Below are 236,091 nucleotides of genomic sequence, written 5' to 3' on the forward strand. Positions count from 1 at the left end.
ATTCACCAAAAATGAATGTTTGAGAGCTCACTTTCTGTTCTCATGTTCTGTGGAGTAGTGGTGACCTACTATAACCTCCCCAGATGGTTGTGAAAAAAGGTTTTAATCTCTCTCTCTCTCACACACACACACACACACACACACAAAAAAAAAATCTAAAATTCTCAGAAATATTTTGTGAGAGCAGTCTCATACAATTGTCACATTTTCAGCTTGAGGAGAGGACCAGGAATCAACAGAAACTTCTTATTTTTCTGTTAACTTGGAATCAAATTAATGCAGTAAACTTAAAAGTGTAGATATTTGCAAGCAAAGAAATTGATCAGAGAACCACTTTAAATTTATCATCAATCCCTGAGGATAGTTCAAAGTCCCCCTCCCTTCAAAATGTATCACTTGGATGTTTGACCTTAACTGCAGAATTATATATGTGCAGAGTTTGACACCAGGAAGCTTTTTTTTTCTCACAATAATCTGCAGAGACATGAAACTGCTGTTACATCAACAGAAGACTACCAGAAGATACAAAATTACTACCAAAAAAGCAGAAAGACTACAAAAACACACAAAATGACTTCAAATAGATGCAAAAGAGACTCAAAATGACCACAAAGAGGCAACTTAAAAGAGAACCAAAAAGACTACTGATTGATACAAAATGTGTACAACGAAACACTTAGCAATTACCAAGAGACACTAAACTACTACTACAAAAAACTCCAGGAGATGCAAACTGACCACAAAGAGAAGCAAAAAGACTGCAAGAAGACATAAAATGACTGCAAAGAGATGCAAAACTACTCGAAGAGTCTCAAAATGACCACAAAAAGACAAGTATAAAGAGAAGCAAAAAGACTGATGATAGACACAAAATGTCTACAAACACTTACAAATTATGAGGAGACACAACAGCACTACTACTGTTGCTACTACTACAAAAGACACCATGAAATGCAAAATGACCACAAAGAGAAGCAAAAAGACTGCAAATCAACACTCAATGACTTAAAACTGCTACAAGACACAAAACAGGCACTAAGAAGCAAAACCTAACCAACTACAAAGACACTTAACAACTACAAAGAGACACGTCTTCTAAGAGACGGAAAAAGACTAGAAGAAGCACAAAAGTACTTCAAAGAGATGCAAAACTACTTGAAGAGACACAAAAAGACCACGAAAAGACATATAACAACTATGAAGAGAAGCAAAAAGACTACAGACAGATGCAAAATGTCTAGAGATGCAAAACTACTACAAAAGGCCACAAAACCACTATGACTACAAAAGAATACAGGGGATGCATAATGACCACAAAGAGAAGCAAAAAGAGAAACAAAACAGCTTCAAAACTACTGTAAAGAGGCACTTAGCAACTACAAAGAAAGATTACTACAAAGAGTCACACAACAATCACAAAGAGACACAAAACTGCAGTCTGTGTGCTAATATTTGTGAGAGTTTGAGGGTCTTATTCGTGTCTGTGCCCAGGAGTTTATTGATTTATAATCTGCCTGTGAGTTTGTCCTCTGCATCCCTGCAAAGAAATGTGAGATCTGTCTTACTTTCAGATGGCGGAGACCTACAGCTCACAGCTGCGTTAAGAGTTAAACATAAAAGCAGCAGTCAGCCTCATGCTCTCCCTGCGCTGAAGTGAAACCAGTCCTGGGACTCCCTCCAGGAGCTCCTTCAGGATCTCAGTGAGGGAGGCGGTGCGCTCCACTCGGACCCCTAACAGTCTCGTTTAAGCCCTCCCTCCTCTTTTTCCCTCCATCACTTGACGGAGGGCAGGCGGTGTGAGAGCATCCTCCCCACACCCCGGGTACCGGACGGCCCCTCCACACCGTGGCAGCAGGGCTACTGCAGCGCAGCGCAGCGCGCCGGAGCGGAGCTGGAGGAGAGCAGAGGAGAGCAGCGAACAGGAGAGGAGAGGAGAAGAGGAGGAGGAAGGACAGACTGTCTCCCCTCCGACAGTCGGGATTATACTCTGCAGCATCCCGTCGCTTCTTCAACATGCCTTTGGGGAGTAAAAGAGTCGCTGGGATTACCGCGCTGGTCGCCTCGCTGCTGCTCGGCTGCTGTGGGACAGGTGGAGAAGGTGAGCGGCTCTGTGCGCTTTGTGGGATGGAGAGCGGCAGCTGAGTGCGTTGTTTTGTTGAAAGGGACCCCCGTGGTTTACTAATGCACTAAGACATCGCTGGCTGTAGGGGTTTGTGCTAATGGCGGGGGGGCAGACTTGTTATTTGCCAGGTTGATGACTCATGTAGCTGTTGGTGAGACTTTTAACTGACTAAATGATGACAGATCAGCTCATTAAGCAAGAAAGAAGAGAGAAAAGTTTTTCTTCTTTGTCTTGATATAAAAGTGTCAGAATGTAAAATGGTCAAACACATGAGGAGGAATAGTTTCAGTGAGAAAATATGTTTAAATATCTCTATTGATTAGCCAGACTACAGACTCATACCTATTCTAAGGCTATGATTAGGGAATATTTTCTTTACTGATCAATCTGCTGATCATTATAATGTCTGTAAAATGTCAGAACATGTGAAAAAAAAAACGCCATTACAACTTCCCAAAGCCCAAGATAACACCCTAACGTGTCTGATCAGCAGTCCTAACCACCAGTATATTCAGCAAAACAGCGAAAAGAAGCCGCAATTTTGCTTTAAAAATGATTAAGAACAGTTCAGTAATCCTTAATCAGATTTACTGTTTGTTTCCATTTGTGGCCTAGTCCTGAAAAAGTAATAAAACCACTATTTTTTATAAGATCTCTCACTTTTTTCAAAATAAAAGCAGCAGCAGCTGTAAGTGGGTTTTGATCATGCTCTGCGACCCGTTTCTCCTGATTGTGAATAAATCGTATATTTCATGTAGTTCATTCTGTGCATTGAGTGAATTAAACAGTCGGCTGGGTGTGATCAGACCACCGCGGGGGCTTCTTCCTCTTCTTCTTGTTGTTGATGAAAGGGAGCGCGCATCCTCCGGGGATTTTACGGCTGTCAAGTTTTAAGACACGGCGAGTCCCACAAGTTGCGTTCCTATTTTAGCGTTTCCATCATTTGATGTTTTCTCGTGAGGGAAGGAGAGAAGAGAAGGAGACGGTGGTCTGTCCGTGGAGATGTGGGAGAGCTGCACTGGAGGATCCTGTTGCTGCTTCGCCTTCAGTTTTATACTCAAAAGATCTTAAAATGTGAGTTCAGGGGTAAAAGGATGATTTGAAAGAGCTGCTTATTTCACAGCTGTGTGAAAACTAAAGAGTGAGAGAATTTAACCCTGCAACAAGTGTGAGAAATATATAGATACTTACCACGTCACAGTAAGACTACCCTTATAGAGGATTTACAAATTACTTATTATTAGTTTTAATCACTTTATAAATCATTAATAATCACGTAATAACAGTGTTCATACATCAATGTGGGCTGACTATTTGATAAGATCAAATCTTACTAATGAGTAACCAGAGATGATAAGTAACTAAGTACAGTTACTTTGTTTCTGTACTTAAGTAGATTTTTCAGGTATCTATACTTTAGTTGAGTATTTTTTACTCTGAGTTAAAGTTAGAGTTAGAGTAAAAAGTTGTCAAATATCAGTACTTTCTACTACTTACACTTTCAAAACAGATTCGTAATTCGACTCAACAAGATGTAACAAGACAAAAACAAAATAGGGTGAAAACAACATAAAATGACGAAAAGACAGAAATTTGCATAACAAAACAAAAAACAAAACAAAAAAAAACCAACAACAATATATGAGATGGAAATTACATAAAAGATGTAACAAGACAGAAATGACGTAACAGGATGAAAACAACGTAACAAGACATAACAAGACAAAATGTAACACAATGAAAATGATGTGGAAAGACATAACAACAGAGTAGAAATGTCCTCAGAGGGCTAATTTCTGCTTTTGTACTTGGAAAACATTTTAGGGCCTGAAATTTTCCACTTTCCACTTTCCACGAGTAAAGAAGTTGAATTTGTACTTCTACTTTTATTAGTCTTTTTTTTTTAAACAGAAGTATCTATACTTACTTGAGTACAGAATGTGTGTATTTTTGCCACCTCTGTGAGTTACTTACATTTATATCTAGCAAAAAGGGAGCCTTAATTTATTAATGACTCAGAACCATTTAAAACTAGCAGAGGGAACCTTTTTTTGACTAGCTTTTTTGAATTTATTTTATTAAAAAAGTAAAACAGAAACATGAAAAAAAAGAACTTTATAGGAACAAAAGTTGTACACTGTACACTTCAAATTTACAATTAAATAAAGGGCATTTTCTCAAATTGTCGCTTTTCTTTGTTTTTTGATATTGTGATGATAAATATCATCTCATGGGATTTTCGTGGTTATCACACCTTGAGTTTTTGGTATTGTTACATACCTAGTAATTTCTGTCACTAGGGGTCTCACTCACGTTAAAAAATAACAAAAGACGTAGTTTTATGATGTTGTTAAGCAGCAATGAAGAAAACGACTCCCATGATGCCACGCTAAACAGCCACCATTGCAGATGAAAATCAATCTGACATATCTAGAGCAGAAGTCACGTTAACGGGAGCGGTAATGTATTAAGTTTTAATCACGTTATGTTTAGTTAGGTTTGGCAACTTTCTTCCTCACTCTCTGACGTACTTAGACTGTGCATCTTGTGTTTTCATGGAGGTTATAGCAACAAAGATTAGTAAAGTAACACACTGTTACCTTGAATAAAGTATGTATTTCTCTGGGTTTGACCATTTTTGGAAGCATTTGATATAATGTATGTGTACAATAGCAGTCTGTGCAGAAATGATATGTGGCTGTTATGAATGGGGGCAAACTATTGTGTTGTAACAACTTATTAATGATGAATAGTGTTTACATCCTAATTAATGACCTAATTATAAATAATTTATCAGGGTAGTCTTATTGTAAAGTGGTGCCATATCTTCTATTCCCTGCTGCTGTCAAGTCCCTGAGTGTATATGAGCTGTTCCTCTGTTAGAGGGTTTAATGAAGAAGTTCCAGTAGCTGCACTGTTAAAGTAGTAGCTCAGTAAAATCGGATGACCCTCCTTCCTCCCCACTGTAATTATGCTGTGCTCCCATGGACCGATGCTGTAAATAAGGGCAGCCTCATAGTGTACATCGCATCCCTGCAGGTGCATCGGCAAACAAAATCACTAACAAGCCTGATGATCTGAAGGTTTTCACACACACATTAATCAGATGGTTGTGTGGATGGATGGATGAATTCATGTGGAGGATAGAGAAGCAGGATGGGTGCATTAATAGCCATTGTTGTTTCTCAGCTCTATTGATTGGGAAGACAACAGCTGTAAAATAAAGAGACATATTGATAGAATTGAGTTCTTTGTGTTGGCGCAGACACAACTATCTACTCGCTGCATGGAGCTCAGGACCAATAGACAGTCACAAAACCTGAGTTTTTACACTATCACTCCCCTGTACTACTTATATTTTACCTTGCAGCGTACTGTATATCAGTCAGAGCCTTTATCATCCACTTAATGAACTGTCTTCTGTCCAGATTATGCCTCCTAAGCAATGAAAAGGTTTCAGCTCAGTAAAGAATGATCATATCATTCATCCTGTTTTGTGCAAGAAGGACAGGAGGTTTCTGTCACTGTCACATTCATCATCCTCAGCGATACTCTCTGTCTTTCTCTGTTAATATACTATGTCCCTTCTCTCTCTCTCGCTCTCAGACACGTTACACTGCCAGTATGGTTCATCCCAAGTGGATAGTTGAAAAGCTCTTGAACCAGTTGTTGTCCGAAATGTTCTGTAACTCTGCGAATGCAACATTCACACCCACTCTGCACCCACTTCATGCAGCGGTTGGACAGGTGTGTGGAGGTCAGGGAGTAAGCAGGGTGTGAATCTCTCTCTCTCTCTTTTTTATTAGTTACTCATATTTGTACACATCAAAAGTGATAAAAATAGTTGTAACATTATGCATGCCTTGCAGGAGAGACTGTGTGAAAATTTGCACCTTTATCCCCTTATTAAACATTTATTTCATCTCTCTCCTCTCCATGGTGGTCAGCTTGTCATCCTGCCTTCGAGTGAAGCTTTTTTTTGTAGGTGAGGGATTATTTTCTGTGTGATTTTTGTCATTTCATTTTGCCAGTTTAATGATCTGCCCCCAAAGAACGTGTGAGAGTGGCTGTTCAGAGGAAACACTCTCATTCAGCGAGCTAAGACAGTAACACAAGCAATGTCAGAGAGAGGCAGCAGGGAAAATCAGTGTGAAGAGCCAGAATATTTTCACATCTAACTCAGCGAATTAAGGATTTCGTTCAGCCAAACCAGAGTGGGTGATTTTTTGGGAGAGTCTAAAGATGAACCAAGATGGTTCTGTTGAGCTGTATTTTGTTTCTGTCGAGTTTAAATGAAGTGTGTGTTTCCGAGGCGTTAATGAGCTAATTAAGTTTGTATTAGTTCGGTAAAAGAGAGAAACTTGAATTCATAAGGTGAACGGTTGTATTTCTCCATTTAAAATGGAAAATAAGTGTGAAAACATGTAATTTGTAGACACTTTGAGTTCATTTTGTCCACTGGACGTAGTGAACGTACGCAGTGTGCGTAATATAGTGAATTCACAGCTTGCGCACATCTCCCAGCTGAGACCTGAGAGGTCGGGAGAAGGTGTGTGGGGGGACGATGGTATCGCCAATCGCCGATGGATGGGCTGACGATGATTGCTTGGAAAATTTTAGCATATTGCCCAACTCTAGTAAGACTGCCTCTTTGAATACCTCGTGCAGGTGTGCATGGCCAGCTGAGAAATTTTAACATATCATCCATTCCTACTACTACTGAATGCAATGTGAATTAATTAAGTTTAGTCAACTGAAATTTCCTCTCATGGGTAAAAGAACCAAAGACACAACTGTTGGTTGGAGACAATCTGTGATTTGTTCATATTTTACGTGAGGATGGCCCAATGGGAGCATCCTCCTGCCTCCAAACCACCGACCAGCCAGCCAACCAGCACGCACACCCACACACGTACAGCTCCCAAAGAACTCTGCTGCAGGATGCCTCACAGGAATACAACAGACAGCAGTGTGTCTTATGATCCTCTTGCTTTTCCTCGACTGCACGTTGCTACTTGTCACTTACTCTGATCATGAGAGTGACACCTCTCCATAGACTATATAGGCAACATTATTATATAGAAGACAGGATTTATAGTACTCTAGTTACAGTTTAGAGAGATTATAGTAAATCTGAGATTATACTGGCAGAATGGCGTGACTGGTGCAATTACAAATCTGTTTGCTACTTCAGCACCACGGATTCATCAACACAGTGCTGCAGGGATGATTTTATAGGACAACCCGGAAGTTAGTTTTGCTCTGGTTCCCTCCACAGAGTGCCAGTGGAAGATTTAAATTGGATTTTGGATTAGTGCAGTCCATGATACTTACAAATTTTGTTCAGCAAGATAATCTTCACAAATGAACTACATGTTTATGATTTTGAAGCGTAAAATGCAATCACCAGAAGTAAAAAGCTAATGTTAGAGCTGTCTCGTAACTCACCACGGTCATGTATTTACTGATGTATTTTATACAGCAGAACAAAACATGAACATGTCTTAAGCTTGTGCTAACCACTAACCTTATTTCAGGCAAATAATGAAAAATCTATTCAAATAACCCGTTTACTTTGAGACAAGGGAGCCGTATGTGCTAATATTCCAACTCATTTCTGGATTTTAGGACTCATTCCTGCAGCACTTTATACACAGCTCAGACTGGAGACTGTGTCTTTTTGTCATTTCAACCATGTATAGCTAGTACATAGTGAAACTAAACAGCATTCCTCAGGGACAAAGGTGTTACATAAAGTTACAAAACAGACTGCTCTGTCAGGCTTGTTGCTGCACTGAGGAAAGTGGTACAAGCCGTGCTGTGCACAGCTCATGCTGAACCTAGCAGCCAGTGCAGCTCCAATATCATTGTGTCTGAAAGAGCATTTACAGCATGATGCCACCAGGCACGGCTGCGCTGCGTTAAGGCTGCGCTGTGGGCACTGAAGCTGATCGTGGCCGTATGGTATAATGCTTGTGATTCCACCAGAAGTTGCTGCAAGCTGCACAGGAATTCAGACACAAAAAAACATTGAAACTTTGGTCGATTTTCAAAATAAAATACCATGCGTAGACTTGACCATATAAACAAAAAAAAAGAAACAGTTTAACTACGAAAGTAGCCTACTTATTTACGATTGAAGCATAAAAAGCAAGGAAAAATCCAACAAATCAACAAGCAATTTATAAGTGGGAGGGCAAAAGACTTCACCTCTGAAACACTGCTGGTGGGACATGCAGCCATGTTGAGAACAGATCTAATTCTGTTGCACAGATGCGATGTGCCCAGTGAAATCGACGTGTTAGGCTCCCGGTCAGTACCTCCAGGATTTTGCGTGCTGTCCTTGGGTAGCAAGTGAAAATTACAAAAGAAAGTTTTGTTGTTTTGTAGTTTTAAATAACCTCACCAAAAAGACTCATGATTACTGATGACAGATGACATTACAAAAACTTGAACAAAATATGCTTTATTTCCTGTATTTGGAGCAGTGATCAATGTCGATAATATTGACAAACCTCGTGCTCTTTTCAGCACCTGTGAAAAAAATTATAAAATATCAATTTAAAAAAAAAGTGAATAATACAACATTTTGGGACTGCTATTGGTAGAATTGGTAGAACTCGCAGAGAGCAGGGATGATTGGTTCAATTTGCAGAAAAGTTGTGGAGTTCGGACAAAATTGCAAGATTGTGCAGAACTCGTGAACATCACAACTTCCTGGAGGGACCGCCTGATATTTCAGAGCCATGGTCGGGGCCATAGATTCTAACTTGCATAAACCTCAGTCAGATAAAGGATCAATGAGTCACGCAGACACGACTAACAATTTCAGCCAAACAACCACTCTGTCCCTGCACTCTCTGTGTTACCAGGGGATGGAGAGGGGAGATGGCAGGTTAACAAGAGGGACACATTTTTGTCACTTTGCTGACAAGAGGAATGGCTTATGCTTTGAATGCCAGCAATTTACAGATCTCTTTCCATGCAGCAGTATAACAGTGTCACACTACTGCTGCTTTTGCGAGCGAGGAAGAAAAATAATCATTTGTGTGACTGTGAGAGGTCAGGTCATTTTAATCATTTAATCAAAAGACAAATGCTGTCTCCTTCTTTGGTGAGGATTCTCAACACATGATCATAGTCTTTTACATCATTATCATCATACCATCATCTTTGTCATCACCATCACCATTTTCCTCCTTAACAACGTCTCAGCACCCTCTTCCTCACTTCAAATTTACTTCTCGCATCCACATACTCCGTTGTTTTGTTTCATTTTGCAACTGACATTTGTAGCAGCTTACTACAAGCAGAGTACAACAGACACATTTATTTTGCCTATTTCTAAAATATTACAGAAAACACAGTTTTGTCTTCATTTTGATTATTGCACCGGTGGAAGCAGCATCGTCACTTCAAGAGTGTTTCATCTCTTAGACGGCTGAGACTGTGGGTTGGGGTGGATGTGTTTGATTATTTAACTAGCTGAGGCTGAGGGAGGAACATTAAGGTGCTGTTATTTTCCCAGACTGCTGGAAATTCATCTCCTCCAGTCCACAGCCAGACAGAGAATAAGTTGGTGAGAAATACGCTGGGAGAGGAGTTGATTTAAATTTGGGCCTAGCTCCCTGCTTCATATGCGAGCAGCCCTGTCTCATCAGAATTTATTACTTTTCAATGAGCTGGTGGTTTGCACTGAGAGAACATAAACCTCTGAATAAAATCAATTTGGTGGGAATGTGTGAGACATTTTCTCTGCAAACCCTGTTGTCCTTTATGCTTCATGAGACGGTGGAGTCTTGGAGAGCCGCTATAAGGAAAGAGCAAAGTAGTAGAGGATAAATCGGCCTGACTTTTCTTCTTTAGTGTCATTTATGAAAATGTGTTTAGTGGAAGCGGAGTCATGAAGAGGTTCTGATTAAGTCAAGGTTACGGCGGCAGCGGCTGGCGGTGTGAGCCTGGAGCTGCCAGTCATGAATCTAGATTTATTAATCCAGGGACAAGTAGTTAAGCGATAAAAGTGACAGAGAACTGCAGTCCATCCATCTGCCTTTGTGACCTGTGGGATTTTGTGTTTGCCCAAGGCCAGCTCCCCAGTGGATGTCTGCCTCCCTAAAAACAGACCCATTCATCAAATGGCCCTGTCATTATATCAGATGACTTGTTATCGGTCCAAGAATCAGCCACATTCTGCTGAGGTCACTATTCACTGTCACTCCGCGATGCAGGAGGAAGGTAGAAACTGTAGGCATCAGCTATTAGCAAATATGAATTCATCACCTCTCTGTGTCAATCTGTCGGTGCTTTATGTAACACAAAAATGAGTGACAGTTGATTTACAATTCATAAAAACTTCACCACTTTTTTTCCCCTTTTCCAAACAGCAAAGTTTGTGAAAAAGGAACGTCTCTCAGGGAGTAATGTGCTTATATGCACTTACTACTTAAAGCTACCGCAAGGAGTTTTTAACTGGTTATGAAACAGTCTCAGTTTAATACTGATGACTTACATAAGCTTAGAAGACTGTCCATGAGAAAGTCCACTATTTTTGTTTATATGTTCTGGGGACTTTTACACATTTATTTAGACAGGACAGCTGAGAGAGCGGGGGCATGACATGCAGCAAACGGTGCCGCTGCAGAGGACTGCTCCACCAACAGAGCTACCTGCCCGCGCCCCTTGAAGGCAACTAAATATTTGATTTTATGTTGTGAATTCTTCATGTTCAGACGCTTTTGTTCAGACATGAATTTTGAAATTTTATTTTGAAAGTCTGTGTGATCGCTTCTGTTGCCTCACTCACTCTCTGCCGTGTTTCTGCCGTCACGGTGCTGAAGCCACAGACAATGTACTGTCAGACTCATGTGGCACAATAACTCTCTTTGTTGTTCATGATGTTAAATGTCTTGTTGATGTTAAGTGTGTTTATTGTACTGCTGTAATGTTGGCAAAGGCCCGTTTCAATAATTGGCCAGTTTAGAAATGAGTCTCGCCAAGCTAATCCACTAGCCCAGCTAACTTGCCCTGTAATACTGTGTACACATCATTACTGCAACAGTTTAGTATTCACACAGTAACACAGAGTATGCTGAGTATACTGCTAAAATTTAATACATGTGTGAAGCACACAGGTGGTACCAATGGACAAAGCTGAGCCGATCATAAAAAGTAAAACTGAGGTGGGGAATTTAAAGGACACATTACTAGTGTGACGTAGGTGAAGAAGAAAGAAAAGAGAGAAATAGGAATTGGAGCAGGAGTTGGTAGAAGAAGTGAAGTGTACAAAAAATGAGGAGAAGTGGAGGAGTTTGGTTCACTGCACTGTGTGGACATTCATTGTAGTTGCCCTTCGTCTTTAAGCCATGCAGTGACACTCCCAACTCCTTCTCTCATTTCACCCATCAGTGGGTTTTCTTTTTTTTCTTTTTTTTTTTGTGTGTGTGTGTGCGTGATGTCAGATCCATTCGCCTGACTCCCCTCAGCTCACCTTCACACAGCTGCAGCCCTGTGGTGCACAGCAACACAAATTTCAGCAGCAAAGTTTTGTTCTTCTGCGTCGTGATATTAACTTAGTATCCAGTGGGGTGACATTACTGTAACATGGTTTTTCAATGCAATTACCTTTTCTCTGAGGAAAACGCTGCAGTTGTGAAATATGTTAAGTGTTTCATTTGAAGGCAGTAATTTTATCCAAGACAATTATCACAGTCCTTGAGCAGAACAAAATTCATATGAAATGTACCTCCTTTAGATGTTTTTAACATCAAGCAGCTGGTCAGGAGGTTAGCATTCACACATTTAATTTAGTTTTCTCAGTTTTAAACAAATAACAAACAAGTAGTGCACTTCAGAACATTTTCTAATCTTTCCTGTATTAAATTGTGATCTACAGTTTGTCAGACTTTTTACTCATGCTGCTGCTGACAATTTGTTTTGCCAGTTGCTTGTTTTTTGTTACTATCTGGTGCTGAGACCACAAACATGGCGTCTTGTTGTGAAGTTGGTCAGTTGCTTTAAAATGCATATTATTATTAGCATATATTGTACAAATGACTTCTGAAAACTAAAAAATACCCTGAAGTCCAGCTAAAATCACATGTAAGCATCCCCTTTTGCAGCCAAAAATAATGTCAACACATATAAATATACTGTAAATGGCATTATATTATTAAAAGTGTGTTTTGATTGACAGCAGCTTGTAGGCTGAGGCCCAGCAGGGAACAAGAGACAAAGTAGTAGTAGTGTAGCACAGAAGTGCTGTGAAGAACAACAGGTGCCCATTGCGTTTGCGCAGTTTCTGTCAGTGGTTTCACATTATTCCACTGATCTACAGATGGCAGTAACTCATCATGAAGTGAAGCAATGTACCAGCAAAGACAGCAAAGAGGAAAACCACAACCAACTACTTCAGGATGTAAAAAATTTAGCTTTCAAGGAAATTGATGATGATTGATGATGATGGGTGAAACTGCTAAAGTAGGACCTAATTTGTAATAAAATGAACTTTTCTTTCTATTATTATTATTATTGCATGTATTTATAGTAAAGTATTACTATAAGCCTCATACTACTGAAAAGGATAATCTATAAAGAGTGTCACATGTCTCCTCCCTCATTTCTACTCTCTTCTCAAACAATTACACAGCGAATTAACATCAGATTATTTATGAATACAGTTAATAATTACCTAACCTGCTGCTTTGACCTTCCTCCTTTCTGATTTAATGACAGCCTTTGTATTTATTGGCTGGTGGCGAGGAGAAGCACAGTGGGAGTGAGCTACGACAGTGCCTCTTGAAATAAATAGCAATTATAACCATGAAGACCCTCATTCATGCTCTGACATTATTGTGACCTCCCTCTCTTTATAAAAAGAGTCTTATATGTTTAATAACACTGATCAGAAGGCTCACTCCAAACCAGACATCATGAAGTTGATACTCCTGGATCTTATTCTTGTTGGACATCACCCCATTTTCCTTTGATAATGTTTTGCTCTGGGCAACCATGCAACCAATCAGGTTTTAAACAAGTCTAATTTAAGCCTAGCTATTAGCCTACAGTTATTATAATCAACTGGAATTGTGCAATAACGCAGTTCACGCCATGAGAGCTCCTCGGCAAACCCGCGTGTAGTCTTATTGCTGAGCTGACCATTTTTCCTCATCCAAGACATTTTATTGTACTGACCCTGTGTTAACGTACATATGACAAATAAAGCTGAACTGAATGATGGCCAAAGCTACAAAAAAAAAAAAAAAAAAAAAGAGGACCCAAGTTGTAAAAGAAATCTTGAATTCTCTTTTTAACAACAGGCACTGATCAATGCAGGCTTTTATTTAAGACTTGAAAGTTCTTGAGGAGACCTTGGGGAACTGAGTAGTCTTTCACTCGCAGGATCTCACAAAAATAAACTCTGTCCTTGCTCATGATTCAGCGTACAAAATATGAATCAATATATACAGTATTTCAGTGTGAAATTTTGAACACAGATGGAATTATATCCTTTCATGCAGGGGACGGTGCCCACAAACCTGCCTTAGAAGTTTTCTTGTGTCATTCTTTTACAGCATGAATTAAAGTATTCAGTGTGACACTGACTGATGGTAAAATACAAAGTATTTGCAGAATTACTCATTCAATAATAGGACAAAATCATCACGGCCAGTCACATACAAAGTAAACTGAAGCTGTGTGTAGTCAGTTTGTTTCAGTTGATTGAGGCAAATCGTACACCATGTAGACAAAGGAAGTCTTCATGAGACTCAACTGAAAAGTGAAAAATAATTTTGTCTGTTATAGAAAAGGTTGAATTATTGTCACTCTTGTTATATGGGCACAAAGTATGCAGAAAAAGAAGGATGGGGTGAATGGAGGCATCAACAAAACATCAAAACAAAAACAGTGATGTTGTCATCATCCAGGGGAAGCACCCTATTTCTTGTCATTTTAAAATTTATCTGTTAAAATCATAGAAATTAACAAAAGAAACCTCTCTGTCAACCCACTGATTACCATCTTGTACCATCTGCTCAAGATAGGCGGAGTACAGATGGTAGAAAGACCCCGTGTTTATCATCTCATAGCAAATAAACTTAATGTAGCCACTGTTAAGGATGCTGCATTCACAATCATGTCAATGAGTCCTTCATGCGAGTGAAGGTGTGTATTTATTGATCTAGTGAGTGTCTGTAAAACAGTGGATAAACATTTTATTTCCTCCAAATTCATCACAATAAAAGTCTCCCGTTATTTTATTATTTAGAATCTTTTGAAGCAGCAAAATCCGGAAATGTGAAATGAAAATCTAACTTAACACAACTCCTATCCATCTGAAAGTAACACGAAACAGTAAAATGAAGAAGATACCTGAGAGTAGAAACAGTGACGCAGGAGAGAAGCTTCAAACCACAGAGATTCGGTTAGAAGCTACAGAAGTACTGACAGCTGAACACGCAGAGACTTTTAAAAACATTCGTCTCTCTGACATGAGTCTCAGCTTTCCAGGAAAAAAGGACAGAAAGGCAAACAGGTCTATTGGGCATGGGAAAAGGGTCAATTGCCTATTTTTCACGGGTTTAGCCGCATTTAAAAACCCCTCATAAACTAATTTTAGTGCAAAAACTGCACGTGTCATTCTGTAGGTCAGTTTCAAGACTTGTTGTAATTTACCTCTACTGTCCTACACAATCTATGTCATGCACAAAGTTTTTTTTGTCTTTCAGAAAAGAAGGCAATGCTTTTCTTGATTATTTTTTAAAAAAGTAACTCCTTCAACTCTTCTCCACCCACAGGGGAAGCCAATCCTAGCTGCTAGAGGCAAAATAGAGAGAAAGAAGAGCATGACAATTTTGTGTTTTTTTTCACCAAAGTGACTTAATGTCCTCTCAATGAGACTGTCTGCAAAGAAAAGTATGCCATTCAATTTTCTTGGCCTTAATTTGAAATTCAAATATGATCTGTTAATGAAATGCTCATCACATACTCCACATATCTCCCCCTGGGTCCATTAGTAGAAGTGATGTAACCTGCAGCAATCCTCCCGAATCTGCATAAGACTGATGCATTTCATTCATTGCGAATGATTCTGACTCTCCCCTCCCATTACTATTGTGTTTGCATTCATGTTTTTGTTGCTTGTCTCAGCACTCAGCATGCGTGCTAATATGATGAGGGTTAAAGCTCGCAGACTCCAGATAAGTGCTTTAATTGCTGCTTTGTTGCCATGCAGTTTTCCTTTGATCATTTAATTCCGCTGATTAGGTCTGCCTCCCATGGAGCCACATATTAATGCATTTAGGATGGAAGAAATTGCAGCATTGTTTTCATACCATTTCACAGAGAAAAAGTAGGTAATTATGTTGCAGAGAACGCTTTATCTACAAGTGTACTATAAATTTAATGTAATTTTCTAACCGGGGAGGTCTTGGATGGTGAGAGTCAGCAGAGTTACGGGGTGTGTCGCAGAGAGACAGATGAAGGGCTTGAAATGAGGAACAAATATTTCTCTCATTGTTAGCAGTCAGCCCGCCAGCACAGTGTCTCAGTTAAGCTGTCAGACTGTCAGGCTACGGTCTGCAGCCAAAGCGGGCACAGGATTCACATCAATCTCAGCCAAACCGCTTTACCAGTCAAACTATTCATTTGACTTACATAGCGACAACATATTGATGATCACAGATGGCTCAACAAAATACTTTAAGGTAACACCACACTGACAGAAAGACACAAATTTACTTATGAGGGCTTCTCGAAATCTATTGCGGCTGACTTATAGTACAAAGTGAACATCATTTGGTTTGGGTTTACAGAGGAAACTATAAGCTTTGGTTAACAGTTACAAGAAAACATGACTTGTAGGGTTGTAGTCAACCAAAGAAAATCTTGGTTGGACTGAAATGTGATGTGATTTGTGCTGCTTCTCTGACGTGGTGTCAAATAATTTGGAGCAGAGGAAATGTTCAATAAATGTCCTCTAACTCAGAAATAAAATATGCCAGCATGCCTCCCACCACAACAACAATAGATTAAGAATTTTAAAATACTTAAGATCAGAAGGCTAGAGGTTGAGGTCCAAAGTTTGGATGCTGATGTGATCTGTACACCGCTTTGACCTAGATGCAACAAATCTTGGATGGATTGCCATGAAAATTTGCTCCAACATTGATCGACTTTGGCAACTTTCACCCAATATTTTCTGTCACACCACGAGGTTAAAAGTTTTGTTTTGAAATATCTTCACTGAAACTACTAAAAGGGATTTCTAAAAAGTTGGTATCAGACATTCATGGTCCCTAGAGGATGAACCATACTTTGATTTAGGGCTGTTCTGATACCAGTATTGGAAAATCCTTCCGATACTGCCTGAAAAGCAGTATTGGAAATTGGTCAGTATGCAAGTGTATGTAACGATCTGATACTACATAATGTATTAGCCCTGATATGGGAGCCTGCTATCCCAGCATTGACTCGTGTGCCAAATTTTAGCGAAGGAGAGAAACCCCAGCGTTATCCTCAGCATCAGATCACATTGCAAAGTCTGTGGTAAGCTCATGGTAAGCAGAAAGTCTTCGGAGTCTGAGGCAGGAGGAGTTTTAGAGTGGAGCTAAGGCTGATGCTGTAAACCTGACTGTCTTAGTTACCGATGGACTCTTTCCTGAGGGGATTAAACTGAGATTTTATGCTAGATCACCCTGCTCTGGTTCATGACCAACCTGAAAAACTAATGACATTCCTATCAGCCTCAACTGCACAATGTATTTAATATTAATGAAATAAAGATGGTAAACATCACCATGTTAATATTCACCATGCCTTCATCCAGTTGTATCACAAATTTTAATAGAGTTTCAAATCAAACTGCAAAAGAAAATGCAAATAAATGTGCCATTTAATACAGTTATGTAATTATTAGGACCTGATTCATTGGTAACTTGGATCAGAGGGGTTTATTTTGTCGTGAGCAAAGTGCTTTTTGTGTGAGAATGTGAGCAGAAAAGTCAACACGTCAACCTACTAACCTTGCTAAAAATATCTTTCCATTACTTTTATCATAGCCCACACAATAAAACAGATTTTTTTTTTATTGACATTTCTGTGGTGAGACACAGTGAAACACACTGACACAGAGTCAGTCTCTAAATGCTTTGCTCAAAAGAGACTGAGGACAATCTCCCAGCTTTTGTCGCCAAAACTTGGTGGCTGTCTAATAAAGTATCAAGGTCATTTATTAGCTACACACAAAATAGTGTTGTATAATGAAATAAGAGCTGTAGTTCCTTCATATTATAGTATGTATCTACAGATAACTACTTTCAGAATAGAATTTAAAAAAAGGAATGAAACAACATAGATATACACATATACAATCAGAAAATACTGCAGTACACGTTTTGAATTTGCATCAGGTTAAATATAAACAGCAGCAACAACATGATGATGATAATATGGTTGATACCTTCACATTAAAGTTCGACATCTGGGAAACACTGTCCATCAACTTTGACTGTGTTTGTGCACAAAGTATCACTGATGTAAAACACAGAGTCCTCCTCCCCTCGTTCTGCTGAGGACTTGTGTGTCGTGTCCGGTCAGTTCAGTGTACAGTCCGCCTGTCAAGTACCACAGCTCGATCCAGGATCTGGTGGAGCAGGTCTCTGTAAGATTTATGGCACAACAGTCCCACTTCGTCCATTTCATATTACTGACCAGACGTTAGTGTTGCTATTTTTATTTTTATATATCCTCTGTTTAAATTGGTCATATTTTTCATACTTCCTCTCTATTTTTAAATATTTTTGTTGATGCTTATATTATAGTTTTTGCTGCTGTAACACTGTAAATGGAGGACTAATAAAACAATTTCTTGTCCCATCTCTTATCTTAACTACCTTGTATTAAGAAATCCCCAAACCAATGGTGGGCAGTGAGATTTCCAATTGTCTGGTACTGCGAGACTGTGGATACAGAGAGACAAGACTTCACATACATTACAAAGTGACAAAGGTCATACGTGTGACATGTCCCAAAGATATTTTATTCTTCTGTCCCAAAACTGTGACATGCAGGACTCTGCAATGTGAAACTGTATATTTAGTGGTTTAACGCGAGACAAGCAAAGTAGATACAGTCAACCTTTACAAATGACTCTGGTGTGACTGTATCCCTTCCAGAAGCGTCGTAATGAACTAACCAGTGTCTTAGGTCGTCTGTAGTTATTAACCCATTTTCTGTCTTGAAAACATTTTTTCTTGTTCTAAGCCACCCACTGGCAATCCCAAGATGCCTTGGGTTGAATCTGTTAATTAATCAGGGGTTGTGTTTCTGACGTGTCGACCAGTCAGAGGCTGTGTTCCTGACTGGTGTGTGACAGCACAGTTGGTTGGTTACTACAATACTGCGGTAATGCAGTTATCATCACAATCCTAGTTTTGACCTTTTAGTCTATCACCATCTCAAAAACTTTTAAAAAGAAACTGTAAAATATACAACAACAAAACAAAGTTTGCTTCCAAGTCCTTTTGGGTATGTTTATGGCTTCAGAAAATAAAATAGAGTTTAAATTAATTGCTTTGTAAACAATTTATTTTAGAGGAAAACTTAATTAGTGTCGGTGGAGATTTGCACTCTCACCCACCTTTTAATTTCCAGCAGCGTCTCTAAAGTCAAACAGTCACGTAAAGCAGATAAACCTTGGTCTATTGGAACCTCGTTGGCAAAGGGTGAGAAGTTTGTAAAGGCACAAACAAACACAAAAAAAGCTGTTTTCCACTTGATGATGGCTGCTAAATCCTGCAGCGTGGGAGAAAGAGAGATCACACTGATCAACAAGTCGACTTTTCCGTCTGTCTGGGATGCATACACCGCTCTGAACTCTTTTACCTTTAGTTTGCTGAAGTGATGGATGGTACTCATCAGTATTCAGCATCTCTGGATCTGTTGTCATCCCTCTGGGTGCTCAGTTTTTTTTTTTTCACTGAAATGGTAAACTGGATGATACAGTATACTGCAGAAGGATGGACTTGGTGTCTGCTGTAACCCCGTGCCTCAAACACCAAACACACAGACGCATGACAAAGTGTCAGGTGTTTTGACAGGTGTCATATGCTGCCTGTGTTTGTTGGCCTTTAATAATTTATAGAAAGCTGAAGTGAAACCGGGACTTCAGGGTTCAGAAAACCTATTTAAAAATCATATTGACATTTGTAATAACACAAATGCCTCTAAACAGTAGCTCCTCATGCGGTTCAATCCATTTGTCATAAATCATAAAGAGGACTCATAAATTTAATAAAATATTTCATATCCTTTATATTTGGCAGTCCATTTCCTACAAGCCAAGTTAAACCAGTAGAGAGATTATGAAACTGGAGTTGTTGGTCTTTCTAGACCAGATGTGGCTGTAACAATAGCACACATCTGTAGCTTTTTTTTTTTTTTAAAAAAAAGATCTCATTTACCATCTCAATGGTAAGCTCAAACATACTCTGGTGAAAGGCCAATATGGTTCAGAGTGGAAGTAAATTATGCCTAGTGCCACATAAAACATTACCTAATATTTCTTACATCATTTTTTTCCCACTTTACATCAAAGAGAGTAAAGGACAATATACAGTACTTTATGTGATACTATGATCATCAACACTATTGTCTTTTTTCTCTTTTTCTTTCTTTTTTTTTTTTTTTACTGTCATATTCAAACATAAAATCTGCATTAGAAAATCTTGATATTTGATAAAAGATAGTATTGAAATGTGATGAATTTTTTAGATTAAGTTCAGGTCAGGTGTTAGCAGTGTTGGCATGTAATCAAGATGGTGTGATGTGATGCACATGCTGCGTACAACTTGAACTTTGCTACATCTGCGAGGATGAAATGTCAGATTCAGCCCGTTGTCTGCCACTATCTGTCTGAGCAGCCTCATGGAAGTGATAGTTTACAATTCTTCATTTTATAAAGAAAAGAAATTTGTTAAAGCAGGTCATTTGGTGTTTTCGCAGTCGTTCCATTAAGCTGCGACAGATTCCGTGTTCTGTCCATGTTCAGAGGTTTCTGCCGCGTGCAGCAGGAGGCTCTCATCACGTGCGCCACATCGTCAGATATGGTCAGCCTAATAAAGTCAGAGATCACTCAAAGTTAAAAAGCAAAGCTTGTAAAAAGCTCTCATCCACTTCAGATGGATTCCTCAGGAGATTTTGGTCGTCTTCTTTTATTGAGAGGCTTTCCGCCACGGCCAGCCGATGAAGGTAAATCCATCATAAGCTGTCATCTCTGCCAGCATTTCACCCAAGAAGTGTTTTGATAAAGTCCGGACCCAGTGTTCTTGAAGGTTTGGACCTCACTTGGAATTTTGTCTGAGATCCCAAATGTCTCAACAAACCTCAGTCCAGCGTGTTTGATCCCTCACGAGACATGACCTACACTTTGCACCTTCATTGTTTCACACACAAAGCTGGTGGCACACATTGTGTTGCGTTTGTCTGATTCAGATTTTAGAGCCATGAGTTGCTGTACTGACTGCATTAATGGTCAGAAGAGTTTGAATTCATGGTGCTTTGTCCTTCTTAATTAAAAGCAATCGGTGTGCTTGGTCGGTCACACAAAATAATATAGCCTGCGCTATGACTTTATTTGTGGTTCTTTTAAACACTCAGAGTGAGAAGGAACATTGCACCACCATCTTTAACTTTAGGGGGCATAAAAGCCAGTGCCCTCCTATAGATGGCACCTATGACTACATTACCTGTTACTCGGTACTGTGTGCTCAAAAACACCCATATACAACCCCGTCCAGATTTGTTAGACATGCTTAAAAAGATAAATTTAAGTCAACTTGTACAGGAGACGGAGGCATAATAAGTTTCTACTGCTTTGGTCGGTATTTCAAATGAGTTTTCCTCTGCTGTTAGTCTAACCTGCTGTCAAGAATTTAGTAACTGTGCATTCCTTGTAGCTCTGTTTTGGGATTGCAGTTCCATGTATATGTGTCTGACAAAGCCTGGCAGTTCACCAGCCTTTTACCTTCATTCTCCTCTATGCCTTCTGTATTTGCGCTTCACCTTTTTCTCACAGTCACCTTTTAAATGTCACTACTCCTCCGAGGAAAATCAGCCTCGCCTGTTCAAACACCCCTGCTTCTTTTATCCAGCTTTTCTTGGCCAAGGCTCTGCTCTCACGACACATTATCCACCGAGGTCTTACATTGCTCATTTCACCTCTCTACACTAATTCGCAGTCGGCGCTCTGCTATTATCCACAGCTCGCTCCGTGCCTCTGTCAGCCTCAGGCCGGGCTGGATGCAGATGAAGAAACAGCAGCATTATGAATGGTGTTAGGATCCAACAACATCTATATACAGATTGTTTTCCTTAGTCAGAACGGGTGTGAAAAAAAATTAACTTTGATGAATTTTTTGTATTTGGTGCGCTGATCGATCCAAATAGCCCAGTTAAAGAAGTCACAGTGACTCAGAAGTAGCTGGATAAAATTTTTTGAAGCTGTCAAGCGAGAACTTTTCTGAGCTCTCTGATTGACTGTCTGCTAAGCCTCCCCTTCTCTGAACACCTATTATTTGAATAAAGGCACAGCAGACCAGGCAAGCCTTGGATTTCTCTACTCAGTGAAGTGGTGTGCGTGGCACTGAAGAAAGAGCAACAATTTGGAGTATGGTGTCTTTTTGTTTGCCCTGCCAAAAACCGAAACCTAAACACAGTTGAAATTACAACTTCTAACTTTGTTCATTTGAAGTTGTGGGTTGAAGTTGGGAATTGTCAGTCTTGATTTGGGACTTGGGACTTGAGCACACAGACTTGCGATTTACACTGCAATACAATAAAAATTTAGTTTCTTTATTTCCATGTCTTCTGCATGGATCATCGTTACCTTTCTGACTTTATGCAGCTTAAGCCTCAGTCTTTTAGCATTTTATCACTTACAGCCACCATCACCACATGCATATTTAAGACCTTTTTTGCAGGATTCTTGTTATTAAACAAGTCAGATGAAAAAATTAAATTATTAGAAGGAGCAGCAGATGGCATTTTTAACCAACTAATGGAGGTAATGTTAGCTTAAATAGGTAGCTGAAAGAACTTGCTACCAACAGTTGACAGTTCAGCCATATTTGATGGTTGCCAGCTTGAAATGATAAGGCTTCATCTTTGTTTCAGCAGCCCTTTTAACACAAATAGGTAGGTGTTACTGACAGAGCTGTCCAATTTAGGTGCAGAGCCTTCATTAATATGATCAGACACACCTGCATTTACTTACTATTTCATGCCAAAATGGCTGCTCTGAAAAATATCTATGTCCTTGATTTCAGCCCCAAGAAGTTCAAGTGGCAAATGTGACATTGTTAAAGGTGCTGTGCAGAGAGTTTGACAGATGTAGCAACATGAAGTATGGAGGGTAGATCTAAGCAAACACTCAACTGATAATATTACTCTCTGATTTTCAGCTTGCATTCATACATTGCATATGGTTATTTAAGTTGCAGAGTAACACATCATTTTGACTGTTTTTCTACATTTGTAAGGACTTTCTAAGCATTGCTATCTGTCAACACAGTAGTGGTAGAAGTCTGGCTGGTTGGGCTGTTTTCATTAGTTTCCTAATATTACTTTCTTACCTAAATTGTGCAGTACTTTGCCTAGGAAAATGTTACATTTAAGCCGTCTTTTTTGCATCTGAAAAAAAACCAAACCCTTGAAATTGAGACTTGTTAGCCACTCTTTCACGTTTGACACAAATACCAATTAAAGAGAATAAATCAGAGTGGTGGTAGTTATATTATTGTGCACCACACAACGCCACGACTTTCTTGCAGGTCCCTTTTTGTCTGAAGATGCTGTAAATGACCCATCCAACATCAATTAAAAATAGATTTTAGATTATTACCACACAATAATCATGGAAACGAGTGAACATTTGATAATTAGTTAATAATCAGGTATTCTGGGGAAACTTCTTCCCCATGGATAAACGGCAAAATTAGTCACAGCTCCTGCTTCATAACTGCTTTTCCAGCAGCAGAACAACAGTGATCATGTTCAGTATGACTTCCTGCTCTGTATTTCTGTAGTCTTTTAACTATCAAGAATAGAAGATATACATAATTAAAGCAACACATTAGCAAATGCATGTCGATTGATAGCGTTGAATGTGGTGTAAGAGACTTAACGCCAACATGGTTGTTCTGGTCGGCAGTTGTGTGCTAAGATCGAACACAAACACTCAAAAGTCAATTAATGTAAGTCTGAGTCTCATGCATCTTCAAACCAGGTGTCTAATACTGATGTATTTGTCACGTCTCTCTGCATCTCATTTAAAGTCTCCATTGAATGTTGCCAGAAAAGCTTTTTAGCATGTGGTTAAGGTTTAGGAGAAGATCATGTTTGAGGTGAAAAAAAAAGTATGTTACAGACATCACTTGACTTAAGGGAGGCAAGTCATCTGACAGATATAATGCCCCCCCCCCAGTATACTTTATTATATGACTCCTGCTCACAAGACTGCAACATAACTGGAAAGTTTAAAACATGTGTCTTGCGGCTGCCCGGCTCTTGCAGCATGTGTCAAGCACAGATCGGCTCAAAAAGCAACCAAATACCCAGTCAGAGTTCCTGGACCTGCACACTGCCACATATGAAAGGGGAGAGTGTAATTAGGAAACCAGCAGCAGCTGTGCTGATCAACTCACCTGACACTGCTCTGCTATGAGCCATCCTCAACACCGCTCTCTCTCCTGCAGCTGACTGTTAACCACACCCACCTCCACAGTTATGTCACTTACAACTTACAAGAGAACCCTGTGGTTTCACAGGGCAAACAATCCCATCCTCCTGGGTGAAAGTCCTGTTTTTGTTTGACCCATCCATCCACTCCACCTCCTCACCTGACCTGAATGAGTTTACACTGAAGTCATTGAAATCCCTGTGTGCCGCATACAAACACTACACTGTTAAAATAAACTCTTTGTTTTAACTTAAACAAGTTTGTTTCTGGACTGCCTTCAAAATTTAGTTGAATGAATTTGAAAAGACAAGTTTAGGTGATTTTATAATTATTCAAAACAAACTTTTCAACTCAGATAAACTTTAATTCAGTTGTTCTTGAGAAAACATGTTCAAGCAGCTTAAGATATTAAGTTGAGCCAAAAACTCCTTAGTCACATTGACGAACCTTAAAAACAAATTAGATTTCCTCATACATCAGTGTCAGTTTGAGTCAGTCCTTCACACAATGCATGCACATCTGCTGATGTGTGAGTTTCTTAAGAAACTTAATTTAATGAGTTGATTGAACTCTGAACAGTTCATTCATTTAACTCTTCATTTAAAGACCTCAAGTTAGACAAAGTCGTATTTTTCAGTTCTGAAGTGTTATGAATACAAACACCCGAAATTTTAATTTGAATTAACTTAGAACAAAGGAAACACATCTATTAGATAACACAGGTGTGTTGGAGAGAGGCGAGTAGACCAAAAAGTTGCAAAAGGACTATCGCACACTATTTAACTTGCATTATATCATGTATTTGTTACGTGTCAGTACTTGACCTTTATCAGGCAAACAGGTCTACTGCAGAAACGCCGCAAATAAGTGATATATTGGAAGTTAGACAGTATGTGGGAGTCCTTTTGCACGTTTAATTAACTCGAATAAATAACACTCCTATATTTACAATAAATTAATGAGATTAGTTGATTCCAAATTCCGGTATGATTTTTTACAGTGTGAAGGGTACAAAACAAAATGTGTTTATACTAATTTATGATCTGATGATGATGAAAATGGTGAAGCTGAAACAGTGACCACAAATGTACATAATCAACCAGTAAGGTGATGATCATGTAGGTCACCCAGTGCAAAAGAACTGTGAACAGTCTAGTATCAGATTTTGGCTAAACAGAAAAATATGTAAAATAAATTCAGTGTTTTTGTTGGTATATTTAAAGGCAGAATATGCAGAATTGTTTGTAGACACACATTCAAAGTGAGCCCCTTCCCAGCTCGACGAAGGAGAAAGAAGGCAAGAGGCATAAAGAGTGAATTAAGACAGAGCGGGGATAGTGAGAGCAAACCAGTGAATCAGAGAAATAAAAAGTTATTCTCTGACTTTGTCACAGCGGTTACGTTCTAACGGCTTGTACGGATGGCTGCCTCGCTGAACTGCAAGGAACCTGTGGTGTCCACACGGGCAGTGTGTCGCTGCCGGGGTGCTGCTCCTCCAGCCCTATCTTTCTACACCGAGTTTGCAGAACAATTGTGAAGAGAAATAAAAAAAGCTTCAGCCTGAAAAAGCTCTGGGATTTTTGTCCCCTCTTTCAGAGAGAGAGAGGGAAGGAGGGAGGGAGATGTCACGTCTGTCACATATTCTATAGATGTAGACATTGAAACTGCAGTGAGAGGTGCCATGTTGTTGGTACATTGTCGATATAAGTGTCGACACATCATTTTCACAGCGTAGAGAGAACTGTGTGGGTCGCACAGATGAAGCATGGCCGCAGCGCAGAGTGAGCAGTGTCGCTCATGCGGGCTGTTTGGTTATGTTCCCAGAAAATCCAGCATATTAACAGGTTAGAACAGCCAAAGTGATCCTCAGTCTGCTCTGCCTGTCTGTGTGGACGCGTGTCTAACTCTTCCTGGAGCTCTCACAGATAGAGAGCAGAGAAAAATCAACGCAGAATACAATGCAAATGTTGGTCACTTCATGTTTATGCTGTATTTTCTGAGCACTACACACCACTGCCAAACACCACCACACACTTCTAGTGGATCATAAGTGATGATTTAGTGGCATTATGTTTATATAAGTCTATATATTTTTACCATTAACACATCAGAATATTGAGCAAACATTCTCGAGTGTTTGAGATTATTTAATATTGGCACATTTGTATCCTTTATTTTGATTCTTAATGATTTACAGTTTGTCTGTTGGTGCATCAACATAATGTGTAACCTCAAAATAAGCCCTTTTTATACACTGACATCCCTTTGCAGATACTTTCTGTTCATGGGTCACCAATTCAAAGTCAATTTGTAGTCAACTAAGAACTCCAATTCCTACCCTTGACATTTATAAACATCAAAGTATATGAGGCATGAAAAGGTCTCCACTGACTTTCCTCTCCCACTGAAACCAAGTTGTCTTATTCTTGTTCCTGCTCTGTGCGACCCATTATTTGCCCCAACGTACAATTATCTGTTATGGGTACCCAAGAGAGCTTAAAGTTTAACCTTTCAATTAAAATAAGACTTCTTCACTTCAAGCGCATTTCCCTGCCTTTCTAAAAACCTGTTTTTTTTTCTGCTTTGTGATGGGTTAACAGAGGTGTGTGACAGCCCACTGGTGACCAATCTGCCGCCGTCATCGTTCAGAAGCTCCTCCCAGCTGACCAGCAGCCATGGACCGGTCTTCGCTAAGGTCAACAGGAGAGAAGGTGAGGAATCTTTCATTGCTATGTCCATAGCCCAGCTTAAATATTTTACCAGTTGCTGGGGACAGCACATCTCAAGACCGATTTATGTCACGGACATTGTCATAAATAATAACTGACCTGATCCGGGCATTGACTGTGGTACACAGGCTTAGTTTGCTCAGTGCAGGATTTTGTTTCAGTGTGACATAGTTAGAGTTACATTAGAGAGCTTTGCGCCTCAGCAAACATGAGTGCTTTAAGTTTTACAAGTTTGAGTGACTTTATTACCCAGAATTCATTACTCAGACTTAGTCTAACATAGCTGTAAAACGATTTGACATAAATGTCTTATTAGTTAAAGAGGTGGAGACAGTGATTTCAGTGTTGATGAATCCACTCACTCACTGCAGTTTAAGAGACTGTATTCTGTTGGGCTTTTCACTTTATGGGAAGAATTCTTTTCACTGACCACACACACACACACACACACACACACACACACACACACACTCACACACTCACACACCAAACACCCAGCAGATATTTAACTGGGTAGACATTACACATTAAAGTAGCGTGATTTATAGAAATGAGACACACCTCTCTGTTACAGCTGTGAATTTAAATTTATCCAGTGTTATTCATGAACTCCTCAAACTCCAGTTTCCTGCTCTGTGGTTTAAACCAGCTGCACAAAAACAGTGTTTTTGTATGAAACTCCATTATCGTGTATATGTGCTCCCTCAATCTTGTGTGCCCACAATGCATTTCACCTTGCAGCCACATACATTTCTGATATTGGCCTTGGTTGGTTTCTCCACCCCGGATATATTGCCTTGCTTTGTAAAGCTGGGATTAATGTTCTGTGTTTGGTAATGTTCTTGATTGGGCCTTGCTGGATTGTGGATCATCAAATAGGGTGTTTCACTATTTGAGTTTCACTCACTGGAACTTTCTGTGGGGACCAGGAACCTTTTGAGGTGTCATGCTTATGGTCAGAATGACAATAACAGTGATTTTGGTCAATACTGAGATCATGATTATTTATTGAGTTAAGTTGAATAGGACTGGTCCTTATCCACAGTAGAGCAATAAAAAATGAAAAGAAAAAATTAATTCAGTTTTTCTCAACTGCTTTCTCTAAACTCTAATTGCAACTGTCACAACTGTTTCATGGGATTTCATAACTCTATTGCATGTCTGCAAAAGGTAGTAATGCCCACAAAATATTTCATTTATGCTTCAAAACTGGATGCTGTCTTTGTCATTGCTTCCAAAGTGAAAGTTGAGTCGTGTTGTTATCTTGTGAGGCATACAACTCAAAATGCTCACCACCGTGGTCAACCCTGGGAGTGCTTCCTATAGACAAATCTCTGTTTTGTTCTACTTTTTGGTGACACTGATCGCTTGATTTATCATACAAGAATGTCAGTTTGGTCTAACAGAATACTGTAGTGCATCAAACTGAGGTTTTAGATGACACAAAATGACATCCATGACAGGTCATTTGTCAGTTCAGCAGATATCACAAACACTCAGTGTCCTAGATATTTATAATAGTAGCAACAATAATAATAATAACTTTATTTATATAGTACAATTTATGCATAAAATGCAACACAAAGTACTGAACATAAAAGAGAAGACATGGAAACATTTTAAACAATAAAGGCAGAGGATAAAATAACAGTTTCACTGCTTACTCTCTTGCACACTTGTGCCAAAACACATGCAATTTACTTGAATGACTGAGAAATTCAAATCTGTTGTGAACAAATAACCATTCAGAGGTTTGAATGTAACGTAAGAGAAGAAGAATCTCACTCAAGGAATGAGCCAAAATGAGTGAGAAAAGGTGTAAAACTGTACCAACACTCTTCTTGCAAAAATGAACAGAGCACTGCTTTCACTTTCATGTTGTGCTATATTTATACAATGACGCGCTGTTATGGATGTCTGAGTTGATGCTGGACAAGGACGGGGATTCAGTGAAGTAGCGTTAGTGACATTATCTTTTTTGGACTTGCCTTCAAGCATTAATTGCACTGCAGTTTGATGTGTTGCTTTGCAGTGCAGACACAAGTCTCATACATTCTTTGCATATGATTTGTTCTTGCTTAAGATCACGTGACCAAACCAGAGCCTCCTGCTCCAGACATCATTTTGCCCGTCTGCTGCGTGTTAGTGTCTGATGTCACTCTTCTACTCTGGACTGCAGCCCCAACAACATCCAGGAAATTTTTGCACAGAAAGCCTCTGCAGGGTGGCTGGTTGTTAGTTTAGGAAGTGCTTGATTTCATATGCAGCTGAGTTTTCTGTAAGCGGAGCATACTCTTTAAACATCAATATTGCAGTCGATTATGTTAATTTAATGGTGGGAAGCCAAAATTGTGATCGTGATGATATTCAAATAATTGTGCAGCCCTACTAATTGGGCAAACATGGAGGCTGTGGCAACTTTGACTTGTGTACAGTTTCATTCACAAAATAAGGTGCCACTAATTTTAGCACAAGCAGTGGGCATTTCTTGATGTTTATTAATTGTAAAAAAGAGGTTGTTGCCTCTCTGATAACTGAAAAAAGAGCAATAAAAAGGGAGAGAGCGAGTGGTTGAAAAAGAGAAAGAAACCTTTATTTGCTGATAGTTTCATTTATCAGTGAAATTATCGTCAAGCAGCCAGTAAATCGCCTTCTGTGGAGACAGACGCTCTTGAGTTTTTTGTCTCCATTTTCATCTCTGTATGTCTCCTTTGTGCTCATTCATTACATCCAGCTCCAACATTAGAATCACGCAACAGTAAACAGTAACAGAACATTGGGGTGACTGTGTTGTTTCCTCATGTGTGAAAATTGCATTTCAAATGCCGGCGTGTTTCTTTAAAATCCATCATTGCTCTAATTTGCCTAAACTTCACGCCTCTTCAGATGCGGCGGAAATGCAAATGGGATGTGCGGAATGAACTTTAAAGTTCCGTTCCTCCGATTCCACAGTCCTTGGTCAAAGAGGGCTAAATGTAAGAGGGTGCTGTTTGCTCAGACTCCATGGTTAAACTTCCTCTCTACCCTTTTCTGCTAAAGCTGTGACCTTTTCCATTTTTTTTTCACAGCAGATGTGTTTCAAAGCACAAACAGTGAAGGGTTTGTGGCGCCAGCTATCCATAAAAAGTTTCGCCTTGTGCGGCTTTAAACTTTATGCACCTGGACAGTTGTTGACATCAGCTGTCAAGGACCACCTTCAGTCCAGTGAAATGTTGGGAACAGACTCAGACAAAGCAATGTCCCTCGACTAAATCTCCTTGTTTTTTACTAGGATGTGTTCTGTTCTGTTACTGTGGGCTGCAGTGGTGCATTTTCCCCTCAGTGCCTCTCTACAGGACGCAGAGTACGAAAACATCAAAGGCAAACCTCAGCTGGATTCTCAGTCTGAGAGATACCTCTGTGGTGGCTTTGGGTGGAGAGAACTGAGACAGAAATACATATGAAAACAGATAAACTGAGCTTACCAAACTGCTCTCAGCTTAGTCATTACATCCACATTACTGACGATTATTTATCAGTTATGTTAGAGGACATTTTGCATTGAGATATATATACTGTATGTTGTGCATCACAGAAGAGCCTAGAAATGGCAAGATATTTATGAGCCATATGACCCAGCCCTATTATAAACAAGCAATATTTATTTTATAGGATATTTTCTATAGAATCTTAAGTGAATATTAATATTATCAGAAAAAAATATACAGTAATCAATAGTCAGTGTTAATCCATTGTTTTCCATCTTGTATCAGTCCAGAGTTGTGTTGCTGCTGAAATATGCCAGTTTCATTTTGTCCAAGTGTGCATGAATGAAGGGAATGTGGCCCTCTGTGCAGCTTGTGTAGTGAGAGAAGTCAAACATTTTTGCGGTGCGGACTGCAGACAGCGTTCCTGAACTCACCGCTGTTCCTGATGCTCTGCTGCCGTTAAATGGGGTCATGTTCACCGTGTTTACAGACACACCTCTTGGGGTATCCACAGCCTTGTTGGTGGAAATTGTGCGAAAGCTCTGAGTTCTTGAGTTGTGTGCACGACTCCCCATGAGTTCATGAGTAACATCTGAAGTAAATTTTTGTCAACCAAAATAAGCTTGTAAGAATAATAAAATAGTTTTTCATCACTTTTTTATGGGATGTTTCAATTATTTATATGTTCATGAATGATCTGCATTTTCATCCAAAAAGTTGTACAAACAGACCATCAGACTTGAAATCCTAAACGCCTTAAATATTTAGTTAAATTTTCAAAGATCAGTTGATCACCTACCTCGGCTCCATAATGCACATGTCACTGATGAGCTGATACTGTGCCTCATCATCCACACACCATCAAACATTTGTGTCATTTAACTTATACAGTATAAGACACAGAAAGCAAAATCTGATTATTATTCCAAGACAGATTCAGTTTGTGTGTTACACTTATTCCTTCTGTCTGTCTCTGAGATTTAGCAGCTTCCACTCGTTTTTCTGAACTTTTCTCTGTGGTTTAGACATCCTGAAGTTGGCTTGAATTGAATATTCAGCGTGTAATCCAGTGTGTTGTTTACATCCCAGCATCTCCAAACTGTATTGTTGGCGTAAACACTCTTATAGGGCCACCCAGCTCTGTAGAAGAGGCCCTGGACAGCCCTGAGCCAATGTAAACCCTCATCATATCCATTACTTTGATTCTTTGATGCACCAACAAGCAAACTGCAAACCACAATATAATGAGTGCATACATCGTAGTCATATAGCCTCAAAATATCTCTGGAGTGCAAAAGAGAGTCTTTTGTCTCCATAGGACACAAATCAGAAAACATCAAAGGCAAACCTCAGCTGGATTCACACAGTCTGAGAGAAACCTTTGTCATAGATAGATAGATAGATAGATAGATAGATAGATAGATAGATAGATAGATAGATAGATAGATAGATAGGACAGCAGTTACTGCCAACCATCCGTCTTGTATATAGAAATGCATTGGGATTATATTAGACTAGTACATCAAAAACTCTCCACAGGGCCACCTCCTCTCAATAGGGGTATAAATCCAAGTTGTGATTCACCCACCACAATAAAAATTCAAGCAGGAGCTCTCTACTGGCTGCTGATGTGGGGTTTTGTGAAGCGCTATCACGACTTGTTTCAGAGCATTTGGGAGAGAACGGTTTGCAGATTTCTTCATTTACAGAGCTCAGTGGCTCACTGTGGTACTAGAGCAGAGGCTCGTCGGGGAGTCTGGGATTTCTTTCTGTTTTACTCCCACTGTAAGAATAGTTTGACCAACTTTGAGGCAAACTGAAGACGAACCAGGACAATGTTGTTTTCTGAGTAAGCTCCACTGTGAGGGCTTTACAGTTTGTTTTTTTTCCCCTGTAAACACATCCCAACACGTTTTAGGAAATTTGTGTGAGAATAATTGTTGTCCTCATTTCCTTTAGTGTGTAGACACAGCTGAAACGGAAAAAAAAATCAATCATGCAGCTGGACCAGTTCCACAAGCCAACAGCAGCGGATCCCCCCACAGTGGGACAACAGTGCTACAAGATTAATCAGATCATTGGTCATGTAATGTTTTCAGAAACTTAAAAAAACAAACAAACAAACAATAACCAAGATCCTTTTAAAATCAAAATCACAATATGTCCTACTGCAATTTTCAAATCATAGGAGAAATAATATTTGTTATATTCTAAAGCTCACGCGTTAGATGTCACAACACGCAGTGGTCTCTTTAGAAACAGAGACTGTTAGTATTGGGTCACTTGCGAATGTTTCATTTGACAGAACGACGCCTGAAAGTGAACTAACTGAACTGAAAAACTTCCTGAAACAATACCCTCTCAGTCAGCATCTGTCTCACTGCGAGGGACCGGCGTCTCAACAAACCGCACAGTGAACAGGAGCCCTGAGTGGTACACAGATGGCTGCGTCGCCCGTCCTCCTCCCTCCCCGTCGTGTCTTAAAGTCTGGAAGAAGGAAGCAGTGCTAGATATTTTATTTAAGAGAGTTTTTGTGTTGTTCTGTTGTAAAAATATGCTATACTTAACGTTATACGGACGTTATAGCATCTTTGCTGCATATTCATGCATTCAGACACAAACATAGACACAAGCATAGTTTCCGTTTTGAAAAGAGGACAGCTGTCAAGGATACATTCACTGAACGAAGCGTGTGTGTGTTGCTGCTTGTAGCTTACAATAGGGATGTTATGAGAACTGATGCTGTGGTACCATATTGATGCCAACATTTTTAAAACATGATGCTACTTGTAGCTTCATTGGCTTTAAAAATGCAGATAAAATATTTAGATATAGATTCAAATTGTACTCAGAATAATTTTTAAATAATTTTAAAAGTAGATAAGTGCATTACAGAGTGTATTTGTAATTAGTTACTATCACCCTTTGGTCTATATAATCAGAAACAATAAGCATCAGTACGTTATATCCAAGGTTGGTTCTTTGAAGGGGTTCAGCGGTCTTTCTCAAAAACTTTTAGGCTGACCCACACTGTATAGTATAGTAGTACTATGTGTGTGTTTGTGCAGTCTACAAGTTCCATCATGGCAGGTTTAAGATAGATGTCAAATTTTCTTGGGAGCCAGAAAATATCTGCAGTACATGTCAAATATGTGTGTCATCTGGAGGAGCAACAGAAATAGCATCCTTTTGTTTTGCACCTGAGTTTCTCAGCTTGCGAGTTTCTCAGGCTTCAGTGTTTGTGATATTCACCGGGAGATACTGTCTCTGACTCCATCTCGCTGCCGAACAGGGACGGGGAAAAGCAAGCCCAAAGAATGTCGCCAGTTGAAGGTCCTGTCCATCACAAAGTAGCTACACCAGACTCAAAAATTCTCCATCAGAGGCCAAGTTGCCAGCTGGGATGTCGAGGTTACAAAAGTCCCACATGCCTCCTTGGCCCTTGCTGCTGCCAGTTAGTTCAATCTTGGCTGGTCAGCCCATATGGGGGCTGGCATCGACAGGACTGTTCACACATGGTGGTTTAATCCCATCACAGCGCTGCCTACACTTCCAGTGCTGTGCCCTACTATGGTTGGACACTGAACAGGGCCAACAGCAATGGGAGAAAGCAACAGTCCTGCACTGGCATTGAATCTCATGATTCCCAGGTGGATAACGATGTGCAAAGTGGACAATTAGCTTGTCTTCAAGTTGGGGAGAGGCCAGAAAAAGGAGCCGTGACACAGAGCTCAATGAGAATGCACTAAAGACTCTGGTTTAGAGGCCAAGGAGGCATAAGCTCAGAGATGAGCATGTTTTTTTTTTTTTTTTTTTAATTTCCAACAAGAGAAAAACACTGCTGATGAAAACAACACCACTGGAGAGGGATAAGACTAGCCCATGTTGAGCATCTGTTAACTACAGTAAAATTTCACAAATCAATCCTAAAACCAACCAGTGAGGAGAGGCCAGTATGGGGAAAGAGCTCTTGCCTGCTTTTACCTTTTGAAAGATGCTAAAACCAACATGAAGTGCATTACAATAGTCAAGGCTGTGATAACAGCATTTCAGAATCACTAACTGATAAAAAGGACTTGACCTTAGCTAAGAGCCTCGGTTGGAAAAAGCTAGATTTTACCACTGAGTTTGACTGCTTGTCTACTTTAAAATCTCTGTCCATTATCACACCCAGACTTTTACATTCCCTTCCAAGGAGCACAGGTCCATATGAGGGGCATCACAGGCACCACTTGGTTCAAATATCAGCACCTCAGTTCTGCTCTCATTAAAGTTTAAAAAGTTTAAAGCCACCCAAGCCCATCCAAGGCAGAAAAGAACATTTGCAGTAAAGAATGTGGTATGCACTAGTTGTTAGTTTGAATAGTCACGTCTCCTATTCTTAACTGTGCCATTCCTTAAAATACAAAATAATGAGGCCAGTCAAGCTAAAAATCTCCTCCACAGCGACAACCTGGTTTTCACACACACACACAAAAAAGGCACAAAATGTGCACACAGGTTGGTAACAAGGACTCCTTATACAAGCTGTTCAGTAGCATCGGGGAGTTTACGGTGGTGGCTCTGATGGAGGGGCCTCTGCCCCCAGTCCGGGACAGCTGCCGTTTCACTCTGTGAATAAGCAAAATGAAGCTCGAAACGGGGGCAGCACTGGAAATATTCATAGTGCTGCTGTTTTTTTTATAAAATTCACCAGTTCTCACACTCCGGCTTGTCATGTGTTCCAGTGGCAGCTTTCTCTGTGCCGAGTAGTAGCACGCCTGATGATCAATGATCCAACTGAGTCTGTCAGCAAACTCATCTCTGACTGTTGCTGCTGTTACGGAGCTGAAGAGAAGTAAGTGTTGAGGGGGCATTCCCCGCAGGGTAGATTAGGCACATTCTAATTGACTGCCAACTTATGTGCAGATTTCAGCGAGCAGAGACACAGAGATGAGACACTGAAATCCATGGTGGTTATGTGGAACAGAGTGCTGTGTTTCATACAACTCACAGACAGACCTCAGTTTCATAGCAATAAATGTGACATCTAGTGAGCACTTTAATAATGTCTATTGGCATCTTTTAAAAGTTATTGGTGATTTATGTATGTAAGAATTGGCCTTTTGTCGAATCCCTTCACCAAACACATAGGGGGAAGCATATAACCAGACCAGTCTTTCTTACTTTAAACACACAGCTAACTTACCGTCAGTTAATTAATGCCAAATCTGTTATTCCTTACATCCTGTAGATAATTTTAGCTTATTGAATGTTTAAACTAAAAGTCTTACATATAGCTCCATTAACTCCCCATTTGTGTCCCCCATTTTGCTGCCCACGTGTTTTCATCTCACCAAAACCTTTTACATTCAGCTTTCCGCCTCTCCTCTTTGTCTGCCCACTCTCTCCTTCCACAACCACATTTACTCTCTTTTTACTATGTATTCCTGTATTTTAAGGTCACCTGGCACTGCCACTCTCTTCTTGTACTCCTTGTAGAGTGTGGTCTGCTGTAAATGTAATTTTAACTCAACCTTATGTGGGCTGCCAAGAAAACATTGAGATAACTTCATTCCACCGTATAGCCAAATGTTAATGACAACATTTAACATTTATAGGCAAATGTTAATGGCGGTATTTAACATCTAAACGGTCTCTGTTTTGCAGTGGGCCATACTGATAATTGCACATTAGAACCACTGTAATTATGCTGAAATAGTCTTGGAACACTTCATCAATCCCCAGTAATCATTTTCTGGAAGTTCTAATTTAGATTTGAAAAGGGGATTCAAACATTAGCAAGGAGCTGAAGGTTGATATTAACTATATGGAGGGAGGCAAAGAATGAGGTATTGATCTTTGTGTGATGATTAGGTGCCACCTCTGCCTCTCCAGGTGTCCATTAAAGGCTGCTCTTGAGCACCATATCTGGTTAAATCCCACAGCTGCTCCTCTCAAATCCTCTTAATCCGAGCTAGTCACTATCTTCATATATCTAATTATAAGGGTAAATATTGCCTGGTTCCTTGACAAAAATGCAGCTTAAAGCCTCTCACCTGAGCCTTTTCTCTATATTGCTTCTACATTCCTCTCCCAATTTACTGATAATAACCGGAGTTGTAAATCCATGACTACTCCTTAAAAAAACACGGTAACTGAGTTTTATACTGTGACTACCAAACTATTTACTGCTGTTACTTAGAGGCAGAATATGCTAAATTTTCTTAGACTCATCACTTATGACCCACTAGAAGTGTGCGGTGGTGGCTGTTTCTGCAGAGACCCTGCCATCTGCCTGTATTTCCTTATTTTCTCATTGTTTTGCTGTGCTCAGGACGCTTTGCCGACCCAAAAATGTCGGTATTTGACATCCAGAGGATGTGACTCACCAAACAGCTATCTTTCTGGTGAGTTCACCAACAGCTCGGACAAATCGTACTGATTCTACCTTTGACCGTCCAGATATGAATAATGCATAAAAATGCAGCTCAGAGTGCTTATTTAAGAGACATGAATTGACAACAAGTAAAAAGAGACAGCGAGCAATGTGTGTAAATGCTAAAAAATGGAAACCCAATGTTCAATATTATGATGACATGACAAACTTCTTACAGTGGCTAATTTACACATCCAGCAGTTATGGAGAAACATTTTCATTGGATTGGAGTTATGTTTGTGTCCATCTGATGAATACAAGTCCAGCATTCTGTCTCTTTTAGCTCCGTTTTTCTTCTCCACCACTGTGTTCATCTGCTTTCAACAAATTCTCACAAAACAAGTTAGGGTTAGGAAAAGAAGTCAAAGTTGATCATTGTTTTCCCATGGGACACAAACTCTGGTCTCCTGGGTGGGTCAGGTGACAATTATAGGTTTATCACTACGAACAATCCTTTTCGCAGTGACACGTTGATTTTACATGTCATTTGATTTATTGTTATTATAATAAAAGTGATTTGCTTTAAACTCAGTATTGCTTCAGTATGACACACAAATGTCTCATATAAAACACTCTTAATGCCTTGACAAACAGCAAACGTCACTGATTTGTTCTCCCTTAAAAGCTCCCTCTTCGTCAGAGTCCCATTACTTAGCAATCCTGCCTACCACATTTTGTAAAACTCCCCAAAGCCAGAATCTCCAGTGGCCGGTCCTAATTTTACTCTGCTTCAGTTGACCGCTAAAACTGCTTTCATCGCTGTATGTTGTCAAGGTCTTTTTAATGGACGTTACCACACACACACACACACACACACACACACACACACACACGTACCAGTGCCCTGCTACGTTGAAAACTGCTCCTTTTAGGACTTGTTTCCCATTTTGATTTGTTGCTTCCCTTCTCTGAGAACGATACTAAAGCTGTTTGTTTGCTTTGAGTTATTTTTTAGCTGCATATTATCTCCCAGGATGTCAGAAAAAACTCCTCAAATCCACTGCAACCATATGACTCTCCAACTCAAATCAACTTAAAACCCTTTCAGATTCCCCCAAGCCCGCGCGGATACATTTACAAATCTTGACCTGGTAATACTGTCTGTCACTGTGTGTATCTTTCTGACTCTGGGAGATTTTTCCTCCTCTAATGGCTTGTATCTTTTTCCTCGTCTGTCCTGTTTTTGCCCCCCTGTCCCCTTTAGTGTCTTCGCCTTTCCTTCACCGGGTGCTGTGTGGAATAACGGTGCATCAGTGCTAACCAAACATTACTTTTATTAGGCGCACACATCTGCTCCTCCTAGTGAAGCCATTGCCCTGACAAGCATTGTGTCTGCCTCTATTTCCCAGTTGACACTAACACGGTGGAGATTGGAATTAGAACAGATCGGATATAAATAATGTGCTGGATGTTGTGTTCTTTTACTGTCTTATTAGCAGAGATGAAGGCTGAAGTTAATTCTCCTGGTGGAAAAGGCTCCAGGAGGAGCTCGTCTTGCTGTGGGTGTTGTGTTACAGAGGCTGGCCATTACTTACACAGCAGACTGTGGTTATAGAAAATAGGATTGAATTGCTCCAGCTATTCATACTCCATTACTAAGTTTGTGTTTAAAGGCCTGCCTAGGTTGATCGATTGATTGATTATCAACAAACGCCCCTGCAGCTGTTACTTCAGCAATTGCTGGCCCCATCCATGGTACCGAATCGGCAGGGGTTTTACCCGTTAATAAGGTTAGGGATGGGGTTATGACTTGATTCCAGCCAGTCTAGTCTGCTCCTGATTCCACCAGATGTACCACAGCGTGTCCCAGAAGTGGCTCTCCGTTCTGCTCCTCGGAGAATATGTGCTGAGTCTATTTTTGACAGATACTGTGTCAAGCTGCACTAAGCAGATTGAGCAGACAGGAAGCCAGACACAGAAACAACACAGAGAATCAAATTTCAGAATAAAAGACCCTGTGCAGACTCTGGGTTATAATAAACAGAGAAATTATAAATTATTTAACAGTAGCCTACTTATGCATGGTAGAAGCACAAAAAACAAGGGAAAGGGAACAAATCAACAAATTCTGAGCAAGTCAATATGATCGGGAGGACAAAACACTCCATTTCTGAAACACTGCTGGTGGGACAAGAAGCCATGTGGGGGACGTATCAAAATTTTATCGCAGATGTGACGTGTCCAGTGGAATCAAAGAGCAAGGATTAAGCTGTCCATTTGCTGTACAATTTTAGAAGTGTTGTTTAATTCCAGTGAATATTGTACATGTAAATCACCTGTGCTTTAGAGCCAAACCTCATGATTTATGTGTTCACACTGCATGGTCTAATCGTGTAAAATAAAAAATAAAACTGCCTGTTCTGGCTGTTGATAATCGTCAATAAAGATTTGTTTGAAAGCTCCGAGGCAGGTGGAAGTTTGTTCATCCATGCCATCCTGTGCGCTAAAACCTCACACACTGAAAAATTAGAGCCGCTGGCGTATATGGACTTACAGGTGGCTGGGAAGACGTATGCAGTATGTCACATGTACATTTTGCATAGAGAATTGGAGGTTAGCTAGCTACATTGTACTGTCCATATTTTCTGTCCACATGATGCTCCATGTCGTCATGGCAATTTCAAATGCTTTGTTTGCTACTTTGCGCGGATGCAGTGAAAAAAATGACACCGACTTTGGGGAGACAACTTGTGGCTCTGCTTCAACTGTGCGAGAGCCTGATGACAGCTGACTGAAATCTCTTGTGTCAAAAAATTATCGGACCCTTTGATGGCTGTTTTGATTGGTCCTTGCTTCCACCCGTACACTGCACGGCAAACAAAGCCCAATGAAGATGAAATCTGGATTTTAAAATGAGTTGCTCTGCTTAAAAATTGGGTCAAATTGTACAGGGTATGCCCAGCTTTAGGGGGTCAGCGTGTGGACCTCAGGGTCTTCGGAGCAGTGGCTGTTTGTGTTTGGGATAACATGCCGTCAGGCAAATGGGCTTTCAATCCAATGGGACATTTTTCAAACTATTGGGGTTTGGGAATAATGGGCTGTTGGAAGAATGGCACAGCACTGAAGAAAATAGAGACTTTCACAGCCTCACAGTAATACAGAAGTGCTTGAATGCATTCAGCTGAGAAATTGAGGATCTTTAACCCCCACTGAAGAACAAACAATGAAAACTAACCCACAATATGTGTGGTATTTCTTTATAAAGCATACAAAACTCTACAGATGGCTTAACATCTTGGACCTGAGGCTGTTTTTACTCATCTTTTACTCTCTTTTTCTTCTAGGACGGGATATTACATTGTCACATCATGTTTCAGTCAGGCCATATCAGGACAGGTCAGGCCACCCAGAAATGCCATCATTTGGCATTTAAGTAGTTGAACATACAGGTTTGAAGGGCTCAAGGTAGAAGTTTTCCAGTTTCACAAGGTTAATCCTAGTGCTTGCTCTGGTCTTTAACGTAGATCAGATTATAGAGTGATATGTTTATCCATACAGAGGTTTCTCAACCAAAATCTGCTCCACATTTAAGCAAGTCCCACTGGCATATGGTACTTCCCAGCTGAGTCCACGACAGCAGATTCTTATTTTGATTTAAAAGGATGTTAGGCTCAGAGACGGTCCTCTTACTTGGAGGGAATCAAGGACACTTATAAAACACTTGTGGTTACAGATGGGCATGAACTGGCTGTAGTGGGAACTGAACTCGTTATCTCTGAGTTTCTATCTCACGCCCCTGCTGTCATAAAAAAGTCATAATCCAGCCGTGACACTGCACGTCCTTGGCCTGTATCCTAATGCTGCGCCAGGAGGAGGCGTCCAAAATAACATTCCCTTTGATGCTTTCATGCTAGCCCAAATAAATCCATGTATGATTTGCAGCAGTGACACATATTTATACTCATTAAGAGAGCTGCACTATTTTAGAGACCTGTTGAAAAACTTAAGTAAATGAGAACATGGACACAAAAATACCCGGTGTACACTGAGTAGATTAGCACAGGATTGACCTTTTAGTCGGGAATCTGTTTGCTCTTATTGGCCTATGGATGAATACATTTTAATAATAAAACATTCTGCACTCAATACCGCAATTTAGCCAGGTTTATTCTGTTTCTGTTGAGCAGCTATGTACTAATCAAACTTGTATCGATTCAGCTCCCATCGACCAGCACATACACATCCCCAGAAAACAAGAAGGTCACACTCCAAAGCTTGTGATTAGAGACCTTTTGTTTTGGAATTAGGCCTGTAATTTAAAACAGGGAGGAGTGTCTGTAGCACCACTGTGTATCAAAAACTGTGAGGTACAGAATAATGTCATAATGGGTTATTTATTCTTTGAACAGATAGGTCCTGGTTTCATCTTTTGGCAATTTTAGAAAATAAAAAGCTTATGTTTTTGTCTAGACAATATTTAATTTGAGAACTTATGTTCAGTGAGAAAAACAAATTTATATTTCTTAAACTGTCACTGTATTGTTACCAAGTTTAACAGTAGCTTTCACAGTTTTATACCAATTTGACAAAACTTCTTGCCAAACATAATTTTTTGAATAATTTCAAAGTTTGAAGTTAACTTTTCCAACCCCGACTCCTAAAAAATGTATTTTTTATGATACTAATTTGCAACAACAAACATGTTTTTTGAGAACTATTGCCACCTGAATTAATTAATTAATTTGATCAACATAATTAGGAAATTAATTTTTAATAAACACATCTACCAAGCTGAAAAATGTTAATATGAAGTGTTTTTGCTCACTTACAAGATATTTCTGCTCTTGCAAAGCCATAACTTTTTTTTGTTTGTTTGTTTGTTTGGTTGTTTTCAAGTAAAAAGAAAAGAAAAATGAAACTCATTAAAATTTGGTACATCTGCTGCAACATGTGAAAATTATTTGTGAGTATTGAGGAAAGTTTTCATCGATGATCGATGCATTATGCACATAAGGCACAGCTGGTCCTGAGAAGATTTCACATCATTCTCAGCCAGAGCCGTAGGATGTAGCAGTGCTGAGGGTGCTGCAGCACCTCCAACTCCAGGTGGTTGAGGTAAATCATGGATAGTGTTTTCTTTCTTTTTTTTGTTCTTTTGCTTTAATTATTGGGAGGAGCACAAACTTTCCAGATGGTTTCCTGTAGTGTCCTACAGTAATTAGTCTGTATTGATCTGTTGTAGCAGGAAGGTTTGGACCAGATTCAGTATCTCTAGCAAATGCAGTTCTCAACATATTTTCACTACGTGGTTTTGATACTGTCATATTGTTTCACTGACCTGATGCCAAGATGCTGTCAAGCTGTGATTCACAGTGTTGCAAGGGCACCATGAAAGTCTTTTGCACAAAAAATTCAACTAAGTTTAAACTTTGATGCTGTGTTTTAGAGGCTAAATCACAGATGCATTGCATGCAATTGGTTTAGCAAAAAAGTTACGTAGTAAAAGAACCATAAGAAGCCTTTCACTAACTAATTCATCAATCTATACTTAATTTAATAAATACTGCTGAAATGAAATTATTTCCTTGTATTGTTTTTAATAAAAGTGGAACTGCACACGCAGGTCTGAGCGTAACTTCACCCACTGCAAAATTTCTGAAAAATGTGAAAAAGAGGACAAGATGTTGAGGATGTGGTTGGGGGTGGAGGGGGAGTGCACAGGACAAACACTGTGTTGCTGTGGTGTGGCTACGGCAGCATAACGGTAACAACTAGTCATCAGAGCTAACAAGTATGACCAGACTCTGCATGTCCGCAGAAAAACACTGGAAACACAGAGAAGAGCCCATGTGCTAGAGCTTTGACAGTCACCTGAAGCACATTTGTGGCCCTTGTCAAAAAAAGTTTCTGTGTTGCACCCGTGCTGAGCTGACAGTAGCGGCTCAGAGAGGCTGCTCTCTCTGGTGTGTGTGTGTGTGTCTGTGGTGGTGTGACATTATACTGTAACCCTGCTGTTTATCGTGGGGTGATCAGTCATGGAAAGACTGCAGTCTGGTGTTGCTTCTACAGCCGTCAAATGCACCAAAATTGGAAAAAGCTAAATACAGGGTTAGAAAAAAAATTGTATAAACTCTTGTGGAGATATGTGTGTGTGCTCTTTGGCCAAATGCGCTGGTTGCTATCTTGTGCAGACAGATGATTGTGCCACAGACTTTGTGCTTTGACCAGGTGGTTTTGACTCCAATACATGATGTACATGATAGCCAACATGCCTAGACCTTTTTTAGACCTCCTGCCCATGGCAAAAACGGAAACTGCGCTGGTGTACTATAAGATAGCAATGCCACCTGCACCACTGGCACATCCGTTTTGCGCCGGTTTTAAGATTGGGCCCTGAATGTTTTCTGTATTTATGACCTTGCAGATCGCAGCCAACTTGCCTCACCCTCCCCTGTGGGTGGGAGAAACTATGGTGAAAACGTGTAGCATTGCAGCATGGAAGAGGATCTGTGATCTCTGTAGATATAATTGGCTCATTCTAAAATAATTAAAAAAAACAATTATTTTCAGGTTTATATGTTCATGAAAACATGAATGTTATTCACCAAATCTGCCACATTCTGCCAAATCTTCCACTCTGCACCTTTAAAAGGTTTATTGTACAGGAAGGATCATTACTCTCACACACTTTTCCTCTGGATTGATGAGCTTCCGGCCCGCCTCTATAACTTTCGACCACCGCTGCCCCTGAAGCATTTTGGTCGGTTGGTCTTCTGATGTGGCTGACCCTTAAAGTCACGGCCTCCTGATTGGTTAATTCATTGTGGTAATGTGCTAATTTGAATGTCCAGTGGTGCGACATTGCAATGTTCCTGACCTGTTTTTAACCTCAATTACTTTCCTGAGAGGGGAAAAGCTTTGGTTTCATTAGAGATAGTTAGGCTGAAAAAAACAGGGAGATGTACTGGATCAGAACCGACAGGATGACACATGACAGAAAGAGTTGTTTTGTTGATCAAACAGGTGATGTGTGACTAAAATGATGGATTTAACATACATATATTTTTCTATATAGATTGTCTACTCTGCTGTCTTGGAAATAAAGGCTCCAAAAGGGTTCCTCCTAGAACCCAGGACCAATTGCTTCTGAAAAACACCTTTGTGAAGAAAGTGTTTCTCAAGGGTTCTTCATAAGACTAGGGTTCTGTCAACTATAATATAAAAATTTTCTTGGTAGAACCCCCTGGGTGGGTTCTTGTTAGCACCCAGAAGGTTGAAAGGTTCTGGATAGAAAGCCCAGAGAGGGTTCTTGGGGAAACCATTACACCTTTGTACTATAAAAGTGTTTTTCGGTTGAAACCCCTGTGTGGGTTCTTGATAAAATCCTTTGAATATTAAAGGGTTTGCAGTTAACCACCCCGAGTCAGTTCTAGAGAAAACCCTTGGACCATAAAAAGGTTTTGGGTAGAACCCCCTGGGTGGGTTCTTGATAAATCCCTTACAATATAGGTTCTCAAGTGGGTGAAACCCACCCTGATAGGGAGTTCTGGGTGAAACCTTTCTCAGATAACCGTTGTTGGGTTCTAGATACCATCTATTTCTGAAAGTGGAATTTTTATAAAAGGCCCTAACAGGGGCCAAAAACTGTTCTCCTATAGGGAGAAGCTGAAGAACCCTTCGAAGTTCTAGTTAGCTTCTCCTCTCCAGTTCCTAATGAGCAGAAGTATCTACCTTGCTCTCTTTGTTTCCATCTCCTCCTAATTCCTCCTCCTCTGCCGTCCTGTAGGTGTCAGTTTATCTGACTCTCTCTCTCTGTCACTCTTTCACTCTTTCATTCTGTCCGTCTGTGTTCTTCACTTCTTTCCTGTCCAATCCAGCAGTAATGAGGAAAGGTCAGTGTGTCAGTTCTCTCCCGTTGCGCTGTCAGTGTTCGTGTCTGTTACCGAGGTACTTAGTAGCTCTGGCCTTTAGCTGCTGCCCTAACGAGCAGGCAGCACACCACTCAAACAGCTGGTGGAGGGCAAAAAAAACCACAGAAACAAGAGGAAAGAAGATGACCTCAGACACAGTTAATTCAGGCCAAAATATACTACATCCACCTCCTATCCATAAATCTGGTTTTAATTGGTACAGAAGCAAGGTAGATAATGGTGCTTTACTCTAATATAGTCTACAGAAAGAAGTCACGATGACATGAAAAACAACTTACAAAGTGACAAGATAAGTTTCTTTTCCTCCCCAAAGGCGTCTCAGTTAAAGGTTCAGTGTGCAGGATTTTAGGGGATTTATCGGCAGAATATTACAAAAATGAAATATAATATTCAGAAGTATGTTTTCAGGAGTGTATACTGTAAGAAGATAGAGATATATGGAAATTTTGATACGAAAACAAGAATTGTTGTGTATCTGTTCCTTTAGAATGAGCCATTTACAGCTATAGACAGTGTGGTTCCTCTTCTGCGGTGTCTGGCATGTTGCACTGCCATGTTTGTACAGTAGCCCAGAATGGACAAACTACATGGGACACTGGAAGGATATGGTCTAGTGGGTGTTGCACTAGATCGCAGCCGCTGTAGGTTCACCAACATGCTTGGAATGTATCAAAATCAAAATATAAAGTGGACCCAAAAAACGCAAACAGGACATGTGAGTGAAAGGACAAAAATAAAACTTTAAAAAACACTAAGTGTCCAAAAAAGTGCACAAGAGAACGCAACGGAACACGATGTGAATTAGGTCGAACTAGCAACTGAAGGGAGAACAGACACAAGGCTAAATACCCTGGGGAGGTGATAAGGGGCAGGTGGAAACACTCAGACATGAAGAAAGGCAGGAAAACAGACAAAGACAGGAAGTAAATACAACAAAGACACACGAGGGAAGACATACCAAAATAAAACATGACAGAATGTACAAAAGTGTATACACTGGTCCTTTAAGTTTAGACAATCTTCTTCTTTAGTGTGTTATAATGATGATAATTATAGTATCTATAAAGTTTAAACACTCATTCCTCAAATTAAATCATATCTCAAACATCCCCTTTCACCTGTAAGTGGAATATGTTAAACTTAATTATCTTCACTCAAATTTCCAAGTGATTTGAGCTTAAACACATACATTGTAGAACATTTTTAAGAACATAATGAACATTAATATTATGGTCCGATGAGTTTGATAAGTAACAAGACTAAAAATCCTTAGCCGTGCCCCTCAAGACTGTAATGCTCATTACACACCAGTTTTTGGGAGGTGGATGGATGAGATTTTGCTAATATTAGATCATTACCCCAAACACGTCATTATCCCAAGTTTTTTGGGCTCAGGAACAGGACTCACAGACAAGGCTGGTAAGTTTGAAGCAGAGTTCACAACAGGTAGGCAATCAAAACTTGCAACCAAGTCCCAAAGGGGCAGGCAGGGTTTAAAAATCAGGGTAGTCAGGACACAGGCGAGACAGCTCAAACACTTTGGCTAAGATGCTTGGATAGACAATCAGGCAAAGAGTAGGTGGAAACACTCCTACATGAGGAGACTAATAGGTGCATGGGTGTGTTAGTGTGCAGGTAGGTGTCAGAATCAGGTAACCGGAATGACAGGTGAGTTTGACAAGCAGGCTAAGAGGCATTTTCCATGGTAGGAAAAGCACAGATGTTACTAATAACATTAATGATGACAGCGAGTCAGCACGAACAATACCAGAATCCTGAAGCTGAAGCACCATTAATGTTTTACACCTGTGCAATGACATGTCAAAATGGCTACAATGAAAAGGCCTGAGGGCAGGAAGAAATGTGTCAAAAATTCAGTGAGGCAAAAAAAGAAAAAAGCTATTTTTTTCTTTAGGGTGGTGCCAGAAGAAAAGAGTTAAATGCATCATCCGTATGCTGGCAATTTTGACACTTCAGTAAGCTTGTGAGGCTCAACTGCATCTACGCTGTACACTGCCAGCGTCATGGACACTCAGACTCTTTTGTCTTAACATACTGGCATTCATCTTAGCAGAGAAGTTTAGTGATTAGGGCAGGAGTTCCCAAACTATTCCGTGTCAAGGCCCCGCAGATAGCATTAGTTTATGGCTTCCCCCCCTTCCCTTTTAAAGGTGTCTTTAAAAACGCATTGGTGACAAACAAACAAACAAGAAAATTATGAATCCTACCTTATCTTACCTCCAATTTTCAAAGGCCCCTCTGGTGAGATTATGGCACCATGAAAGTTCCAGTCAGTCCCAGTCCCATGTCAAACAAACTAATCCAATAAACCATTTTTACAGCACAACGTAGGGTTGCAACTAATGTCTCTTTTCTATTATCGATTAATCTGCCAATTATTTTCTTGTTATGACCACATAAAAGGTACTGAAAATCTGCTAGCTGATGTGTTGTCTCGTGCAGGTCTGCAGGTATCAAACATTTCTTGGGGGGAAGAAATGTTTGGTCTTAGGTGGAGGGGTGTTATGACCCGGGTCAAGAGGGATTTTGTATTGTCTGGCAATATATTTGTTCTTGGTTCCCCCTCCTTGTCGGAGGGTGGTGCTGTTCTGTTGTTTGTGCTTTTTCTCCAGCATGCGTGTCCGCTGATGATTGAGGCTGCCTACTTTAAAACGGCACCTGCCGGCATCAGCGTCACTCCTCTGTTTCCTGACTGCCAACCAGACCGTGACACTGGTCATCCTTGTGAGCGGTGAAAAAGAGGAGTCACTTTTATGCTTTGCTCAGGTTTTCCCCCCGAACTGGGCATAACATTGTCAATTAACTGATTAATCGTTAGCCAATAAAATAAAATATTAAAAAACAGTGAAAAATGTCCAAAAGCCCAATGTGATATTTCTAGTTTTCTTGTTTGTTTTCTTTTACGATAAACCAGGCATGTCCAAACTATTCCACAAAGGGCCGAGTGGCTGCAGGTTTTCTCTCCAGCCAACCAACAGCACACCTGACTCGACTAATCAGCTGTTTAAAGTCTGAAATCGGTTGATTAAATGAGTCACGCCTGGTGTGTCTGCACATGCCCACGATAAACGGCCCAAAACTGAAAAGATATTCAATTTACTGTGATTTGTAACAAAGAAAAGCAGCAAATCATCACATTTGAGAAACTGGGGACTCTTTGACATTTTTGACTGAAAACAGAGCAAAATGGTTTATACTCGCTCACTGGGATTTTGCTCCACCGGGATGCATAATGGGACTGAGCCATTGTTAATGTTACATCTGTGCTTTCCTGCTACAACAAATCAAAAATATCTGCTGAGAAAAAGGTCTGCAGTCATTGAAATATTTCCCTCTATTTCAAACTGGCTGACATGACTAACTGCCGCTTCCAAGGGCACAAAACATCTGTCCAACAGCACATTATGTGGGCTCACCGTCGGCCGTGTTACTATAATAATTATTTGCTATTTCAGTATAAAGTAGCCTTATAATAGAAGTGATGAGAGGCTGTGTGTCTGAAGTGTTGTGGTATTGATTTGCATTGGACTCGTGTCGGCATGACATCACCTTGGCAACACAATCTCAAGTGCTCTTTAGACTGGGTGTTTTATCATGCGTGAGTGTGTGTGTGTGTGCGTGTTTGTGTGCTCCATAGGGGAGAAATCCCTCCATCTGCTGTTCGGGCGCCATGGATTTGCTTAGCCCTGACTCAGCACTTTTTCTCAGACACGCACACACACAATCTCACACACACACACACACACACACACACACGCACACACACACAGACACACACAAACACACGCCCTTCTCAGTATTCAAAGTGTCATTATCTTGTAGCAGCCGTTTCCATCACCTCCAATGTTTCTTCATAATCAGGTTCTGCCATGGCCCTCGTCTCTTTCCCTCCCTCTCTCATTTACACACACACTCACACTCACAGTCTCACACACACTCACAGTCTCACACACACACACACACACACACACACACACACACACACACACACACACACACACACACGCTCCTTTGAGCAGGGGATGCCAGCAGCATCCAGAGTAGAAATGAAATTGCAGCTGGGTGAGTTTTGGCGACGTCTCTGCAAAGGTTAGTGACTGTTTTAAGCAACAACTCTTTCTTGCACAACAAAAACACACAATGCTGCTTTTCTCTCACCTCCTCTGGCCGACCAACTTTGTGCAACAGGTTCGACATTTCTGAATAAAAACAGATCCCCTGAATGCAGCATCTGGTTCGTCACAGGACACAGTTCAGGAAAGAGGATTCCTTGTTTTTTTCCTCTTTTTTTGATCTGGACTCCTCAGTGAAGTTAATTCAGAACCGAGACCTTTCTTTTTTTTTCAAATCAAGACATTTTATCACTTGCTTTGCGTTTTGCTGAGCCATCAGTTTTAAATACCATGCACATTTATTGCACTTTGTAAAAGGATGTGTGCCAAAAGATTAAATCAGAAGTTTGACTTTAGCACATTAACTGGACACAAGCAGGAGAATGTTCAACTCTGAATCCACAAGGGGTGGGATGCTCTGTGAAATCCTTAAATTCCTGCAGTTTGTGTTGAAAAACATTATCTTTATACTGTTGGAATATTTACCCACGCAGTTTCTTTAACAAAATAGTGTCCCACAACCCCATCCATGCTTGTGAACTCCTTTAATATCCAATCCTGATACTGTCACTTGTTTCCAATTAACCTTTTTAGCTGTGAAATTTTCCAAAAAGGTGTTTTTAAGCATTCCACAATGCCCATCCTAACTTTTAAAAAATATGCTACAGACTTCAAATTCAGAACATGAAATATATTGTGTTTGTACTGTACTGTTTGCAAATCATTGCATTCTGTTTTTATTTATATTTTACACAATTTTCCAACCATTTTGAAATGGGGAATGCATGAATGAAGCTTAATGTAATTTTAAAAATCCAGGTTTTTCTGTGTTCACTTTAAATATTCAAACGCATGTTAAAAGATCATTTAGAAACACCAATTTGTGTTAACTCTAAAATTCAGTGAAGACTGCCTTTTAATGCAGGAAACACACTTTTTATGCTTGAAAACATAATACCAAGAAAAAACAATTACATAAGTTAATAATCTTTCTAATAATTGGTGAAAAAATGTGAAAAAACTGATGGATGAGCCTTATGTAATTTGAAATCTTTCAGCTACTTCACAGTTTTCCTTTCACTGAAACAAAATGTCCATTTCAAAAATATACTGCTCTCTGCAGTGACATGATGCAACATTTTCTATGTGAACTTTTTCTATATAGAATCTTTCTGAGAAAAAAAACAAAACAATGTTATTGCGGTTGCTGCCAAAGCTGCACCTTGTAAATGCTGACTTGAGAGGTGTTACTGCAGAAATCCCTAGCTTGTACTTTTTGTAATCTGTAGTTATTTTGATGTTGCTTCCCTTTTCCACCACAAACTGTGGTCATAACAAAGGGGGGAAATATATGCAAACAAGTAAACTGTATTTTTGACTAATTTAGATCACTTTATAGAGATCTGTTTTTTCTTTGATCAACTTTACAGTAATGTCAGTGTCAAATAAGTTATATTCATAATTTTGATGATCTGTGTGTCTGCTGATGTAGCTCAAAAGTTGAATCATTCAATATATAAATGGCCTTTCCACTGAGGATTTAGAAATTGGTGTATTTTGCGAGAAGTGAGCCATTATTGTTTCCTTATTGATCTTTGCACATCCATCCATCCAGCCAGTCAAATAACAGTGGAAAGAACAGTTAAAGGTGTCTTTGTGTTAATGCCATTTATTCATTTCCACAATATAATGTTAAAATTGACCTGTCAGGCTGCACCAGTCAAAATATTTTTTAATAAAGTGGCATCAAAATCTAATTATTTTCACCTTGCCATATTTTCAGTGAAAGTTTGCCATTGCACAGCGGCAGACCTCCTACATGCAGGGCTGTAGAGTGAACACAGTGTGAGTTAATCTCACATATCCCTAGATGTCCCCTCCAGCTGCTGTAACAGCTGTCGCCAGGACAGAAAAAGGGAGCACGTTACCCTGGAAAACATAGGAGAGGCGTCTGCTCTGCAAATCATGGTTGAAGAGACAAATGCTCTGTGATTTGGGTCACACGTGTGAGTGTGGAAATGTGAAAAAATGAGCTATTAAATGATTTCTTAGCACATCCCACTCGCCCCTAAGAGTGTTATCACCTTGGTAACCCCATAAAAACTAGAGCAGATACATTAAAAGGCAGGACGGACACATCTTGACACTGCGAGAGGGAGAGTCATGAAATTGCTTTAAATACCATCCCAGCGCTTCACACTCTTAATTCATTTCCTTCAAGTGTTTATGACTCAAATATATCCCACTTAATGTCTTTGAATTATGAGGATTTATTATTTATCATCATGAAAGGGAAGTGTTTGACATATTGCAGTTTTAAATATTTGAGCATATAAGTGGACTTAAATCAAAGCCAGAAACGGGATAAACTATGTTTACACTGTATTTAGCAACAGCTCAACTTAAAATCTGTATTTTCTTCTGAATGTGCTGACTACTTAACTTTAGAAACAGAGCATTAGCTAATAAAACTTCCCAGTATCTTAACTCTTTGGCATTCCTGTCATCCACGAACTTCTCACCACTAATCTAAGGACATTACTCAGACATATAAACAAGCAGTTTGCATTCATATCCAAACTTGGAGATTTATTATTGGCCAGCTTTGCAATCATAGCACGCAGCCTCGACTCCAGTCCATAAATTCACAGTTTTAAAGTTTCATTTCAAGTAGATTAAAATGTAATGAATCACATTTCAGCTCTACAGTTTGTCTCTCGATCCTCGCTCTCTGTTCTGTCACCTCTGCCAGCCTCTATATCTCCCCTCTCCTCCGTCACGCACACTCACTCAGACACACACTTGAACACACGCATAATTGCATGAAGCGAAATGTGCTGCTTGTCATTAAACATGCTCTCTGTCTCTGTCCCCCGTGTGCAGGAGCTGGAGGTTGGTCTCCTCTGGTCTCAGACAGATACCAGTGGCTCGAGGTGGATCTCGGGAGGCGAACCCAGATCACAGCAGTCGCCACGCAGGGACGCTATGGCAGCTCCGATTGGCTGATGGGGTACCTGTTGATGTTCAGCGACACAGGACACAACTGGAGACAACACCGACAGGAAGACAGCTTAGGGGTACGTCTCAGAGAAAAAAAAAATGGAGGAAAGCAGGACTAATTTGCAGCGGCAAATACAATTTGGACGAAATGTAATGCTGCCTGGATTACTTTTCTTATCAACATAATGAGGAAATGTTGTTTAAATATTACTGTCTTTGCCACGTCTCAAAATGTTGATTCATTGACAGCATTTTACATTTTTTTCTGCTTCTGCTAAACAATATCTGCTCTTAGCAGCTGAAGAATTACTAAACTTCATGGTTCTGTCAAGGCACTTAGAGCTCTTGGTTAAGATTTGGGAAAGAGGGCAGTCTTGGTTAAATATAGAAAAAGTCAATAGTGACTTGAGATGTATTAGCCCTTCACTGCATGTCATTTTTCCACCTTCTCTCCCACTTTCCTGTCCTCACTTTAGCTGTTCTATCAGATTAAAGGCAGAAAAGCCCCGAAAATATGTTTAGGCAACAAAAAGAGTTAAAAGTTAAAGTGTTTTTTTTTTTAACCCTTATAATCCTGCACTTTGTGCACCAAACATCCACCTTGACCACCAACCTCATATTCGGTGAATATAATTCAATGCAACTGGGAAAACATAGATACATACAGTGGTAGTAGTAGTAATGGTGCCTTCAAATGAACTTGTGAGCTCATGATTGTGGTATGGGAAGACATGGGCTAGACCATTTTCACGGCTTATTGATAAGAAATAGCAGGTAAACACGGGGTTATTAAGATCCTGTTCTATTTAGTGTAGCAGAGGCTTTTCATTGAGCTAACATGCACAATAGCAGCACCCTGACCTGAATGGAACAGAACTTTAATTAGTATCACTGGTAAAAACCTGTGTTTACTGTTTCATGTCAAAATGGCTGTTGTGAAAGAGGTGTATTGCTTCTAGCAGTAGGCAATTAAGGTGTCATATGCAACCAAACTGCTTGTCAGATAGTCAAACAGCATCTAAAATCCTCTTTGCATTACACCTCTGAGGAATTTGGGGCGGGGTGCGTCTGAATCTCTTTACCTTCTGAGAGCAGGCTTTGAAATTCTCTCTCAAGCCCTCTTCTTCCATTCTTTACACAACAATTTCTGTCATTTGTCATGTCTGCAAACACCACGGACACTTTCCAGGATTGTTAGCTTGACAATATTTGCCATTATCCCCACATTCAAATGGTTATTTGTCCTGCTCTCTCTCTCTCTCTCTCTCTCTGATGACAGGCTTTTCACCGCACCTTTGTGTACAGCCATTCAGAACAACCATAAATACTCATTCCTTCTGACGCTGACATGCTGTATGAAGTTGTTTAAAAATAATAAAAAAAAATCCTCTAGAGCAGAGATATCATGAAATATTTCATCCTGGGCTACATCAGCATTATGGTTGTGCTATATAAATGTATTTACTTGTTCTCATATTACATAATTGCCTCTGCGTTTGATTAGTATTGGGTTTCAGTAGTAACTTAATAATTAATAACTCTGAAAACAGAAGTCTTAAAAATAATTGCAAGCAGACATTAAAGTGCAAAACTATTATACAATTTATCTAAAAAATAAAACAGTATAAGTTAGAAAGTCAGAACAACAAGAATGGTTGTTTCAGTTTGTGTAGGTTTCAAATCCAAAATGAATGTTAAATTAAATGTAATGCAAATTGCATTAATTTGGCACTGTCATCGTTCCAACGAAGACACAACGGCTTGTCTCCATTAAGCACAAACGTTCACTTTCCCATCTCGCATTAAATAGCCTCCCCTCTGAGTCACCTTCTCTTGTCGTGGATATTTTGCTTGGAAACTACTGTTAATGTTAGTTACAACCTACAGGGAATGGCTATTGATGCTAAAATGGTATCTAGCAGGGCTTGGTGGTGTGGGATAATCTGAAGCATGGACAGCTATGGTCTATTCAGTATCACAGTATATTAAATTCTTAAATTTTCAAATGCTTCTGAAGGGATCAAACAGTGGTATGACCACTGCATGGCAACTATTACTTTACTCTAAACTGTTTTACAAGAACATATTTCACATCATACTGAGATATTTTAAGAACATTTAATGTGCAAAAGTGGAATAATAGAAAAAAAATACAAACCTGTCCTCAGATATCACCACAGCCTGTCACCTATGTTGTCTGACATTATTTGCAGGTGATCGTTTTCTGATCATTGTCTGAAAAAGGCCGGTGCAACTGCCAACATATGGACATGCTCAGGTTTAAAAAGTCAGACTCCTCCTTCTCCTCTTCCTCCTCATAGTGAATTGTTACAAACAAGCTAAAGCCAAATCTGTCTGGATAGCTTATTTTGACACGTATACATCTGGCAAAGCTCTGCCATTATAGGTTCTTTTAACAATTTGCTGTAAATTTTTGTCACACTGCAGCTGCTCTCTGTGTCATGGCAGCTCCTCCACACACACACACACACACACACACACACACACACACACACACACACACACACACACACACACACACACACAGCGGAGTGAAGTCAGTTGGTTCACTGTCAACACCGCAACCTCTCAGCTAACTCTGTGAAGGCAGAAAGCTACATTTCAGTCACTTTTGGACAAATTTATACGGTGTGTTTTCTATTCGTTTTATACCAAACATCCCTACTATCTGGTGTATTCTGATATGTGTTGGTAAGACGCCATCGGTGCATGGATACCAAAATCAGGATGCATTCTAGGACAAGCAGTTTATTGATAAAGCAGCAGAGAATGGTGTTGCACAAATTATATTTTTTGCACGCTCTTACAGGCTGCATAAAACATGCTGGGTGGGATTCAGCCCTGGGGCCTTAAGTTTGACACATGTGCTTTAGACAAAAATAATTTATTTCACCGTAGTATGAAGGACTTGCGGAGATTTGAGACACTTGTTTTCAATTTTGTTGCCTTTTTATTTGTTTTCTTAATCTTGATTGGTGAGGCATCCTTTGATTCAGCTTTAAGGAAAGTTTCCAAAATGCACCTTTGATAATGAAGAAACTGTGAAAAACAAAACAACTGACAAAACAGACCGTGAAATATCTCCTGGGATGGATTACCTAATTTCAAGTCAAAGCAATTTAGTTTTTTGCTGAAATTATTTAAAACCAATGAATACCTGAAGAAAAGTTATCTAAAAACTGAAAATATCCTGCAGTAATGCTGTGTACACCATTTGCAGTTAAAAACATTTATGCCAATATGAAGACAATATGGGAGGGAGTGCAGCTCAGAACACAGGTTCATTGAAGTTAAAATACATTTGGCCTCACTGTCATAGACATAATTTACATTTCTGTGGGGACTGGTACCGCCTGCAGCGTAAAGCCTGCTCACCAGGAGCCTTTCACTCTTTATTAATAATGGATGGAACAATGAAAGAAACCTGGGCAGGGCTCTGTCGACGGCATGGAGCTGCTGTCAGATGGTTAAACCTCTGCTGACAGGAGGCTGGTGGTGCTGTTGTTAAGGCTGCTTGGCGCACAAAAAGTCACAGCTTTGATTCCTGCAGCGGCGAGCGTGCCCATCAACAGCCTCTGCTGACGGAGCGCTCGCCAGCTCCGTGTTTGTGAGGCTTGATGAGCATGTCAGCTCACTGCCTAAAATGCAAATGTGAGTGAGAAACTGGACTGACACGTGTATGCGGCGACTTAAAGGGAAAGTTCAGATTATTTGAAGTGTTGTTGTATGAGGAACTTGGCAATAGTCAGCGTATTAGCTGCAATAGATGGAGGTCGGCACGCCCCCAGTTTGGAGGAGCATAGAGGCTAAGCAATGTTCTGCTGTGGTTAGGGTCGTTTTAGCCACTTAAAACAGGTCACCCAAAAAAATCACTATATTTACATTATTTTCACAGCTTCACTTTACCATCAGACAAACTTTTTCAGGCAGGAAACCACTGTTATATATACCAATTATTGCTCTCTCTAAACCAACCAGACTCTTGGGGCGAAATAAGTACCTTTACCTCACAGATCATGGCAGCTGCTGCTCTTCCACTGCCTCAATCTGTTTGTGTTATTATGTGATTTTGGCTTTTTTAAAAGGGTAGTTAGGATTCACTTAAGATTGGTTTGGAGAGAGAGTGACGTTATATAACTTATAATGTTGGTTTCCCATCAGAAATTCTAAATCAGTGGTCCTCACAAAGGATGCATGGACATCAAATTATTGTATTCTCTGTCTTGTAAGGGGTCCTTGGCACAGTTCAAGAGAGAGAGTCAAGGACCTAAATGCAGACACCAGAGACAGACAGGAGAAGTTCAATGATATTTAATGAATAAAAAACAACCATACAAAAGACTTGAAAGATGTGACTGTAAGGCAGGGAGAGTCCTCAACCAAAGCAAGGTAAAACCAAACAGCAAATCCAAAATGTAAAAAAGCAAAAGTCTAAAACGAGCACAGAGGGGAACAAATCTGAGGATAAAATCTACAGCGAAAATTAAGAAGATGTCACCATGAGACAAGGACAAGCTAGCAACTAGGTGGGAAAAGACATAGGATTAAATACACCAGGGGGAGGATAACAAGACACAGGTGAGGGCGATCAAGAACAGGTGAAAATGAAGTGATCAAAAAATGAGGGAATGAGGGACACATAAGGGAGGGCATACCAAAATAAAGCAGGAAGTGGCTGAAAATCTGACTATCGAGAAGTACCTCAACCACAATGCTACATCAAATAATCTAATATTGAAATATTCTGTATTTGAGCAGTTGTAGGGTAGCTGATACTCTTGCTCATATATGAAATCTTCCTTGAAGACTGACGAGAAACGCACAGCTGAGGCTCTTTTTCAGTACTGTGGTTGCTTCATGTCTGCAAATGTTCCTCAGCATTTTTCTCTTCCCTCTCAAAATCATATCTTTCCAGTATTTTATAGCACTATTTAAGCCCGCCCCATGTTTCAGTGAAGAGAGAGGCAGCACCAGACCGCAGACTGATCACCACCGAGCAAACCGCACTGTATGTCAGAATGACAGCCATGCAGATTCAGAGGCAGTCAAGCATCTTGTCTCTCCTTTATGGTAGACAGTACACGCTTCTTGTTACAGTAGCAGCCCGGAGAACAGCTTTTGATTCCAATATGACAGGATACGATTTTCTCACAGTGAAGGATACAAACCCTCTGAAGCCCTGCGAGTCATCACTAAAAAGAAAGAACGGGGTTTGACTTCTTGCAGCTTAAAAACTTGTTGATTTGACACTCAGCATGAAAGGTGATAAACCCAGATCAGCTCCCGGGGTGTTTTTAAAGCTCCATATATTAGTCAGGCCAGCTTAGTGTGTCAGTTAAGGAACAGATTTGACTGCAAAAACGGCTGTATCAAGTCACAGCTTCTCACTGACTTCTCAGCTCGGGTGCGCCATTTTTCTCCTTCTGCTCTCCAGCGGTCGGAAAGTACATTTACTTACTTTAATCGAGTTTTACTTACTTTTACTGAGTAATTCTGACTAATTCCATCCAGTGCTACTGAGCCCTGTAGAGCCCAGGCATCAGAGAATTTTAAAAAGAAAGTTCACCAGCGATTTTTTAGATCCCATTTGAATTGTGCCATGAATTACGAACTCAAGGAGGTTGCAGTTTGTGTTTGTGTTTTGAATGACTTATTTATAACAACATGTTATATAGTAATATTTCAAATCTCTTAATGTAGGGCCCCATGAAATCTGTGTGACGGCTTTTTTAAATCCTCAATCCTACGACTGCGTTCATGATCATGTCATCACAGAAACTACAGGGCCTCACCTTAATGCTCCTGTCAGTCTGTCGCTGGCCAATACCAGGCCCCTGTCAGAAATAACACATGGCCGCTGGCCCCCCATCAAAAGAAACTTGCCAGTGGGTCTAACAGCTCTGCTGGGAAAAACCCTGGGATAAGTTTATACACAGTGCATTGACTGTAGATCAGTCCAGCCTCTTTTTTTGGCTATGAAGAAGTGTATAGTTGGGACCACTTGTCTTGTTTCTTGATTCAAGTTGTGAGAAATATTTTATTATGTGCTCTTAGATTGCACTTACATACCACTGTGAAGTATTCCACTTCATGCTACTTTAGACTTGCACTCCCCTGCATACTGGGCACAACATTCACAGGGCCCATTTGCATGCTGCATTGCGTAATTTTACTTTATTATGGACTTTTAATTGAGTAACAATTTAAAAGATCTGAATATTTGTTAGCTGTTCCATCAACGAGCATTTTTCCCTTTAACTTTCACAGATGGTTTAATTAATTGATCTGTCTTTTATTTTTAATTGTAATTGTCAACGTACAAAAATTAGCAGTGCACTATTATCATATGCAGATAACCAATCAAAAAAGTCAGAAAGGCAAGCGAACGACAGACAAACCCATTAAGATAACAAAAAAACAAATAAACAAATAAAATAGATAGGATGTTAGTCTCTGTAAATCATAAAACTTACTGTCACAAGGTGATGCGTCTCACCACATCTCTAAAATAAGACACTTTAATTTGATAACATTTTGTTTCTCTAGGTCTTCAGAACGTGGTCGCTAAGAAGGGTGAGAAGGATGACAGCAGCTTATTATCTTGTTATTTCAGCTGTCTTGTACAAAAGAAATCAGGCTTAATATAAACTTTTGTCACGACACATTTTCTGGAATGCATCAATCCTAACCTTTTGAACAGTAATAAACTCTCATAACAGTAGAGTTGTTATGATGCTTTAAAATATGAGCAAATTCAATCTGGCCTTCCACCAGCACTCTGTAACCCACAGAGAGACTAATGACACCAGACTGAGCTCTTCCTCCATTTATCATTAGTTGTACTGCAGCTGAGATCCATACTCCAAGAACTTTTCAAAGCAGGAAAAATCTGATGGTAATTTATTAATAACATACTTATAGATTCTGAGTGTTTAGTTGAGCGATATCTAAACTAGCAAACACTTGTCCCAATAGGAGGCTTCCTGAGGATTCTTTAGCCCGATTATTATCAGAATAAAAACTTGTCTAACAGAACTGTGTGAAATAACTAATGGTAAAAGAGGAAAATCAGTCTCCCAAATTTATGTTATAACCCTTTAAAAGGTTTACTGGGAACCACTGGGCGAAAATACCAAATTGGCTATAAAGTATGTTAAATTGTCCGCCTCAACCAGCTAAAACAGCACACCTGTATCGTATTTTAGGGAGGGAGAAAGTAATGACTGCTGTCACATGTGAACTACTTAATGCTATGGTGGACTAAAGGGGGGCAATTGTGGTAAAGTGCCCTTCCAGTGGACAAAATGTGGTGAATTGCCCTCTGGGATGCCCTTCTAGTGGATAAAACATGATAAAATACTGCCTGGGATTCCTTAAAATAATGAAATAGTTCCCTCTGTGTTTTATCACAGAGTTGTAATTTTAATCTAAACTAGGAATTAGAACAGTTTCACCTTAAATGCATAATGCTGTTAGTGCCCCACTGCATGCAGGCCCTTTTTTTTTTTTTTTTTTTTTTGGGCCTTGTCCCTCAGACACCCTGAGTCTGCAACAGACCTAATGTATGATACAAGGTGTTTGCCTGTAACCCTGACTGTTAATTATTTAACAATCATTTATTGATCACTCCTACTCTATTTAATGGCTGCATCTCACATAAATATGGTCGTAAATAGTGAAACTCTCAACAAAAGTTTCTGGAAAATCTCCATCTGGGGAAATGATTCTGCTGACTTCAACACTTCAGCAGTTACAAGTTTCTGTAACAAGCAACCGAGTGGTGCCAGCGACAATTCCCGTCTCAAGTGAATGCAGCGTAAAGTCACACTTGTGTGCTTGTGAAATCCCAGCAGCGGTTAACTCTGCTGTATGTTGAAACTAACTTCTACAGTGCAACCCAGTTCTGCTGAGTTGTTAGCTTCAAAGCTATATTTGAACTCGCACACAGCAGGTGCAACAGGCTGCTGTACTGTTACAAAGTAGGATTTTGAATGCAGGACTTTTGCTTGTAATGGAGTATTTTTACACTGTTTTATTGAGGCAATATTTGAGAATACACTTGTGGGTCGAATCCCTATTTAAAGGAGCATTATGTAGCAGTTCCATGCATATAAATGAGTACTGTAATCCAGATAGTGATTTGGAGCCACAGACTTTATATTAAACATGTTGACATCTTATTTAATGTATGATCTATGGTTGAAGCAGATTTTTTTTTCACTCTGCCACCTCTGCCCCAGACTTGATGAAACTCAGGCTGCAGGAACACTGCAGGAGTGCAAGACGTGCAACAAGCATCGACAAGTCCAGTCAGTTGTCAGTCGGTGTAAAGTTGAGCCCCTTATCCTGAAAACAAAAGCTCACAGCTCTGAAAATACACACTCTAGAGCTGGAGTTCAGTGACTGCCTGCCTTGCTGCCTGCCATTTACATATAACTCAGTTTAACATTTATAACCATCCACTCCTTCTAAAGATTATTAATGATTCCTTGCGACTCATAAACAGACACTTACTCATTAAGCATTAAGTTGAACTCTAATTAAAGTGAAATGGGCAAATGAACTCTGGCTCGGAGTGGAAATTTCAAAGGAGAACATGCTGGCTGTAGCGTTGTTGTTGTCGGAGAAGCCAGCATTTCATTTTAGCATGTTTCCTTAATCTCTGATGACATATCATGGTCATTGATGATTTAGTACACTAAATATAAATATTTCTCCTTTAAGTAAAGGACCTGAGTATGCAGTGTCAGAGTCTTACTCATGCCCTCCCTCATCCTCCTCATCTCATTCTCTACCCTCGTCTCTCTCCTTGACTGAGGTCTTGTCAGAGGCTACTCATATTTCAAAACATGCTCGGGGAAGTAAATGAGATGCCACTCTCCTCAGCCTCCTCAGCAGGAAACGGAGCCGTTTGTTGAGCTTAACGCCTCGCTGCCCAGCCAGCTCAGCCCTTCAAAGCACTGAAGACGGCACTGAGATCACAATTATGCGGCGGCAGGGAAGCCAATTTCACTCACATAGCCACATCAGTGCATGACACACACCCTCAAGTAGGGAGCACGGGCACACCAACAGAGCACGTGCACTCGAACACATGCGCACACAACCACAAGTGCAGTGTGTTTTTCTCCCCTCGCAGATGTTAATGCATGTGTTGCTCCGTGTGCGCTATTTGTGTCAGCCAGAGAATCCCACTGGATCCCCGCAGGCAGCTGATTGGGAAAATAGAGGCCATTAGTCTTTTTAAGAGTGGTTTGGTATGGAAACAGAATAGGTTCCAGAGTTATTGATCACTGGACAGAGAGAGGGAGAGACGTTATCAGCAGTTAGGATCAATGGCCTCCGTGAGCTCAAAGTTTAAAAATGCAGAGAGTGTCTCTGAATCAGGGAGGTTATAAGGGAGAGTTTTTCTCCACACTCCAATGTAAATTTCAATGACAACTAGTGCATCTTTTTCTTTTTAAGATGGTTTCATTATAAAAATTAGACCGAGTGGAAGATGAGACTTGAGGATCATAGATTTTAGCCTCTAGGATGGCTGCGAAACATCAAAAGAAAGTACGTTCCCTTGGTAAACAGCTTCATTATGGGAATCAAAGTACAAAAAAAAATGATCCTCTGTTCTTGTCTAAGGTGTTTGAGGGGTGATTTACATCAAACAGTTTACTGTCAGATCTTCACTGCTGCAGAAAACAGTAAAACATGGATGCAAAAATGAGGCAAACTAACATGTCGCTCTGTTGTTTCAGGTTTTTCCAGGTAACAGCAATGCAGACACCGTGGTCCAGTACAATCTTAAACAGCCGGTGATATCTCGCTACCTCCGCCTGATTCCTCTGGACTGGAACCCCACTGGGAGGATTGGACTCAGACTGGAGATATACGGATGTCGATACAGTAAGTCTGCTCTGTGTGTTTTGCTTTGGCTTGTTCTAACCCTTTAAAAATTAGAAAAGTGCTCTCAGTAGAGGGCAGATCTCCACCAGGCAACCTGTGGTGAGCCACCTATTGCAGCTGCCAGAGGCAACGAGCGGGGATTTGCAAAGTTTTCAAAAAAGTTCTAGATGTATGCAAAGTTTTTAATGAAATGTTTTGTACAGTATAGTCTCAGTTTGTCCTGGGTTCACTTAACTGGTAATTATTTAAAACATCTTTTTATTTATTTAATTCAATTTTCCATTCAATTTTCTTTGTGTAGCAACAAAATATGTCTCAGGATACTTTTAATGTAGGGCGGGTCTAGATTGTACTGTATAAACCCAACTGTTCCCACCAAGAGCAAGCACTGAGGCAGCTATAGTGAGGAAAAACTTCCTTCTAACAGACAGAAACCTCGAGCAGATCCAGGCTTTTTTTTTTTTAAAGCATCTTAGTAACGTTTAGTAACTCAGTTTAATTCAAACAAGTAACCGCTATCATGTTCAGCTTTCAGGTTTATAACAAATTCATGAAAATCAGTTTAGACTTGAATGATTTACAGTCATTTTTTTACTAGCAGACCTTGATGTCTTAAATATGGTGACCGCACAGAGAGGTGACATACATGGTGGGGGTTTATTCATCTCGTACTGTACCTAATCGATCTGGAGATGCTCCAGATCATGATGAAAGTTAACTTTTCTGTGGATGTCAGTTTTTGAACCACAACAAAGGCCAAAATGCGTCCAAGCAGACCGGTGTAGCCTTGTTTTTAGCAATGCAGCAATCACAGAATCCTGCACTTACTAATTAAAACTGTAGTAGGATTTGTCCAAATTGTTCTTAAATGCACCAGGAAGATACCAGGACATCAGATATTGTTGCATATTGATATTGAGATAAAGCACAGCAAAATAATTACAAAAATAAGGAAACACTGGCAGAGGTGAAAGGGATTGTGTTCATATGAGTCTGTGCAATTTTCTGAAAAAGAAAAAAAAAGAGATAAAGTTAGTGAAAATGAAAAGTTAAACTGAACAAAATTAAATTTCACCCGATGATGGTCTGCGCAAGGTAACATAATAAGCTGAGAGCAAGTGGTTGGCGGTGTGTGATGTTCTTCAGTCACATTTGGTGACACACATGATGCTGCAGGAGTCATGTTAATTTGTAATTTGTCAGTTTGTATAATTGGAGCTGTGAGGTTTGAGGGAAAAAAAAACTGATGACACTAGTTACATTATTTATTTTTATCTCACAGATCCGCATAAATTCTGCTTTCACAACAATAACATTTAATTACTCTCCCTGGTCTTTTCTGCTGCTCCGTAGTCATTAGCAGAAACCAGACCATATGGTTTTACTGTGGAGTTTGAAGAGTTTGTATATTATGGGGCCAACAGGTTCACGGCTCATTAGAAACTGCTTTTTTTCCCAGGCAGGAATAAGCGGAGGCAATGAATACCTTCAAACAACAAAAATTCTGTCATGCACTAGAAAATATGAACTGTCCTTTGTGAGGCTCCCGTCGTCTCATATGGTGTTCAATTCCTGAGCTGCTAAACAGACTTTATCTGAAATTCTAGACTCTGAGCGTGTCAGACTAAATTCTGGGGGGAATATATATTCAAAGACATCTGAAATATTTCCATCTTAAAAGTTCCTGGGTTTGAATATTTGACATATTTTCAATGGACAGTTAAATACTGACTGATAGTATGTGGAGCAGTTGTCTGACATTAGTAAACTGCACACAACATTGTGCATGACTGGTCTGTGACGTTTTGTAAAAAAAAATGATCTGAAAGAGGCAAAAGATCTAATGATTTTGTGTCCAGATTCCTCTTTTTGAAGTCTTCGCTTTCTTCTGTTGGACAGTTTGTTCAGGCACTTTGGTACTGGTCTCTTACCCTACAAGAAATGTATGATTAAAAGGTATAATTTCACATTAAACTGTGGTACGTAAATTAAATTAATAAATGTGTTATTGAAGACTGAAGTCTGTATCTGTTGTTGCATCATAAAACTTTCTTCCTGCTACTTTTCCCTGTTCTGTAGCGTCTGATGTGGCCAACTTTGATGGCAGCAGCAGCCTGATCTACCGGCTGAGCGTGAGGCCGAGCTGGACGGCGACAGAGGTTATTTCTCTGAAGTTTAAAACCCTGAAGAATTCTGGGACGCTGCTCCACGCGGAGGGACAGAGAGATCACAGCCTCACTCTGGTGTTGGAGAAAGGACGGCTGCTGCTCTACCACCAACAAGGTACAACATCATTGTACATACATATATTAAAACTCCTTATGCTATATAAGATAAAAAATAGGATATTTGTGCAAAAGAAATCCTGTGCAACCCCTTCAGCTACAACGTGTAAAGTAAAAACTTGCTGCACATGGAGAATCTCAGACAACATGATGACACCTCTTCTTCGACTTTAATCAATAATAATTCTCATACAACAGCATAAAAACATCTGCATTTCTTCATGATATCTGATGATAAAGTGATGTAATTGTATTTGTTGGACTTTTTGGGGAGAATTATGCATCTTAGCAATACTTTGGGTGATGTGAATCTGAATAGGTTTTCTCCTGTTATATGTTTGGATGTCATTTTGTGTTTTTCTTGCTTTAAAGTTCAAGTCCTGCTGGTTTTCATTCCTGACATACTGTGTCATCAAGGACCATTTTACACCTGGAACACCAAGTGAATGGCTTCTTTTATTTTTTTGGTAGGACAAAAACCAGCAGCAGTCAACTCCCCAGGGACAAGGACTGAAAGCCTGTGATGTAGGGTGCCTGATGTTGGATATTCTAATTAAGTATTTCACAATTTCTCTCAGACAATTTTTCTGGCAAACTGCAGCTGCATCTATCTGTCCATTCATTCTTCACCGCTCTGAGTAAATGTCAGCCGAACAGCTAAACTGCGCCGTGTAATTATGCACTCACTCAGGCTCCAGAGTGTCCACCATCCTGCCTCTACATAAGGAATTTAATATCCAGCCCATTTTTGTCCCCCACAATGAAATGGAGGGAAGCTTCAAGTCGGTCTCCGTCCATCTGCTAGTTTGTTTGCGTGTTTGTCAGATGTGATTTCTAAGATACCACTGATCCAATTTTGAGGAAACTCAGGGGAATATGCTTCTTTCTGCTTACGCTGATTAGGCCAATACAGTGTTTATTTGTTTATCCATATGTCGCAAGCAATATCTCAGACAAAACTAATCACATTTTGAAGAAACTTGGGGAATCAGTTCACCGTTGCAGGCGTGCAGTTATTACAGGTCAATACGAGGAAACACACATGTTGACTTACTGTGAAGGAAGACAACATCATTTCATGGAGAAAACATGTTTTCTTGTCTTAGTATTTCCTTTTCCTCTCTGTTTTTCCCTGACTTTTTTCCTCGATCAACCGCGTCTCTGTCTTTCAAGCTCTGCTTCTCTCTCAGCGTGACGCATCTCTCGCTCTCATATCTCTCTCTTTTAATCTATGATGGATGCTAGCAACATGTGTTAAGGGTGAACTCTGTGGAGCACAGTGGGCCAGCACAGCATAACGTGATCCATAGCCTCTACCGGCACAGAATGAGGCGCTGTGGAGACTGTGGGAGGACTGTGTGTGTGTGTGTGTGTTTGTGCTGGTGTAAACGAGGTTAAACCTGAGGTGTTGTCGGACTGCCAGGCCGTCGTATTATCACCATATGGCAGACCTCTCATCAGCCGTGCCATCTGGCTGCTGGAGTAGCGCTCTGCTCACCAACCGTTGCTTTCCTTCCATTTCAGGCTGAAGGTATTCCTGTAATTATAAAATGATTACATCGTGGGAACATGTAACCGGAAAAAACAGGATTCCTTATTATATATTGAGGTTTATTTTTTTTAAATGCAGAACTTTGGATAATTACGTGATGGTCTGATTTAAAACAGTATTCACATGCTCATATGTTCATTGAGGCTCACTGCACTTGTTCTTCCTCCCCATTCTGGCCTTCAGTGGACAAAAAGAGAGTAGGCTTCAAAGGCAGCTTAAGGGTGTATGATGCCTGATGCCCACCGCAGGGCCTAATGAGACGTCAAAACACCATTAACAACATCAATACTAACTCAATAATAATGTTCACCCAACTTTTGGCACATTTCACTATGTGGAAAAAACTGAAATATAATGACCATCATTATGGTGCTGACCTGAGTTTAGAGCTGTGTGCAGTAGCAAGGAAGGAAAATCTGTCACAGGCATGTTGTTTCAGTGATTTTAGGTGTGGGAGAATTGTTTTTGGACATTTAGCTGTATATCCTGTATGCATTTCACTTGGTGAATGACACTGATTAGATTTAGGAACAGATCCTCCATCTTGCATGTCTGATAATGTCACATGTTAAACACACAGTGGGTGCTTTTCATTCGGTAAATTGGTCTTAGCTCCACCCAGCGAGGAAAATAAAAGAGGGATGCGAGGAAAAGATGCAAGGACGTAGGAGACGAAACCTCGTTCCACAGCATCAGTCCGAAGCACAGACGGATGGTGCATGATATTGCGTTTCATTATGTAACTGTGAGAATAAAGTGCGTTAAATAAAATTATTTAATTGTGTTCAGGATAACGTGGAGTGCGTTATTTACACAGCACGCCCCTTAATTGATAAAAGACTTCCGCGTAGGATACACCGGTGTATCCTCACTCTGAGCTCCTCCAGAAGCCTCCTCTCTCCTCGCTCCTTGTCTCCTCCAGGTGCATTTAGGCAATTGGAAAATCCTTCATCATGGCGGAGGGGAAACGACTTCCAGGTCGACGAAGGAGAAAGGAGACGAGGAGGCAAAATTCAACGTAATGAAAAGCACCCAATGTGTCAGCCATGGACCACTGCCACTAGAGGTCTCTCTCACATAAAAACAATAATTAAGTAGTTTGATGACATCTGAACCAGTGTGGGGTCATGGGAGTTGTTTTCTATGTGACATCAGCCAAGAATCACTCCATGACCTTGAACAAAATTAGAGATATCTCTGTGTTTGACCATTTGAGATAATGTAAGTACACAACTCAATAAAATATATCAACATATGTCTAACATTTTTAGACATCTTAATGCAGAAATGTTGTATATTATAGGTTTAAACTGCACAGTTTGTTTGCAGATTATACACTGCACTTTGTTGGAAATATTTTTTTTTAAACTTTTTTTTTAGATAGTTGAAATTAGAGATGACAGGTAACGAAAGAGAAATTAGGAATGACCTGAAACAAAAGTCCCCTGCTGGAAAGAAACTTTGGATGTTGTGGTGGGTGGCACCTTCGGAGCCAAATGCTCTTATAAAAACGCTTGAGAGCTCTTTGGAAACATGGCATTTTTTCAGCTGAGACACTTTAATTGCTATGACATGGAATATCCATGGAAATTATGCGTTGCATTTATTTTGCGGATAGTCTGTGTTAGCAAATGCAAAATCTGAGTGATCTTTTTACAAACTTCCTAAAGCTAAAGAAAAGAAAAACAAATTGATTATTTTCCTCCTGGTTTTGCAGTCTCCCCTACCAAAGGCAGCCATGTTGCAGGATATTTTGCCACTGGGAAAGTGACAGTGATGCATACTCTTTATTGCAAACAGTTAAAAATGGCGAACACAGGCCCTTAACCCCAATCAGCCACCAAGGTTGAAGTTGAAGTGGAATAATTACATTAGTAACAGCATTTCAATGTTGAAATTGAGTATAAAGAGGTAGCTAACAGTTAGTTCTTTGAAGAAGACATCAGTCAGTACATTCAACAGGCATCATGTGACCACAGAGGTATTTTTAGTGGGACATGGAGTAGATTTTGGCAAGAATCTAAATATTCAGCTGTAGCCTCCCCCTCTGCTTCTTTTCTTCCATACAGCCTCACTCAGTCACTTCTTCTCCACATTCCTACAACAAAAACAGATTATTGTCCAATTCCCTCTAGCTGGGAAAGGCATGGGAGACTATTAATTCCCTGGTGGTATTGTCTATCTGTCAGTGGTAGAGAGGTGTTATCTGCAGAAGCCATCAGCCTGACATCTGCTCCCTGAGTGACGCCTGTCACGCAGACCCAAGCCGATAGTCAAACTGCTCAAAGGGCTCCAAAATAAACACCGCTCGGCTTGTAACAGAGCAGAGATTAAATCGAGCTATGATAATCCAGTGGTACAGTCAATACTGGAAAAAAACCCAAAACATCTCTGCCTCAATGGCAGCGCTGTCACTGCATGTTTCTGTCTCTGGCTCTCTTTGTTTTCCTGCCTGCCTGCCCTCTTTTCTATTTCCCTCCCTCTCCATTGTTATTTATCACAGCCTTTCTCATATGTCGCCCCAATTCTGCCCCTGCTAGATTTTTTTTTCCAGTGGCGATTATTTGCCTGTTTCAATTGCATGCTCTTTGTCTTTCTCGCTCCTCTTTTTCACCCCCCCCACCCCCACTACCACCACCACCATCCTTCCCTCCCTCTCTCACACTCTCCCAGGAGTTTTCACTCGGCAGACAGGGTAATTTAGATCAATAGCTTGAAGCATCCAGCCTGAGCCACAGCATGCTCCTCCACAGTCAGCTGTTGGCTCAAGAAGAAGAGAAGAGGAGCTCAGACTCGGGGAGCAAAGATGAAACTTGATGATTTAGATGCATTATCTCCATAGCTCCAGACTCTGAGCTATTCTCTGAGTCTCTTCATACTTATCTCTCCCATTTGGCAACCTGATCCCGTCTGTCCCGGGCCTGTCTTTAACACTGATACATGTCGCATCATGGGGAAAACAAGCTGGCTGAGACACAGAAGAGCTAAAAACGGCTAATGATGGTGAACACCGGGCACTAGGGGATATGTGTAGCTTATAAACACACATACATAAAGACCGCATACAGCCAGAGCAAATGTTTTTATGTTAGGCACAGTGTAACACCCATTAGCATAAATTAATGATGAATGAAAACAGAGAGGCATACAGACGGACCAAGACTGGCAAACAAACAGATAAATACGACAGCCTCTCTATCTCCCCGTGGCCGTCCAGGCAGTTGGAATAAATCGGCTGGCTCATTAAGATTTATGTCTGCTATCCAAAACCATCTCATTTCCTCTCTGCTTTACATTTATCAAAATGTCAGTTTGCTATAATGTAGGCCGCTGCTTCATAATTCAATACAATTCTGAACTGTCACCGGGAAGCTGTAATACACAGCAGTAAATACACGGAGGGCCAGTGTGTCCTGCTCCAGTGCGCTCCGGACGAATGGCATTAAGTATTGCTGACTAAATAAGGATGGCATCAGAGAGGCGTGCGGAGCAAACTGCATGTTAAGTGAACGCTTGTCTTTTCTCTGTGTCCTCAATAATAAGGACACAAGGGCTGGGCGATATGACTTCTAATTTATATCTTGATATTTTTATGCTATGTCATGATATTTGATGTATATCCCCATCTACAAGTTTTATCTAGAATAGCTTTCGGTAAACTCTCATATAGTGCAAATAAACCCATGTGTGTAAAACGTAAATGAAAGCTGTATGCAATATGCAAAAACTTTGACCAAAATTTGATTAAATACAGTGCAAAGACGAGATATTTAATGTTCAAACTGATGATCTTGCTCTTTGTGATTGTACAGTCAGTTTGAATTTGATGCCTGCAACACATTCCAAAAAGTTTGGGTCAGGAGCATGTTTACCACTGTGTTACATCACCTTTTTCCAGCTTTTGGCCACTGAGGACACTAATTTTGAAGTTTTGAAAGTGAAATTCTTTCTCATTCTTGCTTGATATGTGACATCAGGTATTCAGCAGTCTGGGGTCTCTGTTGTTGTATTCTGAGCTTCATAACGAGATGGGTCTGGACTACAGATAAGCCATTGGTGCATTTGCAGATGGATTTTCCGAAGCATTCCTGAACCCACTGTAATATCCTTTATACAATTATGTGGGCATTTAATGCAGTTTTTAATTCAGTCTGTGGGATCAGAGGTCACAGGCATTCAGCGTTGGTTTTTCATTTCATAAGTGCAAAGATTACTCTAGATTCTCAGAATCTCTTGCAGTGCTGTGTTGAGAAACATCATTCAGAAACTGTAAATTGGACTATTTTTAAGAAAGTGATGAACCTCACCCCATCCATGTCTGTGTATGAGTGAGCCTTTCAAGGATCCCTCTTTCATACCCCATATCATGATACTATCAGCTGTTACTATTTAACTTGTTTACCTGTGGGGGATTTTGAGCATTGCACAACTTTCCCAGTCTTTTGTCCCCCACTTATACCAACTGTTTTTAAAAGTGTTGCAGGCACCAAATTCAGAATGAGTGCAAATATTGTGCAGCATAGAGAGAACTGGACCCAAAAGCGTGACGCAGACAGATGTTTGGTTTTAAGTGGATTTATTTTCAATAAAGCAAGAAGGGGTGACGAAGGAGAAACAGGGGAGGCAGGCTGAGCAAGGCTGGAAACAGGTTGGCAGGCAAACAGGTGACTGGTGAGTGTGGCACAGAGAAACAAGGTTTAGGCAAAAAAAAAAAAAGTCCAAGAGGGAAAAAAGCAATAAGCAGGCCATAGCTAGTACGGCATGGTAGACTGAATGATCTGGCAAAGACTGGACTGCAGAGCCGGGGCTTTTCTTCTGCCGGGGTTGATTAGTGGATGGCTTTCAGGTGAGCAGACAGATTGGCAGCAGGACTGATGAGAGCCACGTCCAGACACACAGACAGACAAACAAGGAACCATGAGAAACACAGAGGAGGGGGGAAACAGCTGACATGTGATGAATGAAGAAAAGACACAGGCTAGGACAGTATATTTACAAAAAAAAAAACCAAAAAGTTTCTGTTTAGTTTGAACATCTTGACTTTGCAGTGCATTCAGTCGAACATAAGTTGAAAAGTGTTTGCAAATCATTACATTCTGTTTTTATTTGCATCCTACACAACGTCCTAACCTTTTTGGAACTGGAGTTGTAAGATCTTATAGAATACGAGGCATGCCTGTTGATTTAACTGGGACAAAATCAAACACCACAATTAGACCTGCAATGATTAATCGATTAGACATCAGCTATCAAACAAATAATTGCCAAGTATTTTTTACAACTGACTGATCAGTTTGAGCTTGTTTTTTTTTTTTCAAAAATCTCTGATTCCAGCCTCTCGGATGTGAATATTTTGTGGTTTCTTTATTTGTCTGTGACACTAAACAGAATATCTTTGGGTTGTGGACAAAACAAGACATTTGAGGACATCATCTTGGGCTTTGGGAAACTCTGATCAACATTTTCACTATTTTCTGACAATTTATTGATCAAACAACTACAATTTAATTAAGAAGATAGACAGATTAATCTGCAATAAAAATAATCTTTAGTTGCAGCCCTAATTAAAGTATTTTTGACCAGATTCCTTGATATTGATATTTATCGATTTTGCAACAATATTCTAATATTAACACAATGAGATTTTTGATAATCATCAGCAATGTGGATCCGGTGAGTAGGTAAATGGAAACAATAGAACTATTAGAACAGAAAATGACATCATTTTATTGTAATTCAGCCTTTAAAACCAGCAACAACTTCATCTCAAGATATGTTGATATCTAAACTCTAAGACAATATCTAGTCTCATATCAGAATATCGATTTAATGTTGAGAAACTTCCCAGCCCTAAAAGATGGTTCCATGTTGCTGTCTGTGTGATTTTTTTGGGGGGCAATGACAAAAACAATAACAAAACATCAGCATGATCACAAACGTGTTGACTAATCGCACAAAGCAACAACAGCTCCAGCCAGATCTTTCCCCGTGGCGTCCGCAGAGCCTTGTTGAAAAAAAGATGAATCTCTCTGGACGAAGTGTGCCAGTTGGCAGAGAAAAAAAAGAGGACAATGAATTGTGGTGATTACTGTTGCATTTGCTTACTCTATTCTACTTTTTCCACGGTGATTTACAGTGAGCCTCCAGCAGTTTCTCTTGGAAACTGCCTCATAAGAGTTCCAGCCAGCAGCCTCTGTATTTCCAGAGGAGCCTGAAACTGCGAAGATAGCCACGGGACCCTTACAGTAACACACTCTGCTGCTGTATAACAAGTTGCGTACTGCTCATTCACTCTGTGTGCAACAACAATACAGGAATAAAAAGATGATGAGCCACACACATAGCTACATAGTCCCAAGGGACATGTAAATGGTTGGTCGCTCAGTCTTCTGTTGAAGACAGTGGGACAGAGAGAGAGAGAGAGAAAAACTGGAATTTTGTGCATTTGTCTTTATTTTTGATAATAGATAGAGACCAAGGTTAGTATGGTTAACTAAAACTAAACCAAAGACCAAAAGTAGGAGTGAAAAAAAGGGAATAGCAGGCATTTGGTGCATCATGTGACTCTTCTTCCATACAAAGTAGAACAATCGCAAGCTGCTCACTTCAGTCAAAATGAACAAATCCTTATAAATGAGAGTTGTAGATAAAAATATATTACTCGACTTAATGAGCTCTTAATGCTGCCGTTTATTTCTAACGTTGCAATCGCATATTAAACAATGATGCTGTGCCACAATGACGGATACGTGGAAATCACTTTAGTTTTTAGCCAAATTAAAATGAAATTAATCTCACTGGCTGAATATTATCTGTGACAATTAGACTAATCAATTTTCTAATTTGTGTTCTGAGGTGCAATGTCAGCAGTGCAAAACTTGGCATCAAATCAGAATCAAGCTTAAAACAACAAAGTGTCTGAAGCTGCTTCATCAGTCTTTTTAGTGTGTGGATGGAGTCTGCATCAACAAAGTGAGGTTCCCGTGGCAACGCAATGCAGACAGTTAGTGTTGCTGTAATATGGTTTTGTTCGATGGCGTTACGAATGCTAATACATGCTTTTATCTCCAGTGGACTGGACTGTTGTAATGCTCTAATGTCTGGTGTGTCTAAGAGAGACATTGGTCAGTTTTAAACCACCTGATTGTTCCAGAGGTTAGAACGAAAAGGCACAGAGAGGTTGCCTTTGCAGACCACGCCCCTAAACTATGAAACAGTCTGCCAGAGGGTCTTAGGGGCTCTAAATCTGTTGAAACTTTCAAACAAAACCGTGATGATGAACCTGATGGTAGTTTTATCTTGTCTTACCTTGCAGTTCTAACTTTCATTGTATTTTATTTATTTTATCCTTGCTTTTATTGTTTTGAATGTTTTCATTTTTTCTGCTTTTATGTTCAGCACTTTGTGTTGCATTTTATGCATGAATTGTGCTACATAAATAAAATTATTATTACGAATGCACAAATAACATCTTCCCTCATCTGAGAATCTATATTGCTCATAAAAACCATCAGGAAAAGAATAAGTTAGTCTGAAACTTTGAACACGGGCTGCTCCTGACCAGGTTATGAGTTCAACATGGCGATCAAGCTACGTTAAAAGAGAGCCACCTTCGTGAGACTGAAGACTCAACATGCCTTGTTTACCCATTAATCTCATTTCGTAGTGCACCCCTTAGGTCTGTGCATCCCTGGCTGCCTTGGACTGCATAGACCAGCTTGTGCCTGGTTGTTTTGTTTTTTTTTTTTTGGGTGGGCAAGGTTCTGCCTCTGGGTGTTACTGGGCTGCGCAGGCATGCAGTGTTTGTTGAAAAATCTCTCTGAGTTTTTCAGCAGCGCATGGAATGACAATGTTGTTTCCTTTGTTGTTGTTCTTCTCTCTGTCTTTTTTTGGGGGGGTTTATTTTGCGGTTTTGATGAAGACCCAGGAGCTGCATGCACTGCACAAGCGCCTGGCACACCACAGGAGAGCCAGCTCCTCAGGCGAGGACTTTGTCAGTCAGTCCAAAAAAGGAGGTGGTCACGTGACTGTCAAGGTGTTAATGACCCCACAAGAGGCATTTTTTTAAAAAATAATCATGAAAATAATCAGCAGATTCAGTAATAATGAAAATAACTTAGTAGCAGGCCTGATTATTTTCATTATCAATTAGTTGGCTGATTATTTTCTCACAATCACAATTTAGTTCAGCCCAAGTTAACATCTTCAAATCTATTGTTTCCTCAAACTAATGGTTGCAACCAAAGATTTTTTACTTTTGAGGGGGAAAATGGGACTGGAGCACACCGATTGATCACATATGACACATTTGAGAAGCTGGAACCAGAGAATCTTTTGGCTTTTGCTTGAAAAATGACCTAAAATCTCATTCAGTTATCAAAATAGTTCACGCATTTCTGTAAAATCTTTAAACTCTATATTTATCTGCTTATTTTGCTGATCAACTGTTTAGTGATATGATTTTTTTTTTAGTACATGTGTATCGGTTCCTTTTCATGTATTCATCAATATTTATGAACATGCTTTGGCGACGTGTGTTTTGATTGAAACATCAGTACCAGTAAAGCCCCAGTGAATTGAGCTGAAGTGACAAAAAGACACCTGACACAGTAGTGACACAGTAGTGTAACTGTGCAGTTTCCCAGTTTGTTTTATGGTAATAAAATCAATTCCCAGCTGTGACTAAAGCTGAGAATTGGTTTAGAGAAAGTACATTATTTTTACAGCCAGGCTGTATTTCAAATAGCTGCACCACGTGACACCGAAATGCTGAAACAATTATAACAGTCTGTCTCCTGATAAGACCTGTCATTGTCGTCCTTCATAAACAGATTTAGAGCTTGAGCAAAGAGCCGTAATGGAATAGCAGACAGAATATGATAAGGTGATATTGCCCCAGGGAGCTGTCTGGAACAGTAGACTCCTGGAAAGTAGAAACTAGTGTTCAGCGCAGACTCCTCAGATTAAAGACAAGAACATTCAATATTAGTCTACTCAGTATGGATAAATCAAGCAGTTATTGCTTCACAACATCCTCGCAGACGTGCAGGGAAGGAGAGGAGCAATGAGGAAAATTAAAACTGACATCAAGTGAGAAAGACAAAGGGATTTTTCATGAATGAAAGTTAAGTGTTTCTATTATTGTTTTCTCTCAGATGTCTTGCATCGATTACTCCCGCTCTGCTTCCACTTACCTCGCTAAATGGCCTAATCATTAAAGGATCTCACGTTAAGTGTAGAGCTGTAGTCAGGAGGTGAATAGCTTAGCGTAGCATAAAGTTCAAGAATACTGGAACTGTAAAATAATTTAAGTGCCTTCAAAACATGAGTTGACGGTACTAAACCTGAATCATTTCATCATCAAGTCCAAATGAAACAGCATATCAGGAATATCCAGCTTCTGTATTGTGACGTACTGAGTGAGTGAACCATGACAGACAAGTGGGACATAAAGTTGGAAGGAATTTGATTTGAAAAGTGGGTGTGTCAAAAAAAAAAAAAACAGAACATACCAAGCTGTTGCTAGCAAGCTAACTAATGAACAGTAACAAAGAAATATTCACATTTGAAAAGCTGAAATCAGAGAATTTCTTCGACTGATCAATTGATAATCAAAATAGTTACCAATTATTTTAACATTTGACAACTAATCAATGAATCATTTGGGCTCTATTTGTGGCTATCTATCTATCTATGTATCTATCTATCTATCTATCTATCTATCTATCTATCTATCTATCTATCTATCTATCTATCTATCTATCTATCTATCATCTCCTTTGAAGAAACTCTCCTTCATAATTAATGACTCGGTGTATCTCGCTCCTTCTGTTGTAGCTCCTTCTGTCAGCAGAAACTTGTTCCTCTCCCGACACGTTCAGGGATGCTGAGATGTTTTCACCAGTTTGGACCTGCTGGTGTTAAATCTGTCATTAATTATGTCCTGCTGTCATTTTGCAGCATCATCATTTATGGCGGTGGGTCCTCCTCCCTGCCAGCATACAGATATGTGCGCTCTAATGAGAGAGTGTGACCTCAGTGACCCACTTTCTGTGATGAAAATATTCCTTTGAAGCTGCGACTTTTTGTTTTGATAAATCAAACACGAACCTGCTTTTTTTTTTCTTCAGGTTCTCCTGCTGCCTGAAATAAAAGGCATTTTACAATGATTTCTTCAGGCATGTCTGTCCTTGTTAAAAATGCATTATTGAGGAGGACACGGAGAATGCTGACCTTGAAGTGTTTTTGAGGTACCTTGGAAAAGAATCAAAGTTCCTCAGCGGGGAGTGCACATAAGAGGATTTCTGCATTAGCTGAAGTCACTGCGCAGCCATCAAACGCATCATCATGACAACATAATCGACGGTTTTTCTCATCCTCGCCTCCGTCGCAGGTGTGAGTTCATCTTCTGGCGGCCAGCTTCTTGTTTCTCTGGGAAGTCTGCTGGATGACCAGCACTGGCACCATGTGAAGCTGGAGCGGCTCAACACTCACCTCAACCTCACTGTGGATAAAAACACTCAGCAGGTTCACGTACCAGCTGAGCTGAGCCACTGGGACATCCACCAGGTGAGAGGAAATTGGCAGCGCACAAAAACCACACATTTCAACGCTGTTCTTCTTTCAAAATATCTTTTTTGTATCAAACGCCAACTTCCTGTAGACTTGAAAGAGACAGTTTGTAGTATAATCCCTGATGGAATATTATTTAATCATCTTCAATGCATGTAAGTTCCTTTGAATCCAAAAAGTTTTTATGGTGTAAAAGTGTTCTATTTTCATCATGTTTCATCAAACATCCACTGAAACTTATCAAACCTCTCCTGCAGCATAATTCTCTTCCTTACCTGCTTGCAGTTGCAGTTGTTTTCTGGTCTGAAGTTTCTTATTATAGTTGACTGCTTGGCTCTGAGGCGCATCACTCATTACTTAGATTTAATGGGGTCCTTCCTCATTAGAGTAAATAAACTCAAGACAGAAAGTTCTCCTGACCAATAAAAAAACAGAAAGTGTCTATGTGCAGGGTTCACACAAAGTTTAGAAAGTTTGAAAAATGCTTAAGTTGAAGTGTGATGTTTTCAAGGTTAGGGATATGCCTGAATTTAAATACTCCCTGAAAAAAGTGCTTCATCCTCACCAGAGGTTTTCAAAGGCCTCTGCAGGGGATTCACAATGAATGGAAATGAAACAGTATGGCATTCATATTTGTTATTACATTAGTTATCAAAAAGAGGACATATAAATAGCCTAAATGTGTGTGATTTAGTTAAAGAGACAGTTCCTGAGGTATTACACTGTGAGTATCTATGGGATCAAACAACATAATCAGGATCACATAAGGACTGGGTGGGTTGACTGGGGGGCCGTTTTTATTGTTTTTCATAGTTAGATAAGTTCTGTGTTGATCCCTTACTCTTAAATTAAAAATAAATGATCAAAACATATGCCAGCTGGTACTGCTGGCATGTCGTGCTGAAATAAACAAGTTTGTCCCTGAAAAATACATCGTCCGGATGGCAACATATGTTGCTCCAAAACCTGTTTGTGTCTCTCAGCATTAATGGGACGTTCTGCGTGATTCAAAGCACCAACCGGCGCCATCGCAGATTCTGGCTTTTGAACTTTGCCCTCAAGTCACGATGTCCATGTGGCTCTTGAAATTAGCAAGCATTTACAGTAAATGATCAGAACATATGATTAAATTTGATATGAATAGCTGGTAAAATAAGCAAAGTGACAATATACTTTGATTGCTGCAGGTAATCATTTTGTAAACTTTATTTTTCCAGTTGCATTTAACAGTTGACATCTGATAAAAGCTGAGAGAGCATGGGTATTTTTTGTTTAGGTACCTTCAGAGTGCTTGAAATTTGCTCTTAAAAAGCTTAATGAACCATGTATGTGCAACAACCATCAACCCACTAAGAAGCTTGTCAAGAGGATTGAGACAGAAATTGAGCATTTAGCCATATTCTAGTGAAATATGACTACAGTCTATCAGTATTTTTTTCTCAGTGTAAAATGTTAAACTCACCAAAGCTGCAGCTCTGTAAATGACAAAAACACAAACTTTTCACTGTAAGATTTAAAGCCTACAGGGGCTGATGCTTACTGTTGTTTTTACATGCTGTATATCACGTGTGTTGTTTTCTTGTGCAGCTAAGTCTGGGAGCTGTCCAGAGTCATGGACTGCAGAAACCCATCCTTTCCAACAAGAACTTTCATGGCTGCCTGGAAAACCTGCTCTACAATGACCTCAACCTGATAGACCTGGCGAAAAAGAACAACCACCAGGTCTCTGTGGTGGTAAGTTATCATGTGTCAGCACCTTTGGAAAATCATTGTTAAAATCTGACATTCAGCGGTCATCAGGAGGACATATTAGTTCAGCGTGGGGGAGGATCAGAGTCGAGATGTGGTAATGTCATGGACTCCAGAAGTAAAAGTCCTGCTTATTTTCCCATAGACAAAACAGTGAACATGCATACTTATTTTATCAGTTTTAAGTAATGAAAAGATCAGATTCTTGTCAGGAAGAGTAAACTTGATTTTAAGGCACTTGTGACCCCTCTGAGGGTGTCCTGTCCCAACTTGGGGTCCAGTGGTATAGACAATATTCTGACAGACTGTAGGAGCACCTCAAAGTCCTGAGAACAGTGTTAAAAAACTGGGTTCATTGACCAAAAGTCAGGTCAAGGTCAAGATTTGGTGTCCATAAAAAGAAGTATAATAGAAGTCCAAAGAGGCTTTAAGGAACAAAACAATTGTTTAGCAATCCTATTAAAATATTCATGATTGGATGGGTTTTTAGGAAAATGTACTTATAATTAAATGCTGCCATGATGAGAAACTTTAACTTTAACTTCAGACTTTTTTTTTTTCGGTCTTCCTCCCACTGTTTTCTCCTCTTCTTTCATAAATGTCATTATTATGTTAATGGTCACTGTCATGACTATTATTGTCATTATCATTATTTTCATCAGCTGCATCATCATCCTCTTTATTTTTATACCCGTCATCATCATCATCATCATCATCGTCGTCGCCATTAACATCACCATAATCTCCTTCATTATCATCACCAATGTCATCACTCGCACATTGTGGAGTTAGAGAGCCCAAAGCAAAAGAAAAAAAAGAAGAAAAGTAGGGACTTAGAGAAGAATAGAAATGAATCAGCGAGGAAAAGAGGGTGGAGAATAAAAATGAGGGAAAGAGAGAAACTGGCACTTTCTGATGCTGGTATTTAATATGAATTTTATGTTTGCATGATAATGGGAATCATTGTGCTATTTGTGCACCCCACCCCTCATAGGTTATTTAGTTTTTCTAATGTGTTATGGAAATTTTAATCACGCTAAAGCCTCCGAGCTTTGGATCAAACTACAGCGTTTCTGAAAACAACTGTCCTAGTGTGGTATCCGTTTATCCATTCTATCATTTATATTCCCTGATGCCATGTCAGGAGTAAGAGGTGTGAGACAGACAGTCAAAGTGGGCGCTGACTGTGATGCTTCAGGTTTTCCATCTTATTTTAGCTGCTCAGCTGATATCAATATGGTAATACAAGTGTCCTTTTTCACAGGGCTGCTGATGAGACCTCTGTGACATCGAGTCAAACCGAGTCAGCCTCCGCAACTAATGAATATTCATGTTTTATTATCTCTTTCATAATCATGTCTCTTCCTCTCCCCCTTCCCTTCTCTTTCTCTCAGGGCAATGTGACCTTTTCATGCGCCGAGCCGCTCTCGGTCGCCGTGACGTTCCCCGACTCCCAGAGCTTCCTCCAGTTGCCGGGTCTGACCTCGTGGTCGTCGGGGGTCGTCTCCGTGGCGCTGCAGTTCCGGACGTGGAACAAGGCGGGGCTCCTCTTGACCTTTGACCTCCCGCAGCAGGAGGACACGGTCTGGCTGTACCTGAGTGAAGCCAGGCTCCGCCTACAGATCAATAAAGCTGGACGGACCCAGCTGGAGCTCAGCGCAGGTCAGTTTTTTTTTACAGTGAGGTGTGAATCTGTTGTTGTTCAGTTATATAACAGGGGTGACATAACATGTTTCCATGACTGAGATTCATACTATGGACATAAAACACACATATTGTTCTAACTGAACACAGTCAGACAGTCTCACATTACCGCCATACTTAGATCTCCTCGCCGGCTCCCTGTTCCGAAAAGGATCCAGTTTAAATTCTCACTCTTGCTTACAGAACATTGCACGGTCAGGCTCCTGCACATCTCACTGAACTGCTTCTCCCTCACTCGTCAGCTCGCTGTCTTAGCTTAAATATGCTAAATTTGCTGTGTGTCGCACACATTCGCCTTGAGACCTTTGGTGACCGAGCTTTTTGAGGCTGTAGCTCCTAGCACCAGGTCTGAATTGTGTCTTCTTCAATATGTATTATGTTTTAGTCTTTCCATTTATTAGATTTCTTTTTTGTTTGTTGTCTAGTGCCATTATAAAGTGTGACTTATCTGTGAAAAGCCCTATGCAAATAAACTTCTTCTTCTTTTAAAACACTATCGAGTTTAAGGAACTAAAAAAAGAAATCATGACCCTGATTTGCAGCAAAACCCAAACCCAAGATTGAAATATTAACTACATACATGCTTGTGTCTGTGCATAAAGGCTCAGGTCTGAATGACGGTCAGTGGCATTCTGTGGAGATGAACTCCAGACAAGATCATCTGAGCATCACAGTGGACAAGGACGAAGGAGCCACCGCTCACACCAGCATCCCACTTCCTCTAACCGAAGAGAGTCAGCTCTTCTTCGGTGGTACGAAGACGTGAAAAAATACATGTGTCATGTGTGTCGTTTCCATCTCTTTCTTTTTTTGTGTGTGTGTGTGTGTGTGTGTGTGTGTGTGTGTGTGTGTGTGTGTGTGGGTGTGTGTGTGTGTGTATCTTCAGCTAAAAGTCTTGTGTTGTCAAACATTTTAAATCGTACTTCAAGTAATTTGCTGTGGAAACTGCTGACACGGACATTTAGGACTGGTTAAAATTCATGGAGGTACTCAGGTAATAATTATCATCTCCAGATCTCCTTTGGAGGTTTAGTGCCACCCAGAGAGGGATGAAGTCATAAAGCTGCTTAGTCGCTCCCCTCCCGTCTCCACTCCCTCCTCTCTCTTTCTTTGCCGTTTCCTTTCTTCCAGTCTTCTTTCTCCTCTACTTTTTTCTTGCCTCTTTCTCAGTTTCCTTCTTGCTTCTGTTCTTGCTGCATCCGTCCCTCTCCAATCACCTTCCATTTTATTTTTTTTCCCCTCCCCTGTCCCTGCAGTGCTTGTATATGTTCTTCCTCTGACTATAGTCTACACAAACTCCTGTACACCCACACAAATAAGGGCTGTAGATACGTGCATGTCACAAAGTGGATCGCCTGTAAAATTATTGAAAAGAATTACAGCTCTAGTGATTTAGAGTGATTTTTAATCATCAAAGTAAAAGTAAAAAGTAAAATGTCACTGATGCAACTCCACTGTGACTTTGTGTATTGACACCAAATTTCTGAAACTTTCTCCATGCGTCATTGTCACTGCCAAAAGGAGGACAGCTCCAACAAAATCTTCTTTTGAGCTCCTAAAATTCAAAGTGACAATAAACAGTGACTCATCTCTCCTCCCTCCTCTGCTGAGAGGTGTCGAACTGTGCGCCTGATGGGCTGACTGTAATTAGAGCAGCGCAGAGCCTGCAGCCTGGAGCCTGGGATGCAGCATTTCAGGATCTACCTCTGGTGTGAATTACTGATGGATACGACATGCAGCTCACTCACATGCTTTGGTGAAGAGTTTAATATGACAGCCACCTTGGGTCTAAGATGAGGGTGAACATCATGTACACAGAGATCATGAAGTCGAGAACAAAAACACTTAAAAACTGAAAACTAGCTAAGAAAAGAGATGTAATCATGGAATACGGGTTGTGTCTAGAAGTGCTTTGATTGGCTACTAATACTGTACTGTCATAGGCCAGTTCTTGTTGCCTTTACAGTGCAGCCTTGTCATTGCCAGAGAGCATTTCTAATGCTGTGAAAGGGCCTGTTTTAACCATAAATCATGATCTTTTCCCAGTTTGTTCCTAAATCTAAGAAAACTGTGACTGAAAATTGAAAATAGCTCTTCAAAACCTGAAAATAAGTGTGAGAGTTTCACAGATCTCAGGTTCCCTTGTAGATACAACGGATAATTAGCCTTTTGCCCAATGCCCAGATTCAATCTGAAAATGTAACTCGGGAAACAGGAGGAAAAGTCTTTTATGCCTTTGGAGAGGAATGCGACAGCAGCTAGGTGCAGGTCTTCACAGAGAGAATTGATCCACAGCACTGAATGGTGATCCCTTTTAAACTGGACATACAGCGTGCCATTGTAGAAATGCTATTGTTTAAATTGAACTCCTACTATAAGAGAAACTCCACTGCGATATAAAGCCAAAGCTCATGATTTATGTGCTTGCACTGCACAGTTTGATTGTCAAGCCACAAAGCCACAGCCAGAGTTCTCACACTGTACTCGTAATGTGTAATATAAAATAAAATGGCCCATTGGCCCCTGTGGACGGTTCTGCCTGTTTGAAAGGTCAAAGTTTGTTTGCTAGCAATAATTTGCTGGCAGTAATGCTAACAAGGCAGAAACACACCGCCATGATCATCTGCGCCGTCCCGTGTCTTGTAGGCAGTTAATTCTGAGTGAAAAAATAATATTTACTGACATGTACATAATAAGGATGAGAAATGTGAAAAGTCTGTCGTTAGTGGACCCCATTGTAACGTCGCTGTATCTAAAGGGGATGGTGAAGCCGTATGTAGTATAAGACATCCCCCTGACAGAGTCTAGACACTGGTGGTGGTGAAGAAGAGAAAGCAGGAGATCTGGATGTGATGAGGAGGGGACTTCTGACGAGCTGAACCGGGACAATGGATGTGATGAACTGGAGGTGAACAGGATGGAGGAGGGTTGCGACAAAGTTCTTGCACGGAAGTGACAGCTAACAGCAACAGAGAGGAGAACAGATTTGAAGTTGATTTGCTGGTGGAGCTCTTGGAAAAATCTGGTTAAGAAAATCTGATAAGCCCAGAGCTTATTATGAATAACTGGGAAAAGTTGTGACTGAATGAGGCTTAAAGAGCTTCAGCGGTTTGGGTGTCTGCAGTGTCTGCAGGCCTAACTCATCCTGTGCACAAGTGACTTAAAATAGCATAAATTTATCAAGATCGTTCTTCACAGCCTCTGTCAGGGAGGATGTCACACCGAGATTCAACAATAAATCATTTTCACTCTTAACACCTATTAATTGAAGTTTTAACCCTCAACAGTATATCACAGATATGTTTAAACCTTTTATTAAAGCTGACAGCCATAACTTCCCACATGAAGTGATAAAGGTAGACACTGTCAACCTTCTGACAAATCTGTTATTATAGAGGATATCTTTTTTCACTTACCTGCATGGTTGGGCAAGTGGGTCAGAACTGTACTTGCTCAGACTCACTTTATACTTGCCCCTGTACAAATTGTGATCATTAAATAACAACAAAGACGTGTCATTTTTAATTTAGAGGCTGTAATGTCTGTAAAATGTCGGAAAAAAGTGAAAAATGTCCATTCCAGTTTCTCAACGTCCAAGATTGTGCCTTTAAATGTTTTGTTTTGTCAGACAAAAACCCAGAGATATTCAGGTTATTATCATAATAAATAGAAAAAAGCTGGAGATTAAGTTCATTTCATTCGATGTTTATTGGTGTTACTGCCCACAAAACAACACAGAAGCAAATACAAAGCTTCAGCCACTGTCTGAGTGTCGTGTGTTTCCCTCCTCAGGTTGTCCTGTTCAGGAGAGCAGTCAGGAGTGCAGGAACCCCTTTAAAGCGTTTCAGGGCTGTATGCGTCTGTTGACTCTGGATAACCAACCCGTTGACCTGATCAAGGTGCAACAGAGGCTGCTGGGAAACTACAGCCACTTGCAGATTGACATGTGTGGCATCATCGACAGGTTAGTCTCCAAAAGTACCATCTGAATTACTGCCTTGGCTGCTGTTAGTCCTGTTAAACCCACACAGGTGCCACTTTTATTTTGCTTTTTTTTTTTTTTACTCTTTGTAACCTTTCTCATGAAGTTCCTCTGCTTTGTGTTGTTTTGGTTCAAAGTGAGTCATTTTGGGTTTTATGAAAACAGTGCTAAGAATAAGTTTGTGATTTATTTGCATTTCCCTCTTGGTTTGGGCCACTTGTTTAAAAATCCCATTACAAATGTAATCCCCAGACATTGTTTCTCCTTTTACCTTCAATAAGTTCAATAAAATACAAAGATGAAAAATATTATTTCATTAGTTGCTGTCCTCTTTGAAGTCAGTTGAGGACCCGAGTACAGACAGAAGCAGGGGACTGTAGATGTTCTCAGGTTACTTTTTTTTTAAATTGTCAGCACAAACATGCTACAGTCAATAAAACTAATTAACTAGACGTGACAGATGTCACTCAGAAAACAATAAACACCTAGTTTAAAGGAATAATAAATCAGAGGATACGTCTGGTGACATTTTATGTTTTTCTCCTAAAATTTGTATCCCGAGAGAAAAAAACAAAACCAGCAATTAACTGATCTACTAACAAGGATTGACTGTGTTTCTAAATCCTGATTATTCCTCTGCGCCTAAAGCTATTTAAAATATATCCTTGAGCAGAAATGGTCCAAGCAGATTGTGAGTATAGGGATTCTTGTTTCTTATTTAACTGACAAGGAGCACTTGAAAATACACCGCATGCATGAACTGCAACATAATTGAATAGTAATATTGTTGGCAAGTCGTGCTCGGCCAACTGGAGACTCAAACCCTGGACCTCACAGTTACAAGGCCTGTGTTCAGACCACGAGACCATCGGGATAAGAGAGCTGTTACTGGACATTAACTCAGTTCTGAATACAACCAGTAAAGTAGTGCATTGAAGTCAAACAGAGTGAATAACGCTTCACCAAGATGAAATATTTTGTTGGTGATCGGTGGCTCATAGTGAAAATGGTAAGTTATGATGGCAGCCTTGTGTGCTTTTAGGAAAAGAGAAAGAGTTTCACATGGAATTCACCCAAATAGTCTGAGGCTTGAAGTTAACCAGGTGTAAATACTTGACTTCCTCTCCTACTTCACCCACTGGTTGCTGAGCCGGGAAAACCTCACAAGTAGAAGGCCGAGAGAGGGATGACACATAACTTAAAAAATTCACAACAGTTTAACTGTTGGGGATACAAGTCTGTAAAAAAAAACAGTTTTTGTGTTATGCATACAATGAAAATATCAAACTGGACTCACTTTTAGACTGATCTGAAAACTATTCAAAACATATATATGATATGACGTGACGTGACGTGACATGACGTGATCTACGTGATCTGTGATCTACAGAATGCCTGTGTTGATTTTGGTAGCATTTGAATGAAGACTTGTGGAAACATAGATGCTAATTGATTTTTGCATATTTTTAAAAATTGACCATAGGTTGCAGTGAGGCAGACTTTTGTCACAATTCTGTGGAAGTGCTGAAAAAAAAAAAGTTCTATAGGATGGACAGGTGATTTTTTTTAAAACATTTTTTTAAGTAAGGCTTGTGAAAAATCTAGAAATGTAGATTTGTGATAATAAACTTTGCCAACTTTAACCAGTTCTTATAAAACTTCATGCATCGAGTAGTCATGCATCAGTCGGTAATTGGCTGCATGGATTCTTGCAAAAGTTGGTTTGCAAGATCTCGGGTCATGCCTCAAAGATCAGATGTAGCATTCAAACAAGTGCATGTTTTGTTACAAATTTTGATTTGAATGCATGAGATTTATAGTTCAGAAGTTATAGTTATATCATCCAATTTGTGCATTCTTTGTTTTTTGCCCAACCTATCTGCTGAATTTAAGAACTGTAGCTGTTATAGTTTCTAAGATGAGAGAGATCCATAGAGTTTTAGGGCACAAGAAAAAGAAGGAAAAGGAAAACTAACCCTAACAGACAAAACAGTTCCAGCAGCTTCACTATTTATATCCCTAAATATATCAGAGTCACACTTTTTCACTGGTTTACATGTTCCTACGTTACAATATACCTGGTCACTGTAGTTTATTTTCAGTTGATCAAACATACTCTGTCCTGCTGCAGTAAATACTCACCGCTTTGCCAAATCCACAGCTGAGAATATTCTCCAACAAATACACTCAAACTTTTTTTCAAACAAGTTTGCGAAGTATATCATATATTTATGATGCATTTGTAAAGATTAAATGTTCAGTGGTTAAAAATACAGAACCAGACAGACAAATACACTTTTGGTTCCAGTCTTTTTATGGGATGTGTTGATAATAACAAAAATATAGAATATCATCAGCCTTATCCTTTAACTTATCGTTTGTAGAGACACAAAAGACAAAGGAATAATAGAGGGAGGCATATTTGAGACTCAGCAACCAGAACAAAACCAGCGCAGGGATATTCAACCTACTAAACAGATGAAATCAATATTAAACATGGCACTCTTTGGCCGAGTGTCCCAGTGGCCGTTGGTGTGGTACCACGGACAGCTGCCTCTGCTGCTGACTAACTGCAGGATCAGGACCTTGGAGAGCGCTGCAGCGAGCAGTCTGGACTCTCATTTCAGCTTTATGGCATATTTGTACCTTTAAAAAGCCACTCTTGTAATATAGATGTATTTACATGTGCTTTGCAGTGAGTTTGTTGTGGGATTTTCATATACAGCACACCTTAAGAAACTGCACTCAGATAGGCAGATAGTTGTAATATTGTTTTTAATGGCTGTCACTGTACAGAATGAATAAATGTATCATCTGACAGCCTGCTGACTGACTTTTTACTTAAGGAAAAGTTCCAGAGGAGGATCTTTCTTTTAATCCACACCTCTTCCTCCAAATTTCCAAATCTGAACCATCTTTCTGGGGTGGCTAAACTGCTTGTTTATAACACAGAATGAAAAAAAAGATACTGTTGAAAAAATCTCTCCCTGAGGCACAAAAGAAAATCAGGGATTAAATTTTGAGCACCAGTAGTCATTTATTAATCTAACATTCCTATTCTTGGCCACTGAACACACTGCCCACACCTAACTGCATTCCTGAGGACAGACTGAAAGATGTTTTGTTAAGTAGATTAATAAGCACCGGGAAGCAAATCTGTTTCAACTTGAGGTGATTATCAAAACCAAAAAATAAGCGAGAGAATAGAATACCACAACAGGGCACATCTGTGTGTGTTCCCATGGCCATGTTGGCTGTGGTTATTGATTTTCTTCCATTCAAGTTTCTTGATGCCATCTAGTGAACCAGCCTGTGTTTCCACCAGTTTTGAGCAGAATCAAGGAAATTAAGGATGCACCTTTTCGGAACCTTTATATCTAAGAGTGTATACAAGGCTGTGAAGTCTCCGAACTTACTACTCCCTCTTGCCGAACTCTCTCCTCGCCGTATGAGTGTATGTTTTGAGGCGAGATAGATTAAGCTGTCAGAAGGCAGTAATTCTGACCTCTTTGCTTCTGTCCTGTTCCTGGCATCTTAATAATAGAGCTTGTCAAAACACACACGCATCCACAAATAAAAAGAAACACAGGTCACCCAGAGGTCCAGTCTGCTTGTTGCATCTGTCTGTCTGTAAGCCAGTTACTTTGTGGCATGTCTGTTGCCCACTGTGACCAGACACTCACACAGACGCGCACATTTTACCCTTCACAATCCCAAACTCTTTCCTGTGTGTGTGTGTATGTGTGTGTGTGTGTGTGTGTGTGGCAGCTTATCTGGGCCCAGGTGCAGAGCAGACTGAAAGGATAAAATTACATATCTTTCTTCTCTCTCTCTCTCTCATGCTGTTCAGCAGACTGCAGTTATTTGAAGTCTTTGTCGGACATCCCAGTCTACCTGCCCAGTAATAGTGTGCGGAGTGGGGGTGGTGCTGTTTTGGTTCAGCCAGAGGCAGTAATAGAAGCTGGGGAGATTGGATGCAAGCCCTGTGATCCAAGCTACGTTATAGGACACTGTCACACTGCACTAGAAACTTTTAGATAAGCTACAAAGTGTCTTCGCTCAGTTAATCCAGTTGTCCTGTGATCTGAGCTGTGGTGCAGTACGCTGTCACGTTGCATTGCAAATTGTTAGTCAAGCTAGGAGCCCTCCGGAGATTTATAGAGGACAATGTGTTTGCAAAACTCTAAACTTCTAGCCCTGAAAAGATTTATAGTAGATTTAGAGATACGGGCTAGAGTGCAGCTCATCGTTTGACCCAGGCTTGTGTTTCTGAATCTCTCTGTAATTTTCTCTCCCTGTGTTCCTGTTTGAAGCTGCATACGCTGCCGACAGCGAGCTGGATGGTGAGACAATGACAGAAAACTCCACCAACGCTGCTGGAAAGAGTTGCCTACTGTGGCTGCAGATGCTGCTTGCCAAGAAAAGTTGAATTTTCCCAACTTTTGCCAAGTGCAGTGGGAGTAGGGACAAAGTGGATGTTGAAAAATCCAGCAAAGTGGGTGCATGCACAGACATTTGTCTACCTGCTCTTCTTGTCTGCTCTTACAATGAAGATAAAGTATTTTCTCTGGGAATTCATTCCGGCGCCTGCATAGAAGAAGAAGAAGTAGCCTGATGGTAATTTGTGGTACTTTTACATGCTTGGCCTCCAATTAATTTACAGTGGAAATTGGCTTTAAACGTTTCACAGTGTTAATTTCACATCACAATGTTGACGATTAGTCATCTTTAATGAAAGGATGTTTTCAAATATCAGCTTTTGTATGGACAAAGCCAGGTCTTTTCTTATGCTGAGCTAAGTTAAGCAGGCTGCTGGCTGTAGCTTCATGAGTCATGAGAGTTGTATCAGTCTTAATTGCTCAGAGAACCAGAGAAAAGGACTGAGAACTATGGACAGAGTGGAGTGCAGGAGTGCCATCAGCAATAACAAATCAGTGAAATAAAAGTTTACTTTCTAATTGTTTCACAGCAGTTATGTTCTAAAGCACAATTAAACTTGTCCACACCGCCGCACAACACCAGATTCTTTCTGTGAATACAGAATCAAACCTTAGTGTGCTCTGCCTGTGTGTGCAGACATGTGTAACACTCTTCCTGCAGCTCTCACAGACAGAGAGCAGAGGAAAGAGTCACAGAATGTGATGTTTGTGAACAGGATGAAGCCCAGAAATGTCCCAAATAGAGGAAAATATGAGAAAATAAGACAATATAGGCAGAAGGCAGGGTCTCTGCAGATACAGACTGCGCCACACGCTTCGAGTAGGTCATCGGTGATGATTGAAAGGGGTTATGCTTACAGTACATGAGTCTAGACTAAAGAAAATGTTGCATATTATGCCTTTAAATATATTGGCTTGTGTTCAAACTTATCAAATGAGACACAATTACTGGCATTTCTTTCAAAGCTGTTTTTTTGTCTGGTCTGTGCATTATTAATTATTAATGATTAAAAATAAATTGTTAGCATCATCAAGGAAAATGCAAAAAGAAATGCAATGCAGCCCAAGAACCACTGTAACAGGCCCTGAATCTTCTATCAGAGAGTAAGAGCTGGAAGTCTGGGTGAAGAATGAGTTGGATCAGGCACTATTTTCTGTGCAGTCTTTCATCAGACAGGCACAGAAAAGAGTGTCTGATCCAACTTACATTCTTCAGACAGAGTTCCAGCTCTTACCCTCTGGTGTAAGAGTCAGGCAGAGCAGGCTGAACCACTCTAACCATTCATTCACACCTGCCTATGTCCATTAAGATTCTTGACAGGCAGTGGGCGCTTTGAGGAGGGGGTGCCATCTCCATTGTTAGCAAAATGACTCAGCCTGACTCATTGATCCTTTATCTGACTAAAATCTGTGCCCCTGACCATGGCTCTGAAATATCAGGAGCATATCCTTGCTGTGTACTGATAAATTCATGGCACAGTCCATGTCTTTTTCTTCCAGTGGCATCCCATCTGGTCAGTCTCATCTTTGAATCATCTTCTCTAAACTGTATAGCTACAGAGCTAATGGGTTTGTGGGAACCAGGCTACTTAAAAGAACTGATCTTTTCACTGCTAGGTGGTCTTCCCACCCCTGTTAAAAATGAAAAAATTGCCCGCTGTTAACAGGTAGTGCAGAATAATTGCTATGTAGGTTAAGAAGAAGAAATTTGTTAATCCCTGAGGGGAAATTACAGTTTTCTCTCTGTTGTAACTTTTGTACATACATACACAGACCTGCACATGTACATATATATACACATATAGTCAGGCGCCTCGAGTAGTTAGGGGTTCTGTGGTCCTCTCCAGCTACAAGTCCTTGTACTTTGGGCCGTGTGGGACTTGAACTGGTCCTTACAGACTGACCTGCTGCCGTCCCAGGTTGTGCAATATGTCAACACCGTCAGAAGGTGTGTATGTATATGTGCAAACTGTGACATGGAGGCTACGTGTTGCAGAGACACTGACGTTCTATCTTTTACTATGTAATATGTATGATTTTATCTTCTGTGGAACTGCAGGAGAGAACAAATTCCCCCACAAGGACATTAAAGTGTATCTTATCTTAGGAAATAAATACTGAGAAAAAGCAATCAGACGAGGACAGGACTGGATTGGTAACCATAAAAAAATTATCCATCCAGCTTATCCGCTGCTATTTACTGCTATGATTCCAGCCAATAACATTTTTTAACTTTAACATAATGGTGTGAACACTGCCTCCAGCTCGCTGCTGCTGTCTTCATCCATCCTTCCCACCAACACCCTCAGCCCACTGTCTCACCTCTTCTTTTCCACCTTCTCCTCATCTCTCTTCTTCCATCCTGCACCACGCATGCTTCCTAATTCCTACATCCTCTGAAGGCACCCCCCCTCTTTTGTCCTTTTAGATACGAAACTTTGCTCAAGAAGGATTTTGTGCGAGTGCGTATACGCTCTCTGGTACTTCAATCTTCAATCTTCTTCAAGGACCATTGTGAGTTTTAGACCTTGAAGAGTGAGGACATTTTCTTTCAGGGTAGGGTAATGTACTGTAATGGTTGGGGATGGGAATGTTGTTATGCTGGTAAACTATGTGAGTGCACAAATGAGGCACAAACATACATGTGTGCGTTGACAGCACCTATCTAAAATAGTTTTAGTCTTCACACCTGAGAGTCAACAAATTGACAATTCAGTTTCACTGGTTTGCACATACACTTTATAAATGTGCCCAAGTTTATTTCCTTTTTATAGAGGTGTTTGCTAGAATGCTACAGGAAAAAACACCTGAGCCCGAGCTCTTTCTGAGCAACACAGTTAAATCAGTGGAAATTAGATAGACAGATGTTTGCATATATTGTTTGCATAATGCACATAGTCTTTATACTGGAACATTTGCACATTCCTTGGTCAGTGTTTTTCACGTTCCATGAACTTCGTTTCACACACTCACTTACTCTTTTCATTTTAAAATCATATGATTTACATATATTTAAATATACTTTCCATACTTAATAACACATTTTTATGTAAATGTTTCTGCTTTACATTTATGATTCTTGACTATTACAACACTTGTGTTTTTTTAAAACTATATTTATTCATTATATCTTATGTTTCCAAGGGGCAATTATCAAAAGGCACAGACTGAAATACCTCTGGATGCAAATGGATAGACCTACAACCAGTCAGACAAATGAAACATGGCATAACTTAAACTTACCAAATCCGGTCTGAAGGATGGCAATCATGTCATGTCTCATGTCCAAGTTTGTTCTATAGAGACGTGATGGTAGATTCAACAGAAACAGTTCTACGTCAATGGAAGCCATCTTGATTTTTTTTTACATTTTTTATATTAACATGTATTAGAAATGGAAGATTAGAGCTGCCCAAAAGTGAAGCCAAAGCATCTCGATCTCCCCCTGGTGGCCGGCTGCAGTACAGGTCATGAAACCTGCTGCTGCCATGTTAATAGATGGGACATGGGTCAAACTAAAACATCAAAGTACATGTCAGATAATTTCTTCCCAAGGATGGTGTCTGTTGTTTCAGGTAGTTCTTATCATGCTATTTTTTGTTCACGTGTTCTTTTTTCTGAATATTTTGGTTTTAATCAGTTATTTGATGCTATAAGAAGGGGATTTCATGCCATGATTGACAGCTGAGATCTATACGTGATTCGACCAGCTGTATGAGTGGGAATTCCAATGCTGGTCACTACTGTGCAGACTCTGGATGCAAATGACATCACCAGCGTAAGATGGCAGCACTCATATTTGGGATATTTTGGCGTTAGTGTTCTACAGTGGGGAGGGATTGGAGCTGCAGTGTCCATTTTTATTTCTGTCCATGGTTGTTGGGTCCAGTAAGGTTGCAGTCTGTACAGTCATTAATCAAACCCACCTTATATTAGAGAAACAGTTATGAGACTGACGAGATCCAGGACAAGTGGAAATAAGTCGAAAACAGAAGGGGTGTAGGAGATATCTGCCAGAGCAAATGAAACACGAGCTTCCATATTTGTATAGTTCCCAGGCTAATATTTATTGATGTGCAACAAAATACCAGAGTAAATTCCTCGTACATTATGTGAAAAGCTATTTGGCAATAAACCTCATTCTGATTCTTATTAGAGTGTAAAGATTATGTTGCAAGGACCAGTTTTTCCCACTGGTATATAATTAACTGTGTTTGGGCGGCTCACCCAATTATATTATTTTATTTATGTTACAGTCAAACTCTGCTGGAACTGTGCATTAATGTGCAATTTAGTTGTCAGGGTCACCGTTAATGCAGTGCTCTTGTGTGTTTTACATTTTGCCCACATGACTAAAAATACAAATTAGCTTATTGCTATTCAACTACAGTTGATTTAATTGTGCTTGGTCCAATAAATAAATAGATACAATAAATTAAACTGTTGTGCAGCTGATTTCCTAATGCTCTTTGCAGCAAATGACCAACCCTCACCTCCAATAGCATCACTTTAACACTCTAATCAGGTGGGAGACATCATCTGAGACATCTATCATTCAGTCCATGGATAGTTTTGGCGTTGTGGTTGTATGTTGTGCTGGAACTTTGCAATAAGTTCAAAGGAAGAACTGGATAGTTAATCACTGATGGCTACAGACAAGGCAACTCAGAACTTTGCACAGAAAAATCAAACAAAAAGACACCATTGAATACGACACAGTGATAAACAATACAGCAGCTGCAAAAAAGAAGAAGAAACGCATAAATAATTTAAAAACTTTACGTTTTGTCATAAGCGGTTTAGAAAAAAATGTGTCCTGTGTGCGTATCAGGAGCAACTCAGCAGATGGGAGATTAAGGAAAGAAATATGGTTCCACATCTTGAAAAAAAAAAAAGATGGTCTTCCAAAAATATTAACATAAATTATAAAATGTGACTTTGTTCTTTGAGAGATGGGTTGGGTTGGAAGTTCAAAAGTTTTGTCTCTGGCTGATGCAATGTTAGTTAACAGGACTAACAAAGGGTTGTTTCAAACCAGCTGCTTCTCACAACATACACCTGCACTGCACTTGACATGAAAAGAAAAGACTTGTGGAATTTTCTTTTGAAAGACTGAATTTTTTCTTTTGTTTTGTTTTGTTTTAAGACTGCTTTTATGCAGGTCCCTCCTACACACCTGCTCACCAGAACAGTCAGGTGCGCTGAAGGGCTGTTGTTCCTTTTTATATCGACATCCTTGAGAAACTTTTTTTTCAAGATAACTTTTGACAGGCACTGAGGTTCTCTCTCTCTCTCTGTCTGTATCTGTGTCTCTGTCTCTGTCTGTCTCGCAGGTGCGCCCCCAGTCACTGTGAACACGGCGGTAGATGCACTCAGTCATGGAGCACCTTCCACTGTAACTGCTCCAACAGCGGATACAGAGGAGCCACCTGCCACAGCTGTAAGCAACCAGCAGCAGGGCATCTGCAGGTCTTTAACATGCTTAAAGCCTCAAATATAATGATGAAAATAGATTTATTAAAATTAAAATGTGGTCAGTTATTTTAAATGACCTTACCTTCTGTCATCATTACCCTGTAAGGATAGGTTTTAGACAAATTAGTCTAAATGATCTACTTAAAGCTGCATTGATTTCTTTTTTCCCAGTTGTGGGCAGCGCAACAAGCTGACATATTATCAGCATATAAAGATGCTTTTTTAATTATTAGAAGATTTACATTCATTTTAAGTTGTGTTGCTGCTACCAAGTGAATATAAGTGCATTATTCGGTCTGTTTTAGCTTTGTTTTTGGTCTCCACCACCTCCTGATGGAAATATCCCACTCTTTAGTTGCTAAATACTCAGCTGTGTTCACTAGTTAGTGGCATGATTTTGTTTGTCTGCTGTTTGGTGTTGGGCAGGCAGTGAACAGTGGCTACGTCAGGCTTTTTCTGCCAGTAACAGTGAGGATAAACCAAAGCAGATGTGTGCATTAAAAACATAAGAATAAGCTGAAAGATGCTGAAATGCTCTGAAGAGCCAAAGGGAGCTGGCAGTAATTGCCTACTGAGCCCTCTACCGTTGTAAAAAATCATGATTTAAAAGCCTTTTTTGACATGTGTGAGAGAGAATAAAAACAAGGTGCTGCAGCTGGCCACTGCATGTTACGTCTCCAAATGTCCAGTTTATTATTATCTTATGAAACATGACCACTTAGACGAACCCAGGATGCTCGGATGGCAGCACTGTTTTTTTCTGCCTGCTGAGTTAGTGTTTCTCGCTGTTTCGCTGCTGTTGTTTTCTTACCTTAGCTTCCTTAGTATAGCTAGCTGGCTAACTTTAAGTTGCAGACATGCGGTGTGTAAATGAAGACCCATTTAAACTCAGTACAGGGATGTATGCCAGATGCTCTCCTGGCAGGAATGTGAGAGTTGGTCTTGCCTGCTCCCTTTGCTGGAGAATTTGTGGGTAGGGAGACAGTTGGGGGTTGCTGTCAGAGTGATGGCGGGAAGCAGCCGTGACCGTGGTAAGCTGTTGAGCGAGTGAGCTTTTCTGTTATGGGACAGCCCACCGGAGAAAAACGTCGTCCATCAGCGATGTTTGATATCTTTGTATGCCAGTTTGGTAGGCATCACCCAATGAAATAAGCCAATCAAACTAAAACAAATGTAATGAATTCTCAGCCATTTTGTATTTTTTTATAACACAGTACAGTCAAGAACATGTTCTACTCCACCCATCGCTATTTGAAATGACAAAAAAAAAGTTGAATGCATTTATAACAACCTTCGATTAATAGAGAATAGGATTAATACAGAATTCCAGACATGTTCTCCTCATTGCATTTACTTTAATAACAGTGAGACCCCATGTCCCTTAACACTTAATTTCCTTTTATTTTTTTCTCCCTACTCCATTGTTTCAGAACTTTAATTAGCCGTGTTCAATCGGGAATAGACTAAACATATTGGTGGTACTTCATTATGCTGAGTAAATTAGACTTCCATTTAATTTTAAAGTCTTAAAGAGTCTTTTTTGGCTTTCTGACACATGCAGATGGCCCGCTATCTCCCGTCTTATTTTATTTGTTCGTTTTAAGTGTGCATGTATATTTTTGTGATGTGTGTGTGTGTGTGTGTGTGTGTGTGTGTGTGTGTGTGTGTGTGTGTGTGTGTGTGTGTGTGTGTGTGTGTGTGTGTGTGTGATGTGTGTGTGTGTGTGTTTCCAACTCGTGCCCAATCTGTAAAATGATGTGACAGGCTGCTTTCCACTCAGGTCCCATTGGACATGATGAGGCAGATGCAGAAATCAGACACTCGTCAGTCAAACCGTATCATTTTATTACAGAAAAAAAAAAAAAAAAAAAAAACACTTTGAAAATTATAACAATATCTCATCTTTAAAGTGAAGTAAATGTAACTTGTAACTGATATTTGAGAGCATAAACATCAACAAATGGAAGCAATCTCTCCTATTTAATAAATTCTCAAAAGACAACTATTTGTTTTGCAGAAGAGCACTCTGATTTGAAGAAAGACAACCGGTGAAAATTAATGATGTGCCTTCCACCAGTTACTTTTGATATATGACATTATTTATACTGCAATTTTATAAAATACACAAAAGAGTAATCAAAGCAACACTGAATTATTGAGTCACACATTTTTCTTCCTAACTACACCAGGTGCTTCAAGCACAAATTAAGTTGGACATGCTGTTAGTACAAAATGAACACAAAAATCATGACGGCTTTTTTACCTCAAAATTATACATCACCTGCAGGCCTGTGGAGATTTGTAAATAAATTTTTAACAGGATTTGGTGTGCTATAAAAGAAATACCCTGCTAGGTAATCAGTAATGTAAAAAGTGAAGTGTCAATTTATCCACCGAGAGAAAGCTGAAGACAGAACAAAAGGATGGCTTCCTGCTGTAGATGAAAGCGTCAATTTGCACCCATTTCTCACTTCAAACAGCACAGATCAACCACAATGTCAGAGCAAGTGATGTGAACTCCTTTCTACTTTCCTTTGTATTTTGATTTTTACAGGTATGAGATTTCCAGGTAGCTTATTAGAAGAGCTTATCATGAAAAGAAGCAAAATTACTCTTAAAACAAGAGGCTGTTTATATTCCATCCCTAAACAATGGACATATATCCATTTTATAGGGTTCAAAGTGTCGGTAAACAACAGCAATGACACATACGTAGATGCAGTCAAATAAATGAATGAAATTATATTAAAGTGACACTTTGTAGCTATTTTGCTTTGAAACAGCTTCACTTTCAAATCATTTTGATGCTACACTGAGTTGTAATAGGAAGAACGTTGCCTCTTTCATTCCCAGGGAGTCTGTTCTTGTGCTACATAACTTGGGATGCCAGGTACAATCTCAGTACACAACACGTGTAACACACCACCAACTGATTCTGGTGAAAATGGATCATATTTAATGGGGAAAATGGTTTTTGATTTTCCCTCTTATGTCCTCCGGCTGCTCGGCCTCAGCTCTCTCTCTCTTTCTGATTTACGAGTTTCCGGATGCCCAGACAGCTTTAATGTTGCTAAAGTAACTGCTAACCACTGCTAACTTTAGCTAGTGGGTTTAGCCATGCAGTTAGCAGACCCTGCACAGACTGGAGCTGTGAGCAGTGGGGACCTAGTCATTGCTTGCAGGGAGCAGTGCCAGAATGGACACAAAGCTGCACAAGATGGCAAAGTAAAAAAGGCAAACACAAGGAAAAGAGATAGTGGCAAGAGGCAAAAGACTAGAGTGAATCTTGGACTGTCATTAGCAAAAGCTTTGGGAAATAAAAACTTCAAGACAGATGCTGAGCTCAGCTCCATGCTGTTTATCTAGTAAGTAATATTAGCTGGCTTGCTATGTGTTGTGTTGTTGCACTTGCTTGATGTTTGGCTGTGCTAACAAAGTTGTCAGCTACTTTTTGATCATAAGTAATGTAATCATAAGAAATGCACATATACAGCTGTCCATATTATGACAGCAAGAAGCGTATAATTGAATTGCAATTAAAGACTGCTGGTTAATGGTTGAAGTTGTGTTATTAAAGCGAAACTGTCAAATATTCTCTGGTTCCAGTTGCTCCACTGTGGCGATCTGCAACTTTTTTTCACAGCTTCTTTAATGAGTGGCCTGCCTGTGTAGCACTTTGTGTTTGAAGTAAAACCGTTAAATAGGCTATCTTGTTCACACATTAACGTTACAAGAAACAAGGACACAGATGACACAAAGAAAAGGCAGCTAAAAGCAGTTTTGTCATCTAGCTTTGTGGCCAGGTTTTGTACATTTATAGTCTAGAATTTTAAGCAGCATTAGCCAAATACACCTCATTTCAGTGACATGAGCAATGGCTGGGAGACATAACAAAATACTTTATCATTGCAAAAACAAACCACAACAAAGTGCTAGTGCGTTACTGGGGTGGAAAGGCTGAGGGGAGACATAGTGCTGCCAGCTGGAGGTTCAAATAGGCCGGGGACCATCCCCCTGACCAATCGCACGGCAGCAATCAGACTGGGTAAGCCAATCACTGGGCACCACCTGTTCACAATTTAATCACTCAGAGAGAGAGAGCGATCACTCACACACACTCACACACTGAGGGAGAGAGAGGACACTGCAGCAAAAATGACATAAATCTACAAATGACCCACAGGATCATAACAAATGTGTAACATTTGCAAAATAAGGGATGGGCTTAAATCACATATCATAATATAGTTAGTAGTAAAAGTAGCTGATTTCATAGATGTACGCCGACCCATCTGTGAGCTTATGTGGCCTTTGGTTTTGGTTAACACACACACACTTCAGAGAAGTTTAATAAGCGGTTACAGAAAATAAATTAATGAATGAATGTTGACAATGTTCATCATATTAATTAACATGGTAGCATGTTAGCATTTGCCAATTAGCACAAACCAAAAAGGTTTTAGATCAACAAATTCAGTAGGATTCATCCTTTGAGGACTGCAGATGTCTGTAGAAAATTTCACAGCAGTCCATCCAATCGTCTTATTCTGAGCCAAAGTGGTGGGCTGATGGACACTTCAGTCATTTTCTTCCATATCATGTATTTAAATCATGTTAATGTTGCAGAGATTTTTACATTTTCTGTTGACAGTTAATGCTAGTTGAAAAGTTAACTGCCTGGCTTTAGGAACAGCTAGTCTTAACTGACATTTAACACAGTTCATGCATGTTTTGCACAGATAAATGCTCATTCTAAAGAAACAGAGTCAGTCAAGTGCAAAATAAATGTCTAAATTTATTTATTTATTTATAATTTACCACTTGTAGCACTGTAGCCACAGTCAAGGAGCTGCTTAAACATAAAAAATCTATCAAACAAATCTAATATCGAACCTTTTGCTGCAAAAAGTTATTTAATTTTGTGGAAAGAACCATGAAGTTTCTTATCGGCATTTTTATGAGGGAGTTTTAAGGACTGTGAACTGAAACAATTCTCTCACAGCTGGATATATTTAGTCTTGAGAGCAACTGCACTACAATGCATAAAACATTGTAATCAGTTTTAAATATTGCTGTATAGGTCAGATGATTTGAACTCGAATGGAAAAAATCTTGTTAGGCTCAGAACAAACTGCAAAATTATTCACCTCTCTCCCCTGCCTTATTAGAAAAAAAAAGAAAAAAGGAGAGTCGTAAGGGTAGAGAGATGAAGAAGATGAAACCAAAAAAAAGGAAACGAGAACTGGAGGAAGTCATACAGAGAGAAAGATAAAGAGACACTGACGATTGGAGCAAGAGGAAGGTGTACATCAGGAGAGATGAAGGCAGAAAGCATGTCAGAGAAGAAGAGTGAGTCCTGAGGCAGACTGTTCTTTCTACATAAATGGATTTCAACTTAGCGACTGCCTAAAGTATTTTAGGTGAGCCAAATTAGAAATTAAAGAGATTCTGGCTTTGATTACGCTGCCAAGCATTGATTGAATCTTTCTACGCTCCGGTGGTGTGATCAGCCCCGGGCTGGATCGGGGCCAATTCAGGTTTTCACACACACACACACAGACACACACAGACACGCACAGACACACACACACATACACAGCTCACCTCTGTGTTCGAGTGTTATATTTGGGTCAAAACCTTTCTCAAGATGTGTGAAGGGACTGTGTTGGGAAAAGTCTTTGACTGACATGAGAAACAGAAAGAAACACGTGCATACAACGTGGGAAACCTTCTTCTGCTGTTTGAAGATTGATTTATTTTCCTGCCCTATAGCACAGAGAGGGTGCATTAGTCTGTGTATGTGTGTGTTCGACATAAAAAACATTCCTTTCTCCCATTTAAGTTAATAAATATTTGCCTTTTTTACTATTACATAACAGTTAATTGGTTGATGCCTCTTTCAATCATTAATCTTGTCCTGCTCCTTTTTTCTACAGTTATTCAGAGTTGCAAATAGGGTTACGGATATGATTTTCTGTGGGGCAATTCCCACCTAAAAGCCACTGGCTAATACAGTTTGGATACAGGACACGCAGATGTCATGAGGCTTTTATTGTAGGAAAGCTGTAAGAGAAATCATACATGAGTTTAGTCTAATCAACTAATCTTTTCTCAAGTCGTTTCATTTGCAAGATTTTCCTTAAAGAAAAAAAAATGAATGTATAGACTCATATTACATAATCCTTTTCAATGTTCACTTGCCACCCATGTGTGGTGGTGGCTGAGTCTGCAGAGATGTCCTCTGCTTGCATTTCCTTATTTTTTTCTCACTGTTTTGCTGTGCTCGGGACATTTTAACAACCCAGAATGTTGGTATTCGATGTCCTGATGCGTTAACGAACAGCTCAGACGAATCCTGCTGACTCTACCTCTAATGTTTTTAATTTGTTGACGCTAGTTCAAATGAAAATTTCTAGTATTTTTTAGTCATTTTCAGAATGCTACAGGATTTATAAACACGAGTTCTTCTAACTTTCTTCTAACTCTAAGTCTTTTAACTGGAGTTAGCATCTCTATCACAGTTAATTTTAACAGTTGAGATTCAGATTGTGCTCATCAAGTTCGGTTTGTGTCAAAACATAGACTCCTAATTGCCGCTTGGACTCTCTGACAGCTCCCTCAAAGAGCGGAGCCTTTTCTGTCAGTCTCTGTCTGTATAACCGTTTGCAATAAATTATCAATTTCTCTGACATAAGTGTCTCTGACTGAAATTGAGCCAGCAATGTGTAATAATGCCAAACTTCACTCATCAAGAACTAGATTTGGAATAAATAAAAACCAAAAGATCTGTGAGGAAACTTTGCCCTTAGAAATTCATCAGCAGTTACTTTCAGCTCATTTGGGGTGTCAGTTTAATTCTAAATTGAAAACTGATTAAAAAAAAAAAAAAATCTAACTCAAAAGCAGGATCTCTACAGTATATAGAAATGCCCACTCTTCTCGCAAATGGTTGTTTTTACTTATATAGATGTTGTAGAGGCATCTGTATTAGCTTTTTACTGTATATCGTCTCTACCAGTGATACAGTGCCAGTTTGGAATCTGTTATGCAGTAATTCTGTACAGTCTCAGGCAGTGGGTGTGGGGTGGGGGCTCACAAGAAAAAATAGGAACAACGCTGCTCTAGTCTACGTCACATATCAGGGTTCAAGTTACCTGTAATGCCACTGTTATGACCCCCAAGTTTGGGCTAGGGGATGAGGGGTGTAACAATAATTAAAAGTGCCCGGGGAAAAAGGAAGGAGGGGAAACTGAGGCAAAAGTGTAAGCAAATTCTTTTTAAATTCAAATTAAGTTAACATCAAATTAAGTATAGCAAACATAAAAGGTTAACTTATCCTACAAACAACACCTGGGCACACCAAAAACCACTTTTACAAAAAGGGGGACTGGTGGATTTTTGCAGACGAGAACTTAATAGTCAAGGACAACAATTTAAACAATGTATCTAAATGTGATTATTTTGACTGATATTATATTATTTGATGATATGATATTAGAGAGATTGATGTTTTCCACATCATTCTTCTTATTTTCATTGAAAAACACATTACAATGATTATAGTATGATTTTTTGCAGAGATCTGTACCAAACACAGATTGCAATGGGGAATAAAACTTTAATTATACTGCCCTGATCTAAGAATGGCAAAGCTGTCACCCCTACAGATCAAGTCATGATAATGTTCAGTAATACAGAATAAAAGTTTATTATTAACCGACCTTCTAACTTACTTACTTTTGAAAAGTGTACTGTAGGATATTTTTTTAAGTGTTATTATTGTTGATATCCTTTTATTCTTTTGTCTTTCACAGCGACATATGAACAGTCATGTGAAGCGTACAAACACAAAGGTAACACATCAGGACATTATTACATAGACGTGGACGGCAGTGGACCAATCAAACCCCAGCTCATCTACTGCAACATGACAGGTATCCACACACACACACACACACACACACACACACACACACACACACACACACACACACACACACACACACACACACACACAGCATTTGGTATACCACACAATTTGTGGTGAAGTTGTTAGTGTATTTTATTTAATTTCATATAGTTTTGTTTTTTTAGTCTGAAAGATTGGAGACAATTTTTGACATCTGCTCATTTTGTCTCTCCAACAGAGGACAGGGCATGGATGGTGATCCAGCACAATAACACAGAACTGACCACGGTGCCTTTGTCCCCTGAGAGAAACCAACAATTAATCCACTTTGACTACGCCTCTGGAGAGGAGCAGTTAGCAGCCATCATCAGTCAGTCAGAGCAATGTGAGCAGGAACTGTCCTACCACTGCAGGAAGTCCCGCCTCCTGAACACACCAGGTGAAACTTAAGCTCATTGATGATTGTAGCGTCCATGTTGCTCCCACATTACAACTGAAAGGCTCATGAAAACTTCCCAATATGCAATACTAGACACAAGACCAAAGGGTAGAGCAGACATGCAAAACTCAGAGAACGCCATAATTTAATGGTGTGTTTTGACGGCCACTGCTAGCTAGTTGCTATAATTTACAAGAAAACACAGAATGTGTCGGATATGAGGAGTGAGGAAATCAGCAAACATGACTCAACGTAACATGAATAAAACTTAAATATAACCTTGACCATGAGTATGATTTCTGCCTGAGTCACATCAGATTTTCATCAGTTTCGGTGGTTGTTTCAAGGTGAAGATAACATCTCCCATGATCCAACGCTGCCTCACAACATTGTTTTAATGCAAAGACCCCTGGGGGCAGAATTTACATATTATATATTTAATAAAAAGCTATTAACCAAACAAAGAACAACTTGGCAAGTATTGTACCAAATATTCTCCAGCTTTCTTCTCCAATTTTTGTTGTTCTGACTTGAGGGGGCGTTCATGTGAATTTTCAGAAAAACAAACTCATTTTTTCAGATTAGTGTCAGATTTCCAGACACCACATGAATGCGTGATAAGTTGCTGAGTTTTATTGTAATCGTTCGACTCTGAGTGTGTTTTTGTGCGTGCGTTAGAGATAGAGGAGGATGGTGTGGTGAAGTGGTTAAGTGTTAAATAGCAGCACAAAAGTTCTTTGCAAAGCAAGCTTTTCTGCATCGGGGGGGATCTATATCTGGAACAAAAGAGGAGTAGTGTGAATTGCTGATTTAGTCAATTTAGGAACTAATTCAAACATCAATTACATTTCTGTTGTGTGTTTTCTCCTTCTCACTCCACTGCAGCAGCTAGAAGTTTATTCACCCTACAACACAGTTTTATTTCTCGTGTAAATAATCAGCTGGTTTGTTGTCCTGCTTTGTATTCTTTATTTAAGAAGGTATTAAACACACAAGAAATTCTGTTAAAATTGACAGATTATATGAATATAAAGGGGATCAAAGAAGGCTTGAGTTTTAGATTGAGAAAGAAAGTAGCCCATCTTGTTTAGACTTATGAAGCATCACTGTTTACAACACAAAGCCCCCCTTAGAAAGCCTGTGAGGAAGAGATGTCTTGATAGAGTAGCTGCCCATTATCTATCCAATTTTAGTGAGGAAAAAAAGCATGATCAAGGCTGTAAGAGCTGAATAAAAACCAGCGACAGAAGAGTGTTGGTTTGCGTTTAAATCCTGAGGAGATGGGTGTTGTTAGACGGGCAGATGGAAGAAGACAAATAGAAGAGAGGAAGGGAAAAGGCTGGAATATCTTCCAGTGTCCCATTTTATATACAAGGGCTGACTTAAACAGATCTGCAAAATGTGTTGTGATGAAAGCATAGATGAGTGACAATTCTGTTAGGAACATTTTCAATTCGACTGTCGGTTACTGTGGGATTTATTGTCTTGCCTCTTTGCTGATTTAGGTGAAATTCATCTCTGTTTTGTGGTGTAATTGTTCTCTGAAGCAAAGTAAAGATTAGTGGTTAGAGGGATAATTTGGATTATTTGACGTGGAGCTGTATGAGGTACTTACCGACCGGTCATTTTATTAGTTACAGTAGACGTGGGTCGGCACGCCCACAGTTTGGAGAAGGAATGAAATGCTGTGGATGGCAGCAAAAAAGGTTTAAAAAATCAATATTAGTGTAAGTTTGCACTATATTTAGAATATTTTCACCACTTAACTTTGCCTTTAGACGTCCTTTTAATGACAAAAAAAACACTGTTACATGAGCCAAATAGTGCAATCAGCAGTTTTACCTTGCTGAACACAGGAGTTGCTGGTCTACAAGAAAAGGCTCTCTGACAGCGAAGTACAGCTGCAAAAGTTCTCTACATAGCATACACTACTATAGGTAATAAACTGACTACCGTACAACCTCACACACAACTATAAAATAAGTATGAATGTAGTATGAACAGCGAGAAAGTCCACTTAAGGAACACAGGACTTTCAAACAGGAGACTGGGGTTCAACAGTCAGTGCTGATTTTTTTAAGAAAGTACTTATTTTATATGAAACCATACTCTTTTCCTAAACTTAACAAAGATATTTATTTTATATGTTTATTATTGCAAACTTGACCGCAGAATGAGAATGTTGATGGATAATGTGTTATTTTTATACATGTACAAAAATTTTAATAGATTATATTTCATGACCATTTCATAAACTGATGTAAGATGTTGGTATTTGTGTGTGCGTGTTTCAGAGGGCGCTCCGTTCAGCTGGTGGGAGGGAGGACCGGGTTCGGGTCAGGTCCAGACGTACTGGGGCGGGGCTCTGCCGGGCAGCCGGCAGTGCGCCTGTGGTCTGCAGGACAACTGTCTGGATTCAAATCACTACTGCAACTGTGACGCTGACTACGACCAGTGGTACTGTACTTCATTACGTTCCTCTGTCCTTTAGTTTAATTGGCCTACGCAATAACAGTGAAGTTCTCCAGAAATATTAATGAAGTATCACCAAAAACAGTTAAATCGCTGCATGTCTTAATCAAAATACAGGGGGCTTTTTTCTCAGTAGTAAGCAGTAATGAATGATAAGGTATTATGATATACTGTAAGAAAATGCAGAATTAGAACATTATTTTACATCTGGATACCTCAGCATGCATTATCAGAGGTGTTGTTCCTATGGTTACCTAGACCTTACAATGACCACTGATTTATAGTGGTGTCTTAAAGAGGAAATTATAGATAGAATGCATTTTTAGTCTTGCTAGTGGCATTGCATAAGAGATAGAAATATTGTTTTGTCAGTTCAGCACTTTGGTCAAGGTAGTTTTTGATGAAATTTGGTTCATATCCATGGTACCCAGAGAATGCATTTTAAAAACTTTCGTGATCCCCTAACTTTTTTTCTTGTGCCAGCAGATCAAACTTTTCACTTATCTTGCAAGACACCTTCAATTGAATGGATTAGCACAACATTTGCCAGTCACTGTCATTATTGTCAATATTGTCAAGAAGTTGGGGAATGATTGGTCAGAAAACACAAAAAATGACATTTTCTTGTTTGTAGATGCATTTTTGATGATGGGGCTGAATGCTAAGCTAACTGACAAACACACCGCATTAGCTGTATCACCTTTGCAAGAAAAGTCAACTTGTGTTTCCAGTGTTGCTTACCAGTTAAATGATTTTAATGCAAAGCTTCAACAGTGGGAAATGTTCAGTTTGCATTAGCAGTGACTTAATACAGCATTTTTTTTCCATGATTCTCAGCACTGACACCCAGTCTGTAATCCTGTAATTATATTAATGCTGCAGTGCTTTCATGACTGGGCCATAGGCTTCTGTGCTACCACATTCAGTGAGATATGACATTCATTTAGATTAAAATCTTTAGGTTTCCTGCATTAAATCATTGTTGACTCAACATTTGTCACAAAAACATTTGGTCCAGCTTTGAAAGGAAATATTGTAAAGAAAAGAGCCATGAGACACAAGCATTTTATCCAATCTTGTATTTAAATCCTTTTATCAAAGCTGTAAGCAATTCTGTATTTAGGTCACCTTCCCAAATCCTGTGACCAATTCTACAGTTAGACCCATTTTCAGATTGTAACCAATCCCGCTACTGTCTGTACAGCCAAAGGTCCTTTTTTCTATTATCTCCCTGCCTAAATCTACTCCTACTCTATTTTTTTTAGACTTTATCCTGCTGTCAACATCACATCAGATTTACCGGCGCCATGTGCGCCTACAGTCCTAGATTTATTTTTTGACGAAATGTCACGGCAACAAAGGCGACTGTTGGAATTTGAAACACAGCGGAGTTCAGAGAGTGTGGTGAATGTGCAGATGAATCACTCAGCCTTCGTTGGTTCGGAACCACAAAACGTCGGCTGAGACATGTTTACCAGCTGAAGTGCTTGTCTTGATTTGAACGTCTACCTGTAAACCTCAGAGAACAGCGAACACAGTCAAGACATTGAACATTTGTCATCTAAGCACAGCGTGTCCCACTTTTTCACACGCGCTTTAGTTTGGGTTCAGGTGGGCGCAAGTTTCACACTGCTTCTGTGTGTTTTCAACTTTCTAATATTGATGTCTTTTTCCTCCTTTACATCTTCTCCCTCCTCTTCATCTTCTTCATCTCCTTCGTTCTTTACTTACCTACTTTACTGTTCCTTCTTCCTGCTCTCCTTCCTTGTTCTTTCTTATTTCCTTCCTCTTCCTCTTACTATTTTCCTTACTTCTTCCATGTCCTTTTTTCTCTTCCTTCTTCTTCTCTGCTCTCCTTCCTTCTTTCGTCCCTTCTTCTTCTACCTACTTTCCTTCTTTCTACTCGTCTTTCTTTTTCTTCTTCCTTCTCTCCTGCCCCTTCCTCTTCCTTCCTTCCCTTCCTTTCTCCTTCTCCCATCCTTTCTCCTTCTTCCTTACTCTCCTTGTCCCTTATCTTTTCTTCCTTTCCTTTCTTCCTCTTTTTGCTTCTCTCCTTCCTTCCTCTTCTTCATCATCATCATCATCATCATCATCATCATCATCATCATCATCATCATCATCATCACCATTTCTCCTCTTGCAGGACTAATGACTCAGGTCTGCTCACCCATAAGGAGACCCTCCCAGTCAGGTCTCTGGTGCTGGGTGACATCCAGCGGCCGGGGTCAGAGGCAGCCTATAGGGTGGGACCCCTCCGTTGTCATGGAGACAGTAAGTCCATTTTCAGTTACTAGTTGTTGCTGGTGTCCACATTGACACCTTTGTTTTTCTTCATATGTTGCTGCCTCCTTTTACATTTTCATGTTATGCATATTGAGTTTTGATGGATATTTTTCAAAGAATATGTTTTATTCAACTATACATCGAACTGAATTAAAGAAATCCCTGTACGGTCTTTCTCATGCCATTTAATTTGTTATTGTAGAAATGGCTGCAGCTAATTATAGTACAGCTAATTAGCAGGCCAAAAGATAAAAGATGACTCCCTTTATGCTCTTTAATAACAGCTCTTAATGAAAAGATATATAATAAACTAACCTAAGCGGTATATGTTACCTAGTCTTAATTGCTTCTAATTTCAGCCGTCAGTTTAATGAGCAAATAAATAAATAAACACCCTGAGAGATAAATCAACATAAATGAGATAGCATAGTAGGAGTTATGCCTTTGTTCTTGGCTAATTAGCTGAACAGTTGCTTCATTTGTTTACAGCAAGATTTTCATTATACAGCCATCATAATGAGATTTCTTTTAATAAGCTTTGTTCCAGAGTAATATATCCACTTTTTGAAAAAAACAAGGGGAGAATTATATTCTTTTATTATTAGAGAACAAAAATTAATGAAGGATATGAAGCATTTAAGAATTGAGGCCCTTACGTTTGTGTGTTTCTGTCTCAGACAACTTCTGGAACGCTGCGTTTTTTGACAAGGAGACTTCGTACCTCCACTTTCCCACCTTCCACGGAGAGCTGAACGCAGACATCTCCTTCCTGTTTAAAACGCCGTCCTCCTCTGGGGTCTTCCTGGAGAATCTGGGCATTAAGGATTTCATCCGGATCGAACTCAGATGTAAGTGAAAACTTAGCAGCGTTCTGCCTCATTAACATCTAAATGTCTGTTTTGTTCTAAATAGCTGGTAAGAGGAGACTGTCCTTCCCAAACAAAGGACAGCATTAACCAAAGACCCCACATGTTTAAAGTCCCCCTGCAATAAAAGTGTTTTGCTTATTGGTGCTTCATTTGCAGAGTTTGACACTAGAAAGCTGTTTTCATATTCGTCACCTTTAAATCTCAGTTTAAGACGTGTACGCACATGCAGGACTGAGATCACAACTAGAAAGGCAGCCATTCATGGTGTTGGGGTGGATCAGTTGGTCAATATGGGCTACAATGTGGGCTATTTACTTCCTGTTTTCTACTGACAGTCAAAGTTGGTTTCTTTTAATCATGACAATGAAGGTCCCCAAATTTCAATGAAGTAGCACAAACTACAATGATTCCCTGCCCATAACAAAGTGAACAAAGTATTTCACCAAACTTTAACCAAAACCATCTTTCCTTAAACCTAACCAAACCTTAACCGTAGTCATTTTAGGTCAGAAATTGGTTTAACTTTTGATTTGTAACACCACTGGAAGGCACTACTAAATAATATCCTGCCCATATGAGCGTCAGATCAGAAAATTGTCATTTGTGTTCTAAGTAGTCCTACTTTCACGCAAACAGCCAATCAAAACACTGACAACATGTCTGATGATGACACCAAACATTACACGCTCCAAACACTCCAGCTGATTTTAACTGATTGATTTCAACTTGACAACAGTTTATCACCAACACGACCCAATAAATAAAACAGAAGATGGACAGAAGGAAATTATTCTCATAGACTTCATGCAACGTCGATAACACTGTCAGAACTGCAGTCAACAAACAAACATACAATCATATATCCAGCTGTCAAGCCTCCATACAGATGTCAGAAGGTGGCAGCAAGGGACTTAATTACTGTGGTGTAGTTTATTTGTAGCCTAATGTTAGCTTTTTATGTTAGCATTTATGCTTCAAAAATCATAAAGTGGTGTTCATTCATGAAGCTTATCTTGATTAGCAAAAACCTGTTTGCCACTGAGCTTATGTTCTCTGCACAAGTCCACAATTCAATGGCCTACAAAAATGTGTTATTGCTGCAGTAGACGTCTGTAGCCTGATGTCCAAGTAGCGAATGCTACAGTGCTGGTCACACTGTTCGACAGGTGATCTGTGGGAACTAAAGCGTAGCCTCGCTCCTTTTTCTTTCTGTATATCTCACTTACACACACAAATGCGCACACACAGGAAAAATGGAACCCGTGCTCCTTGGGGAAACCCCGGCATTGTTACAGCGAGCGTCTCTTATCTCGCTGCAGCACTATTACTGCTGTTATTATGACAGCTGGTGTTGAGATGCCTGTGTATCATTATTACTGCTGTTAACATGACTGGAGCTGGGCCAGAGAGCACTTCCTAAATTAAGTTATGCCTCTGGGTTTTTCTATCAAATGGTTGAACAATCCCACAGCTTTCCCACCACTGTCAGCAGCAGCCATGAGGGATGATGTTGTGCCCATGCACAGATGTCACCGCTCTGCTAACTTCACCCCCTAAATGTGGAGCGTAGGCATGCTGGCAGTCTCATGATGGATGAACATACTCCATGTGGCCTTCAGCTCACCTCTCTTTATTATAGGTTAAGTTTTTAACCTAATAGAGCTGTGTAAGTGCTGTGAAGATTAATGACCACAGCATGCTAGCCTAGATTGGGTTTGGAAGTTCAGTCCCACTAGCGTAGCACACACTTAGAACACACATCTTAAATTTCCCATGAAGTCCAATTTGAGTGTTTGTATCGCACATGTATTGATCTATATGTCACCTATGTGTTCATTTCTGGCCCAAAAATGTCGAAAAAGTTGTTTCGTAGATATTCTTGTGTGTTTTTATTGATCTTTCAGAGTCCATCTTTTCCTTCCAAATGATTTGAAATGGCTGATGACTCATCCCATACTAAATCTTCATTCAATGAAATGGCTTTCTTGTTTATGAGGCAGCAGAGCGTAGAAGATAAATACATCTGTTCACTGTAGGAAATGGACTGTGGTGTTTCTGGGAAAGCACAACTTCATGACTTTCATGACTTTATTCCTGATGCAAAGATGGCTTTAGCTTTACTTGTTGCTAAAGTGGCTAATTGTAACTGTTAGCTGCCATTAGCTGTCAACACAACTGGGTTCAGCAGCCTCCCAGTGAAGACAGCCGGTAACCAGGACAAGCACAGCCTCCGAAACCAACACGAAATACAGCACTGAGGTCGCACTAAAGTGGTGTTTTCGTTGAGTTTGGCTCCCAGCAACTTGGGGCTGGGAGGTCAGAGTGAACATGGCCAGAGCTGGACGAAAATAGCCTCCGAGACCAGTGGAGGCCAGTTTGACGACAGGGAATAGACCACAGAGATGGTGTTCTTGCTCCCAGCAGCCTGGGGCTAACCAAGCTATAACAGCAGTTAGTGGTTAGCTAGGTTACTTTGACTCGGTTAGTACTGGCTAACTGCCGTTAGCTTGGTTAGTCCCACGCAGCTAGGAGCCAAACTTGGCCTATTCCCTGCCATCAAACTAGCCTTCATTGATCTCAGATGCTGTTTTGGTCCTGCTCTGGCCATGTTCACTGTGAGCTCCCAGGCCAAGAAGACTTGGCTAGCAGTACTGCTCTTCCTCCTATTACATCCATCCATGCCATCCATCCATGACAAGGGGCACAATGCAAAACGTAGTTGACTGCTGTGAATGCCAGTCAATGTCCACAACAAGTCTCTCTCTAACTGTCTACTTTACAGGAAACACAAAAGCAATAAGCAGTCCACTGGCCATTTCATGGGAACTTTAAGAAGAAAGTTTTGTTGTTAATTTGCTTGCTGCTAAAAAAAAAAAGTTGACTTGATTTATCAACAAACTGAAGAAAGTAACAAGACATTTAAGTTTACTATTATGGAACTGAATTTAGACACAGCACTGTTTAGAAAGATGTATTTCACCTACTTCTCACAGGATTTGGTGAGTTTAATTTACCAGCTACCCTACATCACACATTGGTTGTAGGTCTATCAGTTTGCCTCTGGAGGCATTTGGCTCTGTGTCTGTTTATTACACAGCTTGGAAATAAAAAAAACAACAACTCAGGTATATGGCCATAAATCAAAGTATTGGACAAATGAAAATTTTGACCTGATGATGGCACTAGATAAAAAGGTAAGGAACTACATTTTGTCTTGAGGAGGGCATAAAGGTAAATGTCTGTATGTTTATCTGTTTTCATGGTAATGCAGTTAACTAGTAAATACCATATATTTCTCATCAAAATCCATCCATCCAAATGAGATAATTAAACAAATTATTGCCAGATTACAAACACGCACACTCACACAAAGAAACTAACAGATGTGAGTCTGTCGCTGCAGCTTTCTCTCTTGCCTCGGGCTGGTCTCTGAATCATCTTAGATCTGCGTCCATCTGTCTGTCCATCCTGCCCACAGATGGACGGGTGGGAGGAAGTTACTTCACACTTTCTGCCAACATATGATGATGGAAGACCACAATTGACTAATGGGTTCAATGAAAGATGGCGCAGTCTGGAGCCAAACTGAAATGTTTTCCCAACGAACAGCGTGACAGAAAAATACTTTTTATCCAAGTCTGTCACATTTTTACTACTAACTGAAACACGTTTGGAAACCAAACTGAGATTTCTTGAAAGAAATAAGTATTCTTAAAGCTGATATTGTTAATTAAGTTTGGCAGAATATTTTTCAAAACCAGAGAGAAAGAATGTAACGCCTCACACTCCTCTTACTCCACCCACATAGTGAACTGTCGTACTTCTGCTGCAGACTGTGAAACACTGGTTGGATGGATTTCACACATTTCTCTCAGAAAGTCTGAAAAATGAGACAACTGTTGGAAACTGACATATTTTCTTGCTTATCTTTGTTGAGCAAATTAAATTTTTAAATTCATAAATAAATGTTAAAGTAAATAAAACTTACTTAACAGACTGCAGCTTTTAGAGTGTCAACATCATTACACACTGTGCCATGATGGATTGTTTTAAGTGTTTTGGTGTCTCTGAGCTGTGACGCCTTTGGAAGCGACATAAGGGATTTGCAATGTCTCACTCATCAGAGGACACAATTAGCTCAAAGCGTGAGGGAAGGTTTGTTAATCAGCCTGTTAGAGTTCAGCTGGAAACAAGTCAAACTCACTCTGCTGGTGTAACAGTCACCCAGTCACCCAAATACTTCTTGCACAGTCTGTGTTTACAGCCGTCTTTGTCTTTTATATGTTTTCTCACTCTTATCTTGCTCTGATCTAAAGTTGGGCGATATGATGGTATGTACCACACAATGGTGGAACTGTGTCCACCAGAAGAGATTTGGCAATACAGTTTCCACCATGGGAGCTGTCCAAGTACAAGGTACCCTTTAGCAGCTGTACCTTAGCCTCCGCTAACACATGCTTAACATGAAACGGTTGCAGTTTGGGTAGGTTAAGGCAACAGAACTATTCGGGTTGGGATACAATAAGTGTGTTATGTTATGCACATCACGTGACATCACTGAAGTGACTTGCAACAAGATGCAGGTCACATGATGCCCGTAATGTTATGCAGCTTAAAACTTTCAGTAAAGTGTTGGTTTCACTTGGGACACAAACCACTGTCCCCTGGGTGAAAGTCCTGTCGTTGTTTGAGCTATCTGTCTACCCAAACTCCTCCAGGTGCAGACTTTTCCCTCTTTATTCCACGTTGAAAGTGTGGTGCGTCTAATACAGCTGCTGACAGGGACCGTGCGTGTCTGTATAAGTTGCGAGGGCCGGTGACAACATGTTTCTGATGGTTTGAGAATGAGCCCGAACCAAAATGTACGTCATAGCCTACATTTACAGCTCCGTGCTGTGTAAATAACACCTACCGTATTTTAAACCATCTCTTAATTGAATCTACAAAACAATTACTGTATTGTGATATATACCGTGACACAAACAGTGATAGATTTTGGTCACACCGACTAACTTTTCTGACCATTACACTCCTGTCCAGCCTCCACAGAGGTCATCTTCTCTTTCGACGTGGGAAACGGACCACTGGAGGTGCGAGTAGAGACGAGCGTCCCGCTGAACGACAACCGGTGGCACAGCGTGCGGGCTGAGCGAAATGTGAAGGAGGCATTGCTACGAGTCGACGAGTTCCCCGCCGCCACACAGGAAGCTCCTGCAGATGGACACATCCATCTACAGCTCAACAGCCAGTTATTCATAGGTGAGAAGCAAGAGTGTGAATTTCTGTGTTTCAATTTTTCATTTGCCTTCAAAATGTTAGACAAGAGGAAAATTCAAAGTGATAGGATTTGGATTTAAGTTTTAAATAGAACCAGGGTTAGTTTAAGTTATCGTAAGGATTAAGATTAGGAATGTGGTAGAGAGTTATGGTGTTTGAACATTCACCTCATTAGCAGCTGAGTGCTGGTGATAATTGCTGTCACATCTTATCCTTTCTTATCCCCAACTGTGACTAACACTACATGCACACACTTGCAGACAAACATGCAAATGTGTCTACAAGCACACACACAAAAAAAACATTTTTTTAGGGAACCAAGAGATTACAGTCTCTTTGTCTCAACAAGTTATCCTGAAGTAGCCAGCTGTTCAGGGAAATTAAACCTTGGTGGATTTTTTTTTTTTTTTTTGCTTTTACACAGTAAATTCTCTGCCCACTTTTCAGTTCATATTAAACACAAGTTTTGCAATGCAGGGAGAAAAGTTTTGCTACGCACCACAGAAGTCCCACATGAGCAGCTGTTGGAGTTCTGGAAACCAGGCAGCTGTATGTGTCTCATAACAGTAAACCTTATCCTCAGTGTCTTTTATAACCCAACTGGCCAGAGGTGCTTAAAAAGTAGTGAGCAAAGTTAACAAATGCTGCTGGTATTGAGAACAAAATCTGCTACAGAGCTACAGTGAGGAAAGGAGATGTTAAGTACAATGAACAATAATTAATAAATAGCTGTGTGTTGTGTTGCACTCAAAGAAAGGATGATGTAGTGTTTAAGGCCCGTGTGTGTTTAGCCTGTAAAGCTGCTTCTTCTAGCAGAGCGTATTAACTTGTTGATTGGAAAATTTCACAACATCTGCTGTGATCAAAGTTGCACGAAAACTTATGCATCAGATTCTCATTAAAGCAGGGGTAGGCAGCATGTTTTTATCATCATTGAGCAATAATCCTATAATAACATTTCTGCATATTGCAAATCAAGCTGTCTGGGAGAAAAGTAGAGTTCTTCCAATCACAGGTAATCTCAGAGATTGGCTGTTCCTATTGGCTGTTCTGCTAGTGCAGCTGCACATGCATGTCTCTTTAGTGGAAAGCTGCTGTTCCAGCATTGGTAACTGCTGCCAAAACTATAAAGCAACTCAAAAAAAAAGCCCAGGAGTGTGCGAGCTCACCTGGTTACTTTTGACTTTGTGTTCATTCGTGTCTATCATGGGGCTTTTGCTGACTGCAGCGTGGGGAGGACCAGGCGGAGCTGAGGCACAGAGCCGACAGGCTGCTGCTGAGAGCTGGGGAGCTTTGGAGGAGAGAGCCGGGGGCAGACTGGGGCTTCTGGCTGAAAAAGCACCAGAGTCACACTGACTTTGCTCTGATGCCGACTCCTTTACTGGCAGGAGGAAAGCTCAGACTTTATGTGTCAAACTTTTGCGATTTAAAAGCAGATTTATCTTCACTCCTGCTTTTCAACTTGGCTGCAGCAGCCCACCTTGCTCGACTGTGTAGTGTACGCTAATTAGTCTCTCTGTCCATGTTGACTGCTGACCGGAGGAGAAATGCATTTTAGAGTGACTTTGTGAATGTACAGAGAGGAGGGGGGAAAGAAGAGAGACAGGAGGGACAAAACACAGAGCTGGTGCCTGCCGGCTAGTGCTTACTTGCTGCAATTGCCTCAGTAAACTGCACGATCTCTATAGGAGACCGTTGGGACGGGGAGCCTCCTGCCCAAAATGTTTTTATCTCACATCCTGGAGATGAGCCTTTACAATCAACTATTTTTCTAGCCTTTCTGCCTCTGCAGCTTTAAAGGAAGGATTGTTCTGCACCTTACCTTACCTTACCATCTACCTCTAATTCTAACTAGCAAGGTTAGCTGTGACTGTGTTTTGAATCAAGTATCATCCATGCAAACAGAGAGTCCATCTCCTCTTGTTCTTCTTCTGAGTCTTGCATGTTGCATCCTGTCAGCTCAGATCTGCGGCAGTGTGTCCAACTAAACTGACCGCGTGGCCGAAGATGCTTTGTGGACTGATGATTGTCTCAGGGTCCGATGTGCTTTTATCCACACCTCACACCTCTATTTCCACTGCCTGCAAGTGCATTTCTCTCAAATGTTCGATCTGTTTCAGCAATAAAGTAAAAAAAAAAGCAGATTAAATGAGAAAAGAAGCAAAGCTGAAGGAGCTACTGACCACAGCATCTACATGTGTTGATGTTAAATGCTAGTAACTTAAAACACTTAAACATCAATTCTGACTTCATGGGAACATTAAACCAGTGGTTCTCAATAACCCTTGGACCCCCTGCCCTGCATGTTTACGAGGTTTCCCCGCTCTAACACACCTGATTTAAATGATCAGCTCATCGCCAACCTCTGCATAAGCCGGTTAACAATCTACTTAACTGAATCACGTGTGTTGGAAGAGGGAAACATCTCACATGCAGCATACTGAGCCCCCAGGACCAGGACTGAGTTCCACTGCCTTAAACCATAAATTCAAGTTGATTATTTGACATTAAATGGGTCATTTTAAGGATCTGAGGCCTTTCATAAACTTAACAGTCTCACTATTGTCTGCTCTGTCAAGTCCAGCACTTTAAACTCTATTATCTTTCATCTCTTCCACAGACTTTCATAATTCTGTTTAACCTCTCGCTGTTATCTGTAGAACTGAGTTCGAGGGGATGAAAATCCATCTTGTGTTATGATGGTTTATCTCTCTGCAAATATTATGGACATTTGTTCATGGGTAAACAAACATTTTGAAGAGAAAATCAACCAACAAAATAATGATGAGATTGGAGAGATGCAGAGAGACGGAGGCGAGCATTGATTGGCTGGCTATGTTAAGCTAATAATTCTCCCAGAACAGCCAGGGAGAAGTGACCATGAGTTGCACTTCTTATACGGGCCGCACCGTCCTGGTTGCTGTTTACCAGCGGTGCAGGGGGATTCATATATTTGAATGGAAATGTGATGGGATTATGAAATAGACTGCAGTGGGAGAATGGTGTTTGTGTTTGGCAAAGACTTGATTTACACCAAAGCAGTCTGCATTTGGATGTCTCTACTCTCTTGTTTTGTAAAGTGAAGGGCCACATGCTCCAGAATTTGTTATTGTTAATCCATTATATTAGCCGCCTCCCTTCTGTGATATCATAATTCACTGTACCACACAGAAATCAATATTGCTATGAATCATGTGTCCCATTTGTTAAATATAAAATTGCCTTGTATAACTTAATAAGACAGGATGTTTCACAGTTTGAATTAATAAGCCGTAATATTGCCTTGGGTGAATATATATGGTACAAAGTTATTCTGCTTCAACTTCATTTATTGCCTTAGGAAGAAATTAATTTTGTATACACACTGCAACACATGTCTCTGTATTGTTATAATGTCTGTGTTGGCTGATGTGAACAGATGTGTGTGTTTATGCCCTTTTGCTTCATTCTTTGTGCCACAGTATAAAAAAAATGGTCATATACGGTTTCCAGGGATGGAAGTAGCAAATTAAATTTACTTTAAATTATTTTTTGTGTACTTTGAGTAAAAAGTCATTTAAAGTTTGCTGAAGTGTTTTACATTTCAAGTACTGTACTTTGCTGCATTCATTACAGAGTAAAAACAAAAGTCATATGAAAAAGTCAAGATAAATTGCGTGACAATGAAACAAAAGAAAGGAGGCAAATCAGCACCTGCAGCTGAAAAGAAGCTGCTGGCGTGTCTGAAGCTGCAGGAGGGCAGAGCTCCAGAGAGCTCCATGTGCATTTACTGTTTTTACACTGCAGATAGTACTGACTCAATGCAAAATATAAAATACTTTCCACAGAAAGGCATAGAGCTCGGAGAGTCGAGCCAAGCCATATCATGTAGTCGAAATATGGATAAACATTTTACATCGAGCTGTGTTAGGGCGCCTGATGCTTAGAGTTGGTGAACAGTTCAAAAAATGAACAACACTGCAATACAGTGTAATTGCATTTTAAGGTTGGCATCACTGGTGAACTCAAGGACAGGCAGGGCTCAAAATGAACTTTTTTTTCCCCAGCATCCTGCAGCTCTTTCAAATTCTACTTTAAACTGTCCCAGACCTAACAACCACTGTCCCAAATTGAAGCTCCATCTATGTAATAAATATAATTTAATAACTTTGTTTTGCTAACTGACATTGCTTCATCGACTCATCCTTGTTGCCCTGGTGCCTCTATGTTTGAAAAAAAAAATGAGACGCTGCAAACGTGCAATCTTGGATGACTCTGTGTTAGACAAAATGTGATTTGATGTCCACTAGAGTGGCCCAATGTCCAAGACAACATGATAAAGTCTCCATCTAGGGTGTCTGCCACTGGTCAGCAGTATTGTACATCTGCATAGTTCTTGCATCTACCTTAATTACTTGTTGATTTTATGAATCACGCAGCCCACTCAGTGACCCAAATCAAACACATCCATCATGTTGCATGACCAATGTCACCATCTCACACTGACATCTTTTCTGTTTTTTTTATGCTGTTAATTCTATAAGACATGTCAGGCTGTCTCATTTTTATATTTATTATTTATATTTATTTTCAGTCAGTTTTGTTTAATTATCTGAGTTTTGTCTTATTTTCTGATCAATCCTAGTAAATCTACTCTGAGGAAGGTGGTTTCGATAATCAGTTGTACAAACAGGCTGTAGACATCCTTAGAAAGGAATTTTTTGTTGGTTTGGACATCAGCACTCAATCTCATGTTGTTCTGCTAGTGTACATGTTGACAAGCATTTTAATTTGTAGCCTAAAGGTGTTTATTTTATATTATATTATATTTATATGTGTAATAGCCTAGCATTCTTTCCATCCCTTACAGTATGTTAATGAAGGAGGAGAGTCCTTGGTCTTGCTTTTTGTCCAGTGCCAGACCTTTTTGAGATGAGCCTAAAGCTGCTTAAGTGGCTGACATTCTCACGGTCATTTACAGGATTTTTCTTTTGACTCCCGCAGGAACTCTTTCTGTGGCAATTCCTGTGCTTTGTCTCTCTCCTTCGGTCAAAGGTTATGTCCCTCAGGAGTCTATCATTGGTCTTTTAACCAAAGTGCACTAAGGACTTTACCCTTTTTTGCAGCCACAACCAGCATTTTGTAGAAACTCCAGCCCCCAGCCTTTTCTGGTTAAATCATTATTTAATAGAACTTGGTTGTGCATTGTCGTTCATTCAGTGTAATCATACATTTCCTCATTGAGTCGTTTAGAGAATGTTTAATTAAATTTCTTTCTCTTTGTGCTCATAATGCATTGCCTGTGTTTTATAACTCGTGCTGCAGGAGGAGAGCTTCACAGAGGTTTTGCGATATAGTTGTATGAAAAGCCGCTCTGGCTGAACATTTGAAGCGTTTCCAGGCTCAAACTGTGAGAGTAACACCCTGCCAATTCCAGTCTGCAAGAACAATAACAACTGTCACGCGTGCATATAAAATAAGACGTCGCCAGGTTGGAACTCCGGGAGAAATGTAATTTTGCCAAGTCTAAACTCTGTGAACAGTGTGAGGTCGCTGCAGTATATTAGAATTTTAATTGTCAGGTGAAAGGAGGAAGAGATTCTTCACTTCTTGCCTGCGAGTGGAAAGGATGAATAGCAGACACCAGATGGCTCATCAGCCATGCAGTTAGCCGATCAACAGCCAGCGCAGTGATATCAGCAGTGTCAGTGTCTCGGTGACCTGCAGAGCAGACGTGGCCTTGTTGTGCTGCAGTGGCAACATGTTGCTGTCAGTCATAATTTACAGCAGGAAAGACAAAAAGATTATCGTCATCAGAGACAGAATGAGAGAAGGAATGTGACCATTGATTCTAGATTGGCTACTTTTACTTTTATTGGGCAGGTAAAAATAGCTTTTGGCAAGCTTGTGAGACTTTTCCACCCAATGAAAAGTCACATTATTACACAAATGTTGTTTGTTAATTTAAAAGATAATATTACTTGTCAAGAAAGTTGCATTTCGTCATAAAACTCCACAGATAAACAGGTGAATTAGTAACAGGTGTCATGATTGTGTGCAAATAGACCAACACTGTATAGCTGTGACGTTCAATCCCTCAGGCTGCACTGCTTTAAAAACCAACATGTTTGTATAAAGGATATTACTTGGGAACTTGGGAACACTGATGGCAATAAACAGTCCATTGCTGCACCTACAAAAGCAAGTTAAGATGCCACCATGCACAGAGAAAGCCATATATCAACAACATCCAGAAAGGCTGCAGACTTCACTTGGGCACGAGTTCATCTGAGATGGACTGACGCAAAGTGGAAAAGCGTGCTGTGGTCTGATGAGTCCACATTTCAGATGTGTGTGTGTTAGCGCATGTGCTCCATTAATGCTGAGAGGTATAGGTTTTGGGTCATTTTTTTCAGACATGTCCCTGCTTATTTCACCAAGACAAGGGTAAGACACATTCAGCACCTGTTACAAAGGCATGGCTTTGTAGTAAAAGTCTCACACTGAAAAATGTGTGGAGCAGCAGTGTTGTTAAGAGAATAAGTGATGTATCACCGGGGTACAAATGCACCTGTCCCGACTTTTTGGAACATATTACAGGCATCAAATTTTGAATGAGGCTTTGTAGAAAGACACACATGCACATATAAACACAACCACAACTTCCCATCTATGAGGCTGTAATTTGTCACAGAGGGCAAATGTTTATTACGTTTGTGAGGATTGCAAATGTATGATTGTTTTTAATCAGTAAGTAAATACTTAATATGTTGAAGGTAACATTATATAAAAATTATTACAGAAGAAAACAAAGGCAATAGAAGGAGCCTGTTGAGCGTATGAGGACTGAGCAGGTTTTGAGTTCTGATACTTGGTGTCAGTTAAACCCGAGGCGACACAGCTGAAGAAGAGACAACTAGTTCCAGTGTATCATGTGTACAGTATTTGTGTTTTGTTGGCAGGAGGCACTGCATCCAGGCAGAAGGGCTTTCTGGGCTGCATCCGCTCTCTGCAGCTGAACGGCGTCACTCTGGACCTGGAGGAGAGGGCGAAGATCACCCCAGGGGTCCGACCTGGATGCCCAGGCCACTGCAGCAGCTACGGTTCCCTCTGCCAGAACCAGGGTCGCTGTGTGGAGAGAGCCAGCGGTTTCTCCTGCGACTGCAGACAGTCAGCCTACACTGGATCCTTTTGTCATGAAGGTACGTACATTCAAATACACACTGGAGAGTGCTTGTCTGTAAATACGCAGATTCTTGTTTGTCTTGTTGTTTCTTAAACAAGCAATAGGTGGATTTTAATTGTGACTGTATCCGGTTTTCCTGGATTACGATTTTTCAAGCTACTAGTAATACAAACTTTTATCACAGCTAAAGATTTCAGATCTGTAAAGTTTTATTTTTGCCAGACATTTTAAGATCCAACACCCACCCCTCCAGACAGATCCAATTATATTTTACAGACAGAGGTACACACTGGACGGTGAAACTGGAGAGAAACATAGTCTGATACCATCTTGAAAATACAAAGAAGTCTGTCCTCCAACTTCAGACTGGCTCATTTAGTTTTTCATCCTGAGAATTGCCTTGAGAATTTAATTTCCGTGTGCATAATTTAGCATGCAGTTCATTATAGGTTTGTGTCTAAGGAAAGCAGATGCTATGAAACTGCTCCAGACATCATTCATGGGGCAGAATGACAAAGTAACAGGTAATGTCGGTTTTAAATATTATATATAATTTATGGCACTTGCACCTACTTTTCTTTTGAGACTCAACAGTAGGTTTATAATATTTCAGTCATGGTATCATTATAATATTAGAGTCATGACTGTTTGAGTTGAACAGCAGGGTCTTCTCCTGCTTTTTATTATTGAGTTTTATTTCACCAGCTCAGTCTGTGTCACCTGTCCGTGGCTCCAAATAAAGAGAAAGAGATTTGTTTGCCAGGTAGATATGGCAGTCACAGGCAGTGATGCATTAGTCAGTCTCACAGAGGAATAACACGCCGACAGTACCAGTCAAAAGTTTGGACGCACTTTCTGATTTAAACGAATGGTAAAGTATGGCCAAACTTTTGACTGGTTCTGTACTTCAGTAACGTCAACTAACAACAGTATGTGAAGGCCCAGACCCAGAAATGTCTCTGGGTGATATACATTTAGAAATATTTTTAAATTTGTGCAAAATACTGTGATTTTATTTGGCTCATAATCCCTCGCAGCTTGTGTAACTAATAAAAATGTCACTAAACAGAGAGACAGCGTTAGGATTAATCAGCCTTGTTTGAACATCGGAGAGGGCTTGAATGTAACTGACTTATTTTTTATTTATGTTTAAATGTCCTGCACTGTAGGCTTAAGTATGAACTTGAAGTCCTGCTAAACCCGCACGTCCCAGGCAAAAAGTCAGTATCCTCACCAACTGATGATCCACATAGAAACCATGCAAATAAAGAAACAACATTTCTGTCGTGCTGCACTGTAGAAGCAGTGTCTTTAACTGTAAAAAATATGAAAGGAAACAAATGATGAAAAGCCCCTGGCATTGGGGGTAACACCGAGTAACTCTTCTAGATGCACAGTGAGCCAGTAAACCAGACATGCAAGTGTTTGCAACTTTTCTTCATCTACTTGTAACACAGTGTGTAATCTATTCTTTATACTTTTAAAAAAAGTAAAAAAAACAGCATGTGGAGATGTTCAAAACTTGCTGTTTTGGGGAGGGGTGCAGCAAACAGTAACCAACAGAGACAGATAAGACTTTATTGATACCAATGCCATTTTCAATTCTGCTTATCGGACCAATTTTTATCGATTCCCTAATTGATTCCAGATCAGGGAAGCCGTGGCGCTCATGTGTAGAGAGTCAAGTACACAGCATTCTGGGAACTTAAGCTCAAGCTGTGTAGAAAGATGCTTTAGCATGTTGCTGGTGTTTCCATCCTTTGTTGAAATTATCACTTTACAGACATAACTAGCACTGCTGTCATCTTTCTAAAGCCATATTTCTTCTCCTAAATGACTCCTTGTTGTTGTTTCCATCAGTGTAGACGTTTGGGATCAGTTCTCAACTGGAGCCGGTTCTTTATTCCTATTCTGTTACCAACTTAAATTTTAAATGTATAAAAGTTTCTGATATTCATTATTTTAGGGTTTATTCCAACTCTTTCACACAAACAACTAGTATAAAAACAGCAAGAGAAATGCATGAAGTTTTGATTCATTTGTAAGCCGACAGAGAGGTTTACGTTAAAGTGTTACAAAACGCAGTTGCAATGACTTGTCGTGCCCTGGTGCTTTAATGAGGAGGAGAGGGCAAAGATCACGCAGCTCTCTGTAGAGGATCCATCACCAGACATTAGACTGACCCTGACTGTCTGTCTCGTTCACCGGCTGCATGGCTCGTCCTCTCGACACTCGCTTTGAGTGAGTCAAAATGAGCCCATTCTGTCCTCAAGGTCAATCACCGGGATTATCTTAAAGGGCTCTTCTAGTCCACCATGCCACTGCGTCCACCATGCGATGCATCAAGGGCTCATTGGACAGTGATTAAAGTCAATGTAATGTCAAACTAAGTCAGTAGAAATATGTCATTCTATGTTGCTAAAGGAATAGTTCAACATTTTCAACACACTCATATTCTCTCTTGTAAGACTGGGATAGAAACTCAGTACCAGTCTCTTGTCTGTCTGTGTCTGTACCAGCAGCCAGTTAGCTTAGCTTAGCACAAAGACTGGGATTGAGCCAGGCTATCTGTTTCATTCTGTTTCCAGAGTGAGAAGAGCTGCCTACTAACACCCCAAAAGGTCACTTATTAAAATATTTTTTTAAATCCATATGAAGACCAAAGTGTAAAAACGTCAGCTTATAGTTATAATGATGTTAATAATGAAAACATACTTGTGAGGTTGCCAGACAACCTCTGAAAGACTGTTTCTAAGAATGACTACACCCAGTGTAGAAATAGTCCCACTCATAACAATGCTGGTAGACAAATTTGTTTTGAGCAGCAGGCTCGCCGTTTCTCTCCATTTCCAGTCTTTATGCTAAGCTAAGCTAATCAGCTGTCCGTATTTACATCGCATTGAGCGTATGTCGGACTGTTCTTTAAAATCACAAATGAATCTAAAGGTGCAGTGTGTATGATATATGGGGATCCACCAGCACAATATGGAAGAAATGTAACACCAAACACTAGCAAGGGAAGGGGAAGGTGAGGCGAGTGGTGTTCATGATGCTAAATCACTGGTCCTTTAATTTCAAGACAATTAATTTGCCATTTTAAGCCAAAAACTAGTCAGCAATGAATGATGACTTGGCTTTTTATCTGCCGATATTATCTTAACTGCAAATAATTTTTATTACATTTCCAGATTAGGCTCATTTCTTTTCCCACCATGCGTATTGAGAAGACAGACCAAGTGTGTGCACATCCTGGCAAAAATATTCAAGTGCAAGACAAAAAATATCATATATATTAAAAAGGAGAAAAGTTTGAACACTGTTTGGCAAAAAATAAGTAAATAAATAAAATAACAACAACAATAATAATTCTCTTTGAAGAGTTTGAAGGCAATGTTTTGATCCAAAAGAAACAGCCCGAGGAGGATCTTGTAGATCGAAATGTTGCTTTTAAAGGCAAATGACCTAGAGGGGAATTAAATAATGTATCTGGAGCTTAACAATGTGCAGACTTTTCTCCTTTTTCCCTCCATGTTGATCTTTACTGTCAGTCAGTGACAGGAAGTTTCGTGTTAAAGATGCAACAGACGGACATAGAGCATCAGAGAACAAGTCAGAGCGCATAAGAAGATCCACCAGTGACACATCTCAACACTGTAACTCTCTAACTTTCAGAGGTTTCAGCCGACTTTCAGTCGACCACATCTATCACCTACATCCTCAAGGAGCCGTACGAGCTGAGCAGGAACAGCAGCGCCTGGCCTTCCTACATCTACTCTGATATGACGCTGAGAGGAGAAAACATCTCGCTGAGCTTCAGGACCAGTCAGAGTCCTGCTCTGCTGCTCTATGTTGGCTCTTTCTACAGGGAATACCTGGCCCTGCTCATTAACCAACATGGTGAGGAAAGATTGGCCAAAGTTAATCCTGCACCGCCTTTGCTTTGCTCTTTCTCTTTCCCCTTCCCTTTCCTCTCCTCTCTTCCTACGTCTCCATGCTGCCTGGCTAATTGTTATGCACAGTGTCAGGTTCAAAGACAACATTTGCTGCAGTTACTATTAAATGATAATTCTGTTTTCAGTGGGGGTCTTCCTTCCCTTGTTCCTGCTATTGTGATTATTTATTGTGTTCAAATTTTCATCACTCGCCTCACTGCAGAGCTTCACACAGCTCCAGTTGGCAGGGAGCAATTCCAGCATTCCTGCATAGCCGAATAGGATTTCCCATTATCCAGTGTCTGTAACTTGTAAATACAGCAGAATTACTCATTATTTTTAATTACCATGAAGTAGAGTTCAGGTGTTAGAAATCTCTTTTGAATTTTTGAACACAATCCATCATCATGACAGCAAAAACTAGTAAACTGAAACCTTTGATGTTTTTTTTTTGGAGGTATCCTATAACCCAGTGGATGCAATACTTTTTATCTTTGTATCTTTTTTTTTGTCAAATTCTGCCCTTAGCAGGAGCAACTCTCAGCTTTTTCAATGCGAGAAAGCAGGGGGAAAGCAGGTTTTGAATAGCTGATCAGGTCGTCATCACGTATCTGCACTCTTGCTCAAGTATCTAATTAAATCCCAGAGAGAGGCTTCTTTTGGATGCTTCAAAAAGCATCTCATGTTTCTGTCTTTTGCTGCTGCAGTAACAGGAACCCTCAGCCGCTGCACTCAAAGAAACTTTACTGTCTAAGAAGTCACTCGCTGAGAGCCTGGAACACCCTGTGCCCTCTGCGAGATTGTTTTTTATTATCAAGATGAGGTCTTATGATAGGAAAATTGCTCCTTATTAGTCTGTGTTTGGAAAAAAAATGAACATGGTGAGTCATAATTAGAAAAAAATGCATTAAGTATTATGTGTTTGGGTTATTAAAAAAAGATTATTTCCTATCATTACTGCTCATCTGTAAAGTCTGCAGACAGAGCATTCAAATTATCTCAGCGCCGTTGAATTTATTAAGTGCAACACTGTAAAAAATTGGGAAATTAATTTTTATATCATGCAGTGTTATTCGTAGAGATAAAATATTAATCCTCGCTGAATTAAATGGTTTGTAGCTTCTTAACTCAGCAGCTGGTGTGTTGGAACATCAGATATCAGGCTGAAATGTTCTTTCTTTGAAGGAGTAGATACATGTCTTCTGAGATGTTCAGAGGCGAGAATGTGGAAACTTTTGAGTAAAATGGATTAAGTGCTTCATTAACTATCAAAGACTTGCTAAATGTTGTCTTGGATCTTTAACTTTTGGCATGATTGTGGTACCAATCAGCCCCATTGTTAAAAACAGATCAGGTAATCTTGCATTATCATTCATTGGGTTTCCGTTTATTGTTGGGGGTCAACAATAACAGTAGTTTATCTATATAAACAGAAATATTACAAGTTGATGCTTTACAGTCTTTAGCACAACCATGTATTAGATATGAATAATATAATGAATGGTGATGTTTATTATTCCAGGTCCTCTTTTTTTAATGTCAGACTGGCTCTGTAGGTACAAATAAAACACTACTCTACCTTAAAGGAGCAATATGTAAGAATATTATCTTAAAACATAAAAAATAATTAAAATTATCAACAGAATGATAAGAAATATCAGTTTTGACATTATGTCAAAGATGACCAGGTATTGTTGTGCAGACGTATCTACTGAAGTTAGCATGTTAGCCACCTAGCCCTGGCCTGTCCTGTCACGCAATACCTTTTCAGTATCGATGGTATAGCTCTCTCAGCTTTTTGAGTCGAACAAATAAACAAAATAAACTCACAAAATGTGAAGAAAGAGAAACTTGAGTTAAAATAGGTGTATTTCCTATTTTACTGAACTAAGACCAGCTTGCCTTGTTAACACGTGCTAAAACACCTTAAAACCATCTTAAATTCAAACTGAAAATATTTTGGTATCCTGCTGCCTCTCCGATGCCTGACCTTGCTCTCGCTTGCTGAGCCTGGCTCTGTTTCCCCACTCGCCTGGCTTCGGTTCTGGTGCCCATTCCAGCCTGGATCCCTGGTGGCATTCCCTGCTGGATCCCTTTTGCTCTCAGCCTGAAAACATCCTCCTCTAGGCTCCTGCACTAGAGGCTTAAACACCAACACTCCCCCAAAGCTCTGAGCTCCCAGCCCCAGGAGAGTTTGCTAATATCTGCACGGCTATCTGTGTTAAAGCAGTTAGTGGTTACACCGGTGATATGCTGCTCCTTATTTGTTTGAAGGATGAATTTGACAGGTGACCAAAATCATGTAGTTCTTACATATTTGCTCCTTTAATTTTAGTAAAATCTGTGGTTATTTTCATATGTATCTTAAACTTTCTACATTCTGCATGTGCTTACATTAAAAAGAAATATCGTTTCGTGTCTGCACAGATGAGCTGGAGCTGAGGTACAAGCTGCACAGCAGCAGAGATGTGGAGGTGCTGTGGAGCAGAGTCACGAACTTGGCTGATGGACGTCTGCACACTGTGACCATCAGGAGACTGGCAGACACTGTCTCTGTTCAGGTAAACACACAGTTCTCACTGAGTCACACAGATCACGACAAGCAGGGATGGGTTTAGACGCAGACACTGTGAAGCAGTGAGTAAGAAGACGTATTTCATCAGTAATTTCTGCCTTTTGAAATTCTCTCATACCGAGATCCAATTTGTGTATTTCATTGTTACGTAAAGCCACTGCTCACACTGATAATGTGAGGGATCTGCAGGCAGACTGGGACACTATTGAGCTGACGCTCGATGTCTAAACATTTTTGTTGTCTATAAATTGCACTGTCTGCAGCTTATTTTCAGTTAATTTTCCTGCTGCAACTAAATCATATATGCAGGGATATGAATACCCAGCTTACTTTTGTTCCATACTTTCAAATGATAATATAATCCAAAACCTTTGTGCACAGATGCGTCCTAAACTCCTGCAACAAAAGATAAACAACAATCTACATTCACCTAGAAATGGAAACAAAAGTAAGGATGTCCTGAGCTGATCCACCAGACCAATCCAAGCATTTTGATTCATAGGTAATCGCTATGAATCCAGATGTTTGCTCCGAATGACATCTGTCAAAAACATCCTCCTGTGCTCTGTTCAAACACCGGTAAAACTTTAACGTGTGAGTGAGTGACCCTCAGAGCTGCTAAACACAGCAGCCATCACTTTCAGTTAATGCTATGACAGAGAGCATCAGAGGGCAATAATCTTCACATTATATTAGAATAAATTGTTAACTGTAATAAATTGCAATGAAAAGATCAGCCCCCTCAGGGCTGCCAGAGGATGTGTTGCCTAGAGCACCAAAATGTCCAGAAGCGGTTCCAAATATGAAAAGGCTTTTGCAAAATAGAATAAAAAATCATGAATGCTACATTTTCTCTCTCTGTTTTCAAGCTACTTTATAATTCTCTGCTTTTTGTGGCAACACTTCAGTCTCAGGATGATTAACATTAGCAGATGTCTTATTGATGAATGATTCACTCAAGTACAAATTTCTGTGTTTACAAACAATATATCACATTTTATTATAATGAGTGTGTCACTGTGAGGCGTTTACCACCTCTGAAACTGCTCCACTTAGACCTCCCCGCTCACTGTTAACCACTGCATCTCACGGGTCTGTTGGTTTCTTGCTTTGGGGCTGAATCCCATTTAAATATGCAGGTCAGACAAGAGGTTGAGCCTCCGGCTAGCTTTTCATGTTTAATTGCTTGCTTCTCTGCACCCATTTGTCGAAGTTTCTTCTTGTTTTAATACTTGACAACAGAGACCTGTCCTCGACAGTTTGCCGCTGTCTTTGCTTTCTACCTGCCAAGCTTTTATCTTCTCAGACGTGACATATATTATCTTTCAGATCGACCAGGATGCCAGAGAGGACTTCAACTTGACATCTGATGTGGAATTCAACAGCATCAAATCGCTCATTCTGGGCAGAGTGCAGGGTAAGTGGGTCTCTCTTAGTGCAGACTCCAGCACTTAGACAGACTCATTTGAATAACAGCACCGAGATGTTTGGCCTCATGCGACAAAACGCTGTTCTGAAGCTTTCTGCTGTTTTCTGTTCAGCGGGTTGGGCGGACCAGAGGGAAATCTGCAGTCTGAGCAACAGATGTGATGCTTTAAAAAAAAAAAAAAAGGAAAAAAAAAAGAAGTTGACATCCATATTCAAATAGTCACAAACAGAGCACTTTACTGTGGAGATGCAAAATAAGAGCAACCTTAGAAATGACTTAAGGTGGAGCCACCCACTTAAGTGATTGTTATGTGGCATTAGACGCATTTTAGTGCCATATGGGGAGGCAAAATACAGTATACGTCTGTGAACTTTTATCTGTGTTATCGCGGCGGTGAGCAATACAGTCTTTATGTCTGTCTCGCTGAGCGGGGCTTCAGACAGCTGTAATGGTAATAACTTTGGAAAAGGTCCTTCACTTTGTATGGTAATGAGGAGAGATTGAAAAGAACAAATGATTTAGAAGATTGGAGTCAGCACCCTGCGATTCAGCATAACAACCAATAAGTCTCAGCTGCAGTGGGTGGGGTCAAGCTAAACCAGGAAGTCAGACAGTACAGTTCACCCCGTCTCTGCCCGACAGAACATTTTACTTTCACATCACTCCTGTCGTCCTCGGCAGCACTGATGTGCTGACGCCTCCCCAGGCATCTCTTAAAGGGAAAACACTTTGTATTACAGTTGCCTGCTGTGTTACATCTAATATTTACATTTGAAAAAGCATCATCTGAGACAAACTGGGGATTTGTTAAAAAATCACTTATTTCTAAAAACATCTCCACATATGTCATTAATCCTAAAGCTGCATTAATGCTTTACACAAATGATGAACAACAATCTTACTACAGATTTCTACAGTGTAGGTTTTGATTTATAGTTCAGACTTCAGATTTCACCTGTATCACATGTAATAAGGCCCATTGTGTTTTAATTATATTTACCACAGTAACTGCTTTTATGACAATGGACTATGCACATTCTTACAGAACTGGAGTTACAGTCTGGTAACTTACATCTGCTGCCTTGTTTAATTTCTTAATATGAGATTACTGAAGTGTTTAAGTTCATTTTTGAAGCAAACGCAATGAGCAGAAGGTCTGCAATGAAAATAGCTTTGCTGGATGTGGTGGATGTACTTCCTTATCATTGTCTTCACAATTGACTCCACCAGAAACTTGTGGGAGAAAATGCAAACAACCCAAGCTGATTAATCACAGCTCCAATCCATAGCTCCAACTGGCAACAGATGTGGCAATGCAGCATACGCTGTAACACACAACTTTAAATATAGCTCGACTCTTACAATATGTTTGACAAGAGCTAAAGTTGAGATAAAAAAAGAGGTGATAACTTAAAACACCTGCTCAAGGTGGAGATAATAAAAGAAATGTCACAGGGAGCTGATTGTTATACTGCAAGCCACATAAACACAGTGTTAATCTCTATGAACAGATATCTGCATATGAATGCAGAATCTGTAGCGAAGGGACAAGATTTGGGTTTTGCAAGTGGTCTGGTTTCCATTTGCAGTCGGAGCAGTATCGACTGATTACGTTTAAGCAGGCTTTGGGTGGGTTCAGGTCCAGTCAGTCCATGTGAAGAGCAAAAGAGGCAGAATCGGTCAAAATGCAATATCAAAAATCCCTCAGCTATCATCTGACAAGAGATCTCAACTCCAACTCCATTCTCGCATCCCTAGCTGCTAATCAGACTGTAAACAAGAGGAAGCCTCGGCATAGATATCTGTTATCTGGATATCTGATGACTATACCGGAACCCCTGAAACATTGGACGTTGCCTCCAGACTTGCCACGTGCCACATGCCACGTGATAGCCGATGATAGCTGTAGGTAATGAAAAAATTCAGACCAACAGGTGTGTTGTTCAGTTGCCCCATTAACACGTGACAAAACAACAGAAAAAGCATGAGGAGAGAAAATGACTGCAGACAGTAAGGAAATTGTTAATAAAAAGGACAGGTCGGCTCACCAATATGGCTGTTTTTGTTTGTTTGTTTGTTTTGTCTATTATCTGTGGTCCTTGATAAACAAAATTATTAAATTTAAGGTAAGGATGGGCTGATAGGTTCTCAGATTGTCACAGTGTTTCTAGTTCAATTCCATTCAGAGACCTTTGTTGCGTGTCATCCCACGCCGTTTTTCCTTGTTTCCTGTCTAAATGTCTAATAAAGCTGAAAATGCCCCCCCAAAAAGCAACAAGATGAAAAAAACGAATGGCACAGTAAGTGTTTCTCGTCTCGGTGATATGTCGGAGGTGTGATGGTGTCTTCTATTTAACAAGTTGGCTTTCGCTAACATCTGTGACTAAAACCGCAGGAAGCTGTTAATGCTTCACAAGAAAGGTCATTAAATCGTGAGCTGAAGGGGATCCAACCAGCAGTGTGAGCTTTGTCTTAACAGATGTTTAACTGAAACAGACGGCATTGAAATTGAGAACAGAGCAGGTGATAAAACTGCCAGTTTGCTCTCTAAATGTTGTTGTTGATAGTTTATGAAGATGCTGAAGAATCACAGAATAGCTTATCATTTATCCATCCAACCATCCATCTTCTAACCTACTTATCTTGGGGAGGGTCTCTTGGAGCGAGGGGCAGGCTATAAACTGGACAGCCAGTCACAGAGCCAACTAGCTGTTAAGGGATGCCTTAACAGCTTTCCACATGCAGTATTTTGGTTTATTTTCTTACTCAAATAATATGCCACAAATTGAATCCAGCAATCAGAAAGAAGCATAATCAGACACATAACCAGATGTTATAAATTCTATTATTTATCCCAACCTTAGGCTGAGTGGATGAGGGATTTTTGGACTGCAGCAATAAATAAATGTTTCATGTAATTGCTTATTTATACACTGCCTGGCCAAAAAAAAAGAGTCACACACTCTAATATTTCATTGGACCGCCTTGAGTCTTGATTACGGCACACATCCATCATGGCATCGTTTCAATGAGCTTATGCAATGGCACAACATTTATTTCTGTCCAGAGCTGCATTAATTTTTCGCCAAAATCTTTGTATTGATGATGGGAGAGACGGACCGCTGCGTAAAGTCTTCTCCGGCACATCCCAGACATTCTCAGTGGGGTTAAGGTCTGGACTCTGGTGGCCAATCCATGTGTGGAAATGACGTCTCATGCTCCCTGAACCACTCTTTCACAATTTGACCCCGATGAATCCTGGCATTTTCATCTTGGAATATGCCCGTGCCATCAGGGAAGAAAAAAAACCATTGGTGGAAAAACCTGGTCACTCAGTATATTCAGGCAGTGAGCTGACCACATTTTTTTGAGCACATAATGTTGCTGAACCTGAGCAACTGAAGCAACCCCAGATCATAACACTGCCCCCACAGGCTTGTGCGGTAGGCATGATGGGAGCATCACTTCATCCGCCTCTCTTCTTACCCTGACGCCCCCATCACTCTGGAACAGGGAAAATCTGGACTCATCAGACCACACAACCTTTTTCCACTGCACCAGAGTCCAATCTTTATGCTTCCTATCTCACCAAACATTTAAGTAATCTCCAATCAGGATCATTCAAGATTTTTTCAGACCACATCTCTTCCTTAAAGATGATGGTTCACCACAGTTTTTAACTTAGTTTTAGCAGTTTGATCAATCTTCTTAGTTGTTTTCTTTGCTTGATGCAGGCCAGTAATTTGACCCTTCTTTTCCACGATGACAGGATCTGTCTTCTGACATGGTTGTTTAAAAAATTAGAAACTCCTCACTGCATCAGTTAGAGTTAAATAACTTGTTGCCAGCTGAAACATATTAATCGCTGCTGTAATTATGCAGTGGAAGGCTCCTATTTGCTTGGTTAAATCCAGGTGGTGACTCTTCTTTTTTGGACCGGTAGTGTATGATGACTGGAGTATTTAGTTGTACTTTGACCATAAAAACCAAATGCTCTACTCCAACAGACACATGGTGCACATGTAAAACACGAGTATAAATTAATGCTGGTGCTGTTTTTAGGTCCAGCTCCTTGCGCTTTGTTTTGTTGTTGACCCAGACCATGTTAGTATGTGACCCAGCCTTCCCTCTGCCGAGCCAGAGGACTCAGGCAGTCATATCAGTATCAGAGAGGCAGCAAGATAGTTGATATACTGTCACTCCCTGCCAGCGCTGTCATCCATCAGCCTAACTAATGGAGCAGGAAAGAATGGAGAGACTGAGATGTTCGCAGAGGGAGAGAGAGAGAGAGAGAGTGATGACGAAGAGAGTGGGAGTGTGAGATAGCGATACACAGAGAGGTGGAGGTAAAGGGCAGCAGCTGGGCGGAGGTGGACAGTAATCAGCGGTTCGTGGATACAATGCCGGTGCTGTCAGCGTGGGGTTTGACAGCTCCAAATCCTCCTTAGTGATGCCACAGACTCCTGGTGATTCATTTGTATAAGAAATAACATTACAAAATTTACATCATCCTATGTATCAACTCCACGTTCTTGGAAGTCTTGTGCTTAATTTCAGCTGATTAGTTCCAAGTGTTTGGTTTTATTTTTACTTTATCACAAGGATGACTTTAACAACACTTACAGCTAGTTAAACATGTGCATATGGAAGCCAGTGTGATAAAAAAAAAAAGATCCTGTTAGTCCTTATAATGAGAAAATTTCATGAGTAAGTATCTCAAAATAATGACATAGTATCTCAGAATAATGAGAAACCTTTCCCATTATTTTTAGATACTAAGTCATTATTTTGGGATAGTAAATCACCATTCTGGAATACTTCTTTCGTCTTTATTTTGAGATACTGTCTTTATTTTTGCTATAAAATGTCATTATTTTGAGAAAGTTTCTCACTAATTTGACACACTAAGCCACTATTTTGAGATAAGTCATTATTTGCGGAAAGTTCCTCATCGTAATGACTTACAGAAACCTTTTCTCCATCACTCACTTTCCACATGCCTGCTTGCTGGGTAAGGCAAGTTTGTTATTATTTGAACAGACTTATTCCCCCTCCTGTGTGTGGTTTAATTTATTAGAGAGAAATGGTGGAAGGTAGAGACAGAGAAAAAGTGGGTCTTCTTAAATAATGGAGAAAAAAATATGGTGCACTAATACAGCGACAATCTTATGCTACAGCTCTTACTTAAATTGCAAGCTGCTCGGTACATATGCGTGTGTCATGAGATATATAATTCAAAGTGAAATTACTTCCCACTGCTCGGAGGATCACATTTCATTTAAAACTTAATCAAATCCCGATCAAATGTAGAGCTGATGAACAGCCCTCTCCAGCCAGGCCTCTCTGCAGCGTCCCATTTATGTGCTGGAAAGTTGTTTCTCTCTGGCAATAACTTAGATGACTGGCAATGATGTGCTGTGTAATCAAATCGCACTGCAGGAATAATTGTCGTACACACTGACGTTTATAGCTGCTGAAGATTTCATTTTGCACCTGCTGTCATAAATAGTGATGCTGCGAGCACATTAGCCGCAAGAGAGTGAGACATGGTTAGTTAACGTATGACAGCCGAGTCACGCAAGTTTTTTACTGATAAATATACGTTTCCTGCAAAACACAGGTTTAAAAACATATGAGCTGTTTGAAGGCAGGTGTCACAAACATGGGAGCTGTAGGGAATTTGTGGTCTCATGATCATCATCAGGTCAAAACCGCTGACAATAAGTGGACAAATCGTGGCTCGTGGACTGCCATTATGGAGACTAGAATTTGGCGATGTGGGGGTTGCCGTCATCTGGGTGATGTACCGCGAGTGGGCAGTGCTTGGTTTTGGCTCGTCCTTTCAGCAGGAATTAATGGCGGGCTAGGTCGCAGCGTTTCTTGTATCACGACTAACCAGTACATTACAGCTAGTAATCAGTATTACAACTAATCAAATGTGTTTCTGATTTTAAATAGGCAATCTAGTGACAGAATCTCGATCCATTTTGGATCAGCGCTGCCTGATTTTACAGTTTGATCTGAGTTTTGGGAGGCTCTGTTGGAAACACTTGAATCCTTGAATCGTTGAATTGTTGTCTAAGGGAACCCCAGAGCCACAAAAGATCTTGTGAGACTGAATATTTTAGCCACAAATCATGATCTTTTCCAAACCGTAACCATGGCGGCTACATGGCGACCTCTTTCACCTTTTCCTCTCTCAGCACTTTTAGACTCGTACACAAGAATTATAACAATATAAAAGGCAAATTACCATGAAATTTGCTCAGCATTTTTATCATCCAAATGGAATGAATCCTTTTGATTTTAATAACCCAACTGCCTCCCCTCTAGCAGCAAGACTCTAAAATTAGAAAAATAGCTGTTATGTAGTTTGTTTCGCCCAATACTTTCATATTGTAGAGTGTATACAACATCTCAGCCTCCACTAGTGTGGCTTTACACTTGTCGTTTACCAGCTGTTTATTAACGCTGCAACATATGGGGTTTTACAATCAAACAGTAGCTTCCATTTCAACTAAACATGCCCTGCCTCCTCCTTCATCGCTTTTTACAATTAACTCATCCTTCCTCGTTTATTTGAATGAGGCTGGTCAATGATGCAGTGAGGCAACCAGGAAAAAATCCAAACCTTAAACTGGATTTTTCTGTACCTGAAAGACGAATCCCCACACCCAAACAGCTCCTCGCATTTTATTAAACACAGATTTTGGTCTGAGGAAAGAGAAGGTGCTGATCTCTTAACTCAAATCTTCACAGTGGCAGAAAGAGTAAAAAAAAAAAAAGCCTATAGGAGGATCTCCACAGCAGTAATGTTCGTAGACAGATTGTGCATGATTTATGACCAGCAGCGATATTAAATGCCGATGCAGGCAGGTAGTGCAACCTTTATGTACTGTGGCACATAATGTGTTTGACTTTGATGCTGGACGCTGCGATTCATGTCTTTGACATGAATAATTAAATGTTTATACGTCTTTTTTAAAATGCTTGACTATAACCATGATCTTTCTTTAACCTTATAAGGACAGTTTTTTGAAGTGTGGTTGTATGAGGTACTTATCCATAATTAGTGTATTATTGTAGATGGTGACTGACATGCAATCTACTGCTTTGGACAAGGTCAGCAGCAAAACATATTTCAGCCAACTAAAAAAATCAGTCTAAGTGTACTATATATTTGGAATATTTTCACTGCCTTACCTTGCTGTCAGACAGTCTTTTCTGATGGAAAACCACTGTTATATAAGCCAAATACCACTCTGTCTCCAAAGCAACCGGGCTCCTTTGACAAAAACAGCCATTTTGAATCACAGAACACATCAGTTCAGATTCATGAAACCCACACACAATAACAAAAACAAGCTAACCACTCGAGGCAGCAGTAGACCAGCCATTCCCATGTTTTGTGAGGTAAAATTTTGCTGAAGACGCCTGCTTTCTTTAGAGGGAACAATATTTGGCTTGTATAATGTTGGTTTTCCCACCAGTAAAGGCTGTGTGTCAGCAACACGAAGAGGTGAAAATATCCTAAATATATAGTTGAGATAATTTACTTGTCAACTGTCAACTTGATTTGACTTTATTTGGGTTCTTGAAAATTAATTGTTTTCAGTTGAAAATATTAAATTACTAACCATTATTCAATTTTGGGGGTTGGGTTTCTAAAAATCAAAGATTTATCTAATGTAGAAAAGTTAACAGACTTTGTCGGAATTACAAAAACAAAAACAAGAGAAAAATCTATAAGTTTTCTTGAACTGTTGAGTAGTCTCAAGTTTTTTGTTTTTACAGTGTATTGATGCTTATAGGTAAGACTTCTTTTAGGCGGTTTGAAATATTGAGGCATGTGCTAATCACAATCTACTGGAGATCGGGTAAGTGCCTCAAACTACCTCACTTCAAATAATCAGAACTTTTCCTTTAATCAAGTGTTTCAGTTGCTTAAACTTTCATTACTTTCACCATACTGCAGTTAGCATGTATGTTAATGATTGTTTCAAAAAAATGCTGTTGTCATTCAAAAACTTTACCTTTGAACATAACGTGCAGGTTTTCAGTATCATTTATTTGACAAATCGGTTTGGAAAACTCATTTCCAGCAGGTTTACCCTCCTCTGTAACATCAAAATGGATATTAAAATGATTAAGACATAGATAGATACACTTATCATCACCACCATGCTCTCATCAAGATAAATGTTTATCACTGTTGTACTTTGAGCGCGTAATTGGAACTTGCCGATAACAAATGTGTTGTCTCGCTCAGCCTCTCATGTCTCTGTGTTTCTCTCTCTCTGCCTTCAGAGCCTGATGAGTTGGACGAGGAGCTGGCCGGCTTGGCCTCTCTTGGGTTCACCGGCTGTCTGTCAGGCGTTCGCTTTAACTCCATCAGCCCTCTGAAAGCTGCTCTGCTGCACCCCGACAGCCCTGTTATTGTCACCGGCCCATTGGTCCAGTCGAGCTGTGGTTCGTCCTCTCCAGCCAATCCCTACGCAGCAGAAACCACACACTCCTTATCAGGTACAGCGAGCAGACTCAGCCCTTATACCCTATACCATGCTATACTATATATCATTAGGTAACCACCCCACCCTCTCCCAGCGTGGGGATCCGTCTGGTGTGCCTTTAATATTATTCTTAGGGCTGTTCATTAGACGTTTTTATGGGCTCATTAACCATCCTCCTCGGTAAGCAGACAGGGTGATGGCACTACGACAGATGAGATTAGTCAGACAACTGTAGAGAAGTCCTTTGAGGCTGAGCTGAGGCTTTCAGCGAGCACTTTCTGCTCTGACTGATGCTCCTCTCACTGACTCTACCTTCTCCTCATCTGTCCCTACACACTCCTTCACTTCACATCTTTCTTCTTTTGTATTTTTCCACCTTTTTTAAACTTGTCTACTTTTATTGTTCACTTCCTCGCATCTTTGCTCTATATTCTTCTCTGTATCTTTTCCCGTGTTTCTGTTACCCTTTTCCTTGTGATTTCCACTCTGTTCTCATCCCAACTCGTCACATATCGACATTTTGTCACCACCCTTCTGTGTCTCAAAGTGGTGGACAAGTACACTTTAGCAGCTCTATCACTCACTACCAGAAGGCCATTTTTTCAGGTGGTTAACATCATGAAACAGTTGTAGTTTGGGTAGATTCAGGCACAAAAACTACTTGGGTATTGGCAACAAAACCTCTTCAGTAGGTTTAGGATAAAACCATATTTGGGGTTACAAGCGCTCTCCCTATAGTGAGGATTGTGTGAACTGTCCAAAGACATGATCCAGACATTGGTGAGCGCTCACTGATGACTCGCCAATACCGAGACAGATATCAAGCAGGTTTTACGTCTGGTTGTGGCGGGGTCTGTGGAGAGACATGAGTCTGACTGCGAGACAACAAGTGCTGCACACTGATGCTTCAGTATTAATCAGCTAAGGTCGCTTCTAGTCTGTGTTTCATGATAACATGTAGTTTCAGTGTTTCCTCCATGCAACTAGAAGAGACGGTGTGCTACTGATGAAGTGGCACTTTTTAAAAATATTATATATTATTTAGGGCTACAGACGCTTCATATCCAGGTTAATTAAAACACTTATGAGTAAAGCATATAAATGGAGAGGACAGGGGTTCTGTCTGCACTTTAGAAACTTTATTGCTCGCTATGGATGCTTCTTATCCAGGTCACATAGATCTGGGGATGCAGACACAACAGTAATGTGCTGCAAACTGATGCTTCAGTATTAATAATCTAACAACTCTTCTTCTGATTTTTGTGACTAAATGTAATTTGTCATGGCTCGATTTGACTACTGACAGTTGGGGAAAGGGAAGACTTGACCATCAGTCTCTCCCTCTTCTACTTGTGTCACTTTCATACATCTACGGTAGCTTCTGGCTACATTGTCGCACACAGCTGTTATGGAATTTGTTGTACTTTGAAATGTCAATGGCAAACATTGCCAAAGTTCAAATAATTTCAAACAGTTTGAACTCTGAGTGCAGTGTTTGGGGGCAAATCTGAGCAGTGCGCTACACCAAAGTAGTGGTTAGTTGGGTGTGGGTGCAGCAAGATATACATAAGTATCCACTGCCGTACCACCAGACTACAGAGCAGTTTCTTTACTGAGACTGTGAGACTTCTCAATCCATCCTCCGCACTCCACCATAAATGAAAGATTAATCTTTTGACTTATTATTCATTCAAATATTGAAAAAGGGGGAGAACACAGGTGTGGTGAGCTGTGTTCAGCTTAGGCCCCAAAATGGCTAAATCCACCCTGGCCGCTAACGGGTACCATGCACATCTATATGAGTCACAGAGACTCTGTGATGAAATTTTTATTTTATTATTATTATTTTTATTATTATTTTTTCCTTTCTCTCTACAGACCAACCTGGGTCAGTGGATCCAGGTCAACCTTTAGTCAACGCCATCAGGAGCGACTCAGCTCTAATTGGAGGTAATGCAATCCATCTCAGCAGCAATAAGAGCAAACAGTTGACTCAGAACTTTATATTTGGGATGATGCAGCCAAAAAAAACAAGATGACACTCTAAAGAAAATAACCAAAAGATGTCATAGATGGGAAAGATAAAATTCAAGCAGGATGCAAATGAGAAAAGAATAATTTCTTGGAAGCTGAGGAAAAAAAGAGGCACTGAGGAGAAGTAAGCAGTTGGCTGTTTAATGAAGGTCGGAAGTCACAAAACGCATGAACTCTTTGCTGACAAAAAAAAAACGTTAGACTTTGCGTTTCCATATTTAGACCACTTTAATGCATCATTCAAGTCCAGAGCCGTTTTGTCTTCCAAGTTTAGTTTGAATTACAAATAAAACTGCAAGATTAGTGATAGACATTTCGGCTTGTTCATACATAAAGCAGCACTTCAAGAAAATGTCACAGGTTTTATATTTTTCACAAAGAAAATGTGTCAGAAGTCACAGCCCTGTCTTTACAGCCATGCGAGCTCTTTTAGATTTAGATGAAATGCCAGGAAAGTGACAAAAAAAGAGTGACAAACCCAACAGTGTCCCAAAATAATACACTTTCAGTTATCAATACTGTTCTACGATGTGAAGACAGCCTGACAAGATAAATTAACATGTAAAAGGATAGAAATAGTCTGAATTAATTTTCAAACTTTGCCTTTTACAAGTTTTAACAATCAAGTTACCTGCTGTCGTTAAATGGTAGATGTTTTATATTGTGTTATCAATCATTAATATTGAAGAAATCTGATTAAGTCAGGAAAAACTTCCCTCCTGTTATCATATTATTTAGATATTCTTGAAACTTAATCAGTGTTTAATTAATCAAGGCTTTAGTGCTTCAATCACTGTCTGTTGAAGGATGATATCAGTATTAAAAAGCACAGTGAAAAAACACTTTTCCTCCCTCCGTCTTATGATCTGCGCCGAGCTCCACAGGATCTCGGTGATTCTCAGCACTGCCTCGTAAATTTTCTAAGAGAACTGGTCAGTAATCAGTGATTTTATCCGAACTGATCTCTTATCTCAGACGTAACCTGTTCCACAGCAAGTTAGTTATCAAGTTATCATGGCGATGTTTCCCAGAAAAAAGTGAACCACCATCATAGGAAAACCTAAGTTAATCCTGAAGTTGCCTCGCTAATCCCAAATTCTGCTTTGTAGTATAGGCCTCTGCTTACTTACAATCATGTTTGTAACTTTGAAGAAAAAAGTAATTTAGTGTGTTTCTGTGTTTTTAGGCGTGATCGCCGTGGTGATCTTCGTCACCGTGTCTGCATTAGCGGTAATGGCCAGATTCATCTGCAGCAGAAAAGAGACGTACAGGAACCAGGAAGTCAAAGCAGCTCAGCCCGAAGACGGCCACGAGTTCCCTTACAGCAGCCAGGCGGACTCTCAGAGCGCTCCCAGTGAAAACCAAAAGGAGTATTTCATTTAGCAGGAGCCCTGACCTCCCACTGACCTGACAGGACGGAGCGGGAGGATTTAATAGAAGCTCAGCGCTTCACTAGACACACACAGCCCCTCAGCCACTGGTACCAGTGACTCAACAAGATGTGAAGTCAAAAACAGAACTGTTTATGATTTTCTTTATTTCATTTTATTTTCTGCTGTCATTTTAAGGATGTAAATATTTAAAAATGTAAATGGTAATTTGTGTGCTTATGACAATGTTTCTCTGCATATTGAAATGTTTAAAAGAATTTATTAAAATGCGAGTTCAGAATAGATGTGATGGTCAATACACAACTTTGTTCCAGTTAAACTAGACTTTTGGACCTGGTGTTAATTTATAAAAAGTACTTTTTCTACGAGGACGATGAACCTTCTGTGAAATGTGAGATGTCAGAGCCATACGGTACATGTCAAAATGTTGGATGACGGATTCGACGGACTGGAGGACTGACGTGTGTTTCACATGTACACATAAGAGCCCAGCCATAGCACAGTCCCAGAATCAACTGAAATCCATCTGTTATACCCGAACATAATTTCAACACCTGCTGTATATATGAATACGAAATTAAAGTCAGTCAGAAAACTTAACTTCCACACTTTGTCTTTGAGTTAGTCTGGCAGCTTTTATGTTACTCGCTGTGCTTTTTCTTTACATCATGAGAAAAATAAAAGCTTTAACATAAGACTGAGTTTTTTTTCTTCCCTGCCTGTACCTCCTGCAGTGAGCAGCCAGCACCAAAACTCTTTCAACAGTTAAGTTTTAAGCGGCACAGGCTATAAAACACAGACTGTCTGTCACTTCTTGGCTCTATAGATATTTATGGTGTTTTGGCTGAAGCACTAATCTGTGTTTGGCTGACAGGTAGACTGAGAGATAATCAGAATGGGAAATAGAAGAACTGAAGAGGTGCTGACAGTGTGGCATAAATGATTTAATGAAAACCAACCATCCAAATATATTTATACTCCACCATTTCTGCACCGCTTTGGATCCTGGGTGGGATTTTGGAGGAGAGAAGCAGAAAATGCTTTTTTCTCTGTCTCAGTGTGGTTTCATGCTGAAGGATTTCTCCTCATTACTGCTGAGTTGAAGCATTTGTTATCTATGTCTCTCACATATCTCTGTCTCCAATATGTTTTTATGGTTAAAGTAACAATTTGCAACATTTTTATATAAATAAAGGTCGCTTTTGATACTCTTTAGCACAAAATATTCACACACAATAATGATATACGGCTCATGAAAGCATTTACATTTTCTCCTCTGAACGCCTTTTGTCTGGTAGCTCTTTCTATGAAAATTCCTGTGGTGCAAATAAAGTGATGCATTTTAGATTTCCTGAGTGGTTAACTGGAGCCATGACTGCTACTGTGCATGAGCAATGAAAGTGTAAGAGTGTTTGATTGGCAGGAAGTGTAGAGCAAAGCCACCAGAGAAATGCTTGTCAATGTCTATGTACATGACCACTTTCATAAACATACTGTTGTGTCTGCCCTGCAGGCCCAAGGCATTACTTGTTACAGGGATGCTAAAACAAAGCTGTGTTAACCACATCTCACCATTCATTCCAGATCCCTTATTAATATTAATGAACCGAAACTTTAGTGGCTCCTGTTAACTCTCAGTGGTCAACACAACCTCAGGTGAAGAAATTAATGGGACGTAACGTCCGCTCCGTAGAGGAGGGACATCCTCCTGCTATTAGAGCCTGACGTCAAGTCATCTTCCTCAGTTTAAGTAAGCACACCTCATCCTCATTCCAGGCAAAGAGAGTGGTCTGGTGAGATACCTCACTCATGTTTCAGAGAAACGGGATTAATTTCTTAATCTAAATTATGTTTCAACATTTGTTTTGGTATCTCACTATGGGATATCGCAACTCTTGTATTGCCACACAAACTTATCTCAAAGTCTGGTCATTAACACACAGCAATTAGACTGGCACAGTGGGACATGAACCCACACTCAACAGCCCCCTGCTATTATAAGCCATTGCAATAGCACCCAAACACTCTTTGGTAAGAGGTTTTCTCAAATGTGGCAAAGCCCACAACACAAACAACTGCTCCAATTTCCTGGATCTAGCTGTCTTGTCAACATAGGTGCATAATGCCTGCACTGGGCAGAGCGCACTGAGCCATTCATGCTCATCTGTGAAGAAAGGACGAGGTTAGAAGGCCGACAGCTCAATAGGGTGATATGACAATGCCTGATTAAAAACCTCGGGCACAAATGCAGAATTAGGTTTCAATAAAACCTTAGAATCCCTGATTGAAAAATGAATGCATGTTGGGCTCATCGACAGCACAGCATGTTGCTCACATGTTTAGCAGAGGCCAATGCGAGTAACAAAGCCATCTGAAAGGAGAGTAACTTAAACTCTGCCGACCCAAAAGGTGGACGTGACAGTGCATCAAGGACCACAGACGAATCCCACGAGGCAGCCAAGTTTCTTGACACTGGCTGAAGACAGTGCGCTCCCTTCATGAACACACTGATATAGCAGCTAAGTACACCTTGACAGTGGAGAAAGCTAGACCTTCATCCAGCAGCTCTAGTAGAAATCTCAGAATTAATAGGTACCAAGCTTTGGAAAACCACCTTTAAACACCAATCCTCAAATGCATGTCATTTACTGTCGTACGCAAAGCACGTAGAAGAGGCTCTGGCACTCTGAATGGTTGCAATGACATTTCATGGGAGTCATAGTTAAATTCAGCCCTTTCATGGGCCAAGACCATAAAGCCATGCACTCCAGGTGAGGATGAAATATCTCCCAGTGCGCCTGCGTCAGGAGATCCCTGTGGACTGGCAAAGGCCACGGCTGGCCACACAACAGCTGAAATATCTCCACTAGCCAGTGTTTCCCTGGCCAGCAAGGGACGGGGGCATCGGGCCCCGCTATGCCCAGCTTTGCAGCTGCTCTTTTACACAGCAGCTCCATGTTGGCAGTCGGGTTTGGAGGGCCGCTGCTAGCATCACAAACATCCGGCTTTGCAGTTAGGAGGGCCAACGTCATCCCTGTTGTCGTTAGAGCCGAGGCTAAGGCGCTTGTCTCCCACGTCAGACTCATCCCCTCTGACATCACTGTAACCTGTAAACTCTCTGTAACAAGTGTCAGAAATTTCCTTCATGATTAAATACAGTTGACCAACTCCTTTAACACCTGACATTAACATACTATCTGTTTCTGGAGGACCTATCTGGATAATGAAAAACAGGTTAACAGGAATGTGAATGCAAAATGGATTGTAATAGGAGCTTAGATCAGACAGCATGACCACATTCTTAAAGGTATAATATGCAGGATTTTGTGTGTGCGTGTGTGTAGCTTGGCCCCGCCCTCAGTCAAATAAAGTAGATACACAAACCTGCAGCTCTTGATACATCCACGACACTTACAGAGAGGTGAGGAGAGAGACAGGGTCAGCGATGTAACCTGGTTGCAAGCTTTTTAAGCTGTGGGCTACACACCACTGCCCAAAGGTTTATGCCCCAGAAAAATCCTGAACAAAACAAAAGAAGAAAATAGAGGCAGAGGGCAGGGTCTCTACAGATACAGACATTTCTAGTGGGTCATAAGTGTCTATATATTGGTTTTTAAGGAAAATCCTGCCTAACTCTCTTCCTGCTACAAGCATAAAGGGAAACTTTCCATGTGGATGTCCAATCAGTGTTGATTTTAAATGAAGTCAAGAAGCAATAAATTCCTCAGTGCTGCTATATTGACCAAGAAAACAGAGTTTCCCTGCTCACAGAGCCGTGCAGCACTGCCAATATGTACCAAAATCCAGTGAGCTTCTAATTCCCACGCCCATGTTGCTGTGTTATCGCCACCTTCACCTATCGCTATAACTTTGTTGGCTAAAACATACCTTTAGATGGGAAAGAAGAACAGATTTTGCAGCAAAAGAACACAGTTTTCACACTCATTACCCATCCTCAAAAATTTGGTCCAAAAGGGGCAGGAGAGCAGAAAGGGAGACCTTTTTTTGCTCTAGAGAAGCACATTTTGTAAGGTGTCAGTGTATGGGTTACAATTTCTGAACCGTTTTTTAATTTCACCCTTGGGAACATGAATTTTCCTTTTGGAAAATTACAACAATGATCTGGACCTTTTGATGTGAACCTGCCCTAAGTCATCCTTTCCACATTATAAATACTCTGGCCTCCTACGTCCTCCCATGTCTTATTGACGGCATTAAGACTATGAGACTAACAGGTTGAGGTGTTTACATAAGTCATGTCTCAATCATAGGATCCAATGTGCATGTAATCACAGCCCTGTAAGCCAGGACAAACTGTTGTCTTCTGAACATTTAAAGGAGCCATGTTCCATTATCAGCTGGCAGTGGATTGCTTTGTGCTGATATGAGCCTGTAGAACTGATCTGAACAGCCGTAACAATAATGTTCTTGTGAATAATTGCAACTGTGAGTTACTTTCTTTGAAACAGTCTAGACTTTTCTCTGTTAGTCTGTCAGTAATTTATATAGGGAGAAATAAAATGTCTTGTGTCACACTTTATCAGAAGTGGGTTAAAACTCTAGTCACAGGGGACTAGTATTACCTGGGGACCTCATGTCATTTAGGAATTATGTCGTGTCTGTGTGTCGTGCAGCACATTTACACAGGATAAGCAAAGCAAAGCCTGTTAGGCAGACAGGATCAAAAGCAGAATGTTGATTTGAAAATCCGTGCCTCTGAAACAGGCAAACCGAGCAGACGACTCAACAGAAACCGATCTCCAAAGCTGGAGGAAAATACAAACTAAACTGACGAGGGCATGAGGTGCAGGTGGAGAGATGGGCAGGGAGTCTCAGATGAGGAGGAGGAGGTGATGAAACAGGAGAACAATTGGCAGGGGACAAACAGTGGGAACAGGGGAGAGCTAACGAGACTGATGCCGGGCAGGTGAGCAGCAGGAGACTGGAGAGCGGAGACGGGAGACCACACCCACACTAACAGACAAAAGAGCACCGAGACGTAGGAAAGACAGACAGCAGTTCAGAGTTATAATGCCAACTTTCTGCATGTGTTACAAGCATAAATACACATTTGCAGCTCATTTAGATCAAGTAACAGAAGCTTACGGGCTGCACTTAAATATCATAACCTTTTGTTGCTCTTAAATGTTAAAAAGGCTTTCTGGCCATGTCTAATACAGTCGCTACAGCACCTTGTGCTTCAGTATCAGATGCAAAGAGGCAGTGACAAATAGACAGTATGTGACGAGTTTGGACGAGAACAAGTTGGATAATTAAGACTAGAGTTGAGGGCTAAAAATGGCTGTAAGTTAAAGAATGACCTCAGAAATAAAAATTTAATTCTACAATTTTTTAAATGAAACTATGTAAAATATGACAGCTGAAATTTTATTTAAAATTAGTTTGGTTTTGCCTGTATTTTTTTTCAGCCTGCTATGTAGTCACAGTCATGCGTATATAAAGTTCAGATGTCATGGTTGCAAGTTTAACAGTGATGGTGAAGTAGAGGTAAAATGAAGAGACTGAAAATGAATGCTTCAGAAACGTGCAGCTGAGTTAAAAATCAATCGGATAATAGCATAAGTGCTAGTGGCTACTGAAGAAATTCAAATGAAATGTCCACAGTACCTGCTACCATCAAACGGCACAACACAGTAAAGTGGTACTCGGAGAGCTCAATGTTTTATGAGTTGGTTTGTGGTTTAAAAAGTTTGAGAAATTCTGTCATAGACCTCTCTGATTCCAACCATAGCCCTTAAATCACACAGTGTGATTGCACATTGGGTCGGCTGCAGGGTCATCAGCTGGAGCCACAGTTCACTGCCCCCTTCCCAGTAAAAAAAAACAAAAAAACAACAACCCTTCCTCCATACCCACAACCAGTAGCTTTACTTCTTCTCCTCTGCCAGTTCTTTGATGGCCCTCTATAGACTCGCCCCGGTCATCCCAGCTGCACAGAGAAGCCGGACTGCTGTTTTGCCTACAAAGCCCCTGCATCAAACTTCTACTGGCTGCATAGTTGCAGTTCAGCCTGCTGTCAGAGTACTTGAGCCGCTTGAACTCCTCTGCTGCTGGTATCTCTTCTTCCCACAGGATGGTAAGTTCGATGATGAGGACCTTCTTGGCAGCTGTGGATCACAGCAGCTAAAGCGCAACACATTTTCTCCTGGGTTCAAATGAGGAAATGAGATGATATGAAATGTGCAAACCCTCTTTTTAACTGGCATAACAGCTACTTAACCACTTCCCATCTCGTTAAGTGTTTGTCTTTCTTTTGTCTTAGATCAGATTGAAGTGATGTGCAGCTTTGTGTACCTATATTGATTTTTAATCAGAATGTTGCCAATAAATACAACCACTGAATATAAGTTACTGTACATTTTGACCTGGATTTACCCACAATCATCGCTGATGGCCTTAAAGTAAACTTTCATGGATTACGTCCAAATTCAAACCCTGTTGTAGGGAAAAAAAAGGATCGTTACTGTAGCAGAAAATGCGGTGGAAAAACAGTGTTTAGCAGCAGCTGAGGTCTTTTGTTTCCCTGTTAAATGATGCTGAAACACAGCAACACTCTCTCTCTCTAGAGCAAATTAAATTAACATAAATTTACATCACAGATTGTTGTTCCTCCTAAACTTTTCAAGGAGGGTTCTCTTTATGCACTACATGACATTATTGATGGGTATTAATATTCTTCTGTCTGCGGAGTTGAGATAAACACGGCTGACTAAATGACTAAAACTGAAACATCCAGGAGATGTAAAATGTCAAAGCAATTGTTTAGGATGACAAAATTCCTCCCTAGTTCCAAAAGTTGGGGGTTCAAGATTCAGAAACACCCCTGACACTGGATGGATGATGTAGTTTTAAATCTGTACACACAAAGCAGATAATACACAGAAAAGTTCAGTGAAATTGAAACAAGTAAAGCTGCTAAAACTTTCTTACACTACCTAGTCTCCTCAATAAAATGAATATGTAACTTATATAAGCCTTGGCAAGTAATTAAAAAATGAATCAAATCACTAATAAAACTTAAGTACCAGAACGTATTAACTTAAATAACTTCAAGCTAGAAGCAAACCTACTGCAACACAATTAAATCTTCAGCAAAGAACTCACTTTTAGTGAAGACATAAAACACAGAAGAAAAACACAATCTAAAGGTATAAAAGTCAGAATATCTTGTAATAATTTTGCCATAATCAATGTGAATGTTTCGCAGCTCAGCAACAGAAACTAGTGGCGTGCACTCAGTAGAGTGCAGATCCCCACCAGCCAACAGATAGCGAAGCACCTACTGCAATGTCAGACTCACAAAGTTCCACCAACATTAACATGAACCCTTCATTTGTTGTCTCTGGCTAAAACAAGATTTCAGACTGAAGCAGTTGTTCATTACGTGCAGCTCCTAGGAGTACAGAGGACTGATAGAGCTTTTTCTTCTTTTTTCTTCTGCAGAACATTATGTGACACAGTGAAGTTGACCTACTGGATGTAAAATGTCATCATCTCATCATGTTATCCTATTAGATATTTGTGTGTAATTTTAGCATAATTACTTTATTAATTCTTCAGGCCAAAGATGTGTTTAGTGAGGGCGCACTGACCTTAACCTCCAAAATGTAATCAGTTCATCCTTGAGCTGAGGTGGTCAGTGGGCGTGGCCATCACCAAGTTTGAAGCAATGCCCGCCAAGGACAGACATGAGGTCATGGTGACCTTGACCTTTGACCACCAAAATTTAATCAGCTCATCCTTGAGACCAACTGGTTAAATGTTCCAAGTTTGAAGAAAGCTCCCCAAGTTGTTCTTGAGATATCGTGTTCACAAGAAAGAGATAGCCTGAAAACATAATGCCCAGTGGCCACGGCTGTCGCAGCATACAGTCATTAATGTACAAAAAAAAAAAAAAATAGGCTGATCAGTCCAGTAATACGCAAAATTAGTTCTGGACAAGATGCAGGTTCATTGATCATGCATGCACTCACACATGGAAGTGACTGCATGATGGCAGTCACAATTCTAACATATTTTTGTTTACTGTTTTTATCATGTTTGCCATCTTAGTTTAACCTATTGGAAAGTAATATCATTATTACTGCAGTTTTTAGGTCACAAAATACTGTAATGCCTGAAGTATGACCTTTCTCTTACAGTCATGACTGTCAGCCAGATGGTGGCAAGGGAACAAATGAAATTATCTGGAATTATCTTCTGGGAACAATGAGTATTTGTACAAAATACAATACATGCAGTGGTTGGTGGAATATTTTAGTCTGGCACTAAAGTGGTGGATTGACTGACAGTGCTGTCTATAGAACCATTAGCCGCTAAACTCACAAGTCAGCCTCTAAACGCTTCGCTCCGGAGACCGGGGACGGGCAGATCGATCCTGCGGGTCAATACTTCAATACTCACAAGCTACTCATTTGGTATTGATTCCTTTGAGAAAACAGATTAGAAATGTGTGTGACTGCATCACTGTCAAACATTGTCAGTCCTTTTGTATAATGTTTGTGCCAAAACAGCCCTGTGAAACCCATGAGGCATGAGAACGGCACAGCTGCTCACACAGTCACACACTTACACATCAAACTTGTGAGAGACTGGCAGAAGGGAAACAAAATGTGATGTGGTGCTACTTATCACCTGTAGACAAAAATAAAATGCACTGTTTATCACAAAGTGCCACACAGCTGCAACACAAGTAGCCATTTTTCATTTATTTTATTATTAAATTGTAGTATTTCTCTAAAATACTGAATTATTTGACTCTTATTAGCGCAAACATTTTTATTTAATTGTATTCAAATTTGATTTAGTGATAAATTTGTTAGGTTGAGTGTAATGATCTTCCCTAAAAATGAAAATTATTTTGAAAAATCTGAACTGAAAAACTGGTATTGCCTATCCTAATAGAGACTGGGGACAAAACTAAAACAATTAAGAGTTTTTAAAAGTTCAGAAAAGTTAAACAAAGTTTTAAAAAGTAAAGAAAATTCATTCATAAAAGTCCTAGTGAGGTGTGTCCTTAAGAATATAAGTTTCTGTAAGGCTGTTCAAGCAATTATTTTGCATTCAGAAATACCTAAACGATTGGTAGGCGGCAAGATATTCAATTGTAAATCTCATCAGGTCATGTTTCTTTGTTGTTGAGTGCATTTTGCAACCTATATGTCCAACCATATAGGCTACCACACTATCAGTATATACTGTAGGCTACATAATATTAGATTAAGTTCATAATTGAGTAAACAGTTTTGACTAAATGGAGGTACAGGGTCTGACACTGATGACTACTAACTTTATCATGGCTGAGAGATAAAGAGAAATCATCTGCAACCAGTTTCAGTGCTGTCATCATAAATGAAATGCATCAGAGAGACTTAAATATCAACGTGATCAGATATAAACCAAAGCATTTTAAATCCTAAATTCACACGATGCAGCTACTTTCAGCCACGTTCTGTGTGCTGCTAGTCAATGAGAACTCACAAGGAGGGTAATGAAAGGCTCTGCACACTCACAAAGGTGTTTTTTTACTAACTCTAATTAGAGCTGAGTTCAGGCTGAAGTTGGCTCGAGCTGCTGGGAGTCCTGGAGGTCTGATCAACTATACTGGCAGCACCTGTGTGGATTAACCACAGTATAGTCTACTGCACATTTGTGAAGCTTAATACAGCTCTCTGAGGCTAATTCATTGTTGGGCTGTTGATGTTATGAATTTTACTCCTATTAATCCTCACCTGCGGATGTGTGTTTGCTTATTAGATTAATCAATTTGTGTTTTTTTTATGGCGACTTGACATTCCTCCCGGTAAAAAGCACAATTAAACTCGTGTTTACTTTCCGCTCTTAATTTGTCACAGTTCCACTCTTTAGTTTCACTTCATCACTCCAGACTGAACACCAGAACTTTGAGCAAAAAGCTGTAAAAGCGCAGCATCTCCGGTGAATCTCGCTTCTATTGGATTTAAAGCATTTTACCAAGCGTGCCTACTGTCTGCGTAAGGTTAATAGAGCCTCAGACTTTGAAGAAGACTGAAAATAAAGATGTTGTACAGAGTGAGATGACATCTAATTATAATGTAATGGAACCACGGGGAGTGCAGGTCTGATAGACTGTCCATTGTAACTGAAATTAGGAAAATATTAATAATATTATTGTGATACAATATTCTCCAGAGTGTCCACCAGGTGCTTAAAATGCTTTTCAACGGGCCATTTGACTTTAACCATCATCCTTTACTCTATTTATCTAACCTCAGCTTTTCTGCCAAGGATACTTTGAGGAAAATGAAAGGTTCATTTAAAATAAAAAAAATCTCTTTATTTTCCTAAAACTTGTTTTTTGTACACTCAAGGGAATATCAATCAAACTGGTTTAGTCATTTTAAGAAAGGCATTTATGTTTTTGCAGATAAACTCTTCAGATATTCAAATGCAGCAACACTCAATTGAGATCTGTGCTGATATCTTTTCAAGATATAAATAGCATGTGACTGCAGAAGACAGGGAGTGAGTGATTCTGACAGAATTAATAGGCTTAAAACTTGAAGCATTAAATGATACTGGATATAACGTTAAATCAGCTACTCCAGGTTCAGCTTGTGCACCAGAGCTGCAACCTATGAATACTTTTATGAGTGTGTGTGTAAGCTGTGTGTAGGAGGATATCTGGGAGCTTTGAGGCTGACATGAGGTGATCAGTCTGATTCTGGTGCGTCACACCTGGGAGACAGACACCAGCAGGGTTGAGTTGTGCCACGTTGAGATGATCCTGCAAGGATGACTTGATTGATTTGTGGTTTTTTACCTGTGTTGGGACTTAAACCACCTTTGTAAAACCATAAAATAAAAACTGAAAGGCTTAATTTAAGAAAAGGGCAGGCTGGCTGAAGGCTAAAAGAGACCAACCAGTCAGAATGACCGCTATCATAATCATGCCTCATGGGCAACCTTATCTCCTAGAAATTACATTTATATAGCAGTGAACCGTTTTCCTAATTATGTTGTGTTGGAAATGTACTCAGCGATTCAAGACACTGCTGACTTTTTCTGTACTAAACTAGACCGTGATTTTTCTCCCAAGCTTTAAACAAGTCTTGTCACTGACTTACCATAACCATAAAGGAGTTTAATTATGCTGTAGTCACTTCCAGCTGATACTGTGTCACAATCTCTGATATTTTGGCAGACCACAAATTAAATATGTTGTCTGTGAACATTTTACTGATACCTTCAGTGTATTTTTGCAGCTCACCAGATATGTTAATTAACCTTGGATCATTATGTTAATAGAAAACATAATCTGGTTTGCCTTACGTTCCCTTCAAAACATACTTTCTGTTGCAGATTAGTTATATATAAGTAATTTTCAAGGAGGCAGAGCTGTCATGTCCTGAGGGTGATACAGAATTCAGTATTGGATCTACAAGACTGGTGAATAAAAACTTATTTTCTCACCCAGGCCAGAGAAACAACATACTTATGAAGGATGTGGTGGAAAATCTGAAAACAAAGACAGAAACAACGACCAAAATTGTCTCTGTGGTGTTTTAATAAGACTTTGCAAAGGATCAGTACGGTCGCACAGAGAGTTGCACGTTGTTTATTTTAAAGGGCAAATGAGACAAAAGAAGGTTGAGTCAGGATGTGCGTATATATACTTTAGATAAAAGTTGTCCCCCTGTCGAGGGAAGACAGAACTCATTAGTCCCATACAGGAAACTGAAACTGTGTGATCAAGGACAGGAGAACAGGTTATTCCTTATTAAATAATCCTCGGATAACAAACCATCCTACGAGAAAACCTCCCTCATATCCGGCTATACCAGGCCAGTAGATACATAGTACAAGTTTAACATATAATTTTTCCACAACGAGGACATACAGGAATGTCATCATGTCAAACTTGCAACACATGGATTCAGGCTCTTAAACCAGCAGCCCGCATCATGTTCTGCCCGTGTCATGATTTTGTCACATTTCCGTCGTGGTTCAAATGTCAACTGTTCCACCGTTTAAGAAGTGCATCCATCTGTTTTTTAAGCAGCCAGATTTCCAATAGTTTAGCATTGTTTTGCTTGTTTCACAAGTGCAGCTCTGTGAGATTCGTATGCTATCAGATATTTTGTTGCTGTATTTGTTTTGAAGCTTCAGGCAGTTTGAACATACACAATGCAAATTCCTTTCTCTCTGCTGACTGTATCGTTCTGTTAAGCCCCTGACAACAATCCCAAAAGCTTTAACAGCAGCAGAGGCTGTTTCCCTGAGAAAACCTCATGCCCCGTCTGGCCCGTTCTCCCAGTTCCTCTCGCCATGACTCATCTTCTCAAAGATGCCCCACCAGTGCTTCATGGCCTCAAGACAGATCCCCCGAAGGTTCAGACGCAGCTGAAACACCGTTTCACAGTGGGATGGATGGACGGTGGCTAAAAAAGACAAAGAAGTTGTTGGAAATTCATCACAAGTTGCAGGATTTCCTGCCATTGCATCAAGCTGTCACCATCTGATGGGACATAAATGCGCATCTGCATTTCTAGAACAGCCAATAGGAACACCAAAAACAGTGAAGTCTCCCATCACAGGCATCTACAATATCTACAGTACTGCTACTACTGAAAAAATATGATGGGACTGTAGGTGCTGTTGCTGGTAACCAGGATGGAAACATTAGTCCCGGTTTACTGTGGAGTGTGAATAGCATTCTTATATACATAGTATATTTAAATGTGCATAGTCTAAACAAAACAAACAAAGGAATATCTGGACAAACAATTAATAAACCTAACAACAACAATTTGAAAATATTTGGCATTGAGGTAATCCAGAAGTAATGGAAAGTAATTATTTTACCATTGTGTTGGATTTGGTTACTGACTACATTTCTGACAGGTAATTACTATCTGTACTGAAATACCCCCGCCCCCCCCCCCCCCCCCCCCAAGTCCTGGAACCTGTTGAAATGGAGCTCGCACCACCTTCCTCCTGCCTGTTATCTCCCGTCTGTTTGCTGATCCTCCTATCTCTCCTGTTATTAGTATGCACAGGAGTCTCCCTCCCTCCGGACCTCATCAGGTGATGCCGAACGCTGTTATCTGATGATCTCCAGGTATTTTATTTACCCAGTGGGAGTCATTCAAGCCTCTCATCAGCGGCTCCCTGAGCAGAGGGCAGAAAAAGCCAAAAATCCAGAGGAGAATTCTGGCGCCCTGCCACTGCCTTAACACACATATGTAGCTACTTTTATTTATTTATTTTTTGCTGTTTTTATTATTTTAAGTCACTGAAGACAAAGTAACTCTGACAGTGAACTGTTTAAAAAGACTCCGAAATTATGGATAAAAAATTGATGACAACTTAAGCAATGTATTGCTTTTTTATTGTTTATATATATATATATATATATTTACGAGGCTGTTTGAGTGGTGCTGAAATAAAGAATTGGGTTAAATGTTAATAACGGAGGGAATCTGAGCCTGCTGCTGTTGGACTCTGGGACTTTTCATCTGATAATCCATCTACAAATTACTTGACATGGAGGGAGGCTTTTGGATTAGTTCTTTGAAGTTTGAAAAGTGGACCAGTGTGTATTTAGTGCTTGCTTTTGTTCCCCAGACGCTGTCATTTTAATGTTCAAATTTCTTTTTTTTTTCATTTGATCACCCTAACAGGACTTTACTGCAGCCTCATCTTCACTGAATGCGGCAATTCAACCTACATGCCCACATGTCGCAGATAATTTTACAATCCCTCTGAGCTTCCTTCATTCATTCATCATTTCTGAATAGTCATTTTGTATCAGTATCACTACATGCTTACATGGTTTAAAATTACATAAATACCATTAGGATTTCTGCTCATCTCTAATGTGTTGTGTGGGCTGAAGCATTGCACGCCTCACTGGAATGATAATTGAATTTAACTCACTGCTCACTCAAGGTTGATGTCAAGTGTTATGAATAAATGGGCTCTCACCTGAATGAAGAGAGTTGATTAATGCTTCTCCACGCAGATGAAACGGCAGCAATCAGCGGTAAGGGAGGAGGCGGGTAGAGAGCAGCGATGACTCTCCGCCGCTGTTTCCCGCTGCATTCGGGAGGTGGGCTGGGTAATTACCAGCGGCCTTCTCCCTGATTAGTGATCTGACGAGACTGCAGCGCTACGGGCAGAAACAGCATCGCCACCCACCTGATTACAAACGACATCGCAGACCTCTGTTGTCAGTTTGTATCCATCATAGTCATCCTGGGAAATGTATCTGGCATAGCAATGTGGATTTAATGGTGGTAAAACATTGTGTCATGTTAAAAATACTATGGAGCGAGAAGACTAGACTTTTTTATTTTTAGCAGTGTGACCGTCACACTGTGACTCCATTCCCCTTTTATTGACATTATTCACTGTGCCATGTACAGTTAGTACATATGTTTCCAAAGGGCCAGATGTAATGAGTGTCACCATGAGTGATCGACATGCAGTCAGAGTTTAGATTGCTCAGGCAGAACAATGTTTGTTCTTTTTTCCTTTTTTTTTGTTGTTGTTGTTTTGTTTGTTTTTTAGGTGGCGGAAGTCTGTCTGCCAAATGATCACTAGGATAAACAGTTCTAAAGAACATTTCACACAATAAAAATTTAAGAATAAATAGTTAAACAACTATATTGTACAAATATCCACAAAGTGCAACGATACACCATTATTTGTATCTGTCCAACCATCAAAATTCTTTCATCTGTTTTAGGGTAGAAGACCAGAAGTGGACGTGGTTTATACCAGAAATCATGTTAAATCAGGCAAATGTTTTAGTTTCTCACCTAATGTTCATAGGCACCAATTTAATATTGGCATATAATCAAATAGTCTTTCTTCTCTTCTTTATTTTGAGATAAACTACATTTTATTAACTGTCTGAAGCTCACAACCACCTCCCTTTTAACTTGGGGATACTGAAAAGTCAGAAACTGAAAAAAAAAGTTTCCTAAATTAAGATTCTGTTTCACTTTGGAAATAGGCACTACAAGCATATAAACAGATCCTTCATTGAAGGGAATAATCTTGGTGCAGTGATTGAAGGTAGATGCAACCTTTTTAAGTCTGCCAGGGTAATCACAGAGCTGACTTTTTTGGAATAAAAATGAGCACCTTCAGATAGAAGAGACGTCCCTTTCCATCGCAAATATTTGCGTTTTCCCAGATATTTGGATTTGGGTGCACACATCACACAATGTACAGTGAGTATATGGATAGCGGGTGAGCACTGTGGTGAAAATATTCTCTTATTTTGCCTTGTATTAATTTACAACAAAAAGAAAAGAAAAGAAAAAAAAGACCGTCTCTGAGACGGGAGCCAGCTCCCATCATTAACTGCCGGCTCATAGATCAGCCTCATTTCAGACTGACACATCGAGAACAGAGATGGGAATTGATGAGAATTTATTGATGCCATTATTGACTTTGCTTATCAGTCTGATTCTTTATCATTTCTCTTATTGATTCCCGATCAATCTTCTGTGTGGAAAAAAAGTAGTTCAACACAGTTTTCATTGTTCAGTCTGAACACAGTGTAGAAACACAGTAGAACAGGAAGGAATAATTGTGACTCAGGTGTTTAACTTAGGTGTTTAATTTGGACCCAGTTCTCAACTGAGGCTGGTTCTCAACGCTCATCTTCAAATATTTGTACAGCTTTCATCTTCATTTAGTTTTTTTGTTTAAGAAAAAACCTACAAAGCCTGCCTGTCATAATGTTATTAAGACATGATATTTACTTATGGTTATGGACGTGTGTCCATAGTGTCAAAAACACAGAAATCCTGGAATTGTACACACATTACACCTAACACTGTTATCATCCTTCTTCTGGAAATGAAGCCACACTTGAGACTGTTTCTTCCTTTCCTCAGTGACTCCTTCTTGGCAAGTTTTCATCACTTTAGACACATGAAACGAATTGCTAAGTTAAAATGCATACGATCATGATCGACAATTTGGAGCTGGTTTTCAGCTGCAACAGGTTCTCGATCTCTATCCGTAATCGTGACCTGGGCTTTCCTCCCCTCCTCAGCACCTTCAGTCTCCTCACTTCCACAAGAGGATTTATATGTATTCATCTTCATCAGTGCTGGAATGAAACTAAGTACACTAACTCACGGTAACTAAGAACTACAATAAGTAAATTCAAGGTCTTGTGCAACTCTCTTTTTCTCAAGTTGCTCACCCAACTTGCATATGCATAATATGCTTAATATTCCCCACTATTGAGCACTGTACACATAATATGCTTCTGATAGTTGTATTCATTTAAATCAATAATATGTATTTTTCCTCATTGCTGATGTGAATGAAAATTGCATAGGTGTAGACTGAAATACCCAACAGTATAAATTAGTTAAATTTGGCTCAAACACAAAATATCTTCAGCAGTAAAATGCAGCATACACTTAAATGCAGCAGTAATATTAATCCAGAAACATCTAATATAATAGTAACCATTTTACTGCAGAATTTAACTTAAATGTTTGATACTTTACTATACTGATAATACTACTTGTTTATAAGGTAAGATTTTGAATGCAGGACTTGTGAGTATTTTCAGTGTGGTCTTGCTAGGTTTATGGCCATATTATGTTGTGGGTTTTTCCTTTTCCTTTAAAGGGTTATATAGCTTTTTGTGCAGGTAAAAGTTTTGCAAAGCCACAAGGTCCAATGTCCACTCCAAAGGGAGTTACGCTCTGCCATAGAAAACACTCTTAAACTGCCTGAATGGACTCATTTATAATCCAGCCTTTGTTCTGTTACGTGGTGATGTCACTGTGTAAAACAATTGCATAATGTAAGGTTAAAAATTAGTGGGATATGGCCACTTTAAGTAAAGGATCTGAATACGTTTCCCACCACCGCTCCTGATAAATATCAAGAATCGCTACCAATCCACCTTGGGGCTTCAAAGTTGGATAAAAAATGAATTTCTCCGGAACATTTTTCACGGCAGATAAATGTGAGAAAGAAGTCTTATAAGGCTGAGGTTAAAAGCAGCGGTTGGTTTCTGACACCGAACATCTGCACAACGTAGACTATTAATTAGGAACATTGCTACATCTCGTCCCTGCCCGGCCAGCGTTCACCCCTTTAGTGATCAGATAAGAGTACAGACATAGATCACCGGGCTGTGCTGCTCCGCTGATTACATCTTCAGCAGCATTATGCAGAGGGAGCTCCATAAATAAAAGCGATCTGGCAGACACAAAGTCTCTAAACACCTCATGTTTTATTGATATTCTGCATGAAACAGTCGGGGTTTATCCCTCAGACCGTTCAATGCTTCCGTTCATCTCTCAGGATGTCAGCGGGACCTCAGTCTCACCTCTTCAGCCTACAAGCGTCTTGACAGATGATGTAACTTGAAGTGTTGCCGTAACATACGGAACGTGTGTGAAAGCTGCTTGGTTGTTTGCTTGTGCTCCGTACACACAAGGGGTCAGAATGGCTAACTTTAGCCTGTGTTTCAGAACTATTATAAAGTCTGAAAGGTGTTAACATTGTGTCTTAAAGCTGTCCATCATAAAACTTTAACAACAAGGACAGGTTTGGTCGACTAAGAGTGAAAAACAACAACCTTGTATCCCTCTGCAACATCGTTATCAGCAGGAGGAGATGAGAAGTTGTGAAGACAAACAGTGGTGATGCTGAATTACTAAACTGCTTTTTACATTTCGTGCAAACTGCCGAGGTTCTCACAGAAAACAAAACAATGAGCTGGATGATATGATGCCTGTACTACAATATGTGTGACAGTGACAGAACTTTAGTTTATGGTACTGATCTGTCCTCCTCACGGCTGCAAACCCCACCCGCAGCATTTCAGAAGCGGCGCGTTTTGCCAACCTGATTATGTTTATTTGCTCTGATTTTGTTGAGAAGGTCCTCTTTCCCTGCTCTTTCTGCTTCTACCATGGATAACCAGGCTACATGTCTTCATGATCGTGAATCTGCATGGGGTCTTTTATTTTGAAAACTGGATTCTCCCTGCCTTTTCTGTGTCTGACTTCCTGCCCATTCGATCTGCTCTGTGCTGATTGATGCAGCATCCATCAAAAATAGAGTCAGCGTGTATTTGAAGCGGCGAGCGCTTCTGTTGGAATCACAAACATTGTGTAGAACGCTGCAGAATGTTCCGGTTGCCACGGCGTGGCCGTAACACACCGCAGCCCTGTCTGGTGGAAATTGCAGGTACGAATATGTGAGGATCCTCCTCCATGGAAGCTGCAGTGTTTCACCACCATGTTTCTACAGTAATCCAGAACAGACAAACCAAACACTGACTTTAGATGTGGACTTTTGCATTTTGGCCAAGTTTTCCCACATGCTGGGAAGGAAAGAGTGAGATGAATTGTTTGCAGTCTGCAAGCTCGCCACTAGATGTCAGTAAATCCTACACACCGTACCTTAAAGAGAATACTGTAATAATTTGCCTCTCTCGTTCACATGTCCATAAAGATAAATACAGCTGAATAACCATGGCTTTTGTACATTAAAAAAATGTAAAGACACACAGGGGACTATTAACTATTTTACCATTTAGAGGCACGTGGAGGCCAACTAATTTTCTAGAATGTAAGGTAAACTACATTAACACTTCATCACTTTTTATCTGCTGGAAGGCCACACTAGAGGGCACTTTACCATGTTGTTGGCAACTATTTTACAAAGCAATTATGACATTTGGCAGCAGCGTCACAGTAATGAGTGCTTAATTTACATTTAACACGGATGTCACTGACCTAAACCAAGTGGTGTTAGATACCAGAGCCAAAATGCACCTGAAGCTTTTTGTAAAGCTAAACATATGTGATTTTTGTTGAAGAAAAAAACTCCAAAACATTTCCCCAGCAACTTAACTGCCAGTGATAAAACCCCAAATTATGCCCTCTGCATCCTCACGGCTGTCAGATATCTGTGACACCCACAGAATTACAGTGCGGGTGCGTCCGCTGTTCATGTCCGCTATTACTGTTGGAGACTCTTCTTTGCGAAATCTCTCATTTAGTGTATGGCATGAGTCCCACCAGACCAAGACTAAGTCAAACAGGGCCTCTATTATCTTTCTCTGTATCATCACTTCCTTTAGCAGGTTGGTTTAAAAAAAAACCTTCTCAGGTTTTCTTTATCTTTCCCAACAATCTTGGTTAGCAATGTTTACTATTGTGTCAGTCAAATTATGTAGATGGCAGGTAGCTTGTCTCTTGTAATTGCTTTAACTAAAGGAACTATGTGGGTGCTAGTAGTGAGCATCTGTCCTGTCATGTGTATCCTGGAGCTTAAAAGCAGGATGCAAATCACATAAACATATCTTAGAATTAAGTTCCCTTTTGTAAATGTGGCTGTTTCATTATGAAGTCACCAGAGGGAAAATCTAGTGAATCAAAGAGAAGGGATATGAGGCTTTTTAAGAAATGGCCTACATTGCTTTTTTAAATGCCGTCTTACACATATGGAAATATGATTAAAACAACAGGTGCATTCATTCAGAATCAGCTGAAAGGGCTGATAATCATGTAAACATGGGGGGGTACTCTAAGTTTTGATGACTAAGTGCCAATGTCGGGAGCCAGCAAGTGACTGACCTACCCATTCTCAACAGAAAAATGTGTGCCGGTCGCAAATGCAAGCAGCGTATTTCGACAGATCTGTCCATTTATTGTTAGGCAGCACCTCCTAGTGGACATAGCAAGTATGAGAGGAGAAGTGTAAGGAGCAACATTTGAAGGGGGTGGGGTGGATGGATGGCTCAAACAAGCACAGGACTTTTACCAAGGAGACCAACCAAACTGCAACCAATTTACAATGTAAACTATGTTTGTCACATGACCAATGTTGTTGTGTAAGTAAAGTCAGTGACATATGTAATGTAGTTATTTTAACCCAATCCACAATCTTTATTTGTTAGTTATTAACAATCAAACTATTTTGACATTTAAGTAAAAGGACGTGTTGTACTGACAGATACACAAGGAGGCCCATGAACTGTTGGATTTGTAACTGGCCTCATAATTACGTTTATCATTAAAGTCTTTGAGCACAAGAATTCAGCAGCAGTCCAATAGTTGTAGGCTATTTTAGAATATGATCTAAAAGTTGAAAGTCATTACGTGTTTATTGTTTCAAGTTCCTCTAGCATGCTGCCACCTAGTTAAAAAAATCAAGAACAGTGATAGTGCAAGCAACACATAAACCCCAACGTTTTTCATTTAATGTGTCATTTCAAATAAAATGATGACATGCTCATGACAGTTTGAAGTAAAAGGAAGCTGTAATAGGACAAACTATGTTACTCCCACTTGTTACTCTTGCCTCCACCATCTCCCACTACAGTTCACGGCCTTGCTGCAGTGTGATTTGTCATTTTCGGCTCCTAATCCAGAGGGTTTTAATTTGCATTGGCACAGTTCAGTGGTCCTTAAGGCCTCCATATTTATAAGGACAGTTTAATGCGAACAATCAGTGCACTTCAAAGGGAAGGTTGAAGGGCTCCTAGAAGGTTGCTATGATTTAAAATCTGTAAAGTGGAGCAAAGAAATTGGGGCTGGATGGTGAAGTTGATTTTGAACCAGAAAAAAATGATTTTATTGGTGATTTGGGGACAGCAGAAACAAGTTGTGAACACAGCACTGACAAACATTTCCTCAACAGAATTTGTTGCTGCCTAGTTTGCCAGTGACAACCAGTACAACATACTAGACAGTACCAGACATACTGGACCCTAAGTATTACCTAAAGTATTTGATGCAAGTCAATGAAACAATGTGTTGTAACTCTCCATAAATCTTTGTAGGTTCATATACAAGAAAGCCCTTTCACATTTCCATGTTTTCACGTTGTAATTTGATGCATTGTTTGTGTAAAATATTGGTGATAGCCCCTTTAATTTCATACTTTTTTTCCAGCTATTTAGCCAGACTGAGAAAAAATTAAATCAAACCCAGTCAGAGAAGTTTACTCCGTCTTGGGCATACATTACATGCATACCACAGTGTTGCAAGAATACTGGAGTTTGATTGCTCCAAGGTAAAATCACTGGGACCTCAGTCAGCCAGACATCAGCCATGTAATCATATGTTGGAGGAGAGGCACTTTGAAGTCAGATTAGGCTAAAATTGGGTGCCAGCTACGTCAAAAATGTGCATAAAGTGATGAACTTTCTGAATATCAGTAATAGATTCTAACAGCAGAATTTTATACAAATTAACATTTTAGCATTGTTTTCGACAGGTCTGAAAACTGTATTATATTATATATATTATTATATTATTATATATATTATATCATGACAGTGCATATCAAAAATATAAACCATCAGCCATATTAAAAAATGTACTGATCTGATCTTTTCTAAAGTTGCGGCATCACTGGAGAAGATGTCAGAGAGGAAAGCACAGATAGATAAATAAATATATAAGTCCGGGGGTTTGTGTTCGGTTCATTTGTCCAGACATGGAGGCACAGCTGTAGAAGCAGACTGGCCCAGGTGGGGCTGAAGAATACAATTTAATTTCACCATCAGGCAGATTGAACTATAGCTGCAATAGATGCTGCTACTGCTCCTTCCCTCTGTATGCAGGGAGGGAAGAAGGTCACATCAATATGTATGCAGAAATGCTGCAATTGAATATTTTTTGCTCTCTGGCGCACACACCTGTTGAGCTGCTGCTGAAAATGGTAAAAAATGAGCCCAGTAAAAGACATATTGTAAATTTAATGTGTTGTATTAATTGTTCTGTATACAAATCACAATCACAAATAATACAAGACATTGTTAAAGGGCCAGTTTGTGAGATTTAGGAGGATTTATTGACAGAATATGGCAGAAATTAAATATATTATTCATCAGTATGTTTTCATTAGTGTATGATCACCTGAAAATAAGAATTGTTGTGTTTTTATTACCTTAAGGTGAACTCTTCATATCTACAGAGGTTGTGGGTTCTCCTCCATGGAGGCTGCCATGTTTCACTGCCATGTTTCTAGAGCCAAGAATCGACAAGCCAAACACTGGCTCTAGATTTTGCGTTTTGCACAACTTTCGTGGCCACACGCTTGAAAAGGGTGAGTGTGACAAGGTCTCACACCTAGATACCACTAAATTCTTCACACCGGTCCTTCAAGTCCCCACATTTGAGCAGAATGTGGTTTATTCATTAATCAAATACAACGAAGTTTGTCTCCAACTTGCTTTGAATTTAAAATGAAAGTTTCAAGTGTCAAGAATTTGATTATGCAAAGCAGCATTTTGTATTTTTACTCTCACTCATACTTACTTGTACTTGTGTAGCCTTCTTACTTAGATAAAATTTTGACCTTTTACAGCAGTAACTGCGCACTAAAGATAACTTATCTAACTTTAGCTCCAACCATAGAAGTGAAGCGAAAGCATCTTGGTGGCCAGCTGTAGTACAGGTCATGAATTTTGCCTCTCTATTTTAATAGGTGGTGGTGGTAGATGGTCCAAACTAAAACATCATGTACACGTCAAATATGTTTCCAAAAGATGGTTTCTGTCATTTTAAATAGTTCCTCTTATGCTTGTGTTTGTTCAAGTGTTCATTTTTCTGATCAGTTTGGTTTTAATTAAGTTATTTGATGCGACTGAGTCAGCCAGCTGTGTGAGTGGGAACTCAAAAGCACAGCTCCAACGCTGGTCACTACTGCACAGACTTTGGCTCCAAAGGATGTCACCGGTGCAAGATTATAGCGCTCATATCGGGAATATTTTGGCTATAGCTTTGTGCAGTGGGAGGAAGTATCCATCATTAATTTATATCAATGGTTCCAACAGCCTGGAGTTGCCAGTGACTCAAAAGGTACTGAAAAAAGCAATGAAATGATAACCAACATTAGCAAGCTAGGCTAATTCACTTCCTGTTTACAAGGGAACGTGCATCATCCTAAATGTTTAATATTGTAAAGGACAGTTTAAATTAAAGCAAACTAATGCTATGAATACTTGAAAAAGAGAAGGAAAAAACACTTTTGTTTGTAGCCTAGACAGTATTGAGTTTGTCAAGCCAGCAGTAGTTGACAGTGGAGCAACACCAGCTCTCAGTTGTCAGTGAACCCTGGCAGTAGCTCAAGAAGTTAACACGTTTCCACAAACATCCAAAAAACAGATTTATCATCTTCTGCAACCTGGAAAAAATCAACCCGTCCTCCTCCCAACTTATCACATACCAAAGTTTTTTTATGCCCCCCCCCAATGTTTCATACAGGTGCACAAGGTACCCTTTTGCAGCTGTGTGAGATGCTGCCAGAAAGCGGAAACACTGTGAAACAGTCGTTGTTGGGTAGGTTTAAGCACGAAGGTTTCTTGGGTAGGTTTAAGATAAGACCATGTTTGGGGTTGCAATGAGTACATTACATTCCAAAAGTCACATGACACGTGTCACATTATGTACCTACCAAGTTTTGGTTTCACATCAGACACAAACCCCAGTCTGCAAAAGTTCTGTGTCCCCCAGATGTGGACTTCTACGTTGATGGCCCGGTGTCAGCTGCAGATGGGTTTACAATGAAATCACTTGCAAGCACGGTTAGTCTCTTTCAGCTGCTAACGGACACTAAGTCCTTCTCTATGAGCCTCCAGGGAGTGATGACAAAGTGTTGGTAGCTGATGACACTTTTTCGTTATTTCATGTATCAGTGTACCGCATCACAGATGAAACGTCACTGTCACAGTTTTTACACAGGTATAATGTGCTCAGACTAACCAAAACTATCGTACAGTGAGTCTTGCAACAGCAATTTTATGCACAACACACTCATGGAGTGTCATAACCAAGAATCCTAATCCATCTAGTTTAGTTGTTGCTCCAGACTCATCATAATCACCACCCACTCTGTGGTTTTACCCCACACAGAATCAGATTTGTGGGCATATTTCTATTCTAATGGCATACAGTATTTATTCCCATCCATGCTGGCAACATCCAGCCTGTCGTGCTGTGCCGATTCCCTCAACTCTGCCGTGTAATTATTCAGTCTCTGCTCCTGTAATACATCAGTAATGCTGTTTATGGCCCAAGGTCAGAGCAGAAGGGCCAGGAAGCCAAGCCTGTGATGGATTAATAGTTTCCAAGGCTTTGAACTCTGGGAGACAGTGACACATTTCAGCAAATCAAGAAAGGCCCCCTCTTTTTTTGGACTCCTTTTCTTTGACACCTGAGTGGAAAATATGGTCTCAGCGCTTCTGTGAGTGTTATACTGTGATCTCAACACTTGTCAACCAGTAAACACGAGGCTAAATCACACTCCCAAATGTTAAAAAATATATGGTAATGAAAGTGTTAGAGGCAACAAAACAATTCAGATGTGTTAACTTTTTCCGGAATCAAAATCTATCCATATGATTACCTTGAAATGAACTGAGACCGGTCTTTTAACAGGTGTATCTTACTGATAAAAGAATCTATAAAACTAGTAATCCCTTTTCACGCATGTCAATGTTGCTTATTGAGGACTTAGAGCATTGATGAAAGTCACCCATGAGTGATTCTACATCGCACTTCTTTTCATTTATAGCTAAACACCTAATCATTCAGCCTTGTTCCATCTAAAAGTACAGATTAGTTCTTGTTTGTGCTGCTCTTTACTCACAACTAAATAATCAGCCGTTGAGCCTCATTTTGCCTGAAAAGATGTTCAGAATGCCATGGGAGATCTCTTGGCATCCACCTTGAACTTGAAAGGAAAGCTGTTTTTGCTTTTGGGCTTCTTGTTCAGCCACGGTTCAGTTGAATGCACATACAAAATAAAGGAGCTTGTTACCTCCGCCTCCAACATCTCCCTCTGTGGTTTTGTGGCCTTGCTGCAGTTTAGATTTGTTGTTTGGAGCTGCAGTCTCCAGGGTTTTATCCTGAATTGACACAGCGCAGTGCTCCTCAGGGCTTTGGAAAGCTTGATAGAAACAAATGAACACGGGTTTTGGAGTTTCTAGGATATTTTGTGGCCAGGAGTTTTAGTCTCGAAGGTGGATTCGACAGACAGGATGGAGTACAAACTTTCCTGAATTTAGTAGATTTCGTCTTTCTTTAAAGGTCAAGCTACAATAAATGTGTGCTCCGAGTTTGTCACACCACAGAAACATATTAATAACCACCCAGCCAAATTTGAATGATTAAAAAAAATGTTTTGTTCTCAAAATCATAAAAAAAAAAGTGCCATTTTCCCCACTCTGAAATGCTGGAGGCGTGTCTGCACCGGTGTCTCAGTGTCAAACACCACTAGACCCGAAACATGGACGCTCCATGTAGCAGCTTTATTGGACAAGACACCAAAGCCAGAGGACAGAGAAGAGTAGTATTATTTTTTTCCTTCGGTGCTGAAACTGAGGTGAGCTGAAGTGCTCAGTGAACTGTACAGATATGGACTGAGAGAGTCACTGAGGTACGTTCATAACTTACCGTTATAGTGAGGGGAGGAAGAGGCGGCGGGGCTTATTTAGTGTTGGGGGACCATGGCTCCGGCACGTCACTGAGCCCAAAAAATCTGCCCAAAAAAATCCTGAACACAGAGACTACGAGGAACAGTTTACCGGTCTAACACGACAATTCAGTACTATGGATGATACATTTAAAGTCTGTGTAAAGAAACAAGTGAGTTTTTCTACTAATACCAATTTTTATAGAGTCTAAAGAAAGATACATAAGTTTAAACAGTTCCAAGCTTTCATTTTGCGCTTAATTACACCCCGTAGGCTAATTCACTAACCTTAGCTTCACAAGTTGTTTGAACACATCTCCTGATGACTCTTTAATGTTTCAAGCTGTTAGAAGAGGAAGGTCTTTTGGGATGAAGACTAAACTTTGTGTTTGGCAAACATAACCCTACCTCAGGCAAAACTGTCTGGGGCTGCTGGAGTGTAAATCCAATAAAGAGCAGTACAGAGTGCTAATGTTACCTAAACCTAAACTCTGATAGAATCCAGGACCAGCTTCCACACAAGAAGAAAATACTACACAGTGGATGAGTTAGTGTGAACAGGACTTTTTACACCTCTGCAGGCGATAGCCGTGGCCAGAGGCAAGTTGTCCGTCCCAGTCTTATGTGTTTCAATAACATCTCGAGGGAATTTCTCCAAACTTAGCGCAAAGCATTTTGGTGGTTGAAGGTCAAAGATCACTCAGACCTCAAGTCCGTCCCATTCTTGTGAATCAGATATTTCAGGAACACCCAGAGGGAATTTCATTACATCTGGTACAAACGTTCACTTGGACTCAAAGATGAAAATGTCATCTTGCTGTGTTGTTGGGTGCCGCAATCTAAGTATTACCGGCCCAGTCAAACAAAACAAAGTTAAACAAGATAAGATGAAATTTGTGAGATGTGTGCAAGCCGTGACAAAATAAACAAAATTAACCCACAAAATGTCAAAAGAAATATTTTTTACTAATTTTTACTTATTAAAAAGAAAAAAACTATCACCTTCTGAATTTAAATTTCTCTCTTTTACCAAACTAAAAAAAGTTTTAATTGTCTTGTTAACTCTGTCAAACACACTTAATTTAAACTTGACAGACTGACAATAAAAATAAAACGATCTTGATCAGTCTTTCCACTGTTATAACAGTCACCACCTCTGGTTTGCTTAGTGCACCATCCTCCAGCCAAGAAGATGTGTACTGTGCTGTTGGGTAGGACACAGAACAGCATCTGTCACTTGTGCAGACCATTAGATTATTGAAATACAGTGATAAAAATTGCCCAAAACAACCAACTAGTGATGGACAAATGCTGATTAGCAATGTATTCATCCAACTGTGCAACCCACAATGGTAAAAAGATGGTCCATCCCTTCAGTTAGCTTGTACGGGTCAACTAGTTTGCTAAGGAAGCCAAAGAAACTTGCTAGCTAGTGTTAGCTAATGTGTTTATGGAACTGTTTTGCCTCCACAATAAAGTGATAATGTTTTCCAACAGAAAATGGGTTGGGCTATAAGATACAATGATGTTACGCCAATATAGTGATAACCATTTTGCCAAAAAATACTCAATACCTTTTATTAAATTCCTTCAAAGTCTTGACAGACATGGATGTAAACTGCAGAGCCATACAGCCACAACCATACAACCACAACTGTACATCCACAAGGCAGTAACCTGTCATGAGTTGAGAATGTGCCCTTTGGTCTTGGGAGACATGCTTGCTGCTCCCAGGAGTACACAACTATTGACATGCTTCTGCAACGATCACAGCAGATAAACAACATTAAATCAATTCCTTTTGCTCTGTGGTATTGATTTTTGAAAAGTCTGAAAAGAATATAGCCCCATGCACACTACCTCAGTGCTAAAAAAAATGAAAATGACAGGCCTGCCATGCCTAGTTAGGCTTGCTAAGCTATGTTTGAAAAATCACTCTTCAGGGAGGGGTTTAGCAAATGGTCAGTATCTTTAGTCAAAACTTCAGGCAAATACAATTTATTGTTTAATCCCTGTTTCCATTTTAGTTTGACTCTTATTTAATTCCACACATATTAGTCCACTTAACACACAAAAAAGAAAAAGTAAGTTAATTATTTTCTTTGTCTTTAGTCATAATTATAACCTCAAAGGGTTTTTAACATCGCCTGCATTATCAAACAAGACATCAAATGAGATATGAAAATGACAACCAGCATATTATATCCTTACTGGGGAGGTGTTCATTAAACCATCCGGAGGAGAAAAAATGAGAGGAAACCTCAGGGGAAAAAAGCCTCACAGAATCTGAATTGAACCTACCTATTTACATATTTTCATAATGTCACCAAATGAGATGCAAATATTAGCTCGTGTGGGAAAGTATCCCTGAGATATGCAACACTGACAATGCCACCTTGGGTATTTCAACCAACAAATTAGATTTATACCCAGAAGCCTTATACAGTGCAAGATGTTTACAAACTGCGTTTTATTCTGATAATTACATTCCTGTGTCTCAACAGTTTTATAGCAGAGGTGAGAAGAACCCTCAGTGAAACACAGTTTAAACCAACACATTTACACTGCAGCGCACCTTTGTGAATGGTTATAATGTCAGGTTTTTTCTCGACACTGTGTCAGAGAGGTAACAACAACACATTACCGATGCACATTCATCACATTAAATTTCTGTGGAATGCACAGGTGGTAGAGTTTTGTTTGTGTGCCTCCTCAGGGGTACCAACCCCTTCAGGCAGACACTTGTCCGCAGCAGACCAATGGTTATTCTAACAGCAAATCTTCATGTCATTTTACTCACAGTCTTTTGACTAAAATGCCATTTAGTTTTAGCCATATTTTAGTAATCTCAGTTGTTTTAGCTTTAGTCAACTGAATATCATATCACATTTAGAAGACTAAAATGGAGAATTATGCATTATTTAAGTATTCCTCTAGAACAGTGGTTCCCAACCATTTTTCCCCCTCTACCATCCCCCGTACTTGTATCTAAGGAAAGCTGAGCCCCAGATACAGACTTTTGTAGGTGCTGGAAATCCTTGGAAAAGTGGAAAAGTGCTTGGATTTTGGGTAAAAGTGCTTGAAACAGCTTGAAACTGTAATCGCATCACTTACTTACTTACAATAAATTGCAGCCTGGCTGAATTAGCTAGTTAACGTTTTAGTTAAAGAAATAAAAAAGGTCAGAGCCAGATTGTATAGGAAGTAAATGTTTTATCATTAATCATCAATCGATTAATTGCCAAACAAGAATTTAAGCGATCAAACATACAGTTTATGTTTGGCATTGTTTTGTCTGCCATTCATTGGATCATTTAACAATTAAATTTAAAAAAAGAAAAAAGAAAATGAGGAAAAAGTATTATCAATGATTCAACAATTAATCAGTTGTCAGCATTCTCAACTATTATAACTCTAATATGAAGCCAAGTCTACTTACAGACAGGTGACACATTTTGAAACACTAAACTTTCTTTTTTTTTTTTGGTTGATAACAGCACAACAACATCTGATTTGATGCAATCAAGAGGTGAAATAATCATTTTGTGTATAAATTTGAAAATGCTTTAATTTGACTTTGGAGAAGGTGCATGAACCCTGAAACTGTGATTTTAGTTAACATGTGCAAATTGGATTTTGAGGCCCTCAGAACACACATAGTCTTGGGGACCTTCTGTGATTTCTGGGCTCCAAACTTCTACTTCTGGAGGAAACATCTATTAACCTGTTTTAACATTCACTAGATTTCTGCACCTTTATTCCATCATATGTCTACCATTAACCACATTTACCCATACATGTGAGGAAAAATTGAGCATCAGTAGTTGAGGACCGGCTGTGTAGCCTGCGCCGTCACGGTCAGCTTTGTGGCAGTCGAGTTAATACGCTTCAGTTCAGTAACAGTGTGGTAAGCATCATGTCATTGTCAGAATGCATATGTCAACGTTGCAGTCAAAGACCTCATCCTGTTCCTCTGTCTGTTTCTGTTTCTCTGGCTCACACACAAACTCCGCTCCCACTGAGTGTCGCTTAAACGTCCCAGTCAGGCTGTACAGTGAAAGCTAATGCGATAATTATTTCTCTATTCCTCCAGCACACTTATCAAAGGCCAACTGCCAGGCCCAAAGCATGCCAGAAGCTTCCCAGAGGGACAGAACTGGCCAGAAGATAATTGCTCAGTGTGTAAGTTATGAGATTGACTTTTGAAAGTTGAATTTATTAACTTGACTTTCACACTTCTAATATTAGTATTTTTCATACAAGAGATTGTGTTTTAATTCATTTTGTTAAGTAAGAGATTTTCTTTTGATGTTTCTCTTTTTCTTTACAATTAAAATATACTTGCAGAATATTTGAATGCTATCTGCAAAATAAAATCTGTGCATTTTATGCAAGTCATTTCATTAGTGCACAGTGTCCTGATGTGAACTAGATAAGAATCTAAGTGTAGAACATAACATTGTCTTTTAATTTCAGTTTGTGTGTGGTGGAGTGTGTGAGTGCTCTGTGAGGACTTCCATTTCTCATGTGCAAAAACACAGGTGATCACATATGACCAAACACACATGTGATTTTGCACATGTGAAACTGAAGTGTGACAACACAATAAAATAACGTGAAATATGTGCTTTGCACATGTTAAACATGAATTTTGCACATGGGAAACATGGTTTTGTAATATTGTCATGATGCCATGTGTGAAGTCCATGTAAATTTGCCTGTAAAATGCACAAATTTCCATTTCTATTACATGTGAAACCTATGAGATTATAAGTAAAACCTATGTGACTGCTTGTGAAATACATGTACATTCCCATGTGGCACCAGTTTCCCTTTTTGGGATTAAAATGTAGTGGATCATATGTGAAACCTTGGGAATAGACATGAAACCTACGGGATTACATGTGAAATCCATGTAAATTCTCATGTGAAATCCATGTAAATTTCAGTCTGAAAGCCATATAATACCTATGTAAAACCTATGGGATTACATATGAAATCCATATAAATTCCTGCATAGAACCCATGCTAATACATATGGAACACTGAATTCTGTGTGAAACGTATGATGGGATTACATATGAAACAAAATAGGATTACAAACGATTTAAATTCTCATGTCAAACAGCAGGTGAGCAAATGTAACACTGAAGCCACTGAAGCTGCTCCACTCCACTACATGACTTCTAGATGAGTTCTCACTGAGATGTTTGTCAAAAGCTCGAGACCTGCCAACAGTAACTTATTCACCAAGTAAATGTGTGATGCCATCAGCCGCTAGTGTCTGATCATCTCCTTTTTAGCATTTCAGCCACATGAGAAAAGGGGAAAGAGATCAGGGAAGCCTTCTGGAGAGCCTGTAGAAAGACAGAAGGAGGAAGTGTCTTTCCTTCACCTTGACTTCTGCTCACTGGTCTTCTCATCTCTGGTCCCTTTCCTCTTTTAACCCACGAGGGAGGGAAGGGTCATAGGTGGCGTTCCGCCTCAAAGCACTCGCTCAAACTTCATTATGCAGATTTCCTCTGTTTTGGGATTCTAATTCCTCATCCTCCGTCTCCCCGCCGAGTCTGGAGTCGAATCATTAAAGGCTGGCAAAGGGGAATGATGTCAGAGACATCATTGTGTCGATAAATCTCAGGAGACACATACTTGGGGGCCATTTATCACACACATGCACACACATTGCAATCACTGAAGACTAAAAACTGACTTCCTGAGTGGAAGCTAGTTAGCCTTGCTTGCTTCAACTTTCTGGGTGAAATACAAACTTAACAGCATAATGAGTCTGAACCAATCATAACATCACTGATTGGTTTGTGGACGTCTGTTTTGAAGCCACCATTTATTTATTTTCCATTTGACTCCATTTGAAACTGGAAACACAATGGTGGCTGCCTGGTTGAAATCTTTCCCATATTACAGCTAAACAGTACATTAAAACATGTTAAAATAGGAGAGAAATAGGCAATGTAATAAAAGCATATTGATCCGTATTTTAACACCACTGCCTAGCTTGACAGTTTGAGCCGAGGGACGCTCCGCTGGAAAACACACAGTGGCAGCCCCCTGGTGGATCTTTTTTACAGTAACAGTGCACTAAAACATGTTTCTAAAAACATTTTAGATGTGAAATAATATTATATTGATCTATATTTGATCAGCAGTGGCTACTTTGATCTGAATTTCATGAGCCCTGAGTCTTACACTGGATGGACTTAACTACGAATAATGAATGTTATCTCTTTTACTCTACATGGGACAATAATTTAAAAAATAAATGCCATGTTGTATTGAAGAAAACTTGAAACTGCTAAGATCTCTAAACTCATTAGGAAACTTTTTACTGGGGTATTAAATCAAGTCATTTTAAATTTATACAGACTATTTTTTTAAGTCGCCCCCTGCTGGCACTTCTGCAATTGCTTCAATTTTAGGATATGGAAGTTCTGCCAACTATTTAATATACCATCTACGTTAGCAGCTCTGGCTCTCAACTGCTTTCCAAAAAAATGAATTTAAAGTAAATGAATTGATTGTGTTCTTATTGACCTCACAGCTCAGTTCGCAGCAGCAGTCCTATGGTTTTTTGAAGAGCTACATACAAATCAGCAACAGGGTGTCTATTTAGTCAGACTGGCTGATGAAGGTTCAGCAGATTGGTGTTTTGTCATTTGCAGCTGGGATTTCCTTTCAGGAGCGTGTGGTGATTTCTTAAAGCTTCTCATGTGTTATTGTTTGACAGCTCTGCAGATAATTTAACCGTAATACCACAATAATATAAAATTCACATGAAGAATCTCTTTTTTGGTCCATTGCACAATGAATATATGAATATGTAACCAGTAGAGCAAAAGAATAATTTATAGGCCTTTACACAATTAGGACAGGGTTTGATTGTATTGTGTTGTAATTACATGGTTTTCCTTATTCTTATGGGAAAGAGCAGGGGGGATGTGCAAAAGGTCTTTTTTTTTTATCTGGATTTGTGGAGGGTATTGGATTACAGGCTTGCAGCACTAAAAACATGAATTGTGTTAAATTTTATGCAACATTGAATATCTGCACATATCTCCATGTTTCTGCTTCGTGTCAAGGAGGAGTGGGCGGCAGCAAGGAGAATACAGACAAAAGATCTATAAGTTTTGTTGATGGAGATCAACTTGAATTACGGAGCAACTGCTTTGCAGAGCAGAAAAAGAGTCCACTCAAAATGACGTCCACTGAAAGCATCTAAATTTCCTACAGCCACTTTTCTTCGGGAGCTGAGAGTTTGATACCAATGGATTCTGGGTGCAGTGTCACTTCCGATCCAGAGATGCAGGTACACGGTGTCTCTTCGCCAGGTTTGAAGCTCAACTGTCTAAACATGTCAGACTCGACCAGAACTGCTGAAGATAAGAGGAAGATCCTGAAGTCCCGCAGAGAGTGTGCTCCAGAGGAAACGTGACATTCTGTGACAAATGGGCAGCAAACTATAAAAAGGTCAGTCAAGTTTTAAAGCTATAATAAAAAGTGTTTTTTTCCTTCTTTTTTTTCTTTTTGCACTTGAGATCTTAGTTATAGTTTCAGGCATTTGTTAGAGACTGTGCAAATAAAGGCTTGAGGGTTGAAGACATTCATTCTCACAGAAACTGTTTTTGCAAGTGCACACACCTACTTTACCATAACTACTGCATCTCAGCGGTCAATATTCATCAATACACACTGTAAAAACTGAGGAGACTGTCCTTTTCCATATAGTCATTCTTAATGCCTGCCACCAGGTCTCTGTGAAATCAGATTAAACAAGCCTGTGTTTAAATTTTACCGAGGAAACTAACAGTGACTCATATGTTAACCAGTAAAAAAGAAGCAGGATGTGAGTTTTATTTGGATAATTACATTTTTGACATTACTGTCAAATGTGCTTTTTGTAAATTTTTAAAGAAACTGCTAATAGGGGACTCGTATCCTTGAGTGATGTCTAACTATCAAAGAGGGGACCTCCATACACTACAGTGAAACTGTCTTTCTAAATTTCAATTTCTAAACATCTCTTAGGGGAATTCATATTCTTCTGTGTTATTGTTGGTCATTTTTAAGACCCGTGTGTGTTGGTGAAGTATACATTAAAGAGGGGGCTCCTTTCATCCTTATTTGTATTTCCTTTTAATAACGTAAGCGGAGTCAGGAGAAAAATCATTTGTCCGTCTAAGACAGGTTTTGAAACGTGCGTTAACTACACTTTGTTGTGGCTGTTCAGGCATCTTCAGGACATTAATTTTAAACTCATTCATGAGGTCATATAAAATGATAAAAGTTCTAAAATTCTGTTCTTTTTTTTAATAAGGATACTTTGCTGTGTTAATTAGGTCCTCTGTTCTTACTTATGAATAATTACATGTAAATGTTGGCTTCTGTCAGTCTTAACAGTACACACACACACACACACTGAGTAAACACACTGAAGCAAAACTGAATAATGGATAATAATGCAATACGTTTAATTGCCACAATCCTTGAAATACATGTTTTGAGAATTTCTAAAACTCAGATTCAAGTTTGAGGATAGGCTACATTTTTATGGTGAAGCAGGGGAGGTATTACATGTTATGCTGTAAGCTGTAAGCCTACTCAAATAATTGAACAACTGCTTATACATGGCCACAGGCAACAGACTGTCATTTTATTAAAATACAAATATTAGTCGATTTTGCCAGTGGCGGTAGTCAACAGATCTCGTCTGTCTTCCCCCGTCTCATCCAGTCCCTCTTTCAGAGGCAAATGCATAAAAAACACACTTGTTCTCCATCTTTATCTAATTCTCTTTCTTTTTCAGTCTTATGAGTAAATATAAATGAAGCCAATATCTTACATTACATTACTACAAAGAAACAAACCTATGGATTTTTGCGTTCTTCTCTTCCAGGTGGATTAATTCGGAAGTGTTCTAAAGACTCAACCGTTGCTATGCAGAGAGACCTGCAGCTCCTGGAGAGGTAAGTACTGCGGACATGCAGGGATCAAGAAATCTGACTGACAGATGAAGCAAACATGGACGACGCAGGATGAGGGATTCATCAGTGGAACTCTATGTCATTAGTGTATTATTGTCTGTGAAATAAACATTGATGGAAAAGATAGAAGACATGTCAGGAAAACGCTACTGGACCCCTTGTCAAGCATTCAAGCCTGCACTATCCTCTTAATTTACACCACATACATCGAATATGGTGACAGATAACGCATCGTACCGTATTACCCCCCATCTGTGCTGAACAGTGCCACTGTGTCACTGTAACACTTGTCATGTTAATTCTTCCCCTCCAGCTGTATAACTTCTCCCTAACCCACTGTACTGCATTTCCATGGATATTTACAGACCTTGTCATTCTGCTATTATCCTGTCTTGGCACCTGACACCGCTCCTCCCTGTTCGCCTGTCCCTCATTATCCTATTTGCCCTACAGCCCGGTTACATCATTCACATGCCAAATTGTCTTTGTTGCCCTGTGCCAACTTTTCAACTGTGCGCTCAACGTTTTTACTGATGTGTTTCCCATAGATATAAATGTTGATCCAAGGTCAAGTGGCCGTGTTTGGCTTTTTTTTAATGACAGTTTTACATAAAATGTCACCTGTCTGTATGATTTAGTAGTGCTAAAGTACTGAACACTAGAGTCAAACAGGTTCATAACATTAAAGGGCAGATTACAGACAAAAAAAACGAAGGATTAAAGTTGCTGCTGCAAAGTTTGTTCATTTACACACTTCATTTACACTTTCTTATAAGTAGCAATATCACTAAGTAAAAAAAAACTAAAGTCCAGAAATCTGAAGTGAAAGTATAGTAATATATAGTAGTTAATTGTCACGGGCACAATCGAGATAAGAAAAATCTTTGGTGATTAGACTTTTAAAGGAAACCCCTGATGGAGTCTAGACCACTGGTGGCGGTGGTGAGGGGATGTCTGGATGTGATGAGGAGTGGACTGGATGAGCTCAACCTGGGCACAGGATCAGAAGAGCCGGAAGGGAGTGGGGTGAAGAAGGGTTGCAACGATTCTGTACCAACATGACAGCTTAAAGAGGCAGAGGGGACAACAGATTTAAAGCTTTGACACAACGACGGGATTGGCTGGTTGGTTAACTAAAAGAGTGAGCACCCATAGATAGCTGATTGAGAATAAGTGGGTAAAGAGAGAGGGGGAGAGAACGACAGTTATGGACGAATGAGGCATAAAGTTAGTCTTCCTGACTGAAGCCAACATGGGTGTGAATAAATAGAAAAATTTCACCCAAGGGTATTAATAAAGAGGGAGGTTCTTCCTCTAAGGTATGCACCACCTGTTCAGCAGGCTGAGTAGATCAGCAGTAGAAGTAGAGCAGTACTCTGTGCATTCAGTTACAGGTGAGTCATTTCAAATGTAATATATTGCTTCACTGCGTATTTAATTTCTGAATGCAAACTTTGCGTGTGTTTTTTGAGGGACATGTACATGTAATAAGTGTTTTGTTTATTGATATATACTAGACAAGGCTTATCTAAAGGTTCTTTCGTTGGTCAGCTTCTGTTTCGTCAGTGACAACAGATTGCATGGTGACCACTTGTCAGAGTGGAAAAAAAGTCCATTCAAAATGTCCACATGTCACCTCTCAAATCTTCAGGAGCTGAGAGTTTGATATCAGTGGATTTTGCGTGCGGCGTCACTTCAAATCCAGGAATCCAGGTTTAAAGCTGAACCGTGTAAACATGTCAGACTCGACCAGAACTGCTGAAGATGTGAGGAAGGTCCTGCAATCCCGCAGGCAGTGTGAGTGTCCAGAAGAGGTGGTGACGTTCTTTGACAAATGGGCGGCAAACTATGAGACGGTCAGTTAAGTTTTGATGTGACCTTAAAGTGTTTGTTTTTGTCACACTTTAGATCTTGTTGTTGTCAGGTTAAGATGGTTACTTTAAAAATGTATTCCGATACAGTTAAAAAACTGTAGTCAGTAACGTAATCCAAGTATCACAATATTAAAGTAATGTAACTTGATTACTTTCTGTTATTTTGGGATTACCTTAGCATAAAATATGATGAAATTGTTTAGTGTTTAGTGTTGTAGCGCTGCAACTAATGATTATTTTTGTCATTGATTAATTGGACGATTATTTTCTCAATTAATTGATTAGTTGTTTGGTCTATGAAATGTCAGAAAATGGTGAAAAATGTTGATCAAATGTCCACAGCTCCAAAATATTCAGTTATTCGGATATCATTTATTTAAAAATGACAAAAAAAATGAGTAATCAATTCAAAATAGATGAAGATGAATTTAATGATCAATTTATAGTTTCATTATTGCAGTATTTTATGGCCTTGATAATGACTTGGAAACTGTGTGCACCGTGCATGGTAGTGTACCATTATTTATTTTAAAACTGTAATCCTACGAATAATCCCCATTTTTACTACCCCATTTTTTTTTGGAATACAATTACCTTTTTTTGTATCCAGATCACGGAATCCCGATAAATGTAATCCATTACTCTCCAAGCCTGGTTGGTGTAGTTTTGAGCTTTAGATGGAGACAAATAAAGGGGTGAAGGTTGCACACATTCATTCAGACACAGCTTTAACCACAGTATTTTAAAATGCTCTTCACATTGTTTCTGTTTTGCACTTGTTTTCTTTTGTTTTGGCATCTTATGTTGTCTGTCTTGTCTGCACTGCTTAAAGGTTAAATGCTGCACAATTGGCCTCAGAGAAACTAAATTTCATTCCTACTATATATATATATATATATATATATACATATATATATATATATATATATATATATATATATATATATATATATATGTATATATATATATATACATATGGATTGAACTGAGGATAATCTGCATTTTGTGGGAAAGCAGGGAAGGCATTACAGGCATACTGTATGCATAAAACAGATACAGACAGAAATACCCATTTGGCCTCATTTCTCCTTCTGCAGCAGTCCTTCAAAACATCACATTACCATAATCAAATTCTTACCCCTGTTCTTTCTCTAAGTGCGTCTTGATTTGATGCACAGATTCAAGACTTGACATTATATTTTTGAGTAGTTCTTATTTGTCTAAATAATTTTCGTAGAAACCATAATTACTATTACTGAAATGTCAATACTGGTGCATTAATTTTAAACAAGAATATCACGCCTCAGTGAATTCTAGGGTATATTGTCCATTTCCATCTGCCAGCTAATTCTAATTTAGCGTTCTCAGTGGCCATGAAATAAATAAGTTGTGGCCAAGAAAACCGGGGCTAGCAGAAACTTGTGATTTGGCTTTTAATTAAATGTTTGTTTTTGTTACTAAACGTGATAAAAAATACATTTTTGCCATAAATAAACAGCAAAAGTTTGGGCTTTGGAATGGTGTTTTAGTATACATGTGAGACTCTGTAACTCTTTTCTGCAAGTTGATCTTTTAACTCTATTCATAGTTAAAAATTAACTTTTGTGGGAAGTAAAACTCTAATCCCATGTAGAGTAAAATACAGCTCACAGATAAATTAAACTGCTACAAGGGGATCTCTCAGTGTGATCAAATGGAAGAGACATACACAAATCATACATTTTATAAATAAAAAAAGAAAGAAATTTTAATATTTTAATAAAACTGTAATATATTGTTATTACCGCCACATCTCTATGTATTGCATAAATGCTTCAGAGGAAAATTTAACAAGTTCATCCAAACAGAAATATACTCTGAAAGAACATCACAGCATAATATGTAGTTTGAGAAGTCAAATGGCACTTTTACCTGCCTCCAGACAAAGTCCAGGACTTTGATAATTGCTTGTTACTGTCATGTCTTCAACAGGATCTCAACATCATGGGATACCAAGGACCAAATCTGGTAGCAGATTTCATTTCCTCCAACTTCAGTGGGAGTCGAGAGGAGGCCCAGATCTTGGATGTTGCCTGTGGTCCTGGACAGTTTCCTAAAGTTGTAAGGCTGCACACCTACACTACTGCAGATGATCATTAATACCAAGTGACTATAATGTCAGTTCTCAGTGTCAGGTTATACATCAGTGTGAAGGATCTTGTCCAGTAATAAACAAAACATCTATTTGTACCTGGATAAAATTGGCACATAGCAGCTATTTGGATATTCACACATGGCCCCCTTAGAATGGGCTAGCATTTTAATCTAGTGTGAAATTAGAAGTCGGTGCTAACTACACTTTCATAATTAGTATTACGTATTCTTATTTTCAGTTTTCAGTCACAGGTTGTTTAAGTTTAGGCAACAAAACCACTTAGTTAGGTTTAGGAAAAGATTATGGTTTTGTCTCTGCCATGTGGGTACAAATAGCCAATGTCGCTATTTACACCTGAGGTGCAAATAACATCGTTGGCTATGGACACCTGGGTGCTTGTCTCTGCTATGCTAGACTATATACAGCCGACATAGTGGCTGCTCGAGTAAAATTAGCTACCAGCTTCCTATAAAAAATGGCAGTGAATAAAAGAGCCATATCAGGTTGAATAACTGAGTGCTAGCAAAGCGTCCACTCAATCGGACTATTATTCTTGTTTGTGTGTTGCTCTGCTGCGTGCAGATGAGTGAACTTGGCTTCAGGCACTTTGTGGGAGTCGACAGCTGTAAAAGCATGCTGGAGGAAGCCGCAAAGACTGGTCTCTATGCGGAACTCAAACTGGCTGTACTGGGAACTGAACCGCTGCCTGCGCAAGCTGGTAAAGTATATTTACACAACCCGAACAACCAGTCATATCATATCATTATTCATGTTAAGATGTGAATAAAAGAACTCTCCAGCACTGCTAGTATCCTATTAGACATTTGTGTAAAGTTGTGTCATATTTAGTGTATGAATTCTTGAGTGATGGCCAAAAATGTGTTCTGTGAGGTTGTATTGACTTTTGACCACCAAAATCTAATCTGTACATCCTTGAATTCAATTGGACATTTGTTCCAAATTTTAAGAAACTCGCTCTAATATCGCCTTCACAAGACAGGGAGGATGCAAGGTTACTGTGACCTTTGACCACCAAAATCTAATCAGTTCATCCTTGAGTCCAAGTGGATGTTTGTGCAAAGTCTGAAGAAATTTTTAAGAAATATCCCTTAATATTGTGTTCACAAGAATGGGATGGTCCAAAAACATAAGGCCGCTGATCACGGCTGTCAACAGCATGGAGGCACTAAAAAAGGTTTCTCAGAAGTTGTGAATCTCAGAGCTCCTACAGCAGACAGTCATAAATGTGTACCAAAAATTTGGCTGATGGGTCCAGTTGTATACAAGATTAGCTGCGGACAAGCTTGACAGGAAATGTGCTGTTTCCATGAACTCATCGGCTCTCTTTCCCTTTTCTTTTTCTTTTTTCTGTCCACTCTTCTTCCACCAAACATTTGCTGTTGTCTCTCCCCTTCTCTTATCCCTCCCTCCTGGTTCAGATACGTTTGATGTGGTGGTGATGATCGGTGGCCTGCAACCTCATACTGTGCCACTCAGCGTTTTGAGGGAGTTGTGCCACGCCACCAAACCAGGTAAATAACTACAGCTCCCATCAGGCTTTGTGCTGTACTTGTGCATTCTCTCTTCTTTTTTTGCATATTCATGTGTGCAAGTTACTTTCAAATGGATTTGTGGGATTTTTTTGTTAGGAAAACTTGATGTGATCACCACATCAAATCACCACAGATGGTGAGAAATTCACCAAAAGAAACAGACCTGTGGATTTTTCGTGTCTTTTCTTCCAGGCGGCTTGATTTGTGTCACAAAGACTCAACACAGAACTGATCCTAAAGACTCGACTGTTGCTGTGGAAAGAGAGCTGCAGCTGCTCGAGAAGGAAAGACTGTGGACGTCTGTTGGGATCAAGAAGTGTGACAGATACATGAAGGAATCAAGTATGGCGGAGGACGAGGGATTCACCAGTGGAACTCTCTACCTGTTCAAGAAACCCCTAATATGATTCTGAATTAGGGGAATCATCATAATTACAGGCCCTAAACACATTTACTAAAAAACAAACAAACAAATAAGCAAACAAACAAAAACATTAGTCAGGAGGAATCAGCAATTCTGTTTTTGTCAAAAGTGTTTTATGGTCTGTAAAATAAACATTGATGGAAATTAACAAGGCCATTATGTAGTTGTCATGTTAATTCCTCCCCATCAGTTTCATAACATTTACCTAACCTAGTGGACTCTGGTAACATCTGAGTACCTGAAGTAATCACTACCGTCTCATAGGGTTCTTATGCAGAAGAAATGTTGTTGACTACTCCAGTAAATTGGACGCTCCTTAGATAAGACTTGGCAAAGGGAGGTATTTCGGTTGCACTTTATTTTACAGTACACTAATAAGACATAACAAGCTGTACTTTCAATCCAATCCAATCCAACTTTATTTGTAAAGCACTTTAAAACAACCACAGTGGACCAAAGTGCTGTCCAGAAATAAAACACAAGAATAGATTAAAAGACATAAAACAGCTATACAATTTAAAACAATAAAAATAGAACAATAAATTAATAATGTAAATATAAATAAAATAGACAATAAAATGAAAAATAACAATACATTCAACATTTCACATGGTGTTAAAAGCCAAGGAGAATAGATGGGTTTTAAGATTGGATTTAAAAGACGTGCTGCAGCATTTTGCACCATCTGAAGACGGGCGACGGAGGACCCACTAACCCCCACATAAAGTGCATTACAGTAATCCAGCCTAGTGGTCACAAAGGCGTGGATTACTGTTTCAAAGTGCTGCCTTGAAAGAATAGGTTTAATTTTGGCGAGCTGCCTCAACTGGAAGAAGCTCGATTTAACAACCAAACTGATCTGACAGTCGAGCTTGAGATCAGCATCCACTTTAAACCCAAGATTTGTGACGGTTGGCTTAATGAACTGGGCTAGGGAACCCAGATCTACAAGGGGGGCCCCAGTGGTGCCACCAAAAACCATCACCTCTGTCTTTTTCCCATAAAGTTTAAAAAGTTTATAGCCATCCAGGCCTTTATGTCATCAAGACACCTGAGTAGTGGTTTGACAGAATATGCATCTTTCTTTTTGAGAGGCAATTTAGAGATTGGCCTGTAATTTGAAAGAACAGCAGTGTACTTTGTACAAAAACTATAAATAATGGTTAGTAGATCACCATCCTCTGGTTGTGGTGGCTCAAACATGCCTAGTACAAGACCAATAAAGCTGCTAGATGAAGCGTCCATGTTTCAGGTCGTAGTGGCATTTGACACTTGAGACAGCAGAGCGGACACAACTCCATGCAGCCTTCAGATAAACCCGCGGACATGTGGATTAACTGTGGACCAGGCTGATTATAAAAATTAATATATCAGATTAATGGTGGGTAGATTCAGGTGGTTGAAAAAATATATAATTAATCAGGAATATATTAATTACGTTCTCTAAAATGTGTACACATTTTACAGTTTTTTTTACAATTGCTTGATCATTAAAATAAAAAATAACACACACTGAGTGAAACCTGACACTCAAGGAGCAAAACTTCAACCCAGATCTGCACAACTGTAAGCACATTTTCATCCTCACACTTTACACAAACAGTGTTTTTCAAACACACTGTTCTACGTTAGAGAAAGAAATCTAATACCATGTCGCTTCTTTGCCCTCTCAGGGCACTGCCTTTCAAAATACCACACAATTCAAACAACGGATCAACACTCAAGTGCTTAACTGTAAACTCTCAAATCTGGCATGAGAAATATAAAATGGTCACAGGTGAGTGTACCTGCCTTCAACACAAATAGAGTACATGAACAAAGAAGACGAGGACCAAATATATCAGATACAATTCGAGCAGCAGTGGTTGACCGTGTTGTAGGATGACACTGACAGGCGAGACAGAGTTCAGCCCAACCTCGGCACATATGCTGTTGTAACTAATTTTGACAAGAGCATAGGAGAAAAAAACAACTTTTCTCTATAATCAATACAACATAGCCCAGAGCCTTAGTATAATTCATGCTTTCTTTTTTGGCTCCACAACTATTGTTGCTGTGTTTATGTTTTGTTCTGATTTTCAGTGCAAAATGCAAATTTTGGAAATGCATGGATATATTGACTGTTTTCACAAAGTGGAGAGAAATAATTACTACAGAGCTTCTTCTACCCAGACTGCAGTAGCCGCTGTCTGGCACCACCTGCCCTGCACACTGCGCGCTCCTTCATGCCACAAATTAAGGATTTTATTTGACCAAACCAAAGTTGGTAATTGTTGGAACAGTTAAGGAATCAACCAAAACTTCCTGGTGAATTTTATTTAGCTTCTGTTGAGTTTGAATGAAGCTGATGGTGAACAAGTGAGTTTCACAAGAGCAATAAATCAGCTGTTTCTAGTTGAATCAAACATAGCTTTGTATTTAAAAAGGACTCTCGCTGTTGTGATCCTTTCCATAATGTTGTCAGTCACATAAAACAACAGTCTGAGCCTGTCGGTGACAAAAACGGCTATGGCTTACAGCGAGTCACCTGCGGTCTCATTCTCCTCTTCCACCAGAGTTTTGTGGTTTGTGATGATTTAGAGACTTGGTTTGTAAAATTTACAGCCTGTCATGCTGTTGCATTACTCTGTGTACCATGTCCCAGCTGAAAAACAAGAGATGAAACTTGAGACTTGCTAGCCACCTAAGGAGGCAACCAAGAGTTAAAATTGTCAAGAAAACCATTTCGGTGCTGTATTTCCTGTTAAAACATGTCAAAACATGTTCCTGGATATCCAGTCCATGCTAGCATGGCAGGGGAAAGTGCCAATTGGTACTGTGCATGTGCATTTCTAAAACAGAGATATAAAGTTTAAAAGGTTAATTTCTTTCAGACAAGCTAAAATGGGAAATAACTATAGCTTTTGGGAAGCTATCAAGATCAAAAACCACTCCGTTTCCACAGTTCAGGGACAAATATAAAGCACTTCTTGTATCATCTTCTCTCCGCTTGACCCCTGATGACAAGTGTCAATGGAAAAGATTGTTTTGTGTCTGCAGGGAGAGGAAAATAAAAACAGAGGGTTAGCAGAGAGGACTGTGGGGATGAGTCCCAACAGAGAGGTTTTGAGTGTAGGGCCAGAGGTGAAGACTGGTGCTCAAGATGAAACTGAGACTTGGGAAGAAACCTGTGAGAGTGCCCAGGTTTTGTGAGTAAAGAAAAGGCTGATCAGGCGCCTCGGGCTGAAGAGTGGAGGTGTGCAAGAGTGAGGGTTTGGGTTAGGACAAAGAACTGATGCTGGATTCAGGCAAGGAGGTGCAGGTTTGTGTGCTGTGGAACAGGATTTGAAATGAGCTGTCAGCGTCCCTTAAAATTCTGTTGTTTGATTTTCTGATTAATCAAACAATATATTACAAACATAGAACAGATCACCTGGAGGCAGATTCAAATGATAAAACCTGAAATAGTAATACAAATTTAGAGTTAATGCAATGACTTAACAGACTTGGGGAGTAACAGATTACAGGATTATGTAATTAGGCTGCAAAAAAGGTAACTGTATTTCAGCACCACACTGATCCCTGTAGAACCAGCTAACATGACAGTTGCCAATTCATTCTCTCTTAAAAAATGTTTTTACTAGTTGGACATTTTGTCATTATCTTTTCTCAACATCTAATTTAAAGAAACATTTACAGGTAACACCAGCTGCTACCGTTAGCTAAATCTAGCAAACCACCCACTTTAGATACACAGAACAACAGCTAACATTATCTATACAGAACAACTGCTAACTTCATCTACACAGAGCAACCGCAAACATTACCTACACAGAACAACTGTTAATTTTAGCTACACAGAAAAACAACCGCTAACTTTATCTACACAGAACAACAGCAAATGTTAGTTACACAGAACAACCACAATCGTTAGCTACACAAAGCAACCGCTAACGTTAGCTACACAGAACGACAGCTAATGTTATCTATACAGAACAACCACTAACTTTATCTACATAAAACAACTGCAATCGTTAGCTACACAGACCAACCGATACGTGCACAAAGCAACTGCCAACTTTAGCTACTCAGACAAAAAGCTAACGTTAGCTACAGAGACCAAACATTACCTTTAGCTTTAGATAATTCCTGTATTACTACTCTGAAATTAATTACCATGAACAGAATTTATAGAACATCTCCAAAAATTTCAAAGAGGTGAGAATCAATAGGATTTAATTCAATATATTGTGCAAAAATTAATAACAATAATTATAAGAGTTCATCTGTGCCGTTTTTTTTTTAAGAATTTGCAGGTGGAAATGTACATTGCTTGATCATATTTGCAACACTTTGAAAAATCAAACAAAAGAAGTTTATGCACCTTAAGGGCTCCCTGACAGCTCATTTAAAATCCTGTTCCACAACACACAAACCTGCAACTCCTTGTCTGAATCCAGCACACCTCTATATGTGTTTTTTCCCCACTCTATGCTTATAAAGCTGCAGGTGTTTTTGACAGACACCTGCCACATACTGACAGATTTATCTGTGAGCCCCTGCTTCAGTGTTCACTTTGGGACTCCTGGTGTATTTTTTGGGATGTCCATTAAATCGGTGATGGATGAAAGTAGGGTGCATGCAGATCACTGCAACACTAATCTAACCCATCATATCAATCATATATAAGTCAGTAAGTATAAGTTATATTTTTACTGTTGATGCCATGGTTTAAGTCTATAAAAGGATGTGTTTGTGCCCCGTAGGCACATCAAACAAACGCTACTTGAGGAGTAGGTGCTTTTCCCAGCAAACAATGCTAGCAGTTAGATATTGTAATTAACACACCAGAAGTTTTCATCCACTACCGCAGCTTGAAAATAAACTTACCAAATTAACACAATCGACAGTTGTGTGACAAGGTGAGACACCCAGCAAGGTTTCTAGGTTGGCTACCTGCGCAAAGGAGGCTGTTAGAGTGAGAAATGAACATCCCATGTGTTACACCTTACTGATGAAGCTTGTCAGTAGTGGGTGTCAAAGCAGCTGTCATGTGTCACAACTACAGTGCATCAGGAATTGCAGGTTACATGTTGCATGTTGAATTATTTTCTGAAAAACCTAAATATATATATGTGTGTGTGTGTGTGTGTGTGTGTGTGTGTGTGTGTGTGTGTGTGTGTGTGTGTGATATATATAAGGTGTTGGAGAACATTTTCAGCTTTGGCGAACACAATTTGGAGCAGGTGACTGTACCTTGTGGAACAGCAGACATGTTCCTGGAGTTCTCCTTCTGCATTAGCAGAATTAGGTGGTACATTGGAAATCCATGGAGCACAGTACACCGCACAGCAGGCCTCTGAGTCGCCTGTCAACAAACAGGAGAATACGGCTGCATTCTGTGAATTACTCAAAGAGACAGATGAAAATACAAAAGCCAGTTGGAACAGATTTATTATAGATTGTGCTGTCAAACACTGTGACACATATATAAATGAAATAACTGGAGAGGTGGCAAAATGGGGTGATTGATAACAACAACAACACAAAAGCATAGACATACTAACAGAGACAGACAGGTAAAAAAAAATGCACACACCAAGGGTCATATATACATACATACAAAATAATGCATGTATACACACGTATTCTCAAAAGATATACAGTCCTGTCACTGGTGTTGATATGGCTTTTCTACCAGCTGCCTGTAAGAATAATGACTGGGCTCAGACAGTTTTCCTGGAATCCATGGATACCTATGTACCTGGCTCATCTCCTCGCCTTCATACACAGTACATCCGTCTTCCCTGCTGAAGATTTCAGGATGATTTCCTCCACAGAGCGTAATAATGTCTGCGCCTGGAGAAGAGAGGGACGAGTTGGCTCTTCTTTTTGTGTGTGATTTTGTTCTTTTTTTCAGCTGTAGGTGAATTGAAACATTACAATTTTACATGCAAAGAAAAGTTTTAAAGAAGGCTGATGAATTATTGTAGACCTCTCACATTAAATCTAGAAAACAGGTTTGCTTTGATGGTTATTTTGCTCTGATTAATCACAGATTCACCTGTCCGTGTAATATCCTTTTCAGTCGACACAGCAGCTGCATCTGTGGCGTCTATGAACATTCATCTTGCTAATCAAAGGTGTCATTAGCAACATGTTGAGCTTCATTTAACTATTTCATTTTCAGTGTGCACTCCAGACTGCGCGGCTATCAAGCCTCTGAACTTATTTGATTCATCCTCCATCAGAACATCTTCACAGATTATAAATTGTGGACCTGATCAAAAACAGACCAGTGGAAACCTACCTGAACCCTCATGTGCATCAATTATACCTTGAAGTTTCATGGAGGAACTACTTTTCATACCAAACTACACCGACTACACCCAGCTCAGCATGGGAGGACACCATTAATGTTTACATCCTGTGAGAAAAAATAGTTCCTACATGAACCTGCTTACAACAAGTCATGATTTCTGGATGTTGCTGTTGAGCTTTTCAAGTCTGTTGCTTTAGTGCATTGATCACCACAAGCTGAGGGCAATCTATGTTCAAGAAAAGGCAGATCTCTCAAAAGCAGACATCTCCAAAAATCTGCAACTTACTCCAAAACAATGTAGACAGATAAATAGCACTACAGACAGGAGGAGAAATATATATATATTGGATTTTTATGGTGTACTGTCCCTTTAAATTCCCTTAAACCCATTCTTCTAAAGTAACAGAAAGCCATTAGAAGTCTTTTTTCAAAAAGTATATAGAATAATCATTTGAAAAGTAGCTATTGAGATGCAACTTTAACAGGGTGTCGGAGCTGTTATTTGTTCTGACAGTTGATTTACAACATGTTTGATGGCTCCATCACTTTGACTGACACTTTTCACAATATTGTTTGGGTTCTGTCTCTGAAAGTCTTCCATGTCTTCTGTGACCCTGTTGAGCTTACCTGTGCTGTCTAGACACAGGTGAACTCAATCTGCCCTCAATCAGTGCTCCCATAACCAGGAGGAGAAATCACTGTTCTGTTTGCTCTGCCACCAACCAGACCTGTGGGCCCTCATGACTGTTAACTGCATCCAAAAGCCCAGTCACCAGGCATCTGAACTGCAACATTTGAACAGTGGCCACTTTGAGGGTCAAAGAGCAGGATATAATTGATCCTTCACTAAACCCCACCCCAAATAGTGCCGGTCCTATCATAGGTTAGCAACCATAACTAGAAGCTGTCAAGCTTTCCATTTCTCTACATGAAGGTTTGCAGGAGGCTCTGAGAAGAGCAGTACTCAGCGTTTCATGAGTCTGAACATTGGCATCTTTTCTGTAGACTCTCAAATACGTGAAACACAAGAGAACACACGTGATGAATGGATTAAACCCCGTCTTCAACTGCTCTAACAGCTAGCTGTTTTGTCACTTGACCCGCCCGTGCCTAAGTTGCTCCACAACCTGCCGGTCCATCGACCATCGATGCATCACTACAGGCTACCATATCACATAATTAGACCAGAATCAATGTTTGACTATGGGGTTCAGTGAGCCTCCTGAACCCAATGCAAATTGCGCCCATGCGTGTGAATTAAGGGCGTGGCCATAAATTTTGCTCCTGTCTTCGTGTCAAGTTCAACTTTGAATTTTGAGGGGGCAGGGTCACAGTTTCAACAAGATGTTTGGCTCAAATTACAAATTGTGCTGCTGGTATTAAGCATTACAATCTATACACATATAAAAGCAACACACCATCTATATTATAGGATTATGTGGTAAACATGACTATATGAGAATATGACTATATAGAAATATGTTTAAAGTTTTAAAGAGACCTTTGGTCCTGATCATATCTGCAGCGTGACACATAGAAGAAGTGTGACTGTTGCAAGATTGATAGACAGCACCAAGCAGAGAAAACTCTACCACAGCCCTGCAGCTTTAGGGCATGTGACACAAGGCACACAACTCAGTTTCCTCCTCACTTGCTGCTTTAATGACGGTGAGAAACTCAATCTGGGGCATGAAATAAAACAGTGGGATGGGCCGCAGCAGGTATCTGCCATCAAATCTCCCAGCAGTACTCCCCATTGAGATATAACTCAACTCTTCTATTGTGAAATGTGCTTAAGTCCACAGGTGAAGCAAGATCAAAACAGTACTCCTAGTGTGCAGCACAGCGCAGTATTCCTGTGTGCTTTCTCTGAAATTCTGTTGCAATGGGAGAAAACGGAGAATTTACCACAAGAAACCAGGAATCTTTATTGGTATCACTGTCAGAATAGAAAAAGATTTTTATATGAGCTATGAAAAACAATATATTTTAAATGTGATTATTTTTCTAATCCATGAATTCACAGGGTATTACAGAGGCTGTGAGTGGAGGAGGATACGGTTCAGAGAAAAGGGGAACTGAGAAAATTCAATCAATTTAATTTAGGAAGACAAAGAAGGAACATATTTTGTTGGATTCACAGCTATATTTAAACAATAGATTATTCCTTTAATAGCACACCAGCATTTCCAACTCAGAGGTTCTATATTACAATGCAAAATCCTCTCTCAAATCAGTTGTACACGTAAACTGTGGAAAAATTCACAGTGAGTGGGACTGTTGCCTTGTGGCACCACAAAGCAATTATGCAGGGCAGCAACAGCCCAGAACTCATGTTTCATTTTCTCTGGCAGATACATCTGGCCACCCCCCCCGTTCAGACAGGTTTCCATCCATCCTGGCTCTTGTCAGGCCAATCACAACCATTAATTTAACATGCAGAGGATTTGATACGATGACAGAGGGGCGTCCAGATTTGAAAGTCACACGGTTCAAGCGCAATGCACCAGGCTCACAAAACTCAGATCAAACTGTCAGTGTGGGCAGTGCTGATAAAATATGAATCAAGACATTGTCTATTTCTCGTCTCAGATGTTTCCAGCTATAATTTGAGAGAATTTGTGACCAGGCTGCAATTTGTTCCTCTTTGAAAATGGACCAAGAACTGCTCCAAGTACGTCATATGCTGGCAGTGGCGGACTCAGGCTGTCTGTGAGGCAGGGGCGAAAAAAAGGGCACCAGCTGCATACAGTGGGGCACCAGAGCACTGAAAGTCATGATGCTCTTTAGTGTGTTTTGTCCACTGGAAGGGCACTTAATCATGTGTCTTGGACACTGGGCCACACTAGTGGGCACTTTATTAGGTTTCATCTACTGGAGGGGCACTCTAGCTGGCAATTTATCACTTTGTCTTGAACACTGGGCAACTCTTGACACCATTTATCATCTTTTATCTACCACTGAAGCTTCCAAGAAGGCAGTTTTGCACAATTCTTTCTAACATGGGGGCACCGGGGGAGAAATAAGCCCCTTGGAAATTGAAAATGAGCTGAGAGACTCCACAATATTACATATTTTTGACTTACTGTGATAATGCCTGGCTAGCATACCAGTGCAGTGACTTTGTTAGTTGTCCCATTTTTCCTGTGGGATCAAGGTTCTGATATGTTAGCATTATACTAAGTACTTACTACCTGGTAGCGTATTTGCAGTTAGCTCATTTTTCAGCAGACCAAGGTGTTACTGGCCCAGCCTGGTAGCTGGGTGTGAAACTGTGTGCATGCTCTGCTCTTATGTGTGCATGCTCTTGTGTGTGAGAATGAAGAGTACATACTAACATACAAGCTACAAACAGTGAGTGATCGTATTCAGCATAATAGTAAGCTCAGAGCTGCAGTGTAGCAGTGTTAAGACTGTGAATTGTGTTTGTGTAAATGACACCTGAATGCTTCACCCTCATTCATCTCTGCAGAGTGGTGAACTGCTAAAGCTAGTTACCAGCTGAGCTGTGAGCCTAGCTAATAGTAAACCGGTGCACTTCTTACTATAGTTCAGAGTTGTCAAGCTGGAGGAGGTAACACAGGTAATGTATGTTTCTTTCTCCTTCTGAGTATGAATGACAGAACCCACATGCAACTGGAAAATTGGGAAACAGACTATATATTTTAAATAATGTGATTTTATTAAGAAAGGTATAGAAAATAGTTGAGATGTTGGCCTGCGTGTCTGACTGAGAAGAAGAAGAAAACAACCCCTCATTATTTTTCTGTTCTTTACGGCCCAAAAATATAATTTGACTAGTGGCCTGACACCAGGGACCTGTTACATTAGCAGCCATTTCACCCGAAGATGAATGGTACACGGTTTTGTACAGTAAGTAATACAAGGCTGTTCACAAAGGGGGTAATGATATCTGGCATGTAATAAGCCGTGACTGTAACAAGGCTAACTGGCAGGATTGTGTGGGCTTGCACCGGGTGAAGCCTTGAAGGGCTGCGTGTCAGTTAGGCGGCAGCTCTTGGCAATAGGCTTCTGAGACAGCAGGTGGTCTTGCTCTTTCCGGACGGGTTCTGTCTCCCAGAGGAAGGTTTTTCGAACAGGTGGTTGCCTGGATGGAAAAGGTTGGTGACAGTCCTCGCTGCCCTTTTCTTCCCGCCGCTGGCATAAGACTCGTCGATGAGCGGCTGCTGACAGCTTCTGACCTGTTCAGCAGTGCAGACGATGCTCTGCAGCTCGGCGTCGGGGCCAGAGGTGGCCTGCTGATTGATAGGTCTGGAGGGCATCTGAGCATCTCAGCTAATTATGATTAATGCCTCGGTGTCTGCTGGATCACAAACTGCAGATGCGTGAAATTAACTTTAATTACTCAGTTTGTACAGTTCAGTTGTTTTTGTTTTGTTTTGCTCTGATGGAACAGTGACTGAGCTACTGTGTGGATGAGCTAAATACATCAGCCGTTTCAGGATGGCTCAGGGTTTGCATTTAAATGATATAAAGGTCCACGGTTTATTATTAGTAAAAGCAACAAATTGACTCAAAAAAAGTATTTTGCTTATTGTTACTTGATGTTTGACCTTCACTGTGCACAATGATTTTTCATGTGTGTGTTTGGAAGGCAATCATGGTCCGATATGCAACTTATACGTGTGGTGTGGAAATCCCCAGTTCATGCTAAGAATTAACTTTTCACTGAAGTAGGAGACATCTTGTGTCCTGCAATATTATGCAGGATTTTCCCAAAAAGCAATGCATAGATTCAAGGGCTTGATTAATCTGTTGATTGTCAATCAATATACACAAAGCCTGAAAAGCCCAGAATTAAGTCAGATGTCTTGTTTGGCCCACAACCCAAAGATACTCAGGTTACTCTAAAAAAGAAGTCAAGAAACCAGAAAATATTCCCATTTAAGAATCTGTAGTGAGTGCAAGTCCCAAGTTACTGTGATGAGAATGAAGCAAGTCAAGTCAAGTCATAAATTTTGATGATCTCCCCGAGTTTCCACAATTTAACCAGTTAGTGGTCAAGAACAACAACTGAGAGTGGGAGAGCTGCACACTGGAGGCTGACATTTTGTAAAACTTGCAATGAAATGAAGGGGGTGCTCGGTTACTGTGCAAGAATATCAAAGGGATCAACAATAAAAGAGGTAAACAGATTAAATAAGATTAAATAAAATCACTAGTACAAGATGAAATCTACATCTTAACTTTGCATAAACAATAAAAACTATATATAGTGCATAAAAAAATCTGACTAGTTTCCAGAAGCTACCAACATTTTCAGTTAAAGTGACGTGGTGTGCAAGTGGAAGTAGTAGAAACAAGCAGTATTGACAGAGGACAGAATCTCCTCTTCAGTCTTTTGGTTTGGGCCATGTGACTGCAGAGGCGTCTGCTTGACCTCAGCAGTCAAAATGGTCCAGTGTTGGGGTGTGAAGTGTCTTTTATGACAAGTGGGCCCTCATGTAATTTTAAGAATGTTAATTCAACATTTTTAAGGGGGGTAAAAAAAAAAACATGAGACGGAAATTATTATTCCAAGCAGGATATAAATGTCTTTATATGTCCTCATGTGTGAGGGGATCTTTAAATATTTTATCTCCCTGACAATCATCTTCTCTTGAAATTGCTGGAAAAACTGATGCAGATCATCACTTTCACTTGTGTTCACATCTTTGTGTTGGTTGCAGATGTTTCATGTAAGCTCACAAAGCCTCATCACAGATGGTTCAAACGCTTACCGTGTTGCTCAAAATTTAACGCCATTAACTCGCTCATCTCTGTGTAAAAATCCTATGCTTGTGACTGTCTTCCTACTAAACAGCCCTACCTTATAGACACCCTCCTCGATGTGAACATGATAAATACTTTTTTAAAGCCGTATTAAAGTGCATCATTTCACGCTGGCTGGCTCAAAGTTGCATACATCACACTTAATGGAGTCATAGTATCCCATGCAATATTCATGAGCGTTTCTCACATTCAGCAGCTTTATCAAAATAAGCTGAGCAACTCTTCTCTGCAAATTTTCAAATACCTGCTCCCTCCCTCCCTCTGCCGTGTCTCTGCTGCCAGTTTTCTTTTGGGTGATCAGCAACTTGACTCATCATGTTGATTTAAGGTCGGTCTCAGGTCTTATGAGTCAGAGAGTGAGCTTGTGTCCGAGACACAATGGCAGCAACATATTACTCAGTAACTAATCTAAGTATCACAGTAACTAATCCAGATAATATTATGCAATTTGTTTCTTGTCCTTGGTAGTAGTAGAGGTGCACAGATTAGCTCTAGGTTCATCTGAGACTGCGTGTCTGCATAAATCATTCACCTGCCACCCACCCAAATGTATTATTTTCTCTAATTTAAGGGGTTTCCACACTGCATATTCTTATCACAGGGCCTTTCACACACACACTTTGTTCGCCCAGGGTTAAGCTAAGCCCACGGCTATGTGATTCACACTTCACTAATACTAGCCTTGGGTTAAATGTCAGTTAGTACAGCAGCTAATGTGAACATTCTAAAATCAAACTTTTAGTCCTGGAGTTCAGTCAGTTTTCAGGGGACAGTCCTGCAAACTTGGACCTAACCCTGCTTTGGAGCAGGGCTAGCAAGCCCTAGGGTAAAGTCAGGCGTTAGCCCACTTTGGAATGTGCAAGGATTACGCCAGTTTCAAAGCTTTTAACTCCCTTAGCCTGGGACTAAATGCAGTGTGAATTGTCCTGTCTACCTATATCAGTAGGCAATTTTTCAAGGCAAGCTTTCCAGGTGATTTCTTTGTGTGTTGCATTGATGTATGAGTGTTTTCTTTAATGATTTACTAATAATACAGAAGCTGCTTTCAGCTTAAGTCACTGCAGCAAATATGTGGGACATTTCAAGCTGCAAAACTATAATAAATTAAATAACCAAGCAAGTTATGCTGCTGTCTCATCATACATAAATGCATACACAGCCTGTCTCTCTCTAGGGAGACACACATTTAAACCCGCAAACCATCTGCGATTAATCAGAATGCTAATGTTTATGATCCTGCCCGTCTGCCTTACCCTGCAGTTGTTACAGCAGTCCGTGGTAGACTTTTATTACCACCACAGCTGATATCTGGACAGCTTTCAACAAAAGAGATTGGGTGAATTTTCTAATAAATTCTCTAAACAGGACATTCAGAGTCTGATTTAGTAAGGCTTTTGTGCTGTTAGCCAAGCCCTGATGTGCTGTATTCATCAAGCAGCCACACTAAGCTGTAGATGTAATTTGCATTAATTGTGCGAGTGTTTGCAATGTCCATGCATTGACCATACAAAAAACAGTGGACAGCGCTTCTGGGTCTTAAAAGTGAAGCCAATGCAGCAGTGATGTAAACCTGCATTCTTTCCAGTGGCCAGCAGAGGGTGACGCCACTGGCTTCAAAAAGATGTCCAACTGTATGTACTCCTATGGCAAAATGACCCTTCTTGCTTGTTTTATGACCTCATTAAACTAATGAGTTTACATCAAAAAGCATGAGGTGCTTTAGGGCGGGGCTACGATGTGATTGATAGGATGTTCTCAGTGTAATGCACAGGGCTCATGAAACTCAGATCGAACTGTAAAACTGGGCAGTGTCGATCAAGTTACAGTACAACAAAAAAACAAAACAACAAAGATGGCGACCTTTTTAATGCCAAATTTGGGTCTTCAAACACAGAAATACACACGTCGATGCTGCATTGTCCTCTGGGTCCACCTCTTTCCTCACTGCATATGCATTTAATGGAGGACTGCACAAACAAAGAGCCATGTGAAGTGGATTATATATTTGGCTGAATAGATCTTCTATTGTGGGGAAAAGGAAGTGCAAACACAGCGGAGAAGGGATTTAAAAGACCCACAAGGAAGATTGTAGCAGGAGGAAAAGGTACATTATATGTGGGTGTATGTATTCAACTAAAAACTGATTATTAGAATCATAAATGAAGCAATTAGGCTATTATTAATGAGCACTATCTGTAACACAAAGGGATAGTAGATGGGTAATTAAAATCTATACAGGCTGCAATGCCTTGATTTGTTAAGACATTTAAGTGGCTGAAGTATTAACATCCATACTAAAATCATCTCCACCTCCATCTGCTCCCTCTTCCTCTCCACCCTCTACTCAGTGTACCTTGTGTATATTTTTGCATCTTTGATTTGCCTTGTACTTCATCTTCTTGTTTACCATTACTGTGTTTATTGCCTCCTAACGTGAGCTAATGAGCTGCTGCCTTAGTAAATCAGGGCTGAATACACACAGATTGCGGGCGCAATGAAAACCGTGGCGCACATTTGTGCAACGCGATTTAATGTGGCCCTCAGCGTATTTGTCTTTTGCCGGAATTCCTTGGTTTTTCTTTGTTTTTTGTTTTCTTCCTCAAGGCTGCAATAGGAATCATTAAAGACAACTTGGGTTTGCATTTTCCAAGCAAATTCAAGAGGCTCAACAGCTCCTCAGCATGGACACGCATTACGTTTTAGTCATATCCGGAGACAATCCCCGTGGGGGATTCAAATCACACGAGATCCGCAGGTAATTCTGGTCCATTTGCCATGTAGCCTTACAGAGTTGTCTGTGTGGATGCTGCTAAACAGCTCATCAGCATGTTGTTTTCATGCTGCAAGAGGAGGACACTGTCCAAAAAATAAGGCAATGCAGCTGAGAAGAAAGCAGAGAGCCTTTTTATTTCTGTTTTTGCATAAATGCTTCTGTTTGTGCATTTACACCTGAATTTAAATAAAATGGTTAAACTGCAGATAAATCCAATTTACATGTCCAAGATGCATGCTAATGGCAGGGATAAAATAGAGTTTCTTCTCCAATACGACTGACGATAAAGCTGACTAAAGTCATTATTTATCACCATCCTTTGTGTTATTTCCCACCAGGGTTTTGCATGGCTGTGCATACTCCCTACTTTTCACGCCACAATACATTTCAAGCTCCAGAATTTATGTTCTCCACTGCTTGAGTTTATATAAACGTATTTCAGGATGTTATGGTGCACCGCTTTATGAGAGGAGAGGTGCATTGTGGGGAGATGTGAGCATTGTTTACTATTGTGCTTGATGTGCTCGAAGCGGAGTACCATGGAAAAGGAGAGGCAGTAACAGAAGTAATTTACAGTGATGAAGAACGCTCTCTCGGTTAATGTTTTGGAATAAATGCTTCAAGGCAACGGTGTGGACCATTTGTGGGGTTTATCTGTGGATTTATGGACAGTTACTGAAGTTGAAGGCCTTCCCTTAAAGGGTTATTGTTGTGCTACATCAGGTGAAGTTAGTGTCAGCCATCTGCTGTGGAGCATTCAAATGGACTCCAGTGTGTCTGAACTGTAGTTAGGAAAATTGCTTTCCATACTTTGCTTTGCTCTATTTGGATTTTACTGTACATACTGCATGTCAGTAGGAACTTTCTTATCTTGTTCAAGATTAGTAACCATGTGCACAATCTGAATATATGAATATGGAATCCAACCTCGTAGGTAAATGTCTTTTCTACAAAGATAAATGTCATGATAAACACTGTGGACATGTGGATTCACACTGGGAAGAGTTTTTTTTTTTTTTGTTCACATAAGGCAACTAAAATCTGATAAATCCAGTAAAATCCTCAAATCGCAAACTAATATAGACCTAAAAAAAAAAAAAAAAAACCCTTAAGGTCCACTTACCAGGCTTTTCCAGAGGTTTGTACTTCATGCACTCTCACTTATTCCCAACACACTGAAGCATCTAGGTGCTGTAATTTCTACACATTTCAAAGTTTCCTGCTGCAAATTAGCAGCCAAACTTTCTGTGCAGTGTTCCCTTTTCCTTCAATATTTGTGAATATCCCTAAACTGAAATGCCTTGCTGACTATTTTTATTTATAATGTATAATGCCATACTCATTAGTAGATTTATTGGTGTTGATTTTGTTGTTAATTGGTTAGTGTATTTTATTTTATTTTTTATTTTTTGCTGATTTATCTCCTTTTGCCTAATGTTTTTTTGTGTGGACCACAGGAAAGGTAGTTGCTACCTTGGTAGTGGCCAATGGGGATTCAAATCTATTTAATTTATTAAATTTTCTCACGTGTTTACACACGTGCAGTGGGTGTGGAAGAGCAAAAGAGATACAGAAAAAAAAAAGAGAGTACTTGTGGCCACTCAGAGCAAACAGGTGTTGGCGATCAGAACAAAGGGATTAAAGTTTTGTTGTGAAGCTGAATTGCAGTAAATGAAAAGTTTTACCATGAAAACACTGCAGAAAAAGTCCAAGAAGTCCCCGTGTCCTGCTTCACAGCTGCTGAGTAAAGTGAAGGGAGAGTCTCTGTAACTTCTTAACACTGTGTAGGATTTAGTGGCATCTAGCAGTGACCTTGAAGATCATGAACCTTGTGTCACCCTCCTCTTCCAAATGTGAAACCTGGGGAAAACACAGACGGCCTTATCGAGAGCTAGTCTTTGGTTTGCCCGTTCTGGGCTACCGTGGAAACATGGCAGACTCTATGAAAGAGGACCCACACCCTCTGTAGATGTAAACTGCTCATTCTAAGGTAACAAAAACACAAGGATTCAGTAGCATCTAATTGTGAACCTAAAGATTGTAAACACTCTCCCCTTCCAAGCATGCAAGGAGAACCTACAGCGCCGAAAAACATGCAAGGCCGAATCTGGAGTCAGTGTTTGGTTTTGAGCTACTGACTGCTACTAACAAAAACATGGTGATTCTTGTTTTCAGGTGATCATACACAAATGAAAACATAGTTATCTTCCATTTCTGCCAAATAAACCCCTGTAAATCTTACACACTGGACCTTTAAATGGATTGTCATGAAAGTAGCAATCATCACTTTTGTTACGGAAAGGTTCTGGCTTTGGTAAATACGTTAATGTTACTGTGTGGTTAGGGTTAGGGAACTAAAACACATTTAAGGCGGGCGTTAATTGCAGTCCTGTGGCAGGATGCAAACACTGGACTCCACTATGACAGTCAGACATGCTACACGTTCATCTGTGCCACATAAAGGGCAAACTGCATCCTGTGCTGGCCCTGAGAGAAGGTCGTGAGTTGCACACTAATCCAACATAGACATTTTTCATAGGATATGTTCTGTGCACAGCCTTGAGAACACACAGGGATTTAGTCTTACATTAAGTTTGACTGACAGACACTTGATGGAAAATTTGAATTTGAAACTATATGGGAGTGTATTCGTATATATTTATATATTATTAGAGATTTTACAGAATTATGTGTCTTTCTCTGTGTTTTTTATTGATGCTGTGATTCAGTTTAAAATATTGAGAGTGAATATCTCATCGCTGCTGACTCATCTTTGTTTAAAACCTCAGCTTATTATCTCTCAATAGATTCCTCCTGTAGTTACACACAGCAAAATATGTACCAATAATGTTTATGAATTTAATCTCTTGTCTCTCCTCAGGGAGGACGATTGCTTGATTGGCTGACACACTTGCATTAATTTATATTCAAATGGAGCTTAAATATTTTCCCTAATATACCCCTGATAGGGATTTTAAACTGAAAATTAATTGCATTTTTAATCTCCAAGAGCTGAGCAGATGTACACGCACAGCCCTTAAAATTAAGTGTGCGTTAGGTGAAAACATCCACAGTATTTTCCATATATTGCATATTCTCAATAAAATAAACAATTTTCAAAAGCAGAACATATTAATGGAGTAGAGAGGGTTTTTTTCTGGTATTTGTTACACCTTAGTTACACTACAAAGTCACCAATAGATGCCACGATATTCCACACACTGGTCATTTAAGGGACTTTATACACATGGACAGGAGGTCTCAGGGGGTCTGAGACTCCTGAGACTCCTTGATTGACACCTGAAAACCCCTGAAAACCCTTAAAATCCTCCCCTTACTTGGTTGTTTCTCATAAGGCCTCCCTCAGTGGTCTGCACTGCTGCATGTGGTCTGCACTCCACATGTTGTGTAGTTTAGAAAAAACTTAACCTGCACAACCTGGAAAGCAGTGGATCTATTTTCTGCTTCGACATCACAGATACACCTGATCAAAATAAATGCAGTAGGTACACATCAATTCGGAAAAATATGTCTGAAAGCAAATTTAATTATTTGTTTACTTTGGATTCACTTCTAAAAACCTCAGAATAACAACAAAAATGTAGCCGAGACACCCGGAGCTAATGACGGTGCCTCTGAAGCTACTGGCAATTGGCTGCCTTTTGCATCTATGAAATCTTGAATATTGCACATTAACTGTGCTTTTTTTTCTGTGTTTTGCTATTAGATCTGTTCAGTTTTGGATGCAAGCTGCTTGAAGTTTGTTTAGTCCTGTTTATTTTTTTTTCATGAAATGACTCATAGCTTGTTGTATTATACAGTATTTTAATTTTGATCATGTACAATGACCTTCAGTGTGGTGTTGACTGTAACAGGACACACAGTGTATCTTCTTTAACTTCCTTTGGTGCATTTTCAACCTCCTGTACACCATAATAACACTGAATTTAAACCTGAACCGCCCCAGGCTTCTGCATTCCTAATTCACATCATACACCGTAGCTTAAGGGCTACAGTATGTTCCAGACAATACTCCTGGACCTCTGTTTGCTTCGAGGTAAAAACACAAACGTACCCTGTGGCCAATCCTATATTTTCCCTCCTATGTACATATGTAGTATAGGGTAATACTTAAGTAAAACACAGCAGATTCATGAACACAACTCATTACCTCATCTCCCCCAAACTTCTACTTCTTGATCAGATTAGTTACTCAGCGGTAAACAAATACTACAGTATTAATTCTTTTCAAGTTCCCAAACAAGTTGTGTTGCATTGAAATTTATCACAAATTTTAAGAAAATTAGCACCAGTCAGAAAACCATTATACCACAGCAGAGGAGCGGAGCAGAAACAGTTGATCAGTCATGTGACTTAAGTGTTTTCACCTGCAAATTTTTTTCATTTCCATAGACTGTTTCTAATCACATACTGTACTGTATGTATTCATAGCTTTCAGTCACATGACATGATCAGTGGCCTGGAGTGCAAAAACAATGGGCCAACATGGCGGCTCACACCAGACTGCATAAAGTTGCAGCACATGCCGCTAAAATTTCCCTCTGTTTCAAGCCACGGATATTTGGATCACCTCTCAGCTAAAGAAAAACAAGGATATGAAAACAAACCACCAGTTTCGAGCACTTGCGATCCATATACAGCACCCAGCACCGTATTTGAGTCGCTTAACTCCCTGCCAGAGCTCCACTTCAGTGATGTTCAATCTTGTGGAGAATCTCTCACCTCACACTGCCAGATCTGGATTGACATGTACAAAAGGACAGACAATATATGTCCTTTTGATTCAGATGGGTCAATAATGCTGCCGTTTGGTAGGAAAAGGAGGAGAAATTCTTCATTGTCAAAGCAAAAGTGAGTACTAATTAGCTAACATTAAATATCTAACACTAACCCAGGAGTTTTAGTTAGTTTCAGAGTCATTGTGGTTAGTGTCTAATCAAAATCTAATCAAAACTTTGGTAAAGTGTTTGCTGTAAATACACATGTATTGTGACGGCTGCCATTGTTTGCCCTCCCCGAGGACAGAGGCACATTTAATGGCACAAATCCACTGTCTCCTCCTTTCCAGGTTTTCTTTGTTGGATGGGATTCTGTAGAAGCACAGCCCAAGGTTGTCTCCTTGTCAGTTAGTGCATTCGATCGCACGGTAACTATCCAAAAACAACAGAGACCATTCAGTTCATAAGCTGGTAGGCGGCAGAAGACAGCATTGTTTCGCCTTCCAAAGGGGGGTGTTCTAATACGGACGTGACATCACATGACTTATTATTGTAGTGTCCATTTGTCCTCAGTATGTCCTTGTGATTCAGGGCATCATCATACAAGATAAGAAATGAACCCCGAAAAAAAACAAAAACAGATCTCATCATGAGCAGAAAGATTAATCAGCGCCTTCCACAGGAGGCTCAGATAAGCACGATGAGACAGAGTCGAGTCTACGAACAGTCGTCTGAACACACGGACAGTGAACAATCAGAGTTCACATAATCAGAATTTAGACAACAAATCCTCTGACTTCTCAACATGGACTTGTCTGACTTGTTCTACCCATTTTACTGGCTTTATTAAATTTAATAAAGCCTTTATTTATTTAACTTGGTCCCACTGAGATCAAAAAGCTTAATCACAGAAGACCTGGCTAACACAGCAGCAGACAGATTAAGTGATAATAAGTAAGAGATAAGTAGACAGATTAAGTGATTACAATCATGATCTTTAGTACTTATTATCCCAGCATTATTCTTGATATCCTGAGCACTGCCTACATCTGTCAGAACATTATAATTTAATTGGTATCTGTCTGCTGCATCTACTTATTTAGGTGATAACACATACAAGTTTTTAATCATCTATAGCAGCCTGAGTCAGGGTCAGATACACATCAGGACTGGAAGGAAATCAGTGTTCGGCTCAAGGACAATAAAGTAGAGTAGATGCTTGACAAGAAAAAATATTATACTGCATATTTCTGTAGGCTGGTACAGTATAGAGCCGGTCAAAAGACACAGAGACAGAGTCTTCTGTTATTCAAATGAAATTTGGAATAAAATGGAGATTAAAAGTATGTTTCCTTACAAACAAATTACTTTAGTAACTGCTGTTTTGGCATCATTTACCACAATTTTCTTTTTGGCATCATTCCAAGCTTGTAAGGTAGTTATTTCACAAACTTTCACAGACTTTCTAATCACTTTCTTTCTGATCTTTGTATTTGGCCTTTGGTCATTTTATTTATGGTGTGCAATTTATATTGGTTGTTTTTACCTTATTGTTTTTGTGTGGACCCCAGGAAGATGAGCAACCACTTTGTGGAACCTATTCAGGACCCAAGGAAAGCATAAAATATTCTATGGAAAAATTAGTAGTCAATCCAGCTCATCTGAGCAGTGTCTGGTTGCTTTAACTCCTCACAATGATGCCAAGATTCTGGAAGATCACTGTTCCATGTTATTAGTTAATAGTTGCATATTATTTAGTGAGCTTCAGTGATGTTGGGTGGCAGATTTTTGAACGTCGGACAGATTCAGGTTAGCTGGTTCAATCTGCTGCCAGTCCTTATGCTAAGCTAATTCTCTGACCCCAGCTTTTCATGGATGTATGTATTCCAACAGCCAAATGCTGTACTGCAAGAAAAACACCCAGAGAGCATTTTCCCCTTAAACCAGCATCTGCAAGACTGTTAACATGACACCTCCAAGCGCAAACCCACAACGCCCAGTGGAATCGAGCAATAAAAAGCTATTTTTATGTGTGTGATGTAATTCTATTGTAAAATCTATGGTCCAAACAGGTGCCATCTTAGTGTTTGGTGTCAAGTTCTTATGTGCTATTACTCTACTGCTCTACTCTTTTTTCTTTTGCGTGTCATTTCATGCCATGTAGTCTGGTCTGACAGCTCTACAGCAGTGTAACCACCTAGATCTGAGGGAGTCACTAAAATTACTAAAATTATTAGCTGTACTCGATGGAAAACGTCGCTGTATTTCAGCTGTTCTCTTTTGGATAGCTGGATGGCTCTGCAGTGTCCACAGCCTCTGCAGCGGGACATCCGAGCTGTTTCGGGAAAGTCAGAAAACCTTTTAGTTTTCAGGGAGAAACAGAATATACCACTTTCTACTCCCCGGACTCTCATTTAAACTAGCACACACACACATACACACTCCTCGGAGCTCTGTTTGATTCCTCCTAGGGAGTAATTAGACGTTGGCAGGGTCCATCTGGGAGCCCCCTCACCGCTCCCAATTGCACACACCCACTCAGCGGCAGCAGACAGCAAAGCACTCGACTGCTGCTGAATGAGTCACCAAAATATTTTAAGGGGAACTCTGCGGCATGAGATCCAAACAGGAGATCTCAGGATAAAAGGTCAGCTCATACTCCAAGACAGCTCCATTTTTCCCAGTCCTCAAAAAAAGGTCAAGCTCTCTGCAGGTGTCCACAGCAGCACAGTGCTCAAGGAGAGGAACAAGGGATCAGGGATAGGGAGGAAAAAAACCTCAGAGTGGCCAAAGACGAGTTCTGATTCACATTATTCTGCTGTACAGGAGGAGGTCCAAAGATCTGATTTAAAAAATAAAAAAAAATGGAGGTCATTAAAGTTCCCCCACAGGGACACATCTATCTTCATTTAAAAAGTCTTTTTTTTTTGGCCTGTAGGAGATCGAGCTGGCCCAACTGTATGACCCGACCTTATCTGTCAGTGAACTCTTTGGCTTGAAGGAATTACAGCAGATGGGTCTCGCCGTTAGAGCCCTTGATAAACACACATGTTGCACAACACATTGTTCAAAATATAGAAGCCATGAAGGCCACGTTTGTCCTTATACATACACTAATGGTGGTTTCCCCTCAGCTTGGAGAGGCAGAGGAACCCGCAAGGAAACTAAGCAATGTGGAGGGGCTAGCAGCAAAATGTACTGTATTTTAGCCACCTAAATAAAGGCTCATCTACAAAACTCATTATCGGTTTACGTAAAGGTAAGGAAAGGTAGGTAGAACTGGAATTATTGCTCCCAGATACACAAAACTATCTTAAGCGTAGGTTGTGGAGACCCTGTGTGGACATGCACTTCAAGCAAGCTGAATGTTTGACTCAAGTGGGTCAGAAATGGAGATGAAAAGTCAATGTAAACATACTACATAGGCCACAGTATGTATAAAAGAGAAACAGCTATGCTATTGTCTCATAGCCGTCGCCTCTTAAACTGGAACTATGCCATCGAGAAGAATAGTTCCAGTTTAGGTCAAAACAGGTCTGACTGTACAAAGATCAAGTGTGTAAGATTTAAGGGGATTTATAAGTATGCTTTCATCAGTGTGCAATCACCAGAAAACAGAATGAGCCGTTTATATCTGCAGAGGAGGCGGTTCTTCCTCCATGGAATCTGCTATGTTGTACCACCATGTTTCAGCAGTAGTTCATACGCTGGCTGTAGATACAGCATTTCACATTTTTAAGGCCACAATAAGTTATCCTTGATGTTTGGATGTGGCGAGTGATGTGATGTGTTTGCAGTCTGCAAGCTCACCACTAGATGCCACTGAATCCTATACACTGGTCCTGTAAATACACAACATTTAAATTCTTCTGAGGAGTCTCTTGCATTAAAACAATAACAGATGATGTAGTTTGGAGTTGAGAAATGGTGTAAGATCATATGATTTGTCGTCTTCAGTTTTAAACAACCACCACAATTGACTGAAATCTATCTGGTGTGATTCTGACAGAAATTATGTTTAAGATTAAAGGTAAAATTAAAATTTTATGACCGTTACATTTAGTCACATGCACGAACTTCCTTCCTCAACTATGGAAGTTATAGCACTAGCAACTAGCTAGTAACAGCTAGCAGAAAATGTACAGTTACCTTTAATAAATTACTGATTTCTCTGTGTTTGAACATTGGTGGAAACTTTGGGATAATGTAAAAACTCAACTCAACAAAATATATAATACATGTTTAGTGTTTAGAGACATTTTAATGTGGAAATGTTACATATCATAGCTGTAATTATGTGATTGCATTTAAGTAAAACTGTGTCTTTAACATATCTGGCATCTCTGTTTTTGTTTCTCTGATGTCAAAAGACGTTTTTGCTTCAACATGATACAGGTGGTGTGTAGGGACTTGGCTTGGGAAACGGAGAGTGGTTGATTCAAGTTCAGACCACGAGTATGAACATGTTGCTGGAGTAGTGTTGTCACCATACTAGAATTTCTCATTTCGATACAATACCATTTTCCATACCGTGGGGACAAATTGACAAGATCATAATCTGACAACAGATATAGCGAATGAGACGAGCGATGAGAAGATGACAGCGGTGTGAGGCGGTGAGAGGAGGTGGGACTATGTGGGCACTGCAGAGGTGTTTGTCAACTCGCTGTCGGAGAGAAGAGAGATAGAGAAAGATCCGCTGGTACCAGAGTGTTGATACTGCAAAAAAAAAGTGTATTGAAAGCACTTCAAATATTCAGTATCGATGTTTAACACACATATAATGAGTTATCATCCATATGAAGTTCATATAATCAAAGTGACTTCATATCTTTTGAATTTGTTGAAAAACAGCACACCTGTAACACTCTGTTAAGACGCCCAACAGTCTGCATTGGGTGATCCTATTTCATTATCGTCTAATAATTACTTCCTATCCCTCAGATAACTTCTCTGACCGCGTCTACTGGTGTGGAAAAGACAGAAATTAAATGTCTGCTTCTTATTGACCTGTCTCTGTAGGGTCCTGTTTGTTTCCTTTGTCCTTATGTTGCATGGAGCAGCTGGGACCGACGAGAGAGGAAATACAAGCTTTTCTGTTCCTCTCTGTCAGCCCTTCCTCACAGCTCCAGTCAGAGCTCCCAGATCTCGCCCGCAGCTGTTGCTTTTGAACACAATGCCAGAGTCTCTCCTCTGACAGGAGCCTTCTTTACCATGTTATATGGAAACTTGTTTCTGTTCTGTGAGGATAAAAATAGGGTTTGTTAGACGAACATGGAGACAATGAGCACAGCTAAAAGCAGAGGAATCTTCTTCCATAAATACAAAGTCAGGAACAACAGCTAAAAAATAGCCTTCAGTCTAAATCTGACATTTTTACTGCAGTTTAAATTCCTGTACATGGTTCTGCCCAAAAGACATAAGAAATGCAGCATTAGGTATCTAAGTATATGTATCTAGAAGTAGGATACAACAAGAAATTAAACTATGGAAACTGTGTTCATTTAAAGCTTCATTACTTGATAAATGTTGTGTAGTAGCTAATGTGTTGCAGTCTTTACAGAAGAGAAAGTAAAAGAACTTCTGCACCTCATATCTACATATTATTAAAGCTTAAGACATTCTGGGCACGTCTTTGCAAATAAAAAAAAATCTTTAAAAGTTCAAATTAATGAAACTATATTTTTCCTTTAAATGCTGCTCATAATTAGCTGTTTCCATCAGCAGTGTTTCATATAAATTATTAAGCACATCAAGTATGAATAATGTAAATCATGTGTTTCCATTATTAAGTATGTTAAACCCATTAATAAACCATAATATATACAATATTATCACAATATTGCTATTCACTGACCGATGTCATTTTCACACCCAGCGCCCACATTATGAAGGTAGCAAAAGTACTTGCGCCCCTCTGTATGAACATGGGTGTGTCGGTCTTAAAATGAGGTGTTGCCAGGTGGATTCTTGGTGCACTGTTATCTTGAAACACAGCGTGACTTTCGGATTAGCTGCAGTGCCTGAATCACCACAAGTGGGTCGTTTCAGCCTCTCTGTTCACTTCTCAAACTCGATGAGTCCACCACTTAACTAGCGAGAGGCAGCTGGACCTAGCTCTGAAAGGGAATCGGAAATGACACTCACTTTACACCCAAAACACACCTATGATTATTCAAGAGACTAAATCAGCCACTTCTTATTTTGCTACCTGATTATGCACCGTTTGAGTAGCAAAATAAAGTTGGACACACCCTGAATGCACGTGGACCACGCACTTTAATCCCTGCGCTATACGTCATCTAATACGATTCTTTGATTCGCTCTCCCATTCCGACAAAGTACGATGCACTGTTGTGTAACATGTCAGCCTCAGAAGACCCATACCCTCTGTAGAGACAGACAGCTTATTCAAAAGTTACAAGATCACAATGATTATTATTTTTATAATTATGCACAAATAAAAGCATACTTTATATGGATTTCATATTCCATCTCTTCCACATTCTTTCATATTCTATTCCATCCTTGTAAATGTTACACACTGGAGCCTGCAGTATGACAGCTGCTTAACTAAAGATGGATCATGTTGGTCCAGTGATCAATTAAACAAAGTATTCATGATTCAATACTTTACCATATGAACATGGTTAATTTATTTGCCTTGGAGAGCTCACTTGAGGACAGAAAAGAATTGTAAGAGTAATCACTCAAAGATGCACAAACACATTAAAGCATAAAACAATAATGTCCAAACCATACAATAATAATAAAAGCACAAAACGTACATACAATAATCATAAAAGCATAGAGCAGAAAACAATGGGACATATACAGAAACCACATAGAAATGCAACAAAGGCACGTACATGGAATCAATACTTTAGTACCATATCAGCATGATTGATTGGAATTTGCCTTGATGAGCCACTTATATATATGCACTAACTCTGCTCTGTGCTCTCTGAATACTATAAATATTTGAATGTGCTTGTTATGAAATCCTATGATGAACCACATGACACTGTGAAAACAGAAAAGGCATAAATGTATGCTTAGCAAAGTGGAACATATAACAGGCATATGCACAACCTTACTGAGTAACCTTCATAAAACACTTATTCATCAAACGATTTTTGATGTGTTCAAGTCGAGATTAAATGAAAAATGCATTTTTTAACACTTTTAGATCACATCCTGAGTCATATTGTGCACCTATTTAACAATATGCCCTCCAAATCCAATAATGATAAATGTATTCTTTTTTTCTTCCTGTAAAAGATCTAATGCATGCTTACATTAGCTAGAACCAACAATTTCATCAGCTAATGCCAGCTTGTGGAGAGAGAAAGTCATAACATTGCGACATTTTTCTAATGATTCATCTCCACGGTCTGATACTTAAACAGTTTTAGAACAAACTGTGACTCTCTTGGATTGTAAAATTATCTTTTAAACAGAAAATATGTGTAATTCAAGGTAGAATGCTTTTCTATTCCCTGTTATCAATCTTCTCAAAAGCGATGTCTGGTCCCAGTCTTGCCAAATTCATTGAGAGCTCCCAGTCTGAGAAGGGTAAGCCAATCAGCATGGAGTAATTAAGTATTTAAAAGGACACAAATTGGCTTTCACAGGCTTTCTAACTCTCCCTCCCTACCTCTCTGCTGCGAGTCAGCTTTTTTTCCTTTTACATGGTTTTAGGTGCTGCAGGTCCATCATCCCTCGCTCTTCATGTTCATGCCTTTATTATTTAACTCCATTTAACTCTCCTCAAACACGTACAGCACCTGCAGAAAAAAAAAATCTCTGGCTGACGCTCCAAAATCGAAACAAGTTCCGAGTGCGAGCGTCAAGGCAGTTTGACGTGCATCAAGTTGCTTTCAGCGCCTTTTCTGTCATTTAAAACAATGGGTCAGAAGCTTTTAGTGTGTTTTGATTCTAAAGGTCCAGTAAATACCAGGTCAAACTTGGTTCACATGTGAAAACTTGAATTTAACATGTAGTCCTCCTGTAATCCACTTGACCTCCCTATAATTTAAGGCAGCATAACCATTGGCAGACATCTTCCAACAGAAAGCTCCTGTAACAGGGCCGTGACACACCGAGGAAAACGGACAGTAAAATATTCATAAATTGTGGTAAAGTCCCAGGGGAATATATCCTGATAGAAAATTGCAAAGCCTTGCCTGGCAGTCAAACCTGTGGCCTCTCACATTCTCTTCACCTCTTCTCCTCCACATAATTCATGTTGCATTTTCCAGCACCCGCCTTTTGACTTCGTTGTAAGTGCACCCTCTATTTCATCATATTTTAGCCAGAAGCCAGGAAAAGCACAGAGATGAAGGCACTATTAGGATGCCTTGGGGTGTTTTCCGGCATGGAAGTGTAATTTCAGCAGAGGAAGTTTAGAGGAGGAGTGTTGCTGGCTGGACAGAGAAGATCAGGACATGCAGAGTTTAGAGTAAATGGAGATGTACCAGACAGTGTTTTGAGACATCAATATTCCTGTAGCTAACTTAATGTGTGGTTTCCTCCAAACAGCACACCAAAGACTCTCCTGCATATCACCGAAGCGAAATAACAGTGTTTGAGTCATTCTACAAAACCGATGTTGAATTCATAAGCTTGTTGCTGCGAAACCATCGAGCAAAAGTTTGCCACCTCAAACGTTTCCAATGAATGTCAATGAGAAAGAGTTATGAAGTGGTAGCTGCGAGACCGCTCAAGGCTGCAGAGGACAGCAGCGGGATGGCAGCCAGTGTGTGTCTTCCCGATGTACAGAATATCATTAAACCTTACAGATCCACCAATACGGCATGATAATACTGCTCTGTCTGGTTTGTCCCTGAGCTCCAGCCCTCAGAGTCGCACACAGTCACACACATCAATACGTCTGACTGTAGTCAACGATACAGTAAATGCCTCTCGACGTGACCGTGTGACTAAATTACACGAATTTAGCATGTCGGTTCTGCTCTCGTGTTTTATCTCGTGTTGTTCTAATGAGGAGGAGAGACTGGCAGCGATGTCAGACAGACGAGCAGACGGATTGACAGCTTTTCATTAGATTGTTTTGTTATGGGGCTTATAATTAATCCTTCTGAGACCTCTGCTGACTATCCTCTCAACCAAAGGAGAAATGAAGAAGTATAAGGACTGAATGCAGATACAACATACATTATGCTGTTGGAGAGCGCGTCCTCCCACAGAGAGCTGCCCTGCATACTCAGAGGATGAGGTTGTACTTGTGATTAAATATTTCCTGCCTTAAATGAATAATTCCTCCAGCTCGGATGGCGCAATATGACTAGAAAGTCTCACAAAAGCATGGCATTCATTGGTTCAAGCACCTACAATATGACTGTGTGTGAATAATGTCTGGAGGCAGATGTAGCGTGATGTTGTTATTAGTGCTGCAAAAGCAAATGAGTTTGAACAGAGACTGCTTCTCTTATCCCATCCACAACCGATGTCAGCATTGTTTCATTTAACCATAGCTCCCTAAGTAAAGCTTAAACAACAAAAGAGGCAGATAAGAAAATAAGAAGGAACATCGCCTGGCTTCTTTATTTTAAAACGGTGGGTCATTTTGTACCATCTGCATCTTACTGTCTCCAATCCCACTCTACCTCACTACACACTTGTTCTAGTATATTACTTGTATTTTTATGTTTGCTCTAATGTATCCTTGTATATTATGCTTGTATATTTTTGTATTTTAATATAGATTGTTCTTGTATATATTTTCTATATTCTCAGATATTCCATGGTAACTTATCATTAATATTTATAGAGTAAGCCAAGTATCTTTCTAAACTATTTTCCATTTTTGTATTTTGGTATTTATATGTATACTTACTGTATACTTACTGTCCAAGTGGTAAGTCTGATGACTTGCTGCTGTAACATAAGAATTTCTCAGTTTGCGATCAATAAAGTACTTCCTGTCTATCTATCTGGTCACAAGAAATCAATCAGTAATTAATTTAAAATATTTTGATGGTAACTTCCATATGCACCAACATTTTTAAAACACTGGTGTGTGTGTATATCAAGTCAAGCTTTCAGAAAATGACCACTATGAAGTTGTTAATACATCACCTTAACTTTTCTCAGACAACACAATAAACATGACCCTATTTTATAGTATCTAAAGAACCACAAACCACTGCATAAATACATCCTCATTCCTAAATGAGAAAATAGATTATTTGCGGATGACTCCAGAAATGACATATTACAGTTGGAGAGAACTGGCGACAAGCCAGACCTTCATCAAAGTGGACCTTCTTCGTTAGGTGGCTAACGTTGTGATACCGTTGCAGTTTGGTTAGGTTTAGGTTGAGATCATGGTTTGGGTTAGAATCAGTTACTTATGTAACATAAGCCGTGTAAGTTACTGTAAAATTGGGCAAACAGCAGCCTACTGCGGGAGAGTTTGGGTCTGTTTAACGTGTGCGTCAGGCAGGTGACATAACTTAAAGGACCAGTGTGTAGAATTTATTGGCATAGAGGTGAGTTTGTAAATTGCAAACACCTCATCACACTCTCTGCTGCTACTACCTTATTTCACTTTAAAGCTTATTCCTTGGTTCTGGTGCACAGCTCAACAACAACGAGCTTGACAACAATGTTCATCCTGTTCTCTGATGCTGGTTGAGTACTAACCCCCTTAGTAAGATTGATAAGAAGATAAGGTGGAAAGTGGAGATATGGCTGTAGTTTGTAGTGTGAGGCTGCTGTGGATGAATGAAATTATGTCTCTCGTTGTAACAGATGCAAACCCAAACCAAACTAAACACGTGTGGAGGCCGTGAGGATATGATGAGGCTGCTTAGCAACAGAAAGCACAACCTGGAAGAGCAGCTGCTTTGTGCCTTTGGCCCCTCACACCTCTTAGGTGCAGTCAGTTGCTGTGACCCACCACAAGACTCCTGCAAGGAGGAAGCAGCAGAGCGGTCCAGGAGGCCAGATGCGTGAGCTGCTGCAGCAAAAATGAATGAAATTTTATTTAAAATAGCTTGGAAGTGTATCACATTCTACTGGTTGTCTGTATATTTTAAAGTTGATTTGACAGCCTTTTGGAAATGTTGAAAAGTTTTGTTAGTTTTAGGTCTTGTGAAGTTTATTTTCACTCTCATGATGCACTTGAAATGTGGGGAAAAAACAAAAGTGTGTGTCCAGTAATGAACATAGACTAAACCACTAAACCCAGAAGCATCATTAACTGCCTGGTGTTGAGATGGTTCAGGTCAGAGGGAGTTAATAAATGCTTCAATGGAAACATTTCAGTCTAAATTTGCCCACTTTGCTACTCTCGTCTGAAAGATTTGTATCACAAAAATATCTGCTTTTCGAAGTTTTGCACCTCAAATCTATTTTCAGTGCCCCTCGTTTTCCCAGCAGACACATTTCTGAGGCGGAGAAAATGCCAATCTGGAGATTAGTTTTGAGATTTAAAACTGTTGAATGACAGTAGCTCTGAGGAGGTTATCTGCAGCAAGACAAAACGATTGACCCGCTCAGGTGTAGGACAGGTGTGACACCTCCTATTAGAGTGCCCAAGGTGTGGGACACGAATGAAATACCACACTCGGATTGAATTAATCCATGCAGAAAAAGAGTCGCTCGGAGGAAACTGTGATGCTAGCGATACGGCGTCCTGCTGATCACCTGTAGACATCCAGGCAAGTATAGTTTGGCATTCTGTGAGAGCTATCTGTTCTCAGAGACAGATTAGCAGGACAAGGCACAGGTATTATGCTGAAGAACGCCCCGCCACCCCCCCACCCCGAGGTCAACATCATCCTGTGTCCTCGATTTGAGGCGCATCTCTCCCAGGTCTGCTTCTCTTTAATCAAACAACAGCAGCCATGAATCCAGTTGAAGAGCTGCAGCAGTGAAAGTGCTTTTGTCTCCACTGTCTCCATAGCCTTTGTCTCCTTCTCTCTTTGTCTCTTCTTTCTGACACAAGACCAAACAGAATGCAGGGTAAAAATGCTGCTCCGACAGAAAAAATGCTGATACCGTAGATGTGAAAGGTCAGCAGTACGGAGGAGCAGAGGAGGGTCGCTGGGACGGTTTCAGAGCCGTCTGCCTGTCAAAAGGATTTCCTCTGACATGGGATCTTATTCTTTTGGGAAACCAAGACAGACTCATGGGCAGACCTGCACACAAGCTGATCAACAAACAGAGTGCAAGACATGCAGGAAACCACAAAGACAGTAAGGCGAATGACGGACAGGGAGGACAATGGAAAGAGACATACATGTAAAAACACAGACGAACAGCAGCCAAAGAGAAACTGAAATGCAGGCAGATCATCAAATAGGCTCATATTTCAAAAAGACAGGGAAACACAGGAGAGTTTTATGGTTGATACTGACAATGTTTCCTTCCTATCTGTGCATTTGTGCAGAAGGTAGCATATAATAATGTGTGGACACAAGGACAAGGTGCTTTTCATTGTTTTGGTGCTTTTTCTAATCACGTTTAACACTCAGCTCATTCTAAGAGGTCGACTGAGAGGGGAAATTATCAGATAATATGCTTAATGATTGTCCATTTCAAACAGAAGAGCAGCAGAAACATTTCTAATATTGTTAAACCAATATTGTGTTTAACTAGCAAAATAAGTTTTGAAAAAAAAAATTGTCTTAGCTTTCTTGAATTTTCAGTAAAAATGAGTCATTTCTTTTCCTGCTTCTGTCTACAGAGAAGAAACTTAAACAAACAAGAGAAAGTTTTTCTGTGCATAAAGACAAAGTCAACAACCAAACCAAAGTTACAGAACAAGACCACACCACTCTCAATTCGAACTCAATGACCTGCATCTTGCTAATTTAACCACATGTGCCTCCCACAAACCCAAATCACCCACGTCTCATTAATTAACCGCCTGCTCCTCTCTATTCCAATCACCTGTGCATACCTGTAGGCATGTCTCATCCGTCTCCTGTTCAGTCTCCTGTCTCAGTTCTCACAGTCCTCCCCCTGCTCAGTATTGAGCACAGTGGCCCCACAGCAAGAAGGTGTCAGGTTCAACTTCATCCAGGCAGGCCCCCCCCCCCCCCCCCCCCGCTGGGAGTTCACTTGTCCTCGCCGTGTCCACTCAAGTCTCCTCCAGATGCTGCAGTTTCCTCTCACCATCAAAGAAATGCATGGTAGGGTTAATACTTCCAGCTATGTAATTCTTATTTCTGTCTCCTATAGAAGCCACAGGGGGGATGACGCACCAAAGCACATCAAGACTTGCCCCACGCCCTGAGTCTCGACCCATCAGGTTCTCAGCCACTCGGCTAAACGACGAACCCTCTCTGGACCCCCTTCTTTTATCCCTCCTTGACATTCCATCATCCCTACGTACACAACCCTCATCCTGTCGAATAAAATACCTATTTTTTTATATACACTGAAAATAAATGAGTAAATCATAATTTTAATTATTTTTGTTTAATATATAATCATATAACAATCAGAGCAACCCTTAGAACATTTTCCTGATTATATATACTTTTACTTAAGTCATATTTTTGATGTGTTCGCTGTCAGGATGTTGAGGATCACACGTTGCTCTCCTCAGGTCTTCACCCCTCCTCGCCCCGGAGCTCCTCGTTGTGCCTCCCGCTGATACGAGCAGACTTCACTAAGCCCACCGCCTGCTCATAAACTCCCTCCTGGAAGCTGGATTGTAGCCACGAGTCCATTGTTATTCTGAAAATGAAACCTATTGAAGGTAAGGCTCGGTAATAGCAGAGTAATACTGTAGCTGTGTGATCTACGAGGTACCTGGTACGGCGGGGAGGCTGAGGAATGAAACAGCAAAATAATCCGCAAGACCTTGGGAGAAAATCGCTTCTGTCTGATGCATCGCTTGGCCATTCTTCATACTGTAATTACACTGATCTTTGGATTCCCACAGCCTATCTGGAATCTGACCACAGCTTGCAGGAACATGAATAATGGAAGTCCTAAAGGAGTCTCAATTAGGTTTTTATATTGAGGGAAAATAAATGATTCACTTCTTAATATCTTCCTTGCTAAAGAGGCTTTTGGAGATCTCAGACAGATATTGTGTTATATTAGTTATAAGTTATTACCGCCCATTCAGCTGCAGCAGCTCGGCCCCTCTAACCATCAGGATTCACCGTCAGATACAAAGTCAGAGAGGCATGTTATTGTAATTCCACCGCATCCATTTATGTTTCATTAAACAGCTTTATAATATACAGCACAGATATGAGGAGCATCTATAATAAAGGAGCAGACATTGATAGTCAGACGAATGTGTGTGTGTGTGTGTGTGTATGTGTGTGATTTATGTGGCGTTCACCAGCACACCTCGCTGCTTTTAACCCAGTGGGATTTCCAGCGGGCAGATGGATTGAATGGGCTGACATGCAGTTAAGTCCACCAGAGAGTTCATTACACTGAGGAGACAAGCACAGAACAGACAGGCCTTTAGTTCACGTCAGTGTGGGTTACCTTCACGGAGCTTCCTGCCAACTGTCAACACGGCTGCTTTTAGATAGACTGCACAGAGTAGGGCATCAGTGTTAGACAGGGCTTTTGTTGTTGTTTGTCATAACACGGCAATGATTTGTCACCGCCCCTTAGCATCTCATCCTTAAACACAAGGTACCCTGTAGCGGCTGCATCTGACATGGCCAGACGGCTGTTTTAACATGCGATTTATGCTTTAAAAAAGTTGCAGTGTGGAGCAAAAATTACTCGCTCAGCTTTAGGATAAGACCATGTGACAAAAGCGATGTGACGTAACATCATACAACTTTTAATAATGTTTTGGTTGGTACATTGGACAAAAGTCACTCCACCTCCCATATGTACAGACCTTCTATCTCTTTACACTACGTCAAAAAGCCCAGCGCATCTTATACAGCTGTGGACGTGGTCACTTGAGTGTCACTTTCAGTAGCAAACAGGTATCATCTGCATCTGCATGAGTTGCTATGGGGCAAGTTGGGAATGAGACTGGACTGGATATTTTAGCCTGTTCGTGTGCACAGAGGCATTCATCAATACTTGCATGCTTCCTATTTACAAAAGCCATCATTTCGTGCTGTAAAATATTAATAATGATGAAGAATAAGCCATTTATTTCATGCAAACAGAAGAAAAGTGGGTACCTCTTTAAAGTAAAGCTATCCCTATAAATTATTATAAATAATTTCTAATAAGGTTGTAAACACTTTATAAATCATTGACAAACAATTATAAACCATCACACACAAGGCACACACCACAGTACACGACCCCAGGCACCCTGTCAACCCATTTTTTTGCTTCCATCTGGCCGTAGATACAGTTCATTGAACTAGAGACAGGCATGTTATGATAAAAGTTTTGTTCCCTCTGCCACTGCATCACTTAACAGAAAACACAGATAACTCCCAGGTGTTGAGGTGCTTTGTAATCTGTGCACAAACATGAATGGAGTGATGTCTTCCGTGTTGTGCTGTATTGACTGTACCAGTAAACTTCTTTTATGCAAAGACGATAAAGACTCTTACTAATGAGTTACAAAAATTCGTAACTGGCAAAAGGGAGACTTATTGTAAAGTGTGAAACCATTTATTGATGACTAAGACGGGGTGATGGTAAATGAAACTTTAGGTGTCCGAGACTGATTCCCGAGATTCATCAAAACCTGCGTGCAGTTCTGGAGCCTCGCTTTAGATAAAACAAAACAATCAAGCCCACCTCATCTGCCAGTTCTCATCCACTCACTCACCACTTTCCTGGCCACTGGGACCTTCCAGAGAAAGACTGGTGATAGATCTTCCATAACAAAGTCCACTGTTAGTCAAGCGCTCCCCAAAGTTCTCCAGTTTACACCACAGCACATTCAGCTGATATATTGCGCTGCTCAGCAGAACCAGATAAATCGTCTGTATTCATGTGCAAATCAAGGCACAAACAAACAGGACCTGTTTGTTTTGTCATTTTTTGTTGGCAAACTTTGTTGATGTGAATCAAATAACCCGAAACTGAACATACTGTAAAGGGAAAACACTCTCAGGTTTGTGCTCACAAAAACATAAACTCTTCCAGATGGAACAAGATCTATAAAATTGTCTCTTTAACTTGCTGGACTGCTGCTCTGTGCCAGATTTTAACCACTATTCAGTAAACTGCCCGCTAATCAAGATGCATCAAGTAGAGAAACTTTAAACTTTTGAACTTTCTCCTTAACAGAACCACTAATCTGCTTTATATTTCTCTCTTTTTAAACTCCGTCTTGGATGCAAGTAATGTGCAGAGGCAGTTTAAACCGAATATTGCAGTCTGGGGATGGAAATGTGCTGCGTTCAGGGCCACAAAACAGAAAACTTTTTAAAGTCCCTCACACCTCCGAAGATATTTTCAGTTACTCTGTTGACTGGACTCTTATCAAATATAAGCTTAGTGGAGCTTTGCTTGAACTTATGTTCTCTCACAAACTCTGTGGACCAATAAAAATGGTGCAATGAAACTGAAAAACAGGAAAGTGGGGACAATGTCAGTCGAGCCTCATTCACAGTCGCTTTTATTTAATCTTTTAACAATTGGTTTCAATTTGTTTAAAAGTTTAAATGTGCGTGATGCAATTTGAATGCCTCATGTCATGTATGAAGTGTGCCAAATCAATAATCTGCCTTTTTTACTTTGCACGTACTACATGCCACAGGCAACATGAGTGCAAACACCTTCATTGGAGAATTAGATGATGAATGAGTGCATATCATGACTGATCTTGCAATCATCATAAAGGTATTTCTTAGCATTAATAAATAAAAGTTAATTTTTTTTCCCAAACTGCACAGAAGTAAAGAAAGAAAGAAAAAGAAAATCTGTTTCAACATGTTTATCCTCTGCAGTAAACTGAAAAATAAAAGAAAGTGTTAAGGTTGTGACACCAAGCAACACGGTTTATGTGAAATGTTTATTTTTTGAGAAACACTGACACGAGCTATTACCACCAGTGTGAGACGGAAGCTATTATCTTGGCAGCAATCTGATTTGTTTATGTTAATTATACCTACATATCACTATCAATCTGACAAGGAATTTTTGACGATAAAATGCTCCACATAGTGCATCTAATTAAAGAATGTGATCTGAATATTGCCGCTTCTTCTGTGTTTTTTTGTTCACAGTTTATTCACAGTCTTGGGGATTGAGCCAGGTTGACGTGAGCATGGAGTGAATAGCAAACTCCTGCTCCACATTACAACGAACAAAAAGTGTCTGGTCTTTAAATGTTTGATCAGCTCATTTGAATTCTCTCTGCATCAGGGGCAAAGGTGCCAATTTTATCTGATATTCTGGCTTGGTGAGTGACAGCAGATGGGTGTGTTACTGAGTTAATGAGAGCGATCCAGAAAGGCCATTCTGCTGATCGACAATGAAACCACTGACACTTTTCCACATTTATCTGAATCGATACACAGCTACAACAGAGAGACACTGGAGACAAAACATTAGAACGACACGAGACAAACGCACGCAAGATTTCTTCTCATTAGCTGCTGTTTGCGTGTTGCAACAGGGCGGATCCAAGGTGGGGCAATCTGGGGAATCTGATTGGCTCCTGAGGTGCCCCTGTTCGCTACAGAGCACTTTATTGGCAAAATTTTGAAAGACATGCAAACATAATTTGATATACTTCACCTGCATAATCCATTTAAAATGCATCCTTTACCTTCTCCCTTCTTGGATGGACAGTTCTGGTGTCCCAGCATTGTCTGAAATGAAGCTGTCAAGAGGACAAACATGGGAGAAAAGTCTGCACTTTATTTTAGTTCTGTGTCTCTCCAAGAAATGACATTGCTGTACAGTGTATGAATTTTGTGTTTGCACAACTCTGCAGAGACAGCCGTGCCCCGAGTTGATTTGCTGGAGAAAATGAAGCATCTCAATCAATTTTTCCTGCGGGAGAACCGCCGTGACCTTCTGCTTGATACCGGGCTCCGCTATGTAAAGTAGACCGTGGCCCCTCTGTGGCCCTTGATTTAGAGAGAAAGAGAAATGCTACATCTGCCCCTGGTGTTTTGGTTGTTGTTTATTGTTTGTGTGTTCTGCTATGGGTGGTTTTTAGCCACTTGGGGACACAGGCAACAAGAAACAACAAACACAACACTGATATATTGTCACCATATAAAGTAAATATGGCAAATGTGTGCTGATGATCACATCACTGATGAATGTTAAGGTCAATATTCTCGTTCCTTTTGGCTTGTTATCTGGCTTTGCAGCTGCTAAATGTTCCACTATGACAAACAGCTTTTTTTTTTATTTGTTTGCCCCTCATTCACGATATCTCAAGAACACCTTCAGGAAATTTCTTCAAACTTAACATAAATGTTCACTTGGAGTCAAGGACAAACTGATTAGACTTAAAGGCCCCAACACATGATCAGCGGTAAAAACACTTTGCACTGGCTAAATGAGACCATGCAGCACCACTACGCTCGGATCTGCCGCTGACCACTGCGCTCAAAGAGACCTCGTTTGCTGCTGACATTTCAAAGAGCAACCAATGAGATAACAGCTGTATGTGACGATGCAGGCAGAAGAGACCACAGACGTGTGGAGGTGACGCGAGCAGAGAAGGGAAAAAAACGACTGTCGAGTCTTGACAGGAACCCCAGACCCGTGGAAGGTCTCGCAAGAATGATCATTTTAATGTCATAATGAAGGAACAACATACAAATCAAGGGTTCGCTTGCAGACATGACCAAAGAAAAGCGTTTCAAGGTTCCCCAAACTCTATAACACAACATTAAAAACATTTTGCCTGACAAAATATGAATAATCAGGTTGGGCTATAATATTTGTGAATCATCTAGTTTATGAACTTAGCTGTTTGTATACCAGGCAGGCAGGACATAGCGGTTCTAGCACTGCGCTTTGCCTTTCTACGCCCTGCCTTGCCTTGAGTCCGGAACAAATTTCTTACCATGTGAAGGCCCCTTCTCCTGACTGCAAATTCTCAGGAACGCTAAGAGAGAATTTGGCACAGTTTTCCACTCAAGGATAAACTGATTAGATTTTAGGTCAAAGGTCAAGGTAAGTCCTCGTAACCTCACAAGACACAAGTGTGTCCTTAACCTTTTTAACAAAGGTACAACCTGTTGTACCCCTGGCATATATTGAAACAGTATTCAACAAGACCATAAAAAAACAAAAAAACTGTTTAAATCATCTGGAGCTGCTTTAAACAGTCTACTGATATGTGCACTGTCATGTCCAGTGAACAGTTTGATGGGGTGTCACCTTTTTTTTCTAAGTCAAGATTTGCGTTAGAAAAATCAGTATTAAAGCCAAATCAAAGGCGAATTTAGTGCTTGTACTCAAAATGCATTTCTTTGAGGTGCTCTTTGGACGGGGACGCATGCGCACAAAAACCTCCAAGGCTCTTTTAAAACAATTAAATCAATCAAAAGCAAATTTGTCCAGCAACATTTTTGTTTGCACAGACAAAAACGTGGATAAGCAAATCCCGAGATTTGATCAAATTAGTCTCTCTATTATTCCCTGCAATCCTCTAGTATAGATTTTCTTGAGTTGAGGAAAACGTTTTGTAAAAAAAGGGTGAGAGCTTGTTAATGAATAAGGAGCCTTCAGGGATGAATCAAGGACAAGTGGAGAAGGCTGAGTCTCCAAGTGGGAGCGTTTTATATCACAATGGCTTCTTAACCACAACACATCAAGGAAAGTGTTTCTGGTAGCTTCAGGAAAATACTGAACAAGCCTGTTGTCAGCTTAAAATGAACGTTTACAGATTCTGTTTACGTTTACATATGAACTCTGAAATTGGAAATGATGGTTTCAGCATAAAGTGAAATGGTTTGTGTCTATGTTGGAGTCAGGTTAAGGTTGGGTTATAGGCATGTTTTGCTGTGTAATTTTTTATTTGCATGTTTTTATTAGTGTGCTGCTTGTGTGTTTTTATATGATTTTTTTTACCTGGGTTGCTGTGATTGTTTTATTTTTAAATTGCTTTGCTTGTTTTTAGTCTGTTTTTGAGGTGTTTTACTGAATTGTCATGACCCTGAGAAAGACACACCCCCGGGGAATGACCTAATTACCCAACGAATGAAGCAGGAAGTGAGCTCACGGGTCGCAGCAGACGCTACACCAAGCACCCGAGCGAAAAGCAGTCCTACCGAGAGCCACCAGCCACATCCACGAGACGAGCAGCCTGCAGTGTCTGCCAACACCGTTCTACTCAGGCCTGGGTCGGCAGCAGGGAGTCTGTCGCCCAGGAAGATCTTGTGTATGTAGTGAGGTAGACACAGCGAGGCAGACCAGGAGTGACACTATTGAAGCTAGGGTAGCTGTGGGGGAACACACTACTCACCAGGTGTCTCGATGGTTGGAGCACTTCGGGGTCGGCTTAGGAGTCGTGCAAGGCTGGAGTTGCCGTGACGGCGAAGGGAAGGACGTGGACACTGGAGGAGTTGCTGCATTGGTAAAACCTGTGAGCCTGTTCAGGGTCCTAGGCTCTGTAAATTCCTAGGTTGCATTGTAGGTTTTAACTCAATTAGATTTCTAAATTCTCAAATTGATTTTGAAGCGCACAGCACCTAAGTTGCTGGGCCATCTGCATGAGCTGATGAGAGGTGGTAACAAAATGTTGGTGTCGACGAGTTGGGAATGAGATAGGGGATGGGAGAGAGAACATATATACTAATGCGGTTGTGATACCCAAAGTAATGTGTTGTTCTAAAACTGAAATCAAAAGTCAGCTTGTGGAGCAGAGACCTTCTGTCCAGCTGAGGCTAACATAACAACCTCTAAAACTATATAACACTATGAATATAATGCTACTTAAAATGAGGTGGTTGAGGGTCAGTGTGTTACTCAGAGACACTCAGGTGCTGTTGGACATGAATCTATAGGGGAAAATCAGTTATGTGACAGTCTCTCTAAGCAGCAGGCCACTCTGCCACCCACACAGCCTGCCCTCTGGTCCGACTAAATCAGCTGTATTGTCATTTCCTCAGCTCATTGTTCATGCAATCCTTTTTAATACTGCAAATCCTCTGCACTAAATAGTTTCCATTCAGTTTGATCAGGCTTAGTGCAGAGGACAGAAATGATTTATGACATTGTGACTTACAGTGGCTCACAACAATGAATTCATAATTACTTTTAAGGTGTGCTGAAAGGTTGTCAGTGACCCGAAACACAGTGACCATTTCTGGAGAAAGTGGCTGAAACTGATGGGGAGTTGAGTGGATATAAGGTGTTACTTACACTAAGCAGAGCATAAAAATAATGGCCTATTAAGTGTGCATTTGTGAAAACTGATAGCCACTAATGAAGCCTGAGTGTTTCAAATTGGCTGAACAATAAACAGCATGTGTAGCCTTTTAGAGAAAAGCAGACAAAAGACAAACAGGACATCTGACAGCAGTGGATGTTCAAGTCTCCAGGGAGTTTTAATCTGCTGTTGTTGAATGTTGCGGAAAAACTTGAGTCTTAAGAATCAAAGTCCCCAGATTCTGCAGCGCATTGTTTCAGAGTTTGACAGCAACAAACAAACCCAAGGTCATTCAATCACAACAACACACAAGAGGTGTTTTTCTCAGCTTTTTTTTTGTCACCAGGAGAGCCGACTACAGAGAATAGAAATGTCACAGCGCATAGATGTCCTTGGCTAAACTCCATTCGAACTGTCTTATTTTAGACAAGATGACCAGCTGGCACAAAAACAGAAAGAGACAAAAAACAAGCTTTGAAATTCCAGCTGGACCTCAAATTCCCCGGACAGTCACTTTGCCTTTCCGTTTTGTGTTGTGGTACTATAACTCTGGATAAGAAGAATTAAATCCTAACGGGTAGACAACTTCAATCAATATGTGTGCACTTTTAAGTTGAGGTCTCATGGTAATGATTTGGCACCAAGTACTGTCAAAAATAAAAAAAAGCCTCATCTCTCTACTGTATGTGTAAATGTTTATTGCTACAAGTACTGCTCTTGTCCTTATCTAAAATTAAATCTTTTAATTACACTTGTTCAAGTACGTTTGCACCAATCTGCTTAACAGCCACAGCGTCTGTCGACCATTTCTTCTGCAGAGACAAATTAACATTCTACTCTCATATGATCTCTAATCATCTTCCAATTATCTTCGCGCTCCATGTGAACAAGGTGACACACCACAGGCCTTGTAAAATTACATCGACATGTACATATAGTATTCTTAGTTTCACTGAACAGCCAGATGTTACACCACTGCAACCCTGTCTTCTAAAAAAGAGGAGGAGGAGGGAGTGGGCCAACAATGATGCATCTCTCTTGCGTGCTAAGGTGGCGCATTCGCATACGGGGAAAGCGTATCAGCTGGGTTAGCATCCGGTTTTCTCTGTTTGGCGATTGTAGCCCAGCTGATCTGACTAGATGACCATCTCCAGGTCTGCGGCACTTAATCTAATCCCTGTGCTTCCCTTATCCACTTCTGTCCTCTAGCATATACATACACATTTCGTATTTCCCCGTCCGACCGAGATTTGCTGAGTTGTAAGCTAGCTTTAGCCTTAGTCTTTTAGTATTGACATTATATAATGTAAGTAAGTTACATTAATACACACACAAGGTTCTGGATTAAAGATGGAGACAAGTTCATGCATTAGCTTTAGCTGACATTAGCTAGCTACACTACACACAAAATCCGTTAACGAGAGTCGTCATTTTAGCCGATAAAATCCATGATCGTCAGCTAGAAATGAGAAGTTGCTGTCCTTTACTTCTCTGTAGAATCAAAGACTTCACATTTCAACACTAACTCCCAATTTCAATGTTGAATCTGCCACCGTTATCACTGTAAAAATATGTGCAGTGCGGGAATCTAAAGCTTGACAGGCATAACAACAGTAAGTGAGGAGGGCGGGGCTTAATGAAGGGTCAGCTGGTCAAGATCCAGCCTTCTTGCAGAGAGTATATAGGGTATGCTTTTAAACATTCTGTAAATCACCCTGACGGAGATGCTGCACCAAAGCACGTTGGTAAAATAAAGATTTTTCTAGTTGGTCAGCCAGTCAGCTGGATGAGTGGTGAATTCTTAGGGTGTGACCCCGGGGTCTCTTCTCAGTTGGACCTTCCTGAAAAACCTCAACTGACTTCTTTTGAGCCAAGCTTTCTTTAGATATCTGAGCTCCACAGGAGAACCAATAACCACCCTGTGAAAGAAACTAATTTTGGCCACTTTTATCCATGGTGTTGTTCTGTTTATCAGTGCCAAACGCTAATGATATAGGTGAGGGTTAGAACAGAGATTGATGAGTAAATTGAGAGCTTCACCTTCAGGTCTGTTTCCTCTCAGCTGTGGCAGTCAAATAAAGGGTATGTCATGTCACAGTAGACAGAGTCAGTGTGGTCACATCCTGAGAGTACTGATGAGTACTGAGTGGCAGTGTTAGCTTTCAGCTTGAATGCCTGCCGCAAAAACACGAAAAACACATCTAAAATGAGAAAGAGCTGTTGTGCAATTGACTAAACAAATCTGTCAGATTCAACAAGAAGTCGGTCGATCTTTTTGCAAACTACCAAAGGCTAAAAAGTGAAGCAAGTAGATTCACAGAAAAAACTGGAATCGAGGCAATGAAACGTGGTTTTGCAGTTGCCATTTTTGTGACAGGGATGTTGAATTTCTGGTAAAGTCATAATTTAATTTTTATAGTATATTGACAATTGGACATCATGTCACGCATCCTCAATGCTGCTGCCTGTGAACACGTCTCTCCAATAATGTCAAATATCTGTAAAGACTCTTCCACACAACCTCGTCACTTTAATTTACCCACAAATCCTGTCTTAAAGTAACATTACAACCAAGCAACGACTTTTTTATGCCCTCTTTGCTTTGAGTATTTCCCCAGCATTGAAATCAGATACATATAAATATCAGGAAAGTTGGTTCCTGACCACATGTCTTTGTCCATGGATTTCTGTGTCTCTGGTAAATTGTAAAGATGAAGTCCAACTGTCTTTAATTTTTGCAGATAATGGATTATTTCACTCCCAGTTGCACAGTTCCCTCTACTAAAGGCAGCCATGTTACAGGGTGTTTTGCAAAGATATCAGTTGCAATCAAAATGGATGGGCTGATGATGGTCTGCTGGAAAATTTTAATGCCCAATCCTACTATACAAGGCTTCATTAGGGTGCTGCACCAAACTGCAGACATGACTGTGAGAGAGTTGAACTTCTTCACTCAGGGCAGCAATTTACTCCCGACCCAGAGGTTTTTCCACCAGATTATTATCCCAGTCGCTTCTCACTCACCAGCAAATCCCCTCAGTCTTGCAGCTGGAGGTCACCGGAACCACAAAGTTGGAAGCTGGAAAAAATCATTGTATGCTACAGGATTTAGATTTTGCTTAACTGAAATTTGGAGGCCTTGCTCAAACTATGAAAAAGAGCCCAAGACTAAAAGTACACAGAAGTATGGAGAAGGGCGAAAGTACAAAGGTGGAAGTACTCAGATCCTGTACTTCAGTAAAAGAACACACACAGCAATGCGAAAGTACTCCTGCATTCAAAACACCAATTATAAACTAGCAAAATATACAAAAAGTATCCAGTGTCCAATAATATGTCGAGTGTGACCTCATTAAGCAAAACTGTGTGCGCCCAGCATAAATCGAAAGAACTTTATTGTTAGTTCAAAACAAATAACTTTAGTCATCAACAGGCCTTCAACAGGCCCGGGCAATGATAGCTCTATCATGGAGAAAAATGAATATACTTTTGATTGTTTGAAAAAAACAGTTCAGACAAAAGTTATGTATTTTTGATTCAGGGTGAACTTTCTCTTTAAAATTGAACTAAAGTAAAGTTCCTGAGTTAGTTACTTTCCATCCTTGCACAAGTAAGTCCACATAATTTTGGCCAAATAGTGCTTTAAAAAAAAACATCTAACTTGTTTTCGCACCTTTTCTAATGAAAAACCTTCTGCCAAAGGAAGAGTGTGTCAGACTGAGGAGAAGATGGTACTTAATGCTCAAAAACAGATGGCTCTCACTCAAACTGTAGCCAGAGAAGGCAGAGGAACAGCTGAGTGGAAGAGCAGATTCAGGCCAAAGTCTCCAGCTTCCGCGCAGATACTTGTGAAATAAGGGTGATTATGGTTTTGAATGGTGGTTGGATTTTTATTGCAAACTGTGGGTGTGTGGTTTTTACCTGCTGGCTGCGCAGACTCATACCTGATCTGGTGGAGGGGGGTGTGTGGATTTTTATTCTGCTGACAGGTGGCTGGTGTTTTTCTTCTCATGTGAATGCAGGGAATTAATGTGGTGTGTTTCATGGGGTTTATATATTCAGTGTGAGAGCCACAGAGATCACACATGCTGTCCCCTGACATTGGACTTGCTCTGTTTCCATAGAAACGACGCGGGTGCATAAGTCCATCTCTTTCCAACCTGGCCGTGGGACACAGGACCTCTCCTTCTTCTGTGCCGCGAAATAGGGAAGAGGGCTTTCGGGGGGAGGGTTTGTAGAGGGAAGGCCGTTTGGAAGTCAACCATCATCATCACCATCATCTTCATTATGGTTCTTTGTTTTGCAAGCTGGCTCCATCACATGACTGATTGTGGTGATGTTTTGTAACATGGCTAGCAGAGTGTTTGATGCCTATGTGTTTCCAGAGACATGTCACAGACATTGGTCGGCGTTTAAAGCAGCTAATAACACTGTACATCACGCCCACCAAGCGATCCATTTTTAGTATCTCTTTGTGGTCATTTTGTGTTGCTTTGTGTTTGTTTTTTCAATACTTCATTGGTTTTATTATTCAAAAAAATACTTTTTAGCACTTATTTGTAGGACAGCTGAAAATATGACAGGAAAGGAGGGAGAGAGCGGGGGAAGATGATACACTGCAGCGGGCTGCAGGCGAGAATCAAACCAACAGTCACTGCAAAGGACTCGCAGCCTCAGTACGTGGGGTGCATGCTCTTCCAATTGTGTTACCAGGCCACCTCACTATGTTGGCATCTCTTTGTGATCCTTTTATGCTCTTTTGCACTTGTTTTGTTTCTCTGTAGTCATGTTGAGTCTTCTTTGTGGTTGTTTTATGTCGCTGTGTTGGTTTTGAGTGTCGTTGTGGTCATTTTGTGTCTCTTTGTGGTTGTTTTTTGCATCTCTTTGTGGTCTTTATATTCCTTTTTGTAGTTGTTTTGCACCTCTGTGGTCTTGCTGCATCTCTGTGGTTGTTTTTTGCATCTCTTTGAGCTCTTTTTGCATCTCTTTATGACTGTTTTTAGCATCTGTTTATTTCTTTATTATCAATGTGTCGTTGTTTCATGTCTTTTTCTGGTGATTTTAAGTCTATCTGTGGTCTGTTTTGTGTCTCTGACATTTTTCAGTCCAGTTGGTCCTCTGAAACCTTGGACCTCTGCCCAGTATGACTGTTCAGTAACCCATCTATGGTATTTTGAACTAACAAACTCCTGCTGGGATCTTTCAGCCTAGCTTTATTAATCCAACTTGACTTGCATAACTTACAGATGGTTGACCACATCCTGATTTTAAGAACAATTGGCTGTTCCCGTTGTGTGAGGTCTCACAGGAAGCACAGCGTTCAGTAAACATCTGCTTTGTTTAGTTCTTAGATCTGCAACTTATTTCTTGCTCACAGCATGCAGTGGAGCTCACACTGGGCTGATCAGAATAAGTGCAAGAGACAGAGAGCGAAGGAGAGAGCATTTGGTTAAGCATGTGGTAAGAAATCCCATCACATCATATTACGAGCCAGTTTAGCTCTTACATTTGGAATTCACGCCTGTCTCCACGCTCCTTTTAACGCCTCTGCAGTTATCAAATCATTAATTAAACTTATGTCGAATTTACCCAGAGAGCCTGGTGTGGGAGAGAGATACGACTTCAGGCACCACCCGCCATCTGCTTCCAACATGCTGATGTTGCAGGCGATCAGTCCTAATAGGCCCTCTGTCCAGGCAGAGCCAGAATGAGCATTTGTTTCAGCAGCATGCTGTTTCAGGGCCTGAAACTGGGCAGTCTGCACCAGAGAACAGCCCACTATAAAAGACCACAGGGACACCTGCATGAAATGTAACTACACACTGAAAAATAGATGCACAGATGCACCATAACATGCACATAATGAGCCCTCATGAGAGCCAATTGCATACCTTTAAACCCACCATAAAAGGTACAAACGAGTCTCTGATTTCTAGGTTTAGGTTGCACTCTGCACCAATTCACCCTGAACCAAAGGAAGTCACTTAGGCTGCATTGGTTTGAGCATATTAGAGTGCCCAAATCCTGCTCTCCTATTGGCCAGGAGAGCTACTTTGTATCACTTATTGGCTGCCTGAACCTGCTCTTCTTATGAGCTAATGAAAGAGCAGGGGTTGGACGCTGTAATATGTGTGCACAAATTCAAAAGGGTCATGCAGATTGAAGCATTTTGCCACTCAAATGGATGACTGATTAATTAATTAGATGGGTGTATTTGGGGTATATTAGGAAGCCCTGAGAGCTCAATGCACTGCAGCCTAACAAAACATATGCAAATAGAACAAACACAAGATGTTCACCAATTTGACAAAACATATGCAGTGCAAAGGAACAATGAAATCACAGAAAACACAACAATATACAGAAATGTGTTTAGATCTTTATTTTTATTAAGAGAATTTCATAAATTATTGTTTTACAGCATAGACCTTATTCATGTCATTATTATTCTTGTATATTTTTGCAAATATCCAATCACAAACTACAAGAAAGGTTCAAGCAAACTTTGCCAAAGAAACAGAAAGAAAGAAAGAAATAAGGGCAAAAAGCAAGAGAGGGTAACCAAGGAGATATTGGCATCAGACTGGAATGAACTTGTTTACAGCACAAAAGACATCACATTTATTGATTTCCTTTAGATGACAGTGGTCAGGAAATGATTCAGTCCACTGTTTACACCCAAAAAAGTTATAAAATACAATAACCTTCTCTAGTGGCCTTAAAGTATTTAAGTATAGTAAGTATTTACAGCTTTAAAGAAAATGTTTCCCCACTCCATAAATATCCTTGATAATTTAAATAAAGTCTAAATATGGGTGATTCAGCCATTTTAAAGGTGATTCAACCTAGTTATGGTGTTGCAACCAAAATTATTTTAAATAAATACTTGTGTCTTCCTGAAGTCATTGTAAGTATAAGTATAATCAAAGTGTAATGTAACAAGCCTAAATGGAATCTTAATATCAAGTACAGTCACTATAATGTTATGTATGTCCTGGAAAAAGGACAGAGTGACATTGTACTCTCAGAAATTATGAGAAGGAAAGCATTTACAAGGCCAAATTGAGTTTTTTTCAGATTGTTTTCAGGTTGTCTGTCCATATATACGTCTGTCCCTGTCTTGCGAACGTGATATCTCAAGAACCTCTTTAGGGAATTTCTCCAAACTTTGTACAAATGACCACTTGGACTGAACTGATTAGAACTGAAGGTCAAGGTCACTGTTACCTCACTAACACATTTTTGGCCATAACTCAACAATTCATTTACTAATTATGACAAAATTTCACATTAATGTCTAATAGGATAGAATGATGAAGACATGATATTTTATATCCAAAAGCTGAGCTTCACTGTGACATCATAATGTTCAGCTCTCTATCAGTCCTCTGTACTCCTCTTTAAAAGTGAAAATAGAACATTTCTCACTGGAAATGATTCACTGCGATAATTTCAGTATAGTGATAACTTCCATTTTGACAAAAATACACCTACCTTTTATTAAATTCCTTCAACGTCTTCACTACATACATTATATGAGTCTGGACAAACATGGATATAAACTGCAACTTGACTGGTTCACAGAGACATACAACTGTGAGGCAGTGATTCTCTTTTTTTTTTTTTTTCGAGCCAGTGTAATAAAAATACATCACATTCTTCCAGCAGAGTTCTCTCAGTGTGGCTGTTTGCCACTGGATGGTGCATATAGACATATGCTTCCTCTGTCAATGTTAAAGCCTATTTTTGTTCTCATTTTTCTTTAACGTATGAGGTAGGGATTGCTTAAAAACCATCCTGGAAACAATTGTGGTTCATTATTACCTCTCCTTTGTGTTTCACCTGCAAATCCACCTTTGATTGCTTGACAAAATTGCTGTCTCATTTGTAGATAACCAAAGACAATCTTTAAGTTCCAGTCCAAAGTTTTCTTATAGTTTGAAAATCTTGCAGTTGCCTATTGTTCATAAAGGCACAATAGGCAGAGAATATTTTACAAATAATAATTTTTTGCAGAAAGAAACATCACAAATCAAACAGGCTCTAGTACAAACATTTACTTTCCTTAAAGTGCATCTCAGAGGTCTGTTCAGACTCTCTGTGTAAGCATGTGGGGTTGTCCAGGACAGATCTGAGATCAGACATGGGGCAGTTAAACGGGACCTGGTTGCACCCCTGGAGGTACTGGCTGCAAGGTGCAAGGTTCCTTCTCAGAGGGTGGTTGTTCTGTGGGAGTTCTGTACATAAAATTATTAAAAAATAGAACCAGTGTAGTGACCTTTATAAATGATGCCATGTTTGCTTTATACAGCAAAAGCAAATGTTGACATTCTGACTACAAACTAAGCACTTAAGTAACACTTTTTAAACACATGGACATGCAAAGACAAGAAGAGAACATCTATTCAGTAAAGCATATATATTTTTTGCTTTTTATACATATATTTGTTGGTTTTACACACTTATGTTTAAATGTGTCCACATGTTTCATGGTTTTACAGCTACAGCTTTTAAATAAATGTACTATGAAATTGTATTAATTCTGAAAAAACACCTTACCTTCTGATTCTGAGATTGTCTGGGAGATAAAACCGCTGATAACACTCCACCATCTTTCTCAACTTATCTGTGTGTGATCTCTGTGTGTGCAGATCCACATGGCTCTGCAGTCTCATGCCCTGATATGGACTTTGGTTGGGTGTTTCTCTGTGCTAATTAGGAACAACTGGCACTTATGAGGACAATGGGATTATCATTCTAAGAACAAGGATTCATACAATTATGTGGTTTAAGGACACTTTCATGAATCTGAGTTGGACTTTCCTGAGGACTTCCTCAAGAAAAAAAACCTAAGAAGATATTGGTGAATGAAGCTCATTGTGTTAAAGTCTTTAGAAGTGCATAATACAATCGATCTTTGCAGAGTGGAGTACCATTTTCACGGAGAGTCCTTGTGTTACTGGCTGAGCAGTGCAGTGTGAAGGGATATTGTTGCAGAAAACCTCTCAGCACTTGTAAAATAGAATTTATCTATATCAAAAATGTGTGCTTGTATTCACTGGACATTTTGCAGAATAAAAACTTGCTACATGACATACAAGACATACCACAGTGCAACATAACAGTGAAGGGCAACAGTAAAAAACTATAGAATTATATTGTATAGTGAAGTAGTAGTATGGTAGTATCTATCTTTTGCAGAAGTGGTATATATGTATGGGACTGCAGTCAAGGGCGTCGCTTTGTGTTGGAAAGTGGAGGAGACATAAGGGGTCAGATGGAAAAATATTTTTTCAGATGGACTCCAATACATTTGATTTCAGGCAATGCAGTGGTGAGATCGGTATGTGGTCAAAATAGATAATAATAACAACAGGATGGAAAAAAGTGTGTAACCGTTTGTCAAAAGAGGATAGCCGAGGCTTCTAAAAATACTCAGCATAAAATGTACCACAACATTGACAGCAGAAGAAGCAGTAATCCATTCATCGCATTCACAGCTGTGATCTGATATCAAATGACAAAAGAGAAACAACTGAAGGAATGACATTAACGATTTTTGCTAAAGATATTAAATCTACCTTACCTTTAGATGTTAAGTTAAACCAACCCACAGTCAAAATAGACAAGATCACAGCTCCCCAAAACCGAAGCCACGACATCTCAGTCGCCCCCTGGTGGCTGCCTCCTGCCTCCCAATGTCATTAGATAGCACATGCACCAAACTAAAACATCAAATTATATGTCAAATAGATATTTACCAAACATGGTTTCTGTCATTTCAGGTAATTTCTGCCACATTGATGTTTGCTCAAGCGTTTATTTTTTCATTAATTGGTTTGGTTTTAATTAGTTATTTGATAGTCAGACACACTGGATGCATGCTGTGGGTGAAAGTCCTGCTACTTCTTGATTGCTTCAAGCGCCATCGCGGTGCCCACTATCTACATTTTCAAAGTCTCTGTGAAATAAGAACAACCTTCTAGCTGCAACCTACACACTGACAAAGACAAATTAGGACCTGGAACCCTAATGGTACAAGTGTTAACAAGCTAACAGCTGTTACCTTTTCGTTTGCAGTGATGTAGTTGTTTTCATGCCAGAGCTTGCCTCCCGATCAGCAAATGCTCCACCAAAATAATAACTGTGATTGGTTTAAAGGAATGCAAACAAGGGCGTTATTGTCCCCTGTAGCAGAATGTGTACATGTGGACACAGATTCTTCTCCAATGCTGCATAGACAGGTCTAGCTTTGTGAGACTAGTTATATGATGATATAAAAACAGGTTTTTATGCCGTGGTTGACAGCTGAGCGCTGCTCTGATTGAGTCAGCCAGCTGTGTAGGTGGGAATTTGATACCACAGCTCCAACGCTGGTCACTACTGTGCAGACCCTGGCTCCAAATGTCACCAACGCTCATATCCAGGATATTTTGGCTTTAGTTTTGTACAGTGAGAAGAAGTGGAGACGTGTCATCCATCTTTAGTTATCCCCTCACTGCCCCCATGTTTTCAGAGATTTGAGAGAGTCTTTTCACACGTGGTTAGTGCTGTGAAATGGTCACCGTTTGGGTAGGTTTGGGGCAGGAACATGTTTGGGGTTACAGTAACTATGTTATGTTATGTACTTCACATGACATGACATCACTGAATACATGATAAAAGTCACATGACAAAAGTTTCAGAAGCAACTCACTTCATATGACCCACATAACTTTATATACATTAAAACTTAAACCACCAAATAATATTTTGGTTTCACATGTGACACAAACCGTGGTCTCCTGAGTTTAAGTCCTGCGTTTGTTTGAGCCATCCATCCACCCCACCTCCTCTATGTGCCAACTTTCTCTCTCTTTATACTGCATCAAAAGCCCAGCGTGTCTCGTACAGTCACAGATGGGTTTACATTGAAGTCACTTGAAAGCCCAGTGTGTCTCTTTCGGCTGCTAACAGGTACCGTGTGCATCTGTTGCCAAGGAAAATGAGTTCACAAGAGTTAATGAGTCAAGTTCAACCAATCATGACCCATTGCATGTTTGTGTATTGTGCAAATAAACCATTCACATTTATTGGTTAAAAATTCTTTGGTCAAGCTATTTTTCAGAACAAATTGTGCTTTGAAAAAGGGATGGAGACAAAATCAGGCATTTCAAAAAGTGATGGGGACATGTCCCCTTGCTCCCTCAATTTAAATGACACCCATGATTGCGATCAAAGTCCTTCCATCCCCAGGCAGAAACAAACTTTTCAATCTGGTCGAGAGGCGAAGAATACGGTGGGAGATTAAACGACTGAAAGGCACGGGCGGGTGAACCAGTTGCAGACCAGAGCAGCCGAGTGGAAACTTGTCCAACGTACCTGGCCTGCTCTGGGCCGTCTATCTGGTCTGGTGGAATGAGCATGTTGTGCAGAGTGTCCAGGAATGTGATGAGACGGGCAGAGTTAGAAGGGCCAAGGGCAGCATATTGATGTTCCCTCCTCGCTGACCAGGGCCTTCAACAGTGCATTCATACTACTGTTTTACATTCATAGTGGTGTGGCACTGAGCACGCCAGTGTTGAATGGGTTCTACTGAAATGTCTATTCATATGATGTGTGTATGTGTGTGTGTGTGTGTGTATTTGAACACAAAATACCATTTTGAGATGACATAACCTTGCTTTCAAGTCCAACAAGATTCCCTTTACAATCAAATTGTTAGGATAAGAAAAAAAAAATACAAACAACAGAAAAAAAAGTAATCCTTTGCCTTCTACTCTAAATGCCATTAAACAAGGAAATGCAAGGTATAGAAAATTTAAGAACAATATAACTAGAGAAGTGCTGATTTCTGCCAGGCAACACATGGTGAAGCACCTACTGCAATGCCACCACATCTGCACGATGCAACACAGTAATCACCATATGTGTGTATGATTCCAGTGAATAATTCGCTTGAGTCTAACTGGTCATTTGAGCCCAGTGTGATGAAATTCCCTCAAGGTGATCTTGAAATACTTTTTATCCAGGAAAACAGCAGCTCCCTGTTTACATGTATTTGTTCACAGACCACACTTGATTGGACCAATATGGCGGTGGGGCAGCTGATACACAGTCCACACAGTGACGCCACTGGTCAGGATGCTCTCTATGATGCAGCTGTAGAAGCTGCTGAGTTTTACCTTTTGTGTGTGTGTGTGTGTGTGTGTGTGTGTGTGTGTGTGTGTGTGTGTGTGTGTGTGTTTTGAGTTGTGTGTGTGTGTTTTGAGTTCTGTGAAGTTCTGTTCTGCTTTCAGAAAACTTTCATGAACAACTGACAAAAACTGTAATACATTTTGGATGATTTAATTTGTGTCTGTGTAACATCTTGTCTGCTTTGCTCATTAAATGTTTTTTTTTTCCAAGGTCCCTCTCCTTTCATGAACTCCACCAGGTGTGCACATGAACTCTACAGGTGTTGCCAATCTGGATCTTACCAAGTAGAATTAGAGGAAGGGGGTCTTTTTCTTCTTTGTGTTTTGCATTTTATTCTTCATACCAGCTGTAGCAAGACTAACTCCAACTTGAATGTGGTGTTCTTCAGTTACTGCACAGTTAAATGAAAAGTTAAATGAATATTGTAAAGTTACAAACTTTATGTAGTTACCTAACTTGGCCGATTTGTCTCTCACGCCCATCTGAACTGTAGATGGTTTTGACCTGGAGGTTTTTAAAGCTGCTATTTGATTTATGTGGCTGTTTTGGTTGTGTGACAGGACCAACCCTCTTTTTCTTCATGTAAAAGCCAATTGCAAAATACTGTGAAAAAGTTGTTAAACAAGTTTCTGGGCCTCTTCTCTCAATGGTGGTGCCATAAGTTTTCCAAAACTGTCTCATATCCAGAAGTTAAGATTTAAAGTTCAGCCTGGTCTACAGTTGTGCTTTAAATACTCAGTCTCAACATGACCACAGTTCAGACTATAAAGCTATTTTACTCTGGTAACAATATGTACTTTTCTCTGGTGACACCCTCAAGCCAAACTATGATTTTTACCTGTACTGTTTTTTCCAGAACAAAACAATTTGCAGTTTCAGTGGCGCAGTGTTTTCAAAACTCAAATAGTTTCCCAAGAATGACAAACTTGCCCATTTTTCATCCATGAGACTGTTTTGTTTTCTGCTGTGTATGAACAGCAGATCCTCATATGCTGCTATTTATTTTGCTGAGCAAAACAATCACACCAATCAAATCACTGTGTCTTGTTCAATTGGCCTCAACAGCCTGTAAGAAGAGATGCACAATGTTTTGGTGTGAATGAAAGGCTTAGGTAAAGTCAGCACAGGTGAGAGCAAATGTCAGGCAAAGTTTTACTAGTTGAATGTGACAGAGCTGTTAGCACATCATTGACATTCAGTACAGGTTTAGATCAGAACTGGCATTATTGGCCACATTTCATGGTCTGAATCTTTTAAATTCCATTTCCGTGCCAGCTAATAGAGGACTGCAGGTGGCTGCTGAGACACTGATCTGCACTCCGTACAGTGTGTGTCGATGTGTGTGTGTGTGTTTGGTGATGATACGTAATCCGCACAATCTAAGATCCCCTTTGAACAATGAAAAAGGGCAAAATCAGAATAAAGTGCTGCTCACAAGCCTGTCAGGCTGCATATTTATTTTTAAAATGTATTTGAGGCTTTTATCTGAGTCTGCGACATCTAAAGTGACTCATCACATCTTCTATTTATGGAATTATTTACAGAATACTAAACTGCACTTTCATCATGACCCCAGACTCCAGGAATCACAGACGGCGCTTTACAGGACGTGTAGGATATGTGACAACCTTCAGACGAATGGGATGAGCGATTGAAGTAGTTTCTCATCAGTACTTTTGGACATACGTGGAACCACCCTCCCCCTAAAGTTCCCCCTGTGGGACACTGACGAGCTCAAAGGCTCATAGTTGCATCACTCTGAAGCCCCATAAGTCAGTGTATCTGAGGTGACTGTGGATGCCTTGTTTGCAGTGACACCAGCTGGAAGAATAAAGTAACTGTGAGCTCTGCAGCAGCATGAAGGAGTCTACAACTTTCCTGCTGTAGCACACTGTGTGAGAAAGCTTCTTCTTTTTTCTAAATGATGGTCTGGATTTCATTCAAACACGTTGGTGAGCTCAACTGGACAAGTGGAGCATGTGTCACTCCTGCATCAAGGGTTACTGTTATTGTGCACGTTTGTAGAAAGTCAGACCGTCATACTGCATGAAACAGACACAGTCCTGCAGCTACAGATCGAGTCTCGCAGGTCAGAACAGCTGTTTAAATCCAGAGAGTGTTGAAGCAGTGGCACCGCCACCCACTGGTGGCTCAGACAGAACCTTTGCTTGGGTCAAAATGTGATCAACTTAATACGCTGTTTTCAGATTTTCTGGTGGCTTTTATGACTTTCCTCTTGTACAAGTATGTGATACTGTGAGTGAGACCACCGAGGAGCACCTCAGAACGCCACAGGAGGTGTTTTCTACCTGTGGTCATCAAACTGTGCAACTCCCCCCCCCCCTCTGCAGGAAGGAAAACTGACAGATTGGAGTGAGAACAATAATAAGAGTTCTATGTTCATCTTATTTTCAACATTATATTTCAACATTATGGGCAGGAGAACAAATTACAACTGACTCTTTCAGTATGCAGAGGTTTTACTGTTACACAAATGCTGCACAACTGCTGAAACCATGGCTGCAGAGGTTCTTACAAGGCCCCCGGCAGAAAAAGAACTCCCATTGTTTATGCTTTTAGTATGCACCCTGCAAGCAGAGCCCTGCATGGGACGGCTACCACACTGGGCTATTGCGGCTGGCACACCTGAAGTCTCCACAGAGCGTGTTCTGTGGCTGGGCTGCTGCTGAAAGCGCCGTCTTTCTACATTGAGTTTGCAGAAGAGTTTTGAAGTTGTATCCAGAAGGCAATCAGTGATTTTTTTTTTCCACCTCACACAGAGGGAGGGGGGGAGAAAAACTGAAAAACACTGCCCTGATATTTTCATGTCTGTCACATATTCTGCTGATGTAGACATTGAAACTGTAGTAAGAGGTGTCACGTAGCTGATATTATGTTGAAATGACTGTCAACAGATCATTTTCACTGTGAATGTTTGCCAAGAACCACACGCATTATTTTGAAAAAAATAAGCAGCATTGCTCACGCGGGCTGTGTGGCGTTCTAACCTCTTAATATGGGACGAAATAAAACCCAGCAGGTAAGGCCAAGCACACATGATGGTCAAGCAGAAGTGTGAGCCGGCCGTTAGTCTCGCTGCCCCCTCCCACAATGTGTTCCACTCCCACAATCATTCTGTCCATTCA

At 40.0% G+C, this 236,091-nt stretch overlaps 2 protein-coding genes across 2 annotated transcripts; both read left to right on the top strand.

The window, feature by feature from the left end:
* Positions 1–1,818: 1,818 nt before the first annotated feature.
* Positions 1,819–140,129, top strand: LOC146324319 (contactin-associated protein-like 4). Its single transcript, XM_084723631.1, has 24 exons — positions 1,819–2,098; positions 26,456–26,566; positions 51,357–51,550; positions 61,244–61,391; positions 63,471–63,674; positions 75,622–75,797; positions 77,388–77,534; positions 78,944–79,211; positions 79,856–80,005; positions 83,046–83,217; positions 93,008–93,114; positions 100,964–101,083; positions 101,297–101,497; positions 103,792–103,954; positions 106,113–106,240; positions 106,930–107,100; positions 112,162–112,380; positions 119,340–119,579; positions 123,236–123,460; positions 125,923–126,056; positions 127,400–127,487; positions 135,807–136,022; positions 137,888–137,959; positions 139,230–140,129. The coding sequence occupies exons 1-24, from the start codon at positions 2,014–2,016 to the stop codon at positions 139,424–139,426; spliced, it is 3,936 nt and encodes a 1,311-aa protein (XP_084579757.1). The 5' UTR covers positions 1,819–2,013; the 3' UTR covers positions 139,427–140,129.
* Positions 140,130–175,162: 35,033 nt separating this feature from the next.
* LOC146324320 (methyltransferase-like protein 27) lies at positions 175,163–179,944 on the top strand. The gene is made up of 6 exons (XM_084722306.1): positions 175,163–175,303; positions 175,561–175,765; positions 177,755–177,883; positions 178,500–178,635; positions 179,357–179,449; positions 179,663–179,944. Exons 2-6 carry the CDS (start codon positions 175,646–175,648, stop codon positions 179,875–179,877), a joined length of 693 nt encoding a protein of 230 aa, XP_084578432.1. The 5' UTR covers positions 175,163–175,303; positions 175,561–175,645; the 3' UTR covers positions 179,878–179,944.
* The last annotated feature ends 56,147 nt before the right edge of the window (positions 179,945–236,091 follow it).

The sequence above is a fragment of the Lutjanus erythropterus genome, chromosome 7 (assembly GCF_056507025.1).
Source record: "Lutjanus erythropterus isolate fLutEry1 chromosome 7, fLutEry1.hap2, whole genome shotgun sequence".
Classification (NCBI taxonomy): Eukaryota; Metazoa; Chordata; class Actinopteri; order Lutjaniformes; family Lutjanidae; genus Lutjanus; species Lutjanus erythropterus.

Coding starts and splice junctions, on each gene's coding strand:
- LOC146324320 (XM_084722306.1), top strand. CDS start 175,646: ATGTCAGACTCGACCAGAACTGCTGAAGATGTGAGGAAGGTCCTGCAA. Junction 177,884..178,499: donor CTGGACAGTTTCCTAAAGTT/GTAAGGCTGCAC, acceptor TGCTGCGTGCAG/ATGAGTGAACTTGGCTTCAG. Junction 179,450..179,662: donor GTGCCACGCCACCAAACCAG/GTAAATAACTAC, acceptor CTTTTCTTCCAG/GCGGCTTGATTTGTGTCACA.
- LOC146324319 (XM_084723631.1), top strand. CDS start 2,014: ATGCCTTTGGGGAGTAAAAGAGTCGCTGGGATTACCGCGCTGGTCGCC. Junction 26,567..51,356: donor TAAGGTCAACAGGAGAGAAG/GTGAGGAATCTT, acceptor CCCCGTGTGCAG/GAGCTGGAGGTTGGTCTCCT. Junction 107,101..112,161: donor CATCCGGATCGAACTCAGAT/GTAAGTGAAAAC, acceptor ACTCCTGTCCAG/CCTCCACAGAGGTCATCTTC.